The 286,591-nt window shown below is 39.9% G+C and overlaps 10 protein-coding genes across 24 annotated transcripts; 7 read left to right on the top strand and 3 right to left on the bottom strand.

Annotated features, from left to right (window-relative positions):
- The first annotated feature begins 1,434 nt into the window (after positions 1-1,434).
- Positions 1,435-59,301, top strand: neb (nebulin). 4 transcript variants are annotated; one of them, XM_041056916.1, is made up of 142 exons: positions 1,435-1,524; positions 2,267-2,367; positions 2,682-2,771; positions 5,946-5,990; positions 6,807-6,914; positions 7,152-7,259; positions 7,588-7,692; positions 7,794-7,898; positions 8,020-8,124; positions 8,731-8,835; positions 9,384-9,488; positions 9,571-9,678; positions 10,092-10,208; positions 10,777-10,878; positions 10,973-11,080; positions 11,190-11,294; positions 11,408-11,506; positions 12,135-12,239; positions 12,366-12,473; positions 12,601-12,714; positions 13,010-13,207; positions 13,370-13,477; positions 13,591-13,689; positions 13,837-13,941; positions 14,217-14,324; positions 14,472-14,783; positions 14,915-15,121; positions 15,240-15,344; positions 15,459-15,566; positions 15,654-15,965; positions 16,547-16,753; positions 16,862-16,966; positions 17,112-17,219; positions 17,338-17,649; positions 17,856-18,062; positions 18,163-18,267; positions 18,363-18,470; positions 18,561-18,872; positions 19,001-19,207; positions 19,308-19,412; positions 19,536-19,643; positions 19,755-20,066; positions 20,185-20,391; positions 20,488-20,592; positions 20,779-20,886; positions 21,000-21,311; positions 21,406-21,609; positions 21,863-21,967; positions 22,096-22,203; positions 22,462-22,773; positions 22,868-23,071; positions 23,180-23,284; positions 23,416-23,523; positions 23,615-23,926; positions 24,017-24,220; positions 24,374-24,478; positions 24,564-24,671; positions 24,846-25,157; positions 25,264-25,467; positions 25,570-25,674; positions 26,058-26,165; positions 26,288-26,599; positions 26,700-26,903; positions 27,020-27,124; positions 27,247-27,354; positions 27,449-27,760; positions 27,863-28,066; positions 28,208-28,312; positions 28,427-28,534; positions 28,655-28,966; positions 29,339-29,542; positions 29,679-29,783; positions 29,947-30,054; positions 30,136-30,447; positions 30,585-30,689; positions 30,882-30,980; positions 31,099-31,200; positions 31,335-31,442; positions 31,563-31,874; positions 31,991-32,095; positions 32,204-32,308; positions 32,408-32,512; positions 32,626-32,733; positions 32,855-32,965; positions 33,100-33,297; positions 33,732-33,836; positions 34,005-34,109; positions 34,208-34,312; positions 34,437-34,544; positions 34,646-34,759; positions 34,952-35,149; positions 35,383-35,487; positions 35,592-35,696; positions 35,807-35,914; positions 36,347-36,454; positions 36,567-36,674; positions 36,801-36,905; positions 37,020-37,124; positions 37,219-37,317; positions 37,436-37,540; positions 37,728-37,832; positions 37,934-38,038; positions 38,201-38,305; positions 38,690-38,794; positions 38,936-39,040; positions 39,141-39,245; positions 39,450-39,554; positions 39,938-40,039; positions 41,950-42,051; positions 42,180-42,287; positions 42,371-42,475; positions 42,597-42,701; positions 42,797-42,901; positions 43,024-43,128; positions 43,266-43,376; positions 43,479-43,589; positions 43,695-43,796; positions 43,924-44,028; positions 44,561-44,650; positions 46,227-46,340; positions 46,643-46,747; positions 47,391-47,495; positions 47,799-47,903; positions 48,718-48,828; positions 49,583-49,693; positions 50,564-50,677; positions 50,809-50,913; positions 51,025-51,129; positions 51,490-51,594; positions 52,078-52,170; positions 52,608-52,700; positions 53,191-53,283; positions 53,802-53,894; positions 54,272-54,364; positions 54,758-54,850; positions 55,638-55,730; positions 56,248-56,355; positions 56,516-56,702; positions 57,011-57,103; positions 57,360-57,500; positions 57,655-57,758; positions 58,429-59,301. In XM_041056916.1, the coding sequence occupies exons 3-142, from the start codon at positions 2,703-2,705 to the stop codon at positions 58,600-58,602; spliced, it is 19,179 nt and encodes a 6,392-aa protein (XP_040912850.1). In that variant the 5' UTR covers positions 1,435-1,524; positions 2,267-2,367; positions 2,682-2,702; the 3' UTR covers positions 58,603-59,301. The 4 variants fall into 4 exon arrangements, with proteins under 4 accessions (XP_040912850.1, XP_040912851.1, XP_040912852.1 ...); XM_041056917.1 differs by lacking the exons at positions 39,938-40,039; positions 44,561-44,650 and adding an exon at positions 40,590-40,694; XM_041056918.1 differs by lacking the exon at positions 44,561-44,650.
- A 144-nt stretch (positions 59,302-59,445) lies between these two features.
- Positions 59,446-79,289, bottom strand: LOC121194208 (TBC1 domain family member 8). 3 transcript variants are annotated; one of them, XM_041056920.1, is made up of 20 exons: positions 78,936-79,287; positions 73,931-74,041; positions 73,568-73,686; positions 73,120-73,348; positions 72,109-72,349; positions 69,356-69,563; positions 67,426-67,623; positions 66,715-66,864; positions 66,317-66,467; positions 64,829-65,043; positions 64,537-64,654; positions 63,331-63,616; positions 62,953-63,103; positions 62,724-62,822; positions 62,541-62,609; positions 62,139-62,409; positions 61,881-61,946; positions 61,685-61,771; positions 61,395-61,504; positions 59,446-61,288 (listed from the first exon to the last, which is right to left on the bottom strand). In XM_041056920.1, the coding sequence occupies exons 1-20, from the start codon at positions 79,060-79,062 to the stop codon at positions 60,866-60,868; spliced, it is 3,429 nt and encodes a 1,142-aa protein (XP_040912854.1). In that variant the 5' UTR covers positions 79,063-79,287; the 3' UTR covers positions 59,446-60,865. The 3 variants fall into 3 exon arrangements, with proteins under 3 accessions (XP_040912854.1, XP_040912855.1, XP_040912856.1); XM_041056921.1 differs by lacking the exon at positions 59,446-61,288 and having other exon boundaries at positions 61,412-61,538; positions 78,936-79,289; XM_041056922.1 differs by lacking the exons at positions 59,446-61,288; positions 61,395-61,504 and having other exon boundaries at positions 61,915-61,946; positions 78,936-79,289.
- Positions 79,290-81,340: 2,051 nt separating this feature from the next.
- pdcl3 (phosducin-like 3) lies at positions 81,341-84,399 on the top strand. The gene is made up of 6 exons (XM_041058058.1): positions 81,341-81,442; positions 82,237-82,354; positions 82,461-82,551; positions 82,876-83,019; positions 83,390-83,598; positions 83,790-84,399. Exons 1-6 carry the CDS (start codon positions 81,437-81,439, stop codon positions 83,936-83,938), a joined length of 717 nt encoding a protein of 238 aa, XP_040913992.1. The 5' UTR covers positions 81,341-81,436; the 3' UTR covers positions 83,939-84,399.
- A 109-nt stretch (positions 84,400-84,508) lies between these two features.
- nms (neuromedin S) lies at positions 84,509-89,372 on the bottom strand. The gene is made up of 7 exons (XM_041058059.1): positions 89,250-89,372; positions 87,211-87,257; positions 86,683-86,739; positions 85,890-85,916; positions 85,737-85,790; positions 85,299-85,370; positions 84,509-84,770 (listed from the first exon to the last, which is right to left on the bottom strand). The coding sequence occupies exons 1-7, from the start codon at positions 89,320-89,322 to the stop codon at positions 84,762-84,764; spliced, it is 339 nt and encodes a 112-aa protein (XP_040913993.1). The 5' UTR covers positions 89,323-89,372; the 3' UTR covers positions 84,509-84,761.
- A 17,948-nt stretch (positions 89,373-107,320) lies between these two features.
- On the top strand, positions 107,321-121,558 carry lonrf2 (LON peptidase N-terminal domain and ring finger 2). The gene is made up of 12 exons (XM_041056930.1): positions 107,321-109,065; positions 112,383-112,501; positions 112,912-113,034; positions 113,391-113,546; positions 115,077-115,302; positions 115,853-115,952; positions 116,144-116,258; positions 116,732-116,853; positions 116,987-117,173; positions 117,316-117,450; positions 117,811-117,960; positions 118,993-121,558. Exons 1-12 carry the CDS (start codon positions 108,309-108,311, stop codon positions 119,149-119,151), a joined length of 2,349 nt encoding a protein of 782 aa, XP_040912864.1. The 5' UTR covers positions 107,321-108,308; the 3' UTR covers positions 119,152-121,558.
- A 4,522-nt stretch (positions 121,559-126,080) lies between these two features.
- On the top strand, positions 126,081-237,181 carry LOC121194813 (mitogen-activated protein kinase kinase kinase kinase 4-like). Of its 3 annotated transcripts, XM_041057874.1 has the most exons (32): positions 126,081-126,359; positions 126,650-126,715; positions 169,274-169,330; positions 178,445-178,570; positions 181,309-181,419; positions 181,861-181,951; positions 182,756-182,886; positions 183,228-183,282; positions 183,657-183,735; positions 183,842-184,017; positions 184,138-184,210; positions 184,435-184,645; positions 187,548-187,709; positions 188,118-188,204; positions 189,979-190,317; positions 191,650-191,805; positions 195,345-195,632; positions 220,860-220,969; positions 222,353-222,513; positions 222,744-222,841; positions 223,643-223,821; positions 223,998-224,115; positions 224,660-225,007; positions 225,742-225,856; positions 227,027-227,194; positions 227,733-227,876; positions 229,707-229,841; positions 231,618-231,718; positions 231,913-232,062; positions 232,276-232,435; positions 232,730-232,869; positions 233,814-237,181. In XM_041057874.1, the coding sequence occupies exons 1-32, from the start codon at positions 126,303-126,305 to the stop codon at positions 233,895-233,897; spliced, it is 4,476 nt and encodes a 1,491-aa protein (XP_040913808.1). In that variant the 5' UTR covers positions 126,081-126,302; the 3' UTR covers positions 233,898-237,181. The 3 variants fall into 3 exon arrangements, with proteins under 3 accessions (XP_040913808.1, XP_040913810.1, XP_040913809.1); XM_041057876.1 differs by lacking the exon at positions 189,979-190,317; XM_041057875.1 differs by lacking the exon at positions 195,345-195,632.
- LOC121194815 lies at positions 145,847-149,332 on the bottom strand. Of its 3 annotated transcripts, none has more exons than XM_041057879.1 (9): positions 149,181-149,332; positions 148,272-148,485; positions 147,887-148,048; positions 147,674-147,761; positions 147,368-147,532; positions 146,925-147,134; positions 146,542-146,713; positions 146,375-146,454; positions 145,847-146,237 (listed from the first exon to the last, which is right to left on the bottom strand). In XM_041057879.1, exons 1-9 carry the CDS (start codon positions 149,287-149,289, stop codon positions 146,064-146,066), a joined length of 1,374 nt encoding a protein of 457 aa, XP_040913813.1. In that variant the 5' UTR covers positions 149,290-149,332; the 3' UTR covers positions 145,847-146,063. The 3 variants fall into 3 exon arrangements, with proteins under 3 accessions (XP_040913813.1, XP_040913814.1, XP_040913815.1); XM_041057880.1 differs by lacking the exon at positions 149,181-149,332 and adding an exon at positions 148,750-149,008; XM_041057881.1 differs by lacking the exon at positions 147,368-147,532 and having other exon boundaries at positions 149,181-149,331.
- Positions 237,182-242,401: 5,220 nt separating the features above from the next.
- Positions 242,402-249,288, top strand: LOC121194814 (interleukin-1 receptor type 2). 2 transcript variants are annotated; one of them, XM_041057877.1, is made up of 10 exons: positions 242,402-242,513; positions 244,329-244,422; positions 245,034-245,292; positions 245,649-245,823; positions 246,298-246,475; positions 247,083-247,178; positions 247,338-247,403; positions 247,533-247,668; positions 248,204-248,349; positions 248,807-249,288. In XM_041057877.1, exons 1-10 carry the CDS (start codon positions 242,433-242,435, stop codon positions 248,950-248,952), a joined length of 1,377 nt encoding a protein of 458 aa, XP_040913811.1. In that variant the 5' UTR covers positions 242,402-242,432; the 3' UTR covers positions 248,953-249,288. The 2 variants fall into 2 exon arrangements, with proteins under 2 accessions (XP_040913811.1, XP_040913812.1); XM_041057878.1 differs by having other exon boundaries at positions 242,428-242,513; positions 244,268-244,422.
- Positions 249,289-251,166: 1,878 nt separating this feature from the next.
- Positions 251,167-267,811, top strand: LOC121194193 (interleukin-1 receptor type 1-like). Of its 4 annotated transcripts, none has more exons than XM_041056885.1 (12): positions 251,167-251,350; positions 260,514-260,588; positions 261,678-261,930; positions 262,846-263,038; positions 263,345-263,516; positions 263,761-263,823; positions 264,139-264,274; positions 264,373-264,527; positions 265,162-265,305; positions 266,319-266,486; positions 266,611-266,894; positions 266,992-267,811. In XM_041056885.1, the coding sequence occupies exons 2-12, from the start codon at positions 260,516-260,518 to the stop codon at positions 267,286-267,288; spliced, it is 1,938 nt and encodes a 645-aa protein (XP_040912819.1). In that variant the 5' UTR covers positions 251,167-251,350; positions 260,514-260,515; the 3' UTR covers positions 267,289-267,811. The 4 variants fall into 4 exon arrangements, with proteins under 4 accessions (XP_040912819.1, XP_040912820.1, XP_040912818.1 ...); XM_041056886.1 differs by lacking the exon at positions 251,167-251,350 and adding an exon at positions 251,390-253,257; XM_041056884.1 differs by lacking the exon at positions 251,167-251,350 and adding an exon at positions 253,199-253,347.
- A 387-nt stretch (positions 267,812-268,198) lies between these two features.
- On the top strand, positions 268,199-284,633 carry LOC121194906 (interleukin-1 receptor type 1). Of its 2 annotated transcripts, XM_041058043.1 has the most exons (12): positions 268,199-268,324; positions 269,709-269,792; positions 276,069-276,279; positions 276,510-276,678; positions 277,299-277,461; positions 277,740-277,808; positions 278,860-278,986; positions 279,248-279,387; positions 280,511-280,654; positions 280,928-281,092; positions 281,957-282,166; positions 282,536-284,633. In XM_041058043.1, the coding sequence occupies exons 2-12, from the start codon at positions 269,717-269,719 to the stop codon at positions 282,727-282,729; spliced, it is 1,668 nt and encodes a 555-aa protein (XP_040913977.1). In that variant the 5' UTR covers positions 268,199-268,324; positions 269,709-269,716; the 3' UTR covers positions 282,730-284,633. The 2 variants fall into 2 exon arrangements, with proteins under 2 accessions (XP_040913977.1, XP_040913976.1); XM_041058042.1 differs by lacking the exon at positions 268,199-268,324 and having other exon boundaries at positions 269,563-269,792.
- Positions 284,634-286,591: the final 1,958 nt, after the last annotated feature.

Here is a 286,591-nt window from a genome sequence, read left to right as displayed (position 1 = left end):
CTATTGGCATGGGTAGATACCACCTTGGAGAGAAGGAGAAAATATTATTATTATTTTTTTAATAATCATATTTTGTAATTTAGGTTAACGCACCCTTTAAAACACGAGTACTTCTTCAGTTTTGCAGATTAGATGAGATAAGATTAGCAACATCATTAGTGATGTTGCTAATGAGGACCAGTCATCCAGTGCATCACAGAGTGGAGGGCCATTTCCACTTTCCAGAGGGAGAGAGAGACGCATTCAGCTGCTGCTGTCCATCTTGGTCCCCGGGTAGCACCCTGCTTCTGGCACAAAGAGTGAGAGTAAAGATATGTCATACCAGAGAGACAGAGGTACATAGAGGGGAAATCGTACTTATGGCACATCTTTCATTCTTTGTCCTACATCCTGTGTCTGCAGAACTACATGTTCAGAGTTACATCTTAATTTCAGTCCTAAATTGCTGTTAGAGTTTTTCATTGCTGCCACTGGACCTCAGCTGTATGCTGTATGTTATCTGGAAATAGTTTTTGATGTATTTTTAAATCTCAGTCGTTTTTTTGCACTCAGATCATGTGAAACTTGCGTCGTAGTCTCCTCTGTCACTTTGAAAATGTGAAATTTTTCTGTTTTCTTTTATGTTTGACCTGGGTATCAGTCACTATGTCCTATGAGAGGTTAAATGGAATTTCCGCCATCTATTTTTTGACCTGAAGTGAATACATATATGTATAAGTGTGTGTGTAGGATTGCCTCTACAGATGGCCTACTAATGACAGAAATACTGTTTTCACATACAAGAATCCTTTCCAACCTTTCCAATCCTTTCTCCATTCTAAACAAATGTCAAAACTCTCCCAGGATGGTATTATTAATTTACAGGCTTTATCCTTAATCCAAAGGGGCGTTGGTGATTTATCAGGCTGTTGTTTCAGACAGTCACATTTGTTGAGTAGTTTTCTGTGTGTGGTTTTTATGTATTGGGGCGTGTACTTGTTTCTCTTTTTCTGTCTCACAGGTCTTCAGTTTGATGTTGACCTGATTCTTGACAGGATCAGGCTAGCTCAGGGTCAGCTAACAGATGACCTCAACAGATCTGGCACTGACAGCCCTGCCAGGCCTTCAGCCAGCCGTCTCCTCACAAACTCAAACTCATATTCTTACGAACGGTCAGACCTACTTCCAAACGTTTTACAGTTGCATTTGTCAACATCACAACCAACGTATACCCACTGACACAGGGTGGTACTGGTGTAGCTGGGGTTGACTTTTGTTTTCTTGAGACCCCCACCATGCATGCCCCACTGCCTTCCTCATAACTGTACCGCTGATGCATTAGCCTCAACAGGTGTTCTTTTCTGAAAGGATCACTTAGGTATATTTAGATTTTGAAACCTGAGAGTGCTGCCCTGTGATTGGCTGCGGCGACCACATGATAACCTGGGTAGAAACCGCAGCTGTGTGCTGTCGCCCAGCGTTTCTCTGGAGGGAAGCTGGGGAGGCTTTGGCGGCTTGGGAGACCATTAAACTTTAAAATAACTGGTAAGCAAAGAAAAGGAGAAAAAGCACAAAATATATTTTTTACACCCTGCATGGCTTTCCATCTGCTTGGACGTCCGTCACTTCCATCCTCTGCTGCCCTCTGGATCCAGGAAAACAGCTGATTGAGGAATAAGGACTGTGAAGGCTCTGCCACTCATTGAAGGAGTAACAGAACAATTCAGATCTGCAACGCTCAAGCAAGATCAACCCAGGCCTACCTTTGGATGTATCTGAAATTACAGCAGCGTTCTGGCCATTCTTTCTTCTTTTCAAAATCTCAGCACCTTCCTGGCTGTTTTGTCCTTCTACCTCAACTGCTCCACCTATTTCTTTTGTTGTTTGACAGCAAACATTTTAAATTAATTTTAATGTAAAGACAGAGCAATCAAGTGCTAAAAAAAGGTAGTTAGTATGCCGCCCTATATTTAACCTGCAGCCTCAGAAGGCATTGCATCTCCATTTGCTAAACAGAGTCAACCAATCAGGCTGTGGCATTAGCTTACATGTCAAATAGCTGAAGCACTGTTGGGCAGCTGTCGCCAGCCTTCAGCCAGGAGGCACAGTTCTTTGAGCTGTGTTGTGGCAAGTGAAGGAGGAGGGGTGGCTGTCTCACATTCAAAGGCTGTTATAATGCACTCAGTGTCCCACCTTCCTAATCTGCCATTCTCCCTGTGTGATTAATGATTTTACAGTTGTAGCACAGTTTGCGAGGTGTTTCACATATTTGTGTTACTTTGTGTAGGGTTGGGGCAAATCACAAAGTCGGACTATCAGTTTGAGGCCCTAGTGGATGGCAAGTGAGGCCACCTTACTATCAGGAAACACTGCGGGAATCTTTCACTGGTATGGCATGCACATTGGTTTAACATCAGTATGTTGGTGTTATACTGTTTATAGCATGTGTTTGCTGTTTAATATTCCACTTTTTGAATAAGTTTGTTCAAAGGGGGATGGCTGGCAGCATCCTAAAATATCCCTGGTGCAGTTGTCCTTTGGTCTCTTGTCTAAGCCCCAGAATGTGCAGCTTGAAATTGTAATTTGGTGCCACTGATAGAGCATTAAGGTTAACTTCCCATTTACATGTGCTTATGAGGCCAGACCTTGTTCATTCAGAGTTTAAACGAATGCCTCAAAATGTCATCTGTGTTTTTCTGTAGAGCCTCTAAAACCGTCCCAAAATGACGGAAATTGTGGAGGAATATGAGGAGTTTGAGGAGGAGTTTGAGGAGGAGGAAATTGTGGATGAGGTAAGTGGACGTCTTCCCAACGGGTTTTGAACACTGACAGTAAAATGCAAAACTGTTTTTCTTTACTTTCTCTGCTGTACTTAATTAGTTTTTGTTGTTTCCAGCTTAAATATAATTAAAACCTGTGATGTGATTTCAGTAGATTGAAGTTACTGTATCTACTGGAGGATCTGCAGGTCCAGAGGCAGGCCCTATGAATAGTTAAGTTAGTGACGATACCCCCTCCAGTCAGCAATTCATGGAACCGGTCATCCGTGTCTGCGGGTGGATCCTGTTTCAGGCAGACACCTTCTGATGGGTTTTAAGTCCTGGACTGGTCTTAACAGCCAACTATAAATCAAAGCTATTTAAAATTGAAGAGAGGATATTTTATCAGTACAGGTACTTTTACCTGAGCCCTTGCTCTATGGCGGACAGCCCCACAACATTAAAAATGGAGTCTAGTGACGTAATCGTTACACAACTGCAGAAATGCACAAGATAAGGTCATTTATATCCATGGATTTCTGAAGATGAATTTTCAGCATTAAAGCATATTTTTGCAGCAGCTATCCCCCAACATATCCAACCTATTGATCAACAAATTTTGGAATGCTATAATGGTACCCAAATTATGATGCCGTCCTTCCTGTGTCGGATAGATGGTGCAAGATTGGATTACAAACAATTTGGGGGTGTGGTGTGCTAGTTTCTGGAAGTTACCATTTTGTCTTTTGCCTCAGATTTCCCACCAGTTAAATAGTTTGTTGTTCATCACCAGTCTCCAGTAATATTTGGCTCCGGACTATTTGATTAAACCTCATATTCCCTAGATTTTAAGATGTTTTTATGCAGCATTTAGTGTCCATTTTGTGTATGAATTGTTGTGTTCTTGAATCTCTCCGTATCAGTGTCCAATGGAAGAGTGAAAACAGAAGGCCAACAGCTTAATCCCTTATTTCCTAGTGAAATAGGATTAAAGCGAGCCTTGTATTTATTCATACTTTCTATTGCTGATATCTTATAGGGGATTCTGAATGATGTATTACCTGAACATACCCATCGATCAGTTGTTATCATTTAATTCCCGTATAACATATCAGCTGTTTTGAATTGATTTACCATCTTTACTGCAAAGATGTAAATCATTTGGGAGGCGGGACAGATGGATATCCACAAAACCTATACACTCTGGTTTCACTAGCACTTTCATCTACACTGTGGAGAAATGTTGCATTGTTTTTAGGAAATAGTAAGATGGCTTCTTATTTATTCTACAGAATGGGGAGAAACATAGTGCTGTTCAGGTCAGATATGAAAATATGCAAATAGTTGAGAACACACCATACTTTCGGAAGACTTAGTTCATGATGGGTTTAGTTGTTCATAAGTTGTTTTTTTGTTTTTCTTTTTAACTAATTTATTTATTTGATAATTTTTCTTCATGTTAACTCAAAAAATGACTTAACTCCTCAGGTCGTTAAGGGCTGGAGTGTAGAGTTCTCTGTCTGGCATTCAGACAAATTTAGAAGTGGACATCTATGGCACATTGGCAGAGAGATGGAGTAGAGAGAGAGAGAGAGAGAGAGAGAGAGAGAGAGAGAGAGAAGGGCAAGTGAGACGAGTCACTGTGCTGTAAATCACATTCCGAACATGTTAACGTTACAGTGCTACTAATTTGCTTAGGAGAGGAGGATGCATGGAAAAACTTTGAGGATGTTAGAGAGAGGTTGTTTTTGAATTGCTCTGTAGGGATGTGTAACAGAGTGCTTAATCTACACCTATGGTTCTCTCCTGTCTGATAGATTCAGATAATGAAGCCTCTTACAAATGTTTATCAAAATGATTGAGATGTTTTTTCTCTCAGCTCTGGTTATTCCTAGATTTCTGGTAGATATGAGGGATCACTGGTTAGCTTCCAAAGCTAAATGGCTCCTAATGTTCCGCCTTATGTGACTGTAAATGTTTCACTGATATTGCCCAAGTAGAGGAAAGTGTAATTCAGACAGGCAGCAAGTTAGAGTGCTATTCATGGAACAGTACACTATGTGTGAGAATACTGTCAGTCACTGTAGCCTGAGGTGCTTGACTAGAAAGGAACGTTTCCCCATAAACAGATGCTTTTTCCAAAATTATAAAAAAAAATTCTCCGACCGCTTCAGTACAATGAAGATGAGAGGGATTTAATTTGTGGTACCCACAGCTTTGATGAGTGTCATTTAAAATATTCAACAACAACATCTCTTCCCAGAAACTGTTCCTCTGGATAATGCTCACAAACAGCTGTCAACTATTTTTTTATGGGACTTTTTCTTTGGAAGAAAGTAGTTCCTAAGAAAAACAGTTTGTTCTGTGGATTATCAAAAGTAGCAAGGACATTATTTCTTGACATTCAGTGTGCTCTTGAATTTTTTCGAATGTCATTCATCAATATTGTGAACATTACAAATGAAATCCCATTCACTTCCACTGTATTGGAGTGAAGGAAGAAAACAGATGTGTTGAAATGTCTTAACGTAAAACCAAAACTCTCTAGAGTGGCTAGATATTACTACAGGCAAGTGAGAAAATATGTTTTTTTGTAATTTGGGTGAGGCAATCCTTTAATCCCAAGAGTGCTGTGGTTGAACAGACGTAGAGATTATCAAGCTGTGTAAACTGTTTGTCTCCTGTGCTGTAGCAACTGATAACAGGAACAATGAAATGACAAATAAGAATAGAATTATCGTCATGTGAGTGCCTGGTGTTTATAGACTTGGTCAGAGGAGCAAAGATTTATAGTGGTCAGGCTCACATAACACAGAGGATATTAATGCTTCTCTTTCCCCTGGGGAGTACAGGCTTAATTAGACTACAGTCACAGTTACAGAATATTTACCTCTGAGGATTTAACCTTTCTTTCAGTTCTTTCAGTGACACTGTTTGAACAGAGAAGGAATCCATTTACTGCAGGTTAAAACAAAAATCCTGTTTGACTGTTCAGGGGCATTTGACAGAACAGAGACTAATATGATGCAGTGTAGAGTCATTTCCTACTTGTGATACTAGAAGTGTCAATTGCAGTAACTAAAGAGCACCAGAGCTGTGGAAACATCACCCTCAATCCAACAGAAGTACTGTGCTGTTTCTCCCATTACTTGTTCTGGCAGTTTTGAAACCCCAGAGTGTGTCCTATATTTGTAATATGTTGAGCAGATTACAACGACGACTGTCACTGAGCACAAGACTCAGTCCTTTCAGGTAAAGCACCTCCTCCCAAGGGAAAACAGTTCAAACAGTGCAGGATACCCTCCCCTGTCTTGGCAATGGTGCATCCCCGTTCTTGTCTGCATGTCTGTATGGATATTCTGCTATCTGATTATTTCATTTAAGGGATAGTGTCTTTGGGCTTTGGAGGTTTTTATGCTAAAGCCTTTAAACTCTGCATGACCATTTAACTGTTTCTCAGCAATTTACAATTGATTTTTTTTATGGCTGCTTTTTGGGCAGTTAATGGCTTCTAGCAGTTTGGTTAACTGGGGCTTCACTGCCCAACAGATGAGATACTGTAACCCTCATGTGAACATGTTGCTCATCCTGACATTGCATGCAGCGCAATGCGCTCATAGATGCTGTAGGTGTAACTGTGTATCCAGCTCTCCTCTTTTGCTTTTCCTTGGTTTTGTCTGTTCTTCAGTCACACTTCATCTGGCATTACCTTAGTACATAATAATGCCATTATACTAAGTCACCGACTTCCACATAGAATATGTTATTGCTTTATTCATATCCCTTTATGTCTCGACTTGATTACTGCAGACTCACACAAATTGAAATCAATTTGGTAAGGTTTCTCCTCACTTTGACAGATTTAGGTCATTATTTAATCAGCAAATATGCAGTACAATTACAATATACCTTTAATAATCTGTTTTGTTAAATTATCACTGAGTCCTTCTTTGATGACTGCCCTGTAAGTGGATGTAGTTTTACTTCCTTGTCAGTATCTGTAATGAAGGAACCTAGACCCTTTTATTAGTTGGATAATTAATTGTATTTCCCTCTGTTGTCCCCCAGTCTGGCTTGCCCACCAGGAAAGTTAGGAAGAAGGTCAAGGTGGATACTTCCAAGTTCATGACTCCATACCTGGCCCACAGCCAGAAGATGCTGGAGCAGTTCAGCCACGTAAGAAACAAGTTTGGGTTGTGGGTCAAAATCAATCCCTAACTATAGTTCCCAGTTTCTATGCTTTAGCAGTATATTTTTGTGGAAATTAAGTATTTTTAAAAAATCAGAAAATTCCCCATTTTAATATTTTTGTGGTTTACTGTAGTTAAGTTTTACCTTTATTTCATCAAGCTCTTTTTAGTGTTTGCAGTGTATATCATGACTGTTATGCTCAATTCAATGATTGCTCTACAGAACAAGTACCGGCAGGCTTATGACATGTCCAGAGGCAATCCTCCTGCCATCACCACTGAAACCCCTGAGCTGATTCGCATCAGGAAGGCCCAGGAGCAGCTTAGCGAGGTACCACTGAAAGCTGTGGTTAAACTGTCAACCAGATTTTGCTGTTTAAAGTTTAGTAATGAGGGTTGGAAAGTTATGGAAGATTTCTGGTTTGAATCCCTTTTGTGAAATTATTTAAACTAACAATTCTGTAGCCAGCAATAGACTATGAAGGCTGTGGTAAGAATGTGGAGCAGAGGTGATGAACAAATTCCTAATGATTTTCTCTTTTTGGTATATAAAGGTATATTTAAAAAAATGAAGATAAAGAAATAAAACTGAATTCCCCAAGCTTGATTTCATCTTGCTCTAGTCATGAATAATAACAAATTACATGTATCATCATCAGGTTAAATACCGCATGGAGGGAAATAAGGCTCGGACAACAAGTTTGTACGATGGTGAGGCCAAGGAGATCGCCCATGTCAAGCGTGTGTCTGAACTGATCAGCAAGGTGAGTTACCTCAGCTTATAACAATGTACAAAGCTTTTAAAATTAATTTAACAGTTTAATTGTGATTGTTGAACACCATTGCTGTTGCTTATCTCTTCTAGGTTCTGTACAGACAGAAGTGGGATGAGACTAAGGACAGGTACCTGCTGCCCCCTGATGCTCCTGAGCTGGTTCTGGCTGTGAAGAATGCTGCAAACTACAGCAAAGTAAGCACAATTTATTTCTGCTGATCTTAGAATAACATCTCATTGTATGATTAAACAAAATGAGTATCTGCTTAAATGTTTCGTATCTGTGGACTAAATCACGACCTTGCACCTTGTTCAGAAACTTTACACGGAGGCCTGGGATGAAGATAAGGTCCTGTACTACCCTTACAGTGACAGCCCAGAGCTGCGCAGGGTGGCCAAGGCTCAGGAGGTCCTCAGTGATGTAAGCTGAATTTAGTATCTAAACCCAATTTTCACCTAGATTGCAGTATTTGAATTAAAGGAAATGGTTCTTTAACTGAACGTAGACATTTTCAGCTGGTTATTTCCAAGAAATATACATTACAATATGGCATATTGATATATAAAATGTGATTACATATAGCAAGATAATGGAATCTTACCCCCAAGAGATTTTATCTACCTCAGCCATGATTGTGTTTTGTTTCTTAATTCACTTGAGCAGTTCACGTATTACATTGACTTTGCCAGCATATTGCAATTCAGCACCAGTCACACAGTCGAGCACATTTTCTCTGCCATCTATATGTTTCTTTCTTTTTTTTTTTTTCAGGGTCCGTTTGTTTGTGCTGAGTCAAATATATCATATGTCGCCTTTTCCGTTCACAGTGCAGGAAATTAAAATGGCCATTTGTGCCTCTCCTTCTTTCTGAACACTGTTGTGTTTAGCCTATTCTGCTGACATGGGGAAGTCACCAGTCAATGTAGATACGATCTGTGTCAGGCAGACTGTGCACTAAGGTCAACTATTGATGTCAAAGAATTAACCACCTCAGTAAATTTCAACTCCTGCTGCCTTCTCCCTCAGATCCACTACAAGAAGGGTCACGATGAGCGCAAGGCCAAGTACACCTCCTTGCCTGATCCTCCTGAAGTGGAGCTGGCCAAGAAAGTGGCCCATCAGCGCAGTGATGTAAGCAGAACAATTTTATACTGGCTGTCAAACACATTGTTCAAGTGTAAAACAAATATAAGAAACACAAGAAGATAAAGGTAGATAAAGTGATGAATTGCTTCCAGTAAGTTTTACTCATACATTAGTTAGAGAATTAAACCCAAGTAATGCTTTGTCCATTGTTACAAATAATCTGAATGTGTTAAAGGGGGTTGGTTAGGTTCAGGCCAAGTCATCTCAATGACAAATCGGCACAGGAGAGTAATGAATGTCAGTGATTCTCAGAAATATTATATTTTAGAGGCTCACTTGCCACTGTTAGGGATAACTGGCCATCTGCCCTCTGACCACACTAAGCTGGAGAGGGAGGGAAGAGGAAGGGAGAGGTAACTAGGTAACACTAGGTTTAAACTGCAGAGATTACAGTCATTCCCAAAGTGTTTTATCAAAGGTCATGAAAATAATATGTTAGCATTACTCATATATCCTCTATATGTTCCTCTACTGCAAAATCTTTCTATTTCCAAATATTTCTTCTAATGTTAATTGTTATTTGTACCCCACAGCTTAAGTACAAGGAAGATTACAATAAAAATGTGAAGGGTCAATGGTGTGAGACTCCCTACTTCGACGTGGCCATTGCCAGGGTGGCGATGGACAACCTCAGCAGTGTAAGAGGAAACGGAACAGGATTTTCAGAATAGTATTATGTTGTTATTCTTCTGTCTAACTGTCAATTCCATTTCTTCACAGAGAAAATACACGCAACATTATGAGGATACAAAAGACCAAATTTATTTCATGCAAACAAACACGCCGGTTTACGATACAAACAAAAAGGCTCGCATTGCTGCTAGTGAGGTAAGTCCACACAAACACACACACACACACACACAAAGGTATCAGAGTATTTTTATAGGTACTGTCTCATGTGGAAGACACGACAGCGAGTTGACCCTTGTCTCAGAGTAGAGTGTGAGTCAACACAGCGAGTCTACTCTGACACAGGGACACACGCTGGTTTGTCCCCACGCACTCACTGCATGATTGAGGGATCTACATTTGGTTCACAGTCACTGCACAAATTCAGTGTGTAATTTGACCAGTTCCCATTAATAACATATCAAAAGCTACTGTACAGCTCATAGCCACCCACACATTCACACACACGATGTAAACATATATAATTCTGGGTTTATCAACCATGTGAACCACCTGATCAACACACTTTGTTCTCTTCTTACTCACACTAATCTCCACAATTCTGTCTTTAGGTCCAATACAAGAAGGAATACGAGAAGACAAAAGCACAGTGTGACTACAATACGCTCCCCGCCACTGAGAATCCTCTCCTCAGACAGCTCAGATATGCTGGCACCATCCTCAGTGATGTAAGTGTCTGAAGACCACTATGTAGACAGGGATTTTCAGTTGCAGCTGGTTTTATTAAAGACGATAGATAATATTTTGGTGCAAAACAAATGCTAAAATAGCGCAGCAATACAGTGCAGTTATACTTTAACAGTGTATCCTCACTGGTCTTCATGTATGTTTAGACAAAGATGGTGCTTACTTGAATTTGACAGTTGCTGCTGTTAGGCCTGTTGGATTGTTAACTAAAAAAATGAGGTGACTGCTTAAGTGGTTGCCGTGGTTGTGGGTGTTATATAGATGCTAACACAAATCTCCTTTAAGTGGATTGTAATTTTTGTGGTCACTTACAGTACTCTCTTGTATACAGTGAGTCAGTTGATGCCAAAAAAGATTTAATTGAATCAAGTTGCCAGTCTTGCTGCCATATTTTTTGCAATTAGCAAAATAATTTGCAGTTGTGTACTAAAAGGAGAAATGATTTGTTTAGCTGTCCATGTATGTTTGATTGTTTGCTTATTTGAGTGATTGACTAAGATTTATTTGGGATTTTTCTCCTCATAATTTGTTTTTTTATATTCTTTGCAGAAAGTATATAAGGCCAGCTATGAGAAATCCAGGGGTTTCAGCATCAACTACTGTGACACGCCCAAGTTTAAGATGGACTCCGTACTTAAGCAGTTCACTGATGTAAGAATAGCAGACTTTCTTTTTTTCACGTCAATCATATAATTTTCTTTATTTCCTTTTTAAAAAATGTACATATTTTGATTTCCGTTTTTAGACACGTTACAAAGATAAGTATGACAATGAGGTCAAGGGCCACTACATTGGCAGCTATGAAGATCTCTATATGCTTCACTGCCAGAAAGTTGAGGAAATGAAGAGTGAGGTAAAAAATTACGGCATTTTCCTTTCCATTTTTCTAAATGAAATCACTCCTGCAAGAATTAAATACCTCATTAAATCTTTCCTCACAATTACCATATTTTATCTTGCAGCAAATGTATAAAGCTGATTATGAAGACATCAAAACGAGATGCTTCTTCCCTCAAACAATAACACCTGAATATGAAGCTGGGAAGAAGCTTCACCAGTGTAATGATGTGAGTAGTCTTGGTTAATAAAATACTTCTTTGTGGTTAAGCAGATTCACAATACTCTTCTTTTAGTGTGCTTATATGTATGTCACAAATATTTCTTGTCTTACGATTTGCAGAAAGTTTACCGGCAACATCCAGACACAGTGAAATTTACACAAGTGGATGATTCGCCAGTTCTGGTTCAAGCCGCCATCAACGCCAAACAGCTGAGTGACGTATGTACCATATATGGAACACTTCCTCTTAGTACTGATACAAAATGCATTACTATTGAAATTGTTTGAGTAAGCTATATCTCACAAACTTGCTTTGGGTTATCATTGCAAGGTGATTTAATATTACTTATTAGTTACTATTTTGGCCATATAAGGTTGTTGTACACCTAATTATTTTTATATTGTCCATGTATTGACTGGAATTGCTCCAATCATCAGATAATGCTCTAGATCAAATTCTCCCAGATATGCAGATCACCTTAAAATGTGCCCAATCATCCACATAGCCCAGCTGTCTTTCTGTGGGCACCATGGAAACTGGAGAGCCATCTCTCTGTAGTATAAATAGCAACAAGCGTTCACTTGGCCCAGAATAAACCCTGTGATCAGAGAGGGGCCGGGGAGGAAGGGAAAGGGACAGTCAATATGTCTCAGATAGAGCTCAGCTAGTACAAAGCTGCCCTCCAGTGACAGAAAATCAAATAACACCTTACCTTAACTTCTGTCTTGTCTTTAAATTACTGTACTTGTACAATATGTAATACCTCATGAATAGAAAAGGAAATCAAGAGTCTTTTTTTTTAATAAAAAACAATTCTATCATTTTGTTTTGTTTTGTTTTTTACAGCTGAACTACAAGGCAAAGTATGAGGAAACAAAGTTCAAGTGTAGTCTGCCCCCAGACTATCCTTTCTTCATCCAATCCAGAGTTAACGCTTTTAACCTCAGTGATGTAAGTAACTGTTCATTTGTAAATGCTCTGCACTTAATTTCTAGAGATCACAGAAACTGAGATGCTGTCAGCTTAAACTGGATGTAAATTTCTAATTTCCTGAATGGCATGACTTCCTCTTTGCAGAACTGTTATAAGTACGATTGGGAGAGATCTAAAGCGAAAAAGTTTGAGGTGAAGGGCGATGCCATCTCGATCCTTGCTGCCCGTGCTCACACGAACATTGCCAGTGATGTAAGTATGCTACAGTATCAGCCATTATGCTTCGCTTGCTTGATTTGTTTTCAGATACGTTTAGTACTCAGTTTGTCAGAGTACCTTTTTATTAATCTAGTTATTGATAACCTTTTGTTCTTCACAGGTTAAATATAAAAAGGAGTATGAGAAGAACAAGGGGCAAATGGTTGGAGCCCTCAGCATTAATGACGATCCCAAGATCCTGCACTCCGTTCACGTGGCCAAAATCCAGAGTGATGTAAGTCACTGGCTTGGCTTAAGACTAAATTACTTACGTTTTGTGTAATATTAATTTATTAGTGCTGAGCTACCATGGCATTCTTGAACAGTCTCTTTTTCAAAACTTCTAAAAAGTCATTTAAAGATGAATGTTGCCATTTCTGTTTTGTATACTCTGTGCTATTCTATTTTGTAACTATAACCTTGTTGTTGCTATCATGCACATGCAATGGTTTTAATGTGAAGCCCTTTGTTGCTTGTATTTTTGTGCTATATAAATAAATCTTTATGTACTTACCTACCTATCTCTACAGCGTGAATATAAAAAGGACTATGAAAAGATAAAGACCAAGTACCATACACCACTGGATATGATATCAGTCACCCTGGCTAAGAAATCCCAGGCAATTGCCAGCATGGCTGGGTATAGGAGCATCAGTAGCAACTATTACCTGCCCTATGACAGTGTGCTGTTGGACCTGGCCAAGAAAGCCAACATCATCCAGAGTGATGTAAGTAAAGACAGACTTCACAAGCTCTTATTACTGACAATTTGTTTTTTGTTTTAATCATATTGTCAAAATTATATATGTAATATACTTAATTACATATTCATTGACACCATCTATTTTTGTTTATTTGTTTGTTTGTTTGTTTGTTTTTCTGCATCACAGAATGAGTACAAGTCTGACTACAACAACTATACTAAGGGTAGCCCATGGGTCACCTTTGGCTCCATGGAGGTGGAGAAGGCTAAGAAAGCGGCTGAGATCCTTAATGAGGTATGTGTGCAACAGTATTGCTCTTTCCCTCTTTACACTTCCCCCCTCTTTACAAATGCCCTTTTCACAGTAGAAAAAACACATTTTATGGTTAATTTCCATGTTTCTTACAGAAAAAATACAGACAACACCCAGACACAATCCCCTTCACATCGATTGACGACCACCCCGTCATGATGCAGGCCAAAGTCAACCAGCTTCAGAGGAGTGATGTGAGTCTATCGTTAGTCTCACTATTAATTCTGCAGAGAGAGCTCTGCACTTCTTTTCTTAGATCAAATCTAAGATTGTTTTCATCTGTACTTTGATCTAAATCCAGCACATGTGACTTCTGTCTTTATTGCCATTTTTCCTTACAGCTGTTCTACAAGAAGGGTCTTGAGGAGGTTCATCAGAAGTACTCTCTGCCTCCTGATGTCCCTGAGTTTCTCCAGGCTAAGTGCAATGCCTACAACATCAGCAAGGTGATACATACAAACACTGAAAGATCACATATTTGGAACTACATGAAACACATGAAATATCTTCTCAAAGCCCACTTTTGAAGCAGTCGTTTTGGGTACATTTAAATGAGTAATATGCTATTTTACATATATAAAGATACTGTATATGGCTGTGCATGCACTGACATATACTGTAGGTGCAAAAGTGTGTTTTAATATGAAGTGGGTCCATATTCCTAAAATATTCAGTGCTCGTATCTCGTGTTGTTGTTTATACCTGTAATCTGTCATTTCAGAACTACTACAAGATGGCCTGGCAGGAGCTGATTGCTAAAGGTTATGACATGAAGCCCGATGCTATCTCTGTTGTCGCTGCCAAAGCTGCCAGACATGCTGCCAGCGATGTAAGTTTTCTGAGAGACTGAGCCAACTTCTCAGCGTCATGGTCAAATTCCATTTTAACTTGCCTTGTACCAGACGTACTGTACGTCTAGTAGCATTAAATAATCATTCAAATTAAATAGAGATGCTACTTGCCCTTTCACTTCTAGGTCCAATATAAAAAGGCTTACGAGAAGGCCAGAGGCCACCATGTTGGCTTCCGCAGCCTTCAGGATGATCCTCTGCTGGTTCACTACATGGAGGTGGCCAAGCTGCAGAGCGACAAGAACTACAAGAAGGACTACCACAAGGCCAAGCTGAAGTTTCACTCTCCAGTGGACATGATGAGCGTGGCTCATGCCAAGCATGCCTCAAAAGTGCAGACCTTCGCTGGCTACAAGCAGCACCATCATAATTACTGTCTTCTGCCTGACTCTATGAATCTAGAACTTGCTCGCAACATGAACTACAATTCCAGTGATGTGAGTTTAATTTTCATTTATGGAGCATTTGTAACATAATTTTGAAAAAAATACTTAATGTCTTGGCTAAAAGATGGTGTTTTCACAGGTCTGATGCTTTGCATTTCCCACTTCTCTGTTTTACTTTCCAGTATAACTATAAACTGGATTATGAAACCTCAGTTAAGGGCATTGGCTGGGTTCCCATTGGTTCCCTGGAGGTGGAAAAGGCCAAGGCAGCAGCTGCAGCTCTGAATGAGAAAAAGTACCGCCAACACCCTGACACCATCAAATTCACCAGTGTTCCTGACTCCATGAACATGGAGCTGGCCAAGGCCAATGCCAAGATCCTGAATGCGGTGAGGAGGAGGAAACATAATAAGTTCTTAATTTGCTCTCAAATAGATCATATTATTTTAATCTATGAATTCCTTTTCGGAATAGACATAAACCAGTCTCTTCAATGTAATTATACAGAAAGACTATAAGGCCAGTGGAGAGAAGTTCATGCATACTTACCATCTCCCTCCTGATGCCCCTGAACTGATGCAAGCCAGGTACAATGCTGCCAACATCAGCCAGGTTAGTTGCAGATTTCTATTTAACATTTTCCAGCCTTTCTGCCTGTATAAAATGTATATGGAAATTAAATTGTGGCTTTGTCTGGAACATAACACTGATGATCTTTTTATTTAGAATTATTACACCTATTCTCATCGTCAAGATCTGCTCAAAGGACATCAAATGAAGGAAGATGCTATTCCTATTATTGCAGCAAAATCTTCCAGAGACATTGCCAGTAATGTAAGTAGCACTTATGCTATTAATGATACAAATGTTACTGCATTTAGTACAGTTATTCATAATACCTAATATTTTCCTTTTACACAGTACAAGTATAAGCTGGCTTACGAGAAGGCAAAGGGCCACCATGTTGGCTTCCGCAGCCTCCAGGACGATCCTCTGCTGGTTCACTACATGGAGGTGGCCAAGCTGCAGAGCGACAAGAACTACAAGAAGGACTACCACAAGTCCAAGCTGAAGTATCACTCCCCAGTGGACATGTTGAGTTTGGCTCATGCCAAGCAGGCCTCTGCTGTTCAGACTTATGCTGGATACAGGAAGATCCCTCACAGCTTCATGCTTCTGCCTGACAACATGCACCTGCAGCTGTGTCGCAACATGATGGAGATTCAGAGCGATGTATGATTTCACTTTTCAGCTAGATGGTACCATGGTGTAATACTAGTATAATTGGTGCATATATTCACCACCGGTCTAAGGTTTTTGAACACCTTCATTTTTCAGTTGTCACTGCAATTTGCATGTGTAATGTCTCAGCATAAAAAAAGGGAATCATAAATCCTAAATTTAAACTAAAATTTTTAACTCATCCAGCAGCTGAACACATTCGTGGTGTTCTTTCTACAATGGTAATGGTACATTGATTGGAGCATTTGTCCGAACAACAATTTGTCAGAATCAGTGAAGTGCTGTTTTCCATAAAATGTTTATGATTTTTCAGTTTTTGGTGATCTAAACTTTTTTTTTCATTTACCTTGGGTAGCTTACCTCTTACCTTTTTACCATTCAAGGTTATTCACTGAACTTGAACTGCTTAAATTTCAACAAAAAAAAGGAAAAATAGGGGTGTTCTTAAACTTTTGACTGGTAGTGTAGGTAAATGTATTATATACACAGTATCAAAGCAAAATGCACTGTGATCACTGTAAAATCTCATACAAATTTTGAAATACTATCTTTTCTTCTTTAAATGCCCGCAGAATGTCTACAAGTCAGATTATAACAACTTCTATAAAGGCGCAGGGTGGGTCCCTATTGGCTCTCTGGAAGTTGAGAAGGCCAGAGCTGCTAAAACTGCGCTGGATGAAAGAGGCTACCGCCAGCATCCCAGTACTCTCAAATTCACCAGCAAGACTGATGCCATGAACATGGCTCTGGCTCTGACCAACACGAAGCAGCAGGACAAAGTAAGAAGGTTTTCTCTTTATAATAGCTTTACATATTAATGCATCCCAGCTCAAAACATCTCCAACAAGTATGTAACAAAAATTGCCTTTTCTTTTTGTGTCCTCTAGACTGCATACAAAGCTTCTGGCGAGAAGTTCATGCACACCTATAATCTGCCCGCTGACTGTCCAGAGTTCCTCCAGGCTAAATTCAATGCCCAGTCCCTTAGTGAGGTTAGAGCACAATACATTTATTGAATATCAACATTAGATGCTGTTTTATCAACGAATATGCAAGTCAAAGGAATATGATTTGCTTGAAATACCAAGTGTATATGAGCATCATCTGTGTACCTAATATTTTGCTGTTTATCCACAGAGTCACTACAAGCACAAGTGGCTGGAGGATATTGCCAAGGGATACGACATGAAGCCTGATGCTATTCCTATTCTGCATGCCAAGCAAGGCAGACATATCGCCAGCAATGTATGTAAATCATAAATCTACCCAACACAGAATGTGTTAAGTACTTTTTTTTTTTCCATGTAACTGATACAGCCACTAATATCTAGAGGTAACTAATTCGTTTTTCTTTTTCTTTTAGGTCCAATACAAGAAAGAATATGAGAAGGCCAGAGGCCACCATGTTGGCTTCCGCAGCCTTCAGGACGATCCTCTGCTGGTTCACTACATGGAGGTGGCCAAGCTGCAGAGTGACAAGAACTACAAGAAGGACTACCACAAGTCCAAGCTGAAGTATCACTCCCCAGTGGACATGATGAGTGTGGTCCATGCCAAGCAGGCCTCTGCTGTTCAGACTTATGCTGGTTACAGAAAGATCCCTCACAACTACTTCCTTCTGCCTGACAACATGCACCTGCAGCTGTGTCGCAACATGAACACCCAGTCAAGTGACGTGAGTAGCAGTGGCAGTTTTATTTAGGAATCGTATCTTTCTGGAGCAAAACTGTGTTTGAAACGCAACCACATGTAACATACAAGTAATATAATAAAATAGTAAATATAATATACAGAATATACGTTCTGTTGTGCTTCATTTACACATTTGGGCAAAGATTTTAACATTACATATGACAACCTTATGGTCTCATGTTTTTTCAGTGTGATTACAAGTCTGAATGGAACAACTATGTCAGAGGTGTCGGATGGGTACCTATTGGCTCACTTGGAGTTGAGACCGCTAAAGTTGGCGGTCAGATTCTGAGTGACCATAAGTACCGTACTCATCCATCCAACTTCAAGTTCAGCAAGCTGATGGACTCCATGGACTTGACTCTGGCCACTGCCAACAACCAGATCATGAACAAGGTGCTGTCTGTTCAACTGTTCCCTAAAGTACAGTGCCACAAAAATATTAATAATTGGGTTCATAAGCATTATCATTCATTTGTTCTCTCTGCATTTACAGAAAGCATACACTGCTGCCTGGGAGAAGGACAAATTGACAGTCCACGTCATGCCAGATTCTCCTGAGATTGTCCTGGCCAAGGCTAATTCCCTCAATATGAGCAACGTAAGGCATTAAATTACATTACAAAAGTTCACTAATGTGTAAATTGATTTAATTTTAACTTATTTTATTCATACAAATCGATATGTTTTTCACAGAAACTCTACAAAGCCGGTGTTGTGGAGATGGCTAATAAAGGCCACAACCTCAAAGCGGATGCCATCCCCATTCTTGCTGCCAAATCTGGTACCACTATTGCCAGTAATGTAAGTTGGGAATAAATTCCTGTACCAAAATGAAGTTTATCCACTACAACCCATTGTACATGGTCAACAAGTGTTTAATTACTGTTACAGTACAAGTACAAGTTGGCTTACGAGAAGGCCAGAGGCCACCATGTTGGCTTCCGCAGTCTCCAGGACGATCCTCTGCTGGTCCACTACATGGAGGTGGCCAAAATCCAGAGTGACAAGAACTACAAGAAGGACTACCACAAGTCCAAGCTGAAGTATCACTCCCCAGTGGACATGTTGAGTGTGGTCCATGCCAAGCAGGCCTCTGCTGCTCAAACTATGGCTGGATACAGACAGATCCAGCACAGTTATGCTCTTCTCCCAGATGCCATGAACCTAGTGCTGGCTCGCACCATGAATGTCCAGTCTAGTGATGTAAGTTTGAAATATTAAAATATCTGCTGTGCTATGCCCACAATAATTATATCCAAATATAAAGGGTGATAACAATTAATAATTGTAGTACAATCCCTAGATTCATGAGGTCTTACATTTCTTTTTAGTGGGACTACAAGTCTGAATGGAACAACTATGTCAGAGGTGTCGGATGGGTACCTATTGGCTCACTTGGAGTTGAGACCGCTAAAGTTGGCGGTCAGATTCTGAGTGACCATAAGTACCGTACTCATCCATCCAACTTCAAGTTCAGCAAGCTGATGGACTCCATGGACTTGACTCTGGCTACTGCCAACAACCAGATCATGAACAAGGTGCTGTCTGTTCAACTGTTCCCTAAAGTACAGTGCCACAAAAATGTTAATAATTGGGTTCATAACCATTATCATTCATTTGTTCTCTCTGCATTTACAGAAAGCATACACTGCTGCCTGGGAGAAGGACAAACTGACAGTCCACGTCATGCCAGATTCTCCTGAGATTGTCCTGGCCAAGGCTAATTCCCTCAATATGAGCAACGTAAGGGGGATCATTGAAACTAAAAAATCAAATGCTTATGATAGTTAATATTGTACTTGGTTAATGATGATCAGTTTGTGAATGTGAACATTGTTTTTTTCACTGTTTTCATTACTTTTATAGAAACTGTACAAAGCTGGTATTGTGGAAATGGCCAATAAGGGCTACAACCTCAAAGCAGATGCCATCCCCATTCTTGCTGCCAAGACTGGTACCACTATTGCCAGTAACGTAAGTTGTAAAGTGTTCTGTATGAAATCAGAATTCACAATATAGCTGCTCAGATTTATTATAAAACAGTACAGTCTCTGTGAATGACTAAGTATGTGCTTGTTGTCACAGTACAAGTACAAGTTGGCTTACGAGAAGGCCAGAGGCCACCATGTTGGCTTCCGCAGCCTCCAGGACGATCCTCTGCTGGTCCACTACATGGAGGTGGCCAAAATCCAGAGTGACAAGAACTACAAGAAGGACTACCACAAGTCCAAGCTGAAGTATCACTCCCCAGTGGACATGTTGAGCGTGGTCCATGCCAAGCAGGCCTCTGCTGCTCAAACTATGGCTGGATACAAGCAGATTATCTCCCACTACACAGTGTTGCCTGATGCCATGAACCTGGAACTGGCTCGTAACATGCAGTTCATTGCCAGTGATGTACGTAGAGGGTGTGACTTATTTGTAGTTTACAAAAATCCAGTTTTACATTGTTGTTTCCATTATTGTATGTAGCTCTTGTGAATGAATACTGTTTCTGTTGATATCCCCCCCTCAGAACCAGTACAAGAGTGAGTACGTAAGCTTCATGAAAGGAATAGGATGGGTTCCTATCGGATCACTGGATGTCGAGAAAGCAAAAACAGCCGGCCTGGCCTTCAGTGAGAAACTATACCGTCAGCATCCTAGCAACTTCAAATTCACCAAGGACATGCAGTCCATGGATCTGGCGCTGGCCACTGCCAACAACCAGATTATGGATAAGGTATTGGCTAGGACTTAACATGAAATCAACAGAAATGTCCTATCTATTATTTATATCTCCTAAATCAAACCACATTACGTACATTTTGACTTTTAGAAATCCTACACAAAAGCCTGGGAGAAAGACAAGACTTCGATCCATGTCATGCCTGATGCAATGGACATTGTTCTGGCCAGAGGCAACCGGAAAAACTACAGTGAGGTATAGTGTAATACCTTCACTTTTCTGCACAATTTCCAGTTATTTTCTAGATCTGTCATAATTCATAATGAAAAATGAAGTGAAGATAGTTCTTCATGACTCACATGGCTGTATGTTTGTCTCTCTCTCTCTCTCTCTCTCTCTCTCTCTCTCTCTCTCTCTCTCTCTCTCTCTCTCTCTCTTCAGAAACTGTACAAATTGGACAATGAGCTGTCCAAGAAGAAGGGCCATAATCTTCGTGCTGATGCCATTGCAGTCCAGGCTGCCAAGGCCTCCACTGCTATTGCTAGTGATGTAAGTGTGTGTGTGTGGTACTTCTATACTGTAATACCAACTGTACATATAATTTGTTATCTTTCCCCCTCACCTGAGTTTGGTTATCAAAACTCTCACACTTGCTTCTTTAGTACAAGTACAAGACAGGATACCGTAAGCAGGTTGGTCACCACATCGGTGCCCTCAGCATCCAGGCTGACCCCCTGCTCATGCTGGCTCTGAACTCAGCAAAGATTGCCAGCGATGCCCTGTACAAGAAGGACTTCAACAAGTCCAAGACCAAGTTCCACCTGCCAGTGGACATGATGGCCTTTGAACTGGCCAAGAAGAACCAGATTCAGGTCAACCACGCCAACTACATCACCCGTTTGCACAACTGGACTTGCCTGCCAGACTCCAATGATGTGGTCCAGGCCAGACATGCATATGACCTGCAGAGTGATGTGAGTCCGTGTGGAAAGTTGTTTTGTTTATCATTGTATATTTTTCAAATTTTGGGAAGCTTTTAATGTAATAAACCCTTTTTGTTTTGTCCAGGCTGTTTACAAGGAGGATCTGAGGATGATGCAGGGTGTTGGATGGGTGCCTATAGGTTCACTGGATGTTGAGAAGGCAAAGAAAGCTGGAGAGATCCTGACTGACACGAAGTATCGTCAGCACCCAAGCAACTACAGGTTCAAAAGCACTACTGAGGACATGCCCATGGTACTGGCTAAGGCCAATGCTCAGGTTATAAACAAGGTACTTCTTCTGTTGCCTACAGTTTTGTTGTTTTTTGTATTTAGGTTGTGTTTTTAGAAACTTATAACAGTTCAAAAAACTGTCTAAGCGTAACTACTTCTGATTTTGAAACCGAATCCAGTTGACTCATTGAAAACCTCCTCAGCTTGACTAGATTCAGCGTTAATTATGATTGCATTCGAATGACATCTTCATCTAAATAATTTATTTTTTTGATGTAAATTTAACCAAAAAAAAAAAAAAAAAATTACAGAAAGCTTACACCGAAGCCTGGGAGAAGGACAAGACCACCATCCACGTCATGCCTGATGCTATGGATATTCTATTGGCCAAAGCAAACAAAGTCAACTACAGTGTGGTGAGTCTTTCTCAAACCTTGTCAAAAATTGTAAGCTGTTGTCATAGCTTCTGAAACAATACACCTCATAATACACCACCATTTTTTAGAAAATGTTTCAAAGGTTTTTTTTTTCCCCCTTTATACAGAAAATGTACAAGCAGGCAAATGAAGAGGCCAAGAAGAAGGGATACGACCTGCGTAATGATGCCATTTCCATTATCGCAGCGAGGGCTTCCAGGGATATTGCCAGCGATGTAAAATGATTTAATTTACACTTTTTACATTTTGCACAAATAACATTTCATCTAAAAATGTAAGAATTATGTCATGAAGTTTAAATAACACTTGTTTAATGTGGTATATTACACATGCTAATATTTCACATTAGTAAAATTTAAATTGATTACCTACATGATCATTTATATTCAGCAAAGTCTGAAAAAATTCTACTGATATCTTTGATTTACAAGTACCATAATTATTTGATCACGTGTTTATTTCCGCATTTGCAGTACAAGTACAAGACAGGATACCGTAAGCAGGTTGGCCACCACATCGGTGCCCTCAGCGTCCAGGACGACCCCCTGCTCATGCTGGCTCTGAACTCAGCCAAGATTGCCAGCGATGCCCTGTACAAGAAGGACTTCAACAAGTCCAAGACCAAGTTCCACCTGCCAGTGGACATGATGGCCTTTGAACTGGCCAAGAAGAACCAGATTCAGGTCAACCACGCCAACTACATCACCCGTTTGCACAACTGGACTTGCCTGCCAGACTCCAATGATGTGGTCCAGGCCAGACATGCATATGACCTGCAGAGTGATGTGAGTCCGTGTGGAAAGTTGTTTTGTTTATCATTGTATATTTTTCAAATTTTGGGAAGCTTTTAATGTAATAAACCCTTTTTGTTTTGCCCAGGCTGTTTACAAGGAGGATCTGAAGATGATGCAGGGTGTTGGATGGGTGCCTATAGGTTCACTGGATGTTGAGAAGGCAAAGAAAGCTGGAGAGATCCTGACTGACACGAAGTATCGTCAGCACCCAAGCAACTACAGGTTCAAAAGCACTACTGAGGACATGCCCATGGTACTGGCTAAGGCCAATGCTCAGGTTATGAACAAGGTATGAAATCATGTTCAAAGAATGATATAGTACAATATCACATTTCATCGACTATATATGGCTGTTCTAAGGAAAGTATTTTCATGTTGTTGCCTTCTGTGACTGCAGAAATCATATACGGAAGCCTGGGAGAATCAGAAGACAAAGATCCATATCATGCCTGATGCTATGGATGTTCTTCTAGCCAAAGCAAACAATGTGAACTACAGTTTGGTATGTGAAAAATTAAACGATTATGGTGGTACAGCAACTCTTATTCATGGATTGAAATCAATATTGTCATATTAATACCCCACTTAAATAAACATTCTTAACATCTGTGGGATGATTGTTTTTGTTTACAGAAAAAGTACAAACAGGCAAATGAAGATGCCAAGAAGAAGGGCTATGATCTGCGCAATGATGCCGTTTCCATCATCGCGGCCAGGGCTTCAAGGGACATTGCCAGTGATGTAAGCTGTTGGGTTTCACTGGTGACAAACAGTTACCAAACATTTATTACTATGAATGTAACCATGGAACTTTTAAAATGTTTTCTCTCAGTACAAGTACAAGACAGGATACCGTAAGCAGGTTGGCCATCACATCGGTGCCCTCAGCGTCCAGGACGACCCCCTGCTCATGCTGGCTCTGAACTCAGCCAAGATTGCCAGTGATGCCCTGTACAAGAAAGACTTCAACAAGTCCAAGACCAAGTTCCACCTGCCAGTGGACATGATGGCCTTTGAACTGGCCAAGAAGAACCAGATTCAGGTCAACCACGCCAACTACATCACCCGTTTGCACAACTGGACTTGCCTGCCAGACTCCAATGATGTGGTCCAGGCCAGACATGCATATGACCTGCAGAGTGATGTGAGTATGAATGGAAAATTTTCATGATTGCATATTTTTAAAGTCTTAGAACATTCTAAACCATAATAACCCTTTTTTTGTTTTGCCCAGGCTGTATACAAGGAGGATCTGAAGATGATGCAGGGTATTGGATGGGTGCCTATAGGTTCATTGGATGTTGAGAAGACGAAGAAGGCTGGAGAGATCCTGAGTGACAGGAAGTATCGTCAGCACCCAAGCAACTACAGGTTCAAATGCACTACCGAAGACATGCCCATGGTACTGGCTAAGGCCAATGCTCAGGTTATGAACAAGGTACGAAATCATATTCAAAGAATTATATAGTATAATATCAAACTCTGTTGACTATATATGGCTACTCTAAGGAAAGTATTTATCATAAAATCACATACTTACAAAGTTCATAATGTCAGTAAATTTTAACGTGGTTGGTTTCTGTGACTGCAGAAATCATATGTTGAAGCCTGGGAGAAGGAGAAGACGAAGATCCATGTCATGCCTGATGCTATGGATGTTCTTCTAGCCAAAGCAAACAATGTGAACTACAGTTTGGTATGTGAAAAAATTAAACAGTAGTAGTGGTACAGCAGCTCTTATTTACAGATTACGGCACTGAGATGATTGTGTTTGCTTGCAGAAAAAGTACAAACAGGCTAATGAAGATGCCAAGAAGAAGGGCTATGATCTGCGCAATGATGCCATTTCCGTCATCGCAGCCAGGGCTTCCAGGGACATTGCCAGTGATGTAAGTGTCTATGATGTTTTGTTATTGAATTGAAGGTTGTTCATTATGTTGTGTACAGCAGAGAGGCATTTCAGATGTAGAATTAACATCATCTCTTTTATTTATTGGACAGATGTTGTGCATTTTAGCATTTGTGTAACTGTTCACAAACAAAAATATTTCTTTTTCTTCCAGTATAAATATAAGGCAGGATACCGCAAGCAGGTTGGCCACCACATCGGTGCCCTCAGCATCCATGACGACCCCCTGCTCATGCTGGCTCTGAACTCAGCCAAGATTGCCAGTGATGCCCTGTACAAGAAGGACTTCAACAAGTCCAAGACCAAGTTCCACCTGCCAGTGGACATGATGGCCTTTGAACTGGCCAAGAAGAACCAGATTCAGGTCAACCACGCCAACTACATCACCCGTTTGCACAACTGGACTTGTCTGCCAGACTCCAATGATGTGGTCCAGGCCAGACAGGCGTATGACCTGCAGAGTGATGTGAGTATAACTTTCATGCTGATTTGTTTTTTTTTGTTTTTTTTTATTTTATGTTCATACCACAGAGTGTGTTACGAGTTTAACTGTGTGTTACTGCCCTTCACAGGCCGTCTACAAAGCTGACCTGAAGTGGCTCCAGGGCCTGGGCTGGGTCCCCATAGGTTCACTTGACGTGGAGAAAGCCAAGAAGGCAGCGGAGGTTTTGAGCGAGAGGAAGTACCGCCAGCACCCCAGCACTGTTCCCTTCACCAGCCCCACAGATGCAATGAACATCGTACTGGCAAAGAATAACGCCTTGACCATGAACAAGGTAGAATTCATAATGATCTTGATTTGCATTGCAGATTTCACTCTCATAATCTCTCTTGTTGATATTATAGTTAACACTGGGATTATTTGTGGTTTGTTCCAGCGTCTCTACACCGAGGCATGGGAGAAGGACAAGACCCAGCTGCACATCAAACCTGACACTCCTGAGATCATCCTCTCTCAGCAGAATGCTATCAACATGAGCAGGGTGAGTATAATTCTTGCTGCATGTGATGGGAAGATGACCTCTGAATTTTTTTGTTACGTGATCTTGGCTATATCTATGGCAAGGCTGGTTCTTGTGTTGGAGGTGTGTCAAAATCCTTTAAGTGTTTGAAATAATTTTCACAGAATTTGGAAACCCTCTTGTTGGCAGTTGTGTTTACTTGTTAACCACCTTAAGCCACATTCACATTACTCCTTGTTATGGCTTGAATTTCTTACAGTAGATTCTACAAATGTGATCCCTTGAGCAAAGTCGGACTGCTAACTATACCGGGATATTCTTGATATCCTCAAGCTTTTCTAAATACTCACTGGTAGATTCTCTCTTCATGCAGAAATTTTGTTCATTTATCTCTTTCTTTTCAGAAAAAATACAGACAAGGTTTTGAGGCAACAATTCAAAAGGGCTATTTCCTTCCTGTGGATGCAGTCTCTGTCAAGTCTGCTAAGGCCTCCAGGGACATCATCAGTGATGTGAGTGACTTACACTGCATCATATACAGTATTTCTTTTTTTATTATTAAAACACTGGTATAAAGAGATATACCAGAGATGTTCTGCTTGTAACATAAAATGTTTTCTGCTGATTTCATCAGTACAAGTACAAGACAGGATACCGTAAGCAGGTTGGTCACCACATTGGTGCCCTCAGCGTCCAGGACGACCCTCTGATCGTGCTGGCTCTGAACTCAGCCAAGATTGCCAGTGATGCCCTGTACAAGAAGGACTTCAACAAGTCCAAGACCAAGTTCAACCTGCCAGTGGACATGCTGAGCCTTGAACTGGCCAAGAAATGCCAGATTCAGGTCAACCACGCCAACTACATCACCCGCTTGCACCAGTGGACTTGTCTGCCAGACTCCAATGATGTGGTCCAGGCCAGGAAAGCCTATGATCTTCAGAGTGATGTAAGCAAGTTTGTGACGTATTCAACATATCTCAACATATTTTGACAGGCTCACTGTGCTCATGTGATTTGATGTTATTTGTACACGCTTTTCCCACCAGGCTGTATACAAAGCAGACTTGGATGAGATTGTGGGTGTGGGATGGGTCCCCATTGGTTCGCTGGATGTGTTGAAGGCCAAGAATGCTGCAAAAATTCTTAGTGACCGTCTCTACAGGCAGAAACCGGACACACTGAAATATAAGACTGACATGACTTCCATGCCCATGGTCTTAGCCAAAGCTAATGCTGATATCATCAATAAGGTAAAATACCATATCCCTCTTTTACAAATTGGACGCATTTGTTCTGTTTTTACCTACAAATAATATGAATTTGTGAAGTTCATTTGTTTTTTCTTTCTATCTGTTTCTCACCACAGAAAAATTACATTGCTGCTTGGGAGGCTGACAAGGTTAAGAATCATGTAACTCCTGACATGCCTGAGCTGCTGCTTTCCAAAGCTAATGCATACAACATCAGCAAGGTATGTTTGGTCTGTTTTGACATGATTTAGTATTCTAGATTCCCATCAGTGAATATCAGTGTTGCATTATGCATCGTGATTTTCATTTTATAATTAATCTATTGTCTATTGTCCTTTTTCAGAAACTATACAGGGAAGGTGTCGAGGAGATCTTCAGAAAGGGCTATGATCTCAAGGCTGATGCTGTCTCTGTTGTTGCTGCCAAACATGGAAGAGATATTATCAGTGACGTATGTAACATATAATTGAATTCTTTTCTCTTATTTTGATGTGTGCTTGTATTTATTCTCTTAACTAATCATTTCACTCTTTTTCTCTGTGCAGTATAAATATAAGACAGGATACCGTAAACAGGTTGGTCACCACATCGGTGCCCTCAGCGTCCAGGACGACCCTCTGATCGTGCTGGCTCTGAACTCCGCCAAGATTGCCAGTGATGCCCTGTACAAGAAGGACTTCAACAAGTCCAAGACCAAGTTCAACCTGCCGGTGGACATGCTGAATCTTGAATTGGCCAAGAAATGCCAGATCCAAGTCAATGATTTCAACTACAGAACTCATCTGCACAACTGGACCTGCCTGCCAGACTCCAACGACGTGGTCCAGGCCAGAAAGGCTTACGACCTGCAGAGTGATGTGAGTGACGAGAATCATGTCATCATCTGTTTGTCGAATGCTACATTCATATTTTTTTTTTTTTTTTAACTCACTGTGACTCCTCTGACCTCCTACTTGTAGGCTGTGTACAAGGCTGACATGGAATGGATCAAGGGTACAGGTTGGGTGCCAATTGGGTCAGTTGATGTGGAGAAAGCCAAAAAGGCAGCAGAGATCCTGAGCGACAGGAAGTACCGTCAGCATCCCAGCAACTTCAAGTTCACTGCTAAGACAAGTGACATGCCATATGCCCTTGCTCAGGCCAATGCCAATATCATGGACAAGGTAGAGATGGAACATTTTATTTAGTGTTATTTTGTTGTATTTTATTGTTTTTTTTATGAACATTATTGAAACATTTACAAAATGTATGTTAGATATATTACGTGATGTCTCACTGAACCCTGTTATTATGCTGTTTTACAGAAAGCATATATTTCTGCCTGGGAAAAGGACAAGACCAACATTCACATCATGCCTGACACCCCAGAGATCACCCTGGCCAGACAGAATAAACTCAACACCAGTCTGGTAACAGAGTGCCTCTTAAGTTATTTAATCGCCAATGAGTACATCACAAGTTATTAACACACTACTACTTGTTAAATATCAGACACCTTAACAGCATCATTCTTGTTTCCTCAGAAATATTATCGTGAAGGCTTTATGGACACCATCAACAAAGGCTACTTCCTTCCCAAAGATGCAATTTCTGTTTTATCAGCCAGAGCCTCCAGAGACATCGTCAGCGATGTAAGTCTGTGCCTCCGTTCACTTTGTAATTGCACAAGCAGCATTCTTTTCCATTTTTCATTTTACAGCAAACATTTGTATTAAGAAAATGATCACGTCATTTCTGTCTCAATCTTTCAGTATAAATACAAGGCTGGTTTCCGCAAGCAGTGTGGACATCATATTGGTGCCCTTAGTGTTCAGGACGACCCGCTGATTATGTTGGCTGCTAATGCAGCCAAGATCTCCAGTGACAATATCTATAAGAAGGATTTCAACAAGACTAAGACCAAGTTCAACCTGCCAGTGGACATGCTGACCCTTGAACTGGCCAAGAAATGCCAGCAGCAAGTGAATGACTTCAACTACAGAACTCACCTACACCAGTGGACGTGCCTGCCAGACTCCAATGATGTGGTCCAGGCTAGAAAGGTCTACGATTTACAGAGTGATGTAAGTACATGTAAAACTTAGGGGCTTGTGGAGAGTTGATGAAGTAAGGAAGAATTGTTTTCAATTTGTTGTTAGCTCTTATCCTACTCTTACTATTATGCCAAAAAAAAATATTACGGAAATTACATTAAGTTACTGTGTTTTCTTGACCATGAAAACCCGTGCTTGCTAGTTTTGTTGAGGTCTGGATATCTGTTAGTTTCATGGATACTCATATCACTCCCAATCTTTAGAACCTAGACCGGCTTCCAACAGATTTTAATTGAGCCATGTTATCCGTCCATGAGAGACCCTGCAATCAGACAATTACAAAACTTGCAAGAACAATAACAAATGTATTTGATGGGGCTAAAACTGCTATTTGTTTTTCAGGCCGTTTACAAAGCTGATCTGGAGTGGCTGAGAGGATGCGGCTGGTCACCTCAGGACTCTGTGGAAGTCCTCAAAGTTAGAAATGCCCAGACTGTTCTAAATGACAGGCTCTACCGCCAGCACCCAAGCACTGTCAAGTTCACCAGTGTTGTGGACCTCCCAGCAATTGTCTTGTCCAAACAAAACGCAGACAATCTCAGTGATGTGAGTAATAACACTTATCAGCATGCTAGATGTTTTCTCTGGTGAATTTAAAACTTAAAACAAAATATTTTGTACAAATATCTGTATGAGTGTGTCAAAATAAAGACATTAATGCTTTATTTTTACTCTCTAACAGAGGAAATATAGGGAAGTCTGGGATAAAGACAAGCTCACCATTCACCTGCCACCTGACGCCCCCGGCTTTGAACTGTCCAAGGCCAATTCTGTCAACATCAGTAATGTAAGTTTGCATTATTACAGTTACTTAACACAAAAAATGTGCTTAAATATCTTAAAAGTATTTTAAAATCTAATTCTTGAAATGTATTAGTCTGCCACTGTTGGATTTTTCTGTGCTGTCAGTATGTCTTACAGTTTTTTTGGTGATACTTTGTTCTGTGCAGAAACTGTACACAAAGACATGGGATGACCAGAAGGCCAAAGGCTACCATATCAAGGAGGATGCTATCTCTGTGCTTAAGGCTAGAGCTTCCAGAGATATCATTAGTGATGTAAGAAAAAAAATAAGGATATGGTTTGAGTCCAGCACTGTAATAAATTAGCTGCTTAACCTTTCATCTCTTCTCTTTTAGTACAAGTACAAAGCGGGATACCGTAAGCAGGTTGGCCACCACATTGGTGCTCGCAGTGTGCAGGACGACCCTCTGATCATGCTGGCTCTGAACTCCGCCAAGATTGCCAGTGATGCCCTGTACAAGAAGGACTTCAACAAGTCCAAGACCAAGTTCAACTTGCCGGTGGACATGCTGACACTTGAGCTGGCCAAGAAATGCCAGATCCAAGTCAATGACTTCAACTATAGAACTTATTTGCATCAGTGGACTTGTCTGCCAGACTCCAATGATGTGGTCCAAGCCAGAAAGGCCTATGATCTCCAGAGTGATGTAGGTTTATGGTAGTGCACTTGGATAGTGTTCATTCGCATACGCTATTGAAACAACGAGCCCATTTTTCTCACTTTGTGATTATTGTCTCTATCAGTGACGTGCCATGAACAAATCTGCCTGCTTTGTTTCCTCAGGCGGTGTACAAGGCTGATATGGAGTGGATACGTGGATGTGGATGGATGCCACATGAGAGTGTGGATGTTATGAAGGTGAAGAATGCTCAGAAGGTCCTGGCTGAAGTAAGTTTGACTACGAATTAACTTCATTTTGACTTTGTAAGAACTTGTAAAATCACAGACATTGATATATACATTTGTAAAATATTTTAAAAGCATGTTTAGTGTTTCTTAAACCAAAAAAACAATGTACACATGTATCATTAGTATGTTTGCTGAATTATTTTCTAATTTCTAATTCCTGCTTTTACACAGAGAGGCTACCGTGTCAAATTGGATGAGCAGAAATTCATAGTTCCAAATGACAGAGTCGACTTGGTCTGTGCCAAGAATGCTGCTGATGTTCTCAATGAGGTGAGGATGACTCTCTGCCTTTCGGATCCTGTTTGGATGTTTAAAGTCCTCTCTTCAGTTAAACCACCTGACGTTACGTGATTTCGGGTACGTAATGTTGGTTTCTCTCTCTTCTCAGGCCAAATATCGTGAGGCCTGGCACCAGGACAAGACCAAGTACTCACTGGTGGACACTCCAACTCTTGCCACAGCCAGAGAGGTGGCGAAGAACGTTCATCCTGTAAGTTGACTGCTCGTGTGATACGAGTGCTGCATATTTTGATTTAGCAATGCATTGTTACATTACAATTTTATGAAAATATATAAAGTATACATTATGATAAACTCTATAATGTGTTTTTCCATCTCTTGTAGAAACTTTACACGAAAGCATGGGACGAGGTCAAAGCAACAGGTTACTTCATGCCTGGAGATGCTGTGCCAATCAAGCAATGCATCACAACGACAAAAGTGCAGAGTAAAGTGCGTAGCTACTCAAAGTTACATTTGTTTGTTTCACAATAAGATAATTTATTCTAATTGTTTTAAATTTAACTGAGGAAAAAGCTGATGTGGAGACAATGATTTATGTCTGTCTTCCAGCACAAGTACCTTGAGGGATACCGTAAGCAGGTTGGCCACCACATCGGTGCCCTCAGCGTCCAGGACGACCCCCTGATCATGCTGGCTCTGAACTCCGCCAAGATTGCCAGTGATGCCCTGTACAAGAAGGACTTCAACAAGTCCAAGACCAAGTTCAACCTGCCAGTGGACATGCTTCAGTTTGAACTGGCCAAGAAATGCCAGATCCAAGTCAATGATGACAACTACAGAACTCGCCTGCACCAGTGGACTTGTCTGCCAGACCAGAACGATGTCATCCAGGCCCGCAAAGCATACGATCTTCAGAGTGATGTGAGTGCTCTCAGGAATCACATTAAACTAGGACTAGGATTTATCATGCTTACACAATAAATTGATGGGAAATTACCTCTTTACCCTCTAAAATGTGTTTTTGTTTCTTTTAACAGTGTGTGTATAAGGCTGACCTGGAATGGATTCGTGGCTGCGGCTGGGTGGCAGCTGACTCTGTTGAACACGTCAAGGTCAAGAAGGCCCAGGAGATTCTCAACGAAGTGGGTTTACCGTGCTCTGTCTTTGCATCTGGCTGTTTTTCTTTTTTTTTCCCTCATCTTGGTGTTAGCTTATTGTATCTCATCGTGATGCTCTTATTTTATTTGCAGAGGCTTTACAAGAAGGATGCCAAAGATTGCTTTGGAAAATTCACCCTGGTCGTGGACCGCCCGGAGATCGTTCTGGCAAAGACAAATGCTGCCAACCTCAGTGATGTATGTAAAAAAACATTGCTAATTGCTAAATTTCAATATACATATGAATTGACAATCAAATTGAAAATCTAAATTATATTCTTTTTTCTTCTACTATAGCTGAAGTACAAAGAGACATTCAACGCAGAAAAGGGTCATTACATTGGTTCTGATGACACTCCTCAACTGGCCCATAGCAGAGAGGTGTCTAAGAACATCAGTGAGGTAATTTAAAATAATTAGCAAATTCATTAATTTTACAAGACACAGTTTGTAAAGTGCATATCATATTTTATCAGCATTTTTAAAATATTTGTGCCTACTTTGTGTAATTTCAGAAACTCTACAAACTGCATTGGGACGAGTCTAAGGCTACAGGCTACCAGCTGAACCATGAATACATCCCACTTCTCTCTGGCAAGAAGGGCAGGGAGATCGCTAGTGATGTGAGTGTCTTGCATTTCATTATAGTGGTCAGTGCTGATAAGGCAAAAGCACGGGGAATCATGTTTTCTGCTTATAGTCTGTAAACAAAATTTAGACTTTTATTATTTTGGGTCCCACTAGGTTAAGTACAAAGAAATCCATGAGAAGGCCAAGGGTCACTACATGGCTGGAACCCTGGTGGATTTCCCTGACGTGATGCGCTGTGGACAGCAGGAGAAGAACAAGGGACTGGTAAGATATTATTAATGGTTTCTCCATTTATTAGATTAGGATTTGTATTTGCTATAATGCACAGAAACTTCAGTTTTGGTAAATTTGTTTTACAATCTTAATGGCAACAACCCGTGCTGAACACGTCTTTACAGAGGCTCTACCAGAAGGACTACCATCACAGCAAGACCAAGATCCACCTCCCGCCTGACATAATTGCTAACCAGGTAGCTAAGCGGTGCCAGGATATGCTGAGCAATGTCCTCTACCGCACCTACCTGCACCAGTGGACTTGCCATCCTGAACAAGAGGATGCCATTCGTGCCCGCAAGACCAATGAGATTCTCAGTGATGTAGGTCCTTTTTCACATTTTGCACATCTGTTGCTTGTACTTGATTGTTGTGCAATGTCCTGTGGCAAACGACTGGATAAACTCACGTCACATCCGCTGTTTCAAAATTTTATGTTAAATATGCAGACAGTGTACTCAAATATCTTTATACATATATGATATATGGTTAACCTATAGCTCTTTCATTTAAAGTTTTGAGACCTATTGAGTTCTATTGTAATAGCAGTTATTTTGGAGTTGTTCCCATTAAATGAGAATTTTCTCTGCTGCTACAAGCATTTCTATCCCGAGACACAATTTCATGAGATGTTAAATTGATATGCAGTACATGCTGTAATAATTTATCTCTTTGCAAGCAAAAGATTTTACAAAAATCCAAATGTTTTTTTTTTCCATCGTTGAACATACAATTTTGTGCTTTTTGCATTTATTAGGTGTTCTACAAGGATGACCTGAACTGGATGAAGGGTATCGGTTGCTATGTCTGGGACACACCAGAGATCATTCGTGCCAAGAAGTCCTACGAGCTGCAGAGTGATGTGAGTAATAACATGGAAGATCACAGGACACCTTTAAAACTATTATTCACAGTTTGCTGTTCACTGAGACAAGATTCTATTTTTAGAGCCACCATAGAGTTTAGAAAATAATTTAATGTTTTGGTTGCAGAACTGTGTAATTTACCCATGTAAATCTTTCTCTCTTAGCTTAAATACAGAGAGGATGCCAAGAAAGAATTCAACAATTACTCCATTGTGACAGACACCCCAGTTTATGTGACTGCTGTTCTGGGTCACACCTGGGCCAGTGAGGTGAGTGAGCTGCACTTTTAAAACATACGTATTATTGGAGTTAAAAAATGCCCTTCAATTTCAATTCGATGCATTAATTAAACAATTTTCATTGACAGCTCAACTACAGGGAGGCTTATCATAAGGAGAAGCACCTGTATACCACTTGTCTGGATACCTACGACTATGCCAGATGCCACAACTTCAAACACTTCTTCAGCAACGTAAGTGAAGCAAATGAAAAACAAATCTGCCTTTCAGCCGATGACAAGAATTAAGATATCAGCTTGGTAAACTGGGTGTTTATTTGCCACAGAATGTTGAAAATATTCTGTTTTCTGTTAACAGAAAAACTACACTTCCGCCTGGGACAAAATCAAAGCCAAGAGCTACCAGATTCCACATGATGCACATGCCTTGCAACATGCCAAACAGCAAAAGATCATTCTCAGCAACGTGAGTTCAGCTTTGATTTCTGTTCCTTGTTCCTCATTCCTTTATGTATGAATTTGACTGTTGACCATTAAGAAACAATATAAATCATCTTGCTCCTTTAGGTGAAGTACAAGGAGGATTATGAGAAGTTCAAATCCCTCTACAGTCTGCCCAAGTCTCTTGAGGACGATCCTGCCACTGCTCGCTGCGTCAAATCCGGAAAGCTGGTCCTTGACGTAAGTTAAATTTGATTTGATTTGCCGTTTTATCTTCCACATCTGCATTTTTTAATGAGGAAGACAGGAGCTGCACTTTAAGATTAGCTCTGTTTTAACAAACAAGCAGCTAAAACACATCCGGCTTTGTCCATTTTTTTGTGTATACATAATGCAAGAACTGAAAGAACCACCCTTTGTCCATCTGTATAGCGTCTGTACAAGGAGAACTATGAGAAGACCAAGGCCAAGAATCATATCCCTCCAGACATGCTGGAAATCCTGTCTGCCCGCAACACCCAGTCCACCGTCAGTGGGATACACTACCGCAAGTACCTGCATCAGTGGATTTGTCTACCTGACATGCAGATGTACGTCCAAGCACGCAAAGTCAACGAGCAACTCAGTGACGTGAGTAACTGCCCTCAGCTTGATATTCTGTTTGTTACCGCTACCGTTACGGTTTTGAGAAATACCTTGAAAATTCAAGAATGTACATAGTAAAGAAAAAAAAGATTTATAAGTGTCCCTACTTTTTAAATCCATATGCTCTATGACAAATAGTCAGGTTTCAACTAACTTCATTAGAAACAGACTAGCCAAAAGTCTCTTAACTTGTGTGCTTTGTTGTGTGATCTCCCCAGATCTTCTACAAAGATGATCTCAACTGGCTGAAGGGTATCGGCTGTTACGCCTGGGACACACCAGAGATCCTTCGTGTCAAGCATGCCGGTGAACTTCAGAGCGAGGTTAGCCCAGTCAATATATTAATTCATCATTACTTTGTACTTTGGTATAATTTTCAGTTATGTAAAAAATTTTTTTCCTATCTTCTCTTGTATTTTCACTCTAGCACAAGTACAGAGCCAAAGGTATTGAAGCTTTCAAGAACTATTCAGTGGTGACGGAGACTCCAGTGTATGAGACAGCCAAGCAGAATGCTCAGAACCTGAGTGATGTAAGTGTCTCTTTAAATTTTCTTAACAGTGTTGACACTATCTGTAATTCATTACATCAAAAAAAAACATGATGACCATACATCTCACCTTTTTTCTTCTCTTTTTCCAGCTGCATTACCGCTACGATTACAACACCAATGTCAAGGGCACAAACACTGCTCCTGCTGTTACCATTGACACACAGAGGGCACGCCTGGCTAACTACATCCAGAGTGATGTAAGTTAATATTCCTTAATATTCACTCTACTCTACTAGAATATGTTCACAAATTCTGGATGTAAGGAACCCCATACACTGTACATACTCTGTTTTTTATGCTATAGTGAGCAGTAATGTGAGTTTTTGGGCATATGAATAATGATCATCACTGACACAGGTGTAGTGAGCCATGACTGTAATTTTTTACAGTTGTTACAGCAGCTGTTACAATACATTTTTCATTTTGTTGTGGGAATTTGTGTGGACCTTGCAGTACATGGTAAACATAGTGCACTGGTGTAGGGAGAAAATAGGAAGTGATTTGGACATTAGGTTATTCTTAAAAGGTTTCCTTCAGGTTTTCCTTCAGGATTTTCAGTATGTGTGTTTCTATATTTTGCCATATATGTTTTTTGCTGTGTCTCACCCTGTTATGTTGGCTTCTCTCAGAACGTGTACAAAGAGGCCAACAAGAACTTCATGCCGACAGGTTACTCCCTGCCACACGACACTCCTCTCATCAAGCAAGTTAAACTGAATAGCGTCGTCACCAGCAATGTAAGTATTTCTTGAATCATCTGGCGGCCTTTTTCTTTTTACAGCAATTTAGCCCTTTTGATAATGTGGTTTGATGTTACTGAATCACATACCTTCGCTTTTATTTGTTCAGGTGAAGTACAAGGAGGCCTACGAGATGATGAAGGCTAAGGCATACACCCTTCATCCAGAGGGTGTCAACTTTGTCGGTGCAAGGAAAGCTAACAAGATCAGCAATGATGTAAGATAACACACTGCTGCTGTTGTTGACCCAGACACATTAGTGTTGGTGGAGATTTACATTAGTCCCTTTTGACACTTTTACTGGAAGAAACAAAATCATATGTCGCCTTCTTCCCTTCCGCAGCGTCTGTATCGTGAGCAGTACCAGAAGCAAAAGGACAAGATCCACACAACCTACGACACCCCTGATATCAAACAAGTCAAGATGAACCAGACGCACCTCAGCGACGTATGGAACCGTTTTCACTTAATTAATGTCCTTCATGCTCCTGTTTTTATTCATGTAGCTTGATGGATTTGTATGTTGTATTCATGCCACATTTTTGTTCCCCTGTTATCGCAGTTGTGCTACAAAGAGAAATACTACAACAGCAGAGGCCAGTTGATCTCTATGCCCATAACACCTGAGCTGATGCACTGCTACCATGTCAATGAGATCACCAGCGAGGTATAGTGAAAACACACATAAGTTTGACACAGACTTTAATTGACTTAAAATCCTTTGTAAGAAATTGTTTGATAAAATCATTTTGTGTTTTTAGCTGAAATACAAAGAGGACCTGATGTGGCTGAGAGGTATTGGCTGCTTCTTGTATGACACCCCAGAGATGATCCACGTCCGCAACATCACCAAATTCAGGGTACGTGTTTCCTTTTGGTTGGAATGTGCCATTATTTCAGGATCCTTCATTTTCAGTGCATATTCAACTTGCTACAGAGGCATGTGATTGTTTATATGGCCTTTTATGACTTTTATAGGTGGGCTATCCGATGGAGGCCAAAAAGAACCTTGCCAACTTCTCTGTGGTCCTGGACACTCCAGAGTACCAGCGTGTGACTGAGCTCAAGACCCACATGAGCAATGTGAGTTGTTTTACTGAACCCATTTTGTCACATTCTATGAATATCTCCACATAATCCGTTCTCCAAACAAGAGTAACCGTCTTTTTATTTACTTTATTTATTTATTTTTAATAGCTTACCATGTCCTCCAAGGTTTATTTCTGTCATAAAATAAATGACTTGACTTTTCATGCTCCTCTATTTTCAGCTGATCTACAAAGCCCAGAGCAAGCAGGAAATGGCTAAGGTCACCACCACATTGGACTCTGTGGACATCAAGAGAGCCAAATGGGCCCAGCAGCTTACTAACAAAGCAAGTTCTGATGCAGCCTCATTCAGTGAATGTATTGTTTTACATAGATGTATGTTCTTTTTCTGATAATTTAATGATTATTTCTGTCTGTTTCTCTACAGTGGCAGTACACAGATCTGGCTGCAAAGGAGAGAGCCCATTTCACTCAGGAAGTTGACACTCCAAACATGGGCCATGCTAGAGTAATGAAAGTGGTCTACAGTGATGTAAGTCTTTCCCTTACTCGTATCACCATTACTTTTTCCTGGGTTTCCATGCTGTTTTGCAGTGGGCTATTATACCTTCATTACTGCTGAACTGATCTGAATTATCCAGCTCTCTTCTGAAACAAATTTCTGATGTATTATATAAATGATTTCTTCCCTTAGAACAAGTACAAAGAACAGTATGAGAAGATGAAGTTCAGGTACACTGCCATTGCTGATACACCTATCCTGGTCCGTGCCAAGAAAGCCTACCTTCAGTCCAGCGATGTGAGTATGCTCATTAAATAACTTTTTTTTTTCTTTTTTTACAAACAATAATGAACCAGAACCATTATTTCTGATTACTTTGAGATTGAGAAATTGGAAATTAACTGGTGAGTGTTGCTTAACTGATTTTGGAGCAGTAATCTAGAAAACGTGCAAACCTGTGTTACTCCACCTGAAGAAGCTACTAGTTAAACTATGAAAAGCTGGAGAATTTTTGTGGAACTTTTGACTGTTCCACAAAGTTCTACCTGAACAAATGAGTGCAAAAATGTGGCTTTTGCCAATTATGTTGACTGATGGAGAGGTGATTCTACAAATACCACTAAACACATATGCATTTGTTTTTGATGAATATGTGGCGCGTTTTGTTCTTCATGTCTTCAGCTGCGCTACAAAGAGACGTTTGAGCTCGCCAAGGGCCACTACCGCACAGTCAAGGATGCTCTGGACATCATCTACCACCGCAGAGTCACAGATGACATCAGTGAGGTCGGCAATTAGAAATTAGCTTGTTGATTATTTGTCATGAAAGTCCGTGCACCTTGTTATTTATCACCTTAATACAATGTTAACAAAAGCTTGAAGATCATTTTTCTCTTAATGTTTTTCCTCTGCATCTTTCTACCTCAGGTTAAATACAGAGAGAAGTACATTAACTCTCTGGGTACTTGGAAGTCCATCCCCGACCGTCCTGAGTTCTTCTTCAGCAGAATTGTCAATGATAACATCAGCAACGTGAGTACTGTTGACTTTCAATCCAAAATGATGTACACTGTGATAAATTATTTACCCACAGTTTTTGAAATTTAATCTCTTTTGATGTTTTTTTTTATAGGTCAAGTACAAGGAGGACCTGGATTGGCTGAAGGGCATTGGCTGCTTTGTGTGGGACACACCTGAGCTGGTGCAGGCGGAGAGGAACAAGGCGCTGTACAGTGAGGTGAAGGATCTATTTAGTTCACAGTTTAACATTTGTAATAATTTGATAAACTGCTAAAAAAAATACTTGTGTATTTCATAGTGTAGAAAATATTATATACTACTTTTGTTGTCTCAAATTCATTTGTTGTACATGCAGGGAGCTCTAACGGAGTGTGGTATTTTTCTTCATGTGCCTAATAACAGTTTCATTTCTTGCTAACAGAGACTGTACAAAGCCTCCTTTGAGAAGAACAGAGGCAACTTCAAGTATACCTGCGACACTCCGTTCTTCCAGGCTGCCAAGAATGCTTCCATTCTCATTAACGATGTGAGTCCTTTCGTTCTTTAGCCGAATACAGCAATTGAAATATTGTTTTTTGTAGCAAAAAATGTTAAAACTAGTTTGTTAAATCATATTTGTAAAAAATAGACACTTTAATCGTCATATTTCTCTGTCTCTGTGCATCTCCACTGGACTCTCAGCTTGGAGGTAAAAGTGTGAAGTCATAGTACTATTTTATAATTACCTATAATGTTCATGGCCTGTTTTTGTTATATGTAACCATAATATCAGGTGTTTAAAGTGTGTCCACTGTTCTTCATATCAGCTTGCTTTAACCTTCCTTTGTTCCCTGGAGAAGTCTCATCACATGACAGTGCACATTGTTTCCTGGATATTTGTCTTTAATCACCTTTTGACATTCTGAGCAGAGGGTCTACAGAGCTAATTATGAGAAGACCAAGGATAAGTTCACCATAACTACAGATGATCCTAGATACCAACTGGCCAGGGAGAACAGTAAGATGAGCCAGGTAAACGCCCTGGTTGTGTTGTACGACTGGCCTGCCTCCTCTACTGCTACCTCCAGTCCGGTCCTCCAGACCTCTGACACTGGTGCATGAGGTCGTCGACAGACCTGCCGGTGGTCGTCTTCGCATGGCTCTGATAGCTCTTCCAACACGATAAACTTCTCTCCCTCTCTGTATCAGTGTATGCTCGTTCTCTCTCTTTCTTTTCGTCCCACACAGGTTACTGTAAACAGTGCCACTCAAGTAGCAGCTGGAAGACTGTCTTGAGTGAGCGGGACTCTCCTTTATCTGTGCCACCAGAAAGACAGCTTAGTAACTCACTGATTCACTGATGATTAAATCAGAAATATTTCCAAACCCATGAACAAAAGTGAGAGAAAGCGAGAAGGTGATGATGTGATCTGTCACTCTGAGGGCACAGATGAGGACAAACAGCTCCTTCGTCACACTCGGATCTCCGGAGTACTTCTCCAGTCTTCCCAGTGTTACTGCTGTTTTTCATCTGTCCTCAACTATGGCATGCTGTGTGTGTGTATGTTGTGTGTGTGGACAGGCAATGTATAAATCCAGGGCAAAGGATCTGCTAAAGAGTGGCTGCAATGAGCTACTCCGTCCTGACATCCTCACAGCCCTTTACCAGTCCACTATGAGCAGTAAGGTAAACAGCCACAGAGCGATGAACCATGGTACCTCTGATCCCTGTCCACAAACAGGCAGAAAATAAGCTCTGTGTATTTTTGAGACTTAAAGTTGTAAATGAAAGTCACGAGGTGACTTTGCTGCTCCCAGCTGTTTCTGGACAGGTTCTTTTCAAACGCTCATCCTGTAGAAACTCGCTCCCTCCATTCATCTCACTTTAATTCCAAAAGGGGTTTTAACTTCCATGCATTCCACCCTTATCTTTCATGCTTTAATCCCATCCTTCACCTATTCACTTCCCTTCATGTCTCATTGATTACCAAACCTTTAACTCATCTTAAAATGCAGTGCAGTGGTTGCCCAACAGCAGACAGACATATCTAGAGTCAGAAATGCAGCAAATTGCAGCATTATAGCTCCTACAGAGACAGAAGATATCATTTATCTATACATGAGTCACCAGATATTTGTTAAGGCCCATGTGTAGCTTTTAAATAGTTTTCTTCCTATAAGTTTTTATTTGTCAATAAGTGGCACCCACTTATGTACATAATGTCTTTTCTGATGTTACTAAAGTGCCAAATTCAGACATTATATAAGTTAATTTGCTTTCCCTGTCTTCTCTTGAGTAAACCCCATCTTTAGCCACTCTGTATATCAACCTCAGATTCAGTGAGCAATAGCATACAATGGCGCGCTGGTCACTGTGAACTACGTGGGCACTGCAGACCTTCATGAATGAAGAGTGGTAACACGTGTCTTCATTTTCATCTGGAAAATAACTCCTTTGTGTTTGTGCATGTTTCATAAAGCACGTTTTTCTAAACTCATGCATGGCACCACCTCACTCATTTGATAAAGTGTATTATTATATATATTACATAATGCATAGACATTGAAATAATTAATTAGTTAATTGATTAGGTCTTTGGACTTTTCTCTTTTATTGCCAGAGAACAATCCAAGAAAAATATAAATTCATTAAATTGTTTTTTACATCTTAGCTGTATTATAACAGATAGTGATTTTATGAAGTCAAACAGTGTCTTCCTCTGAATTGACTTTGAGGAGGACATCATGTGATGCTGAAATGTGACTTTTTGTCTGTCTCAGCATCAGGACAGTTTTGTTCTGTCTTTCCAGGATCTCTTTTCACAAATGCGTCCACCCTATTTCTGGGATAGTCCTTGTCCTTATTTTTACTGATTACAGCAGCAAATTGATTATGAGCGATGCTAACTTTCTTCTGTTTACACGCTGTCCTCCTCCATCAGTGGAGGTACAGGGAACAGTATGAACGTGCCAAGGACAAGTTCACCGCCGTCCTGGAGACTCCTGAGTATGAGACCCACAAACGCAGCAAGAAGATCAGTGATGTAAGTTGTGAGTTTTGTTTTGCTTTGGTTTTGTCCCCAGAGCAAACAATAAAAAATTCTACAATGTCTTTATTAATGTTGGATTATTCTGAACTGCCCCTGACTACGTGGTGATTATTACTCTTTAGATCATCTACAAGATGGAGTACAACAAGACCAAGGCCAAGGGATACACCTTGCCTTATGACACGCCATACCAGCAGCACATGAAGAAGGTCAAGGAGATCACCAGCAGTGTAAGTCCCACTCAGACTGGCTGCACCAAAATCTGAAATGCATTTTTATGTTTGACGGTGTGTGTTTTTCATGCATCTTGCAGCTGAAGTACAGAGAGGTGTACGAGAAGAGCAAGGCTCAGATCAACATGGACCCCGAGGCTCACGATATTCGCGCTGCCAAGGAGGCTTACAAGAACATCAGCAACGTAAGTATCTTTAGTGACAGTATTTCTATTTATGTTCATCACTGATTAAAGCTGAACTCAACCTACCTGAAAATACTGATTAAACATATGATTTTATTTTTTTTTTTTTTTTCATTTTTAGCTTGACTACAAGAAAAAGTATGAAGCCACCAAGAACAAGTGGATCTGGACAACAGACAGACCTGACTTTGTCAATGCTGCCAAGAACTCCTTGCAACAGAGTGATGTGAGTCGTTGCTTCTTCTTAATGTGTGTGATCTTAATTTTTAATTTTAACGAAATGCAACAGTATTTATTTTTCTCCCATTGTTTCACCCACAGGTTGAGTACAAGTATGACAAAGAGATGATGAAGGGCTGTGTGATACCTGTAGTTGATGACAAGTACACTGTCCTGTGCAAGAAAAATGCTGAAATGGCCAGTGATGTAAGTTGTCCCCTCTTTATGAGCAACTCTACAATGAAAGAATTACTTCAGAATGTATTGTTTGTGGTGTGTTTGTTGTTGTGACATGTTGTAAACTAATTTTGTTCATTTCTGCCCTCCAGGTGAAATATAAAGAGAAGTATGAAAAGGAAAAGGGCCACTATGTGCCCGTTATGGACACTCCTCAAATCCTCCATGCCAAGGCTGTGCGAACTCTGGCATCAGAGGTAAAACATCAGTTCAGTTCAGTAGAAAATTAACCAGTTTTTGTATACCTTTGAGGAATCCTTTGATATATTAGAATGAAACAGCTGTTTTGATGACTACAATATGTGTTATATAAGTTCTTCATTTTCTTCCTCAGAGCAAATACAAGGAGGCCAGTAAGAAGGTCATGCAGTCTGGCTCTTTCACTACCCTGTCTGAGACTCGTGACACAGCCCACAGCAAGGAGGTCAACAAGCTCGTCAGCGGGGTACAACTTTCTCACGTTTATCTTGCAAAATCTGTTCAGCTATCTCGTAATCCGGAACTGTTTTTGTGCTGCGGGCCTTGACCTTCCATTCTCTCCTTCCAGAAACTGTATAAAGCGAAGTTTGAGAAGGAGAAGGGCAAGTCAGTGTATAACCAGATGATTGTTCCACCTGATGTTCAGCATGCCATCGACGTGGCCAAGTCTCAGAGCAGCGTGAGTCATCTCCATATCTGTGCCAAAATAACTTTTTTATTCTGATGTGCTGATCAGTTTGTAGCACTTACTCTGTTCTGTGTGGTCCTCTGCCCAATGCCACAGGTTGCTTACAAGAAGGATGCTAAAGCCAACCTGCACTACACTACTGTAGTTGACCGTCCTGACATAAAGAAGGCTACCCAGGCTGCCAGACTTATCAGTGAGGTAACTATCAAGTAGATGCAAAAAAGTCTTTGTAGGTTATAGATTAATGTGTACACACAATAAATACTGTATACACATGCCCAGTACACAAAAAACCCAATACACTGTTTGGTCTTGTCTCCATCAGATTGGCTACCGTGACAAGGCTCGTGAGGAGGCAAGCCGTGGGGGTTCTCTGGCCCACCGCCCAGACATCGCTCTGGCTACTGAGGTGTCCAAGCTGACCAGCCAGGTACACCAAACCATGTCAGCCATCTGTCATGCAGCTGTCCCACTGGTTTCTACAGTCATCATCTCTTAGAAAATGTTTCCCTTATTTATTTTGAATACGTGACCACTGGAATCAGTCAGTGGAAGCCATGTTACACCAGCAAAGATCAGCTGCCTGGGTGTCATCGTCAGATCAGCTTCCATAAGCTAATATTTGCAGAGTAGTATTGCTGTGGTAGATGCTTAGCAGCAGCCCTGTAGGGCTAACGATAGAACTAGCAGCTCTTCTATAGTGCTTCCTCTGCCATCCTGCATTATCACCCATGCCTTAATCTGTCATTGTGACTCCATGAAAGTAAATTTACATGTGTAACTGCTCATATCATTGTACATCTCCCCACCTCTCATCCTTACACCTGTCCATCTACACTTCTCCTCTTCCTTCATCCTTCTATACTGTACAGTCCTTATTCCTCAGCTCTTTCCTCTCCTCTCTCCTTTCCAAATGTCCTGGTTTCTGTGTTCTCATCCCTCCATCTCACTGCGCTTTGTAGGTGGAGGCCAAGCCCTCCCTCCATGGAGCTTCTTCCTATGATACCCCCATGATGCGCCACATTAAGAAAATGAGTGCCGTGACTAGTGATGTAAGGAGGTTCATGCCCTGAAACCAACGGGCTGCTACTATATGTGTGTCTCCTCTGTCTTTCTGTTCCCTTCGTATCCACCTATTGACTGACTGATTAGTTGATATCTGATTTAAATTTTTTATTTTATTATCCCTGACAAGCTCTGGCTCTTTGCTGAGGCATAGACAAGCATTGCATTGCTGCATTAGTTGCACTGGTGCCAATACTGTATGCTAATGAATCTTTTTTATTTATTTTGTTCACATTTTTTATAATGTTCCCACTTTTCTACAGCGTCATTCAGTCATTGTGTGTGTCTCTGAATGTTAAAATGGAAGGATTTACACATTTTCTCTATGACTGTGCTCAAAAAGGAGGTTGTCTCACTTTCTCTCTAAAGCTGGTTGATCTGCCGATTGAAAGAACTGTCCAGAGTTCAACTGAAACACAACCACAATCATGCTGCCTTATCTCTTCCATATATACTTCATTATATATGAAGTCCATGTTGTGTTTATGTGGATCATAAAACTCTGTATTAGACTCTGTTCACACTTAGCACTAGAATACATCTTGGGTAGTCAGCGAAATAAAATCCACTCACAGATCGTCAGTTGAGACGTACTGAGATGCATTCTGATGTCAAGTGTGAACCACAGTCCGTCTTAGCAGAATCCGTGCATAAACTGGTTATATCTGGATGCACGACGCCAGCATCTGAGGGCGTCTCCACAGCTGACCGGTTTGGTTTGACTGAGAAGAACCATGTTGTGATTGCTTTACTCATGTGGTTTGTCACAGTAGCTGTGAATGCTGCCAGGCAAACTGCAGCCTAATCCCCGGCAACCACTTCAAAGCAAACTCTGGTGCAGTTGATTTGCTTTCATGAAATAATGTGGCCCAACCACAAAATTATGTGATGGGGTTATGTGACACCTTTATGAGATCATGTGGTCATAACCAACTCTTACTTCATTTGACCTTTGCTGATCAACAGAGAAAAAAAAAGCCTTTGAATGCACTCAGGTACAGCTCTGGAATGAATATTTTCCCCTATGTTTTTCCTTATTTTACTGTGTGTAGGGAGAAAGTATGACCAAACCTGTCAAATTAATATATGCTGTTTATGATAGAAAGACGAATTTAAGAAGACAAAGTCCAAAAATATACGATTTTCTTCTCAAGCCTTGAACCAAAATGCAGATGTGAACATGCCCTTAGAGACTTTTTTGCCCTCTGGGACTAATTATCACTATAATTGCTGAATGGGAATTAAAAATAAACTGATGCATGGAAAAATTAATAATTTTTAGAAGATACACTGTTGGTCTGCAGTTGTTTTTCTTGTATAACAAGGGATACAAACTAAAGTCAAGTGTTAATTGAGAATGCAGTACAAAAACTGTTTAAAGCTTTTAAAAAAAAGTATAAGATATCTGAGTTACTTATCCCTTTTTATACATTATAAAAAAAGCATTAAGTTTTCCTTTATATGGTTTCAGTGTGATGGATTCATGTAAATCGTCCACTGGTTTTGGTCTCCCCAAAAGTAACCACCTATACTAACTCCTTCATATATATCCCACTCTTTTAGGTGAAGTACAAGGAGAAGTTTGACAAGGAGGTGAAAGGAAAGAAACCACAATATGACCTGAAGGAGAGTAAGATTTACAAGACTTTGAAGGATGCCAATGTGCTGGCTAGTGAGGTGGGTGCTTACATAATCTGCGTCATTCCACATAATGTCTTAGTTTCAGTGTCATGTCAAACAACAAGGATGGCTTCATTCTGTCAGCCACTGCCCAGTGGGACAAAATCATAGACACCTTTTAATTCACGCAATGTCCCCCATTGTGGGACTATTAAAGGTGTATCTTAATGTCTCTGCATGCTGTTAGAGTTGAGTTTGAAAGGGTTCAGTAATAATCTCAGGGAGTCACCATTTCTAATACAAACATCATCCACTGTACAATATGTTAATTTGTCATCACGAATGAACACCATCCACAGGTGAAATACAAGGGTGACCTGAAGAAGATCCACAAGCCTGTGACCGACATGGCCGAGTCTCTGTCCATGCAGCACAGCCTGAGCACCAGCAAGCTGTCCAGCAGCGTAAGACACCATCAGCCCTTAACCCTTCCACTCGCTCTCACCCAGGAAGCTGCTGGGACTCAGTTCAGTTTCAGTGTCACCCTCTGTGGTTCATTGAAATGTGTCTGAGCTCAGTGTTTCCGTCATACCACAGTAACAACACACGTGCTGCAGATTCTTGACCATCTCATGGATTTATGCACTAAGCTCCATCATCCAAACATCCATTGTTCTGTGAGCTCATCTGGTAGTGATCCTTACCCACCCCTCTCACCCTTGACCTTTTTGACCTTTGACCCTCCCTTACTATCACCTTCTATAACCTCTATCACTTTTTCAGTTTAATTTTTTTTCCTCCTGTAGTTTATGCAAAACTAGTATTTTATTAATAATCACCTTAACACAAATCTGTGTGCTTCTCCACTGATTTTAAATCATTTTTCACACAATTTTTAACTACCATTTTTAATTTTCTTCTTCCTATTGTTTTTGTCAGTATGTCATATTTTTGACATTGCCAAGAGCTGTTTTCATAGTTATAAAGTTACTGCCTTTGTTTCTTTCCTAAAATATTTTGTAATGGGTGGGAGTAAACACCGGACAGACGCTCTTTTTCTGGTTTGCTGTACTGAGCTGTCTTACTTGACTGGGAATTCCCCCATAGTACTGCTACAAGAAGAAATTTGAGGAGAGTAAGGGTCACTACCATATGATTCCTGACACACCAGAACAGCTCCATCTCAAGGAGGCCTCTGAACTTCAAAGCAACGTAAGTGGTACAGGCTCTGGGGGGGATCAGCAAACACTGCGCCCTCCCAGAAACACTGCTGTGGGTTTCAACTGCTAACCACTTTCTTGCTTAACAGATGTGTATGTGACATCTGCATCTTATATCTTTATTTCTGGCACTTACACGAGGATGTCTGGCAACACCAACATGTCTCACAATTTTTCTATTTGATTGAGCTGCGTATGCGAATAAATGAAAACCATTATATCAAGTACCTGCATAATATTTTTTGAGTTAACTTGTTCAGAACAATTGACATTACATTTCTGTGGGCTGTTCCAGGTGAAATACAAGGAGAAATATGAGAAGGAAAAGGGCAAGCCCATGCTGGACTTTGAGACACCCACATATGTGACTGCTAAGGAGGCCCAGCACATGCAGAGCCAGGTAAATATTCTGTCTTTCAAGCACCTGCAAATACAGTATGCTTTCCATTACAGGCCTCTCTCTGAATCCAAAGACTCTTCAGTGTCTGCTTATGTATTAACCTGTATTGTATTGCCTCTTGTTGTATATTTATGTGCTTCAGCTTGTTGGATGTCAAGTTATTGTTACAGAATGTTTCTTCAGTCTGGAAAAAACCTTTTACAGTGCCTTTAATGCCAGTTTATTTAATTAAGACTGTTTCAGCGCTTATTTGTTAACGTATCCTGTTACTTGTTGATTAGTTCTCTCTTTTTTTAGATAACAGTAATTTGTCTCTCCCACTGTCAGTCCTTTACTATTCTCTACTTTTAACTAGCTGTGCTTAAAAAGGGCTGGAAGAAGGCAGTGTAAAATGTGTTAAACTTACCCAACACCTCGTGTATTGTTCCCTAATAGTGTCTATAGTATAAGTTCCAACACCTTAATCACCCTTTCATATGCAGGGATGACAAAGGTAAAGAGTATGTTTGTTGCAGTGTCTGAAAAAAAATTCTAACGAGCCTGGATTAAGGATTTCTACAGTATTGATGATTTTATTGATTACCATTATTTCAGTGTTAAACTCCCGGCTCCGAATATAAGAGTTGCTCTCACAGAATAAAAAAACACATGTGCACTCAAATACTCACATTAGTGACTTCAGATCTAGAAATAAGTGTCATTTTAAGCTGAATGGTGTGAACCTGGATGGGGTAACTGCATTGTGAACCAGCACTGCTTGCATGTGGTTATCTGAGCTCTGTCTGTCCCCCTGTCTTGTCTTTGCGGCCAATAGAAAGACTATAAGAAGGACTTTGAGGAGTACATGAGGGGCAAGAACCTCTCAGGCTTGGAGGTCACCCCTGCCATGATACATGTCAGACACGCCACCAAAATAGCCAGTGAGGTAACTAAAGGACAATTTGTCCCTGACAACTTCCCCTATTTACCTCACCCATGCTCTATAATCATACTAAGACTACATCACAACCACAGTCCCCCTTTTTTTACACTATTTTTTTTAATCCTTTGAGTGTTTCCTTCCCTCCTGTACGTCCATCCATGCAGTTTAGTTTTAATTCTTTTGCATGATTCAGTACACAGCCCTAAACTATTAATGATGCAACATTTATCCATCTTTCTTGTCTGTACCCACTGTGTGATTTGTTGTAAAGTAGTTGGCGTTGTTTGTCTGACATTGGATTCCTAATTTCACAGTCAACCCTTCATCTAGCAGAAGACCACGAACACCTTTATTTGTAAAAACTCTGCATGTCTGCATGTAATGATCTGAATAATGCAGCGATGTTTTTAAGGTGAAATACTGACTTGAATTGTTTTGTTTTTGTTTCCACACTCTATCTGATAAATTACGGTTCACCTTGTCTTTTATCCGGATTCTTGCCAAAGTCACCAATGTCTCCCTTCTCTCTGTGAAAATGTGCCTGACTGTAACAGTCTTCACTTTTTAAATAGCAATACAATAGACCTAAACTCGGAGTCTATCACTGCTTAGTTTCTTTTTCGGGGGGAGACTTAGTGACTTTGAGCTCTAAAGGCAAGCAGCAGAGCTTGCCCATTGTACTGTCTGTATGTATGCCTTGGCCTGGCCTGCCTGTGTGCCCTTCTCTGCAGTCTCTCTGTTTTATTCCATCCTGTAGAAAGAGTACAGGAAGGATCTAGAGGAGGGAGTGAAGGGTAAAGGGCTAACTGTACTGGAGGAAACTCCGGAGCTTTTGAGAGCAAGGAATGCCACTCAAATCCTGTGCGAGGTATGACTGACTGAGAGGTGATGGAGGTGGCATCACTCTCTCATCTGAGTGACTTCCCACAATCCCGCTCTTGGTGCATCATCTGCTGAGTCCTATCCCCTCTTAACTAAGCTTCATTATCTCACTAAAAGGGCAACGGCTGGGTTTGACTCTTTACCTTATCCCTGCTTCATGACAACACTAATTTTCTCTTGTACTCTTTCCTTCACATCTGATAAGTATTTCAAAAAGCAACCTCAGATATATTCAGAGCATGTATTGGCTTTTATTGTTTGACTTTAGTTTATAATTCACACATTTACTGCTCATGTAGACAGACAACCATATCGCATTTTTAAAACAGAAGGAGCTAAACAAATGCTGACTGCCATGGTCCAGATAGCATCAAAGCTGACACAAAAAATCTTTAGATAATTTTAATTTAGTCATTTGTTTTGTCAAAATATGTTCTGGGTGCTTCTGAGGTTGATTTTTGGAGTGCAAGATACCGTAGATGTAGCGCTGTCAAGCAGTTAAGATTCTTTGATAAACAAATAGAAAGTTAAGAGAAAATATATGTTGAAAATAACTAATGATGCTTTAACAATCTATCCTTAACCACTGCTGTTTTATTTTTCAGTTTTGAGTGGAGCACATTCTTCACACACAATCTGCTGTCCAATAACCATATTTGTTCCTTTAAAAAAAAAAAAAAATCTTCTAATTTCTTCTAACTTTCTTTATTCGCCATTCCCCCAGGACACATGGCTTGCAGCCCCCCTCAGTATGAATGAGTAGAAAACCTGTCAGTTACATTAGTCTGCAAGTCATGTCTGCCTCAGGTGAGTACAGTGTTTTTATGTAATGCTGTGTCACCTGTAACATTTACAGAGAGAGTACAAGAAGGCACTGGAGCAGGAGATCAAGGGCAAGGGAATGTTGGCTTTGGCTACAGACACCCCAGACTTCATGAGGGCCAGGAATGCTACTGACATCCTCAGTCAGGTCTGAATCATTTGCTTTGGGCTGTCGGTATAATCATACGGTGTATGATCCATAGACATGTTAAATCAGAATTTACATTAGGATCAAACTTTGTGCTCCCTGCTATTTTTTTTTTTTTTTTTGCTCCGTAGACTAAGTACAAGCAGACCGCTGAGATGGACAGGGCCAGCTACACTACTGTCATCGACACCCCGGACATCATCCACGCTCAGCAGATGAGGAACATTGTCAGCCAGGTAGAGTATTGAATTGAACCACTTTCCACTCTCCTTTCGTTTCAAACCCAAAAAAAGGTCAGTCTTTTAACATTAGTCTCTATTTAAATTGAGATTATTTTTGTCCAACAGAAAAAGTACAAAGAGGAGGCTGAGAAGACCATGTCTCACTATGTACCAGTCCTGGACACCCCAGAGATGCAGAGAGTCCGTGAGAACCAGAAGAACTTCAGCACTGTAAGTAGTAAATGTAAACGATGGATTACACTGGGTCTTACTAGGGCAGCATGTCCCTGTTCTTCAGTATGAAGGCAGAGGTTCTCCAAGTGTCTGCTGGCTCTGTGTACGTCTCCATGTCTGCTGTAAAGTATTATCTTTAATACTTTAAACTTTCGTAGTGTTTGGTGTCGGTTTTTGTACGTTTTACTCAGGTATATAAGTGAAAATATCTTTCATGCTAATACTTAGACACTAAGATAATTTTTTTCATAGGAACAAGTTGTGTCTCTTCTGTTTTCTTCTCTTTCTTTTCTTTTTTGTTTTACCTCTGAATCATTGTGAAACACTTTAACTGCACTTTTGTTTTTCTCCCTGTAGCTTCAATACCAGATTGACCTTAAAAACATAAAGGGCAAAGTGTCTACTGTAAAGGACACTCCTGAAATGCTCCGTGTTAAAGAGAATACAAAGAATTTCAGCTTGGTATCTATTCCGTGATGTTTTTTTCTTTTTTTAACATTTTCTCATAACACATTTTTAAAAATTTTCCTTGAATTTTTTCTTTTAAACTTCCTTTCCTAATCTTTAACAAACCCTGATATGCAGCCCTTCTTTCTTTGGACCAAACACATATTATTTAACCTTAGGCCTTAGATTTAACATTGTCAAATATGCTGCATTTTTATTCACGCAACTAACCCTTGACAGTTTGTTCTATAGATGTTAGTGCAGAGCTTGCGTGTTGTTCAATACTTTGTTCTCTGCACCACGTTGTTGCTCATTGAAATGTTCTTTTCTATGTTTGTCTCATTCAGTGTGTTTTTGTTGAACAAAAAAAAAGTACAATTTTGCTCATTAGGTGCAAAAGAAATTTAATCAAGCTAGTCCTAGACCCAGTCCTCTTTATCCAAGAGTTAAAATCAGGCTAACCTCTGGTTGCTGCTTTCATTCCTCGTCCATGTAAAGATTCAGTACAAAGAGGATTTGGGAGGAGGAACAGCTTTACCCGAGACCCCTGAGATGGAGAGAGTTAAACGCAACCAGCGGAACATTAGCACGGTACTCCACAGAGTGACCCTGCACTCCTTGATCTCCTCCTCAACCAGTCTTCCCTACATATTCCCTCCTTATCTAGTGTCCGAGAATATAACCAGAGTTGTCCCATGTAATCTCTTCAAATGACCATTTTCCCCTCAACTTTTTTCACTTTTTTTTCATATGTATTATTTTACTTTTTAGTTTGTTTGCTCCTTTTAACTAATTTAGTATTTTATATAGCCCCTCAAAGCCTCCACATTTTCCAGATCTCCATCATCTGTGGGGACTTTGAGGGGTCTGTAGTATCATCCATTTTGAAAACAGATCATGCATCTTTCCCAACTTTATGTGTGTATGTTGTTGTTATGGATGGATGGAGCTGTCTGCGTGTACAGTACATATTGTGCTTTGTGTTTGTCTGTCTTACTCTGTACCTGTGTAACTTATACAATGGGCAGATACAGTACAAGGATTCTGTGGGTCAAGGCACAGCCATACCAGATCTCCCTGAGGTGAAGCGGGTCCGAGAAACCCAGAAGAATATCAGCTTGGTAGAGGAACAGACCTGCAGTGACCCTTATCTTATCCCCTTACAATCATTCCTCAAAATATCCCCTGACCTCTCCCACTTGTTTTGAAGTCTAGAGAACTTTATGTTCCACGTTTTTATTACCTCCCTGAACCTAACTGTTACATAAATCACTCCTTTTTACTGGTCTTGGTTGACGTGAAGTGGGAGTTCTGTAGGATTTTACTCCTTCATGATAATTCATTGCATCTGAACCCTAAAGTAATAAACTAAATGAAATATCATCCATTTGAAAACAAATCATACATATTTCAGAATTTACTCCCAACATACCCAACTACCACTGAAAAATGTTGTGAAAGTCAGTATGAGTAGTAACTTTTTATCATCAGTTGTTGTAAAGTGTATGTTCTTGTTGTGAATGGATGGACATGTCTGCGTGTACAGTACATATTGTGCTTTGTGTTTGTCCCTGTCTTACTCTGTACCTGTGTAACTTATACAATGGGCAGATACAGTACAAGGATTCTGTGGGTCAAGGCACAGCCATACCAGATCTCCCTGAGGTGAAGCGGGTCCGAGAAACCCAGAAGAATATCAGCTTGGTAGAGGAACAGACCTGCAGTGACCCTTATCTCCCTATAATCATTCCTCAAAATACCCTCTGACTTCCCCCTCTTGTTGAAGTCTAGATAACTTTACCTACCGAGTTTTTATTACCAGTTTTCCCTCCTCCATCCTAACTAAGCTTCATAAATCACTCCTTTTTAGCAGTCTTGGTTGATGACTTGATATTGGCAGTTTGACAGGTCTATAGGATTTTCCCCATCATGATAATTCACTGCAAACAATTCATTCCAAACCCTGAAGTAATAAACTAAATCAAGTATCATCCATTTTGAAAACACATCATGCGTATTTCACACTTTTATTTATTCCCAGTGTACCCAACTACCACTGAAATATGTGAAAATCAGTATGAGAAATAACTTTTTATTATCAGTTGTTGTGAAGTGTATGTCATTGTTATGGATGGATGGAGCTGTCTGTGTGTACAGTACATATTGTGCTTTTTGTTTGTCCCTGTCTTACTCTGTACCTGTGTAATTTATGCACTGGGCAGATACAGTACAAGGATTCTGTGGGTCAAGGCACAGCCATACCAGATCTCCCTGAGATGAAGCGGGTCCGAGAAACCCAGAAGAATATCAGCTTGGTAGAGGAACAGACCTGCAGTGACCCTTATCTTATCCCCATATAATTATTCCTCAAAATACCCTCTGACCTCTCCCACTTTTCTAAAGATCTACCATATTTTATCTTCTTTGTTTGCAGTACCGTTTTTCCCTCCTCCATCCTAACTCAGTTCCATAAATCATTCCTTTTCCAGCCTTATTTGCTGACTTCATTTTGAATTCACATTTACCCAAAAACACAAGTTCACCTAATTTTTTCCTATATCTGTCAGCATTTCCCCAGATTTTTTTACTCTTTTTTCTTTTGCAAATTTCCTTCCCTCCTAAATTAAAAACTAATCTTCCTTTGAGTGTGTTACCACCATATTTGACTATTTTTGTGCTGTCTCATTCAAAGCTTCAATACAAAGAAGGAGTGGGACAAGGCACGTCAATATCAGAGACCCCAGAGATGGAGAGAGTTAAACGCAATCAGCAAAATATTAGCACGGTACTAGACAGAGTGACCCTGTATCCTCCTGTGCTGTGCATTCATTTGCCTCTGTCCATGCCCGTCTACCTCACTCTTCATCTCCCTCAAACACATTGCCGTAACACTTCTCCTGAGCCATCACCAGTCGTTTAGATGTCTGAACCGTTACTGTTTGTCACATCAAACCCACCACGCAGATATAAACTCCACTGTCTCTAACATAACCTGCTTCTTCATTTCTCAGGAAAAAAAAAAGTGGAGTGTTTAATTCCGTTTCATGTCTGCTGTGATTTTTTTTTTGTGCTGTGCTGTGTCTTTTTCTGTGTCTTCCTGCAACTGCCTCTGATTGACCTGCTCTTTACTTTTTTCCTCCAATTTCTCTTCACGAAACCCAAACTGTCTGTTGGGTAGATAAAATACAAGGACTCTTTGGGTCGAGGCACAGCTATACCAGACCTTCCTGAGGTGAAGCGGGTCAAACAAACCCAGAGGCACATCAGCTCGGTAGTAGAACAAAACCGAACCACGTGTGCTCCTAACAGTTGAGAGTGGACAGTAGTGCCCATCAGTAATGCCTCTTATAAGCCCGTTTGCTACCTCCCCTCCCCTCTGCCATCATCTCATGCTTTCATCGCCTCTTGCTCATCCACCTCCATTCCAGGCGCAGACTGCAGTTTCTTGATTTCCAGCCCTGCCATCATCATCACTTTGACCCTAATGTAGTCTTAGTTTTTATCCACTCGTTTCTTTTTTCCTTTTCTCCTTTTACTCTTTCAAATCATCTTTAATCCTCAACCATCAACCCTTAAACCTGAGTGAAACCCTCCCCTCTGCCCTGTGAATACAGTGTTTTCTAACCCGCAGAACAGCTTTCTTCACATAGAGCCCCTGCGTGCTGCTGAGTTCATTTCCCCTTCACAGCCAATGACAAGCAAAATCTCCTGCTGAAGCATAAGGAGTGTGTTTATCTCAACATTTGTTCCTACATCACAGATCCTGGCTGTTCGACAGGAGCTACCAGGATGAATCACTCTATAGGACCAATTTCTCAGACTCTTCTTAAATATATTCCCAAAGAAAAAAAAAAAGAAGAAAAAAACAACAACAAAAAAAACCCAAACTGAAAGCAAGTCCTTCTCTGAGATTAAATAATCCTGAAAACTGCTTTCCGTGTATCTTCTTTCAAAGAGGTTAATCCAAGTCTATGAAACCAGTCCTATAGGTGTGTGGTATGTGTATGGTTCAGCGTGTCTGACTGGCCCCTTGGGGGCACTGTGCTTCTGTCCTGTAGGTGTTGTATAAAGACAGTTCAGCCAAGGGAACTCCTGTGGTGTTTACTCCAGAGATGGAGCGAGTCAAAAGGAACCAAGAAAACATTAGCTCGGTACCTTCACAACCACTTCAAGAACATATTCTTCTTAAGAAATGTTCTACTTCAACCCCACGTTAACCCTCTTTCTAACTGACTTGCCCCCTGGCTCTAGTTAATCATATTAATTGCCCCCGACTGCGCTCTCTTTAAATGTGTTTGATACCACCAGCTGTGGTGCGTCTGTGCACATCATCACCGCTAACCTCTCCTGTTGTTGAAACTACTCCATCTTGTTCCCCCGCCGTCCTCCCACTGAAGACTGGGATGTAATCTTGTTTCATTTAATACTTCAACCTCTTAATAAAAACCTCCCTGCTAATTCATTCGTCTGAAGCCCCGGTAATCCACAAAGCTCTTTCTGCCAGCAGCTGTGTGTGCCCTCTTACTATTCAGTCTCTCTGCCACACCCTTTGTGCTGTGGATGCTAATGGTACTACCATTACTGTGTGATGGATTCAGGTCTAAAACATTTCAGACGCTCACTGTGTGTCCTCTGTTTATCCACTGTCCCGTCCTCACTCTCCACCAGGTGCTGTACTCTGACAGTTTCCGTAGGCAGGTCCAGGGCAAGGCCGCCTTCGTTCTGGACACACCTGAAATGAGGCGTGTCAGGGAGACCCAGCGCATCATTTCTGGAGTAAGATTTTGTGCATGCTTGTTTAATTGTGTTTATTTTCAGTGGTTCAGGACTGTTAACACTGACTGTCTTAAATTTACAGAGGCATATATACTTTTTAGTAGTGGCAGTACTTACATATATAAATAAACGTGCTGTGATTGTGATTTGTGGCCTTCAGGTGAGATACCACGAGGACTTTGAGAAAAACAAGGGCAGCTTCACTCCCACCACCTCCGACCCTGTGACCGAGCGCGTGAAGAGGAACACCCAGGACTTCAGCGACATCAGCTACCGTGGCATCCAGAGACGTGTGGTGGAGATGGAGAGGAGACGTGCCATAGAGCATGACCAGGAGACCATCACTGGTACAGTTACAAGCATGTCATTAGTTTCACCTGTTGGTGTCTTGGAAGAAAGATATGGACAATTTGAACTGTAAAGAAATGCTGAAAGAAAGACCAAATCAGACTGACAGGCTTTGGATCCTTTTTAGATTAAATTCCTAAAGAACTCAACGTTAATTTTCCTTTTTTATTTTTCAATGGTAACACGTGAGAGGCACAAACTGGGGAGAGCTTTTATACACAGACTGAGACACAGTTTACAGGTCGAGATTGGTTATTTGGAGTTAGTAATAACTTGGCTGATGCCGTATTTGACTCTGTGCCTTCAGATCTGCGCGTGTGGCGCACAAACCCCGGCTCTGTGTTTGACTATGACCCTGCTGAGGACAATATCCAGTCCAGGAGTCTGCACATGATGTCAGGTGAGATGAGAAACTCAAAAGGATCCCTTCACAGGTCTAAAGAGGTAGATGTAATTTTAGTTGTGTTTCGGATTAAGAGGTGTGATTTAGTTCATGTGAGTAGCAGATTTTATGGTAATTTCCCCATGGGATTTCCAACTGAATCAAAAAGGAATTATCCCTACGTTACCATGACTAGAATTATGTAAATCTAATAATATGACTGTATTTTACATTTAGAAGTCTTTGTGTCTTACCTCTGACGTTGTTCTGACAGTGCAAGCTCAGCGTCGCAGCAAGGAGCACTCCCGCTCCACCAGCGCTCTGAGCGGCATGGCTGATGAGAAGTCTGAGGTGTCCCAGGACGCTGACCACCACATGTCCCTCTACAGCAACGGCTTCATGGCCTCCTCCATGGGTAATGATTCAGAATCACTACAGTAAACTTCAGCAACAAATACAGTATACAAAATGATAGCATCTAAACATTACAGTGTAATTGTACCAGCAGACACAGGTCAGACTGTGCCTTATCTGTGGGGTCTTGTGTTGTGTTTTTCTTTCATCTGCAGGCTACCAGCATGCTAAGACTGTGGAGCTGCAGCAGAGGTCATCATCAGTGGCCACCCAGCAGACTACAGTTTCCTCCATCCCCTCACACCCCTCTACTACTGGAGTTAGTAGCACTGAATCACATCACACACACTCCACAAGACAGTCTTGAGTAACGTGTTTTTTGCTGACCTGCAGTGGTTCAGCTTCTCATCTTGCTGCAGTTGTGCACAAGTGTACACAGTACCTCGTCACTGATGCGTCGCTGCATCACTGATGACTGTGGCCTGAGAAGTAACTGGTGGTATCTGTTGGGCTTTTTTTTTTTTTTTTGCACCAGTTCATGAATGATACAGATAGTTGTGGAGAGGCATAATCTCATGGTGCAAATTGTGTAGCTGTGATTGCAAAGCTAGAACTGGGCAATCACTGTTCAGGGGAGAGGTTTAGCAAATGGTCAATTAATTAAAGATCAGTGAAAAAAAACAAAGAAGCCTGACTTGGTGAGAGGATTGTGTCTGATTTCTGCCAGAGTTCTAATTATCCAAGCCTCCTCTCTTGGCATGTTAAAATTACTGAAAGGTAGATCATTGTGGAGGGTTTTTAAATTTTGAAAAAACATGGTGCGGTTATATTGTGTTATTTCCTGTATCAGCCTTGGGTTAGAAATCCTTACTGTTGTTTTTCTAAATGTTTCTAAAAACATAAAAATATATGATTTCACCAACCTTATCCTTTAAACTCTCGCACTCACACTGCCTTTAAACACACTGACTTCTCTTTACCCTGTGCAGAAAACCGTGCGTGCCATGTACGACTACGCTGCGGCCGACAGTGACGAGGTGTCCTTCAAGGATGGCGATGTCATTGTTAACGTGCAGGCCATTGATGAGGGGTGGATGTACGGTACCGTGCAGCGCACCGGCAAGACCGGCATGCTGCCAGCCAACTATGTTGAAGCAATTTAAAGACAAAGCCCGCCCACTGTCCCCACCGGAGTGGGCGAGACACATCCACAGGTCTTCCTGTGATCACAACTGTGGTTTAGTGCAATGTGTAGCTTTTAGTTTGTTGTAGCTCTGTAACTGTACTTGGATTGTGTTGTAATTGTTGGTAAGTCTGTTATCATTCATATGCTGCTGCCCCTGTTGCCTGTGGATGTGACATAAGCATTGCGACATGACATATAAATATTTCTGATTATACATACTATGCCTACTATGAATGACAGACTATTTTAGATTGTTCTAACTTGTTCTGACTGCTCTAAGACAGTCTCGGAAAAGCAAGAGTCACTAACACACGTCCTGGCCTGTCATTTTGTAAATTTCAAAAATATTTAATATATAGAAAACATTTGAAGTATATTCTCATAAAAACAATGGGCTCAAGTAGTTCCAGTGATGCCTTTAATGGAAGTTCTATGGAGAGAAAAAGGAAATGATTAAAATGACGAAACTTACAAGGAGTCAGTTACCATCTACCTCCTCCATGATTAAACCACTCCTGACGAGTTGTATGAGACAAGCCTCAGTCTTCCCTCCTTTGCACTGAAGGCTGGCCACTAGTAGAATGTGTGTTTTGTTTCTTCAGATTATTTAGGTCCTGGGGTAAGGCACGTCCTCTACCTTTAATCAGTAGCTAATAAAGCACACCAAGCTCCTGCAGCACTCTGCCTCCTTGTTCTCATTCTGAGATACATTTGTTGTAATGTTGGTAACTGTGCTAATATCTGTGATCATTTCTCTGTCCATTTGTGGGCATGTTTCTGTGAATTTGTGCCCAACAGTTTCAGGCCGCAGTGTTCAGAGACTTGGCCGCCAAGCATTAACGTGGTTTTTGCTCTACCCTTGTTTCAGACGTCTGAATCGCTGCCCACATCTCTGGTGTTGAGCTCACAGACGACTTTTTCCAGTAGGTAGGTGTGATTATGAGTAAGGATGCCACCTTGCTGTGCCAGAGCCAGAAAAATTAAGACTGAAAAATGGGCACAAAAATGGTGACCAGCGAGTGATCGACACAGCTGTACAGATTGTTGTAAGTCGTCCCTCCTGGCAACTACTACTGTAGTTTTTGGGTCAGTGATGGGAAGGACAAAATAACAACCTCTCGCAAACAGGAAACAGCTCAGTCAGACTGAATAAAGAACTGAAAGCAAAATGTTCAGTCTGATTATCAGCCAAGAAAAAAAAAGAAGTGACATCTTTATGCAATGCGTTTTAATTGAAACACACTTTCACCAGTGTTGTCTTTGTTCTGCAAATGTTCTAGATCACTATATTATTTTCCAGTATTCTGAAAAAGTGAAAAAAAAAAAAAAAAAAAAAAAAAAAAAAAAAACATCTTTAATTGGGGTGTGGATGTGAAAACATTTGAAATTAAAACAGACAGAAGTTATAAAATCAGTAAAAAAGAAAACTCAATACATGCTAGATTTGTCCTTAATGCTGCACCGTTGTTTGTAATGATTATTAGTGCAACTTTCTGATAAGGCAGCCTTTATAAAGAGTTTATGACTTATATCATTCACTAATACTTTATAGATAAATGATAGTAGCCTTTAGTCTGCTCCAGCAGTCTTTTTAAGACAAGTGACTTCTTTAGTTTATTGGGATACCCACTCCCATGGAATGTTTGACCTCTGACCCTCTGGAAAAGTGAGAGTCTGGATTGTTGTAAAATGATTTTATTATTAACTAGTTTACATTTCTAATAGCAGATTACTCACTAACTTTGGATGTTGGCTTAATATAAAGGTGAAACAAATCAACCAAATGAACAGCTTCTTACGGATCTGTAAAGTATTAGTAAATGATAATATTAACCTTTAATATCAGTAACAAGTCATAAACACTTGCTGCATAAGTGAAAGTGGTGACAGATTATTTAATCACAACACAGTCTAATCATCACAAAATGACTGTGGGCCGTCACGTGGCCTGCTGCTGTCGTCTGGAGCTTGAAAACTGTCTTTGTGGCTCAAAAGATTCTGGTAAAAACTGTTTTCTGTTGTCAGTTACAGGCAGAAGTAGATCAGGGCGTCTCAGGCTGTTGTGCTGCTAGGCAGTCAAATGTCACAGATTACTTTAAGGCTCTTACGCTTCTTGGCTGGCTTCAAAATTTGAAGCAGCCTTGTTCTGTCGCATTCTGTCAAATGATACTGATATTCTGGTTTTCTTCATAAGGAGTTTGGCTTTTGTTGTGGCTCAGAGTCCACTGTTCACATTTGAGTCACCTGGTCCCTTGCTGCAGTGTGAGCAAACCTGCCCGCTGGTGATACTGCTTCTCCTTGGCCTCTGCGATTTTCGCAGAGAGATCCACCGGCTTCTCGAAGAAGTTCACCAGCGCCTGTTCGGTCAGGAGCGACGCCAGGATCTGAGCGTAGCTGACCGTCCACTCCTTCTCTGCCGCCAAACTCCCGTTGCCTTGGCTGGCGCTAGCCCCGGCATCTTCAGCGGCCACCTCTGTGGGCTGTGCTCCTTTCACCTCCTCTCGGCCGCTGGCCTCTGACCCTGAGCTTTGGCCGCGGTGGCCAGCCTCGCCGATTTGCAGCACAAGACTGGTGACTGTAGCGATGGCCTGGAAGAGGTCGTTCTCCTCCGGGTCGCTGTGAAACATGCTGTAGAGTGTTTTACAGAACTGGATGAACTCCCGCTGTGGAGGAAGAGATGAAAGGAGTTAAATCTGTGTGCCAACACTGATTAGTAGGGAAGACGAGATTTACTGAGGGCCAGTGTACTGTACTGTGTAGTACCAGTACCTGGTTCATGAGCGGCAGAGGCTTCTCCACACCCTTTTCCTTTTCTTTGGCCAGATCCTGCAGCATCTGCTTCAGCTGCTCCTGGTAATCTTTCACTTCACCTTCAACACCTGGAACAACAGTTGCAGTCAGATTTTCTTCAAACTAACAACCGAAAAAATAAAACACAAACAAAATATGAATTATTTCTTGCACTCACATACACTTATATCAGCCTGGGAAAGCACATTATACATTTCTTCTGATTTGTGTATTTGCTTATTCAATAGAAACAGTGTGTTTGGACCCACCAGAGGGCAGGTTGACATGGAGGGGTCTGTTGGTGGACAGCAGAGGGCTCTTCATCACAGCAGGGTCATCCTCACTTTCTGTCAGAGCTGCAGACACAAACACACACAGGATAAGATAAAGTTAATCACTCGGTTATGGCCCCGACTGCAGCTTGAAATTCTGAATGACTTTCATCGTGATAACTGAATGAACGACCTGGTGGGATGTGAAGACGATACAGCAGCCTTACTTTCTCGTTCAGCTCTTCACAGTACAAAGTGTCTGAAAATGAGGGGACAGAGTTAGCTTCAAGTTTTATACTCTGATGATTATATATGTGAGTCAGCAGTAACACAGCGACACACTGGCAGCTTTAAACACTCCCCAGTTTCCATTTTAAATCAGAACATTGAGCAGTCTGTTATTTTTTCAGTGTGTCTCGATTGTCCCCGTCTTTCTTCCCTTGTCACCTACCCAGCCAGACAGCAAACTCTCTAAAGGTGACCAGGTTGTCGCAGTCCTGGTCTAGAAGGGTGAAGGTGCGGTTGGCCACCGTGTCGGTGTGCTGGTTTGAGCCGCCGGGCCACGGAACCAGCAGCCCATACAGGCTCTTAAACTGGGGCCGGTCCAGCCGGTACTGCCTCTCCATGTAGGAGCGGCCAGAGTCGCTGTAATGCCACGCTGCCGCCTCCGCCGCTGCTGCAGAAGCGCTGTCACCCCAGTACAAACTGATGAGGTGCTCTGTCTGGAGGGGGAGGAGAGAAAAGAAGAACCAAAGATGGAGAGTAAGATGATTAGAAATATGAACCAGCTCAGTTTTCTTCTAAGCCTCAAAGACACAGATGTTGATTAACTGGAAGAGAGATAAGGAGATACCTTGAAGAGGTCATAAACATCGGCCAGGTTCTCTGGAGGGATGGAAACATCTGGAGCCACCAATCTCAGCTGCACAGGTACAAACAGAAAGTTGAATACAATATCAACCCATTTAATCCTGATATTATCTTTAAATTTTCTTTTAAGTTGTTTTAAAGACATTTAATTTCTCTGTTTGCTCACAGCGTTTTCTTTGGTGGTGTCTTCATGCGCCTGCAGCACTTGGACTCTGTGTCGACAGCGAAGCCTCTCAATCTGCCTCACTGTCAGGTCTCCGAATTTCTGACGGCAGAAAAAACAAACAACAGAGAACAATGTGAAATTGAAGGCAACAGCAAACTTCTCATCCTCTGTGCCTGTGTAGAGGTTAAAGGGTCAGCCTCAAATGCCATTAAATCTGAATGCTTCTTACCTCGTAGGATTCGTTGATGAGGTCAGTGATGTTTGTGTGTACCACAGCGGGAATATCAGTGATGTCGCCACCGCCACTGCCACTCTCCTGTGCACCAGGCGGCGAGGACGGAGGTGAAGACGACTCTTCACTTCCAACCTGGTCCAGAAAACTGCAAAGCAGAGAGCCCCAGCAGAGGGTTCACCAACATAACACTTTCAAAAGTAAGCAAACTGATTCATCCCATCTATAAATCTGAATATAAATTGGAATTCATGAATGAATCTGACATTGAGTTTTTTTGTTTTTAAAATGTCTTTCATTCCGAGTTCAACTTTGTATGGTTTTGAAAAACAAATCAGGTTTTCTGGCCGTCCAACAATAAATACACAAATCTACCTTGTGAGAATCATAAGTGCCTGTCCATCATCAGTGCTGGCAGAGAGCTGAGCGGCGTTGGCCTCCAGCACAGCCAAACCCAGCTGGAAGATAGCTTTGATTCCGTGGAAGAAGAAGCAGTCGACCACACAGACGGCGCTGTGGAAGGGAAGGACGCTGAGGAAGAGGGTGAGGAACCAAGAGAGGGAGACAGAGGAGAGGGAGGAGAGGTCTGGAACGTGCTCAGCCAGCTCCGGCAAACGCTCCCTGATCAGCTCCTCAAACACCGACTGGTCCACCTGAGCTCCTGCAGGAGGAAACAGTTTTTTTCAAGTGTTGCTCTGCAGAACAAATTATCACTGAAGAAAAGTTCTGACATGTTAAATGTTGTCCAAACACAAGCAACTTAATCCGAATTAAATACAGCCTAAAACCGGCTAAATTATTATTAAAATCTGATCAGAGAATAAGTAAACAAAGTTATTAATCTGACCAGACGTGATGCCAGTGTTCTGTACTTGACTGCTCTGCTCTGATAGTCTGCAGGTGAGGGTGTCTGAACTTGTTGTTTTCATGCCTTTGACCACTAGATGGCAGCAGCTGACTATTTAACCACAACCTGATGCTGACACTCTGCATTATGCAGCTATACTGTGATCCAACAACTGCTAAAACCACAAAAAAGGACCATAGTGTTTTATTTAGACATACAGTGTTAAACATATTCTTTTACTGCAAATGTGCTTAAACGCACTCAAAGATTATTAACAGGCTAAATTCATTGCTGTTTTGGTCTCTTCTGGTTTATGAGTAGGGAAATTGTTAATACTAATAAAATCAGAAAATAACTCCAGCATTGTTCTTTAAGTGCCTTCTATCATCTATCTCTGCTCTGCGTACATTCGCTGCTGTTTGAAAGATGAAAAGACGGCCCCAAACATTAAAAGGAGGAGGAAATTGTTTCAAATGCGCCTTGCATGTCGTAAATAAACAGCTTCACAAACACAGGAAATAAGCCTTTATTTTAGAGATCGAAAATAAGCCTTTGGTGTCTGAGGAGCAACAGCTTAGACAAAACAACAACAAAATATAAAAAGAAAACTCAGGGTAATTTGCCATTAAATGCTCCTGCAAAGCCTGTAACAACAACTCGTGTGCTTTTAAACAAGGTGCTGTAAGCCGTAACTATGAGTAAACAGAGCTTCTTTTTGACCCCTGACCTCTCACCTATGACTCTGCGGTTGAAGTAGTCGGGCAGCATCCTCTCACAAACAGCCACCAGCAGCCAGAAAGCTTCTTCCTCTTTGGCATACAGCAGCAGCACAGATGCCAGGATGTTCATAGACTGGACAGAGAGAGACGAGAGCGGAGGAAGATTTAAAACAGGCTGTTGTGCTGCCAACAGCCTGGTGAGTAACAAGTGGTGAGTAAACCCCTCAAATCTATACTGCTGTAATATTTCTACAGTGATGATATTACCTCTGCTCTGACCATTCTGTTCTTATCATTTGGTTCTCACCTGACAGTATCCGATCTTTGGGTTGCGGTGAGCGTAGGCGGTGAGGACGCGCCTGAGCGCAGCGATGCCGGTGGGGTTTTGGAAAGCCGGATGGTCCGGCAGGGAGCGGTGAAGGTCCCTCTCTATCTCCTCTGTGGCGAGGTTGCTGTGGCCCATTGACTTCTGCACCAGGCAGGTGTAATAGCACTGATGAGACTCAAGCTCCGAGGATGCATCTGCACAGACCGGGAGTGGAAACAACCCAACCCAACAGCCACTTAGGTCAGGCTCTCGTTCAGTCTGGTCATTCCAGTTTTTTTTTAAAGCCACATCAACATTTCCTCAATGAAATATGATGTGCAAATAAGGATATTGATATAATGCAGAAATGTAAAAAGCAGTATCTTTGTTTGAGTTTATCTCAGTTTCATGTTGGGGAGTAAAACATTAAGTCCTTTTTATCTATTCCAGGTTGTGTTTCAGTTCCTCCGCAGGTACTGTTATCACTTTCAGTTTGTGAGAGGGGGCAGCCGCCTCTGCAGCACAGGGAAGTGAGACTGAGCAGAGGAAGCGACAGAAAACCAAAATAAAAGCTGGCAGACTCTGGTTCTGACTGAAAAGGTGCTAAAGAAGAGGAAGTACAGCTCATTTATGTATGTGCTCCTGCACACGCACGTCTGTACCGTTATCTTTGTGAGGACCGTCCAGTGACAAAAGCTACTATCTGCTGGGGCCAGGAGCAAACAAGGGCCCGGATTTAAGTCCATGCTTCTTGTATTGTTTTTGTCTATAGTCCTCACCAAAGCCAACATGTTCCACCTCGAAGGCCCATTCATGTATCAGTTATCACAATTGTGTGTCACCTCAGCCGCAGCTGTAATTACACAATACATATAGAACTACAGTGATTTGACTCTTAACTATCGATTCTAACAAATTAACACTGGCCTTGTTGAGCAGTTAGCATTTAATCAATCAAGTCACTATTTTATACTTGAGCTGAACTCATTTTATACTCCTACTCTTCACACTCCTTCTATAATATTTTGTCTGCCCTATTTACACCCTCAATGGTGTCAAGCAGAAACACACTGGATATAAAACATTACGAGTCTACAGCACCACAACTGCTGTTTTAACAATATTATCTTCATGAAGGTGGGATTTACTGCAGGTCTGTAGCAGTAGACAGCATGAGTTGCATTTTTATAAACATTAACTGAATGTAAATGTGAAATGTTTTTTTTTGTCCGTGGGTGTGTCTTTCTGTTGTGTGTGTATTGTCTCTTTCTTTTCATTGTGACATAGAGTTTTATGAATTACGGCACCAGTCCTCGTAAAACTATTCCTCTTAAAACTCAACCCAAGTCCTAAAACAGCCCTTTGAAGAGGTGAGGACTCGTCAAATTACTGCTCTGCACAGAAAAGTCTAGAAACTGATTCTCATTTCTGCAGAAGCCCTGTAATTTTAACCACTTTTTGCCTTGACTTTTTCAAGCTCCGTCTTACCAGAAAGCGTCATCCACAGCTCCCCTCGCAGAGACTCTGGTATCCCCATGGCAACAAGTCTTTGGATCTTCTCTGTGCGAAACATGTGGACGCCACGACCAAACTCTGAGAAATGATCATCCCACAGCCGCTCCTTCACCTGCTCCATGCTCTGACACAAACGCACAGATTCGCAGGTAAACCTGTCGATACTTGATACTGAACGTGCCGAGGGTTTCACTTGTTTTTGCACTGTAAGCCACTGGTGGTTACTGCGTAAATCAAAACTATCTTCGTAGCAAAGTAACACTAGAGTTAACGGGATTTTGGCTGAATCATAAATTCTGTCACTTGAGTCTACAGTCAAGTCATTAATCAATGAAGATCTGAGTTAAGCTCAAATGTCAGACTCCACTCACCTTGTTGCCATTTGCTCCTGGCTGGTTTTGGTGGAAGGCCGTCATCAGAGCCTCGCTGTTGACAGTATTACGCAGAACCTGTTCCTCCTTCTCTTCTTCATCAGAATAACCAGTGTCGTAGTAGAACGTGTAGTAAGGTGTTGGGGAGCGCTGAGGGGGAGATGTTAAAACTGAGAAATAACAACTGATTTCTTTGAACATTAAAAGCTTCACAGTTTTCAGTGTTTTCCATGATTAGGTGAACCTTCAGGCTCAGGTTTAAACAGGCGATTTTCGCGCATACTGTGAATGCTGGTGAAACAAATACAGTTACAAATACAAAAAAATTAATAAAATTTAAAAAAAACTATTTAAAAATACCATCATTAGCATTGCATCCATGCTGAAATGGTCAGAGCTAAACAGCACTTACATACTTCCATCAACATTATAGAAGACTTGAATTGTAGGAGACCAATAATAAGTGTTTTCGCCAATCTTTTCCCTTTACGTCACTGAAACTCACACTAGATGTATTGAGCCGTATGTGGAGCCGCACATGCGATAATGAGAAAACGCCTGAATCTGTGGCAGCAATAATGGGCAAAGAAATGTACAGAACTGGAGGTAATCAACACTCCCAGTTTTCCAGTTTGCCAGCCCCTTCCACTACTCCCTCCTTTGGCCAACCAGAAACCTTTTCGTTAAGTTCCAGAAAGCTGTCACACGTACCAAACTCCTCCTGCCTTCTCTCTTGCCACGGAACATGGACTGTTTCCAGTGCAGAGTTCTGAGTCTGGAGTTCAGGCTCTCCACCAGCTCATCTCTGTCCTGCAGCTCGATCAGCTGGAAAGCCTTCTTCGTCCGAATGCTCACTATGACGGGGTTTGGAAGCAGGCTGGTGCTCTCCGCTTTTTCTATAGATAACACCTGATGAGAAGACACAGTCCGCATTCTTTATACGCAATATGTCTAAGAAATTAGTATCATCAAAAATCAATACCTCATTACCAATCATATCGATTTCAATACTGTGACAGTTTTCAATAACATGGTGCTGTCATACAATATTTGAACTAAAAGTGAGAGAACAACAGGTAGACTAATTTATTTATGGCTCTTACTGTTGGACTGACTGGTTAGTTCAGAAAGTTGTATAACTAGTTGTAGAATAGCTTTTAAGATGAGAACAACAGAGCAGTGTCACAAAATGAAAATCTACTCTGATATCACTTCAACACGAATATGGCCAAGCTCTACAGGAAACGTGCAGGAATACAAGAGACAATAGAGGTTAAACAGAGAATGTAGAGGAGCAGAAGGGGAATTACTACTTATTCACAGTAACAGATGATGTGGGAGGAAGTGATTATCCTTTTCTAAAGACAATGCTTCAACAGAAAACAGAGGAAATAGAGGATTAAACTGAAGCAGTGGAGGGAAGAAAGTCTGAATGACGCCGTACATTGTTCATGAACAGCTGGCTGCTAATCTCTGATTTTCACTAAGAACTAAGCCAAACTAGAAAATGTACAATTTTAGATTTTTAGTAAAGAGCTTCAAATTTCTACACTTTTATTTTCACATGCAAACACACCAGGAAATTTTAATTTGGAAGCTACCAGAAAGTAAACCCACAGGGTTTGCTCACTGCCTGCCTGCTGACATGTGTCCCCTCACTGTGTAATATTTGAACATATAGAGAAGCAAACTAACTGTCTCTTGCATTGCTGCAACAAAAAAAACATCAGCTTCTGCATTGCAGCGTGTTAAGTGTGTGAACGTTGTCAACCACATGAAACCAGTGCATGCGTTACTCTTTAACCTGCAGCTGGAAGAATAAACACAGACTGTTAAACAGGCTCACCTAAAAATACATGACCATTACAGAAAAGACAGGCTTCCCACAGAAACTCCCAGATAAATGGTCTCGATTAAAGTCGCTCAGGACAAAGAGGCAGACATGTATCTGTAAGGTCACTGGCTTCATTCAATAACAGGCTGGAAAATCAGACTAGACAAGGAGAAAGACACAGTTTCACTCTGGTGGAGAATCTGTGGTAAACAAAGAACTGTTGACGTCTTTTCTACTGAATTCAGAGGCAACAGTGGCACATCACGGGTTTATTGGTGCAGTCTAAAGTTGGGAATCACCATTTTTATATTCACTAGGTGTTTGTTCTCAGGTGGCTGTCCCTCACTAGTAATTACGCCTCGTGAACTGGACCAATAAACCAATGATCTTGGACTTTTGTTTCTTACTCCCTGCAGGCCTTTACAGTAATTTACTCTCATTATGAAAGTTAAAGTTAACCTGATTCATTGAGCATCATGTGAAATGTCATAATTCATGCAGGGACTTTTCTGGGTGTGATGTTTAGTCCCATATGGAAAATGAGGTAAAATTTCACTGCACTGTCAGTTTCTCTTTTACAAGAAGTAAGGAAACACACGACAGTGCCAATAATGCCTCGTTAGATCTCAGCAGACTTAGCAGCCTCATTTGGTAACCATCTGCAGCTTCAGCCCACTAGCCTTCAGTCCCACATAGACCACTGAAGCTTAATATTTATCTGAGACGCATGCCTTTACTTTCCCCAGATTTCCTAAACAGTTTTCCAAAAACTAAATTAAATTAAATTCTATGATGCAGGTACTGTACCTCTGAGAGGGGGATGAGCAGAATGCAGTTCCCTTCTTCCCGGCTGGAGAAACACAGATAGCTGTCGGTGGTGTAGAGAGTCCCGGCCGTGTGGCAGCGGGCATGCGGTGTCCACACCGAACAGGAGACCACCTCGTGGAGTTGTTCACCACGAGGGAGCCGAAACAGAGCCAGGACGTACTCCCTCAACGCCTGTTCCTCTAGGATCCTGGGGAGAAGATGATGAGGAGGGAGAGTTAGGCAGTAACACAGAGAGAGGTGGAAGTTATGTTCATTAGGAAGCAAAACAAACAGAGCCAGGACATATGCTTCAGTCACAGACAGACTAACAAATACTAAATGTTTGTTTAGAGCTGCAAGAAAATGTATGGCTTTCATTCACTTTCACTAAAAGCTAAAACAGGTAAATTTATTACTTCTGGAAACAATTCTCCCTTTTTGTGATCAGACAGAAAAACTTCCTTGGTCAGAGAGATATCAAGGATAATTGTCCATTTCTGACAAATGATTATATGGTTAGATTTGGCTCTTTAATTCACCATACATTAATCAACCTTTAGCTAAATAAACAATACCAACAACCTAGCATTTAAGAAGGGGTCATGGAAGGAGCAAACACGACAGCATGAGAATATTGGCAGAGTAGTAAGGAGAAGTGTCAGGTTATGACATGTGACTTCCGTGAGAAATCATGACATGGCCTAGATTTTCAGTTGCTGTGGTTGCTAATTTACTACAGCAGTAGGACAGGAAGTAACAGATAAATATAGTGGCTCTTGGCATAGTTTTACAGCATAGCTGCAGATTCCCCGCCTGTAATTTGTTGCTTCACTAGGCAAACTCGTGTGATTTTAGGCAGGAGGAGGAAAAGTTAGATGGGCCTCATTTTAAGTCACTACTCTTCAGCTCTACATATCACCACCTGCAGTTGGTCAACAACATCATGTGATTTCTTTATGTATATTGTATTTTATGTATATGTTTGTCTCTTGAACGCGCTTCTTGCTTCATAGCTCCACCATCTGGCACGTAGACCATTAAACAAACAGTGAAGATGCTCGTATTGTATTCCAGGGATGTTTGGTCAGCTTATGTGAAAACACAAAAAGCTATTTTTGGGTTTCACTCCTGTCCCGGAAAGAAATGTATGAGGTAATTCCATTACCAACTTTGAGGTCTTCAGTGTTATTGTAGTCTAACAGGCAACACACAGGCACATTGTGCACATATGGGTGGATAAAGGGGCAGACATGGATTTGTGGGGGGTGGGGGGGTTTCTGTCTCAAGGCTGTCATGAGAGGCAGCATACTGTCCTCCTTGACAAGAGGCCAAATGTGGTTTGAGCCCTGAGGAAATGAGTTCAGTTTTAAGCACAGCTATTTTTTGTTTCTCTCATCTCTGTGACCCAAATCTCCTAATTTCTCCTCCCTAAAAGAACACCACCCAACACCCGATGCCACTAAGATCAAACGTGTCCATTTTGCTAGGGGTCATGTGCTACGGCCTTCGCAGTCGGTCAGCACGAGCCTCGTTGAGAACGATTTTTAATTCACTTGTTGGATTTTTTCATTAAAAAGTTCTTATTCATTCATCATCCTACAACTGAAACACAACACTGGAACCCGAATGAAGTCACATGAGCACTTGTTGTTAGTTTAAATGTATTCTGAATTTACCGTTAGATGCAAACTTTTCATGTGTGATTTATATCAGTTTCACTATTATTATTATTATTTTTTTTTAGTCTGTTTGTTACTTCTGTTATTTCAGTTTCCGCAGCCTCTTTCGCCTGCGTGTTGACTGCCTACTTTCTTTTTTTCTCCACAGTCTGGATTCTCTGCGGTTTCTGAGCCCTTCCCTTCTAATTGTCATTTCTTTGTCCTGTCTTCAGTTTTCATCTCTTGGCTAACGCACACTCAGACTGACCCTGTCTACTGTAAATACCAGAACATATTTGCTGCTTACAGGAAGAAAACAAAAATACAATGCTGCCCATTCACACACACATCTGCTGTTTACTTTTAACTTGACTTCCTGTTGTGGGTTTGAGGTTTGTACATAGACAAAAAATAAGTGACCCTCTGTATCGCAGTGGCATTTGAGGAGAAAAGCTATGAGTACACTGGGCATACAATGTTTTTTGTACAGTCACGACAAATCAGGTTTGTTGCAAATTGCTTTACAGAAAACAGGACACTACATGTCAGAACATCCGATAATAAAAAAAAGAACAAGGCACAGTGTACAGTTCACAAAAATGTCTTAAACCTCAGAAACAAAAACAGAAACTCTTTTAAGAACTACAAGACACAAGAGTTATGTTGATGGTCAATATGGATGATTTGATTTACTTTTCTCTTCTCTCTCTTTGCACAGGAGATGCTCTTTCATCCAACTGTCCATAAAACGGGTTATAATTCAACATGAAGTCCGTGCAACATATATATATAATCATACATTATTTTTAGGTTAGGGAAACTTTAAGCTGCAGTGACTGATTCTTCAGAACAGCTCACCAGATTGAAAAAGGTTTGGAACCCCCCCCATCCCCGCCCCACGCCTGAAACCGAAGCTTCACACTGTGAATGGCCAGCTGTGCAGAGGTAAGAAACTCGCTTCACTTGCTTTTACATCAGCAGCAAAGTAGTCTGGTGTTTGGGAAATCACCTGAAACATGAACTGAAATGAGCTGAACTACGGCGTCTCTACGATAACGCCGTCAGTTCACAACAGATACCGGGACAGGCACTGACCTCTTGGTGATGCGTGTGGGCTGCTGCAGGACTCGGTCCAGCTCCAGGCCTTCGCTGTCCAGCAGCCGCCTGAGGGCAATGTCAGCCAGCTGACCTATGACCCCGAACGCCTCATCCAGGTTCAGGAACATGGAGAACTCCCTCTGCCGCTGCCGTGTGCTGACCCGAATCGCCTCTGTCATCAGACCGGTGGAGACCCGCTCCAACCGTGTCACATCTGCCCAGGGAATGACAAATTTGACTGCGGAAGAAAGAGGAGAAAGGTCATTAGTCGTGTTTCCAAGACTCAAGATCACAATCATCTAGTCACATTGTAAATCAGTAATCCCTGTTCCCTTTGTTTATTTATTTATCTATTTTCATATACTCAGCAATAGTTGATCAGAGGGATGGAGTGTGTGTACATGCTCCTGTGATCTAGACTGGCAACTGGCTCACTAGCTTACATTTGGTAGGGCTACAAGCAGAACAAACAATCTTCTTCGTATGAAGGCTAACCTGTGAGGAACAGTGACTTGATTTCTGAAAAACAGTAGCTATGTTAAAAACCAGCAAAGCAGCATTTTGCAGACTTCAGCATTTATGGTTTTTCACAGACCACACTGGTCTGAACCATGGTGTCCTAGCCTGGCTGTGCATTCCCCTTCAAAAATCCAGCGAGTGGTGCTGAGTTCATTTGTTTACTTTTCTACAGCTAAACTAAGTTTAGTATCAGGCTGAGTCCAAATTCAAATCCAAATGTTCAAAGTCAAGTTCAAGTCTCAAACACTAGTATCATTGTTTCTCAAGTAAAGTGAAAGCAAACAGTTTGGAACAGCAGAGAAACTGATTATACTACAGGAGTGGTTTGATTCTTTGCCTCATATATTTTCTCTGACTCAGAGTTACGCCTGAAATCTGTTATCTGTAAACTATTATAAATGACTATACATTAATGGATTATGGGGAATGACTCCCTAACTGACCTCACATTTGGTTTGAAAATCAGAGCCCTCACTTTGGTGTACACACCTTCCTTTCCCAGCAGGAAGGAGTAGAAGGCCATGTGGTTGATGCTGAGGTAGAGGAAGCCCTGCCGAGGCACCCGGCCCTTCCAGCAGCAGCACGAGTAGTACGTCACCAGCTTCTCGGATGACGGGAGGCCAAAGTGCAGCTCGAACTTCAGCAGCGCCTCCCTGAACTTCTCAGGATCCTCCTCCTGGGCAGCCTGGCGGCCCCGAACCTCCTCTGCAATAAGGCCCTACAGAGGAGGGAGCTTCATTACGTCACAGCACTTTACACGGATTTGAATCATCAAAGGTATCCGAATTTAGGTTTTCATCTTCATAATCCACAGTGAGACAGATATTTTACTTTGATCTAACAAAAGCCTCAAATCCTTTTTATATCCACAGGTAAATCCTTGTCAACGCGTTTCAAAATCTAAAATCACCCACTGCAGCATCAGCAGGTTTCACACCTTGACTTTTCCTCTGACGAAGCTGGCAACATCCTCCTTGTTCTCAAACACAGACAGAGAGTGAAGCAGATTGTGTACCAGCCAGTCCCAGTGCTTGTTCACCTCCTCTATGGCAGCTCCTGACGGACACAAACGTCAGACAAAACAGAGAAGGAATTTAACAGCTGCGACCCATCTAATGAAGGGGTACAGAAAAACACAGAAACCTTCCCAGAGAAACAAAGACAGCAGATGGCAGGAAAAAAAAAAGCACACAGACAAAAACACCATCTGAGATGAACTGATAAAACAAGAAAGCTGAGGATGAAGGCAGACAGCAGGAAGGAGGAGTCTTGGAGAAGGAGACTTGATGGTTCAGCTCACCACTGGCGATCACCCAGCTGATCTGGGAGCCAGGAACCTGGAGGAGGATGCGGAAGGGCGTGACTCTGGCATTTGAGTCCAGGACCGTGTCCAGAGCTCCCACTAGGAGACCTGCAGAGACCACAAAACACAGAGAGTCAGCCTCTGGATTGAAATTATGCGAACATATCCCAGAGACAGAGCTCAGGTAACAGTAATATTTTTATTGATTGTGTCCACAGTCCCTCTCCTGTATATCATCCACCTTTGGTGCATTTGCAAATTAGCCAATATTTATCTATAATATCTATTATAGATAAATTAACTGCCTTTCATTACCATTTACCATTTTTGTTGTTATCATGATGTACCGATGTGGCCACCAGTTCCTCATAGTTCTGAACTACTATCAAATTTTATAACTCTAGTTTTTATATACTTGTAATTGTACAGTTTCATTCTATTAGTAACAGGCATAAGGAAGGCATTAAATTAATTCAAGGAAAGGACAATTATTGTAACTACAGCCCTGATTAAACAGACCATATAATAAAATATGCCTTAAATCAATGAGACCAGGATCAGCCGGGATGTTGGCTGTGTAAACAGTCATGCGACATGTCACTACAATGTAAACGTTTCTGTCAACGTACATATTTGCTTTACTCAAAGGCTTAGACACAATACAGAGCCACAGAGAGCCCTGACACACAGGCAGCGCCGCAGAGAGGAGGGAACAAACCTTATTACAGTTTAAAGGAGCCTCATTTAAAAGCCTCAGTATGTAACCAGGCAGGTAATAAACTCCGGTCTCTTCAGTGGCCAACTAAAACAGTCAATCAGCTCAGCTTTAATACTAAAATTCCAGCAGGGAATCTGTTCAGAGGAAACTCAGCTGTGAGAAACTCCACAGATGTTCTGATGAATTTAAAACTGGCCCCCAGGAACCAATAATGTTGGATGAATTCATGCATTTCAATCATCACACTCTGAACAGGTTGAAGCTCCGTCTCAGAGAGCTGCTGTCACGACGTTTCCAAACGCTTGTAAACCATGGCTAATCTGCATCATGCGTTTCCAGTAACAGCTCTGTTGATGGTGCTTTAATTCTGCACTTCCTCTGTGAAAAAAACACAAGCTGTGATGGTCGATATTCTGCCTGCCTCAAAGAATGGAAAGGATCGTACTTAGCTTCAGTTTTGAAAAAGTCAAAAGAAATTTTGACTCTGAGCTAATTTTACACGTCCACCTTTGTTAACACATTTTGTTAAAGGGTTTCACACCTTGGCAAAACTAACCACCATCAAAGCTTCCTGGCAACCGCACATCTGCATTTTAGGATCCGCGAAAAGGAAAAAGTTTTAAATATTTTTCATTTTCCGTTCAAGAATTAGCAATAGGTACTCACACTGCTTTGTTTTGAATGAAGACAGAGAAAGAATGTAGGACAGAGTGGTAGACTGTGACTGGGCGTGGCAGTTTTTTGTTTGCTTGTTTGTTTGTTTGTTTGTTTTTCTGGGACAGCTCACCATTACCATAAACAGTCTCTAAGCTCTCTAAGGCACACAGTGCCTAAGTGTTCAGACTCACCCTCTGCTGCCATTTTATTTAGGAAAGCTGAAAAAAATTAATTTCTTAATATGTAAACCAATCAGGAAACTCTGTATGGAAATGTCACATTTAAAAAAAAGATGGAAAAATAATTAATTTAATTCACAAACATTTAAAAGGACCTCCACACGTGTCTTTTCAGCTCATTTAAGATTTGTATGAATAATATACACAATAACCGGAAATGTCTTACAAAACTTTCCTCTCATATATTTCTGTATACTGAACTGTGTGTAATGAATAATTATGTACGCATGAAGCTGTGATGCAGCCATGATAGATCTCCTCTGGAAGTCTGCCACTGGCTGATTCAGTCACTGAGCGTGGGCTTTTTGTGTAGGCATAACTTGTAGTCTTTATTTTACGTCAGTTAGGAATCACTGCACACACAGACTTTGATTTTTTTTTTTTAAGTCAAGGCTTAGGATGTTTTCTTCGATGTTTTATACAAACCAGCCCAGAGAAAAACTGGTGACTGGTTTTAAGGAACTGGTAAATTGTATGTTTTTCACTCAGCTTTACTTTGAACTGTTGAAGCATTTTGACATTCTGAGGCAGGATTATCAGTCAGATCAGCCAAACGTACCACAGCTAAGTACTACCCTGCATTTCAATGTTATGACTGGACAAGCTGAGGGCAGTCGGATCTCTGTCTCTGTGATCAGCAGTGTGTTCTCCAGTCCGGTATTCACATAAGTGAAAAAAATACTATATACAGCTATACCAGGTCAGGCACAAGGAGAAAAGGGCAAGGAAGCTGTACCAGTTCTCCCAAATACTGGAGGCTGTGATTTACCTCAGCAGCTTCAGGGTTGTCAGCACCTTAAGCTGCCAAAAAGAGCCACTAACCCTGAAAGTATTTCACCAGAATGGGTTTCACTGGAGACGTTTATAGTTTTGTAAGTCAGAATGCTGTTTAACAGGCTTTTCCGCCTTTGGAGAGCATGTTTTTCGTTAATTTTATTTCATGAAAATGCCTCATTCCAGAGGTATTATGGTCTGAGAAAAGCCCGTACTACTACTGGTGGAATCTAAGCAGGTGGAGAGGAGTGAAGATAAAGTCTCCTCAGGCAGACACAGCTCGGGCTCTCAGCCAAATGTAAACCACATCTTAGAGTCAACAGCCAACCTGCCTGACGCTGCGAACCTAGCAGCCTGGCAACACAAAAGCATCTGTCTGTCACCACAAAGCCCAGAAGGGGTTTACATAGTAAACTTTCCAGAAGAGAAGGAAAAGGAGAAGGGAGTCGATATGAATCTCTGCTAATGGTCACACTATGGGGGGAATACTGCTGCAGAGACATCGGTCCCAGGCAACCTTTAGGAGCTTTGGAGAAAAGCAAAACAGAGCTCTGCTAACTCTCCAAGTCTGTAACGTCTGTTTGCTCTTGAATGCATCAAAATGAATTAACTATATACTTGTGTCTTCCTCTTGTCTTGCTTTATGACAGATTATTTAATTAGGGGCAAATGGTCGAATACAGACGCATTAAAGATGAGCAAAAAGCTCATTTACGTGTGACTCAGCTTTATAAAGCAAAAGGTTAGAAATAAAAACACAAAGACTGATATGAAGGGACTGATCAGCAGCAGATGTTTATCAGCCAAGCCCCTCTCAGAAATCCTGCTGAAAGTGTGTCATCACTGGTGTGATAGGGCGGGAAAGTGTTTTAACAGCTTTGAGACCACAGTGAATTTCAGTTTCTGCTTTTAATCTTAACGACTGGAAACTAAAAAGATAAAATAAAATAAGCATGATCTGTCATATAAAATAGACAACTGTGCTCTGTGCCGTTTGCTCCGCCTGTGAGGCAGGAATGCCACAAAGTGAAGGTCATTTAATTAGTTAATTTTAAACGACGTGACAACAGGACTTGACCCTTCACCCCTCTTGCTATGGGAACAACGGGAACAAACATACACACAAAGTAAACCCCAGCCAGGAAGTTCCAACTGTTCTATTTTATGAGAAGAGAGCTGGCAGGGTTTCACCACAAGGAAGAAGAAAGAGCCTAAGACAGACACTGTATGAGCTGTTTGCCTGGTTTAATGACTTGAAATGTCACTCATCACGTAAACTGACTGTACAGTGTGTCAGTAAATCCTGTTGCAGAGATCCAAATAACAAAGAGGAAGCGAGACAGAGGAAACAGCAAACAGGCCGAGCTGTAACTCACAGCGGTGGGACGGACTACAGCTGCAGAAAGCACGTGGTCAGAAATGTGTATAATAATACAGGGACATAACTTGTTCTCCACAGTGAAAAATTTAAATCATGACACGGCGACAGAAGCATTTTTTTCCCCCTTCGACGTTTCATACGACACAACCTGCAATTCTCCTACAGGAAATTACAGTGAGACGCCTGTTTCCCAGACACGGGCAGCGTGTAGATTAAAGTCACCTTGTTTCGGGATTGTTCAAAAAAAAAAAAAAACATTGCACAAGTGTAAGAAAAGTTAAGTTGTAATTGAACAGAACTTTTTTTATTTACAATTTAATAATTTTAACTGAGTTAATTAACCATTATAAAACATGTTAGCAAGAATAGTAACTGATCTATAACTAATTATTACTGAAACTTACTCCAGACATATTCAAGTTAGACAGATATAAATGCTTAGTAGGCCTTTTTCAAAGCACTGGTGTCCCCCAGTCTATTCAAGTGTCCCTGTAAGACATGACACCATTTCTTCACCCTTTAAGACTTCTTTCTATTCTTGATGCACATCTCTAGTAGATGTGTTAGCGTCAGAAGCCCTGACTCTGCTTCTTGGTTTTGAGACCTGTATGCAACACTTTTTTTTTATAGGAAGTGAGAAGATTTTGCTACGACACACAGTACTGTTGCAGACTTTTATAGAAACTGATGTGTTTCTGGTCACGGAGCATCAACCATCGTTGAGCCCCACAGTCGAGAGCTGGAGCCTGAAAACTGACTCAAGTTAACCTGCCAACTGGCTCAAGTTAACCTGCCAAATCGTTGTGAGGTTCATTTCAGTTGCTCTGGTAAGACACACAGACCATACGTCTTACTGTGTCTTACTAGGAACCATGTACCTGTAAATTCCTGTGAACCCTGTGACTGGAATCCAGGCTTAATAATAATAATGATCCAAGATTTCCCTGAATTCAGGTTCAACAAATCTAGTTAACTCTTTAATCCTTCTTTCTGGGATACCCCCTCCCCCCTGAACACACCCCCTCCTTGTTTACCTGTGAACCTGCCTGCTGTCTCTTTGTGGCCTCTGTGTTGTTCCTGCTGTTGTTACTGGTTGTTTTCCTGTGATCCTGACAGCTGGATTTCACTGGCCTCTACACTGTTGCCATTGTTTACCTGTGGTTCTGCCTATTCTGGCTGTGTTGCCTCTCCTTTGCTTGTTATTTTTGTTGTGTCATAGTTGTTTTTGTTTACCTGTGATCTTGCCTGTCGACTCTCCGTGGCCTCTCCTCCTCTGCAGGAGGAAGAAGTCGTTGCTCCTCTCGGTAACCCAGAGCTTCAAAGCGTTTTTTAGAAGAACTTCCTCCGGGTTCAGCCACATTTCTTCCAGCAGGGAGGGACCGGGGGAAGCCCTCCGCCGTCTCGGTCTCTGCAGCGGTGGTATATAAAGTTTTCCCTGCCTGTCCTCCGGCTCGCCAGCGGCCTGGTCGATCCTACAGCGGCGGATTTTCGGGCTTATCCATGATTTCCCTGCGCTCCCGACAGCAGCAGGTCTCAGACTTCTCGCCTCTCGTCTGCAACTCACGCCCGATCTGCAGCAGCTGTACACACCAGACGAAGGTCGTCTATTTGAGACGATGAGTCGCTCTGTGGTTGAATTAGGTAACACACCAACTATAGACACAAAATGCTAACGATAAGCTCTCAGTAATTGTTTGATAAGAAACATAAAAGAAACAAAAAAGTATATTAAATCTGTTTCTGGGACAGAAACAGAAATCTTCTGTTTGGAGCTTCATTTCTGTTCCTTTTACTTTACCTCTTTTTTGTTTGTTTGTTTATTTGTGGGGTTTTTTGTTTTAGTTTTGTTTCACAAGAACATCTGCACAACGTTGGAAAATATAAGAGAAGGATCACAAACTGAATCAAATAATCAATTAGTTGATGAACTGAGTAAAGAAGATAAATATATGGTATGATTAAACGCCCAAACTGAATATAGCTCCTATAACTGCATTTATAACAGCACTTACAAGAAGTGCTCATGTTAAAATGATTATATTTCTTGTGCTGAAAGCAAATTTCTTAATGAATTTAAAGCCCTTATATTTTTATTTTATAGGATGTAATTTAGTACTTTCTGTGATGTGTTAAAAAGACACATCCACAGGTTTGACCCTGGGACACAACAACAAATTAGCTGCATTTTCTTAGAGATTTTTCTACAAACAAAAATTTTCATTGTCAGAATAATTTGAAAGAAGCTACACCACTTGCACAAAAAAAAGCAGCTCGGACATCAATCATAAAACATGTACATAGTATTGAGGTCAGGTATTTTGTAAAATATTGTGAACTACAACACGATATATTTACTGCAAAAGAACTACAACAACTGTTGCATTCGCCCATTGATGACATTTTTGGTTCCTGGAAAACGGGGACGAAGTGAGAGCTCTTCGTTTAATTTTCTTGTCTTCCGCATTTCTCCAACTTTCCCTTCCGCCAGTTCCGGCAGAGAGCCACTAGCCCTCCTGTGATTGGCTGTTGAGCTGACACAGGGTTCAGGTGTTCAGTGCGATTATTGTCACAGAAAGGATTTTTGTAATTTTGTCCATTCATTAATGTGACAGAGATCGTGCTGAAAGCTCCGTGTATCCTGCCATTTCCCGCTGTGTTTTCGGCCGTTTCGGTTCATTGCATGACAACTGAAAGGCAAATTAAACAACATATATTAATAATTACTCGCATTTAACAGTAAAGGCCCGTAATTGACGCTGTGTAATATCCAGGTTGATTTGTATGCGAATGAGTACAGAATATCATTAGATGGGATCTGTTGAAACCAGATGATCAAAGTGGGGAAAATCCAAATAACACAGCTGATAGTCACTTCTAACAGTTTGCGTTATAAATAGACCAACGTGGGGTTTCCTGCTATAAATAGAGCAATCAACAAATTTACAGCTACTTCTTACAGGATAAATTCAGCAGTCAGGTGCCAAGATGAATGTTGGAGCAGGGTTTACTTGCCGCTATCATTCTTCATTTTCATAGTGGCCCTGAACAGATCCGTTACCAGACCAGCCTGGCAGTTTGCAGAACTAAAAGTAATGCAGTCTAATACAGCAGTCCGGCAATAAACCCTGCCTCCATGAAGGCTGTGATGTTCTGTTTTTGTTTAAACTGCTTTACAGAGGCGTTAAATGATGTTATTTAGTCAGCCCTCACTGATAGAAACGGGGTGGACAAAATAATAGAAACACCTGTCAGAAGGTGTGGGTGTTTTCTTCATGAAGGTATGATTCCTGTGTGTGTGTGTGTGTGTGTGTGTGTGTGTGTGTGTGTGTGTGTGTGTGTGTGTGTGTGTGTGTGTGTGTGTGTGTGTTACCGCACCTGTTTGGTTTGAGCCACAAATGGAATGCTGCGCTCTCACTCCTTATATGGTCATATTGAGCCTCAGGAGGAAGTTGGTGTCACTTTTATTATTGTCCTACCTCCACAGCATGTGTTCCCCGTCTTTTAAAACTGAAATTACTCCCCTGTAGCGTCATATAAAAAAGACAAACATACCTCACCTCTGATATACTTAGTCAAAGTGATTTTATTTTAAGCCTGGACGCATTGTGCGCTTATTTGAGAGAGTCGTAGTTTTCTGTTTTCTGCCGGAATCGGTCCGTGCGCGGTCTTTCTGTTTCCGTATCTGGGAGGAGAGCAGCGGTGTGATTTCTGAGAAGACTTCTCTGTCTGTCAAAATGCAGGTTGGTAAAACTTTCTGAGACTTTTAAACGCTGCCGTTTAACGTCGGTGAATGAATCAACGTCGGTTGCTGTCGACGTTGTGTGTCGAGATGAATTCAGAGCAGAGCCGTGAAATTTAGCTAACGTATCAACAGCATAAATGTTAGCTTCAGTATTAGCTAGCCGAGTTCTTAATCCTCCAAACCCGTCCAGGACACACTCACACACGATAAAAACAAAAACAAAACACGTTGTAATCTTATACATTATAGTTAGAGCCTTAACTCTGTTGCAGACTTGTGAAGCTTTTATTCTACTTGTGAAAGGGAAAATAGCCGATGTCACTGCTTTTTTCCCCCCATCTAGACCATATCAGACCAAATCTATACCTCTGTACCTAGACTTGTCTGAGATCCTCAAGAAATCCACTCACTTAGTGGTAACATAGGAATATATTGGAGCCCCTGTGCTCTCATTGTCTCTCCTTTATAAAATAAGCTGTATCTTACATAGGACGTGCCTATGTAAGATACCGTGTATTTCATTAAGGGGGTCTTTGTTCTGTCTTCATTGATGTTAGTGTACCTTTACCTGTATATGTGGGTGATTCAGCTACATTGAGATGTAATATTGCCATCCCATCCCTGAACATCTTTTTTTTACTCAGCAACTTGAGTCCAAAGCAGAATTGATGAACTTGTGTGGAGATTTTCTTGGCACAAAAAAAAGTAAACACTGACCCTGTTCCGATCTCTGATGAGATTAGTGTTTTTTGATTAACCGTAATTGTTGTTTATGCTTTGTTATTTCTGTAGGACCCTAACGAAGACACAGAGTGGAATGATATCCTGAGGAAGAAAGGCATTCTTCCTCCCAAAGAGACACCTAAAGATGATGAAGAGGAGGAGCTGGCCCTCCAACAGCAGTGCGTTGGTAAGAGAGACAGATATTTCTGAACAGTTCAGTGGAGGCTAATTTCACCCTGAGTGTTAGATCATTCTCAGAACATGTAAAAGGTTGTTATTGTTTCTCTGAACAGTTAAAACATATGAGAGCATGACACTGGAAGAACTGGATGAGAATGAAGATGAGTTTGGTGAGGAAGATGAGGCTGCCATTGAGATGTACAGGTGAGTGGAGGATTGATGTACAGAGCAACTCCCAGTCAAGTTCATTATACAGTCACTCTGTGTGAAGGGCTTCCAGAAACCTTACTTTTTTCCTAAAGGCCACCGTAGTGATAGTTTCCGAGACAAAATAAAACCTTTAATTGTGTTATTATCATGAGTTTCAAGGAATTTTCAACTGGGGTCTGATATGTTTGTCAATTCACAATGAAATATGTTTGTAAAAACTTAACGTTTTCAGATATGAATCTTTGGCTGAAACTCTCATAGACAGAGACTCTGAGTTCAGTCTGTCATTATACTGATGTGAGCTGTGCCTCTTTGCAGGCAGAAGCGTCTTGCAGAGTGGAAGGCTGCTCAGGTGAAGAATGTGTTCAAGGAGGTGGGAGAAATTTCAGGGCAAGACTACGTCAAGGAGGTCAACAAGGCCGGAGAGGGCATCTGGGTGGTGCTGCACCTCTACAAACAGGGGTAGGTCATCCAAATATATGTGAGCTGAGTGTTTCGCATGCTGTTTTATATGCTGCTGGGAGATTTGGGTGATTTGACCCAAATTAAACCATATAATCTCTTTTAAAATGTAAGATTACATATGTCGTGGCTTGGTTGAGAATATTTTTTTGTCTTCTGGCCTCAGATTAGGTTTTTGTTTATAATCTCCTCCTTTTAACATTCAACATTTTGGATATATAAGGTTTTCAGCGGATAGTGATGTTATGTATGTAAGGACTGCTTTATTTGTTACAGCTGTTGAAATGTCAGCAGGGCAAAAACAAACTAGTGTCTTTTTTTTTTTTATATCAATGTAGCTTGAATATTTTTCATTTTGACTGTTTCCCAGCATCCCACTGTGTACCCTCATCAACCAGCACCTGAGCACCTTGGCCAGGAAGTTCCCACAGACCAAGTTCCTCAAGTCCATCTCCACCACCTGCATCCCCAACTACCCTGACCGTAACCTGCCCACCATCTTTGTCTATTTTGAGGGGGAGATGAAGGCCCAGTTCATCGGTCCCCTGGTGTTTGGGGGCATGAACCTCAAAGTTGAAGGTAGGAGGAAAGTCGCACCACTAAACAGATGTTGCATTTCCTCCATGGAAAATTTTTGTCAAATACTTTTCTCTTTTTTTATTCATTATATTGTTTACTAAAACCTGAACATAGAATAATCAGTCACATCCTGTTTATTTCATCATATTTCATGAGTGAAGGATTTGTAACATGTCTGCTCTCTCTCACAGAGCTGGAGTGGAGGTTATCAGAGGCCGGGGCAGTGAAGACAGACCTAGAGGAAAACCCCAGGAAGCAGGTTGAAGACAAGCTAATGTCATCGATCAGATGTTCGCTCCCTACACGAAAGGACAGTGACTCTGAGGACGAGGACTATTAGCAAAAAAAAAAAGTACCTCTCTCCAAAACCAGAAAGACCATGTGGCTGCTACGTGGGAAACACTCAGAGGACACTGAAACATCTGGTGATGCTTTGTGCAGAGACGGCATCTCTTTTATAAGCAAGTACATTTCATATTTTAAGCAGGTAGGTGGCGCTCTTATACAGGACTCAGTCCTGCTCAAGGGAACTTTGACACTTGGCTGGACAGTCAACCTTATATAATTTGAGTAACGTCCACCTCCATCACCTGAATCTTTACAAAAGCATCAAAGACAAATTTTAACTTTTTTTTATTACGTTTCATGATATTTTTGTCACAAAATGTACATGTACATTTAAACCTGTCAGATTAAATGTGAGTTCACCTCTTTGCCACAATAATCACTGCCCGTTTTTTTCCTCAGTGCTAATTTTTTTGGGATCTGTGTCACTGTTGACTATAAAAGACTTGCTTAAGAGATTTTTTTTTGAGTGTGCTGTTTGAATTTTGTGACACCTCTTTCTTGTGCAACATGCCAAATTTGTGCTTGGGAACATTTCAGGTTGACTTACACCGACTGACATTTGGAAACAGGAAGACACATGGCAGGCATGATCGTGCAGTTCTATATTGTTTACATCTATACAATAATTTATTTTCTGTTAACAAAAAGTCACGTTTTTGTCTGAGAAGACATGTCGGAGACGCTGTGCGTTGCTCCATCAGTTGATTTTTGGATGTGATGTCCAGAGGAGAAGCTGTCTGCTGTTCATCTTCTGTTACATCTGATTTCCTTCGTTTGTTTTTTAGATTTTTCTTTTACGTCGCCTCAGGCAGCCCTCAAATCTTCTGTTTCATTGGTGAGACAGAAGAGAGAGAAAAGTCAGAAAGTGTCAGCAGTAAATCGAACCTGGACAGTGTTGTTATTTAATGTGAGCCATGCTGGCTCCTTCTTAATCACTGTTTCGCTACTTCTTTGCTACCTGACTAGGAAGCTTCCAGAAAAGGTCAACTTTTTGTAGGTGGAAGAAAAACAGGTGAAGGTGTGTCTTTTTTCTGTGTTTTGTCTGTTACAGGACGATTAATGGAAGAGGACAGATGAAAAATGTCTCTGCTACTTAAATTCAGATGATTTTTCTCAGATTTTTCTGTACGCTTTGCTTTTTTTCTGAGAAATAGTAAATTCTGGATCATTTGTTTCAGATGCTGCTTCATTTTAAAGTATCACTAACCAAAGAGGTTTGTAGCCAGGAAGCTTCCTGTGTGTAAGGACTGAATTGACACAACAACTTGAAAATTTCAACTTCCTGTCTAGAAATGCTTTCTTAATGTGCCTGTGCCTGACTTAAACAGTATATTTATCTTTATTTTTCTCACCAAAAGTAGCACCTTCTTCCTCCTCTGGGAAAGCTTGGGCAAAAGTCGCATCAGAGGGTGAACTGAGTGAGACTGGAGGAGGAAAGAGAAGAGTTATCTTAATGATAATATGCTGTTTGACACGCTGCTCACCCGAGTGAACTGGGTCATATAAATGAAGTCATTTAGAACTTCCGTTGTTTAAAAAAAACAAAGTCGGGTCGATTAACTGTCAGTGCAGCAGCTGCTATCATTCACACACACAGAAGTTAAAATATTATACTTAAATGGACGTCATTCATCTTTGAATGGTTTCAAGGAGCATCGTCCGCCGATTCTAGGGCACTGTGAGCTCTCAAGGTGAACCAGCAGCGCTGAGATCTTACTCCAGCTGATCCAACATTTTAAGACATGATGAATCGAAAAAGATGACTGTGGTTCGTTTGTTTCTCTGCTCACCTCATGCTGTACAGCTCCAACAGAGTTACGCGCTTTGGAGTAATGAAACAGAAACTGAAAAAAAGGAGAAATTCCAAAGTCAGAGAGCTGCTGCTGAACAAATATCAGAAATCAGAAATGAAAAAATAAACACAACTCGGGAGGAAAACTTACTCTTTTGAAAACATTCTGGACTTGTTCCTGTGGCAAAACATTATTTCAAATTAGCGTAGAATACAGTGGAGGAACACAACATCAGCATGTGAATAAATATTATATGTAATAATTCAATAAATCCTCTAAGAAGAATTGAGGGAACCATTTCTCATTTTCGAAAGCAACTTTCTCCTTTTTATCACTGCTTTAGCTTCTTTCACTGAAAACACTTAACTTATTTACGTACTCTGAATTTATTTAAGACATTTCTGTTGAGAGCTAAACAGTAGGTAAGTATTTGTTTTGATGTCTGAAGGCTGATGGTTTACAGTAGTGACGTTTTACAGTTTGTTTTGTTGTGATGAGGTTCATGATATCAGTAGCTGAGACGGCAGCCAGAGGGACAACACATGCAGTTTGTCATTTTAAACAGCTTCAGTTTTTCAGTGCTGTATTCTCTCCAGAATATGAAAAGGAGCCTAAATATACAACGCTGTTGTATAGAAATCAGAGGTTAGTTAATTTACCAAAACCTGCAACATAACATTTTTATGATCTATTAGGGAAAACTTAGTCCTTAGACTCATAACAGCGCCGCCTATACCTGTGTGTCAAGTCCAACCCCTGCATTTAGGTTTTGATTTGCAGTTTCAAAAATGTATTTCTACCTAATAAATCCCTTTTTCTTAAAAACATAGAATTAGTTCTTTAGTAATTCACAGTTAATTTTATTATTTCATATTATTTTATTATTATTATGTACATTTAACATGATTTTCAAATGTGTTTTTTGTCTCTGCTCTTCACCTACCTCATTCTGGTCTCTCCACAGAACGTCACTCAAATCATCACTTTGGATGCCGCGCACCTGCAGACAAACAACACGTTTCGTTATGAATTACGGAGTACAGTCAGACCCAGTTTCGTTTCTCTCACACAGATTGTCCTTGCACTGAGTATCTGGAGTGAACGCGTGTGCAGATCAGTGGGATCTGTGGTTCTTTGGTCCAATAATACTTTCTTTTCTATATTGTTCTTTAAACAGGCCGAAGTTGGTTTCATAGCCACAAGGTTAACGACTAAAGTAAGGACTCTACAACCTCCTCGCCTCCTCTGACTGGCCCTTCTACTGTTATAACCTCGTATTATAACTTGGTAATGGACATTTCTTTGCTCTTTCACAATCTGAAAATAATTTATCACCAGGGCTCAAACGTGGAAATGGGACCAAAGGGATGGAGGGGGACAAAAATATACATGCAGTTGTCAGAAAGTTGTAATGATATGGGAATTATTAATTCAAGTGTGGATGGATGTAAAATGAAAAGATATTTAATACCTTTCTTAAAGCTATGCCATCTTCCCACTGGTCATAAGGACTGGCGTCTGGATAAAGGACACATGAGGACTTGTGAGTATTTTCATCATACTGGAAATAAGGCAGCATCTCAGTTTGTTTGTTTTTTTAACACAAATATAATGGCCATTACAATAGTAAATACATTGTACAATAACACTATAGTATTTCTATAAGACTCTAAGTATGTTTGTGGTATGCAATAGTGACTTTATAATGATTTGATTTTATTTTATCTTTATTTTCTATTAAAAAAAATGAATACAATATAATTATAATAACTGACAGAAAATATTTGTTACAGTATTAAATTTACAGTGACCCAATGATGCAGCCATTTGTGTGAGCAGCTACACATAGACCAGCACCTGCTTCTGCTGCACAATCGGAGAAAAGAAAATACATTTTAATGAAAATGCCTGTGTTGGTAATAATAGCCTTAAATTTTATCATAACCTACGATATCTTGAGATAATGTTGTGCTTTACAGTGATATGTTGGTTCGCTGTAGAGGAATATCCCCCAGTTTCAACCCTTAAATGGTAACTTTACACCGGCTGAATATGTTGTTTTGACCTCCACTGGCTGAAAGCCTCATCTTGCAGCAGTGATGTTGATGTGTACTCAGTGTTTAGTACATCATGAAGTCACTGTTGCTGTGGGTTTAGTCAGATGTGTAGCTGAACGAGTGACCAGGTCAGTGAAATGTTGGTATCAAGTTACTTGGTGCTACTTGGTGATTTTAAGTAACTAAACACATTTACACAAACACTGTACCTGAGTATAATTTTTGAGATGCTTGTATGTTGTTTGAGTATTTTGATTTTATGCTACTTCATACGTGAATTCCTCTTCATTTCAGGGGGAAATATTGTACTTTTTACTCCATTTAAAAGCTATAGTTACTGTTTATTTTGTAGATTCAGATTTCAGCTTAAAAAATAAAACATATCTTCATAGATTAACTACACAACCATGTATAAAAGAAAGCAAATTGAGTACTTTCCCTTTTTTTAATTCTTTAGGTAAATTTTGCTCTCACTTATAACTGAATATATTTTGCATTGATATATTTACTCTTAAATTTTAAAAGACTGTAAAGGATTTGAACTCTTCTCTGACTATGTTTTCTCTAACAAGTCATATTTTATTAAAGGGCTTTATGTCATAGTAGTCATTAAATAATTTATCAATACTTTACTGACTGGTCATAATCCATAAATAGGAATAGGTTATGGTATCATGTATGTCATGTATGCCAGGATAACTTGCATTGTCATAGCTCTGTAACTGGTCAAGAAGAGCACCCAGTCCATCCAGGGGACAGTTGGACCATTTACCTTCTGAAAACACACTGCACAGCATTCAGACTAAAATTACTGTTTGAATATAAAATTTTACGTCTACAGACTTGAGGAGTCACATTAACGTGGGAATCCAGTGACCTTTGACTACTTGAAATCGCTGTACTGTATGGCAAGTGTGGTTTGATTTGTTTAAATCCTCCATTACAATGATCTATGAACTCTGCAGTTGTTAATCAGTTGCTGATGAATTGATTTCCAGCTTATTTCCAGAGGAAAAATGTTCAAAGTGTCTATTGAAGGATGAATTAAAGAGGAAGCTAAGACGACAAAGCAAGTCACTGTCTCCTTGAAGACAATATACACCAACCAATTAAGGTTGAGGAAAGTAGTTTATGACATCTTCCACTTTAACTGAACTTAATTATACTTTATGGTATTTTGTCTCCACCCATGACTATGATAAATTAGAGCTGTATTTTTTTTCCCTATAGTCAGCTGTAACTTTGCATCCTTTGTGCATCCCAGGATTAGCCCAATAGATGTGTTTTAAAAAGCAAAATTTCCAGCCAAAAACAAGGAGAGAAAAATCCACATTAAAGGTCCAGTTAGTCATTTTTAACCACACAATTTACAGGTACATTTGTGTTATCAGGTGTAGTTGAATAAGTCCTTCTTTTAAAAGAATTGTTCATCAGTTTAAATATGCTCACCCACCTGTTGTGCTCCAACACCCGAGAAACCAGAATAAACAGAAAAGAAAAAGTTGTCGCACAGCTGGTAGAGTCATGTCTCTGTGTGTCCTCGCTGCTCTTCCCCGCTGTAGTTGCGCGTTTTTGTTTTTTTTTTTTTTTTGGAGAGGCTCTGCCTTTTGGTGCACACGGGTCGGCTCGGCTCTGCTCGGGTCGGTTCGGCTCGTTGATCTCGATCCCAAACAGCTGTGTGGTCTGAACACCCTCCCCTCTGCCCGCCGCAGTTTAAAAGCACACAACTTTGCGCGCTGACAGGCATCCACTCATACGCAGGGGTGACCAATCACCACCACCTCCGTTGCGCAAATCCAACGCACCCTCCACCCCCTTATTACTCTCTCTCTCTCTCTCTTTCCTTACACACACTTTTCTGGTAATACTGCTGTACTGGGAATACTGGGCTGACAACTGATGTCACCTGGGCTGTGTGCTGACGTCAGGTTTTACTGTGGATAATATGACTGGAATCTCCTTGAGCTTGAGAGGGAAATGGATGATAACCCTGATGAAAAGCAGCTGATGATGTGCAGTGCAAGTAGTAAATGAGCCGGTGGTTGAGAGGGAACTCCTAGTGATTCTTACCACTAGACTCTCTAGTGGATGAATATGAAAGGAGTTGTAGTTTAAGAAGGTGGCAACTTTTCAGATTGATTTTAATAAGAACCTCTCTGTCCAACGAGGTGGACAGTGAAATCTGTCTTTGACCATTATGCTGTACTTTCCTCTCTGATGACAGAAATTAATGAAAAATCATACCGTGCTGCCGGTAGGAATGCTGGGGGGAATTTTGGCAGTCCTTGACCATGTGGACACAGGCTCATCAAAACTGGACAGCTGAGGACTGGAAGAACAATTCCTGGTCTGATGAATCTGGATTTCTGCTGAGGCTGCAGATAGTGGGGTCAGAATTGGCATCAACAGCATGAATCAATGGGCCAAACTTGCCTTGTGTCAACAGTCCAGGCTGCTGCTAGAAGTGTAACGGTGTGGGAAATGTTTCCTTGGCACACTCTGGACCCCTTAATACCAATCAGTCATCATTTGAATACCGCAGCTTATCTGAGTATTGCTGCTGACCACGTGCATCCCTTTATGGCCACAATTTATCATCGTCTAATGGCAGCTTCCAGGGTCTTAAGACCTCCTGTCCACAACTCTGAGCAGCCACATCTGCAGTGGGGTTTAATCATCCCAGCTTTTGAGCTCTGTGTGGATGGATGAAAACGATAAAACCAAAGATATGCTAGCTGTGCTTTAATACTTGTTTTTGTTTGCCTCTTGGGACAGAAATAAAAGGTTTCCTCTGGTGCTGCATGTGAGTCAGACACACTGTTGTTTTATGTAATTGATCAGGTAACAGACCTGTTGTCAGGTTTTGCTCTGATGTTGACACTGTATGTTGTTCTGTTCAGGGATTAACTGCTCTGATCTGGTGGACTGGAGACAGAGCTGCATTTAGTCAGATTTAGTCACTGACTCCTGATGTGACACCAAAATCTGACCTTTCCCAAAGAGTAAAAGTGATTCCCCATCCCTCACATAATTTGGGTTAGTGTCAGTGGCTTACTGTCGTACACTTCGATGTATTTGGTGAAAAATAACTGTGACAATTGCATGCACATCAATTACCTGTAAATTATAAAATCACCTTTAAAAGATAAAATACCTTTGCATTAAGTAGAGGAGTGGCCCCGTTTTATTTCATAATGCAAATTTTCACAAGGATTAAGGAAACATTCTTGTTCCTAACACTTTTTTTTTTGTGAAGAAAGGAATAAAAAAATATTTTAAAACTATATACGGAAAAATTTGACCTTTCACTGAAGCTCATTTACTGTGCATATATTGCGTTTTTCTTTTCTTTAGAGTCATTTTATCATGTCTATTTACACCAATCCTTTTATTTTATCATTCATGACTGCAAATATCAAGTAATACTTTCAAATCAACCATATGTGTAAACTAATAAGAGCTATTCAGCAGACTGATTGAACCAGCTTCTCTGTCATGTAGTAGAGATGAAGGAGCAATAAACAAAGACAGTTGACTCTTGAATCTTCCCAGTGTGCAGCGCATTTGAATATCTGGTAATCACAGTCCATCTTGTGTGATTGCCCCGCACAAAAACAAAGGAAACAGGAATAATTGAGCCACAGAGAAGCAGCTGAAGAGCTTCTTATTCACTTTTCTTTTTTTTTTTTGAGAGAGAAATGGACATGCTCCATTCCTTGGCACTTTCACACCCACATAGTTATAAATCCAAGTGCTCGATGTGGAACATGAAGCATAGTGACTGTCCTGACAGGAACGCCACAGCATTTGTAGCTCTTTGAAATGCCCACATACAGCAATTTGATTATCAGTTTTACATGGGTATGTTTATTATTTAAAACAAATCAAGCTAGGAGATGTGTTATTTCAGCTGCCATCTTTGTTTGGCCTAAGAATGGCTATGTAGATCTGTCTGTTTCATTCCACCACTTTGGTACAGACTGAAAAATCCTAACAATTATTGGATGGATTGTTATGATATTTATATTAACTGTAAGAATTTCATCTTCATCTGGTTTCATCATCAGGTCATAATTTTAATGTTTATTTAATATATATAAAATGTTAAGATGGTGAACGTTGAGAACATCATACCTGCTAAATGCCAATATGATAATATTGTTATTGTGAGCATGTTACCTCACAGAGTTCCTATCACAGCTGTCGACTCTCAGTCCATTTCAAAGAGACTCCGAGTTTTATTTACGTATGATCTGTGATGTAAATGTAGTAATAATACATGAAAGGCTCATGCTGAGCTGATTCTTCTGTAGTGTGAGCTGCAATTAGGCTGCTGCCAAAAAGCTAATTTAATGTGAAACAGGCAGAGTCATGGGTTGTCCACAAGCCACCTGGTATAATTTTGCATTAGATGAGTTACCACTCGAAACGATGTAGGCTATTTAATGAGAAGCATCAGCCCTAGGCTGTCTTTAACAACGTTTTTCTTGATTAACCTTGCTTCTTAATTAATCCTGTCTAATTGGCTTAACGTGGTTCAACAGGTGGTACTATAATGGTTAAAGAAATGCCTCTGAAACTGCTCTTCCCCTTGATCCATAACAAAACTGCTGCCTCTCCATTTTCATAATGTGACTTTTATTTCTTCAGGCATGATCAACAGTAGTGCTGTGTCTTACTGCTGCTCTGAAAAAAAAAGGACACTTAGGCTCCTCAGTGTCTCATGGTGTCTCATAGTGGCCATTTAGTGATCAGTGAAGCTCCCAGGTTCAGTTCTCAGCTGTCACACGTCTTTGTGTTTGTGTGAACAGCGAAGTGTTTCATTAAATCTAACAGAGGCGCTCATAGATTTCACCCTGTCAAAGAGACTCAGACAAAAAGGCCACATTTTCACCAGAAGCCTTCATGCTAACTTCTGAACTGCCACTCATATGGCATATTTTTGGATGAGTGTTGTATGTCTCTTTCAGGATTTAAATGCCAACGGCAAAAACAGTTGCAGGTGTACAGAGCAATGGACCGTTTTGGGTACCCAAACAAAGAAAGGAAAGAAACATTTTGAAGGCTAGAAACAATCTGTGTCTGGAAACAGACTTTGTGGTCATGTTTGGCATTTTCTGTTTGTTGGTGGTGGGGGTATTTTTCCCTAAGCAATCAGTAGAAACTGTCACATCAATGTTATTTTAGGTGACATAAATGCTTCCACGGCGGTTGCTAGGAGCAGATGACACTTGTTGTGTTGATGGAAAAAATATGATGATTTAGGAGTTGTTATTTCTGTAAGATGACTTACAAGTTGTTGGCTGTGTCAGTCTCATCGGCGATTGTTGCTATTTTAGTTTCTGGCTCTGGCACAGACAAAATAGGTCCCTCATCCTTAATTCTCTGCAAAAAGCTCTAATGGGCTGAGTTGTTTTCCCAACAACTATAAGTGATTGAAAGACCCATTATATACCATATATAACTAAAAAAAAAAAAAAACTTACACCCGAGTGCTGCATGAAGTTACCATGCAGGACAAACTGTTTGCCATGAAGTCTCAAGAACCAAATTTGAGGACTATTTATACTATTTATATATATATAAGTGCAACATGAGACTCAAAAGCATACTGCCCCACTCCCCCCACCCCTCCCTCTCACATTATAATATACACATTAGTAGATAATAAATAAATATTTATTTCGTTTAATTGTGCATTGTTTACATTCATTCATTTTCTTAATAGCAGTCCAAGTCTTTACAGCGTTTTTGGCACAGTAGTGCATTTGTCTGCCTGTTACCGCCACCAACTGACAATCAGTGGAATTGTCTGACACCAGGATCTGAATCACGCCACACACCTGATCATGCACCCACTTGTAACAAACACTGTGCTGCTAGGAGTCAGAAACTCCACATGGTAGCTTTAATGTCACCACGTACAAGTTTTGAAAATGTCTATCTTGGTGCCAAAGTTGAATGAATCCCATATTCACACCTGCAGACAAATTATAATTGCTAATTTTCCTATCTTGTATGTCTTTGGACTGTTAAAACAAGAAAACTGGAAACAGGAAATACTGAATAGTGAGTTAAAGAAGAGTCACAAATTACTCAAACTGTTGGCCATCAGTCTCTGCCAGCGGGACTCCAGCCCTGCCTCACCTCTGGATATGATTTTTCTCCTCTTACTCATATATTCAAAGTGAGAACTGCAAAATGCAACGCGGTAGCTTTCTGCTCATGCTCATTAAAAAAACATTAGATCTGGGTGACCTGCAGCAGTCCCATCCATCTGATGACATACTGTAACATGTGCGACAGTAACATCAGTGTCAGTGGCTCAGGGCAATATAGTGCGTGATACATTCCTCAACAAAAATTGGCCATTAGCTTCCCAGCCACCCCTGATATATCTCCCAGTGGTCATATACATCGGTTGACATATGTGTTGTGCCTTTAAGCTGCTACCTATGGGATGCACTCACCAGCAATAGAGCCTGATGGGAAAGTGTCCTGCAGTCTTGGGGTATTCAGTACAGCTTTTTGGACTGATTGGTTTGCCGTAGCAGCTGCTTCATCACTATGAATGTTTTGTGGTTTTTTTAGATGGGCTGATGTTGGATAGTCCCTGATTGCTGCTTCTGTTTGTCTGTATGTACGTTTGATTTGATGTGGCATCCTCCTAAAGTGTTGCTGTTTGATTGCATGTGTGCAAATAAACACAAAGTCCTCCGTTGTGGCACAGACCAAAATGAACAAAACAGAATGCACATGAATCTTCTGTGTCTGACAGAAAGTATGTTTTCTGTCATGGGTAGTTTCTCTGCTTAAAGAATAAGGCTGGCCAAACTTCTGTCTTACTCTTATTGTCAACAAATCCCATGAAAAGGATAAAAACAATGGTTTGTGTGTCTAATATATTTTATTTGTCTGTGCCACAGAGCACACATTATGCAGCTGTACAATTTATTCATGACAAAGTAACGTGCTAGAACCTGCAGTGCCCAGGTGTTTTAGAAAATTACCTTGCTTTAATTTAAAAAAAAAAAAAAAAAGTAATTAGTATAAAGTCTGAAAGTTTAAAGAGATTTACTTTTCATGATCTTTGTTGACAGCAAGAAAAAGTTACACCAGCTTTGTCCTAAAAACTGACCTCCTCTGTCAGTCTTATATACAGTAAAAGTATATATCTATGTGTTAAAAATTCTAAATGAACGTTAGTGGAAAAACAACAAGGCCTTGTAACCATACATACATACAACTAGCTCTTCTCCAGAGTTGACTTTTAACAGAAAAAGGGTTCCCATTTTTTTTTTTTTTTGTCGGAGTGTTTATCAAGCTCAGGCATTAATGAGCCAGTCAACATCACTTTGTTGTTGAGGCACATCAATGCTGTTCCCCTTATTAACCCCATAACTCAGCTTGCCCTGCCAGCGGACCTCACCTTTAAAATGACCCACTGTTGTTGCATCTCACATGGTCGATGAAGCCCAAGTGCTGCTCAGTGATTTGTGATCAAATTACGGTGTTTCTGCTGGAGAAAGTGAAGATGCTAACCCAAGTGTGTGAGATACGCAAGCTGTTTGCTTACATAGCAAACACTCATTTCATGATTTCATGTTAGAAGCAAAATCAATGAGATCCTGATGCAAAGTGTTAAAAATTAGGACTGAATGTTTATGCTGAATTCTCCAACACTTTTGAAAATAAGAAGTTGTGTAATGTGGAGTTTTTTAAAGTAGCATAAAATGGAAATACTTAAGTAAAGCTTCAAAATTACTTGAATAAATATATTTGGTTTCTTTGCACTTCTGTCATGAAGCACCTTGCAGTGATGCTGTAGCAGCACAAGAGCATGGAGTTAACACTGGCAGGTTCCTGGCTTCATTTCCAAGGCATTAAGCTTTACACACGTGTGCTCTTATGAAACAAAGCATCAAATTTTTTTTTAAAGTTATATCAGTACCTAATTAAAACCACGCCACTCCTTTACCAAGAAACTGTGAGATGTGTGTTTGATCAAATGACTTCATCATCCTCGCTGTGGGTTCTCTAACAGCGGAGCGGCTTGTGCAACATCATGTCGAGTGTGTGGTGGAAGACAGATGCTTTCCATTAAAGACACAGTGACCAATGCAGCTCAGTCAGTGTGAGTCAGAGGACAGCAACACCCTCCCCTGGTGATGGAGCAGGGGGGTGGGGGGAGGCGTAAAAGAGAGAGGAGCGACAATCGTACTTTGTGTGCAGCAGCTGGATGGCAGAACAAAACAATACCACACAGAAAAGAGGGGTATTCTGTGTCTCATCATTTCCCATGTGTCTGTATAATGTCATTGTACATGTGGGCTGGAACACACAAAGTTGATGAAAGCGAAACTGAGTTTTTTCTTTTCTTTGTGATTAAAATAAGAATGTTTGGGGGGTTTTTTTGTTTTTTGAATTGTTTGTGAAAAACGTTACAATAATTATCTGTATTAACTATCATGTTTCTACATTCTATATGCTTTGATTTGTTGACTGGTTTTAGCAAGTACACAGTCTTGTGGTCAATATTACACTCATATGATCATCTCATTCTCCACCAAATCCCTGTGTTTTGATGCCACCCAAACAAAATGAAGGAAATTTTCTCTGCTTTCACCCAAATCTACACATATGAACAAATATATGGTTTCTATTTGTGGTACATTTATATTTGCTTGTTTGCTTGTCTGTTTGTTTAGGCCATTTCATTAGATTTGTAATTAAAAACAAAATAATACAATTCTTATTCTGTATTTTAGAGAAATACGGCATGTACAGTAGGAACAGACAGAATCAGGATTTTGAAGAATTGAAATTTATTTCCATTTGTTTGATACTGACAGTCGAGATATAGATGTAACAAATCAACAACACTGATCATTCAAGTAAATACAGTGGAAACCACAACTGTAATTATGATCATTTAGATTTATTTACTCTGTTATTTACAATTAAGTTATGGACCAACACATTAAGGCCCTGCCTTTCTGCTGTTTCCAGTCTCAGTTGTGAATGGCCAGTCTACTTGTGAATGTCTTTTTTCCAGGGTCCAAACATCATAGTCACATAGTAATTTCCAAAGAACATCATGATGACTCAATGCTGTTGCCTTGTTACAGAAAGATCTGTGTCCCCAAAACAGCTGTTGCTTCCCATTATCAGCATGTGAAATGGTCGTAGTTCTTCAGATGTGGTGGAAACATGAGGGGGATTGTACAAAAGCGGCTTTTAGTTTCTAAATTCAGTTTTGTTGCTACTCAGTTCTTGGGACTATTTGGTTGAAAAGGGACATTTGAACCCAAAGTGCTGTAACTTTTGATGGTCTCAGAGATCCCAAAACAGCAGAAGAAGAATGTGGGATGATTAGTCAGTGAAGAAGAAGAAGTAGTGTGAATAGTGTGTGTGCTGTATACGCATGTGTCCTGTCTACACAGGGAAGGTGTTTGTTTTCAGTTGTAATGAAATCTCCATTCAACCCGCTGCATGATTTGCACTTTCAATAAACAAATCTTTGGATCCTGCTCAGACGAGCAGTAAAAGTTAACAACACACAAAAGCAATATTGGCCTGGCGTGATGAAGCACCTTACTCACAGATTCAATCAAAACACTTTTACTGTGAAAAAGCAAAACTGCACGACAAAGAAAAATCTACAAAACAGTACTGAAAAAATCCAACAACCAACTCTGTGTGACATTTAACTGCAGATCTGTTTGGGTTTATATCAAAGAAACAACACTGATAGTCATGGAGTTGGCTGTGCAGTTGGAGTGAATGTTTTAATCACTCACACTTGTTTGTGCTGTTGTCCAGTTCAGTAGCCGGAGTAATTTCCCCCATAATAACAGAGGGGGGGACTGTGAGTTAGTGGGTCTGCTGTTTATTTCTCACACATGACTGAATTAATTCAGAGAAAACTTGTGATTGTGTGTTGGATTTTTTTTTTCTGTGACATTGAGATCAGTGGAAGCTACAGTGTGCAACACACTTGAACAGTTAAATACCGACTGTGTAAATAAATAGATGAGAACTGAAAGTGAAGTGAATGAAAGTGTAACAGAGTCCTGGTTTATTCTCAGTTTGTGGAAGAAAAGAGAAAATTCATGAATTGTTACGAACCCCTACTGCATGGCGGCTGATCTGTCCAACAGGCTGGTTTTCCATTTTCACATATCGGAGTCAGTTTTACGTGTCTTAATTATATACAGCTCTGTGAAGACTGTTTTAGAATCTGTGGCTCTGTGCTCTGTGCTCTGTGGCTCTGGACAAGCTTTTTGAAATCTGACAAAATAACTCAAACAACCTTTTTTCAAATAGTCTGTGTTACATACTAGAGGCAGATGTAGGTAGTGAGGGACTAACAAAAGACACATTCAGTTGCATTATGGGAGCTTCTTGTAGAAAAAAAAATTCTTCCAGACTTCAACAAAAAGTTGTTAATATCAAGTAGTTTTTCGTTTCATTCTGGATCTTCTGACCAACCTCAGGAATTCAGCCTGTTATAAAGTTCACATCACCACCTACTATCACATCTAGCCTAATAAAGCTAGCTTTCAGGTGACTCACACGTGTTGTCACTGTAGCGTCCAGTAGAAGCAAAGCAGCAGGGAGTGTGAGCTCTGACAGCCAGCGTCAGGCAGTGTTGATTGGTGACAAATTAACTGTGGTGTGTCGCCACAGTGGCCTGTCCAGATTCAAAGGTCAGTCAGAAAACTTGATCGTCTGTCCACACTCAGCTACAGTAGTGTTAATGGCTCACTCTGTCCTGGGCCCTACTCGCTGTCTGCTCCACAAAGGAAAAAAAAACAAAGGCGAGGATAACATTCCCCAACGAGTGGCTGATCCCTCTGGGCAAAAATGATCTAGAAATGCAACAGCATAGGTTATTTGTTCTTAAACCTACCCATTTTTTATGTTTTTATGCCCGTCTCTGGTTTACTTTATTGCTCTTGGGTAGGTCTTGTGCTGGATGTGAAGTGCTATGTGCTTTGCAGATGTTTTTAATTGCAGCTTCAAGCCATTAGAATCACCTCAACAGACAAAGAAATTATTAAAACTGCCACTGTATCAAGATAAAGATAAAGACAATGACATGGTTGAAAATGATTCTTCAGAAGCAGACTGATGTTCAAAATTCTCCTTTCACTTCAATCATTCCTGATCACCTTGCGCAGCTTTATCTGCTTTTACTGCCCACACAGTTACAACTGAAAGCATCAGAGCCTCTCATATAGGCTGCGTTACTGACTGCTTCCTATTAATGCACACAGTCATGCTGTGAGTCATGACAGAACAGAACAAAGTCGGTCTTTATGGCCTAATTACTAACAACACTTTCCGAGAATTGACCCCAGCAGTGTTGTGAATGTGAGTCTGGTAAGAATCTATTTGTCTGCCTTCCCCACTGATCAATAATAGACCACGGAAGTTGCCATAAAACAAAAGGAATTTTATTGGCAGAAGAGCTCATTGGCAGCTTGTTAAAACTATCGTCTACTAACCTATATGGTTCAGAGATGACATGGACATTTTAAAAATGTATTATTTTACCAGGAAATCTATTGTGAATTTATTTGACAAGCAGAGTAAAAGTTATCTAAATAAAAACCTGATGTCTTTAAATGCATGATTAGAAATTAGAAACAAGATAAAACACATCAGTCCCACACAGAATTTCTAAGGAACATGGTAAAGCTACATATATAGTATAAATATTTTAAGTTTTTGAGTTAATTTTGCTTAGTAACAAATTCCCGGGTTAACACTTCTTGTGGAAGTGTGGTTTTGTAATGTTTTACTTGCTAGTTTTATCATACTCACATTATCGGTACTGATATGAATCCTTTTTATAAACTGAAAAATGAATTTTAGATGAGATAATCAAATGAAGCTCTTGACTGTCTCATCCATGTATTTGTTTCTTAGGTTAATGTGCTCAAAATGAGAATAACCATTTAGTCTTCTAGTGTTACAAGAAACAATATGTGGGACAATTATTTAAAGAAAAAATGATTTTGTTATATTTGGAAGAATATGTTCTGGAAGTACAAATAAGTACATTTTGACTGATGATTGAATAGTGTGTTTGTAATGTTTGAATTCGAAGAGAAAAACTGAAAAAAAAGGTATGGAACCCAAAAATTTGCATCTATATGTTATATTTGGGTGATTATACAATTAAAGTTACAAGGTACAATTATTTTTTTCTTTATATTTGTGAATAATATGAAATCCAAACAGCTCATTGCAGTAATACAAAGAGAACTCAGTGCAAATATCATTAATGATAAATCAAGCAACATGTTGACAAAGGTTTTTTTTTTTTGTCTGTGTGTGTGTGTGTGTGTGTGTGTGTGTAGCAGTGTGTCAGACTATAATTTATAGAGGCAACAACTCACATCATTACCAAGTTTAAACTTTCAGATCGTGCCTTTATGTGTAGTCTCCAGTGATGCATCTTTTATTTTTTCCATAAAGAAACATTTACAGGATTACATGTGATATTAGAGCAGGAACAGCAGGAGGAAGATTTTTTTATTGGACCAATCGCATGAACCTGATTAGACATGACTTCTACCAGCTGTGTGTCTAAACTGGACAAGGTCGAGAGAACTCACACTGCCATCTTGTGGTGCTTTCAGCTGCTTACATGATACCTGAAGCCCTAGAGTTAATAATTAAATTACATAAACACTACCAAGCATACAAGAGCGCATAATAACTTTCCCATCACGTACTTTATCACGTATGATGATGGATGGTGCACTACTATACACAGAATCAATCAGAAGGCTTCAAGGTGCAGGGAAAAGTCATGTATATTTGTTTCAATTAACCTGGCTGCCAGTAGTTACTGCTATAATGTAAGGCTCTAAATGAGGGACATGTGTGCAGGGAGGAACAAGAAAGTAAAGACAAAAAAAATGTTTGAGTGTTCTATTCAAACGAGTGTCTTCTATGAGTACACAACAGGTCACCTGCTGTTTGATGTAAGCCAGTACCCCCTTTTGAAATGACATGAAATCTGATATTATATAGTACCCACAGTACTGATATGTGTTGCTGTCTTTCACTGCTCATTCTGTTGTGAAAGAAAACATTTATTACGTGTTTCTCATCTGAAATAAGAAATAACCTCTCAGGTATGTCAGTATGAAACAAGAGCTGTGCCAGATTGCTATTACAGTGAATGCAATTACCTAGCATTCATGTTGACAAAAGGAAATGGGAACATCATTAGTGCAGACTGCAGCATTTTAGTGTCATTGCCCAAATTGTTTAAGGATGTTGTCAAGCAGAAAACTCAATGAAGAAATGTTTTCTTTATCGCTTTGCCTTTTGGAGACAAGATATGTGTGTGTATACACCGGGGAGGGGGTGAATGCAACTGGCACAAGCACCATGGCAACCACAGCATCTCCACCCCTCCACCCTCCTCGCTGCATGTGTGAGGGCCAGCAGGAGACGTGTTCACGTGTTGCAGCTGACCGCTGCTGTTACTGCTCCCACTGACTCCATACACACTAAGTGTTCAACACTGGTGCTGGAGGACAGGTGGTGCTGTAGGTGTGTGCACGTTTGTTTGTGTGTATGTGTGTGTGTGTGTGTAAATGGCCAAGCAGTCAGTAGCCTGGGCCCATGTGTTTTTTTACTGAATGGTTTTGGAGCCACGTGCTGGTGATGAGGGACACTGTGCACTTGGCAGAGATGGATGATAGGAGGCAGCGTTTCAGTTATACAACCATTTCTGCTACGTGATATCAGTGACAGATGAAGAGAACCCAGTGGATAAACACAGAATAGAACAAGCTGTCCAATCACAGTGTTTCACTTTCACTGATTCAGAAATTAAACTTTTAAAAATTAAAAATGTTTGTGAAAACAAGAAAGAGACTCCTTTGTGAATGTGGCAATCAGACTTTCACATATACAAAAAACCCTCTGTTAGACCTGAATTGTCATTGTGTATCACAATTACTATATAAATAAAATTGCATTGCTTCCCACAATTTGTTTTAGTGAAAATGTCACAGTTTTTTGTCCTGTTCAGCAGGTTGTTGAAGTGCTGCTTCCCTCTGGAAGTTGCCTGTATTGTGTGTCACTGGAGACAATGAAGCATTGAAAACCCTGGGATACAGAAGCTTAAGGAAACTATTGAGACTTGCTCCTTTCTTGCAAGTGACTGCAGAATAACTGCAGGCCGCCTGACCATCAGCCAGGACAGCAGAGCAAGCTCTCATGTGTTGCTGCTTGGCTAATCACATAAAGAACCCTACCAACTTGTATAACAATCTGTACTTCCTCCCTCCCTCTCCTTTTTACTTCAAACAACCAACTATATCAACAAAGCAGCAGTTAATCATAATTTCATGTCTCATGTCTCAGAGCAATTGTTCTCCAGCTGACCTGAAAAGACAAACATCTTATCTGAAGATTCTGTTTGGAAAGACATGTTTTTCTAATGAAATGTGTCTGATTCACTTCTGAAAACAAACAAACAAAAAAAACGCAGCGCAGGCAGCAGTTTTTTGTTTTTACATAATAATTGAAGGGACATGAGTAAATTGAATAAACAAGCATAACAATTGTTTCATGTAATTTGTATTGAAGCTCAAAATGGTGTTTTTTCTCTGTGGCTCAGCTCCAATTATTTTTTCTCATTCATTTTCTGCTTCACCAACTGCAAACCCTTCAAAACTCAACAAGACTTGTTATTTGTCTAATTAATTTCTTGTCCTACCTATTTACCCTATTCTCACGCAATTGCAAACATGCAATGGAGGCTTTTATGTGAATTTGGTGTGAAATTGTCCTTTTAGAAACAACAGCTTCCATTAATGAAGAACCCTTTCTCTAAACACCTGACTCGTTGCATACCTTATTAGGCCAAGTCCTTGCACAGAGGAGGTAGTTCATCTTTATCATGCTAAATTTAGCTAACTGGGTCTCGCCTTTCAGAAAACAGCTTTGTTCAACTGTGGCTTCCTTTTGCATGTGATGGACATAAAAAGAAGACAGACCAATTAACCATGACTAGTGATGAAAATCAATTGTATTTTCAGATCAAGTTCTGACAATCTCTCAATAGACCCAGTCCACATCTAAAGGATATTGGTTTGGGCCTGTTAGGGAACGTGACTGGTGCTTGAGATTTAAGATTTAGGCCAGACTCTGGGTGTGAAGTGCACATGGATGTGTTATCCCATCGTTCCATCTGATCTTTGTCTCCTGGTTGTAAAAAGATAACTCATGTGGTCATATGAATTAGCATTGCATGCATTGTGTAAATCTGGTGTCAGTAAAATATCACAGGTGGTAGTTTTATCACAGTGTCAATGTGAGGAAATTAGAACAGCTTGATTGGTTATGACTGTATACATCATACTGATGGTCATTGGGCCTGTTTTCATACAGTGCCAAGCTCCCATGAGTGGCACCTCACCAGTGAGTGGGTGTGTTGAAATGAAATGCTGACGGTTTTGCTGTGAGTCATTCAGCACAGGCCTCTCTGCTGGCAGTGACTGTTGGGGGAATCCTGAGGATTACAGTCCAGCAGAGGAACTTCTGCTGGACTCGTTCCCAGTGCTCAGGAGCAGTGGGATTGGGGATTACCTCAGGGATTAAGACATAAGGTGTTGGCTGCAGTGACTTCAGATACTGGCAGGTACTGTGTGAGCATCTGATGCAGGCCTGACACCCTGCACCTACACTAAAAATTAAAATGAAATTGGCCCTAAGTGGCGAATGTCATGTCAAACATAGTGGCAGCCATACCAAGCCTCAGAAATAACATTCTGGGGTTTCTGGGACATTCATGGAGAAAAGACTTTGAGCTTGTCAGCAATAACACCCTTCATTTTCATATGCAGAGCCTTTTTCTGCAAGCATCTTCACTAATATGGGTGGATCCTGTTCATCCAGGTGTTCTTGAGGTATTATCAATTAGGCAAAACAAGCTTGTAAGTGTTGTAGGTTTTTCAATGGGTGCAAAGCCTGTTAGAATTATTAAACAGGCACTGTGTTAAAGAGATGGGCTGGACCTGCCTGCAGATGAATACTTTCTTAGTCCTTAATTTGAATGCAGACATGATAAAGACAATATTTCTCACATGCCTTGTTAGAATAAACAGGTAAAAAGTCATCAAATGACTGCACACATGAACAGGTTATACATCTAAATGTAGTGAGTCAGCAATAGCTATCTTCTCACAGGCACATTTAAATCCAACAGGAGTCTCTAATACTAGAAGGTACAGGCTGAGATTCATCATCGTCCCTTTAATGCCAGTGTAGAACATTGATTAAATTAAACTGTGACCATGTTTGAGGTAAAGTATCCTCATTTTAACTGATTAGCAGTCATTGGTAATGTGGGACAGTTGTGAAAATCTAGTTCCCTGCTAATATATGTAGAAAATACAAAGAAACTCTCTTTAAATCGTGCAGGTCAATCTCAGTCTGTGGAAGTTTCACTTTAAAACACATACACACATATGACTGGTTGAACTGAATTTGACAGTGTCCATGCCATGTGTCTGATATAGTAACTTGGTGTTTATCTGGGTTTTTAGTAGAAAGGTCAGTAGTTGCTCTGGATGAAAAGCACTGTCTATCGTTCATAGCACTGAACATCCTCTCTATGCCTTCAGCGACACCTTATTGAAAAAAGGTATTCAAGTAATCCTTTGTACCATGTGCAATCAATATAACTGACAGCACATTAACATTGAGACAATATAAACAATTTAATTATGTTATGTTGTATTATGACTTATCAGCTACAGTTACTTTATGTGGTGCTTCAGTGTTTGACACAGAATAGTTCAGTTAACCTGATTAGTAGCAAAACATATAATTATTAATGATGGCAACAAGATGGTTGTTCTTCCTTCTTCTGTTCTTAGTCGTGCAGAGTTGTTAAAGTGGGTGTGACATCTGTCACATCCGTGAAAATGACAACTAAAAAACTGATGTCTAATTAAAGCTAAAATACGTGGGTGTAAATTCATCTTAAGCTTGGCTGCACAGAGGAAGGAAAATGATTCACTGTTGCCACCTCATGTGTTGACACACTTAACCAACAGGTTTTGGCATGAAGCGTTCCAGCATTTCTATTTCAAATACGAGATCTGTGTCAAGAAATTACAAAACATCAAGAATAAATATTCTAAATGTGGGTCACTCAAGCCTGTTCCATAAGGTAATGAACTAACGATAGAAAGCGATGCAAGCTTGGTGTGTTACCATGAAAAATGGACCTTGTCATGATGCTCACTACCACTCTCATAACCACTGTTGTTCCGTGAGATGTGTATCTGCATATTAACACAGGTGTATGGACGGGTGTTGCATGTGTCTGCACATGCCTGTGCCTGTGTTAGTGTGCAGCTGATATCAATTCGTGATACCTTATCGAGAGATTCATGTTGTTAGAGCTGCCTCTCCTGTTACTGCACCCCATCACACAAACACACACATACACAAGTACACACACACACATCCTGCAGCGCGAGTTGGACAGATAGGACAATAGCAGCTTTATGGTACTTCAGGGAAATGAGTTACAGTGGTTTATGTCATCCTGACACAACTTTCCAATTCTGAATATTTTAAAGTTGTTTCTTCGTGGGAGATGCTATGCACTGATCAGCAACAACAAAAGTCACTTGAACATGAATGTGGTCTTAGACTTTTGGACTGTATATACTGTATAAACAAACACACAATGCTGGTAGAATGAGAATTTGTTCTGATATCTAGTTTACATCAGCAGCATTTTTGAAATGAATACATATAAATATCTGTTAAGAAACCTTATAGAAGAAACAGCTTCAGAGGCTGTTTCACCCAAATTCCAATGGGACATATTTCCTCACATTTCTCTGGTGGTATCCAGCCTTGCAGATAGTTTCTGGTTTGTTTACCTAGGTTTTGAGATTTTATGTCTCTGCCTCCTGTCAAATACAGTTTGTGCTGCTCACAGCATTGAAAAAATCACATCTAAAAAAATTCTACAGCAGCACATTTCCAGAAAAAGTCTCCTGGTTCTGAAGATATTAATAGACTGGTGCATGATCTCTTTCTGACAACTGAGTGCTTTGTTTACTTATTCCAAGCTGGATGACCTGTGATGTGAAGTTACAGCATGTAAAAAAAAAAAAAAAAGAATTCAGTCATTTATTGTTTGACCAGTGTTCAGCGGAATTTATGAGAATCAGAATGAGAAGAGGCATTTAAAGTGAATTTCAACTTTTGATTTAATTTTGATTCAAGATTTTTAAGTTTTTTCCAAAGGTTGTTTTAGAAGATGATTCAACTTGGAGTATTGCCTGAAGCAGTAACAACCCACACTACTTTTTAAAGAGATGAAACAGTTGTCAAATGAAGTACTCAGAGTTGTGAAGTTGGGACATATTGTTATGGAACTTGTCCCAGTTCACCTACTACACTTTGCCTGCCATTTGTGCTGTGCCCTGCTTTCACAGTCTATAATAACTAGTAAATATTTACTAGAATTCTGGCAGGTAGTAAACAAGACATGAATACACTTCATTTACAATTTTTAACTAGGAGATTAAATGAAAAAAGTAAAATCTGTGACATGAGAGACGAAAACAAAAAGAAAACGTTTTCCAAAACATTTAATGTTACATATGTGTCCACAATTAGATTTCAAATGCTCCCATCTGTGAATAGCTCATCTATTTATATTATGCTTTTCCTTGTAGTGTTTATCAGCAACCCACACAAAAATCAACCAAATTTAGTATGCTGCATTCATGATACTGATGGTAACTGGGACACGGGTCCTGTGACTACCTTTGGAAGATTAGAGACCCCAGGCAAAACCCAGATTCTATGTTCACCTCGTATTCTTTAGGAACAAATTGTGTTTGGCTGTGTATCATATCTGAACACCAATGCATATACAAGCTATTAAGGGCCCCTTGCAGTTGCACAGTGTTAAAGCCTGCACCTGGGAGCAGGATCAGACGGGTCCTGTGGAGATCCCCAGTCCCTAAATTGGGTCATAGCTGCAGTATTTGAATGGCACCACAAAATCTGAAACTGGTCTAAACTAAGGGGTATACAACCAGGCTACATTCGGTCGTTTTGGCTGAAATGATAACTACGAACCATGATATGTTTTTCTATTTTTATCTCCGGAACCAGACATGAGACACTGCTTATATAAAGTATTACATCAACAATGAAATCCACTGCCAGAACTATGAGTGTACCGGTAACAAAGTGATACCTCAACTCAAAGAAGACATGAATATCATTATTATTTCACAAGAAGGTATCTTATATCACGTGTGAAACCCTGTTAAAACCTATAACTGCGGGCTTGTTTAGTTGAAGTTCACAGCCACTCATTCAGTGTTGTCTGTGAGAGGTTATACAATATCATTGCGTTATATAAGTGAGCCACATAACAGGCCAACTGGAGCCCGTCTCGTGCGTCACGTGACGCCGTGTGCTCGCCTCGGCGAATTGCACGAAATCTAAAGAAGCGACAACCTTTAGCTGCTGGAGCTAGCTGGCTAGCGACCAAGATGGAGTACACTAGTAAAAGCTTTGTTTCCATCGGGGTTTCTTTAACCTTTTTCAAGAGGAGGACATGACATCCGGATGCGTTAAGGTGTACAAGTTTTGGGACATCGGGTCGAATAGAGTTCGTTTGTGGGGTTCGACGCCAGTTAAACCGCTGTAACGTAAGCTAGCTGTATCGGCTTCACGGCTCCCGAGGTCTCTTATATAAAAACAACGGCTGCGTTCACCTGAGCAAAGACGGGTCTGGGGGTCTGTAGCCAAACTATGTACAATTTATCCCCCACTTCCACGAACTGTCAACTATTTTAAAACCTAAACTTGGCCTTTGTTGAGTTTATAGAGTATCTTAACGGCAAGTTAGCGCGGTAGACCAATTGGAAATTAAGCTTCTTATTTGCTAACGTTAAGCTCGGAGGATTTTACCCTCTGGCTGCCGACTAAACATAAAAATGCCGTAGGGTTGTTTTCCTTCTCTTCCAAAAGCAACGTTATGAGGAAAGTTTCTGTTTGTGGCCGACAGACGTTATTGGACCGCCTCCTTACTGCGAAGTGGGCGACAGAGGTTTGATAAGCGGAAAGCTTCGTTAGTAAATAACACCGACCTTCCACCTCCTAGAAGCCATAGCCGGTGTTTGCATTGAACCCCTGCTACCCTGCTAACTTCATTTGCTGTTGGGTGTTTGGGGGACTTTGACATCGACCAGCAATGTTACACAGACATCCTATTTTATCGGGGTTGAGGTCGTCTGACTCGGAATTAGTTCTAACCTACTTCCAATGGCCAGCAGTCGGAGGTTTGGTTTGAGAGCGAGATGTTAAATGGTCGTAAGCCTTACTTTAGGAGTATGATTTCTGAGCACCGTGGGGTGTTAGGTCTGCTTTTGCCAGACTGTCAGTGACCCTCTTCGAAAGTCTTAGTATCTGCTTTTCCCCTTGGGAGAAGAAGATGGAGACTGGAGTACGGTCTCACCAGGGCGAGTTGTTCGTCCACCCACTCTCCAACCCCGGGGCTGCGGGGATCTGCCCCGAAATGCTGGAGGTGGCAGAGGAGGCCAACCGGGCTGGGGACTTTAGCCTGGCCGTGGAGATATATAGTTCCCAGCTTGCAGACCTCCAACAGCCGGACAGGGGTTTGTGTCTACGGAAGGCTGACTCCCTGGCCCGCGCGGGACGGATTTCTGAGGCACTGGACTCGTACTGCACAGCGGCCAGCCTTGGTAAACTGCGTCCGGAGGAGCTTCCCCTCCTGGTGGAAACCATCGCCCGTACTCTCCGTGAGAAAGAGCTGGGCATCACCGGGACTTTAAGTCATGGTAAAAACAGGAGCAGCAGCAGTAGCAGCGGGGAAGATGGGGATGAAAGTAATGGGGAGTGTGAAGAGGATGAAGCCCTGGACTTGTTCTCTTGTCGCCTCTGCAAGTGTCTGCTCCATGAGCCCACAACCGTGGAGTGCGGGCATACTTTCTGCAAACGCTGCTTAGAGGACGAAACTGTCAAGGACTGTTTACAATGCAAACAAAAGTTGATCAAAAAAGATGGTCTGCCAAACGGCCGAAGATCAAACGTAGTCCTCAGCGGCCTGTTGGATAAACTGTTTGCCACTGAGAGTAAAGCTAGGAAATTCTGGGTCGAAGGAGAGGTTTTGTGGAAAAAACAGAACCTCTCGGATGCCTTGGAGAAGTATAATGCAGCCGTGGATCTAGGTAAGAAGTCACGGCCTTCATGTATGCAACTAAAAAGTACTTAATGCAAATGTATTGTGTGTTAAACATGGCAGATTGGTATCAAAACTGTAGTGTTTTGTGCAGGTGACCTACTTTTCTCGGTCTAGCTTCCCGGTGTCACCGATAAGTGGCGCCACTCCTACCTATTTAGACTGAACCGAGGTCAGGCGTTATATGACGCACCGTCCTTCATTACCTAAGTAGCACACATCTGATCTGCTGCTTTCCAGTTCCACATTCATACACTGTTTTCTATTTGTATTCTACAGCGCTTTAGCTTTTTCATACAGCTTCTCTGTATACACTATGCACATCATTTATTTTCCACTTTATTACTTGTTCCCCCTTGTATCCACAAAATATAGTATTTATTTGCATAATCCTAACCTAGTACATGAATGCATTCCTTAGCTGTGACAGACTGAGTTGGACTCCTCTTATTACTGATGGCATTTCACAACACTTCCTGGATGATAAACAATAGTTGCTCTTATTTTAACACACTAAATGACTGTTTGATATGCTGTGGGATCCCCACCCTTGGCCTTCATATTACAATCACATTAAAAATTAATTTCCTGTGGTCCTTGAATAGCTTAATGGGTGAAACAAGACTCTGGCCCCACAATTAAAGATGAAAATGTCAAGCAAAATGTTTTTTCCCCCCAGTCTGTGTTGCCATTTTGGGCTTTCTAATGGCACATTTTCAGATATTTCTCTCCCTAGATCAGTATTGATTCATGCTTTCTGTCTTGTGAAGGACTCAGGGCAACAGGAGGACAGAGTGCCTTCACAGCTTTGGTTCTGTCAGTTGGTGTTTTCCCAACAAAGGCAGCAGGAGGCCCTCTGGTATCTGTGATGTAGGATGAGTGTAATGGGCTCATGATGTCAGCAGAAATAGAGCTTATCCAACCTGTACCTTTTAGTTTTTGTTTGTTTTTTTTTTAACCCCAATTTGATGGTTATCTGTGCCACGTGTTATGCACTGCACTTACACAATGAAGGTGATATAATGATGTGAGTTGTGTTCGATAAAACTAAACAGGCAGGTGCAATATCAGGTACTGAGGAAGACACTGCAGTATGTTTTGCTTGGTAATGCCATGGTAAAGCAAAGCCACGGCCAAGTTTTTGTTCATAATTTCAGTCAGATTAAAGAGACAATAAGGAAATGAAAGGATAACCCAGAAATTAAATTAAAAACAAAAAGAAATAAACTGTTAATTTGCTCAAGGGGAGAAAACAAATGAGCAAAGGCAGAACTTAAGCAGGAAAAACATGGTGAAAAACAATATGTTATCCAGTTACCTCTCTTGTGGCTGTTGTTTTTTTTTTAAATTTGTGTTTCTGTTGTCAGAAGCTGCTTGTGACAATAGTGGATACACACATTCTCTCTTAACACACCGTGCTGGTGTAATTTTACCTTGATTCCCAAGAAATGCCTGTGAATTACTGTGAATATAATTCCCACTCACAACCACTGACTGTTTTGCAGTGATCCCATGTGTGGAACAGTTTTTTTGTGCATCAGATTACCTTTTACTAATGCAAAGTATGACTCTAGGTATGCACCACTTTGTTTTTTACTGTACTGATATGTTGATTGAACTCTAAATTCCTCTGAAGAACTCCTGGTGACAGTGAGAAGGCAGTTATCTCCCCCGGTGCCAGATCTCTGGCACTCCTCACTCCATGGACATAAAGCGCAAAACCTTTTTTCACCATTGAAAATATTACAGGAAGCTATAAAAACTTGTTTTGTTAACAGATGTTAATTGTGATGATAGCCTTGGGACCAACTCTTTGTCTGTTATAGACCTTTGTAAAGAGCTATTTATTTTGAAAGAGGCCACATTACGTCTCTCTTGTGGACTGTGGCTATAAAGATTTTTTTTTTTTTTTTTTATAATCTTATCTTGCCCTTCATAGGTGTAAGGTACCCTCTTGTTAGCCAGCACTCACAGGATACTGTTAAGAAAAAGTAAAGAAAAAGTAAAGAGAAAAAATCTGACGACGCCTTTACTAAACTTTATTGCTGTAAGCAGTGGTTTTCCAGGCATCAATTATTATTGTTTATTTCTGTAGTGTCACACATTGCACACAAACACGAGTTTGGTTATTCCACAACATTTTGGGAACATGTAAATATTATCTGTTGGCCCTGTTTTTGGTGTTTGTGCTTGTGTCCCAGCTGACTCTGCTCAGACAAGCAGCCTTTTCTCTGTTCCCTCACTTCTGGAAAGATGAGACATCCAGCCTTTGGAAAAATGGTTTATAATTTGCCAGAGAGTTTTAGAATCCAAAGTTCCACCCATGAAGTGCCAAAGACACAGGCCAATAATATTTTGTATAAAGGGTTTATATAAAGGATCATCACCAACTTGGTGATCTGCAAAGAAACTGTTGAAGCACTGCGTGGATGTGTGCTGGTTTTGCTCTTGAAATGTTGTCACTGTTGTGTACTCACACATTCTAACACCAGGAGACAGTGTTAACACACTTAAATATAAACATGTCTATCTAAAAGGAATAATGGAAACAGAGACAACATCTAAACCTCTACAGAACTTTCCCCTTGTTTTTTCTTGCAGCCTTGTGCAATATTGAACAGTATTCCACAGTCACATGTATTTATTTATTTGTGTGTTTCTTTGTAGTAGTTCTACATGTTTGTTTTATTAAGTTAACTGTCAGTTGGGTTTAATTCACCATGATAACACAGGAAGAGTTTGGTTCCAAAACAAAAAAATAGTGGTTGATTAAAGTGCCACCTTCTGTTTCAAAAAGGACAGTACCACCAAATCAAACCATGTTTCCTTTTAACTAATCCCAAGAACTGAAAGTCCCTTGTTGAAATAATCATCAGGCTGGAAGTAATTGGTTCCTAACAATGAAAACAATAATTACAGTTTAGGGTTAAAAATGTGCCAGAAGTCCAAGCTGGGTACGTAGCATGTTTTACGTGACAGTCTGTAAAGTGTATCATTTGCCAATGTGACATACAAACATGTTTGCTAATGTGGCCATGGAGTGACTGTTGTATAACAGAAATAGGTTAATTGTACTTGTCCACTGATGCGGCTGATGGGTTATGATCACTACATAAGTTACATAGCATTCTAACACGTGTAATAGGTCTTGTGCCACGTTACATTGCTGCCCTACTTTTGCCAGACCTAGAAAAACTTGTGCAACCCCTGGAGGGCCTATTCAGTGACCCGTTGGTTTGTGTTTGTGTGTGTGTGTGTGTGTGTGTCTCTCTCTCTCTCTCTCTCTCTATTTCGTGTGGTGTACAGTGCCCTCTTCAGGCAGACTGCTGTGTCAACGGGCTGAGTTGCACATGGAGATGAGGAACTTCAGCCAGGCACTGCAGGATGCCAACAGTCTCTGTAGAATAAAACCTCTTTGGACAAAGGTGAGACACGGGTTTGAAAATGATCTGCAGGTCAGAACTGAATATATCAGAGTCAGAGTAGAGATCAGACACAGCCTTAAGCCACAATGAGCTCAGAAATTTGGACTATATAATGATTTTAATAAATGTAAATGTTTCACAACCAGAAGCTGCAACTTGTGGACAATGTTGTGTTGTTTTTATCCTGTGGTCGAGACAAACATGTTCTCACTGCCAAAGCTTCAGACAAGTTGTATCTAAGAGCTCAATACAAATGATTGTGTTTATATATTTTTTTTCGTACAACATATGCCACAAAAATACCCCGTTTTCAAGAACAAATGTCAACATTGAGGGTTTTTTTTTGGCATGTAGAACCAAATACTGGATTGCCTCAATCACACTTTTACACATTTTTTTGTTGATTTCAGGCTCACTATCTGAAAGCCACAGCGCTGAGTAAAGCAGGCCGGAATGATGAGGCCTTGCAGGAGTACTTCCTGTGTGTCGCGCTAAAGCCTGACTGGACCAAAGTCAAACTGGAGGCTCAGAAGGTAAGAGAAGCTCATTCTTTGTTTATCTTTCAGTACACATTCAGTTGACAGTTTATCAGGAACACCTAGCTAAAACTTACACAGTCTAATGCAGAGTCATTAAGGTTATAATGTTCAGTTTGTGTTGATTCAACTTGGTGGTCATTTTGTTGGCTGCAGTTCATGGTGCTGTTGAATTTTATTGCTATATAGGTACAGGTGCTTCTAATATTGTCCATCTCATTTATATTGATGGGGAAAGTTAAAAAAAAAAAAAACACTGTTCTGTATGAAGCTGTTGCCCTGTTTATTTCTGCTCATCTCTCAAGGTGGACTGTGAACATTAATCAGGTGCCTCCTTCTGTTTCCGCATGCAGGTCCTTAGCGAGCTGTTCTCCTCTGTGTTTGAGAACGAGGACCTGCCAACACCGCTGCATCCTCTGCAGGGAGGGTTGGCCACCCGCCTCATCAAACCCCCTGCCTTGCTTAGGTCCCTGAGGCCGCTCACACAACCACCGGGCTCCTCCTCACAGGTGACTGCACACAGACACATGCCACCCACTGAGACCACAGGAAACATCTATGAGAAAGGGCTGTTTTTTCTAAATTATTTAAGAGTCATTAAAACATTGATAAGATGGTTTTCAATAAGTTTCTTTTATTTCCAGTCCGGTGTGTTTTAGGGATGCACCGATCCACATTTTTTCACTCCCGATCTGATCCCGATACCTGAATTTGGATATCTGCTGATACCGCTTCACACCTTGCTTTAATATTATTACTATCATTGTTGATTTTATATGATGCTGTAAAAAATCTTCTCTACAGGCAAGTATGATATGTACGAATGTATGCATGTATGTCCTAAAAGGCAACTTGAGGTATATAAGATCAGAAAAGAAAGTCAGAAAAACAGGAAATCCTGTTAAGAGTCAATATTTATTCAATTCAAGAGATACCCATAAAGGGTAACCTTCTTTTAGACTACCACTCTCCAAATAAAATAGAAATAAAAAGGGCTACTTGATCTGATCAGCACAAATTTAGTGGCTCTTGTATCAGCAACAAATCAAGGTTTTGATTTGGGGCGGAAGCTCACTCACAGTTCAGTTTCTTCCTGCTGTACCTAGAAGGGGCATAGGTCTGTGAGTAATATATTGTTGGTGTGTGAATTACCTGTATGACTTTCCTGTTATGGTGTCCCGCTTTGGTTTATCGTTTGTGTGTAAAAAGTTAATAGCGCGACCGATGCTAATGCGCTAGCCCGTTAATGGGATTTTCCATATTATGTTAGCATCGAGCTAACCGCTACTTATTATCACTTGTAGGTCGCGGCGGAGCTTCTGCCCCTCGGTGTTTCTAGTGCAAAATATTTCCACACAGCGGACATGTTGTGCTGAAAAGTTGGTTAGCCACGGTGCTGCAGTAAAACCAGTTACACAGTGTTATCGGTAAACTGATAAACATGCCACTCTTATCTGAGCACACCTTAATGTATTTTCACTGATGTGGGCAAGACCACAGCTTGTATAATAAAGGTTATTCAAAGTCCTTTACTCTCAGGGATCTGAAAACACTTGTCTAGTGAAGGGTGTTTTTCTTATTTGTGTAATTTGAACAGTTAGTGTGAATGGCTTTAGGCAAATTATGTCATGGTCTCATATGAGATCTGGGTTTGTTTATGTCATTGTTTGTATCTTGAGACATGAACACACACACCTGGTGTCCACAGATAACAGAGTAGATTTTTGGTTTTACTTAAGTTCAACAGGCCAACACAGAAACTGCTGTAACAGTTGCTGTCGTTACAGGAAAATCTGTGAATGCATTTTTTGTCTTAGATCAAAGCTAACAGTCATAAATAAAATTTATTTCACAAATTGTTTTAGATTCATGAATGGTCAGCTGCAGTGCATCTTTATTCACAATATTTCATATTTCCACCACAGTTGGTGTTTTTGATTAGAGGTGCACTGGAGCAAAGTGTGGCTGTCAAAAGGATCAGCCTTTATAATCGTCCTGCTCTGGTCTGCTCAAGCTCTAATCGCTCTGTCTGTGTCTAGGACTCAGAGTTCAGTATGGCCAAAAGCGCGCCAGTGGACAACCCGTGTGCCAGACTGTCTGTTCTGACGCCTGCTAAATCGGACCCCGCTGCAGGGGAGGGCAGCACAAAGAGCCTGGCCAAAGTTCTGGCTGCTCTGCCCGCGCCCCCTGGTGGCCTTAAGAGGAAGCACAGCAGTGATGGAGCCTCAGCAACCTCGAACCCCCCCTCCAAACTCCTCAGACCTGGTAGTTGATTCTAAGTGTCATTTAAAAATAATTATTCGCCCTTGAATATAAAACACCTGCTGATTAATTTCTAACTTAAATAAATGTATGCTGTGAATTAGTTTGTATTAAAACATGTAGTTGATGAAAGTAAACATCCATTTTGCTTTTGGTCCCTATTTAGCATAAGTTTAAAGTGATTTGTTTTCATTGGTGTGATGAGATGATGAGATGCCACTTTCACTGTACATCTGTGACCACATGTTGGTTTTTCTGCTAATGATCAAAAGACTATGACTAAGAGAAGATAAAGGTTGAGGTTGTTTTACTTCTCAACTCATGCATGCCGCTGTGATCCCGTTAGTAATTGCTGGTCCAATTTCAGTACACACAATACTGTCATGTTCTTTTTATGCTTTTGAGCAAAGTGGGTAAAAATCAGAATTTAAATCAGGACATGAACAATGATGTAGAAATCTGATCTCTCCGTTTTGTTGATAATAAATAAGCTGAGCACACACAGAAATGTGCCTCCTGATATTGTGACGATTGTTTTTTTTTTTTTGTGCAGATGAGGCGAGCGGCTTTCAGACGGTCTCGGTGTGCGGAGGGAGGATGGTTCCTGCTGAACTGTTGGACAGTGGAGACATGGAGTGCTCACTCTGCATGAGGTGACTGCCCTCAGCCTCACACCCACACATACACACATATTTACATTCTGCATACGGACTTAGCATTCACAGACTTTGGCAACAGCTAGGACCAAAAATATGTATTTACAAACTTAAAGGATTGCGTTTCATTTCTAGTTGGTGCAGCATGTCAGTGTTTGTCTGTGTGCTTTTGGTTGTTTGTCCTCCAGATTGTTCTATGAGCCTGTGGCCACTCCCTGCGGACACACCTTCTGCCTCAAATGTCTGGAGCGCTGCCTGGACCACAACCCCAACTGTCCTCTGTGCAAGGAGAATCTGTCTGAGGTAATCACACATATTCTATATAGTCAAATAGGCAAATGCTTTTTATTCAAAGTAGGGTCTCATCACTGTATAAAAGGTAATAACAAAAATAACAACATTGTCAATGTGTAGTTTGTATTAGATAAAATATAAGTAACAATTTCTTGTTTATCAAGTTAGTATGCATTGGCAGAAAATTAATCAATATCAGATTTTATAGTTTACTAAATGCTACAGTCATTTATCCATTAAATACTACCAACATCTTCTGACTTTAGGTTCTTTAATGTGAGATTTTGCTGTTTTCTGTTTTTTATCATTGTAAATATGGCACCTTAGAGGTTTCAAGTGGACCTGACCTTTTTATATTTATTATTAACGATGAATTAATTAATGAATCCAGAAAATCCTGACAGATTTAAAGATAATAAGAACATTAGTTTTTTAAGACATAATTTGTGACAAGTAGTGTACTTATGCTCTTGTCATTACAGTATCTGGCCACCAGGGGTTACAACAAGACCCTGCTGATGGAAGAAGTGCTGCAACGTTACCTAGGAGACGAGCTGGCAGAGAGGAAGAAAATCCATGAAGAGGAGATGAAGGAGTTGTCCAAGTCAGTTTTACACACACACACACACACACACACACACTATAAATGGTCTTGAAAAGTATTTTTGTTATGCACAGCTTTCAGATACACACAAAACAAGATAGTCTCAACCACATCTTTGCCATGTCTGTTCTAGCTTGAACCAGGAAGTGCCCATCTTTGTGTGCACCATGGCCTTCCCCACCATCCCCTGCCCGCTGCACGTGTTTGAGCCACGGTATCGCCTCATGATCCGCCGCTCCATGGAGACTGGTACCAAGCAGTTCGGCATGTGCATCGCTGATGAGCTCAAAGGTTTTGCTGACTATGGCTGCATGCTGCAGGTGAGTGTGTGTGTCTGGATCCAGTATAGGACATCACTCGTTTACGTATTTTCCTCTCTCACAGATTTTCTCGTTTCACTTTAATGTATACAGTCAAATTATGGAAATGTTATCAGTGTAGATACAAGATCAACTGTTTCAGGTGCGAGATGTGAAGTTCTTTCCTGACGGACGTTCAGTGGTCGACACCATCGGTGTGTCACGGTTCAAGGTCCTCAGCCACGGCCAGAGAGACGGCTACAACACCGCCAAGATAGAGTACCTGGAAGACAAGAAGGTGGGCTGAGAGCATGTTGGCGTGGGTGTCTTGTCTGTCATTTTAAACACTTTCCATCATGCTGCTGTCAAGCAAATGTCACACAAAGCAGAACTCAGTTTTTTTTTTTTTTGCCTGACGCTACCCTGTGACAGCTCAACAGTGGAAAGAAAAGATATCCTGTTCTCTGCCACAAGCAAAATTAGTCCTGCCATAGGGGAAAACACGTCTTTCTGCACACTTGAACACTCGAGTTGTTGATGTTAATAAATATGTTCTCTCTCCAGACAGGTTTTTGGCGTTGGAAATTTTGCAACCTCTGCCATCTTACCTCTGATTTGTTTTTATAAAAACAAAAATAAGATGTCTCTGTTGAATCAGGTGGAGGGGGAGGAGCTGGTGGAGCTTCTGAAGCTCCACGACTCGGTGTATGACCAGGCCAACAGCTGGTTCACGTCGCTCAAAGACAACATGAAGAGCCAGATACTCAGCCACTTCGGACACCTTCCCAGCAAAGACCCCGACCCACAGGTCTGAATTTTCCTTGGTAGCATAGTTTCAGAGATTTTTAACACCGGCTTAAGAACAAATAAATGATGAAACAAGATGCCAGTTCTCCAATGTTTCCTGAAATAACTTGAAACAACACCGACTGTTCTAAGCTGTAACCTTTATCAGCAAAGATTATGTCACATAAGAGATTAAAGGAAGGAAAGAATAATGAAAATCAAGATTATCTCATTTTTTTCAGGTTAATTTAATGAAACATCAGAACTGATGCTGCCAACTTTCAATGAGATAATTCCCAAAAAAGAGAGGACTTTTTTTTTTTAATGATTTTGTTGTGGAGCAACAACTGTGCTATCATAGGAAAGTATGAATATGAGCATCATGTACTTAAAAACTTCACAGGAACATTCTGTGTCCAGCCAGTTTCCTCCCATTAAAGCAGCAGTTCTTGGCAGTTTTTGGTCTCAGCAGCATCAGTGTTTTCCTGGAGCAATAAGGGAGGGTGGGATCTGTTTCCACGCTTCCATCAGAAACCTCCCAGCTGCCTCAGGTTTTCTGTTTATTATTCTCTGCTCACACTGTGAGAAAAAAAAACAACTCTAGGTTGCTCCGTGGCAAATGCAGTGAATAACACAGTTATTGACATGCAGAGTCAATGGAAAGATGCAAATGAAAGCGAAAGGTCCACAGTAGTGTAATGAACAGCGATGACCGGAGATGGGACCGGAAACATTTTCTGCAGGAAAACACTGCAGTACCTGCTGAGTTAGGAAATTTCTCAAGCAATGACACGACCACATAAACAGGATCAGTGTTTGTTTTGATAGCAGATGTCTGTGCAGTCATTCGAGGACCATTTAGAGGAAGCGTGGTTTTAAGAGGCAACCAGATTTTTTTAAAAAGATGCTCTAAACATATTCACAGAGGAGAAACACTCTTCCTAAAGCCATGTGAACAGGGAAAGTTTTAAAATCAATGGAGAGAAGTGTAATCTGTTTATAACCAAAGGCACCTGCTTGTTGTCTTGTTGGTTTTATCCTTTCTCCCCTTCAGGCCAGTCCCAGTGGTCCGGCCTGGTGCTGGTGGCTGCTTGCTGTCCTTCCGCTGGAGAATCGAGCCCAGCTCACCATCCTGGCCATGACCTCCCTCAAGGATCGCCTCATTGCCATCCGCAGGGTCCTCATCTTCGTCACTCGCAAGAGGCCGCGATGACTGCCCAGCCGCTCGGGAGACAGACCGTAAACGCTCGGGCTTCTATGCAGTTCAGCACTTTTTTTGGTCATTCAGTCCCTCGTTGATTGACTCATTCACTCGTTTATACATCGATTAATTCATTTCTTTCACTCGTCTGCTTCTACATCAGTTCATTGTCTCAGATGCTCATGAACTTCTTCCTGTGCCATGCAGCCTTTCTGAGCACATACGTCTGTTCTGTTAAGTGTCAGGTGGGTTGGGATGCTGGAATGAGGGCATTCCCTTCTCTTCTGTCTATCTGTTCATCCAGCCATCCCCCCCACCAACAACTTGATTGACTAAATTAACCTACAACACTCTTTTGAACGAGTGACCTCTCACCTCTTGTTCTTTGTTAAGTCTGAGGTAGAAGCAGTCCGGCTGAGCCGTGTCACTTCCATTTAGGTTGCGTCTGGGTGATTTGACTCCGTTATGAAGGAACAAAAACCCGTTATCACAAAGGCAGTGTGAGCAGGAAAGGATCAGGTTCAAGAGGAATTCGTTTTTCCTGCATACACAAAACAGTATTTCACATAAGCTCAGAGAGAAGGTGGCCTGTCACAGAGCCGGGTGGCCTCCCGCATCCACAGCCGTGACAGCTTGTACAGGTACGGAATCAAAACAAAAACTCACTTACTGAAATATGAAGCAAAAACAAAAGCATGACGGTAACACACAAAAGTGAATGTACTGGTCTGGGTGTAGTATGTGGATGTCTTTCCTTATTTTTTATTTTTTTTTTCTCCGTACTACATTTATAGTCTGTTCGGTGAGGGGTGAGGTGCACGAGGTCATATCCCTGTATGTGCACCAGCTGCTTGCATCAGCTGCTTCACTTGAAATCTTCCTGACTGAGCCAAAACTCATGTGAGCAAAAACCTGGAACGTTCTCTTTGCTGCCTCACTCAGCAGTGGGCATGTACCTCAGACTGTCCGAGAGAAAGGAATGGGCCCCTTGAGAGTCAGTGTGTATCAAGATAGGACTGTGATTATGCCCATGCTCACACTAACAACCACAGTGAGAACAAGTGCAACTCTACAGCAACTCTACAGCGACATGCTTTACTTGTTTAGAAAGAAGAGTTAACATATGATTGAGGAGTAGACGTAAGTCGGGCTATCACTAAAGTTCTGTTTGCATTTAGGAAAATGCAGATTCAAATGATCCTCCCAGATACGTGTGGTCTGGAACTGTTGTGTCCTATTGTAGCATATCTCTGGGACTTCAAATACAGACTTAGCTATAGAGGTTTTTGTTTCTCTCTCTGCTATGCCCTTAAATGTATGTGTATGGTGAAATTTTATGTTGGGTGATTTATATGTATATCAGTGTAACTCGGAGGCCTTTTTTAACGTTTTATTTAAGAAACACTTCGACCTCTCTCTCTCTTTCAATCTCTTTCTCTCTGTCAGTACATTTACATGCACACTGTAATGCAATTCCTGTGCTTAAAGTTGCCCTGTGGAGTTTTCTTGTAAACTAACAGTTATGTTTATAATCAGTGTTTCTCACCAAAACACATTGTGTGTATCCTTGAGTCCTGACAAATGTGCTGAATGGTTTTCCTTTCTCATCAATCATTTGCAAAGTGGATTATTTTGAAAAATATTTTTGAACTTCCACTATTTGGTCTCTCTTTCTCTGCCTTTACTGCTGCCATGTTGTGCACTTTGGTGAAACCAGGGGCACTATTGGTGGTCAAAAAGTAAACTGGATACTTGGAACAAAATCGGTTAAATGTTATGTGGTGATTACAGGTACCATGTAGAATTTTTTGACCATGTGTTAAACATGTCAGGAAACATAACAATTCGCCAAAAATTGCAGAGAGGAAGAAGATTTGTAGTTGATGTAAACATGGATGTAAACAATGCTTCAAAGGTTTCAAAATATTCAAACCATCAGCTTTGCAAATGTTTTGGCAAATGAGGCTTCAGTTTGTTTTGGTGTGAAACTGAATGTAATCCTAACTGTGTTTGTTAAGAAGAATATTCTCCAGCGTATCTTTTAATGTCTGGAAGGATGGATGGTGAGGGAAATGTTGATGGTTTAAATTGAACGATCTCTGTAGGTCATAAAATGAAATCAAGTACAAGCTACGGAAACTCCCAAGAGCGAAGACCAGTCTTCATCACATTACGCTTAACTTTAAGCTGGTTAAGTTGTTTGCATAGAACAGCAGTGGATGTGATTGCATTATTAGCATGCATGCAAATGCACTGCTTCTCTGTATAATTTGGTCCTTCCAAAAGTTTGTGACTCCACTGCAGTCGCTGGCTCTCCGTACGGGAGCTGTGTTCACAATGTGCTGCATTTCCCTGGTATATTTGTAAAGGGAGCTCTTATACCTATTTTTTATTGCAAATAAAGAAAAACACATCCTTAGTCCTGTCTCTGCCTGTTGTTTTGTAGCACCCGATTCGTGTTACAGCAGAGGGGAAAGAACAACATTCCCATACAACAGCAGAGTCCTCATCCACTCATATGTTACTGCCGTGTTCACAGACATAAAGTGGACGCTGGTCATCTATCAAGCAGATGAAGTTCTGGAGGCTTGTAGTGACAACTAAACAAACAAGCTTCTAAAAACAAGTTAATGATAGCATAATACAGTGTTTTAATTCTGAACTGTGTTAAAATGTGGCGTTAGTCCAGTGGAAGTTTGCTGTGTGTTCAGTCTGTGGAGGTGTTTTTCTTGTCTGTTTGATGGGTTTTTGTTTTTTTCCCTGGGGGAGGTACAGACCAGTTAAAGCTTCGCTACGAGTCACACAACTTTTCTCCACTCTGCCGTCCTTTATTTCTCAAAATGTTCCATTAATTTAAAAGATTTTAATTTAGTTAATTTAGTCCTGGTTTAAGGCTTAGCAAGATATCTGGTGAATGTACATTTTCAAAGATGTACTTTGATCAGATGTAACAGTGTGACTTATCTGACTCATAGAGACACACATGGACCACATGTTTCTGCTGACTGGAGTGGGACCACTCCATAAACTGAAACATGTCAGAGAATAGGGAGTGAAAACTGAATATAAGACTCATGAGGTGCTCACTTCCACACTTGCAGATTGAGGCTGTAGTCATGACTAGTGTCTGTATCAGCCACTGTAATCCAGATAACGAGTGTCTTCCTATTTTTCTACTCGCAGGCCGGTGTTTTATATAGTTTGCCCTGTGGGTCTGTTGCTGGGCAAAGTGAATTTTGGATGCTTCTGTTTTTTAAAATGTCTCCCTTGTTCCCTGCTTTGGCTGTAGGAAGTAGTAGTAGGGCCTATGGGCCACAGGGGGGCAGTGTTTGCTCATGAAATTGCAGGTGAGATGAATTGTGGGAGCACTGAGTTCATACAGGGTTCTTACTGAGAGGAGAGGCAGACATCAGGGATAGCAGTTTCTGGTTCAAATTAGATAATCAGAGCGGTCATTTTAATGTTTTTACGTTTTTGGGGGGACACAAAACTTGAAACAAGACCACATTCATATATCCAACATGTATGTTATATAAAGGACTTCATGTAAACTGAGCTCTACTCAACACCTTCATGATATGGTGATCAGGAAGGTCTACGATGTTGTCTACAACACTGCAAAATTAATGTAAGAAACCGTCACCGTTTCAGTGAGAACATCTACACTTTCATAAAAACATTTCTTCCTGTTTGCAGTGACACACACACACACATACAGGCTGAATCTAATTTTAAATCTGAGCGTTACCTGAGTGCTGACTCTGCTGCCAGCAGGTAGAAATCCTGTCTGTGAGGAAGGATAGTGCTGAACTGAGTGAGTGACTGAATGGTGAGTTGTGTTCCTTGGATTTTTTTTTTCTTTTATTGTAAAGTTCATTTTTAATTAAGAGGGTGTGTAACTACGCAAATGCACCAGGGTGTGGCCATGTTAGCTGAATACGAATGAAATGTCACTCATTGCTTCCCACTCTGACAAAGAGAAGGAGATGCTGTTCCCTTGATTCTGTTCCACCAAATTTTTCTTTGGTCATGGTCATCTTGGTTATCAGCGGGAGCACAGTAGCAGAACAGATATCAGGGCTTCTGTTTGTGAAAATATATCAGTGGGGACGAGAATTTGAAACGTCAGCAGTGTTATTCTTCAAGGTCAGTGCCATCGATACTGTCAGTTTCATCCACTGTGTCAGTGCCTCTTCCTCTGTTTGTGCAGGGAAAGTTGACTGAGCACGGTGCAGTTTTGCAGTTTTACATTCACACAGTATCACACCTGCAGTCCTGGCAAACTGTACGGGAGGTGAAAACAATTAGATGGCTTGCTCAGGGGCACCAGGGCAGATGCTTTTGAGGTAAAGCCTGTTTGTCGTAATCCTTTTTTTAAATATTAAGTGAGATGTGGTGATGAACCAGATATTCCAGGTTCACTAAATACCTCTTCCACATTCTGATGCAGCTCTTACTCACCTTCTTTATATAACCGTGACACACACACACACGTAGAGGGAGAGACACACAACTATGTGCATACATGAACACTCCTGTTGGGATTAGGAAAGAAAGAGGAAACAGACAGAGGATTAATGTGACAGTGTCCCTGACAGTTGACAAACCACTGTTTGTACCGAAGGTGTGGAGTCATGGAGGTGGGTGTAACTGAGACTAAAGAGCAATGTTGCTAATTTCAGGTTCAACCAGGTCACGTGCATTTTCAGAAACACTTCAGACTTCACATGTACAACACTATTTTTATTTCATCATCATCATCATCATCAGCACAGCATGAATTGTGTGATACTGAGGGACTAGATACAGAGGTAACAACCCTGAGAGCTGTATTCTCCACTGAGCTCTTTAACTTTGCTTCTAACAGTACACGATGGGTTTGAAGGAGCATTGTATGTAATATAAAGCCACAAAACATACTTCCTTTTGTTTAAAAAAATGTTGACATCTCATCACACTTTTCTTAGTTCCAACACCTCTGATACTGTCTGAATAGCTCTGAAGAAGTGAAGAAGCAGCTGAGGGTTTGACCTGAACTGACATGTTCTGTGATTAAAAAAAAAAAAAAAGTCTAACAAATAGTCTGAATGTATTATTTTCCGAGTCTAGAGTAAACTCTGTGATTTAGATTTCCGTACAGCCTGAAACCCTTGGAATATTCCCGCTATAGATAACACATGAAAGCAGGGCACACCCAGTGGGTGATACTTTGATGTCTGTGGGTCGTCCCCCACCATCACCTTCAAAGGAAAGACTCACTCAAGAGCACAGACCAAAGCACGCATCTTACAGCAGCACACTATATTTTTTTATATCCTCAGCGTGACATGTGATGCAGCAGTTAACTTCTGGAAGATGTGAGGTTCAGCATGAGAATGTATTTTGCGCAGATTAGCTGACTAAATTATTTAAAGCAATTAATGTCATCTGATGTATTTACATTGCGCTTTGGTTGTTGTTGTCCCTTTGCATAAATAATATACTGTAGGTTCAGTATGTTTGGGAGGTTTAGTAGATTTTCTGGTTAATACAACAGACTCAGTCAGTGTCTACTGATGTTCCCTTTAAACTCTGTACATAAACATACTGTCTGTAAAGCAATGCTGATAATCAGCCGTTTGAATGTTCTACTCTGCCCCCAGTTCAATGACTCTTAAGTCCTGTGGTTTCTGTTCCACGTGCGCCAACAGATGTTCATTTTTTGGCATTTGTGGACAGCAAAATTAAAGTGAGCGAGGCAGTGGAATAAGCTTTAACATATGCACAACCAGCATCATTAGCAGGCAGTAGTAAAACTGTGTTAGAAAGGGGCATACATTCCTGTGGGAAAGAAAATAGAAAACACTGAAGTCGCAGCAGAGGACAGAGTGAGAACAAATTTAAGAGAAGTGGAGGATGTAGGAGATGAAATCTGCCGTGCATTCACGTGGAGAGAGACAGAGGAGAAGCAAAGGGAACATTGCAATGTGGTGATTGTCATTTTGTATCAGGAAAAAGTCATTTTTCGTACATTCACAGTGACAATGCTAACATGCTGATGTTTAGCTGAAACAATGGTTAGCATGCTCACCATCTTAGTTACCTGACCTGGTAATGAGAATGTGGGTATCAGCAGCACATGACATGTTGTCTGCATGTGTCACTTGTTCTTGATGTAAGTATGAGCGCCAGGCAAAATCAGGCAGGGCAGCCGACAGGCAAGAGCGACGGCAGCAGGATTTAATGCAGTCTGTGTGGATATCATACCTTCCAAAAGAACAGCACAGCAGTGACAGTGGTGCTGAAATATTTATCAGTTTCCATCTCACATGCTCTAATTGCTCTGTATCTGTCTGATGGAGAGACACAGGAAGAGATACAAACACGAGAGGAGGAGAAGAAAACAGGGAAAGAAAAAATTATAAAAAAGCAAATACTTAATACGCTGTAAAACATTGGCCGTCTGGTCCATAGCATCAAAATATTGTTTAAATTTGGGTGGAAGTAAAACAATATGCTTCATTAGCGTCTCAAAATATTAAGACGGATGAGCTGATAAATTATAAAATCAAGAAGTGATTTTACTTAACTTACTATGATAATTATGTTGAGCAACCTGTGTAGATGATAAAATATTCTTAAATCAAAATGCAAAATGATAAATGATGTAGATATGACTTTAATGCACATGTATCAATCCATTTTTACAGGGCAGGTGTTGGTGGATTATTTGGTGAATTTGCAGTTCAATCTTTGGGTGTGAGGGGGGGGCAATGCACTTCTGTTCAGGGCCCCCCCCAAAAAGTCTGGGTCTGTCCCTGTTTGAGAGACAGAGAAGGGGCGGGGAATGAAGAGAGAGAGGGAGAGAGAGACATTCGGACAGACCGCGAGGGAGAGAAGGCGGAGAGTTGCGGCAGAGAGACCTACACACAGACAGGGAGAGAGAGAGAGAGGGAGGGGGAGAGAGGTAGAGCGGGCAGGGCTCCGGTAGTTGGTCGGTATGTAGCAGCAGCAGCGGAGCCTCTGACTGGGATTACAAAGAGGGGGAAAACGCGCCTTGGATAGAAAATATCACCGGCGGGATTAAAAATAAAACCTCCCGAGGATGAGACGCGCATCGTGCGCCTGAAGGAGAACCACAGACACGCCGTTATTCCGCTGATTTATCACCGTTTTTCACGAAAATGGCGAACGACTCCCCGGCCAAAAGTCTGGTGGATATAGACCTGGCATCCCTGCGGGTGAGTGTGTGGCACACAGACATTTCCACAGCACGGATTGGCTTTCAGTATAAAGAAACAAAAAAACATGAGCACGCAGTAAAGGCTGCTGTTGTTGACACAGCCCTGCGGTAGCTTTTCTTTGTCTAATATCCGCTGGCATGGGAGGCCAGCAAACCGGGCGCAGCCGGCTGCTATACCGAACTAACCCGACTGCAATTACTACACTGAATCAATTAATCTGGTCTTTAAAAAAAAAAAATATATATATATATTTATTTGTTTGTGTTTTTTTTTTTTTTTAAATACAGGATCCTGCTGGGATTTTCGAGTTGGTGGAAGTAGTCGGAAATGGCACCTATGGACAAGTCTATAAGGTTGGTGTGAGCCTCCATCTATGTGTGTGTGTGTGTGTGTGTGTGTGTGTGTGTGTGTGTTAAAGCCCCAACCGAGAGAACAAACAGGCGGAAACTGGAGCACAAACATGCCTTTATGTATTTTTTCCCCTCTCACGGTGTCAGGAACACGTTTATTATAACATGTCCCCCCCCTCCTTCACTTGGGACCGGTGCGGTCTGGACCGGATTATCTCTCAGATAGCGTTTTAGCCTCTCAGTGCTTCACATCCATTCATTCATTATTTATTTATTTATTTATTTTTATTTTTACCGATGCAAACATCATCCCCGTACACCTATTTTGGTCCCAGTGAGGTCCCTCCTCCCTCCTCACTCCTCCTCTCATCCACACCCCAGAAAAATATTCCTTGCACAGTGCACGCGTTGCTTTGCACTGATCAGTCCGGCCCCATCCGTGCATGACAGCCTTAACCACGCTGACCGACTTGTGCGCCATTGGGTGGGCGGTGTTTCATTGCGCATTTGTGCACACCATTGCCCAGCAGGCCTTTTGCTGGAGTGGCTCCGTGCTGCATTTATGGGGATAGGCCCTTTCAACCCATCACACACATACACAGTGGAAAAGGCGTCTGATGCAAACCTGGTGCTCCTGCAGCCCAGATTTCCGCCTCCATTGCCCCATCAGAGATGAGCAGCAAGCAACGACATCATCCTGCTGTTGCCTGGTAGAAATGAGAGCAGAAGAAAGAGGAGGACCGGACCAGAGCTGCTGGGTCTCTCTATGTTTCTACTGAGCTGTTTTACTTTGAAATCAATCCTCTTGCGTGAGGAAGTGTGTATATTGTTGACTGAAACCACATCGCAGTGTTGCTGTACTTTACCAAAGCTTTTGTGTTTCTGAACAGTGGTGTCTGCAGCAGGAAAATGGTTTATTTTGAATTATGTCATGTTACTGTCACGTGAGACAGAAGGCAGCGATGGGAAATACCCCCGTGGTGCTGACCTGCAAGCATTCACGCCGCTGGATAACCATACCTGCAGACATTTGCGTACCACAGACTGCAAGTCGAAGCTGTGCCCAGCTGTGATTGACTCTCATTTGCTTGTGGTTGGAAAATAGACCCACGTGTTTGTTTTTTTTTTTTCTTTCTTCTGTTCTTCTGTTCTTCTGTTGTGTCAATTCCTTTGGAACAAATCAAAGTAAAATTCAGCAAACATTAAACACCTTTACTTGTAGTTTGTGGTGCAGTGGTAATTCAGCACGAGGATTGTCGTAGTTTTTTATGTGACTTTAATTTAAACACACATAATTATGTTTTCGAGCGCTGGTTGTATGATACTGTTTCAGCATTTGCCAAATAAGCATTAAGTTATGGTTTAATTTCCTAGAATGATGGACTTTGCTGGATATGTTCAGGCTTTTGGTAAAATGAGATTAGCAATTGTACTTACCACTTGGATGCTGATGTTAGCTGTATGTACCGCTAAGTATGCCAACTTCCATATGATACTGAAGGCTGCATTAGTGTAGCAGAGCCAGAGGGGATTCTGTCACTTCATGATGAGAACACACACTTGGAGACAAGTCAGTGTTGTACAAAATGGATGGCAGCAAGATAAATGACAAATCTCAGTCCTCAGGCTTTCTTTCCACCACTGCAACCATCCATTAGCCCTTTTAAAAGGGTCACATCAGCCACCTAGTATGACATAGAAATGTATTACGGCAGCTTCGGACATACTAATTGTGACATACTAGACGTCATAATGTAAAGAAAAGTCGAAAAATGATTCACTTATATGCACAAAATTTCAGTCAATTCAGTACATTTTGAACTCCACTTCTTGTGTGACTTGCCGTGCAGTTTGCGGGCTGAGGCTCATGGTAAACACAACGTAAAGTAACGAACACAGAGTGTGGTGTCCTCCAGGAAATTGTAAAGTATATATGAGGGGCCATTTTGAAGTGGAGTCTGAGAAAGCCCAGCTGAGGGGGATGTTACTCACCTGAACTGCTGCAACAAAATTAGGTCATGAGATGTTGACACTGAATCATAGCTGTTAGGATGCTGCTCGACTGTAAACTCATACATATAGAGCCAGTAACTCTTTCTGTCACATGATGATCAGAGTTACTCAGAATGGGACAAAAAATCCAGGAGTCGTGGAAATGCTCTGATGCACTGGGACATAAATTAACCTGACATTTTGAGTTTAGTTCCTCAGGATTCAGTGAATCATAACCACGTTTGCCGTGTGAGTTTGAGTGAGGAAGAGCCAAGCTCTTTTATTTTTTTTTTGGTTTTTCTTCCCTTGTCTAAAGAGTCTGCCTTGCAAACATCTGACTCAAAAATGTATGTGTGTGTTTGGGTCTGCACATGTGCACTTGATCCTCAACACTTACTGAGTGGCTGGGATTCCCAGGCTAGCGAATAGCTGCAGAGTGTGACTGAGTGAGGCTTGTTGCAGCTGTGTGCACCGGCAACAGCTGTTGGGATGGAAAATAAAATAGGAGGGAGGTTAGGGGATAGAGAGAGATTGAGACACATAGAAAAAAAGAGAAAACGCAAATATGTCGTGTCCACACACTGTAAAAAAAATCCATCCTAAAAATCTGTTATTCTGTGACTGAGCTCTGAAATGTTAACTTCTAAGTGAAAACATCTGCCAGAATGTTTTTAATCTCCCATCATTTTCATGCATTTCCATTTCCTCAGCATGGCATCAGCCTTTTTCAAAGATAGAAACAAATATTGATAGAACATTCATCTGGGGACAGTTGGACTCTAAATTTATCTTAATGTAAATATCTCACTGGTGGAATTTTCCCCTGTGAAAGAGTTAGGCAAGAAATCTGTTGTCCACAATGAGGAAAATTGTCTTTGGTTTTATAACAAAGCAGGAATTAAAAACAACAAGGCAGTTAACTGAGGACATTAATCAAGAACATCACCAATCAAAGTGACTGAAGGAAACAGGAACAGGAACATGCCTGCAAAAAAACCCCCAAACACATAAACAACAAAAAAACAAAAAACAGAATAACAAGAAAAATAAACTTCATTAACAGCAACCAAGAGTAAAGATGTCAAGAGTCACAGTGTTTCTGTTTCCATGAAACAGTGGGAGGTAAAAGGGGAAAAATTAAATGAGAGCTGAAGAAAGACACCAAAGGAACTTTTAAAACTGGGGTAAGACCACACTCAGTGTGAGGGGCTGGGAAACCCCCTCTCTGAGGAAATGGTTTAACCCATTTATGGGTTAGCTGAGTTTTAGACTCACTGAGCTTCTCTCCTTTAAACCACAGCTGTAATTGTTTCAGCCTCACTGAGACAGGCTGCCTTCAAGTTTACAAAATTACCAAGATAAGCAAACAAATCAAACTATGATATATATTTTTTAAATTCTCGCAAAGAGCAAATGTGGACTTTATTTCTTTCTTTCTTTTTTTCCCTGCCTGCTGTGGGTGATGGGTGAGTGGATGTTTGTAAGGAAGTAGTGAAACGGCGGAAGTCATCAGTGCAGTGAGAAGTTGGTGGCTTTGCTGTGATGGCCAGATTAGAAAACCGCAGCCCTGTTCCTGTTGATCTGTCATGTCTCCGCATGAAATGTCTCAGAAGTCTGGAGAAAGACAGCTCGACATACTGTTTAAATCCTGCTGGATATGGGATTTGAAAACGCAGTGCAGATAACAGTATTGTTAAGATGGGGATAATTTGTGTGAATATTGTTGCTGTTTAAATTCATTTCATTATCTCCAAGCCCAAGAATACAGAATATTAGTGTAAACTCTTTGATGACTCTAACTAATAATAATGTCCGTTAGCAATTAATCAGGTGATGATTCTTATCCGGATTATTAAATTCCAGATTTAATCTTTAAAATATTTTCAGGTGAAAAATAAGTAAAAACCAAACATTAAAAATTTTTGACCATGAGACACTAGAACCTAATGCCGAAACCACACCAGAAAAATTGATCCCTGTCTTTAAAGGAATAATTAATTTTAAATAAATGGAGTTAAAATGTGCAAGACAGATTGTACTGCACGTAATCGTAGTGACTTTCTGTAACTGTTTAGGGAAAAACCTTCCTCATATCAGAGGTGGAATATGCAGTGTTTCATTCTGACGCACTGTATTGCAATCTTAACTCCCGAACCTGTCATTTCAGTGAAATGAGAGGATTTCTCTGGAGCGCTCCTGAACTTTACCGGGGAAACTCCAGCGTCAGAGATCGTGCACTGGATTTACAATACCAATAACCACCAATATGGATTCTGCTGAACCAGAACACACAGTTATTTTGTTTTATGTTGACTTTACAGGAAACCAGTGAAAAGAAGAATGAGTAGGTGTAATGTGATAGCAATATTTAGATTTGATATACTGGCAGAAGCAACCAGGAGATAAAGTGAATATAATGTACAGAGTATGCACAGATAAAACAGATAACAAAAAAAAAAAGCCATTCAGAGCAGTTTCATTTCCTCTGCTTCTCTTCATCCTGACTTTGTAACAGGAAAGATGCTTGTTTTTTTGTTTCTTCTGCTGGTGAAGCTGGGTGTGGCCCTCCACCAGCAGCCTGTCATCAGTCGAGCAGATCACCATCACTGCAAGTCCCTCAGGAAATGTATGGCAGATCTGTCAGATGCATGCACATCTAAGTGCACATGAAATGAGGTTTCTACCTCAATTTATCCTCCTGCAAGTATGACTGCACCCAGAGCTTAAGAAACATGGGCGTACCACAGCTGCTTTATTGGGACAATACTGGCCTTGCATTAAATACAGGATACCGAACAGTTAGTATTTGTACTAGAAATCAGTGTTACCAAAAAAGACGGTCAATTCTGCAATGCTGTTGATTTTCTTTGCTTATTTTATTAAGAAATTGACCAAAAATTTTAAACAGTAATGGGTCCTGTGTCCTCTCTTGTGGTGGGTCACTCCGGCTTTTATAAGAACTGCAAACCTTGAAAAAATGTAATTAAAAATGTCCCATGATGGTCTAAATTAGGGCTTTGATTTATTATGATTACATGAATGCACACTCTCTAATCTGATTTATTTTAAATTTTAAGTAATTTATTACAAAAATTAGAGTAAATAGTCGTGTCTGAGCAACAGACACAGTATACAATCTTAAAAAAAAACATAAACAGCAAATCCTTATGATTCAGGAGCAGAAACCAACAAATTATTGATGTTTTTGTTTGATAAATTAAATTAGTTGATTATCAAAACTTGTTGTTTCTGTCAATTATTCATCTAATTGTTTCATATTTAGCATCTTCTATGTTAAGAAAAACACTCTAGATGTATATATAATGAAAAAGATGCATTTAAAGAAATCAGCTCAAATCATTGGTTATCAGCTGCTTTAATAGAAAATCAGTCATCAGAAGCCAACTCCTTAAATTTCTACTTATTCCAGTTCTATGGGGAACCTATTTATAGGCCGGCCCTCACTCTGTAAAGTGGAGGAACTACAAAGCTGTCAGAAGGAATAGACTCATGCAAAGCTGGCTCACCGACCTTCCGGCTATTCAAACTGGAATGTTAGTTGTGTCTGCCGTGACCTTTCACGGCACAGGAAGTAAAGCACCACCACAACCAACAACAGCAGCAGCAGCAGTAAAATAAACTGCGTCTCCTCTGGGAACTTTTCTTTACAGTCAGAACTACTGTTATCTACTGTGACCTTTCTAAACAGAAGAAGTGGAAGCTCTGCCACTGATATCAGCAACAGGAACTTGACTTTGTCACCATTTATGATGGTGACGCTGTGCTGCTTTGTGTTCCCACTTTTGGCCTCACGCAGTCTTTGTTTTCAGTGCTGATGAAAAAAATACTGAATCTTTCCGTGTAAAGCTTTGCACACAGGTGCACCAACATCCCACACCAGAAGCCTGAAGTTTGAAGTGATCTCTTCAAACTGAATGAAGTGCCAGAAGTTTCAGAAACATATCAGATTTTATCAGTGCCGGGCTTCAAACTTGTTTGTCAGATGGTTTAAGAGTTTACCACGACATGTCCTTGCAGAGCTCCCTGCTTTTTATGGCTATTTACAGCATTGATATGACCCTGAAAGCATAAAGAACTTTAGCACTCTGAGGATTTATCTCTAGAAATACAAATCCATAGCTATAGATATGGTGCATGTCTTTATTACATTGCTGTTTTTGGTCTTAATGAACTGAGTAAGAAAAGTTTCAGTTGGACAAATAGCACGTGAAGTGAAATAACTGCCAGTACACTTTAACACTATAATTAACCGTTATACTCAGATTTTATATTGCATAAAAACACGTGCTACCATCGAATAATTATAGAAGCTATAGTGAAGATTTTTTTTATTTATTTACTTTAATTTGACTTTAGATTCTTTGTTGCACCGTTAATGAGTCTGTTAGCAGTGACCAGCTCTGCCTGCTAGCTACAGTTAAGCTAAAAATAAGACACCGCCTCAGACAGTATCTGGGTCATGTTCTTTGATGCTCACTGTGTGGACTGATGCAGTGACTGTACTGCTGCTGCTGCTGCTGGTGATTCTCCATGGATACATACATTCATACATCAGCAGCGAGATTCCCGTGTTTTGTTTCATGTTTGTAGGCTTTTTGACATGTTTCTGTCAAATTTCTGTTATATTTCTGTTATATTTCTTGGCATCATTACTTCCATTTACACACAACTAAGATCAAGAGAAACACCTTTAGTCTGGGTGGTGACTGAATCTCTAACTCATTATTTGCCCTAACCTGATTTTTTTAAATCAATTATTTAGTCTACAAAATGTCCATTTTGCCTGGACAAAATGCTAGTTTTGTCCAGGCAACAGTCAAGAACCCATATAGATTTAACTTAAAATCATTCAAAACAGCAAATTGTCACATTTTGAGAAACTTTAACCGAAGAACATTTGACGTTTTTAGATTAATTGCTAATTAAAATAGCTATCAGCTGTTTCAGTGCTGCTTTCATCATGAACTCTCATGAACATATAGAAGATGAAAGTGTGGAAGTGGGTGCTCTATCAGCTGAGCACTCCTGCATCTTCCCCCTCTAACGTGCTCCGTGTGCAGCACACAGTCTAATGTCACACCACCTGTATTCTGTGGATTTTACTTTTGGAGACACACTTTCTGGATTTATGCTCTATTATCCAGCGAGCAGCAGCAGAGTGTAAGTGCACAGAGAGGCGAGGCTCTGATAAAGATCATGATGCTGAGAGTTCACAGTAAGAGCTTTGCTTGCTCAGCTGCTGAGACGCACTGTAAAACACTGTAAGTTTGGTGGACAGAAGAAGGACTCTCTGTTTCCCTTTTTCCTCCTCTGTCAGCCCACCTAGCCACTCAGGCTCAATGCTGAACTTAATTGAAGATGGAAAATATCTTCTCCAACCATTTAAAGCCCATCCTCGATGTGGAATGCAAGGGTCAGGATGTTGCCATGAGAAGAGGAGGAGGAGGAGGAGGAGGATGGAGATGTGGGGATTAAAGCGGTGGAGGAAAAAGGCGTGAGGGATGGATTTAAGAGAAGGAGGTAGAAAAGAGCAGCAGGGGAAGGTCGTCGGCCCTGAGCATCCCTCCTCCTTGAGCCTGGTCACGTGCCTCGTGGGGATGAGGAGGAGTTTGATGGTGGGGGGTTTTGATGGAAGGCACCGTGGCGACTGTAATCCCTCAGCATGAGACAGCACACGCCGAGAGGAAAAGGAAGGAGTGATCAGGATTTTTATTTTTAGTTGTACAGATTTTTATGTCATTAGATTATTTTATACCTGGTGTCTGACAGTGATGATTCCTCAGCTTTTGTTGAATGTGTGAAATTAGTTGATGTTGCAGAAGCTTGTTTGACTCTTACACACTGTGACAGACTCTCAAGCTCAGATAAAGGCCTCAGAACTGAAATGTAAATCCAGGCGGCAGCATCAGCTGTGTGTTCGTTCCACTGACACTTCTCTATAAAAACTCCTCATAATTAACAAATTACTCCTCTTTAATGTTCTGCTTTCGTGTCTGCTGGCTTCTGTAAAGGTTGTTATATAATTCTCTCATCTACAGTATGTGTTGATGTGGTGTTGGGTGGAGCGATGGATGCATGCAGACGGTGCAAACAGATGGTTTCTTGTTGCAGCGCTGAGGCAGTGATGCTGAAGAGACTGGGAGTATTGGCTGTACCTCTCTCTGTCTTGTTGTGTAAGGTGTTGTTGAGACATTTTCTCCAAGGACCAAGAAACTTAGGAAGAAAGCTTTTACTGTATATCCTAACACACTTTAGCTGACCAGTGTGTACTGATTTGACATTTAATGTCTGATTAGATTCATAATCTCGTCTAGTTATTCTCTTATCATAGTTCCCGACTGCCAATTTTATTCCTGTAGAAAAACAGGCTTATATTTTCAAAGTAAGGTATTAGATAAGGTATTATTTTGTTTTCCAAAATGCGCAAAAGCCCACAGACTAATCACACTACAATGTTTAAAATCAGTCACGATAATCATCTTCACGTCACGTTTAATGGTTTAATGAAACTCCTTTTTCCCGGATGAGTGATGACAGTCTTGAAATTTCAGTTGAATATCCCAGCCTGCCTGTTCAGTGATTTCTGCTTCCTCTTTCAACTTCCTCTTCCACATCTTCTTCCTCTTTGATGTGATCTCCTTCCCTCTCTTTGTCCTCTTCTTGTTCCTCATCTTGTCTAATTCCTTCTGACTTTTATTTTTCTCTCTCAAACCTATCACTAATTATTTACATGACATTGTCAGTTAAAGTTGACTTAAAGCAGTGAGTAAAACAGGCCTCGACTCTGCCAGGCTTTTAGTTTTGACTCCCATTCTGCTTCAGACACATCCACCTCATTCTCATGGAGCGAACTCTCTCAGCTACACTGTGCTACGTTAATGTGGTTTAGAGTTAAACTGTGAGCTTCAGTGGTTCTCGTTGTACATCTTTATGGATGAGAGTGTCATCTAAATGCCTGAAATGTAATTTGGAAGTTGAGGTTATGGGATTGTTTCTCTGCGTGAAGAAGCTGTTGTGTGACTTAGAAGGAAGGCGATTAGTAGTTTATTCGGTTGATTATGTCTCTTGTTACAGACAGACATCCCTCTGTGTTTGCTCTGCTGTCCTCTGCTGCAGACACACTGACCAGCAGACGTGCTCATAGACAACAATGCTTGCTTTTTAAAAAATCCAGCTGGTTAACTACAGCTTCGCAAACGGGCACAGCATAAAGTTTCTGTATTTAGTAATATTCGTGGGTGATTGAGAAATGTTTGTTTTTGTTTCAGCTTACTTAATATCTCGCGTGTTATATCAATCATGCTACTGTAACTGCTGACGAGTCACAACCTCTAAATAACTCAGCGTCCGTGTGGCCAAAACTGAAGTCCAGATGGAGCAGCAGGAAAACTTCAGTCAGTTTCAGGAAAATGGATCATCCTGCTAGAAAGAATGATGTTAAGGAGCTGGCACCACATAACATTTTCAACAAGCATCAAGACACAACTTCGATTTTTTTTTTCTTCAAAATTGGTCTATTATACTAATATGTAGTGCTCGCTCTTTACAAAGGAAACGTCTTTATTTAACCCTTGTTATCTCAGATTGTATCAACCCAGCTGTAATATAAGCCACCCTCTGGCCCCTCTTGTTAGCATAGCGTTTTAGCCATGGTAATAAAAAACACGAGAGGAAAGTCCTCGAGATGGTCCTTAATATGGCTGTCTGTCATCTGGGGGCACTTGTACTTTAAACCAGATGGCAATCAGTAAATCCAGTCTTCCAGTTAAAGCTGCACACCAAAGTAATAAAAGAGGAACTATTGGAATTGGAAAGTAAGGATAGAATAAGGAAGCATGTACAGTAAGACTGCTGCATTGAAGAAATAGCTCCACCCATGGTAATATCACAATATGTTGGCCGACAATTGCAAATTGTATTTTTTTTTTATAGGAATAAAAAAGAAGGCCCGGCAGCAGCGGTGCCTTTACAGATTATTTTCAGATTAGTTTCACAGCATTTATCTTTAAAGAGCATTTCAGTTTTCTTCCATCCTTGGATTTGAGCTCAGTTAAATGGTCAAACCCACAAACATATTGCCAAGGTCAGAGCATCAGTCACACGTGTCTAGTGTTTCTAGATGGGCTTCATGCCTCTCTCTCTCTTTCCCTCTCTTTCTTCCCAGGACTCCACCCTTATTGATTTTCCACAGCACTAGATAGCATCTTGTACAACGGCCCCTTCATTCTGTTATCTGTGACCTGCTCCTGCCTGATAAAACCCTCTGAACGGCCCTCTGTTAAGAGCCAAAATGGCCGCCACCTGGGATCTGCATGCTCTGAGTCGGGGGTCAGGGGCTTTAGATGGCCATGTGTGCACATTTACTCGAGTTACAGTCAGCAGTGTTGATGTCTCAAAACAACACAACTCACTTTTTCATGTTGAATCCAGCTACCTTTATTGACTAATGTGTACGGTGACTTTATAACTAGACCTGTTGGGCATATGGTTGGGCTAAAAGCCACTCAAACATCGGCAGTTGGATATCCACTGTGATGTCCCTCTCTTTTTCCATCAGGAAGGCTGAGGAGAATAATCTAATTTTCTCATAGACAGAGTTGTCCCTTTTGACTTTGAGCAGAATTAATCATGACATATATTGTCACATTGTGTTATAACTCATGCATGTTGCTGTTTGCAATTTAATGATTCAGAGAAAACAGAGTTTGGACGAGTGATTGAAGCTTTTGGTTATGTGTGATTTTTTTTATTTTTTTTTGATATCCTGTTTGGAGAAGACATCATTTCTTTTCCGGGGACTGAGACAAATCTTTGAACGGTGAATCTAACTCTGCCTAGTGCAACTGAATATGAAGTGGACTAACTGGCCCCCCAGATAAAGGCACAACCCAGTGTTGCTCCTGTTGGCTTATTAAAGCTCCTCCCCCTGGATACACACACACACACACACACCAGCTAACTCTCAGCGTCTGGCCCATGCTCTTAATGACAGTTGTTGGCCTGTCTGAGCTTCTTTGGTTTAAACAGGTGGACATGGTGGACTCTGTGTGTGTGTGTGTGTGTGTGTGTGTGTGTGTGTGTGTGTGTGTGTGTGTGTGTGTGTGTGTGTGTGTGTGTGTGTGTGTGTGTGTGTGTGTGTGGTTACTGTATGGTGGCCATCTGGAGAGGGAAAACAAAGCTGCTATTGGTTGGGGTGGGGGGCTGTTTGTCCCGAGTACAAGCTTAAGCAAAGTCTTGGAGAGCATATTGTTGAACTGAGGAAGATGTTTGTATTTCAGTTTAAAGTTATAATAAAAAAACAAAAACAACAAACATTTCTTCTTTTGTGGGAAGGAGTTTGTGGTCAGTGATGCATCTGCACCACCCATTTGTCTTTTCTCCCACTTTTCAAACTGAAAACACACATGGTTCTGGAAATGTTACCTTACTGTATTTTTTTTTCCAGCAAACCTCCAAGACCAGTATCTGGGTAGATTCAAGGTGGAAAATAGGTCACACAGTTGCAGAGTCATGGTTCCTTTTTTTATGTACAATCATGCCAAATTAAAGTAGTTTGAATCAAGTTTTGAGTGTGTGGATGGAGGGCGGCCAGCTCTGTCATCGTATAACTGTTTGGTGAATGGTCCAGTATCTGTCTGAGACGCCAAAAATACACTGGACTTAGAGTAATCTTGTTGCAGAATTGAGCTTGCATGACTACCCAAATGTCCTCAATAGCACTGAAAAGGTTATTCCAGGGCTGCGACTAACAATTAATTCTCAGAATCCAAGGTGACGTCATCAGATTTCTTGTTTTCCTTTTTTTTATTCCATCCATCAGTCCAAAACATACTTAATTTAAAAGGATATAAAACGGCACAGCAGCAAATCCTCACATTTAAGAGGCTGAATCTGTTCCACATATTTGGAATATCCCTCTTGATAACCAAGTTTAAATGATTAAAAGATTTTATGAATTGTAATTTACTTGTCCGTTGATCTGATTGACTAATCAACTGACTGATCATTTGGGACTAATGGGGACCTTACGCTTGGGCACAGAGACACAGAAGCACGCGTCCTAGAACAAAACAATGGAAATTATGTTCGGTTTATTTGTCATTTGTCATTTTGACATGACAAATTATTATGTTGCCATTTGAATCAGTTGCAATGGTTTTTATGGAAACCTCGCTTTGTTATTATAAACTGTGAGGTTTGGTATAGGGAGCTGAGGGCCTTTCTTACAGACACATTGACAGGACACACTTGATGTTAATAGATTCGAACCATTGAGCTTCCAGTTAGATGCCGGTTTCTGATTTTCTCCGAACAAATGTTTACAGAACTCAAAGTATAAATCTGAACTTTCTTTTCTCTCCCTACTCGCTATCCTACCTTTCATTCATTGTCTGCCTCTTTCTCTTCACTATACCCCTACATACACAGACACACACACACACGCAGAGCAACACACACTTGTTGCCGTAGTGATAATAAATCCTGTTTTCTTTCATGGACTTCTGTAGCTTCTTTCAGCCGTGCACACAGCGAGGCAGCTGGCTGGGACGACTGACAGCCTCATTTGCTTTTGTTTTCATCTGCTTCAAAACGCTGTGAGCCGGTCTGAGCTGTCACCTGACCACAAACCCTGCCGCGTGATTGGACCCCAGCGATGAGCCTCGGCCAGCTGACCAGAACCCAGGCTTGTGATTGGGCCAGAGTTCCTAAAAGCACTTCCTCCTGTAGCCGGGCAGACTCTGTGCAAACTCCCATGAGCACTGAAGGGTTTGAAAACACATATAGGCTGCAGTCAAGTGAAAGACATTTACAACTAGAAGGACCGTTCTGCACATGAATCCTCTGCAATGGTTACACAACTTTATAGCAGAGAAGTGAATGTGAATGTTTTGATTCATTCCTGTCAGATGGTTGGATTTAAATTTGGATTCATATTGATGAAAGTGCTTTAGCTGGTGTTGTTAGTGGGTTGAAGAGAGACACGCAGTCCTTCAGCTGAAGTGAAAACCTGAAAATAAACAGCTGAAGATACAAGGTTTTCACCTCACTGTGCTGACATTTGGAAAAGCCTCACGAATGCAAGCAATGTTGTCGTGACTCTGAGACTGTTTGTGTTACCAGGCAGATGCAGAAAATCAAACACACTTCAGAAGGTGCTCTTGCAGGGAGGGAGAAGCTGCTGCAGCCGAGTTTGAGTCTTTAAAGGAATAGTCTGACATTTTGCTCGTTTGTCCTCTGAGTCACAGCAGAACATCAAAATCAGTTTCATACCCGTGCATCCTGTCCAAAGATAGGTCCAGTGTAGCTAAGCTTAGCACAAAGACTGGAAAAAGAGGGAGGATGCTACTCCAGCTCCACCAGGAAGTGAAAGAATACACCATATTACAGATCTTATCTTCTGATTCTGGGTTTGTTGATGGAAACAGATATATTGACTGACTGACTCATCCTAATAAGAAACGGGGAAAGGAAAACACGCACAACCATAGTGCTGGTTATTGAACCTGGGTACTTTTTCAGTGTCAGTACTGGAAACTGCCAAGCACCGGAAGTTGGTTGTTGTTATTTTCGATATCTTTCGATATCTCTCTTACTTAATTTCCCGTCATCTCTTTACTGAGAACAGTCTCTCAGATGCATAAAATGTCCCAAAAATACAGGAACTAAGCATCCCATTATGTGCACACCCTCCTCTGCTGCCTTCTTTTTCTGTATCTCTGTTTGTGTCTCTCTCGCCATTGAACACAAACACATACCTCATCGCTCACAGTGGTTGCCGATCACACACACCCTTCTCCTGTTGTGTATCTGCAATCATGGCAGGCACAGTCTGTGAAGAAGCCTCCCTCTTTGTGCTTGTTGTTGTTGTTGTTGTGGGCGTTTGGTTGTTGGATCCTTGTTGCTCTGCCCCTGGTGTGTTGACAGCAGCTGGTACATGGGTCATTGTAGGGTCAGATCTGGCAGTTATGCCCTCCTATCACTGTTTTACCAGCCTGTAGCCCCCCCCCCATCATCAACCCACCCGTCCTCTGTCACCAGGTTGCCTTGGCGACTGGTTTGGAAAGTGTTTAACAGTGCAACACTCAGCTCGATAGGAGGAGGAGATGTCTGATGCTGCAGAGATATGTCGTCTCCCTTCGTGTGCAGATCGATCGATTGATCGAATAAGGCAATAATGAGGGAAGTTGTAATCATGTTTTTTGACCCATGTCCCTTCAATATTGATTATACCATGGCCATTCTAATATTTATACCTTTACAGACACGTTTTACTTTATAACCTAAGGTTTAATTATTACATCTAATAATATTTATTTAATTTTACTTTAAATTAAAAGAATTAAAGCAGTAAATATGTCTGAAAGCAGACAATTATGCAGTTTAAAATAAAAAAATTTGTATCCGCACATCACCTGTGTAACTGCAGGTGAAGTTCCATTAAAAAAAGAAGAAAAAAAAAGAAGAAGGAAAGGCTGCATGAGGCTTTGAATGTTCAGTGAACTGTGAAAAAAGTCGGCTTCAGCCACTTGGAAACACTTGATCCATAACCAACCCTTTTCTGTCTCTTTAAACCTCACGGACAAGCCTGGACATGTCTGAGGACAACACTGACTGCTGCACCTGAGAGTGTGGATAAGATACTGTATGTCCCAGCAACACACTGCATTGCTGCATTGATAATTCTAAGTATGTAGCACATTAACAATGGACACATTTAAAATTTAAAATACCCTCATACACACTGAAAACGTGGTGATGGGCACTCCTGTCCCCCAGCAGTCGATGGCTCAGGTGCTAAGGAAATAAAAAAGAATCAAACACTTGAAATCACATTTTTGCTCAATGTTTGTGAAGGATTACGCTTTGAAACTGGCAGCAGCCGCTACCAGTTTCTCATCCCAGTATGGAACTGGGATACGGGTTGTGTTGGTATCTCTCCATCTAAATGTTGAAAGATATAATAACATATAAACTTGTGAATCATATTATTAACACGCACTATTAGGAAGTGCAGTACAAAGAAATGCAATATATTTGAACTTGAGAAAGAGAGGGAGGAGCATGGTGTGTAAAGAGAGTAATTCTTTGCAGAGTAATATGACCCTACAGGGGAATATATCGCTGAATAGTGTGTGTGTGGGTGTGATTGTGTGTGTGTGTGTGTGTGTGTGTGTGTGTGTGTGTGTGTGTGTGTGTGATTGTGTGTTCAGTGTCCTCCTGAAATAACTTTGACCTCACCTAGATCTGTCTTGATAGATTGCTCTTTTGCTGCAATACTGCCCATTTGGGAGTTTTCTTGGGTTTTTGATATCTGATCAAAAGATTCCTGTAACTATGTCTGACTCACAGAGGTACGTTAACAAGTGTAGTTGTTTTCCTTACTGGCATGACTACTGTATGAGGCAGCATTGGCCTGTTAAACACACTAACATGAAAAACTGACACTGAAAATGATATTATCTTTCAACAAAAATCATGGTAACAGCATATTTCAACATTTTCAGTAATATGAAGTTCCTAAGTTTATGTTTCTAACTCTGGCTCAGGGAACTTTGGTCTGTTTGATGATAAATTTATATTGATTTCAAAGTCAATCTTGTATCATGACAATCTTTATTTTTACCAGTGCAAATCACTTGATTGTTCTAGGTTTACATTTTTGCCTCTTTTTGGAAACACACTCTTCCTTTGGTGTTTGCAGACCTTTCCCTGCAGGCAGAGTGGCATTGATGATAGGTGCTGGTGGGTGTTGTCTGTCCTACGTACTGTAACTTGTCCCACTTCTGACTGGCCACTGGACAGAGCTCAGGGGTCATTCGCGCTCAGATCAAATCATAGCCAAATTAACATTCTTAAGCCTCTTTTGAAACAGATTCCCACATTATGCCACGGATTCGTTCAAATGCCAGCTTTTACACAGACGTTGATTCGGCTCTGTGATCATCTCTGTCACCGGCTTATTGCCAAATAATAATGCCCCCCCCCTTCCATGTTAGTAAGTTTTACAGGAATAAATACACAACATTCCCTCCTTGTACTTGCTGTGGAAAAGGGGCTGTAGAAACAGCCTATTTGTTGTGAAAGGCAGCACCTAACTGATTCCTGACTACAGCTGTCAATGAGTTTGTGTCAAAAATTATATCCAAAACATTATGATACTTGTTCATCTCAGTTATTTCTGTGGATTAAAGAAAAGCAAAACTGATTTTATGTTTTATTTATTTATTTTTGTTGAGGTGCGTCCAAGGATAGAGGAAGTTGTGTGTTGTACAGATTGTAAAGCTCTCTGAGACAAACCTGTGATTTTTGGCTCTATAAATAAACTTGACATGACTACAAGGGAAAGATTGTGTGTGTCTTTAGTGTGAGTGTGTGTCTTTAGTACGTGTGTGAGTGCAGCGAATGCTTCCGTGGAAGTTTGGCACTTTGTCAACAGTAGAAAGGACAAAATAAAAGATCTGGATGAACGGAGGATCTGCCTACTCATAAAACACTACACACACACACACACACACACACACACACACACACACACACACACACACACACACACACACACAGTAAATCTCTCAGTCAAGCCAAAGGGCTTATTGTTTATCTTTTATCATCATGGCATTGCTCTGCAGTGAAATCACTCTGTAATCGCCGTCGCTCCCTCTTTCTCCAACTGTCTCTTGTCCTGTCTAACTGCCATTACTCCTCCTCCTCCTCCTCGTCTTCCTCCCCTTACTCCTCCACTGTGTGATTTAAACAAACCCTTGGTGTCCACCCTCCTCCCCTGTTGTTCAATCCCATGGTAACCTGCGAGGCATGCTGGGATTGCTGGTTATTTTTGGCTGCTCAGCTGATGAGCTCTGCAGGCCTTGGACAGGAAGAGGTTAACCCTCTCAGTGTAGGTGTTGATGGCAAAGTGATGCTGATTCTTTCTGTGTCTTTCAGGTCAATAGGTTTTAATGGTCTGACTTACAGTTTGTGTCCTGTGTTGTGTGGTACTAAACCTGTGGTGTGTTGAGGTTTTGGCCTCAGGTCTGATCAGTTTGTGACATTTTTTTCTCAACCAGATAGCAAAAGTCGACTTTGTTGTGTTTTAGTTTTTGGTTTGAACTTCACAGTAATGCTCAGAGAGATTCTGGGTTGGATGGTAGTTGTACAAAGTGCATGACTGTTACACTAGAGCCCGAGGTTCCCACCCACAGTCCAGTCTGCGGTTTAGACACTAAAACAACTTTGGTGAAGTTTAGGGAAAGATTGAGGTTTTTGTTAAACGTAAATAAACATGTTGTTTCTGAAGTCACTGCAAACTTCTTCTGTTTTAAACCAGACTGCAATCTTTCCCTAACATTCTGTATCTGAGCATCAGTCCATACTACATGTTATCCTGCTTGGATTTTCAAGCATGATTAACTGCATACATCTCCTCCTGCCCATAGTCGCTTATGTTTTGGGGTTACTCGCCAGCAGTTGGCTTCTTCTGTTTGGCTCTAGCTTCTCGAATGTGAGGATTATGTTGTTTTTTTTTCCTATAGTCAACTGAATATCTTTGGGTTATGGACAAAAATGAGTGACATTATTTGATTGTGAAATAGCACCTCATTTCTTTGAATGGAAATAAAGAGATTTCAGTAAAATTCTTTGAATGAGCGCTGTTTTGGGCCAAATGCTGCTTTAAATGTTTTTTTTTTTTCTGAAAGCCAAAAATACGTTTTTGAGGGTGATTTAAGACATTATTTTTCTTTTGGTTACATTCAAGGAGAATGAATATTGGCACTAAATATTCTCTGTTGCTTCAAAGCGACATTTTTGGATTTGCTTCCCTGTGTTTACACTCATAATGACTCAGCCAGTCTGGGACTCGCTGTCTGGATGAAGGTCCCTTCGGCAGGGAGGGTGTCAGTTGCCGACGTGATGGTTACAGTAGGGCCTGTCTCTCTGCCAGCCATGCTGTCCTGCTGTCACGCCATGTGGATTGAGGCGGGAGCATAGAGGGCAAGTGGGTGACATCATTCCTGAGGTTAAAAATGAACCAGAGGCACATGTAGGGTGGATGATGCAAGCCTGGTGCAAGCCCACCTGAGCGGAAACCTGAAGACCCGGGGACGATTTACTGTCGCTCCGCTCGGCAGACGATTCAGGCTCCCTCTGTCCGTCCTGTCCTCTCCTCCTCTGTTGTAATCCCAGCTCTCCTTGCACTGGTTAAATAAATCAAACCAGGCTTTCCAGCATTGGAGCGGTGGAGGGTTTGTGTTGTCAGATGAGAGGAGCCAGACTGTGGGGATTATCAGACCGAGCTGAACGGAGGACTTAGCCGTTTTTCTTTTTCTCTGGCTGTGTTCACGCTACAGCTCCTAAATCTTACTTTGATTCCTCCTCACACATGAGTGGCACCGAGTGTTTCCTTTAGTCAGTGTAAACTGCAAACTGTCTGTTTCAGTCAGATGGCTTAGTAATCAAATGCAGTCGCAAGGTGTTCATATTTTTGTGTCCAACTTCTCATCACGTGTGCACAACATTTTGTTCTTAATTGACTAATCAAATGTTTTTTTTGTTTTGTTTTTTTAATAAATCCTTGGTAATAAGTTGCCATGTCCTGGCACTGAACCTCAATACTTTCTTTCTTGATATAAACCCAGAATTTTTATATGGGCGAAGTTCTCGATGGAGTGCCTGTGTTTAGACAACATTGTAACTCAGGTATAGTAATGGCACGAGTATCAGATTTCAAACAATATGCAAACGTATTAGTTGTTAAGTTCAGTCAGTTAATAAACTGAAAATGTGTAAGGTTTTATGAATGGATGTGCAGGCAGGTGGTGAAAACAAATATCCCCCACACACTAAAAAATAGAGGGACAGGAATGGACCTAAAAAGGTACAAATGCTTTGTCGCTCCAGCTGTACCCTACAAGAGTACAGCATTGTACCCTTGACAACAGGTAGCTTTTTGTACCTTCTTGTCTGTACCTATAAAAGAACATTTCTGTACCTATGGAGACAAAAATGTACCTTCATGCCCTAGTCCAAAACTGTACCAATTCAAAAGGTACAAATGGGTACCTAATGGGGTACAGCTGGAGCAACATGCCAATTGGTACCTTCATGACTCACAAACATGCCTGTAAATTTAGACAAAAATCTTTATTGATCAAAATTTAACAATTTACATTAACAATAAAAATAATTGTGCACATTTTCAATTTTCAGTGTATTTGATGAATGTATTGTTACAACGTTTCCTAAATGCCAGCACAATACAAAAAAACATCACATGAAGCCTAACTGCATGCATCAGGAAGCAATTTACTACATTACTGAAACAAAAAATTCATTTCATAACATGCTACAATACAAAGAAAGTAGTTTTGAAAGCTGTTGCGAAGGCTTCATCAAGGTGTACGCACTGACACACTTCGACTCCATCAACTTTCACCACACATGATCCTGTACCAGTAATTGCCATTTTCCAGTCACGATCCTTCACTTGAATGGTTGGATAGGGTGTAGCAGGGTCTCCCTACATAAAAAACACAGATGAGAAAACCTCTTATAACAGAACAACAAAACTAGTTGCTTTGTGAAGAACTAACAAGAATTACAAGATTTAAGTATATTTCTGTGTAATCCTTAATTGTCGTAAACTTTTGGGCCTACCTCTCCTAAAGTGATGTAGTGTTCAGTCTTTTCTCGGAAGACGGACGGCAACAGGATGAGCCCAGCCCTCAGGTCTATTCCTTGAATGAACAGAAATATTTATGATCATTTTATCGCAATGTCCAACATATCTGCAGTACATATAGTTTCACATTTATTAGCATTACCTGGTAGATCTTCAGCCAGGGAATCCTGTCTTGCATCAGTGTACTGCTTTGCCAGTGAAGATCTTCCCTGTGCAATCTTAAGCACATTTGGCAAAACACTGGCAAAGCCCTCCTTGAAGCGATGATAGAAGCCATTTGTTGAAGGGTGAATTCTGTCAACTTCATCAAAAAACTGAAGAACACACATGAGAACATTGTTACTTAAATTAAACTATTGCTGAAAGCAAACATACGACAACTCTATTTTTAAAATATAGTTTTAAAAAATTCTCATCTCCAATAATGTTAAAATCAAGTGATTGATAACACTTCCCAGTAAATCATTCAGGTGTTTTAAGATTAACTCTATTTATTCAGATACAGAAATCTTTGACTGTACTTACTCCAGGCGGTGTCCTTAAAAAAGGGTATTTGTTGATTACATCCTCCACTGGCATTCCTTCCACAATTTCACGTCGTCTCCAACAGAATGTCCGTGCCATGCGATCTTTGACTGTGGACATGTCTGGATGCATCTTCCGATACTCACTTTGTAGCACGCTCACATGGGCCTCAACAGTTGTTGAATCTTCACCAGCATAAATTTCCTTTGGCTTAAGGGTAGAGAAAGATAATGCTCAGATAGTGTGAGAGACAGAAAAATGCTGTTAGCCTACACACTCATTGCATCCAAGGTGTTCTGACTAAAAGTATCCACTGAAACAACAATGTGAAACTAAATGTACAGCCATTGGAAGACAATGTAATACAGATATTACAGACATTTAAATCTTTTTGTATTCCACTCTCCCTTGAAGATAAATTATGTATATGGAAATGTACTTACAAATGTCAGATTAGCTGGCTTACGACACACACTTGCTGATGCATTGGTAGCTTTAAACTGATTTTTGTGGCCAAACTTCTCCTTCAGCTTTCTGACTTCACTGTCACTAACAAGTGGTGCACGTTCTGCTTTAAATTTTCGCTTTAGAGACATGTGCCAAGTGTTCTGGTAAAAAGTAAACATTTTTTTTATTAGGCATATTCAGGAAATGTGTAAAAGTCTAAGTAACCGTATCTATGCATATATTGAGTTTATGTGTGATAATATATTAAATAATACACAAAAAGAGGAAAAAATGCAACTTACATAGCCATTCCCCTCCATATCTCTCAGGAAAGGGTATTTAAGGATCAAAGCCTTGGCAACTTGAATGTACTCTGCATTGGTTGGATACCTAGGCACAAAGGCAGAACAAACTCTAAACATACTTCTGCATTTTGATTAAAGACAATTTCACAATCTATGCAGACCACAAACTGCACAGATGCAATATAGAGATGGTGAAGAACAATTACTTACAGGGTGTGTTCTGCCATCATTTCGTACAACACTCTGATAATTTTGTTGCGTAGTTTTGGAACTTTGTGACATGGTTCTTTAGCATCCAGTTTAATTTGGACATCTTTTGGAAAGGTTGGAATGACAGTCACAAGAGGTATTTTCTTGCGAGTTGCTTCTCCACTGCAATGCAATAAGATTACATTAGTGTGACCGCAACTTGAATGTCACCATATCTTTATACTATTTTTTTTAAACCAGAACCATAAAAATATTACAAAAATTATATAAATTTTAAATACGAAAATTTCCTTAAAAAACACAGCAGCAGCAATAGCTAACTCATCCAGGCAGTAGTGAGATTGAACCACGACGGCCTGTTAAGCCTAAAGGGATATACACTTACCTTGGATCAACGGAAGGCAGAGGCTGGGGCTGTGCTGTAGACTGACAGTAGACTTCCACCGGTACTGGTTCTAGTGTAACAACGACCTCACCTTCCTTGTACTGTCGCACAAACTGTTGAAATTTAAGTTGCTTTTTGAACGAACCATCGAAGAGGTATCCAACCATGGCTTCTGTCAGGCCACAATCCACCGTCTCTCCATCCACATCGTTGTCTAAGATACGACACACATGCACACGAACGCACAGAGAGAGACAGACAGACAGACACACACACAGAGCTTCGATCACATTGTGCATGCGAAAAACGTATGCAAGACACAGGATAAGAAACGCTATATCCAACCGTAAATGGCAGAAGTCCGCCTAATTTGATGAATGCTTGTTTGATAAACTTAACCTAATATCCGTAACAAATTACCAATACAGTACGTTGAAGTTACTGTAAGAGAACACGGTAAAAAACATAAATCACTTACATGGTCAGCCGTTTGATCAACTTGAGCCCCGTAAAGACTGGACACTAAATCGAAATCTGAACAAGACAAATACCTAGCTCCGCTCTAGTTCAAGTGAAGTTTCTAGGGTGATGTCGCAACCAACCGTTAGGAAAACGGGTTGTGCTAATGACGTCTACAGGGGCTTAATGGGCGCGTCAGTACACCGCGAAGAGAGCCCCTCATTAGAAAAACTACTGAACATTGAAACTATGAAAATGACCGTGATATTTCACTAAAACACTAATACTCAAAAACTGCTGACAAGCGGCTGCCTATCCACCAAAAGAATATGAGAGGCTAGGTGGCATTAGCGAACCATTTTAAATTAATGTACTCCTAGCTATAGGCCAGTCAGAGTTTGCTAGCTAGCAAAAATGTCATGAACAGAAATAATAGGTTTGGTTACTTACCCCTAAATCTTCTCGCTTCTTCTTCGTTAATTTGAATTCCAGCTTCAGTTATTTTTTTTATTAGTTCATCAGTAGTGAGGCTCGACAAAACTGGAAAACTATCCGCCATGTTCTATTTTCAAGGCCCTTTTCAGTCTGGGCAAAAGGCGGGACTACTGACCCCTACTGGTACCTTTGTTTATTAAAAGTACAATTATGTACCATGTCCTGTCAGCTTTGACTTTGTACCTCTAAAATTAAATAAAGGTCCACAATAATCACCTTAAGGACAATTTCTGTACTTTGCAGGGAACTTTAATGGCAGAAGTACCTTTTAGGTACAGAAATGATACCCCCATTTCTCTGTGTGCAGAGACAATAAAGACAGTAAAAACTGATTATTCTTTGGTGAATTGTTCTACTTGTGATATCTGATATTTTAAATTGATTCATCAAAATAATTAATTAGTATTTTATCAATGAATAATGAAAACATTCAATTAGTTGCAGGCAGCCTTGTCAAACCCCTCTGCTGTGCATCATTTATCCTTGATGCAGTCGCTCTGTTTTCTCTCCACTGTGCTTGATCTTTGTACTGTGCCTTTTTATAAGAGAGAGGACGTTTCCTGATCTTATAATTCTTACCTGTCTACAGTCACCTAATGAAGCAGAAAGGCCACAAAAACAAAAGTGCTCTTTAACTAATTTGTCTGGAGGACAGATGGATGTGACGTCCTGTGGCTGTCGATCGCTGGCACTTTGTGTTGTTGTCAGATACGAGTTACATCTGTGGGAACAATATTATCAACGACAAATCAGATATATGAAGATCAATATTGTCAGAGTGGACATTGAAGACCTCTCTGCCTGCGTTTGTCTCTGACCTCATCCCTCTTTATCTCCCTGCACTGCCCTTTCATTCTCTCGCTCCCCCCCTCTCTCCCTCGCTGTAGGTTAAATCTCTGTCTATTTATAGAGTGCAGCAGCAGAGATGAATTGTGGGTCAGTATGTTGAGAGGGAGGAGGGGCTGCTGCTGCTGCTGCGTGGCGCATCACAACTCGCATGGCTTCATGTATTGAAGGGGGAAAAAAAATTGACCATGTTTGCTCAGAGGAAAAGGGAAGTTGTTTCTGGGGGAATTTACAAGAACAAACCAAAACAAACTGTTGCACATGTAATAAAAGAAGCTATGAAAGGGACAGATGAACCACAAAAGCCTTTCTCTTTATTATTTGTATTTATGCTGCACACACACACACAGCCTACTGTACCTGCCAACAGTCTATTGATGTGTGTTAGTGTTGACAGAAGGAAAAGGTCGGGTGCAGCTGAATCCAGGTCAGCAGGCGATGGTACTGTTAGTAGAACTCTGGAATGTTTTTATCAAAGTTTTCTAGCATATGCATTTACTCATCACAACATAACACAAATCACAACAATCAACAGCTCGACAAAATACACTAAGTCCAATGTGCAAATAGATGCACATGCCCACACAAGAACAAAACAACAGAAAAACAAACAAACTTTAAAACAACGATTTTATGATTAAAAACAGATTGTTTGAAAGAAAAATAAAAACCGTGACAAGATGTTCATCTTGTTTATTCTAGCAAAGAGTTAGCGAGTGATGACCATTGATTTAGATCTTGTTTGGCCTTCTCCAAGGCTGGTCTCAGCTTGTGTTTAGATAAATCTTCTGTTTTGCATGTTACTGAGAGCGCCAGGTGGGTGGAGCTGAGCTATTTTAAATGGAAACCAGTCGATGTCAAGTGATGAAAACAAAGGCGTCACTGTTAGCAACATTTTTGGAATTTTGGAATATCTGAATTGTATAGTGATGTATCAGGAACCATTTTTCCATTAATATCTGAATTCTTATTAGTTATATTACAACAGAAATATTGTATTGCAGTCTAGAAATGTATTCCTTTATACGTGGAAAAAGTTGAAACAAACAAAACCTAAAAGATGGTATATTGTTGTCAGGAGCCTAGTTTAATCAGCGCAGTTGGTGTTTCGGATGTATGGCTCTGCATCCACCAGCAGTGCTATGCTACCAGCTAATCTAAGCCAAATGAGCCTCTCTCCTTCAGCAGCACAGCTCCCCCAGCGTTTGTGCAGTTACTGTTGACTTTAGGCTTTGACTGAATTACTCTTTATTCCTCATAATCCCATAGCTTTGTGCATAGCAGCTCCATGGCACTTTAAAGGAGCGTTTTTCACCCACACAGCTGAACTCCGGACTGTTTTTGCGCTGAATAGTTTTCACTGTGGCTGGTAGATATGTGGTCCTAATTCTCTGTTTTGAATCCCTACAAAGGCCTTTTCACTGCACTAAGCCCTCGCAGTAGTAGTAATATTGTTTGAATGTGATGTTATTGAGAATGGAGGCATCATTGTTCTGTGCCAGAGCCGGAAAAGTGACTGACGCAGCCGTCGACTTATAGAAAATGATCATGGCAGGAACTTTTAAATTAAAACATCATAAGGGATTAGTTATATGTTCAGTGGAAATTATAGATGCTAATTTGTATGTAAATTATGAGGGCTGGATGCTGGTAAAATATTCTTTATTGAAACCCATCTCTGCTGGCATGTTGGTATGTGGGGGCACTTTGAAGAGAGAAATTACACACCGCCATTACTGTGATCTTTGGCGTCTATATGGCGACCTTTCGTAATGGTTGTCACAAGGAGCGCCGTGCAGAAAACCCTCTTTGTGTTGGTTCATTCAGAGCTCCAACAGAGTCAGCACTGTCCTCTATATTTAAAAATAAAATAAAAGGGCTGACTTATTGCTACAGCAGTGGAACTGAGCAGGTTTTTAAGGTTTCTTCACTTTTAAGGTGCAATGTTTTAAGCCCTTTTGAGAATTTTGGGATGTCTTTTTCTGGCTTTCTGTCACTTGTCTAAACAGAACTGAAAAAATGCTGAACAGAAAAGGAGGATCTCTCATACAGAACAGAGACCCAATGTTATCCAATCCTCAGTCTAAAATTTCCCCTCTCTTCCCCTGCCTGCCATCCTGCTCTCATTCTTTTTTCAGCTGTGTGTTTTCACTGGCGGTTAAAGCATCTCTGTCTTAATTAAGTGCGCCTCACCCTTCCCTGCTCTGAAAAAAGAGCTGCTCTTTTTTATTACGGCTCGCTGTGAATGTGAAACCTCCTTCAGACCTCACTCCTCACCATCGCAGGGCCCTATATTTACCAGAGCCACCACCCGCCCCCCCCACAAAACCCCTTCATTACTCTCGCAGGCCTTTGAAGAGGTGATAAAAATGCCAGTGTAGAAAGTTCCAGTGGTTTGGATATCGCCCTGCCCTTGTGTCTGAAAATGGAGGGCGTAGTTAGCATCAGTGGCTGCAACCAAATCATCACGGTCATTGCTGACTGAAGAACATCAAATCATCAGGTTGTACTAAAAAAAAAATCTCTCCATCTTCCTCAAAACACTGGCTTCCTGTGACTTCCTGTGACTTTGTCTGTTGTTCGTGTGGCAGCAGCTTCCTGTCTTGTTGGGTTGCAGAGATGAACCTGAGCATGACTAGAAATCAGCCTGCAAGGAAACTGCAGAGGTGAATGCGGTCCAGACTTTTGCTTTAAATGACAGAGCAGGACGAGGAGAGGAGCAGTCGTTTTCCTTGGCCCTTCTCTGAAAAGCTTGGCACAGTTTTGCACTCTTTGAAGATCTCCTCGCTCCTTTCTGTCTTCCTTCCCTTCTTCCTTCCGCTTGTATGTTCAGAGGATTTTGTTTATCTGCCAGCTCCTCCAGCGCACTGAACACTGCAGTACCCTGTACACCATCTATCAAAGGGCCAAATCATCAAGGGAGCTGAGGTTTGGTTTGGAACTGGGCCTAGCTGTTTCGCTCAGTCAGATACTTCAATACATTACGCACTGCAGGGGAATCTACCTCCCTGTCTGTCTTTTCCCATGTCTGTCTTTGTGTTTGTTGTGTAGCATTAACTTCCATCCTGATGGGCTGTTTGGAACAGGACGGTTGCCAGTTTGAATCAGACAATATGCTTAAATGTCCACAAACTTGCTTGTGAAGCTTTTATGTCTTAATTCATGCAGCAGTGAATGTGAAGCAGGACAAAGAGCACGCTTGGACAGCGAGCAGTTACCACTGCATCTGCTGCCCTGTATTTTGAATGGACGGCAGCAGGGTGCTATTCCCCTCGGCTACTGGCAGTCCAGCGAGCACCCTGCACCATACACCCACTCAAATCTCATCATCATGTGGCTAAATAGAGAGGCTCAAGGGGAATGGTTAGCAATTTGACAGCATTAATGTAAAAAGTTCAGCCAGCTAATATCTTTACCATTGTTTATATCTTTTTTCCCAACAGGAAATCACATGAGGGAAGCTGGGCACTCTCAAAATGCCAATGCAATGACACAGAATCTCTTTCTTTCTGAATCAGATTCCTGATTCATGAAATTTAGGAAACCAGGCAGGAAGACTGTTGATATTACATGAAAGCAGCTGTAATGTCTTTTACTTTAGTCTGTGAATGTAAAGTCTGATGGCACCGTCTTTGTAACATAAGAATACAAATGAAATCTGAATGAAATAGAGGATAATAAATACACACACTGCACATGTAATCTAAGCAAGCATATATGGGAATGCTCACAGTCGTGATTCTGATATTTTTGGTAGGCAGGTGTTTCTACCTGTTCCAGAATAGGTGATATCGATTGAGAAGGCAATGTTCACGGCCTTCGACCCCTTTTTAAATCACGTTGTTGCCTCCTCAGGGTCATAGTTTACTCTGTTTCCATGGCGATTCCAGTGGTGGTGCTCCAACTGCTGAGGGGGGCTGATGTATTATGGGAATGAGCGCATTAGTTCCCTGCCACAGACACACACACATACACACACAGACACACACATACACACACAGAGGTACTTTAACAAATGCCCTGCAGCTTTTTCCATATTGGTAAATGCAAAGGCAAAGCTGCGAGCACATTATTGCTGTTGCGTTTTTATCAATACAAAATATCCAGAATTACGAGATTTACTATATTATCCATGGCTCGTAGACAGTTATTGCTAAAGTCCGGTGCACCTGCAGGGCTAGACTAAACTTTAACCTTTATGTTAGAGCCTGTGTAGCCTGCCATGCCATTTTCCTGTCATCCTGAGTCACATCTTCAGGCTGCTTATTTTCTCTGACTAACAATAAAAAAAAAAAAAGAGTTTGCTATCAACATAATGTGAAACACAGAACGGTAGCAAACTCTCACACAAACTGAAATCAGTAACTTTTAACTAGTGAACTATTTATCTGCTTAATTCAGAACCATTGTCAGTTCTGTGTCTTCTGATCAAATAACTGATCATCTCGTTGTTCCAACATTTATCCAACAAGTCAGTTTAGTCATATTTATCATAGTGTGCAGGTCTGTGTCCCTCCAGAGCTGGACTGAGTCTAAATAGTCTGCTGTAGGAGTGGCCATCTTGCATCAGTGGCCGGGGAAAGTAGGCCACCGGCCTCTTTCACACAGCGCAGGCAAACGGGGCCGAGCGGACACACAGCTGATCTCCGCAGCACACTTGTGTCATCAAAACGAGCCGTGTCTGACATGGCCGACCGCACGCACATGCTGCGCTTCAGCTCGCGCGCTGTCACCCTCCTCAGATGGAGCTGTGCATCTGAGCGATGCGTGGCAGCCCCTGTTTGATGTTCAGATCCCGTGTTGTGAAACCTCCCTTGAAGTCAGCACAAGTGTAACAATAAACCAGGATAATCATTAAAATTACAATAATTTTTTTACTTTAGTTTTGGGTCAGCCCTTTTTTGTAGCTTTTTTTTTTTTTTTTCAAATAAATTTCCTCTTTTTTTTAATGGTTTATTTTTATGTGCTAATTTTGTCTTTATTTTTATTGAATATTTGTGGGGCTGTAATATGTTACATTATTAATTGCAGTGCAAAACAGACAGGATTTTTGAGATTAATATTATTATGATATATTATTGAAAATAAACACATTAATATCAGGGTCAGGTAGAGTTTTTCCTGGTCTTTTTCTGATGGAGTCCAGCATAGAGCTGGCGTAGTGCGATTCGCAGCAGTAGTGCTGTATGGCTGTGGCTACTACTGTGGTTCCATGTGTCAAAGTGTCCTTGGGCAAGATGATAAGTTAAAACACTGAGGCTCTGACTGCTTTTGGCAGCTTGTTCCATTTTGCTCAAGTATTTAAAAAAAAAAATCTCCTCCTCACTATTAGACTTTATCATCATGTTTAATCCCTAAGAGGAAGAACATCATTAAGAGCATTACAGTATCATTATATCTGACTACATTGCCAATCTCCAGTAAGTAAAGAACTGGGTGGATGCCTAGCTGTTAGTGCTCCCCACTCACTTCAGAGGGCAGAGAGGCTAAAGACACAGTCAACAGTGTGTAACAAACTAATTGAGTTAGCACTTTAGCCTGCCACGGCCCTGCTCTGATTAAGTCCAGCATTGGTTTCCAGGTTGAATATAAGTAGCTTCTGGCTCCAGTGGATTAGTCAGCCTTGGTTCAACACTGCTCAGACTCAATTATTGGTCTCCTGTTTCACCGCTAATTTTTCCTCCAAAATGCAAACGCTAATTTGCATTTTGGAGAAGTGTTTTTCAGACATTAGACTGGGAGCCCACGGTGGGTTGTGAGAAGATTTAAATCCCCAAACTATGCTATAAAATTAATAGTTTAAGCTGCTGATGCCTACACAAAGTCACTGTAATTGAACGCGGATGTGCTGTTTGATATTCTGCAACCCTGAGATACAGAATCTGTGGAGAGTTTTCGTTATGCGTCTCTGTAACCACGCTGATAAAAACTGTGCGAAGATACTTTATGCTTTATGAATCAGTGTTTCTGAGCGTCCCTTCGATGAACTCCCACTCTTGTTTATAAGCAGGACGTAAACAGTCACAGGCTCTTGTCTGATGTTGAGGTGGTGGGTGGAGGTTCTCTTAAGCCAGGCAGGAGATAAGATAGAGTGTGTGGGAGTTTTGGGTCACTCAGGGACCTGAAGAAGGCAGTGAGCCAAACAAGGGATAAAAACAGATGCTCCGTGGTTGACATTACCCGTGTCCGACTCCGCTCCAGAGTGTTCAGCCTTCCTTGCTTCCTGTTGTTGTCGTTGTTGTTATACAGCTTTGAAATGATACTTGAAAAGATAAAAAGATTAGGTTAATGGAGCAATTACAAAACATTTCACGACCTTTACCCGTGGCCAGAACATACTGAAAGTTGTAAAGGAGAATGAACTGCAAAGGCGGAAGATTATTTAAGATTGACAAGTGCTTGAGGACCACTGAAGTCGAGTAATTTATCCTCTGAGGACCTCAAATGTCAATCTACCAGTCTCATAGTTGTTGAGATACTTCAGTCTGGACCAAAGTGGTGGACTGACAGACACTGCCATTCATGCAGTCAAAACATTAAAACATTTAAGCTGAATCAAACAGGAATGAAAGAACAATTGTTGTCAGGTGACAGGTGAAGTCATTCTTGGTTGAACCTTTTGTCCATTGATAGCTGCTCTTTTGAGGGAAATTGAACCCCCAACTTGGGTGTTGGGGCTGTGCTGCACCCTGAGAAGTTTTCGCCAACATCCTTTTTAACTTCCCCCTTTCTACTGAATTTAATTACTTTCTAGTGAGTAGCATTAGATTCTTTCCTACAAAACAATGTTCTATCACTTTATCTAGCTTCATCCCAAGCCTCCAAGCAGGCCTCTCTAACAGGATTTGTTTAATAGTGTACTACTCCCTGATTCATATCTCTGCAAGCCCCAGTCAGCCAAGATCAACACTAATGAGCCTTTGAGAGAGAATAATGAGCTTCTAGCAGTCGCTCGACTGTGTCTTCTCTGGATGGAGGACAGCGTGTGGAGGTGGAGTCAGCAACATATCTCAGTAACAACAGGGGTAATGGCGTCCGACAGCAAGCTAATTCCTCTGGTGTACTCAGCCGCTTCATCTGGGCTCCGTCCAGAGGCTTCAGATCTGGAGATGGAGTTTGACGAAGCGAGGAGGCAGTGACTCTTTGCTTTTTTCTGTCTTTTTGTGCCAAATGTAAAAACTTTTGTTGTAGGTTGTCTTTAATATGTGAACAAAAAAAAAACCCAATCACACTTTTTTATGATATGATGGCTTTGCTAAAATGTGACTTAAAATAGATACCAAAGACATTTAGGTACCATTTGTGCAAAACACTTCCAGACCCTGATCTCCATCTTGTCAAACCAGTCCAGGTTTCAGTCCAGGCAGACTCTATGGGCTCACTGTCTTTGACTTTTTCTTAGTGTCCATTTGTTTGGTCCCTTCTTTTTGTGCTGCTTTTTTTTTTTTTTTTTTTTTTTTTTTTTTGTGGGTTCAGAAATTCAACCCGTCTACAGGAACACTGGCTTGGGTGAATCTTGATGCTGATGCCAGAAGAGTTTTTGAGGCTTTCTTTTTGGGGACAGAGACTTTTCCACCCTAAATGTCTGACCAGTGAAAGGATTGACTGCTCATTTGGACAGTAAAGGAGTGAGGCTGTTTTCTTGGCCTACTTTGCTTCTTCTTTTGTTAAGCAGATCAGATACAAACAAAGCAGGAACTTGTCTCCTGATCTGGACGGAATAAACCAGGGGACTTTCTTAATCTGCCCGTCTCCCTGTCTATTTCACGTTTTTATTCACTAATCCATTTCTCTGCTCTCCTTTATGCCTTTATCTCCACTCTGTCGGTATGTTTTCCCCACTGATCCTCCAGGCTCAGAGAGCTGAAGGAGGAATGTCGTGATGAAAGGAACAGTGAGAGGACGGTCGGCCGTCTCGTGTCAGGATGTCCTCAGACTTTACAGTCAGGGAATGCATCAGCACCTCCTCTAGGCTTTGTCACTTCACAACTTCAGCATGAGGCACTGAATCAGCTGCTAAAGCTGTTTTTGTTCTTTTTTTCTGCTATTTTCACGGCTCACCTGAATCTCACACCTCTATCTTTAGCTTTTTGAACGCTGTGTCTGTTGCAGCAATAAAGAAAAACAATACTTGTATGAATACAGGTGTCACTTTTTTGCCTCAGTTACAGTACATCTCAAAGATTTCTCAACTTCTTTGCACATTTTAGACTAAAATTGGAAGTATGTTATCACACAATGTTTTTTGCAAGTGATCACATGGATCTTTTTGGAAGTTTTAGTCAGGCCTTGTCTTACAAAATGTACCTTGTTAGGCTTTGTAGGACTTGGAGTTTGTCTTGAAGTGAATCTTTTGTACAGCAGTACTTCGAGTTGATCTTTCGAGGGACTCAGCGTTTTCCCAGCTGCCTCTGCACGGCTATGGAAAAGCCCTGATGTGGTGGTTTGCCGGCCTGGTTATAAGCGATATCCATTTCACTGATGGTCAGTCCTCCCTGTGTGTCTAAAAATGGGGTGATAGCCTGTTACGTTATGGAAAGTTGCTCCAGTGCCCAGAATGTAACCTCCTTACTACTACTAGATCTAATTACAGCAGCTATGCAATGTTGCCTGTCTCTCTGTCTCTAAATACCTGTCTGTCCTCTATCTGTGACTATTTCACTGTGTCTGTCATTGACTCTTTAACCCTCTTACTTACCTTTATCTCCAAAGATTTTGCTTGAAAAAGCATTGTCCCCTCTGTGTTAATAGAAATCAAATCCCAAAAAGAAGACACACAAAAATATCTGTGTATCTACGATTAGAAATGTAAACATGACACATTAGTTATTAATATCAAAATCAGTAATTCCATATTGACCTTTCTGTATTTGTAAACTGTCCTTTTCTGTGAAAAGGAGCAGACTCTCCCATAGTTTTTTAGCTGCACCGCAGCAAATCAATAAAGATTTATAATTGACCAGCCTCTCTCTCTCTCTCTCTCTCTGTCTGTCTGTCTCTGTCTCTCTCCCCAGAGTGAGGCTGTTTTCTTGGCCTACTTACACAGAGCTCCCTGTTTGCACACTCAGTCAGAGCAAAGCAGCGACTGAGCTCGAGAGCAACATTTCCTCATCCCTCACTAATGGATTTTTACCCAAAATGTGCCTTTAACATAACCACTAAAACAGTCATGTGTATTATCAGACATAAATTTGTTTCTAATTTTCTGTCGTCATTTACATGCTTTTACCCCCTGAGATTAAAAAAATGAGATGTGAAATCCACTTTAAAATGAAATTAAGTTCCCCCATACACATCTCGTGCCCCAAACTGTAAATACCATAAAGCATCAACAACAAACCAATGGCTCTCATTGCTTTCCTTGAAGATATTTATACTCTGCTTGCTGTCACCATGCTGTCACTGTGCTGTTCTCCCAATTTTAAAATAAAAGCAGCTGTGGTCTTCCTCAGGGAAAACTGTGATACATGACTCAACGCTACAAGCTTTTTACATTAACTGTGTGTTTTTGCGTGTCTGTTGTCAGAAAGCAGCACATCAGTGCCCGGTTCATCTGCGTGGTGCCACATCGTACCATGCAGTGTGTGGCGCCTTAACGGCGAATGCGCAGCTCTGCAGGCGATGCGGGACCAAATTAATATCTGAATTGTTGACTGAATGCGTGATAGCTAAAGTTCGTATTGTAGCTGTGTTACTGATTATTTCATTTCAGTTGAAAGGGTTTCTCTGCCAGTCAAAAGCCACAGAGTCACAAAGTCGTAACTTACTTACTGTACTTGATGAAATGTGAGGAATCACGAGGATCATCGTTTTCAAAATTAATCATAAAAATGCAGTCAGAAGTGCATTTACTAGTCATGTAGATCCTCAGGAAATCTTTACCTCAACAGTAAAATGTCATTTACTGTAAATTAGTGTATCACTGAGCAGACTGTCAGCTGTCAGTTGTACAACCACCTGGTTATACTTTAGGAAATTTGTAAATGGCTTCATAGATTAAAACAGGGAGAGGGTTGTGTTCTTCCAAACTCTTTCTGCTGATAGCAGAGGGTAGAAGCAGTGAACTGCTGGAAAAATGACTCCTGACTGCAGCTGAAACAATCATTCGATTAATCGCTCAGTTGATCAGCAGAAGATTAACTTTTTTTTTTTCCATCAATTGCTCAGGTGTAATCGCCTGTTGTGCCTGCACTATGTGCCTGATAACTGTGTGATGACTCTTTCTACACACTCATAAACTGAAGTGAATTTAAATTCCTCTTTAAAAAGCAAAAAAACAACCAGGGTACTTAAAATCAGCTTGGAAATGTCCATGTGCTCTTAATCATCCTCTGTAAAGTTAACTGTGTGTTTTTGTTTTTTTTTTAAATAATGGCAGTGGAGACACTGCAGAACCTGCTGTAGCTCAGTGAAACTGTCCCTGCTGTTGTAAATGTGTGACAGGATGTACAGAATTCAGCAGCAGCTGTCTGTTTGCTCGTCTGGAACCATCCAGAAATATTTTGGTTCCTCCTTTGGACCTCACCATTTTGTTTTTTTCCTGTATGTAAGTGTGCATATGTCTCGATGTTTTGTGTTCAGCTTGTAGTGTGCTGCTGTTCAGCATGTGAAAATCACCCTGAGGTGTGGAAATCCATCATTACAACGATGATTAGCGGCATTTTCAGAACTACACACATCACTGGTTTGATCAATAAGAGAAACGATTTTCACATTTGATGAGCTACAGACACAAGTGTGTGTGTGAGTGCGTCTTTTCATGTGCCAGTGTCTGTCTGTGTGTGTGTTTATCATTGTGCTTCTGTGCATGTGACACTGTGTGTTTGTGAAAATGTGTGTGTGTGTGTGTGTGTACCAAAGCTTGCACCTGGCTCCTTGTCTATGCCCCAGAGCCCAGAGAGATGCAATAAAGAACGCCTTGTCCCAAAAGCCATAATACACACACACACACACACACACACACACACACACACACACACTCCTAATTGTCAGTGGAGGCAGGCATATGTCCAGATGTAGGATAAACGCAAACTATGGGGGTATGTTATGTTGATAACCGATTATTATGTGGAAGTATATATTACTTGTCTGACATGGCGCATATACTTCATACACTGAGAAACTCATCTCCTCCTCTCCTCTGTGTGTGTGTGTGTGTGTGTGTTGGTCGAGGATGACTCCACTCCCCTGGCATTTCCTTGGGGGGGGAGTCTCACAGTTCCCTTCCCTTCTTCCCTCATCTTAGTTATCTGGCCCTCTTCTACACACACACACACACACACACACACACACACACACACACACACACACACACACACACACACACACAATCATAAACTCGTATTGTTGTCCTTGCTGCTTCGTCGTCGTCCTCTTTAAACCCTCTGACACTCAGCCTCCTTCCTCTCCCTCTTCCTCCTGCTCGACTTCTCTCATCCCACTTTCTTTATTTCTCCGGACCTCCCGCGTTTTCTGGCAGCACTATGAAGTAGTACGGAAAACAGATTTCCAGGTCCTGAAAGGAAAAGCACAGCACCAAAAATATTTCTAAAAAGTAGGAGGAGAGAAAAGTTGCCGGCCAATATTTCATTGAATTTAATTAGTCTCTGTGGCAGTTGCAGCAACAAAAGTGGGATATAGAAGAGCAGGAGATTGGGAACATGAAAATGAAAATACAGTATTAACAGATAGCGTTATAGAGTGTGATTGTAATGTGCCTGGTTCCACTATGGCTGTTGAACTTTGTTGCATGTCCCTGCCCACCCCTCTCTCTCTCTCCCTCTTGTGTCCATTTTTAAAAAAAGGCAATTATAAAATTACAAAATACTTAAACACACACACACACACACACACAAAATCAAATGGAGTCATCATCATGTGCAGTCCAGTGTTAGCACATTAAAGGATAATTCCAGTCTATTAGAACTTGGATTTTACCTTTCATAGTCTCATGGAGAACTGACCACAGATCAGCATCTGGGTTCAGTTTCTGGCTCCTCCACTTTAATGAGAAACCCAGATCACTCTCCTTCTCCCTTCCCCCTTAAGAGTTGAAGCTTCAGGTCGAAGGTCACGCCAGCTGAAGGATCGCGGTGGGGTGTGCCTTACGAACTCTGCAGTCAGGTCCCTCTCGTCCGAGTAAAGGACGTCATTAAAGCTGATGTCTGCTCCCTCATCGGGTCATGATTGGAGAGAGGAGTGATCAGAGTGAAGGAAGCTTTAAAGGGCACCAGGACACGACTGAGCCTCTTTAAATGTCTGCTCTGGGGCTCGTCGGGCTCGATGATTGTCATTTTAATTGCTTTTATTTTCTTCAAATTCCTGCAGATATGCTTTGTATGAGCAGTCTGTGAAGCTGTCAGCACCTAAACAAAAGGCTCCAAATGTACCATGGGCAGTCGGGTACAGGTTATGAGCATTTGTTAAAGAAAGAAAGTTATTATGAAAAGTTTGATTAGTGCAGCAGTAGTTCTTTTAGGTTTCGGTTTTGGGGGGATGCTTTTCAAGAAAATAAGATTTAAGGATTCTTGTGAGCTTGTGAGCTTTTTTTTTTTTTTTTTTTTTTAATGTTCCAACATGTTTTATAGACACAAAGCGACAGAATTGATGGGCAATTTGGTGTCTGGCCAGTTGTCTGGGCCACAGTTGTAGGTTTTAATTATTAGCTGCTGTACCTTTAACTCTCTGTGTTAGACTAATTCATTAAACTTTTATGACAAAATCGTCTGGCCAGCTCAGCAAAATGAAAATCTGCAGTCAGCAGTTGATAAATGTGAGTTTGAACGAAAAAAAAAAAAAAAATGACATCAGTGGAGCTGGTGATCTGTGGGGAGCGACGGGCCGGGCAGTGTTGGCAAACACTGGCTGATTAAAGTGACCGCTGGCTGCGGGGGGAGAAAACGGGTGAGTCAGTGATGCTCTGAAACCAAAGCAGAATCTCTTACATAAAATGCTCCCAGAGTGAATCAATTCATCAGCACCTACTCATGTGACCTTTTCAAGCTCAGAGCTCCTCATCAGTCTGCTGACTGGGGATTTGTTCTGTGGTCTGTATTCCGTCCAAAACCCAGTTAATACTCTACATGTGTAGATTCACATCCATCTTTTATATATTTCAACTTCTTGCTGTCATCTAGTTCTGACAGGATGAACTTGGTAAAAACAAAACAAATTGTTGATTATTCTCTTGTTCAGTATTGCATATCAATTGATTTTGAAGCTTTTTGTTGTCTTACTGGACTGAATTGTATATCTGATTAATCATTAATTGATTTTTCAGGCAAACATGCCAAACATTCATTGGTCCCAGCCTCTCACATGTGATCATTTGCCGCTTCTCTTTGTTTTATGGGACTGTAAACTGAATCTTAAGGAATCTTCAGGTTGTAGAGGTGCATTGCGGTATCTGTCAGTACACTGTGGCATCACTGTCACTGTTTTTGATCTGAGGGTTATTGAATCTTTGTTGATTTTAAGATAACAACCAGTATCTCCGTGTGAAAATTTGCTCCAAGGGTGTATTGTTATCTCAGACTTAGTTTCTTCTCCTGCAAATACAAACTTGCCTTGAGGGCGTCTGAAAATATGCATAGAGACCATGTGAGCCTAAAACTCTGCACTGAAACCAACACGGATTGGCCTCTCACCTCCAAGGCCCTCCAGGCTTTTCCATGATGAGGGAAACTCATCAAACATCCCCCCACATAGACTTGACCAAGCACTGTGGAGATGGATCATGGTGCTAGTCATGGGAGAGTCGGATGACACAAGGATTATGTCATGTTTGAATGGGGCGTGGAGTCAGCTGGGGGGGTGTTGACAGACTCTCAATAACTACATTATCCACATTAATGGTTATAAAAGATGTTGTGAAAAAAAGTTAAATGGAGGATTTATTTAGATATCTCTCTTAGATCTTCTGTTTTTCCAGCAGGCAAAGGCAGTCATGCAGATGTACTGTAATAGAGACACAGCTGATTTTATCTCCATTGGTTGCTTCTATTTTATTTACTAGAAATCATGTCACGTGGCTTCAGTGAAGAACCTGGATAATGTCTGGTGGAGGTGGAAGAGGTTCAGTCATCACTACAGGGCAGGAAGGCGTCAGACGGGTTGTAAACAAACCTCCAGTTTCTCCCGAGTTAGAGGAGAAACAAAAGCAAATGTAAAAACTGTTGCTCAGTTCAGGTCTAGATCAGTGGCTCACAATCTTTCTGGTTGGTGACCCCCTAAAATCAAGCAGTGTCTACCTGCCAGTTGCCCATGCCTACGGGTCGTACCATTTTATTTTTTATCCTAGTTATATTTAGATATATATTCAGAAGAGGTTAAAAAAAATTCACAAGAAAAAGAAATTTAAAAGATAAGAGGACAGTTTGAAAAAGTAGTTTTTCTCTTTTGCTTTACTACTGTGTTATTCATCTTTTGACCCCTCAGATTTATCTTGTGACCCTTCGAAGGATCATGACCCTCAGATTGGGAACTACTGGTTTACATAATGTGGCTAAGCTGAGGGTTTATGTACAACTTGTGTTAATCTGAACGCTTGTCTTCCTGTCTTGCTGTACACTGAGTGATGTCATCATTTCTTCAGATATCAGTCATTTACTTGGTTATGAAAATCATATCATGACTGAACGATGGGAATAACCTAAGCTAGAAAAAGCTTGTGCTTTTTCGACAGACTGATGGACTGTCCCTCTGTCTGTTTCCCTCTATCATGTGTCCACATCGGTCAGGTGTGTGCGTATGTCTGTGTTTCGTTTCTGAACAAAGGAACCAGAAAACATGATGTCATCTTTTAACCATTGTGTGTCTGTGTCTGTGTGTGTGTGTGTGTGTCGGCGGTTGGGGGGATTCTGTAATTATTACAGTCTGCATTCTGAGGTCACCTTTCTCACACACAGAGAGGAGACACACACACACACACACAGTGAAGAACTTTTCATCATTTAGACAGCGTCTTGTTGTTGGTCATTTCCTTTGAAAATGCAGCTTCTAGCTAAAGGAGGAAAAATGGCAAATATTTCCCAACATTACTAGAAAATGTGTATGTGTGGGTGGGTGTAAAACCGTTTATTCATTATGATGTCACTGGTGTCTATACAGCAGCTCCTATACAGTATGTTAGCCTCAGGCTGTGCATGTGTGTGTTTGTGAGGAATGTGAAGTGTGTGTCTGTGTACTGTGTATTGGAGTGTCAGTTGTCAGTGTGTTTAAGTGTGTAGCTCTTGTAGAGTTCGTAGAGTGTGTGTGTGTGACATTTAAACTACAGGTTGGACAAACGATGGACACCATATGTACAAAAAGACATTCTTGAACTGAGTTAATGGGGTAAAAATGTAAGTTGGGAGGGCGTTTGTTAGTGCTGGTGAGTTTGTGCATGTGATTTTGTGTGTGTGTGCATCAGTACATCAGAAATACTTTCTGTGTGTTGTTTGTGTCGAGTGTGAGAAACAGATGACTCAGCAGTGCTACAGTAAGATGGATGCTTGGCTTTAATGGAGGCTGATGGAGGTCTGCCCTGCTGTGGCTGAAAAGCACCGAGACACCGAACACACACTTAGTGCACACACACACACACTGGTCCAGTATATACCCACTAACAGTGCATAGTTCAAGAAAACAAGCTTGCATACATACACTTTAGCCCTGACAAATTATCACCTCATAAGGCTGCTATGGCCAACAGGTTAGCCAACTCTTGCCTTTTCCCAAATCTAATTTAGCTGTTAGATCCTCCACTTTGTTCACCGGCTAGTTACTAACTTAATCTGTCTGCGGTTTTGGCGTTGGAGAGGTGGTAGACACTGGTTTTACTGGAGCTGCCTTCTGCTGTGGTAAATTCAGTTGATGAGAGGCCTTAAGTCTTGAAACCAAAACTACTGATTGGTGGCAATTTGAGTTTCTGAATCTTTGCGTTTTAGTTCTTAAATATTGTTATTTAGAGATTTTGTGACTTTAAAATGGTTAAAAATCTAATTAATAATAACAAGGGGACTTGAAAGTATTTGATTTCAATAAGCAGATTTGATCAAATGCTATTGTGCCAGTTGCTGGCAATTGTTGTCCTTAGCATTTTACATTATTATAAAAACAGTTTTCTGGTGGAGCTGTGCCTTTGTAAATGTCTGAATGAACCACTGGTAAAAATAAGTCTCTTTGGAAGAACTGCCTGGACTGTTCACGCACACAAATACATATTTTGTTGTTGTAATTTGCCTTTATCTCATCTAGTTTTTAAAATAACTTTCCCATTAAGATATTCCCCTAACGTCCCTCGTTATTTTCCGTCTCCTCTCTGCACTGAAACTGCCCTGTTTATCTTTCACTTCCTCCCCCCTTCCCTCCAGTTTCTCCTGTCCCTCCACTGTCACCGTTTTCCCTTTGTGTTTTATAGCTGATAAGGTTCGACAGCAGCGCACCTTCACTTTAATTTGTAATTGCTAGTCTCCGGATTCACTCACTGTCTACACTCCTCTGCTCTTGTACATTACTGCCAGATTCAGATTTCAGCAAAACAATATAAAAAAGTAATGTGTTCTCTCCCACTACATTACTACTATTATTTTATTCTCTGTCTGTTTTTGGGTTGTCCGTCGATCCCATTCTTGTGAACGCGATATCTCAGGAATGTCTTGAGGGAATTTCTTGAAATTTGACACAAACAGTCACACGTTCACTCGGACTCAAGGATAAACGGATGAGAATTGGGCGGTAACAGGTCAAAGGTCAAGCTCACTTTGACCTCACAAATCACATTTTTGGATAGAGCCTAAAATTCATATACTAATTATGACAAAATTTCACATAAATGTCTACGAGGATAAAATGATGAGGTGATGACAGTTTCATATCCAGAAGGTGAAAGGTCAGCTTCAGTGTGACATCATAACGTTCTGCAAAAACCCTTTTCTGGACATTATTTAGCGCTGTAACTCAGGAATAGCGGGAGGATTGTGACCACATTTGGTCAGATATTGTACTGGTGACACTAATCTTTGGTGCCCACCTCAAAACTGTGGCGATTATACGGATCTGCTGTGCAGCTTTGTTGGGCATTCATGACAGCATATACGAGGAACTTGATTTTTTGTTCCTCTCAATTAACTTACACACTAATACAGACAAGTTGGAGTAGACATACAGCAGGTGAAAAACAACAAAACTTATCAAAGTCAGGTCAAATCAACTGTATCCCTACATCACAAAAAAAAACACTTAATACCTTTTGTTAAATTTCTTCAAAGTGTTCTCTACATATAATAAATGACTCTGGACAGACATGGATGTAAGCTAACACTTGACTGGTTGGCAGAGGCATACAACTGCAAAGTGATCATTTTAATTTTAGTTTTGTCCTCTTTCACCTTTCCATTCCCACACTGTAGTTCCCACAGTCGGGCACCAGCTAAGATTTGCTTCTTTGTCATCTTTGCAGTTTACTCTTTCAATCGGCCTTGACCTTTTTGCCAACCTCGCCTCCACACACACACATACACACTTGTCCCCTGTGGCTAAACCAAAATGGGTTAATCCGTCATCACGCAAACTGTGGACTGCGCCAAGTCATTCAGGAACAGGGGCCAGTGGCTCAGGTGTCGCAGTCTCGTTCCACACAAAGGAAACCTGATCATGTGGCGGTTCAGACACACATGCACAGACACAGGCTGCAAACATGATGCAGACATAAAGGTCTGCAGAGACTTACACTCACACTTTCTCTCTCTGGCTGTTTGTCTTTCCTCTCCAGTTTTCCGTCTGTGAAAACATTTGAGATAGCATTGTTAACCCGCAGAGGTGACTGATCCATTCTGTCTCTGGTCTCTGTACAGTGTTACTGTGTTCAAAAGGCGTACCATACTGTACCTCTGTTCGTTCAGGCTGTTCTGTATATCCAGTGTTTACAAAAATAAACCTTGAAAGTGAACTGTAACAACGATACGGCTTTCTCACCGATATGTGCAGTTAGCATAAGGCGTCCACTGTCGGTATTGTTGAGGCAAATCAAATCCTCCTGGATGGTTTTCTCTTTCTGTTATCTTGAACAATAGGTCTGTAATTTGTGAAGTGTTACTTGACTTTGGAGGGTTCTTGGTTGCACACTGAACTTGTGGCTTTAGCTGTCCCCAGCTGTGATGACCAAACTGTGATTTAAGATCAACAGTTCTTGTTCTGCACAATAAATTGTTGGAATATAAAGAACAGCAGAAGCGATTTGATTTATCACTACAAGTGGTTAGTAGTTTAAGTTACATATATAAATATAACATATTGTCCTCAGTTCTGGAATTATGTTCAAATATTTGCTGGTTATTGGCAGGGAATCATGAGGACATATTGCTGAACCATCACGTTATCTACAGGTGCCAAGGAGCTAATGCTTTTCCATATATCAGTAGCTACTAGTAGTAAATTTCTCAGTGGAAATAGCTAATTAAGAAGATGGTACCCATGCTACCTTAGCTGTTTATATTAATTACAATCTCTCATTTACAACATGTGCATGACAGCCTTACTCAGCCTCTCAGGCACGTTTGGTCACACATGTGATTATTAGGCATACAACCCTGTACAGCTGCAGGATAGTTACATATATATGTAACTTACTTTAAGAACACTTTTTATTGCTGCCTCTTGTCTCGGTTCACTTATCATTTCAAGCCCTCATTATGTCATTTATCTTTTGGGAAAATCTTTCTTCTCAGCTTGTATTTTGAATGTTCAGAGAGGCGAGTCATGTTTTAATCCCTCGCACCAGTCCACTTCGAAAACACTGTGTTCAGTCTGTTAAGGAATGCTGAAGGTTTGGAGCATCGCCTGTGATTCCCCGCTCTATTGTAGAAGCAAATAACTTGTTATGAATGTGGTTTTTGTTTTTATGACCAAATGAATCATCCTGTATGTTTACTCAGCCTGTGAAACTACCGCCTGGAAAGCTTTTTGATTCTTCCCAACAATTTGCACAGACGTGTGCTTGTCCTTGCTGGAAACTGGTCACTTTCTGAACTGAAAAAAAAAAAAAAAGAAAGTACCATTTTTACTGTCATATTGTGCTCTTAATTGTCCTATAACTGAGCTATTGGTGTGTGAACGATAGACACACAAATTGGTAAATGACCACAATGCTGTGAATGCTGCAAGGGGGAAAAATCACAGGTTTACCTTTTCCTCATGTCTCTGTCTTCTGTTTTTCTCTCCAGGGTCGACATGTCAAGACGGGACAACTTGCGGCCATCAAGGTCATGGACGTCACCGAGGTCAGTAAAATCATTCTTCTGTTGACTGAGACATGTCACAGTTGTACACAGCTATATTAAAACATTTCCACTTTGACGATAGAATTGAATGCAGTCGTGACACAGAATAGATTCATGAAAAATGCATGAAGTGAGACTAACACATCCGCTGTAGCAGCCACCAGACTCACCACAGTGTCCACAAAGTACAACTTTTGCTGATTTGGAATTGATCCCAAATTTAGTTTCATTGCATCTGACAGAATAAATTAGCACTAATTCTTTACTCAAGCATTCAGTGCCACCGAGTTTCTCTGACTCCCCTTCCTCTTTCCACCCTACGCCCTTGTGTCAATGTTTTCTCTCCAAAAATAGTTGTAATTTCGGACTTAAAACTCACACAGCTTCCAAAGCTCTTAGTAGTTTTTTCTTCACTTGATAAAGCTGAGTTTGTGTTTAAAGCTCAACAGATTTTCAATTTCCTCAGGGCTGTTTAGACGATAGTCTTTAAGATGGATATAATACTATGTGTGTGTGTGTGTGTGTGTGTGTGTGTGTGTGTGTGTGTGTGTTCAAGTCCACGGGGGCATGCTTGTCAGCTTCCACAAAGTTGAGTAAGAACCCAGACGGCTGTTTCTGCCTGTGTAACTGGGGCCTGTCTTATACAGTAAAACTGCATCTCACTATGCTGATAATAGTATTTAGCTGTTCATGTTACTCATCATTGAATGAATAACTAAATGAGAGAATGAGAAAAGTATTCACAAACACATATTTTAGGTCACTTAACCATTTCCTGCTCAGCCGCCTTAAAGAGGAATGAGTGTATCATCAAGGCTGCCTCATAAAATCCTTTAATCTGGGTTAGCCATTCAAGAGGATTGTACTGTCTGTCTTTTAGGACCCCACTGGCTTGAGCTGTATCTATAAAAACCCTAATAATTCAGATAAAATCCTGTTTGTGGGATAGGGTATGTAAAATAATTATTGAAAAAGGTAATCCAGCCTGTATCAAAGGAGATGTTCATGTAAGTAGTTACAAGAAATATTGAGATGTACCAGAATTAAGTTCTGGAATTGGTGCTGATGTGCTTGAAAGAGTTAAAAGCTTTGGTCTTTCTTGAAGTCCAAACATCAATATTGCGCCTTGTTTTTATGGTTGTATTAAATCCTACAACAGATCTAGTTTAAGATCTCTCTTAGATCAGTGCAGTGGTTCCCAGCCTTGTTGGTTGTAGACACTATAAAACAAGGCCTACTTGTGACCCCTCATGGCCTTAGTGTGGGAATGAATTATGAGCAGTTCAACTCAAGAGTTATTTTTCCCTTTTACGTTGTTTCATCTGAATGACTTTCAAAGTATTCAATATTTCACATTTAAAATTATGTCAGAAAATGTAAAGGTAAGTTTTAATAGAAACATGTTTTTCCTGTGTTTTCAATTAAATCATCTCGTGAGCCTCCTTATTTATCTTGGGACCTCACCAAGTGGTGCATTATGAGACCATTAACACTTCTCAAGGAATGGACAGGTACTCTGACAGACAGGCCTGTTAATGAAAAGCATTTTCCACTTGATTTACCCAGCACTGATATGTTGTGTTTACTGGATTAACTAATATGAAAATGACACAGTCACAGCTGATGTGTGTGTCAGCTCTTTAGTGGTCAAGCCAAACCATATCAGCAAAGATGACCTTTATCAGTGATGTAGTTCCGTTCTCAGTCTTTGTTTTACATTGTCTGCGAATTTTCCAGAAGGAATAAGGAAGGAACTGAAAGAAACATCTGCTGGGAATTGTCTTCACACATCTGTGGGTGTTAGGATGATAAATGACTTTGTTGAATATTGGGCAGATTGTATCCCTTCATTAAACAATGAGTATTGATTAGTCATGTTATCCGTTTTCCTGCCTTCAAGACCTTGTGGTCCTGAGAGAATGGAATCAATGTGGGGTTTAGTGGGAGGTTTTAGTGTCTTAGAATGGTTTAAACACTGTTCAAAGGCCTTTCCAGCGTTACTGAGTATAATACACAAAAAAATAAGATACCAAGTTTAAGGAAATTCAAAGTAGTGGTTACTGCTGAACCCACTAAGTTCAGCTGCCACTGTGACAGATGACCAGACACATTATATAAGTCCGTTTGAAAAATCTAGTACATGGTGAAATATTGAAAAAGGCAATCAGAGTTTGCGAGTGTACCTCTTACTGTGAGCGGCAGGCACAAATCTCCATTTCCAACTGTGGAGATTAAAGACAGGACATGAAGAAGTATCAGAAACATTTGATGGGAATGTGTTTATGTGTTCATACAAGCCGAATCACATGTAGGGAATCGTGAAGACGCAACGGTTAATTTTTTTCCTTCTACTTCTACTAAAACGTTGAGAGTGGTCCTTTTCCACACAGTTCGACCGTTTTCTAAAATAAACACGTTCAGTTTGTCTGGATGTTTGCCAAGAATGACGGTTGAGCAGAGGAAGTTGTTTGAATTGGAAAGGCCCGAGATTCTCACATGCACACACACACACGCTAATTCCATGCAACATTTATTTTTGTGTGTACTCACGTGTGTGTGTGTGAGACCTGTGAAGGGAACCACAAGAGCTTTCAAACACTCGTGTCACTGGTGCAAAACAACGCAGCTATACATCTCCTCTCCAGTGTGTAGGTTTGTGTGTGGTTTTGTGTATGTGTGCATGTCCACCCTCGACTCCTTGTGTGCATCTCGGCATATGTGCTCTGACCCACATACCACTTCCTGTTCCAGATACAGAGTAGGAGGGAGGAGGGAGAAAGACATACACTAAGGGGAAAAGAGCATGTGGACAACTAGTGAAATACATAATACCTATAGAAAAAATGTTATCATTTTTCATATCAGTCAGCATTAAATATGCATGTCAGTGCTCAGTATTTATTTAGTAAATTGAACATCCTCAGGTTTTAGATTGTCGGTCGTCAACTTAGATTTTTTTAGATTTAGATTAATCTAGAAAACAATCGACAAATTAATAGATAATTAAAATCATCTTTAGTTACAGTCCTTCTATTATACTGTGTACAACTTGTGCACCATAGAGTTTAATTGCTTTTTAAACCTGACTCCCGACAGGAACTGGACTAACCAGTCAGTTTCTTTGAAGCACAGATCCACACAACGCTTGGTTGAGGTTGGGGAGGTGTGTGACCTACAACTACCTGGAACACCCTTCTCTGTGGGGGGGTTCGCCGAGTTGAGAAAACATAATTGCAGCTCTAGTGCTTTGTTTTAATTCCAGCTAAGTGCCTCACTGCAGGCCCGTTGTAAGGGATGGGTCTAATTGCTTTATTGGATGGCGGTTCTTCAGGTGATAAAACGATTTTGGTATTTTCCATCTCTGTTGGCGCATGTTTTTTTGGCAGAGTTTACAATATAATTTATATCAGCAATCTGTCTTGAGTTGGACGTTTGAGTTGCCAAAGTATCACCACGACACTGATGTCTTCTTACCACGTTTATCCACAACAGCTGTTTACGCTGAAGATTGCTGAGTTAGTATTTTTTATGCCAGCACTTAAAAGTGTTTCTGAAGCTCTTTTCAAATTTCTGATACCAAAAAGTAGCGTGTGGTGTGTTGAGCCAATTCAGTCATCTTTGCTGTTCCTTTTATAGGAAGTGAGCAGTCGGTTCCTAAAGGACAACCATGTAACTGATTAGAAATACTATCATTATCGTTTGTGTGATTGGCTGCTTGTCCATGCTCAAGCAGAGTCGCCTGTCAGTAGTATATCAGTGTTTCTCATTTTCCTGTGGGGAACACTTTCTAACCTCTCCGAGCGTATAAATATTTTCTTTTACCCGGCACTAATGTGTTTTAAGAGGAGAAAAAGGAAGGGCAGAGACTGAGCGACTGAAACCTTAGACAGAGAGACAGAGTGAACTTATACCCTTTTACACCAAAATTAGTGTTTGTATGCGGGTTGTTTAAACGCCAGATCTTAGTGGGTTTTTTTGTCCAGTGTGAAAGGGGCTTTAGATAAGGAGAAGAAATCTGTGAGGGAGCGTTTTTTTTTCTCCCTCTTTCCTCTGAGAAGGTTCAGCTGAAGTGCAGTGGGATTATGGGAGGGGCTATCACTGCTCGCATGCTTCACTCTTCACCTCCATCGCTCACATCCATTCGCCACCTGTCTTCTTTCTTGCCCATCTTTCCTCTCCCTGCGTTTATTTTCTTTGCACAAATCCTGTTCTTATTCTTCCTTTTACCATCCCAAGCCACTTCTCTCTCAGTCACCACCTCTGTTGTCTTTGAGAAATGAGAGTGTGTGAAAGAACAGAAAGAAAGAGCGAAGTCACCTTTATCCCTGATGGGAAATCAGAAAGAAAAGGAAGGACGGCGAGAGAAAGAAATGAAGCTGCAGCAGTTCTGCATTCTGCGTCTCTCACTGCTGCTGCTGACTTGATGTAATCCAGTGGGATTCAATAGGCAAAAATCGAACTTGATTAGTCAGAAAACTCTGCAGCAAGCATCTTTATCTGTACCTTATCCTTCCCCTGGGGAATGAATTGGTTTTGTCGCCATAATTTCAAGTTTGAATTTTATACGTGAACCAAACCGGACACATTAACGCATTTCATCTCTCTCTGTCTGTCTGTCTGTCTCTCTCACCTCCCACTCTCCCTGTCCATTCTGAGGTGTGAAAGTGAAGAGTAGGAAGGTGTTGAAGGCATGGAATTGTATGATTGTCTTGAAGAATAAAAGACAAATCGGTTAAAACTGTCAATCCAAGTTGAAACAAATCCAGATGCATCTGAAGACTTTCTGTATTTGTATGTTTTGCACAAAGTCTACATTTCTTCGACACAATTTTAGCCACTCCAGCTACAGGATTGGTGAGCATGGGCATGTGAGTATTGTTTTAAGATAGACTTGAACCTATGCTTTAACTATGATTGACACTTACATAGAGAATAAATTTGAACAGCTGCTGTGAGCTTGAAGGCGGCGCTTTGAAAACGAAGAATATTGATTCCCATTTGATTTCAGGCGTTTAAAAGTGATCTGCTTTGGTCTAGATGATCGTTCACACAGGAAAACCCCTCACAAACAGCAGATGGACCCTGGCCTGGCCGTCAAAGCCAAAGTCTTCCTCCCACTCAGCTTCCATTTTCCATTATGCTTCCATTTTGTGGCTGTCCTGTAGCTCTGCTCACATTGTGTGCTGTCATACTTCAGCAGCAATATGGCCGCCACTGAATCTCCCCAGCATTTCATGCCCAGGAATGATAATGAGTAGCTTCAGGACGCCTTGTTTTGAAAGACTGACTGTGAATATATGGTTCAGGGAAAGTGAGACAGAGACAGTGAAGGAGAGAGAGAGGTGAGGTGTCGTAATGATGGGATACACGGACACGGGACTAAAGTCATTATAGGAGACAGTAATGGAAAGTGATGCTGCAAGGACAAGAGGGATGATGAGGGACATGAGTGTCCAAAATAAATGGACAGTGTAGATGGGGAGAAAGAGACATAGTGAACATATGAGAGAGAGAGAGAGAGAGAGAGAGAGAGGGAGGATGATGTCACTGTCTCCTTGTCCTTGTCGAAGCAGCTGTATCTTGACCTCCAGGTCACTTTCTGCCCATCTATCTCGCACACACACGTCAGCCTGTGTGTCCATGTGTGTGTTTCTGTTTTGTCTCTGTTGAATCCAAATGATGCTTTCTGACAGAGTGAAGTCTGAAGTGACTGTGTGACTGGTGGATTATAGAAAAGAACTATCAGGTACTGAAAATGGCAACAACTGCCGGGCCGGATTCTCGTGTTGAAACGCTTTGATTAGTCCCTGGACCGAACATTAATAAACAACAGTTCTGACTGTTCACTAATTGTTTAGATAATTTATGAAATGCCAAAAAAAAAAAATTCTGGCTCCAGCTTCTCAAATGTGAAGATTTGCTCATTCCCTTTTTTTTTTTTTTTTTTGGTCATGTAAATTGAATCACTGTGGGTTTTGGACAATTGGCTGGACAAAACAAGACACCTCACACTGGGCTCTGGGAAACTGTGTTGAGCATGTTTCACCCTTCTCATTTTGTAGACTAAAAGATTAATTGTTTAGTTATTTAAAGTATCAAAAAAGTACAGTTTTGGAATGGGTACCCAAAGTTACTGTCACCATCTTGCTAGAAGAAGCAAGGCAGTGACTGTTCTTTCTGCTTGGCACCTTTGAAAATGAATTTAAAGCAGTAATCATGCTCTATCAGTTGGAGGTGATTCTTCTCTTCCTCTATTTTAGCCGTTATTTTGGACCTTTATTTGTGGATAATGTGTTGGAGCCTTTCTGCTGTATTTCCCCTCTTTCAGTCTGGCCACGGCATCTGTAATTATGCTGACTTGTTCCAGAAACGTTCACATGACTGACAGTTTGTGGGCGATGGGATGTTCTGTTGACCATAGAAGGTCCTGGTGTCTGTGTCAGTTGCTTTTCTGTACATCTTTTAGGTTCCTGTAAGTGGTTCTGCTTTGATGTTCACAGAAATATTGTTCACATATCTAACTGACCGACCGACTGGTTGACTGACAGGTCAGCTGAGTCACCTACTTTGTGACTGGTTGGGTGACTGCTGGCTTACTGATGGTCTGCTGCTGATGAGTGGATTAACAGAAGGACTGCCTGGCCGGCAGTCTGGTTTGTTGGCTCCCTGACTGATTGGTTGGCTGGCTGCCTGGCTAAATGACTGGCTGCCTGGCTGGAGCAGTAACCAACTGGCTAGCTGACTGACGGTGACTCAAGGGATTGGCTGGCTGACCGACTGACCCCATCGTCTTTACAGTCAGTCAAAACTCCTGCTGAACTCTCTTTAAACAGCAGGAGATTAAAGCAAAAATAGCCAAATAGATTTTTGTGGAGTAGGAACAGCACGTAACAGTGGTCTCTTGTATAAACCTGCTGCTTACATGTGTAACATCAGTAACCTGAGAGCTGTACAGTCTGCTGGACTGTCTAACACAGGCTGAGAGTAAACTGGCTTTCCTTTGTTAACTTCAGGAAACAAAAGGAAATATACTCTATAAAACCAGCTAGATTCAACTTCTGTCACAGTGATAACAGCTTTAAATGCAAAAATAGTTTGTGGCAGAACTGAACAAGAACATATGACTTCGCTACCATGTGAAAATACTCTCCAAGTGACTGGCAGCTTTAAAAAAATGCTGCTTTTGAAGTAATTTCAGATAAGTTCAGATGTCAGTTGACCAAGAATCAGGCTCACTTTGGTGTTCCGCATTTTAGAGATAGCGTTACTGAGCTGCTCCTGGCAGTGAACACATCTTTCATCTTTAAATGCTGAAGTTTGGCAGAATTGCCCTCTGACCTCTGGACCAGTCTCAGAAATGTCAGCAGAGTCATTGGCTGCCTGTCGTCTGTTGCTTCTGTAGCTGCGGCGCTCGATAAGAACTGTGTGCTTAATTTCTTCCAGCATAAACATAAAAAAAAAACAAGCCCATCTTGTGATAGGATGACACTTACTGCAACACCTCTCAACATGTTGACTTCCCAACCCATGAGTACTCAGTAGTCATTGCTACATAATTGGACTACACCCATCTTTGAACTTGGCTTTCATTTGGGTCTCAGACACACACCTGTAAAGTTTTGTGAGTGTATGTTCTCCAGTACAAAGAAACATTTATTATAGTTGCATTACAACCACTAGTTACTGTGCATCCTAATGTTTAAAGACTATTCTTTACATAACTTTTACATAACCTTCTATAGTCTGGTTTTTATGATTTTGCTCCACTGAGGAATCTGTTGTTAACAATCCTATGCAACTGTTTCAGTCCCATTGCATTAGGTAGTATCTTCTTTTCAAGATAATCAGCTAAAAGTATGGGTTATCTGCTATTACTCATATATGATTGCTGAACATTGAAATCCAGAATAGTTGGCACTGATCTTGTGTTATAACAGTCTCCACTCTTTTCTTTAACATTCTCCTTCACAGAGGTGTCTGTATACATATGGCCATACAGTGTATTGTCTGATAATTTCAACAGCAGTGAAATAAATGTGGATAATACAAAAGTGTTACATCTGTACAACAAACTGCCAAAATGTCTCGAGCTTCGAAAAGACAAAACCTCTCAGTTCCTCAGAGCTTTTCCTTTTCTGACGTTCGAGTCTGGGCTGCAGTCGCTCATCACGCTCTTGCTTATCGACCGGCGGTTATAACAGTGAGAATGTCATGTCATGTCTGCCCCAGTCGGCCTGCGGGATCAGACGCACGGGCTCAGCTGATGCAAAGTGCTTGCAAATAAATGTCACACAGCCACAGTGATTCTGCAATGAATGAGAAATAATCGCTTCATCTTGTTATATGTCTGTGTGCTCGTCTGAGTCTGTCCTGTAATATCCTGAGTGTGTGAGAGGGAGAGGTGGTAGTTTGTTTGGGCTCTGTTCTCATTTTGAGTTCAGGCTCTATCTGCATTTTTGTTTGGAGTGATATCCGTTTATTAGACTGGTTTGGGTGGTGTCTGCTTCCTGGCTCCTCAGCACATCTTTCATTGAGGGACTGAAAGTCAACAACAAGCAAAAAACCCAGAGTTATAACTTTGGTTGCTGAGACTGTGATAATTTTCTTTTTAAGCTGTTTCAGTCTTTCATATTTTCTCTTCGCTGCCTTTACGATTCAAAGCTTCCAACAGAGAGGACGACCAGATCTTTAAATCCTGTTCAGATGAAGAGTGGAAATCATTGGCTGGTCCTTTTAAAACACGGTGCAAGAAACTTAAATAACAGGCAAATTTGTTTTCTAAAATTTTACTGGGTCACGAGATTGAAATGCCATCCAAGAAAACTTAAAAACGTGTGAAAACACTTTGAAAATCAGCTGCCACTGTCACCATGTTTGCAGGTGACCTGATCATGAAAATTCAATAATAATTCTTTATCTGTCAGAGTGTCGCCGCTAATTGTGGCTAATTTTCCATTATTCCTCTGTCTCCACCTCTAACAACCTGAAGATAATAGACTTAACATTGTTTGTTTTGATCCACTCCATTACTTCATACAATTGCCTCCCAACTGTCTCACAGGCAATAACGATGTATTAACTCCACATCTTTCTCTCTCTCTCTCTCTCTCATAGGATGAAGAGGAGGAAATTAAGCTGGAAATCAACATGCTGAAGAAGTACTCCCACCACAGGAACATAGCCACCTACTATGGAGCCTTCATCAAAAAAAGTCCACCGGGCCACGATGACCAGCTATGGGTGAGCTGATTTCTACCACTGATGATGATGCAGTGTCTTCACAGCAAAGTGAAGTGACACCATAAATTTATGAAACTAAAATTCACAAGCAACAGAAAAGATCAAATAAAAGCATTTGGGGAAAAATGGAGTGAGGTGCAAACTGGAACAGACTGAGACTGATTTTGCTTTAAAGAGGAAAATTCTGAAAATTGTTCTGTTCCTTGAAGTGCTTTGTTGCCCGTCTGCCCTAAAGGTTTAAATCAGGTAGGAGCCAACAGCCATCTGCCTTCGGGTTCTTGCTGCAGCCAAAGAGAGAGAGATTATAGATCAGTACTCAACAAACTCTGCGGTAGTGAGACCAGATAAGGTGGTTTGTTTGGCTACAGCATATTGGGGCTAGAGTTAATATGCTTTCACATACCCTATCTCTTCACACACTTCATTATTTGCAGAAAATAACGGTTAGTACTACATTTACAGTACTAAATGCTGTTTTCCCCAACGTTACAGCCCCTGAGGCTCTTTCCTCAGAAGAGAAGAAGAAGAGAGCAAATACAACAGCACAACACATCAAAGAGAAGAGGAAATGAATAAAACAAATAAAGCAAAATTGAGAAACAGAAAGAGAGAGGGTTTGTTAAAGGCAGGAGCACCTAGTTTTACGACCCTGCAGCTCTGCTGATCCCAGAGAAGAGAAATCTCACTTACACTCCACAACATGGGCCCGTATTTGTTTTTACAGCTGCTACCAGGACCCCTTTATGGCCTCCACTGTTATGGCTTCATGCTGTCTGCTTTCTGTGTGTGTGTGTGTGTGTGTGTGTGAGAGAGAGAGAGAGAGGGAGAGGGAGAATACACGTGTCATTTTCTTTATATTCATTGTCTGCACTGACCGGCAGTTAAGACTTTGTTTCTGCTGATTGTTCAGTTTATATCACGACTACTTGCCAGTGATCAACATCTAAATATCATTCGCTCTTATTTTTATATTCCCTTTATTGTGCAGCTCTCAATAAATATAACAATTTGACACTATTATGAACTGAAATCATGTTATGATCATGTTGTGTTATCGTCAAAACAGTAGTTTTGTTAACTAACAAAATTAGTTTTTGTTAGAGATGCACCGAGTATTCGGCCACTGAAAATTTTCGGCCGCATTTTCGGTTTTTCGGCCGAAAGACTTTTATCACCGAAACAACATGGCCGAAACCGGATGTTGTGATGACGAAAGCGGAAACCGCGACCAGTACAAGCGTGCCTGGAAGGGCCAACATGTCTGCATGTCTTCAGTAAATCTGAGAAAGACACACGGATAGCGAGTTGCAAAACATTGTAATGTCGAAATTTCAAGAGGGGGCGCATCTGCAGAGAATTTCTCCACGTCGGGTTTAATTTATCACCTGAAATCCAAACATCTCGATCGCTGTGCTGAATATGAGAGGAATGCAGCGCAGAGAAGGAAAATCCCTCCGAACACGCCCACTCCGTCTGTGGCGGACGTTTTTTTTTAAAGGCAAGGAAGTTTAAAACTTAAAGCGCTGCAATTCCTAGTGCATTTGTTGTTGTTAAAGGCCTACGGTTAACATATGGACTATGGCAGTCTTTGTTTTGATACACTATTATGTTGTAGTTCTACAGTGAAAATTTTAAAATGCACTTGACTTATATGCACTTTGTGTTTTATGAGAGAACATATTTAATTTTACAATCTTGTTTAAATTGATTTATTCTATGAAACATTCATATTAATTTATGTAATCGCAATGACTTGCAATTTTCGTGAGGTTAGTACACAGTCATAGCCATAAATGCAATGGTACTAATAATTGGCATAATAACTTCTTTCGGTTTTCGGTTTCGGCCAAGAATTTTCATTTCGGTGCATCCCTAATTTTTGTTTGAGTTTTTGTTTTACCTGTTTTAAGAGTTTTGTCTCATGTAATGCATAGCAGAGGAACAGTTTATCAGAATTACACATTTGATTATTTTAAGCGTGAGTCCAAGTTGTGGATGACACATACTATAAGCAGAATGAGTAATTTGTCAGGAAAATCACAACAACAGATGGTCTGTTACAGATATCTAGACTATATCACAGTAGGTAAAGATATTGAAAAAATACTCCTACTGACCTCGTGATATTGTTTTAACCAAATTGTTCTAGTAGCCTGCTGACTTGCACAGACTCTCGAGTGTTAAAGTGAAACAGTGATGAGGGAACAACATGACATTTAGGAGATAACATGCAGTGTTTAGTCTTTCCATATCAGCCACTGAAGATGCTGTACGTATGCTGACTTTATGTCTTACACCAGGGGTTTTTGTTAGCGTTCTTGTTTGTCACATGAAGAGCACTCCTCCCATTAGTCCCACGGCTTCCTGTTTCCAATCACTGCACAGGGTTAACATGTTGGAAGCGATTTTTCATTGGACTTATTCCGCTTCCACCATTTCCTGTCACCAGATACTTTGAAAGTGCTTGTGCTCCACAGCAATCCAACAGATTTGCTTTCAGATCTGGCCTGGTGGCTCACAAATGGAAAATGCAAAGTATAATCTAATAGAGACTGACAGTTTACTCAGTAAGTTTGTTGAATGTAGTTATACTGCAAAATTAATGTGGTAATGGTTTATTGATGGTGAAATGCGGCGTGTAGCACCTTTAGCAGATGTTCTCTATGACCCACAAAATAATTGTGTGTGTGTCTAAATGTCCACAGTCTTCTCAGTATCATCTGTCCTCTCTCCTCCAGCTGGTGATGGAGTTCTGCGGTGCCGGTTCCATCACAGATCTGGTGAAGAACACCAAAGGCAACTCACTGAAGGAGGACTGGATCGCCTACATCTCCAGAGAGATCCTCAGGGTCAGTCTTTTTCACATCTAACCGCTGACTTCACTGCGCAATGATAGGATGTGTGGGTTTGACGCAGGTACTTGATGAATTTAGGATTTCAGCTGGTTAATTGGACAAAATGCATTGCAAGACAGAAGCGAAGGCAACGAGATCTTGCAGAGACAGTTTACATAGCAGCAGAGCTAATTTAAAATCATTACTAGAGTACTGCCTTTTTGTGGCCTTCGTCACCTTTGCCCTCTTTAATTTTAATTAATGCATACATTCCAAGACACCAAATACAAAATAAAACATTTGTTTGTCCATCTGACAGTACAAATCTCAGTCTGAAATAGCTCCCAGCCTTTGGTAGTTTCATTGTTTTGCCTGTAGCTGTCTTTCTTAGCATAACTGCTGTGTAAAGTAGCATTTATATATAATAATGTTTTGTTTTTTCATTTATCTCTACAGGGATTAGCTCACCTTCACGCTCATCATGTGATCCACCGTGACATCAAGGGACAAAACGTTCTGCTGACTGAAAACGCTGAGGTGAAACTGGGTAAGTGTTGTTTTTATTTCGGTTGAGTTGTGGGTCCAGACTGGGACTGTTGACCGGGAACACAGCACGCACTGAGGTTTGGACGACTGCACTGAAAAAAATACTGCAGTCCCAGATTTTGAGTCAGCACCATACTTGTGCCAGCATGGGCTTTTCTTTGTTACTGGTGTTGTTTTATAATGTTTCACATGATTGCACCATTGAAGACCTGTTTAAGAATCAACTTTTTAATGTTTATTTGCAGGTGAAAAGTTTTGCGTTCATGTATTTTTTACAATAAAATAACACTGTAAATATGTTTTGATTATGTTGCAATTGATCTTGCCACAAAACTACAACAGCACAGTATATACATTTATTGATATGCAAAAATAAATACTTAACGCCATATTAATTGGCATAACTCTGGCATAATTAGCATAAAGGTAGAAGAAAACACAGCACTGATTACTCTTATTAAACAGCTGGAGAAAATTGCAGCTTGTGTTAACATACCTCTCTCTGGCCGTCTGTCAGTGGGAAGACACACTTTAACCTGATTTAGGACAGGTATACCAGCTGGCAGGTGGAAATTATCCAGTGCACCGTTGGAAGGTCCTCTAAGCACACCTGCCTATGCCTCACTACTGAACAGTTTTCATTGTTCTCATAAACTGCTTATTGACACAAGGTTTAAATAAACAATGACAATTTCATTTTTATACTTCATTGGTTTACTGACATAAGCCCACATATAAAACTCATTTAAGGAAACTGTTTTGAACCAGCCATAACCAATACTGATCTGTTTTTTTTTTTTCTCAGTTGACTTTGGTGTGAGTGCTCAGCTGGACCGGACGGTAGGTCGAAGGAACACCTTCATCGGGACACCATATTGGATGGCTCCAGAGGTTATTGCTTGTGATGAAAACCCTGATGCTACCTATGACTACAGGGTAAGAACAAAAACCGGATCTGCCCTTTTACAGTGTAACGGGCTGGATGGCAAAAATAGATTATAAGATAACTTATGAAGGTGAAAGTGACAAAGTTGATTTTCAGATTTTTACACAGTTTTTTTGCACTGCTTTTGAAATCTCTGTGGCTGAGACCTCTGCTGCCACCTCAGCCCAGCACAATGGAGGCTAAAAATGTTTGGTTTGTGATAGACACATACCCTCTGCATGTTTTTGGATTATCCAGACCAACCAGGACACCGTCTCTGGAATGAAGTGTTTCTGTAAAATCGCACATTAACACACACACACACTCATCTGACTCATCTTCTGTTCTTCAGAGTGACCTGTGGTCCTGTGGAATCACAGCCATAGAGATGGCTGAGGGAGCTCCACGTAAGTACGGTTACATGTACCTAATGGTGGTTTGTTTGACATCGTATTATAGTAATTTTGAGATTAATTGTTTGCTGATTGGTCAGATGTTCTGGTGATGGCAGATAGAGGAAGGATTAAAAGACAGATGGGTAACAAGTGGTGTAAGACGGAGACTGTTGGTCAAATGAACCATGGCCTTATCTGTTAAAAGTGATCAAACCAAAGTGCCACGTTTCATTTTACAATAACAGGTTAATTATTTAACCTCAACGTATTGTTTAAGCTTCAGAACTACACTGAAAAAGTGTTGAATTTAACTTTCTATTTAACCTTTGCTGTGTGTTTTTATTAGCTCTCACTGATCCCTCACTTCTCTTCTTTGTTTGCTCTAGCACTGTGTGACATGCATCCGATGAGAGCCCTCTTCCTTATTCCCAGAAACCCTCCTCCTCGGCTCAAGTCCAAAAAATGGTGGGCTGAGTTTTTAATCTTTATCCTCTCGGTCAATAGTGTATCACATCAAATAGATGTCTGGCCGAATATTTAACATGTACAACTCAACTCAACACTTTAACAGGTCAAAGAAGTTCTTCAGCTTCATTGAGGGCTGCCTGGTGAAGAATTACACTCAGCGTCCTCCCACTGAGCAGCTGCTGAAACACCCCTTCATCCGGGACCAGCCCAACGAGAGGCAGGTCCGCATCCAGCTCAAAGACCATATTGACCGAACCAAGAAGAAGAGGGGTGAGAAGGGTGAGTCCAGGGGGAAGATCTGTCGCTGTCGGGTTGTTTGTTGCTGCCGTGAAACTGAAATTCATAGGTGGCAGCTCTGTATGGCTTTTACTTAGCTGTGATGTTATTTTTCCTCCACAGATGAGACTGAGTATGAATACAGTGGCAGTGAAGAAGAGGAGGAAGAAGCATCTGAGCAAGAAGGAGAGCCAAGGTATAGTCTTATACTAATCACTTCAATTTTCCCCTAGTCCTACTGATGACTTCTAAAGCAGAGCAAAAATAAAGTAGTAGTGTGATTTGTGCCTATAATTTTGTATTTACATTGATGCCAATGAAACATCAGACTGTAGTATCCCTAAAATGGAGAAGGTGCAGTTCTCCCTGTGTCCTGAGCTAAAAAAAAAAAAAATCTTCTCTCCTGTGTCCTCCATATAGCTCCATAGTCAACGTGCCAGGTGAGTCGACCTTGCGACGCGACTTCATCCGGCTGCAGCAGGAGAACAAGGAGCGCTCGGAGGCTCTGCGCCGCCAACAGCTCCTCCAGGAGCAGCAGCTCCGCGAGCAGGAGGAGTACAAGCGCCAGCTACTGGCTGAGAGGCAGAAACGTATCGAACAGCAGAAGGAGCAGAGGAGACGGTTGGAGGAGGTGAGCACGCAGGCTTCACAGATAACTTTTCATACCTCAAGCTGAATTAATCTGAACACGATTTTTATTAATACCAATGTAATGGAGTAGAAAGACTGAGTCAAAGTCAGAAGCTGACAAAGTCTGCTGTGGTCAGACTGTGTAAATAAAAGTGTCTGTCACAAGTTAGAGGGCATTTTGATCATGCTCTCTTTTCTTAAAATGTCAAAATAATTTTGTTGAGATAAAAAAGTTAAACTGGATATACCTTAACTTGTACTAAAAATAATCGTATTTCAGAGAAGGACTTGAGTTATTTATGAAACTTCCTACTGGCATCCTCAGCAAGCAGGATGGAGTGAGACAGCCGTTTTACACCGAGAGGAAAGAAACACATTACAGAAGACTGATGTATTGTGGATGTATGACAAGCTACTTAGGCCCAGATAAAGGGAACTTGCAACACATGTGGACACTTCTGCAGATCTGATAAATCCTGGTGGTGCTTAAATACTTAATAAATGGAGGTAACAGTAAATACAGGCCTCATCTTTCGTCTAAATTAATAAACACTCTTTGCTCATGCTTTGCCATGTATATGCAGACCACACTGGTTGCCCTCCGGCGTGTGTTTGGATAATATGCATCAGCCCTCAGCTCCTGACGTGTCAGTTATTTTGACTTATCCACAGCCTAAAGTTATATTACATAACTAAGGTTTCTCTGGTTCACAGAATAGCTGAAAGAGGGCTTTGGACCTTATTATGACTAGCACGCACAAGTCTGTGCTAAAACAATTCTCTGGTCTGAAGTTGTTTGTGAAGTCGATGATTTAGCCAAATTGTCAGGTGCAATTTATACATGTGTGTGTGTGCATTATCTCTGTGTAATAGGATTAGTGACTTGTGACTTTGAGGTTAAAGTGGTTAGATTTTTTGCTTTATACTTTCATATAACAGACTCCAAATCAGTTTTAAGCTGCAGTGAAAAAAAAAAAATTAATTGATGTCCCCAGAGGACGAGTCTGAAAACCCTTTATCTCTTTGAGCTGTGGTCCTTTTATATTAGTGTCTGCGAGAGCTCGGGTGCGTTTCCTCCCCACTTCTCTTAGAGGAGAGAGAAAAATGTATAGTGATAGGAGAGAGAGAGAGAAGGGGAAAGAGGAGGAGAGAGGCAGAGAGATGAGTATAAATTTGGACAGAAGTAGACTGAACTAAATTCTCTGGAAGGAAAGGGAGAGAGAGAGACCTAAATACTATAAGACCGACTGATAAACAAAGAAATATGAGGAATAAGAAAATATAAAATGAGACAAGAGTGCAGTGACTTTCAGCCCATTTAAGTCTGTTCAGAGAGACGGTGGGCAGATGTTAATTTGCTGCACCTCAAAGGTGCAAAGCGTCAGTAAGAGGGAGAGTAAACATTTTGTTTTAGCTCGTGTTTTCCCACAGCAGTCACAGCTCAGGGCTGCGTTTCTGATTCATGACAGTGCTTGTTTATGAATCAGACAGCAGCAGCCACACTTGAACCCAGGCCATGTCAGAGAAACACCACGGTGCAAGTGCTCTCCTGTTTTGATTGATTAGCTCCCGTGGATTCCTAAATGCTGAGCGCTGAATTTGTGCAAACATGATGCGTCATGATACTAAAGCCGTAACTGATGTCCTGCGGCTTTCGCTGCACCTTCTCATGACACACTGACAGACATAAATCAGTGTAATTTCGTCATCTGTCTGCTTAGAGAAACAAGTGTTAGATAACTGCCGTTCAGACTTAAACTATTACTGTGATTAAATGATTAAGGTCTTAATGCAGTGCTTGAAATGTTGACATTTTCAACTTCTTCCTTGTCACTTCGGCTCATCCAGTGTATTTATTTATATTCTCTCCACTCAGACTGGTAAATACAGGGACATGTGCCCCGGACTAAAAACCATCCATCCAAAGAACAGACATCATAGTTTGGACCATTTGAAGGGCGGCCAAAATCCTAATGCTTATTCATGCCACATTAATATAGCCTTGAAAATTCTTGACAGCCGGTTGATTTGAAGAAAATATCACATCCCTAAACACATAGCTTGTTTATTCTGTCCAACCAAGAGCTCTAAATCCAAAGATATTAAATTTACTATAATTTATGTCAAAGAAAAACAGCAAAGTTTCACCTTTGAGAATCTGGAATCAGCACATATTTGGCATTTTTTAATTAATTAGGGGATCAATCAATTTCGCTGTCGACCAACTTTGTTGATCAATTGACCAATCAATTGACTAATACTTCACTAACTATTTTATCATTAATAATATCTTGTCTAAAATATCAAGAAATGGTCCCAGTCATGGTCTGATGAAGCAGATTTCATTGCATGTTGGATTGCACTGGATTATTATCTGTGTTAGGGCTTGTTCTTGGCTCTAGCTTGTTTTGCTGCCACGCTAACTTGTGGATTTTTGCTGGAGAAGCTGATGGGGTGAATCTGAAGAATACAAGTCTGTTATAATAGCTGTCTGTTCTCTGTCTCTACGGTAACTGTAGCTATAAATCCATAATCGATAATGTCTTGGGTTACTCTGCAGACAATATCACATACACAAAAATGGGTCATTTGCTGTTTTGCTATACAGCTTTCTTTGTGTGCTGTGTCTTGCTGTTTATACTTGTGCTGCTCAGCCAAGCACCAAAAGATTAGGTGAATGATGTAAGATTTACCATACAACAACAACAAATCACAGTTGTGGTTCATGTAGGTCACACAATTCAGGATCTGATTTCGTACCACTTATCCACGAAGTCCAAATGAGAAGCACAATAAAAACTTGTGCATGAACTCTGTTTCTGATATAACTAGACCAAAATGTGGGACTAGAACTAGGACATTAAACAGGTTTTTCTCGTCTCGTCTCCTGTGTCCACCTGCAGCAACAACGGCGTGAGAGGGAGATGAGGAGGCAGCAGGAGCGCGAGCAGCGCCGGCGTGAGCAGGAGGAGAAGAGACGCATCGAGGAGATGGAGCGACGCCGAAAAGAGGAGGAAGAGCGCAGGAGGGCCGAGGAGGAAAAGAGGAGGGCCGACCGAGAGCAGGTACGAGCCAGAAACATGGAGTGAAAACAAAACTTTGTTTTGTGATCTTGTAGATTTCAGGAAAGACTTGCAAACACTGTCCTTCCCACCATAGTTACTGTGGAGTTGGATTGTTGATGTTGAGGCTTGATTTTTATTATTATTTATATTCGACTTTGATTGATAATGTGACAAGTATTTCTTCAGGTTGGTCGTATTGTGTGGAAAAAATATTGGGTTTTGAAAAAAGACAGTGCAAGTGTTATGAGGCTTGGTTGAATTAGTGTTAACTCTTGCAACCACAAATCGTGGAGGGGTTTGTTATTGTTGCCAGCCTTTCACATGATTTAAGATCACGTGTGGAAATAATATGTATAATTTTCTGACACTGAACCCTTGGGAACGGGGCGGGCTGTGTTTGATTGACAGGAGTACATCCGTCGCCAGTTGGAGGAGGAGCAGAGGCACCTGGAGATCCTGCAGCAGCAGCTGCTCCATGAACAGGCCATGCTGCTGGTGAGTGTTTTACTGCCCAGTCTAATGTCTAATCCTGGAAAATCACATTTACATTTGAGTAAAGTTTTTCCTTTTAAAAATATAGAAAATTCTTATTCTTTCTCTGAGTATTGGCCCATATTCTCCCTCCAACTCTCATTCCCTATATCTTTCTTCAAATAGTTTCTTCTCTTTCTTTTCCCCCTGCCTCTCTAAATCTGTTTCCTTAGTGTTATTCCATCTGTTTCTGTGTCCCAGTGGTTATTTTTTAATGTTTCCGCAAATCCCAGATTGTTCAATTTCATAATGCAGGTACTTATTATTCCTCCGTTACACAAACTTTCCTGATACAGTTTTCCTTCAAATCTAAACTGAATCAAGTTTTTGGAACTAACTTGTGACTTTTGTAGATCCGAGGGGAGCCATTAACAGCTGAGGTCAAAACATAATGAGACTTTTTTTCTGGGGGAATCGGGATGTTTACAGGGCCCTTAGTGGTGATGTCACCATCACCAGGAAACTAGTCATCCCAGCAGAAAGAGAGGGTTTGTATGACGGATCTTTTTTTTTGTTTTTGAAGGATTCTTCTCCTCTGGGGGTTACAGAGGATATTTAAATAAAGAAAGGATATGACAACGCATATCCCCACGTCCGGGCTTCACACCGTAACTTTATCACTGGCCACGCTGTCCGGTTCCTACTCTGTCACCATTCGTCATTCAACTTTAGTATGAAAAAACATGTTTCCCTTACATCATGTTTGGCTGTCACACTGGGCTGAGCTGTTTTTAAGTGTTAAAACATTTGCTTTGAAAAGATTTAAGAGAATTATATACTTGATTTAACGTCTTGCTATATATAGATTCAGCTCCTGTTAATGGGAATGTGTATGAAAACTCATAAAAATCATTGCTGTTTTAATAGTTCCGTGGTTTAATTACTTTTGACCAGAGTTAACTGCTTTAACAGATGTGTAGTTGGACACTTTGGACATTTGTCTTTCAAGCTTGCTGTTGCATCAGTTGTTTTAGATCTTCTGTTTTTTTTTTTTTTTTCTTGTCTTTTTTTTTTTTAGAAACTGTAGAAAAATGATTGGGTTTGGGAGCAGGGGCAAAACTTTCTCCAGAGTTATTAAGATTTGGTTCAGACCCTTCGCTTCACTTATGAAAAAAAAAAAAAATGCAACTCTCTTTCCCCTATTTTCTGGTTTGGGTTGTGCTGACTATGCATTATATTATAACTCTAATATATTTAACTTGAGCGACTGTTGACGAGTGAAAATGGCATGCATTTGGCCAAATGCGTCTTTATGATGCATGGCATGATGTATTTAATCCTTTTAAGGGTAAATTTGTAAGAAAAGGAAGAAATGAATGATAAATCTAAATCATCCTCCCAAAAAAATACATAACCTTCCCCCTTCTCTGAGGCCAGCTCCTCATCCTGATAGTTTTCATTCTGAGGTTAAGCTTCAGTTTACACCTGGTATCTCACCATTACAACATCATAACGAGGCTTACAAATGGCTGGCCACATCAGAGTTCTTGAAAATAAGCAGCACTTTGGAGCAGTTTTACTCCTGATACTTTACACCACAGACAACTTTCTTACTTGCAGCTTTCCTTAGGGATTCTTTTTGCTCTCAGGTGGACTCTAAATTGGCATAATAGGTATGAATGTTTGGAAGAAGGAATTGAAGTTGCAGAGGTATCACCTAAGGGGCCCTAAACAAGAACTGAAAAAACACAATGTTGTGGAAACAGTTTTCGTTCAATTTGACCTTCCCTGTACTCAGGAGTACAAATGGCGAGAGCTTGAGGAGCAACGCCAAGCACAGAAGCTCCAGAGACAGCTGCAGCAGGAGCAGGCCTACTTGCTGTCCCTCCAGCAAAACCAGAACCTGGACAGTAGCAAAACAGCCCAGCAACAGAGCGCCAAACCCCCCCAGAACCCTGAGCCCGATAGGGTAAAGCCCCCTCAGAGCCCTGGCCTGGATACAACAAAACAACCACAGAGCACTGACTTTGAGAAGACACGGTCCAGTCAAAATCACAGTCTGGAGAAAACTACGGACACCAAGCCACCTGTCGCTGACCTCCAAGGCCCCGCCCCTGACTCTGAGTCAGTCAGAGAGGTGAAGCCTCGCAGCTCGATGCTGTCACGCTGACTGCTGTAGAATGCTTCCTTTTGCTTGTGTGTACTCACTCCCACTGCTTGGGGTGTGCTGTGTGTACATGGCGACGCGTAGCTGCTGGTGTGGGATGTATGGATGCTTTGTAGACGAGCTGTGTAACTGGAATCTATTAATGTCTCTTTCTAAACTCCTAAGTCTAATAATTTAACAGGTCCACGGTGCATTTTTTTTATCCCAGTGATGTTGGACAAAGACTGAGTGGCCTTCTCTATATTCACCTCTAAATGAATGATTGATGCCTTCATGGAAAACTGTATTCATCAAAAATCATGGCCATTTCTGCAAAGAATTCTACAAAGAATTTAACAGGAGATGCAATTAAAGGAAAAAAATTATCAGACCACCTTCAAGACTCATAAACTGCTTGTGCAGTTTTAGCTATTTGCCAAATGATTTTTTTTTTCCTCCTCTTGACCAATGTAGATCATCAGTTTACTGCTGACTACCTGAACTACCTGAACAGCTCCTCCTCCTCAGTGAGGATGCGACTGTTCGTCTAATTACCCTCACTGTTGTCTTTGCCACCATATTAATGAAGTTACTGTAATAATGAGCCACCTCATTCATTTTCAGTGTGTCTCGTTGTCTCTCTCTCTTTTTGGTATCCTGCTGTTGCCATTTAGCACCTGGTGGGGGAGGAAAAGGAGAGAGATATAAACTAGATCCGGCAGCACCAGACTGACCAAATGATGCTCATATTTAGCTTAAGCTGGTTTGTTTTCGCTCTGGAACAGGTGGAGTTTTATGAGGCAAATTTTATGGGGTATTTTCAAATTAAGATCAGATAATCCTGTTTTGAAAAACAAATTTCGACTTGCCTCTAATTAACTTACACCCTCAGTTTTTACTGTGAATCCTGTGAGTCCTGGACCTCAGTGTGTAGCCTAACCTTTCTGTTTTCAACGTGAATGTTTTTTCTCTCCACATGAAAAATGCATGACACTCTTTGCTGGTCATGGTGCTGTTGTCCTACTAGCAGGGATTTGGGGATATTATAGCAATAATAACATTACTGCCTTTGAGGAATTGCTTTGTTGTTCCTGCTGATGTGCCTGTATCAGCAGATGACTTTCTGATGTGCTTCTACTACTGCTGGTAGAAATCATCTCTTCTCTGTGGGAGGAAACTAACAAACCGTAGCGTAACCGTGGCTTCTTTCCACTTACCCTGCTCTTAATGTGCTGACACACATTGACCTGTACTCTCAAACCACCGCTAATGCTACTGTCTGTGTGCGCGTCCCTCATTTGTGTGTGTGTGTGTCCTCCTTAGGCTGACGAGCGATACCGGAAGAACATCCAGGGCTCTCCTCAGTCCGCTCAGACCAAACCACAGCAGCCTCCGGTGCCGCCACGCTCCGAGTCCTCCTACCCCAATGGGAACTCGGCATCTGAGGCGCCCGCCATGCACCGCCCTGTGGAACCACAGGTAACCACAGTAACCTCAAACCCCTCCCCCTTCCCTTCCTTTGAATTATTTCTTCTTTTCTACTTTCACAGATGTTGTACACAGGCAGCATTTTGAGTTTGTGTCAAAGGGGTCATTTGCCATTAGTTTAAGTCCACCGATGCTTTTTATCTTACAGGTAATTGCAGTGAGGCTGGTAGTAACGTAAATCTGATGATTTCAACTTAAAAACCACTGTGTTCCCTTCGACCGTAGGTCTGTCAACAACAGAGAGAAAAAAATCTGCAGTTGTGATACAACTATATGAGGATTATGATACAAAACAATCTGGTATTTACTGTATATTTGGGACATTTATGTTGTTATTGTCTCTCCTGATGATTCAGTAGATTTATGGTGCATGGTCATTCACATGGTGTCAAGGGAATTGAAAACCTTGTACCTCTCTAACATGCCAGTTAATTAGGGAACACGTACATCAGCCTTTTTTGTAGCTTCACCCTCATGTGGCAGTGCCCCCCATCTCCACTGACTCCAGATGTTGCCTGTGCCTTTAAAGCCTTTTTCTTATAATTTCTCATTGAGGTTTTCTCTTTTAGGGGATTTCAGCATACTCCAGCCTTTGCTCTGTGTGGAAAACTTGTTTGTATATATTTTTAACCTTGTTACCAGCTGTGCCGCTGTACTGTGATTTCCTCCTTCCTGATTTATTCCTGTAGCTCAGCTCTTTTAGGTTGTTTCATATGGATAATGGATCCAACTTATCTGCTGTTGCTAAACTTCTCTTTTCCCAGCTTCAGGGTTGTCATCAATTCCCTTATTTTATCTAACTAAATTGTGAAACTGCATTAAATCAGCAGTGCTCAGTTTTTGCTTTCAGGCAGAAGAGTTTGGCTTTATGAGAACACAAAGCTGATGTTGCCTCTGAAATAGTTTTTTCTTTATCAAAAAGAAGTCTCTCTTTACAACCCTGATTATCTACTCTTATCCAATGACTAATGCTTTCATTGACAGGTTGTCCTCCCACTTGTCAAATGTGTAATTATCAGAGAATCACTTGATTTCCCCACGTGTGCATATGTGTGTTTGTGTGTTTGTGTATGAACATGAGATTGTTTATCTGGTGGTATGTTGAGGGTTTGTGTGTCTCAGCTCCACATACTGTACCTCCTCTTTGTGTGCTGGTGATCAAAAACATCCATAATTCATGGGCACCCAGATTTGCAGCAGGGTGACTCAGACAGCATTAGCCATCTTCCCAGTGAAGGATTCAGCCCACTAAGCATGAATAATCACAGTTCAATGAAGTCAATCTGTTTTGAATATGTCACACAGATTAAATTATACAGAAACGATGTTGTAACATGCTAAAATGGGGGTGGGGGTGCGGTGGCGGGGGGTAATGATGAAATTCACTGGTGCAGTATTAAACATTTACCATAATGTTGAAAGTGGATTAATCAGTTTTCTCTCATTAGCTGCGAGTCATCAGGCACAGATGTGGCGTTGTGTTTTAACATTGTTACACACACACACATACTTCTCTGAGTACTGAATCAAACTTGTATGGGTTCATTTTAAAGTCTTCTGATCAGAGCTAATCATATAAAAATGAAAACTGCAGGCAGTCTGAACTACTTTAATGTCCAAATAAAAAAGGAAGAAGCTGCAGGGAGTATTGATGCTGGATCCAGTTCCCAGGCCATACAGTAATTTAGACACATTTAAATGAACTCAGCGTATTTTATTTCTAAAAAGTTTTCAGAATTAAATGACAAAATCACTTGTCCGTGCAAACCTAAATGACACGACTGTTCTAGATCATCTCATATGAGCTTTAACTGATCTGACACCTCTGTGGTTGAAGCCTGGTTAAGCTTAAACAACTAAAGCTATGTGGTTAAGGTTAGAAGGGAATCGTGTTTGAGGGGAAAGAAACCGAGACAGGACCACTGTGTCCAGTGTCAAAGTTCCAAGCTTTCTTGCCCAAACCATGAATGTGTGCATGCTGTATGACCTGTATGTGGTCCTGCCTAGATGTATGTTTGCATGCCAGCCTGTTTTCAAATCTTGTTGATGCTGTTCATCTTCATGCTCGGTACTGATGGTGAGGCTCAGTCCTCCTGAGTTCTAAAACTGGTGAGACTCAAAGTTGTCTAACCCCTGAATATCAAGTCTTAAATCACATCATCTGAATTCAAGGCCTTAAATTGTCTTGAAGTTTCATCTAGTGTTTTGTTGTGAAATTAAAGGCATGTCAACAGCTTAAAGGCTTTTGCAGAGATAAACTTCATCCTTATTATTAATGATTCACCCAATAGTAGTAGTTTCTGACTGGGATTACATTCTAGTCTCGGCTCTATAATCAATTATTCCCAACATCCAACAAGTTGAATTCAAAAATTATATCCAATTTAACCAAACCAGCTAATTTTCTTAAAGGAAGAAACTATAGATGGGAAAGATTAAAACAACTTGAGCCAACAATAAGAGTCTAACCCCTATTTGACTCAGGAGCCACTCAGCTTTCTCTTCATCTACTGCCTGTGCTTTTTGTTGTTGTTATTGTCGTTATTAAAAAAAAAAAAAAAGTTTCCCCCTGTGTTACTCTCAGAAAACCAAATTATGACGTGATACCCTTTGTTTCTCAGGCTGCACTTTTTTCTCCACCAGTTAATAATTAAAGTCGTGGCTGGAATAAAAGCTCTTAGAGAGATTTGTGAAATTTCTGCTCCCAAAAAAAGTGTAGCCTCAGTGACAACAGGTGCACTGTCCATGTATGTATGTGAGTGTTCCTTCTTTTCTCCTGTTGCACTCTAAAAACCTGGGTTCTTTAGAGGTTCTGCTGAGATTTGGAGCCATACATTTTACCCACGTGCCACTGAGGCCAAAAGGTCTTCAGGTTTTATCTCCAAACAAGCGCTACAACAGCTGATTTCACCGACAATTCTCACCTCTTTTGTTGGATCGAAATAATAAGTGAAATTAGCTGCTGTAGTGTTGAGCCGATCCAGTAAATGTTTAAAGGGTAAGGGTTTTTAGAAAAGCTCTGTAATATATTTGTATACATTTAATTTTAATCTCTAAATTTTCATCCATGCCAGCTGCTGGGCTGAAACCACGAATGTGTGCAAAACACTTAAGAGACAGCATGTCAGAAAATAGAATTAAATGAGAGGCCTGATGTAATGTTTTGTCATTTTATGCTTGAGACCAGTTGGAAATTATTTAAAAAAAAAGGCAGGAAAATTTGCTCTCTAATGAATGAGATTTGGATTTACTAGTTAGAGCAGGGTTAAGCAGTTGTCACCAATTAACGTGCATTGTGGTTGTTTCTGTAATGGCCTGTCATGTGTAAGTAAAAGCATGATGAAGACCTAATTTTGAATGGCATGAATTTTACCGAGGGGTTCCTCAAGGAACTGTTTTAGGCTCCCATATGGCTCCAATCTGACAAACCTCTAAAGATACCCCGAAGCTACTGTCCTTTTCAGAGTGTGCTGCATGCAGACTGACTTGCCCCCTCCACCCCATTGTGTTCTGTTTTTGTTGTCTGTAAGGTCCGTTCCCATCTGGCTGCTTTAAAGAGCAGCGGCAGCGTGGCTTCAAACTCCTCTGCCGCCACGCCGCCCGTTGTGTCGCGGTCGCACTCCTTCAGCGAGCCGCTCGCCCCTAGCTTTGAAAATCTTCACCTTCGCAACAGCCAGGAACCCCACCCACACCATCACCCTCCATCTTCATCACCATCCTCCTCATCCTCAACGCCTGCACGCACTGACCCACAACCCCATCCCCAGCCTAGGCCCTCGCCACATGAACCGGCCCCTTCAGAGGAGGTCCCACCCAGGGTAAGGACAGGAAGAAAGACCTCAGCAGTAGCAGTAGTTAGATACTTGACACAGTTTTCTGTTAACTGACCGAACGGGATGATTGTCCTGATTCCCATGAGATCAAACTGTCATTATCCTGAACTGTTCAATTCATTACTTTAATAGCTTCCCACCCTGTGCCTGATTTTTTTCTTCTATCAATAATTCATTTTTTTAAATTGGACTTTCTTTTCTACATGCAGAAAAAAAGCTTGTAGGGGAATTATAGATGATTTAATTAAATTCACATCAAATTAACAAAGAAGTTGTTGAAATGAGTGGGTTGGTTGGCAGCTTTAAATCACTTTCCTCCCCATATACAAGATTCAGTTTCTGCCTTATGTTTCCTGAGGAAATCAGATATTGCTCTGAATCTATTCCCCCGATACAGAAAAAGAAAGTTAACTGTGTGATATGAACTAATCTTGACACAAATAGAAGTAGCTTGCTGTTAATTTGACCACAACACTGTCTGTGACCCCTTTATAACCCAGCTGCAGGTACTGAGACGATGTTGAACACCAGGATGTGTTGAGATAGTCTGTCTCTCTGTCTTGTTGCTTTTTCTTCCCTTACCTGGCAAATTTAGCCTTTCACTGTATGACCACAAAAGGACATTAAAAAAAAGCAACAGAGAGACTTCTGCATTTAGAGCAGAACGTTTTTTTCCACTTTAATGTATAGGGCGTTGGATGAAATGGCTAAGTATAGGAGAGACAGGAAAACTATTTGGCACCACCCACAAATGTGGGCAGTGAGAAATCAAAAAAGCTAGAAAGATCTAAATTTAGTCCTCAGAGCCAAAGTTATCTGTCCTCCAGAAAAGGAAACCCTCTGTTATAAACACAACTGCTGCCAAACCGAACCACAACCCCTTCAGGACTTAACAGTATCGTACGTGGAGTTCCAATATAACACAAACAACAAGCATCAGGCTAACAATGGCAGACGTCACAAGAGTCATTTCAGTCTTGACATGCAGGAGGAGCATGTTACTAAGGAAGGACTGACCTTTCCATTTATTTTGTCCCTAACTTAAACTTCTAAACTAAGACACAATAATGGCTGTTAATGTTATTCTCAGTGACTTTGGCTGCACTGACTGAGCTGAGTTCTGTTGTGCACGGCTGTGCTTTGGATGCTATCAAATGTTCTGCATTTGCTTTACTGGACTGATACGCAACTATGGGTGACAGGTCTGTGTGTGCATACCTGTGACTACCTCTGTGATAGTTTTGCTTTACAGTGATGCTCTGGGCGTGGTAGGGAGAGATGAAGAGTTGCATTGATGGAGGGCGCCTTGTCTGTTTTGCGGTGCATGTGATATACAGTCAGTACAGTGTACTAAAGTAAAAAATTAAAACTACTGTGTGTGTGTGTGCAGTGTTGGGAAGGATACTTTCAAAATGTATTCTGTTACAGAATACAGAATACATGCCCAAAAAAGTAATTTGTAACGTATTCCATTACATTATTCAATCTGAGTAACGTATTCTGAATACTTGAATTTCTTCCACATTGAATTGCATTTTATAAGTGCACATCAACTTAGCAGGTGATACTATCATTAAATAGCAAGATGACCAGTAAAACTACTGTAGACACCAACCTGGCAAATTAAAAAGAAAAATACAAACTTACTTTAAGATGCTTCCTCAGATTGGAGGTGGAGTCTTTGGACGCTGACAGGAGGTTGTTTGCTGGTAAGCAGAGGTTGCACTACACAGTTATATTTCGTTCTCCCTCCTTCTTCAATGTGAAATGCTGTGTGAATATCCAACACAGATTCGCATTCCTGTCCCGGCTCTGTTTTCAGCTCAAGCTCTCGCTCATGGTGCTCCTCGTCCGACTCCATTCTGACGACTGATCAGGCAAATAGCTCGTTTATTTACGTTTGTTTTCATGGAGTCAGGGCTTCTGGGAAATGCATCGGGTTGCCTTCATTCATTTAGAGAATAAATATAAACTGGTGAAACAGAAGTATCGTCACGTAATCCATTTATGGCAACAACCTAACTGTATTCTGAATACTGTCTATTTAAACTGTAACTGTAATGGAATACAGTACATAAAAAACGTCATACGGCCGTAAGTTGTCAAAAAATGCCCAAAAAAAGTCAAATTGTTGTAAGACCTCAAAATGTCATAAAAAACGTCATAGTATAGTATGGCGTTTTATTCGGGCAAAAAAAGTCAAAAATTTTTTCGACCTCAAAATGTCATAAAAAACGTCATAGTATAGTATGGCGTTTTTTTCGGCCAAAAAAAGTCAAAATTTTTTTCGACCTCAAAATGTCATAAAAAACGTCATACTATAGTAAGGCGTCAAAATCTGTGAAAAAAAGTCCAAAAATTTTTTGACCTCAAAATGTCATAAAAAAACGTCATACTATAGTAAGGCGTCAAAATCGGTGAAAAAAAGTCAAAATTTTTTTCGACCTCAAAATGTCATAAAAAACGTCATAGTATAGTAAGGCGTTTTTTTCGGGCAAAAAAAGTCAAAAAATTTTTCGACCTCAAAATCTCATTAAAATTGTCATAGTATAGTATGGCGTTTTTTTCGGGCAAAAAAAGTCAAAATTTTTTTCGACCTCAAAATGTCATAAAAAACGTCATAGTATAGTAAGGCGTCAAAATCTGTGAAAAAAAGTCAAAACATTTTTTGACCTCAAAATGTCATAAAAACGTCATACTATAGTAATGCGTCAAAATCTGTGAAAAAAAGTCAAAAAATTTTTTGACCTCAAAATGTCATAAAAACGTCATACTATAGTAAGGCGTCAAAATCTGTGAAAAAAAGTCAACATTTTTTTTTTACCTCAAAATATAATAAAAAACGTCATACTATAGTAAGGCGTCAAAATCTGTGAAAAAAAGTCAACATATTTTTTTACCTCAAAATGTCATAAAAAACGTCATAGTATAGTAAGGCGTCAAAATCGGTGAAAAAAAGTCAAAATTTTTTTCGACCTCAAAATGTCATAAAAAACGTCATAGTATAGTATGCCGTTTTTTTCGGGCAAAAAAAGACAAAATTTTTTTCGACCTCAAAATGTCATAAAAAACGTCATAGTATAATATGGCGTTTTTTTCGGCCAAAAAAAGTCAACATTTTTTTTTTACCTCAAAATATCATAAAAAAACGTCATACTATAGTAAGGCGTCAAAATTTGTGAAAAAAAGTCAAAAAATTTTTTGACCTCAAAATGTCATAAAAACGTCATAGTATAGTAAGGCGTTTTTTTCGGGCAAAAAAAGTCAAAATTTTTTTCGACCTCAAAATGCCATAAAAAACGTCATAGTATAGTATGGCGTTTTTTTCGGGCAAAAAAAGTCAACATTTTTTTTTTACCTCAAAATGTCATAAAAAACGTCATACTATAGTAAGGCGTCAAAATCTGTGAAAAAAAGTCAAAAAATTTTTTGACCTCAAAATGTCATAAAAAACGTCATAGTATAGTAAGGCGTTTTTTTCGGCCAAAAAAAGTCAACATTTTTTTCGACCTCAAAATGTCATAAAAAACGTCATAGTATAGTATGGCGTTTTTTTCGGGCAAAAAAAGTCAAAAATTTTTTTGACCTCAAAATGTCATAAAAACGTCATACTATAGTAAGGCGTCAAAATCGGTGAAAAAAAGTCAAAAATTTTTTCGACCTCAAAATGTCATAAAAAACGTCATAGTATAGTATGGCGTTTTTTTCGGCCAAAAAAAGTCAAAAATTTTTTCGACCTCAAAATGTCATAAAAAACGTCATAGTATAGTATGGCGTTTTTTTCCGCCAAAAAAAGTCAACATTTTTTTTTTACCTCAAAATATCATAAAAAACGTCATAGTATAGTAAGGCGTTTTTTTCGGCCAAAAAAAGTCAAAATTTTTTTCGACCTCAAAATGTCATAAAAAACGTCATAGTATAGTATGGCATTTTTTTCGGGCAAAAAAAGTCAACATTTTTTTCGACCTCAAAATATCATAAAAAATGTCATAGTATAGTATGGCGTTTTTTTCGGGCAAAAAAAGTAAAATTTTTTTTCGACCTCAAAATGTCATAAAAAACGTCATAGTATAGTATGGCGTTTTTTTCGGGCAACAAAAGTCAAAATTTTTTTCGACCTCAAAATGTCATAAAAAACGTCATAGTATAGTAAGGCGTTTTTTTCGGGCAAAAAAAGTCAAAATTTTTTTCGACCTCAAAATGTCATAAAAAACGTCATACTATAGTAAGGCGTCAAAATCTGTGAAAAAAAGTCAAAAATTTTTTTGACCTCAAAATGTCATAAAAAACGTCATACTATAGTAAGGCGTTTTTTTCGGGCAAAAAAAGTCAAAATTTTTTTCGACCTCAAAATGTCATAAAAAACGTCATAGTATAGTATGGCGTTTTTTTCGGGCAAAAACAGTCAAAAATTTTTTCGACCTCAAAATGTCATAATAAATGTCATAGTATAGTATGGCGTTTTTTTCGGGCAAAAAAAGTCAAATTTTTTTTCGACCTCAAAATGTCATAAAAAACGTCATACTATAGTAAGGCGTCAAATTCGGTGAAAAAAAGTCAAAATTTTTTTCGACCTCAAAATGTCATAAAAAACGTCATAGTATAGTAAGGCGTTTTTTTCGGGCAAAAAAAGTCAAAATTTTTTTCGACCTCAAAATGTCATAAAAAACGTCATAGTATAGTATGGCGTTTTTTTCGGGCAAAAAAAGTCAAAATTTTTTTCGACCTCAAAATGTCAAAAAAAACGTCATAGTATAGTATGGCGTTTTTTTCGGGCAAAAAAAGTCAACATTTTTTTCGACCTCAAAATATCATAAAAAATGTCATAGTATAGTATGGCGTTTTTTTCGGGCAAAAAAAGTCAAATTTTTTTTCGACCTCAAAATGTCATAAAAAACGTCATAGTATAGTAAGGCGTTTTTTTCGGGCAAAAAAAGTCAAAAAATTTTTTGACCTCAAAATGTCATAAAAAACGTCATACTATAGTAAGGCGTCAAAATCGGTGAAAAAAAGTCAAAATTTTTTTCGACCTCAAAATGTCATAAAAACGTCATAGTATAGTATGGCGTTTTTTTCGGGCAAAAAAAGTCAAAAATTTTTTCGACCTCAAAATGTCAAAAAAAACGTCATAGTATAGTATGGCGTTTTTTTCGGGCAAAAAAAGTCAACATTTTTTTCGACCTCAAAATATCATAAAAAATGTCATAGTATAGTATGGCGTTTTTTTCGGGCAAAAAAAGTCAAAATTTTTTTTCGACCTCAAAATGTCATAAAAAACGTCATAGTATAGTATGGCGTTTTTTTCGGGCAACAAAAGTCAAAATTTTTTTCGACCTCAAAATGTCATAAAAAACGTCATAGTATAGTAAGGCGTTTTTTTCGGGCAAAAAAAGTCAAAAAATTTTTTGACCTCAAAATGTCATAAAAAACGTCATACTATAGTAAGGCGTCAAAATCAGTGAAAAAAAGTCAAAATTTTTTTCGACCTCAAAATGTCATAAAAACGTCATAGTATAGTAAGGCGTTTTTTTTGGGCAAAAAAAGTCAAAATTTTTTTCGACCTCAAAATGTCATAAAAAACGTCATACTATAGTAAGGCGTCAAAATCTGTGAAAAAAAGTCAAAAAATTTTTTGACCTCAAAATGTCATAAAAAACGTCATACTATAGTAAGGCGTCAAAATCTGTGAAAAAAAGTCAAAAAAATTTTTGACCTCAAAATGTCATAAAAACGTCAGTATAGTAAGGCGTTTTTTTCGGGCAAAAAAAGTCAAAATTTTTTTTTTACCTCAAAATGTCATAAAAAACGTCATACTATAGTAAGGCGTCAAAATCTGTGAAAAAAAGTCAAAAAAGTTTTTGACCTCAAAATGTCATAAAAAACGTCATACTATAGTAAGGCGTCAAAATCGGCCAAAAAAAGTCAAAATTTTTTTTGACCTCAAAATGTCATAAAAAACGTCATACTATAGTAAGGCGTCAAAATCGGTGAAAAAAAGTCAAAAATTTTTTTGACCTCAAAATGTCATAAAAAACGTCATACTATAGTAAGGCGTCAAAATCGGTGAAAAAAAGTCAAAATTTTTTTCGACCTCAAAATGTCATAAAAAACGTCATAGTATAGTAAGGCGTTTTTTTCGGCCAAAAAAAGTCAAATTTTTTTTCGACCTCAAAATGTCATAAAAAACGTCATAGTATAGTAAGGCGTTTTTTTCGGGCAAAAAAAGTCAAAATTTTTTTCGACCTCAAAATGTCATAAAAAACGTCATACTATAGTAAGGCGTCAAAATCTGTGAAAAAAAGTCAAAAAAATTTTTGACCTCAAAATGTCATAAAAAACGTCATACTATAGAAAGGCGTCAAAATCTGTGAAAAAAAGTCAAAAAATTTTTTGACCTCAAAATGTCATAAAAACATCATAGTATAGTAAGGCGTTTTTTTCGGGCAAAAAAAGTCAAAATTTTTTTCGACCTCAAAATGTCATAAAAAACGTCATAGTATAGTATGGCGTTTTTTTCGGGCAAAAAAAGTCAAAATTTTTTTCGACCTCAAAATGTCATAAAAAACGTCATAGTATAGTAAGGCGTTTTTTTCGGGCAAAAAAAGTCAAAATTTTTTTCGACCTCAAAATGTCATAAAAAACGTCATACTATAGTAAGGCGTCAAAATCTGTGAAAAAAAGTCAAAAAATTTTTTGACCTCAAAATGTCATAAAAAACGTCATACTATAGTAAGGCGTCAAAATCTGTGAAAAAAAGTCAAAAAATTTTTTGACCTCAAAATGTCATAAAAAACGTCATAGTATAGTATGGCGTTTTTTTTCGGGCAAAAAAAGTCAAAAATTTTTTTGACCTCAAAATGTCATAAAAACGTCATACTATAGTAAGGCGTTTTTTTCGGGCAAAAAAAGTCAAAATTTTTTTTGACCTCAAAATTTCATAAAAAACGTCATACTATAGTAAGGCGTCAAAATCTGTGAAAAAAAGTCAAAAAAATTTTTGACCTCAAAATGTCATAAAAACGTCATACTATAGTAAGGCGTCAAAATCTGTGAAAAAAAGTCAAAAAAATTTTTGACCTCAAAATGTCATAAAAAACGTCATACTATAGTAAGGCGTCAAAATCTGTGAAAAAAAGTCAAAAAATTTTTTGACCTCAAAATGTCATAAAAAACGTCATAGTATAGTATGGCGTTTTTTTTCGGGCAAAAAAAGTCAAAAATTTTTTTGACCTCAAAATGTCATAAAAACGTCATAGTATAGTATGGCGTTTTTTTTTCGGGCAAAAAAAGTCAAAAATTTTTTTGACCTCAAAATGTCATAAAAACGTCATACTATAGTAAGGCGTTTTTTTCGGGCAAAAAAAGTCAAAAATTTTTTTGACCTCAAAATGTCATAAAAACGTCATACTATAGTAAGGCGTCAAAATCTGTGAAAAAAAGTCAAAAAATTTTTTGACCTCAAAATGTCATAAAAACATCATACTATAGTAAGGCGTCAAAATCTGTGAAAAAAAGTCAAAAAAATTTTTGACCTCAAAATGTCATAAAAAACGTCATAGTATAGTATGGCGTTTTTTTCGGGCAAAAAAAGTCAAATTTTTTTTCGACCTCAAAATGTCATAAAAAACGTCATACTATAGTAAGGCGTCAAATTCGGTGAAAAAAAGTCAAAATTTTTTTCGACCTCAAAATGTCATAAAAAACGTCATAGTATAGTAAGGCGTTTTTTTCGGGCAAAAAAAGTCAAAATTTTTTTCGACCTCAAAATGTCATAAAAAACGTCATAGTATAGTATGGCGTTTTTTTCGGGCAAAAAAAGTCAACATTTTTTTCGACCTCAAAATGTCAAAAAAAACGTCATAGTATAGTATGGCGTCAAAATCGGTGAAAAAAAGTCAAAATTTTTTTCGACCTCAAAATGTCATAAAAAACGTCATACTATAGTAAGGCGTCAAAATCTGTGAAAAAAAGTCAAAATTTTTTTTGACCTCAAAATGTCATAAAAAACGTCATAGTATAGTAAGGCGTCAAAATCGGTGAAAAAAAGTCCAAATTTTTTTCGACCTCAAAATGTCATAAAAAACGTCATAGTATAGTAAGGCGTTTTTTTCGGCCAAAAAAAGTCAAAATTTTTTTCGACCTCAAAATGTCATAAAAAACGTCATAGTATAGTAAGGCGTTTTTTTCGGGCAAAAAAAGTCAAAAATTTTTTTCGACCTCAAAATGTCATAAAAAACGTCATACTATAGTAAGGCGTCAAAATCGGTGAAAAAAAGTCAAAAATTTTTTCGACCTCAAAATGTCATAAAAACGTCATAGTATAGTAAGGCGTTTTTTTTGGGCAAAAAAAGTCAAAATTTTTTTCGACCTCAAAATGTCATAAAAAACGTCATACTATAGTAAGGCGTCAAAATCTGTGAAAAAAAGTCAAAATTTTTTTCGACCTCAAAATGTCATAAAAAACGTCATACTATAGTAAGGCGTCAAATTCGGTGAAAAAAAGTCAAAAATTTTTTCGACCTCAAAATGTCATAAAAAACGTCATAGTATAGTAAGGCGTTTTTTTCGGGCAAAAAAAGTCAAAAAATTTTTCGACCTCAAAATCTCATTAAAATTGTCATACTATAGTAAGGCGTCAAAATCTGTGAAAAAAAGTCAAAAATTTTTTTGACCTCAAAATGTCATAAAAACGTCATACTATAGTAAGGCGTCAAAATCTGTGAAAAAAAGTCAAAAAAAATTTTGACCTCAAAATGTCATAAAAAACGTCATACTATAGTAAGGCGTCAAAATCTGTGAAAAAAAGTCAAAAATTTTTTTGACCTCAAAATGTCATAAAAACGTCATACTATAGTAAGGCGTCAAAATCTGTGAAAAAAAGTCAAAAAAAATTTTGACCTCAAAATGTCATAAAAAACGTCATACTATAGTAAGGCGTCAAAATCGGTGAAAAAAAGTCCAAATTTTTTTCGACCTCAAAATGTCATAAAAAACGTCATAGTATAGTAAGGCGTTTTTTTCGGCCAAAAAAAGTCAAAATTTTTTTCGACCTCAAAATGTCATAAAAAACGTCATAGTATAGTAAGCCGTTTTTTTCGGGCAAAAAAAGTCAAAAATTTTTTTCGACCTCAAAATGTCATAAAAAACGTCATACTATAGTAAGGCGTCAAAATCGGTGAAAAAAAGTCAAAAATTTTTTCGACCTCAAAATGTCATAAAAACGTCATAGTATAGTAAGGCGTTTTTTTTGGGCAAAAAAAGTCAAAATTTTTTTCGACCTCAAAATGTCATAAAAAACGTCATACTATAGTAAGGCGTCAAAATCTGTGAAAAAAAGTCAAAATTTTTTTCGACCTCAAAATGTCATAAAAAACGTCATACTATAGTAAGGCGTCAAATTCGGTGAAAAAAAGTCAAAAATTTTTTCGACCTCAAAATGTCATAAAAAACGTCATAGTATAGTAAGGCGTTTTTTTCGGGCAAAAAAAGTCAAAAAATTTTTCGACCTCAAAATCTCATTAAAATTGTCATACTATAGTAAGGCGTCAAAATCTGTGAAAAAAAGTCAAAAATTTTTTTGACCTCAAAATGTCATAAAAACGTCATACTATAGTAAGGCGTCAAAATCTGTGAAAAAAAGTCAAAAAAAATTTTGACCTCAAAATGTCATAAAAAACGTCATACTATAGTAAGGCGTCAAAATCTGTGAAAAAAAGTCAAAAATTTTTTTGACCTCAAAATGTCATAAAAACGTCATACTATAGTAAGGCGTCAAAATCTGTGAAAAAAAGTCAAAAAAAATTTTGACCTCAAAATGTCATAAAAAACGTCATACTATAGTAAGGCGTCAAAATCGGTGAAAAAAAGTCCAAATTTTTTTCGACCTCAAAATGTCATAAAAAACGTCATAGTATAGTAAGGCGTTTTTTTCGGCCAAAAAAAGTCAAAATTTTTTTCGACCTCAAAATGTCATAAAAAACGTCATAGTATAGTAAGCCGTTTTTTTCGGGCAAAAAAAGTCAAAAATTTTTTTCGACCTCAAAATGTCATAAAAAACGTCATACTATAGTAAGGCGTCAAAATCGGTGAAAAAAAGTCAAAAATTTTTTCGACCTCAAAATGTCATAAAAACGTCATAGTATAGTAAGGCGTTTTTTTTGGGCAAAAAAAGTCAAAATTTTTTTCGACCTCAAAATGTCATAAAAAACGTCATACTATAGTAAGGCGTCAAAATCTGTGAAAAAAAGTCAAAATTTTTTTCGACCTCAAAATGTCATAAAAAACGTCATACTATAGTAAGGCGTCAAATTCGGTGAAAAAAAGTCAAAAATTTTTTCGACCTCAAAATGTCATAAAAAACGTCATAGTATAGTAAGGCGTTTTTTTCGGGCAAAAAAAGTCAAAAAATTTTTCGACCTCAAAATCTCATTAAAATTGTCATACTATAGTAAGGCGTCAAAATCTGTGAAAAAAAAGTCAAAAATTTTTTTGACCTCAAAATGTCATAAAAACGTCATACTATAGTAAGGCGTCAAAATCTGTGAAAAAAAAGTCAAAAAAAATTTTGACCTCAAAATGTCATAAAAAACGTCATACTATAGTAAGGCGTCAAAATCTGTGAAAAAAAGTCAAAAATTTTTTTGACCTCAAAATGTCATAAAAACGTCATACTATAGTAAGGCGTCAAAATCTGTGAAAAAAAGTCAAAAAAATTTTTGACCTCAAAATGTCATAAAAAACGTCATACTATAGTAAGGCGTCAAAATCTGTGAAAAAAAGTCAAAAAATTTTTTGACCTCAAAATGTCATAAAAAACGTCATAGTATAGTATGGCGTTTTTTTCGGGCAAAAAAAGTTAAAAATTTTTTTGACCTCAAAATGTCATAAAAACGTCATACTATAGTAAGGCGTTTTTTTCGGGCAAAAAAAGTCAAAAATTTTTTTGACCTCAAAATTTCATAAAAAACGTCATACTATAGTAAGGCGTCAAAATCGGTGAAAAAAAGTCAAAAATTTTTTCGACCTCAAAATGTCATAAAAAACGTCATAGTATAGTATGGCGTTTTTTTCGGGCAAAAAAAGTCAAAATTTTTTTCGACCTCAAAATGTCATAAAAAACGTCATAGTATAGTATGGCGTTTTTTTCGGCCAAAAAGAGTCAACATTTTTTTTTTACCTCAAAATATCATAAAAAACGTCATACTATAGTAAGGCGTCAAAATCTGTGAAAAAAAGTCAAAAAAATTTTTGACCTCAAAATGTCATAAAAAACGTCATACTATAGTAAGGCGTCAAAATCTGTGAAAAAAAGTCAAAAAAATTTTTGACCTCAAAATGTCATAAAAAACGTCATAGTATAGTATGGCGTTTTTTTCGGGCAAAAAAAGTTAAAAATTTTTTTGACCTCAAAATGTCATAAAAACGTCATACTATAGTAAGGCGTTTTTTTCGGGCAAAAAAAGTCAAAATTTTTTTTGACCTCAAAATTTCATAAAAAACGTCATACTATAGTAAGGCGTCAAAATCGGTGAAAAAAAGTCAAAAATTTTTTCGACCTCAAAATGTCATAAAAAACGTCATAGTATAGTATGGCGTTTTTTTCGGGCAAAAAAAGTCAAAATTTTTTTTGACCTCAAAATGTCATAAAAAACGTCATAGTATAGTAAGGCGTCAAAATCGGCCAAAAAAAGTCAAAATTTTTTTTGACCTCAAAATGTCATAAAAAACGTCATACTATAGTAAGGCGTCAAAATCGGTGAAAAAAAGTCAAAATTTTTTTCGACCTCAAAATGTCATAAAAAACGTCATAGTATAGTAAGGCGTTTTTTTCGGGCAAAAAAAGTCAAAATTTTTTTCGACCTCAAAATGTCATAAAAACGTCATAGTATAGTATGGCGTTTTTTTCGGGCAAAAAAAGTCAAAATTTTTTTCGACCTCAAAATGTCATAAAAAACGTCATACTATAGTAAGGCGTCAAATTCGGTGAAAAAAAGTCAAAATTTTTTTCGACCTCAAAATGTCATAAAAAACGTCATAGTATAGTAAGGCGTTTTTTTCGGGCAAAAAAAGTCAAAAAAATTTTCGACCTCAAAATCTCATTAAAATTGTCATAGTATAGTATGGCGTTTTTTTCGGGCAAAAAAAGTCAAAATTTTTTTCGACCTCAAAATATCATAAAAAATGTCATAGTATAGTATGGCGTTTTTTTCGGGCAAAAAAAGTCAAATTTTTTTTCGACCTCAAAATGTCATAATAAATGTCATAGTATAGTATGGCGTTTTTTTCGGGCAAAAAAAGTCAAATTTTTTTTCGACCTCAAAATGTCATAAAAAACGTCATACTATAGTAAGGCGTCAAATTCGGTGAAAAAAAGTCAAAATTTTTTTCGACCTCAAAATGTCATAAAAAACGTCATAGTATAGTAAGGCGTTTTTTTCGGGCAAAAAAAGTCAAAATTTTTTTCGACCTCAAAATGTCATAAAAAACGTCATAGTATAGTATGGCGTTTTTTTCGGGCAAAAAAAGTCAACATTTTTTTCGACCTCAAAATGTCAAAAAAAACGTCATAGTATAGTATGGCGTCAAAATCGGTGAAAAAAAGTCAAAATTTTTTTCGACCTCAAAATGTCATAAAAACGTCATAGTATAGTATGGCGTTTTTTTCGGGCAAAAAAAGTCAAAATTTTTTTCGACCTCAAAATGTCATAAAAAACGTCATAGTATAGTAAGGCGTCAAAATCGGTGAAAAAAAGTCAAAATTTTTTTCGACCTCAAAATGTCATAAAAAACGTCATAGTATAGTAAGGCGTTTTTTTCGGCCAAAAAAAGTCAAAATTTTTTTCGACCTCAAAATGTCATAAAAAACGTCATAGTATAGTAAGGCGTTTTTTTCGGGCAAAAAAAGTCAAATTTTTTTTCGACCTCAAAATGTCATAAAAAACGTCATAGTATAGTAAGGCGTTTTTTTCGGGCAAAAAAAGTCAAATTTTTTTTCGACCTCAAAATGTCATAAAAAACGTCATAGTATAGTATGGCGTTTTTTTCGGGCAAAAAAAGTCAAATTTTTTTTCGACCTCAAAATGTCATAAAAAACGTCATACTATAGTAAGGCGTCAAAATCTGTGAAAAAAAGTCAAAAAAATTTTTGACCTCAAAATGTCATAAAAAACGTCATACTATAGAAAGGCGTCAAAATCTGTGAAAAAAAGTCAAAAAATTTTTTGACCTCAAAATGTCATAAAAACGTCATAGAAAAGTAAGGCGTTTTTTTCGGGCAAAAAAAGTCAAAATTTTTTTCGACCTCAAAATGTCATAAAAAACGTCATAGTATAGTATGCCGTTTTTTTCGGGCAAAAACAGTCAAAAAATTTTTCGACCTCAAAATGTCATAAAAAATGTCATAGTATAGTATGGCGTTTTTTTCGGGCAAAAAAAGTCAAAATTTTTTTCGACCTCAAAATGTCATAAAAAACGTCATACTATAGTAAGGCGTCAAATTCGGTGAAAAAAAGTCAAAATTTTTTTCGACCTCAAAATGTCATAAAAAACGTCATAGTATAGTAAGGCGTTTTTTTCGGGCAACAAAAGTCAAAATTTTTTTCGACCTCAAAATGTCATAAAAAACGTCATAGTATAGTAAGGCGTTTTTTTCGGGCAAAAAAAGTCAAAAATTTTTTTCGACCTCAAAATGTCATAAAAAACGTCATAGTATAGTAAGGCGTTTTTTTTGGGCAAAAAAAGTCAAAATTTTTTTCGACCTCAAAATGTCATAAAAACGTCATACTATAGTAAGGCGTCAAAATCTGTGAAAAAAAGTCAAAAAAATTTTTGACCTCAAAATGTCATAAAAAACGTCATACTATAGTAAGGCGTCAAAATCTGTGAAAAAAAGTCAAAAAATTTTTTGACCTCAAAATGTCATAAAAAACGTCATAGTATAGTATGGCGTTTTTTTCGGGCAAAAAAAGTCAAAAATTTTTTTTAACCTCAAAATGTCATAAAAACGTCATACTATAGTAAGGCGTTTTTTTCGGGCAAAAAAAGTCAAAATTTTTTTTGACCTCAAAATTTCATAAAAAACGTCATACTATAGTAAGGCGTCAAAATCTGTGAAAAAAAGTCAAAAATTTTTTTTACCTCAAAATGTCATAAAAAACGTCATACTATAGTAAGGCGTCAAAATCGGTGAAAAAAAGTCAAAAATTTTTTCGACCTCAAAATGTCATAAAAAACGTCATAGTATAGTATGGCGTTTTTTTCGGGCAAAAAAAGTCAAAATTTTTTTCGACCTCAAAATGTCATAAAAAACGTCATAGTATAGTATGGCGTTTTTTTCGGCCAAAAAGAGTCAACATTTTTTTTTTACCTCAAAATATCATAAAAAACGTCATACTATAGTAAGGCGTCAAAATCTGTGAAAAAAAGTCAAAAATTTTTTTGACCTCAAAATGTCATAAAAAACGTCATAGTATAGTAAGGCGTTTTTTTCGGGCAAAAAAAGTCAAAATTTTTTTCGACCTCAAAATGTCATAAAAAACGTCATAGTATAGTAAGGCGTTTTTTTCGGGCAAAAAAAGTCAAATTTTTTTTCGACCTCAAAATGTCATAAAAAACGTCATAGTATAGTATGGCGTTTTTTTCGGGCAAATAGAGTCAAAATTTTTTTCGACCTCAAAATGTCATAAGAAACGTCATACTATAGTAAGGCGTCAAAATCTGTGAAAAAAAGTCAAAAAAATTTTTGACCTCAAAATGTCATAAAAAACGTCATACTATAGTAAGGCGTTTTTTTCGGCCAAAAAAAGTCAAAATTTTTTTCGACCTCAAAATGTCATAAAAAACGTCATAGTATAGTATGGCGTTTTTTTCGGGCAAAAAAAGTCAAAATTTTTTTCGACCTCAAAATGTCAAAAAAAAAACGTCATAGTATAGTATGGCGTTTTTTTCGGGCAAAAAAAGTCAACATTTTTTTTGACCTCAAAATATCATAAAAAATGTCATAGTATAGTATGGCGTTTTTTTCGGGCAAAAAAAGTCAAAATTTTTTTTTGACCTCAAAATGTCATAAAAAACGTCATAGTATAGTATGGCGTTTTTTTCGGGCAACAAAAGTCAAAATTTTTTTCGACCTCAAAATGTCATAAAAAATGTCATAGTATAGTAAGGCGTTTTTTTCGGGCAAAAAAAGTCAAAAATTTTTTCGACCTCAAAATGTCATAAAAAACGTCATACTATAGTAAGGCGTCAAAATCTGTGAAAAAAAGTCAAAAAAATTTTTGACCTCAAAATGTCATAAAAACGTCATAGTATAGTATGGCGTTTTATTCGGGCAAAAAAAGTCAAAATTTTTTTCGACCTCAAAATGTCATAAAAAACGTCATAGTATAGTATGGCGTTTTATTCGGGCAAAAAAAGTCAAAATTTTTTTCGACCTCAAAATGTCATAAAAAACGTCATAGTATAGTATGGCGTTTTTTTCGGGCAAAAAAAGTCAACATTTTTCTTTTACCTCAAAATGTCATAAAAAACGTCATAGTATAGTAAGGCGTTTTTTTCGGGCAAAAAAAGTCAAATTTTTTTTCGACCTCAAAATGTCATAAAAAACGTCATAGTATAGTATGGCGTTTTTTTCGGGCAAAAAAAGTCAAATTTTTTTTCGACCTCAAAATGTCATAAAATACGTCATACTATAGTAAGGCGTCAAAATCTGTGAAAAAAAGTCAAAAAAATTTTTGACCTCAAAATGTCATAAAAAACGTCATACTATAGTAAGGCGTCAAAATCTGTGAAAAAAAGTCAAAAAATTTTTTGACCTCAAAATGTCATAAAAACGTCATAGTATAGTAAGGCGTTTTTTTCGGGCAAAAAAAGTCAAAATTTTTTTCGACCTCAAAATGTCATAAAAAACGTCATAGTATAGTATGGCGTTTTTTTCGGGCAAAAAGAGTCAAAATTTTTTTCGACCTCAAAATGTCATAAAAAACGTCATACTATAGTAAGGCGTTTTTTTCGGCCAAAAAAAGTCAACATTTTTTTTTTACCTCAAAATATCATAAAAAACGTCATCTGTGAAAAAAAGTCAAAATTTTTTTGACCTCAAAATTTCATAAAAAACGTCATACTATAGTAAGGCGTCAAAATCGGTGAAAAAAAGTCAAAATTTTTTTCGACCTCAAAATGTCATAAAAAACGTCATAGTATAGTAAGGCGTTTTTTTCGGGCAAAAACAGTCAAAATTTTTTTCGACCTCAAAATGTCATAAAAAACGTCATACTATAGTAAGGCGTCAAATTCGGCGAAAAAAAGTCAAAATTTTTTTTTTACCTCAAAAAATCATAAAAAACGTCATACTATAGTAAGGCGTCAAATTCTGTGAAAAAAAGTCAAAAATTTTTTTCGACCTCAAAATGTCATAAAAACGTCATAGTATAGTAAGGCGTTTTTTTCGGGCAAAAAAAGTCAAAAATTTTTTCGACCTCAAAATGTCATAAAAAACGTCATAGTATAGTATGGCGTTTTTTTCCGGCAAAAAAAGTCAAAATTTTTTTCGACCTCAAAATGGCATAAAAAACGTCATAGTATAGTATGGCGTTTTTTTCGGGCAAAAAAAGTCAACATTTTTTTTTTACCTCAAAATATCATAAAAAACGTCATACTATAGTAAGGCGTCAAAATCTGTGAAAAAAAGTCAAAAATTTTTTTGACCTCAAAATGTCATAAATAACGTCATACTATAGTAAGGCGTCAAAATCGGTGAAAAAAATTCAACATTTTTTTCGACCTCAAAATGTCATAAAAAACGTCATAGTATAGTATGGCGTTTTTTTCGGGCAAAAACAGTCAAAATTTTTTTCGACCTCAAAATGTCATAAAAAACGTCATAGTATAGTATGGCGTTTTTTTCGGGCAAAAAAAGTCAACATTTTTTTCGACCTCAAAATGTCATAAAAAACGTCATAGTATAGTAAGGCGTTTTTTTCGGGCAAAAACAGTCAAAATTTTTTTCGACCTCAAAATGTCATAAAAAACGTCATAGTATAGTATGGCGTTTTTTTCGGGCAAAAAAAGTCAAATTTTTTTTCGACCTCAAAATGTCATAAAAAACGTCATACTATAGTAAGGCGTCAAATTCGGCGAAAAAAAGTCAAAAAATTTTTTTTACCTCAAAAAATCATAAAAAACGTCATACTATAGTAAGGCGTCAAATTCTGTGAAAAAAAGTCAAAAAATTTTTTCGACCTCAAAATGTCATAAAAACGTCATAGTATAGTAAGGCGTTTTTTTCGGGCAAAAAAAGTCAAAATTTTTTTCGACCTCAAAATGTCATAAAAAACGTCATAGTATAGTATGGCGTTTTATTCGGGCAAAAAAAGTCAAAATTTTTTTCGACCTCAAAATGTCATAAAAAACGTCATAGTATAGTATGGCGTTTTTTTCGGGCAAAAAAAGTCAACATTTTTTTTTACCTCAAAATGTCATAAAAAACGTCATACTATAGTAAGGCGTCAAAATCTGTGAAAAAAAGTCAAAAAATTTTTTGACCTCAAAATGTCATAAAAAACGTCATACTATAGTAAGGCGTTTTTTTCGGCCAAAAAAAGTCAAAATTTTTTTCGACCTCAAAATGTCATAAAAAACGTCATAGTATAGTATGGCGTTTTTTTCGGGCAAAAAAAGTCAACATTTTTTTCGACCTCAAAATATCAGAAAAAACGTCATACTATAGTAAGGCGTCAAAATCGGTGAAAAAAAGTCAAAAAAATTTTTGACCTCAAAATGTCATAAAAAACGTCATACTATAGTAAGGCGTCAAAATCTGTGAAAAAAAGTCAAAAAAATTTTTGACCTCAAAATGTCATAAAAAACGTCATAGTATAGTAAGGCTCAAAATGTCATAAAAAACGTCATACTGTAGTAAGGTGTTTTTTTCGGGCAAAAAAAGTCAAATTTTTTCGACCTCAAAATGTCATAAAAAACGTCATAGTATAGTAAGGCGTTTTTTTCGGGCAAAAAAAGTCAAAATTTTTTTCGACCTCAAAATGTCATAAAAAACGTCATAGTATAGTATGGCGTTTTTTTCGGCCAAAAAAAGTCAACATTTTTTTTTTACCTCAAAATATCATAAAAAACGTCATACTATAGTAAGGCGTCAAAATCTGTGAAAAAAAGTCAAAAATTTTTTTTACCTCAAAATGTCATAAATAACGTCATACTATAGTAAGGCGTCAAAATCGGTGAAAAAAATTCAACATTTTTTTCGACCTCAAAATGTCATAAAAAACGTCATAGTATAGTATGGCGTTTTTTTCGGGCAAAAACAGTCAAAATTTTTTTCGACCTCAAAATGTCATAAAAAACGTCATAGTATAGTATGGCGTTTTTTTCGGGCAAAAAAAGTCAACATTTTTTTCGACCTCAAAATGTCATAAAAAACGTCATAGTATAGTAAGGCGTTTTTTTCGGGCAAAAAAAGTCAAAATTTTTTTCGACCTCAAAATGTCATAAAAAACGTCATACTATAGTAAGGCGTCAAAATCGGCGAAAAAAAGTCAACATTTTTTCGACCTCAAAATGTCATAAAAAACGTCATAGTATAGTAAGGCATCAAAATCGGCGAAAAAAAGTCAAAATTTTTTTCGACCTCAAAATGTCATAAAAAATGTCATAGTATAGTATGGCGTTTTTTTCGGGCAAAAAAAGTCAAAAATTTTTTTCGACCTCAAAATGTCATAAAAAACGTCATAGTATAGTATGGCGTTTTTTTCGGGCAAAAAAAGTCAACATTTTTTTTTTACCTCAAAATGTCATAAAAAACGTCATACTATAGTAAGGCGTCAAAATCGGTGAAAAAAAGTCAAAAATTTTTTCGACCTTAGACTTAGACAGACTTTATTGTCATTCAGGTATACAGTGTATACAGAACGAAATTTCGTTGCATTTTACTCGCAACAGTATAAAAAAAATAAAGGATATAGCATGTAGACAGTGAAATGAGGAAAATAGGCAATAGGAATGAATAAATAAGGACTATAAACACAGGTAGAATATAAAATACAGTAAAAAACAGTAAAAAAAAAACAGTGCAAAGTGCAATACTGTGATTGAAAGAGACAGTAGTGCAGTCTATGGATTTAAGAATTTAAGAGTTTAAAAGTCTTATGGCGAGGGGGAAGAAGCTTTTCCTGAACCTAGTGGTTCTGCACCGGATGCTGCAGAATCTTCTTCCTGAGGGCAGAAGTGAAAAAAGTCTATGGTGAGGGTGTGAGGCGTCCTTGATGATGTTGCTGGCCCGGGACACACAGCGCTGAGAGGCAATGTCCTGCACAGAAGGAAGGGAGCTCCCGATGATTTCCTCAGCTGTCCTCACCACTCTCCTCACATTCCTCCAGTCTGCAGCAGTGCATCCTCCACACCACACAGAAATGCAGCTGGTGAGGATGCTCTCTACAGTTCTCCTGTAGAATGTAGTGAGGATGGGTGGGGGCAGGTGGGCTCTCTTCATCCGTCTCAGGAAGTGCAGGCGCTGCTGTGCCCTCTTAACCACCTCAAAATGTCATAAAAATCGTCATAGTATAGTATGGCGTTTTTTTCGGGCAAAAGTCAAAATTTTTTTCGACCTCAAAATGTCATAAAAAACGTCATACTATAGTAAGGCGTCAAAATCGGTGAAAAAAAGTCAAAAAAATTTTCGACCTCAAAATGTGATAAAAAACGTCATACTATAGTAAGGCGTCAAAATCTGTGAAAAAAAGTCAAAATTTTTTTTGACCTCAAAATGTCATAAAAAACGTCATACTATAGTAAGGCGTCAAAATCGGTGAAAAAAAGTCAACATTTTTTTCGACCTCAAAATGTCATAAAAAACTTCATAGTATAGTAAGGCGTTTTTTTCGGGCAAAAAAAGTCAACATTTTTTTCGACCTCAAAATGTCATAAAAAACGTCATAGTATAGTATGGCGTCAAAAATGGGGGAAAAAAGTCAAAAAAATTTTTGACCTCAAAATGTCATAAAAAACGTCATAGTATAGTATGGCGTCAAAAATGGGGGAAAAAAGTCAACATTTTTTTCGACCTCAAAATGTCATAAAAAACGTCATAGTATAGTAAGGCGTTTTTTTCGGGGAAAAAAAGTCAAAATTTTTTTGGACCTCAAAATGTCATAAAAAACGTCATAGTATAGTATGGCGTTTTTTTCGGGCAAAAAAAGTCAAAATTTTTTTTTTACCTCAAAATGTCATAAAAAACGTCATACTATAGTAAGGCGTCAAAATCGGTGAAAAAAATCAACATTTTTTGCGACCTCAAAATGTCATAAAAAACGTCATACTATAGTAAGGCGTCAAAATCGGTGAAAAAAAGTCAACATTTTTTTCGACCTCAAAATGTCATAAAAAACGTCATACTATAGTAAGGCGTCAAAATTGGTGAAAAAAAGTCAAAAAATTTTTCGACCTCAAAATGTCATAAAAAACGTCATAGTATAGTAAGGCGTCAAAAATGGGGGAAATAAGTCAAAAATTTTTTTGACCTCAAAATGTCATAAAAAACGTCATACTATAGTAAGGCGTCAAAATCGGTGAAAAAAAGTCCAAATTTTTTTCGACCTCAAAATGTCATAAAAAACGTCATAGTATAGTATGGCGTTTTTTTCGGGCAAAAAAAGTCAAAATTTTTTTCGACCTCAAAATGTCATAAAAAACGTCATAGTATAGTAAGGCGTTTTTTTCGGGCAAAAAAAGTCAAAATTTTTTTCGACCTCAAAATGTCATAAAAAACGTCATACTATAGTAAGGCGTCAAAATCGGTGAAAAAAAGTCAACATTTTTTTCGACCTCAAAATGTCATAAAAAACGTCATAGTATAGTATGGCGTTTTTTTCGGGCAAAAAAAGTCAACTTTTTTTTTTTACCTCAAAATGTCATAAAAAACGTCATACTATAGTAAGGCGTCAAAATCGGTGAAAAAAATCTGAATTTTTTTTTACCTCAAAATGTCATAAAAAACGTCATACTATAGTAAGGCGTCAAAATCGGTGAAAAAAATCTGAATTTTTTTTTACCTCAAAATGTCATAAAAAACGTCATACTATAGTAAGGCGTCAAAATCTGTGAAAAAAAGTCAAAATTTTTTTCGACCTTAAAATGTCATAAAAAACGTCATACTATAGTAAGGCGTCAAAATCGGTGAAAAAAATCTGAATTTTTTTTTACCTCAAAATGTCATAAAAAACGTCATACTATAGTAAGGCGTCAAAATCTGTGAAAAAAAGTCAAAATTTTTTTCGACCTTAAAATGTCATAAAAAACGTCATACTATAGTAAGGCGTCAAAATCGGTGAAAAAAATCTGAATTTTTTTTTACCTCAAAATGTCATAAAAAACGTCATACTATAGTAAGGCGTCAAAATCGGTGAAAAAAAGTCAACATTTTTTTCGACCTCAAAATGTCATAAAAAACGTCATAGTATAGTATGGCGTTTTTTTCGGGCAAAAAAAGTCAAAAATTTTTTCGACCTCAAAATGTCATAAAAAACGTCATAGTATAGTAAGGCGTTTTTTTCGGGCAAAAAAAGTCAACATTTTTTTCGACCTCAAAATGTCATAAAAAACGTCATACTATAGTAAGGCGTCAAAATCGGTGAAAAAAAGTCAACATTTTTTTCGACCTCAAAATGTCATAAAAAACGTCATACTATAGTAAGGCGTCAAAATCGGTGAAAAAAAGTCAACATTTTTTTCGACCTCAAAATGTCATAAAAAACGTCATACTATAGTAAGGCGTCAAAATTGGTGAAAAAAAGTCAACATTTTTTTCGACCTCAAAATGTCATAAAAAACGTCATAGTATAGTATGGCGTTTTTTTCGGGCAAAAAAAGTCAACTTTTTTTTTTTACCTCAAAATGTCATAAAAAACGTCATACTATAGTAAGGCGTCAAAATCGGTGAAAAAAATCTGAATTTTTTTTTACCTCAAAATGTCATAAAAAACGTCATACTATAGTATGGCGTTTTTTTCGGGCAAAAAAAGTCAAAATTTTTTTCGACCTCAAAATGTCATAAAAAACGTCATAGTATAGTAAGGCGTTTTTTTCGGGCAAAAAAAGTCAAAAATTTTTTCGACCTCAAAATGTCATAAAAAACGTCATACTATAGTAAGGCGTCAAAATCGGTGAAAAAAAGTCAACATTTTTTTCGACCTCAAAATGTCATAAAAAACGTCATAGTATAGTATGGCGTTTTTTTCGGGCAAAAAAAGTCAACTTTTTTTTTTTACCTCAAAATGTCATAAAAAACGTCATACTATAGTAAGGCGTCAAAATCGGTGAAAAAAATCTGAATTTTTTTTTACCTCAAAATGTCATAAAAAACGTCATACTATAGTAAGGCGTCAAAATCGGTGAAAAAAATCTGAATTTTTTTTTACCTCAAAATGTCATAAAAAACGTCATACTATAGTAAGGCGTCAAAATCTGTGAAAAAAAGTCAAAATTTTTTTCGACCTTAAAATGTCATAAAAAACGTCATACTATAGTAAGGCGTCAAAATCGGTGAAAAAAATCTGAATTTTTTTTTACCTCAAAATGTCATAAAAAACGTCATACTATAGTAAGGCGTCAAAATCTGTGAAAAAAAGTCAAAATTTTTTTCGACCTTAAAATGTCATAAAAAACGTCATACTATAGTAAGGCGTCAAAATCGGTGAAAAAAATCTGAATTTTTTTTTACCTCAAAATGTCATAAAAAACGTCATACTATAGTAAGGCGTCAAAATCGGTGAAAAAAAGTCAACATTTTTTTCGACCTCAAAATGTCATAAAAAACGTCATAGTATAGTATGGCGTTTTTTTCGGGCAAAAAAAGTCAAAAATTTTTTCGACCTCAAAATGTCATAAAAAACGTCATAGTATAGTAAGGCGTTTTTTTCGGGCAAAAAAAGTCAACATTTTTTTCGACCTCAAAATGTCATAAAAAACGTCATACTATAGTAAGGCGTCAAAATCGGTGAAAAAAAGTCAACATTTTTTTCGACCTCAAAATGTCATAAAAAACGTCATACTATAGTAAGGCGTCAAAATCGGTGAAAAAAAGTCAACATTTTTTTCGACCTCAAAATGTCATAAAAAACGTCATACTATAGTAAGGCGTCAAAATTGGTGAAAAAAAGTCAACATTTTTTTCGACCTCAAAATGTCATAAAAAACGTCATAGTATAGTATGGCGTTTTTTTCGGGCAAAAAAAGTCAACTTTTTTTTTTTACCTCAAAATGTCATAAAAAACGTCATACTATAGTAAGGCGTCAAAATCGGTGAAAAAAATCTGAATTTTTTTTTACCTCAAAATGTCATAAAAAACGTCATACTATAGTATGGCGTTTTTTTCGGGCAAAAAAAGTCAAAATTTTTTTCGACCTCAAAATGTCATAAAAAACGTCATAGTATAGTAAGGCGTTTTTTTCGGGCAAAAAAAGTCAAAAATTTTTTCGACCTCAAAATGTCATAAAAAACGTCATACTATAGTAAGGCGTCAAAATCGGTGAAAAAAAGTCAACATTTTTTTCGACCTTAAAATGTCATAAAAAACGTCATAGTGTAGTATGGCGTTTTTTTCGGGCAAAAAAAGTCAAAATTTTTTTCGACCTCAAAATGTCATAAAAAACATCATAGTATAGTAAGGCGTTTTTTTCGGGCAAAAAAAGTCAACATTTTTTTCGACCTCAAAATGTCATAAAAAACGTCATAGTATAGTATGGCGTTTTTTCGGGCAAAAAAAGTCAACATTTTTTTCGACCTCAAAATGTCATAAAAAACGTCATACTATAGTAAGGCGTCAAAATCGGTGAAAAAAAGTCAACATTTTTTTCGACCTCAAAATGTCATAAAAAACGTCATACTATAGTAAGGCGTCAAAATCGGTGAAAAAAATCAACATTTTTTTTTACCTCAAAATGTCATAAAAAACGTCATACTATAGTATGGCGTCAAAATCTGTAAAAAAAAGTCAAAATTTTTTTCGACCTTAAAATGTCATAAAAAACGTCATAGTATAGTATGGCGTTTTTTTCGGGCAAAAAAAGTCAAAAATTTTTTCGACCTCAAAATGTCATAAAAAACGTCATAGTATAGTAAGGCGTTTTTTTCGGGCAAAAAAAGTCAACATTTTTTTCGACCTCAAAATGTCATAAAAAACGTCATACTATAGTAAGGCGTCAAAATCGGTGAAAAAAAGTCAACATTTTTTTCGACCTCAAAATGTCATAAAAAACGTCATACTATAGTAAGGCGTCAAAATCTGTAAAAAAAAGTCAACATTTTTTTCGACCTCAAAATGTCATAAAAAACGTCATACTATAGTAAGGCGTCAAAATCTGTGAAAAAAAGTCAAAATTTTTTCGACCTTAAAATGTCATAAAAAACGTCATAGTATAGTGTGGCGTTTTTTTCGGGCAAAAAAAGTCAAAATTTTTTTCGACCTCAAAATGTCATAAAAAACGTCATAGTATAGTAAGGCGTTTTTTTCGGGCAAAAAAAGTCAAAAAATTTTTCGACCTCAAAATGTCATAAAAAACATCATACTATAGTAAGACATTAAACTATGCAAAACAAAAGTCATATTTTAGTAAGCTTTGAGGTGTTTCTAGTGCAAAATATTACCACAGCGGACATGTTCTGAAAATTTGGTTAAGCACTGTGCTGCTCTATTCTCGCTTACTAGCTTGCTGTAAACTGTAGATTGGATTTCATGAATGGCGGCGTGTCTTATTATTCCTGTGTCCTGTCATTACTCTGTGCATCATTGAGACACGCCCCTGTTCAGGAAATCCATTCCTCATTTTGCAGCCAGTTAGCAGAGCAGTCGACAGGGTGGAGTCATTTCAGCAGACAACATTAATGCACAGACATGGTCCATGGATAGGAAATCTCTGCAGGTTGGATCGGAAATTTCTGATTCATGAAATATGTTTGGATTGGAACCCGATACCGATACTGGATCGGATCGGCCCCATCCCTATCTGGTGTAGTATGGTATAGCTAAAACTCCAGACACTTCCTAGTGGACAAAATGGTGCCAGTCAGGTTGTTGTGATGCTGCTGCAAATCCGTTATAAAGGGGATTTTGATTGGCTAAAACATGTTTTGTGTATTATCAAGTATACTCATGCTCAGAGAGTATCTGTGTGTGAGTGAGCTGGTCACTGTCTTTATCATAAAAGGTTCCTCTCAGGACTACATCAAGGTCCCCGGTGTCGTCAAGGCGAGACTCGCCTCATCACCACGGCAACACCCCACAAAGCAGCCATGCCGTGCATCGCAATGCCGCCAGGTAAACAGACATAACCCAGTGATTTGTATGATTTTGTGTTTCTTTGTTTTTTTTTTATTTTGTTTTTGCTCTAATATTTCACACTTCTCATGGTCTATATTTTTGTCCTTTTCCTCTTTTCTCCCCCTCTCCCCTCTCTGCTGTAACACAAGTACCAAGTCCAATTAGTCTTGTGGTTTGGAAACATGCATGCAGTTCAAAATATTATTAGAACCTAAACTAAAGAGGACTTCCTGAGGAAGAAGTGCTGTTAACTGTCCTGCTGTAATACTAAAAAAAAACTCACAAAAACACTGAAAACAGTATAATGTTTTTATAATTTAATGTTTTTTTTAAATGTATAAATCTGCATAATATAAAAATTATAAGTGACACAAGACAAAATAAAAGATACAAAATGAAAAATCTGTATTTTTGCATTAGTTTATTAATTAAATATTTCAATTTGTTTACAGTTCATCCCTATATTTACATGCAGGGATACATGAATGGTTTGTAACATAAAATTAACATCAAATTATAGATGATACAGATGATGAGATGAGATGAGATGGGACTAGGCCCAGAATAGTGCACTGTATGACTCCACTGGTTAAAACTTTTGAGGAGAATATATCAGTGCAGTTACTACATGTAAACATAGAACATTTTATGGAAGATTAATCAGTCTAAAGCTCTGGGACTAATGAGATCTTAAAGAAATGAAAGTCATTTGCTGAGTCAAAGTGTTGTGAAGCAGTGTGAATCCAGGCTGCTGTTTTAGACATGAAAAATAATGACTTTTTCACAGGCTCTGTGGAAAAAAACAAACATGTGCCTTGTTTGGAGATAGATCTAAACCACACACACACACGACAGGACAGGATTGTGTACTCACTGTCTTCACTGTCTGCCTGTGCAGCTACAGTCTTTGTGTTTAAAGTTGTGTGGGAGGGTTTATGTAATAGTGGTAGCTGTCTAACCTTGTGATACTTCTTCACTTGTGTGTGAATGTGTGTGTTCGCAAGCACATACACGGCTTTCTATTTCCAAACCACAAGCCTTCTCATGAGATTTTCTTTGTTTCATCTCTTTCTCTTCTTCTAACCCTGCGGTGCTGTATTTTATTGTTTCTCTAGAATGACACATTCCCTGCTCTAACCTTTCACATACTTAGCATATTTGTACTCCTCCTCATTGACTTAAAATATTATTTAAGTGTAATACTAAAACACATTACACTGTTATAGACTTTCTTTCCCACCATGGTTTAAAAAAAAACTCCCTGATCAAATCACAAAATAGGTTCAACAGCACGTCCCTGACCCTACCATTTGAAAGTTGCTGCCTCTTCAGTGGCTTCATCTCTGACTGTCTTGACTCTGGTGTTTGTTGGCTCTACAGTGCGGCGGAGCCTCGACTGCTGTGGGAGCGAGTGGAGAAAATGGTTCCCAGACCAACCAGTAACAGTGGCAGCGGAGGGTCCAGTTCCTCCAGCAGCTCCAGTAACTCCAGCTCTCAGCCCAGTTCTCACTGCGGCTCTGGAGAGAGGTTCAGAGCCCGCTGTGAGTCCACACACACTTTAACAAATCAGCAATGACAAATAGGCAGGAGGTGGACAACATAACTAAAACACCACCTGAAAATTAATTTGTGCTGAAATAAATACCACATTAATAAAGATTTTTACACAAACAAGCTGGTGAACACACACTAACATATTAGAATTTGCCAGTTTTCTCCAGTAACATCACTTTTTAGAATAAACTGACCGTTTCACCTCCGCCTCCTTCAGCCTCTTCCAAATCGGAGGGCTCGCCCCTCCAACGGCCAGAGAATGCTGGGAAAAAACCAGAGGAGAGGAGGGACTTGGTCAGACCGAACAGACCAGCGGTGAGAGTTGACTGAAAGCTGACTGGCCAGAACTGTAGCTCGCTAGCTGGGATAGATCTAGATCTAGAACTGTGTGTTTGTATGGTGATAAATACATTATAGTTATGAAGTGTGCCCCTTTGACTTTGTTTGGAGTGTGAGTAATAATTTTACGTAGCCAGGGGGAAATTTTCTTCCTTGGGTTTTTTTTTTGTCTGTGTGTGTGTGTGTGAGAGCGAGAGAATAATACTAAAGTGTATCCTTTGGATTGTGTCATGTGATCTGCTCATTATCCAATGGAGTGACATGATATGACTTTGTTCTGGCTGAACGGTATCGCTTGCTTTTTTTCCCACCGGTCTCTCTGGCTCGGCAGCAGCCATGTTAACTCATGCTCTAACCTCGATAAAGAATTTACATTTTCTTCTATACTGTTATAATTTTTCATCTTTGCAGCTCTAATAATTCTGTCATTAGAATTAATCCACTAACCTTGCCTACAGTAGCCTGAAGAGCATCAGCTGTTTGCTGTACGACAGTCATCTCTTTCCTCGCTTCATCTTTCGGCTTTGCTTCTCTCACGTTGGCTTCACATTGGCTGGTGTACCTCTGTAACCACTCTTCCTCTCCTGCAGCGTTTTGTTTCCTGCTTCACTTTTTCCAAAGAGGATTGACTGAAAATCTTATGATTTGTGAAATGACGTCTTAACTGACAGTTGACTGAGTGAATGGACAAAATTCCAGCCGGGGGAGAAAGCTAGAGATCAGTGAGATAAAAATGACCCTTGGCCCAGGTTTTACCTTTTACCTCCTGACTTTTAGGACCTGACGGCTCTGGCCAAGGAGCTGCGTGCAGTGGATGACGTTCGCCCCCCGAACAAAGTGACGGATTATTCATCCTCCAGTGAAGAGTCAGACACCACTGATGAGGATGATGATGAAGAGGTGGACCAGGAGGCAGGTGAAGAGTCAACCTCTGGCCCGGAGGACTCCAGAGCTGTGTATGTACTCAAGTTTAACATCTGATCTGATACACGCTTTGTATGGACACTGTAGCCAGTCATTAGCAACAGCATGCATCAGCTGAGGGTAATGGAGGGTAATGGTCACAGAACCTCTTCCAGGTTCATATCAAACCTTGAAATAGGAAAAAAAAAAGCCTTTTTCTGTCCTGCAGTTCTTCCAGGCTGAGCAACGGAGAGACAGAGTCAGTGAAAACCATGATCGTTCACGATGAGGGCGAGAGCGATGCAGGCTCAACGCCCTGCAAAGACAGCACTCTAATCGTCAGACAGGTACAGGCTGAAAAGACAAAATAAACAACAACAACAAAACATAAAAATCAGACACACACACCACTCATTTGCTACACACTTTTAGTTGTTCTGTTTTTGTGTATTTTGTTCATTCATACCCCAGGTGTTTTTCCATTTTGTTTGTATGTTGTGTTGATGTTCTGTTCTTGCATCCTATGTGGCCTCTGGAGAGTGTTACCGAGGGTAGAAGCTTAGTGTAGGCTGGGTACAAAACCCCACAGACTTTAACTATGGACTCACATAAAGACTGCCAGCTAACGCAGCAACAGGGATTTATTACATTATTAGGCATTTAATCAGGTTTGTTACACTGCACTGTCACATGCAGTTAGTACCAGTAAACACCACAAAAGGACTTAGCACATTATCTTACCATATGATTGACTATTAACAAGAGTTTTCTTCCCGCCTGTAGAATAGCCACTGTAGCTTGCCCTTTGCTCTAGCTAACACATTCCCTACCCCTGAGCTCATCAGGAACACATCTAGACCCAAAGTCGTCTACCCCTCTTTCTACTTCCAGAGTGCAGGTGACAACAGAAAGCGCCCAGGCCCCGCCCCGGGCCAAGCCCAGACCCCTGGTCTGCTTGCAGGCTTTGCCCCGAGCCCTGGCTCAGTGCCAGGCCCGGGTCTTGGCCACCACACCCCCAGCCCCCACCATCATCATCACCACCACCACCATCACCCCACACAGCACACGGACAGGAACGGCTTTGCCGGCCGCATCCACCACCTCCCAGACCTGATCCAGCAGAGCCACCATTCCTCCCCCTCTTCCTCTGCATCCAACTCCCCTTCTTCCTCCAGCCTTGCCAGCCCCTCCTCCATGTCCCCCCAGAGTCCCCTGGACAAGCTCGGCATCCTCACAGAGGTATGTCTCCGGAGCCCCAACACAGAGAGCCACTTAGGGGCGCCATTTCTTGTGTGATCTTGAACAGATGAAGCAAAAGAGGTCAAAACCATCATTATCTAGTGACTTTTATTTTTTGACCCGTGAATATCCTGTTAAATTTATTGTACACAGGTTGAAGTATTATACAAAGTAAAATATTAAAGCAAAGATTTACAGCTGCAGTCCCATCACTCCTTAGTGAGTTTTGTATGTATGATCACAACAGGCCCGTTAGCTCTGGGTTAGAGCTTTTCTGCTGAAGTGTCCTCTGAGGCTAGTTGTGGTTTTACAAGCATTCCCCCAAACATCTAAATCTCATTTTATTCCTTGATGTTGCCTATTTTCAGCAAACGCATCATATTCTCGCATTCCTCAGATAATAGATCATAGCGAACAGGGCAGTTAGGAGCGTAAAGGCAAGTATACTTCCCATGGAAATTAGTTGTTCCCTTTTTTGTTCTTTTTTTGTCAGCACCACTCCATGTGTTTTTACCGTCCACCATCGTTTTTCCTTTTTTTCCTCAGTATTTATAATTTTACCTTCCGACTGAATGCCCATTGTATTTGCATGCATATACCTCAGTTTGCCGACTTGTTTGACTACATTCTTATCTGTAAGCTTCTAATGCCAAAAATGTCTTCTTGAACTTTCAAAATGACATTCAGAGTTGTGATACTCTGTCACTACTAAATCTTATTCTGTTCCTCTGTAGAGTCAGTCTAGTAACAACATGCAGAAACACAAGTCTTCTTCCTCCTTTACTCCGTTCATCGACCCACGTCTCCTCCAAGTCTCTCCATCCACCGGCAGCGCCCTCAACAATGTCGGTACGTCCCTTCCCCCTGTGGCTTCCAATCTCAGGCCTTCTGTCACTGATCCAGGAACTGGAGGAACTAAAATTTTAGGAGCTACGAAGTTCAGAAACTTCAAAAGTTCCTCGAGTTTGTTGTGCTGCTTTAAATTTGCACATCAGGTTCAGGAACATTAAGTCTGGGAAAATCAGAAGTTAAGAAAAGTGGGACAGCTAGGACTAGCAACAATAACATTATATACTTTTTTTTATCTCTCTCACTTTTTTGGCTTATAATTCAGTTTTTGTTTTTTGTGTTTTAATCAAATAATGTACAATATGTTGCAAACTCCACCACAGTAGTTTGCACTTTGAAGCTGTGGCCAATGAACCAAAATCAAAAAACGGTAAAGATCCTGAGTGTGTGAAAAGTTCAAACCCAAACCAAAAGCAGTTGATTAGCGTGTCACTGAGGTCACAGAGCTCGTTAGCTGCCGCAGTTTACAAACAAAGCTTTCTTATCAAAGCAGTCCTCCTGTTCCCATCATCCCTCAGAGCACTGGCCGTCGTCAAAGCCAGATCTTTCCAGCCCTAAGGACTCTGGTATGCTGAGTCATTACCTCACCTGATGCAGCTGGTGACCAGCCACTGACCCCTTTAGTTTATTCAGTCTGCATTTAATCACTGATTTGATGAGTTTAGATTTTCCTACAGATATCTGAAGTCCAGATGGCAAATTAAGAGAGGCAGAGACAAACAGAGGCTCCACTCTCTGACACAAATACCATGAAATAATAAACTGCGATGACTGCAGAAGCGTTCTGAGTTTGCACAGCTTGTTATGTATCACAGTTTATATAACAAACAACAGACTTTCATCAAATCTGTCACTGTGTTGCCTTGAACTAAGTGACATGCAACCCCTGCTATGACATACAGCTGTCTTTAAACTTCACATCAGGCCTTTTTTCTTAGAGTGGTTCAGTTGCTGGAATGGCCAAATCCTGCTTGTTTTCCAGACTTTGCTCCAAATCAACTTTAATTCAGACTATTTCTTGACAATCAATCCTGTACTTATGATGAACAAAAGCAAACAAAAGAGATAAACCTACCTTTCTAATGTTGACCATTTGACTGACCCCCACCCAACCTGGTAAATTCTACACCCTACACCGTCCTACCTAAGCCCCTCCCTTTGACCTTTTAGGCTACAGCAATGACGCCCGGCTGGCAGAGGCGCTGAGGGCCGACCCATCTCGGAAGGGCTCCGTGGTCAATGTTAACCCGGTCAACACTCGCCCTCAGAGCGACACGCCGGAGATCCGCAAATACAAGAAGAGGTTCAACTCTGAGATCCTGTGTGCTGCTCTCTGGGGTAAGAACGACTGTGACATCAGCATGAACAAATGATAAAACATCTCAACACGATTACTGTCTGTACACTGCTTTGTTCACTGGGTCAGAACTGGAGGTGCGTGGAGGACGAGGGAGGGACAGGAAGCAAGGGGGCTGATGGGAAACGTGGGTTTAATTTTGAGAAACAGATTAGCAATACGAGCAACACCATGATTGTTAAATTTAGGCCAAGGTTTACAGGTAAATTGCATTGTAAACTTTTAACACACCATCTGTATTTCCAGAAATCACCCTGTTTGCATTCACCTTCACATTCATTCATTCACAATCAATTCATCAAAATCATTCTTAGAAACAGTAGCTATAAAAGTCTTCACCACCTGGTGGCAGCAAAACCCTTATAAATCTGCATACTATACTCCATCTGTCTGACTGGACTGTATAGTGTGCATCCACTTGTGGTTATTGCTGTTGGTTTTCTCCTAAATACAATGTGTGTGTGTGTGTGTGTGTGTGTGTGTGTGTGTGTGTGTGCGTGCGTGCGTGCGTGCGTGTAGGAGTGAACCTATTGGTGGGAACCGAGAGTGGACTGATGCTGTTGGATCGTAGCGGTCAGGGGAAAGTTTACCCTCTGATCAATCGACGGCGCTTCCAGCAGATGGATGTCCTGGAGGGTCTCAACGTTCTGGTTACTATATCAGGTAAACACACACACAAGCACAAGAGCGTGCTAAGCGTTAATAAGTTAATAAGTACACACTATTCAGTTATTTAGTTCTAGTACAAGTTAGTACTTTATGAATACGTTTAGGATTTATCAATGAAACATGTAACCGCACACAAAATATGCACAGAAAAAATCATGCATGAAAATGCTTGTGCGCAAAAATGTGACTCACAGACCCACACCAGCAGAGTTAAATCTAAATAATATAGTTTCACTTCTGTTTATCCTGCTGTCAGCTCATAGAGCGAGTATAGTGTGCATGTGTGTGTGTTTTTTCTGGCTTGTACACATGCTCACACACCCCTGGAGATACACTCTAAAACCTGCTGCAACCTATTCTGACAAAATTTGTTTTTTTGGTTTCTTTTTTCTGAAGTCGCATAAATATTTGTATACACATACAGCTGTGTTCCAAGATTTCTCAGATTGAAAGTGCATCCACATTCTTACTTCTCCTCTTTCTCAATTTCACCCACACACACACACAGAAGCAGTGTCACAACAGATATTTAGAGCTAAACGGATATTGAGAAAGTCTCAGCTTGTTGAGACCACGTCACGCTTGTGTACAATATGTAACGCTGACACACGCTTTCTTTCCGTGATAGAAGGAAACGCCAGAGAAACATGCGTCGATTTCCTTTCATGAAATTTCTTTGCGTTACCAGTGTGTGAACATACGCGTCATGGAAAGTTGTATCACTCTAATTTCTTATAACATTAGTGGAAATGGTTGGCAGTGCAGCAAGAGTGGGCTGCCCCTGTAATAAACAGGTGCACAAACATCCCGTGCACAGATGCACAAATAAGGTGCTCTTGTTATGGTCCTGTCCTTAAGGACTTTTGTGATTTGACCATGCATCTCATTTTTGTCAAAACACATTACCTACCACACCGATTAATAATGTTGGAGCGTTTGCATTTTGGGAAGCAGGGGACGTTACCACAATTTAAAAAATTCTTGACAGGAAGAAGGAAAACACCTGATTGTTCAATAGTTATCTTTGTAAGAAGGTGTTTTTTCCAGATGCCTTTTTGGGTCCAGTTACATATATTCATAGATAACTGAGTGCTAGTACAGAACATGTCTTGTCTTTTATCCTTTGTACATTAAAGCTATTTTATTGTATTTCATTATTTTACAAAAATGACTTGCACTTATGTCATGCTTCTCATGAATACTTACTGAATTACTGTAGGTTTCATGTACAGAGGTCATACCAGGATGTGCTTTCTAACATGTGCTGTGTAACTGCTGGTTCTGTGCAGCATAGTAAAAAGAGGGACCGCTGGTCACACAGTGTTCCTTTGCATGTTGTTTTGTCCAAACGTGACCCACGCTCAGAATCACCAGCTTCCCGGAATGTTGCAAAACACTGTAAACATACAGGATGCAGGAGAAATCCCACAGAGTCTTTTAAGATATAAAATGTAATGGTTCCCAGACTGATCATTGCAACATTACAGATAAGAAGGTAATCCTTCAGACATGGTCAAATTAAAAACCGGGAGTCACCGTAACCTAGAATGAAATCTCAGCAAGCACTCAGCAGCCAATAAGGACATTATAAGTGTCCAAAGAGGTCAAAAGACCAGTGCATTTTAGCTTTTAGGCTTCAACAGGGTCTGTACAGACTGACACTATGCAGATTAAGCTGTAAAATTTTACAAATGCAGTTGGCAGTGACAGTAAATACAGGATGTAGGAGAAAATTTAGATTTGGTTTTGAATTTTAAAGAAGCAAATAGATAGAATATCAAATTAATTATTTGTGCCAATTCCACCTTGCTCAATCGGTGGCAGGTAAGAAGAACAAGCTCCGTGTGTACTACCTGTCCTGGCTGAGGAACAAGATCCTGCACAATGACCCAGAGGTGGAGAAGAAACAGGGTTGGACCACTGTAGGAGACCTGGAGGGCTGCGTCCACTATAAAGTTGGTAGGTCACAGCCTATATTTTCAAACACATCATTTAACCACATTTATGTCCAGAAATATTTCAGATGACATGCCAAAAGGTTAAGTTAGATGAAGCTCAGAGATTAAATAAGGTAATGGTTGGGCTTTCCTGTGACCTGAAGTTCTAAGGCATCTACTATGGCAACTTCCTGGTTCATTTCTGGCTGGGAACCTTTGTTGCATGTCATCCCTCCAAACTTTATGGCCATGGTTCCCATCATTTTGCTGTTACCTGTCAAATGAAGGCAAAAAAAGAAAACGGTTATTTTAAACTCTACAGGTTGAGAGGGATTAGTTTATGTCTGTTGCTGAAAATGGGGATGTTTAGGTCACGATTAGTAAAGGTATGGTTAAGATGAGCATAAGAATATGGTTGGCACTTTAAAGTCTTAGCCTTAACTGCTCTGAAATCTGTGAGAGCATGTCTAAATATCATTAGCATTTCATCCCTAATCTGTCTGATTGATTTTGTGGTTACAATATTTCAGCTTTTAACCAAAAAAAAAAAAAAAGAAAAAGAAAAGACAGATATCTGCTCGGTTATCCATCCCTGCTCCGTCCCATCCGCTTCCCATCAGAAACAAACCCAGCCACATCTGGACTCAAAACAGGGAAGCCTCTGTTTACAAACTTCACTAACTCAGTTTGATACACAGAGTGAGTGCATGTGAACGAGAACACGTCATTGATAAACGATGGGAGGAAAGCCCTTAGTTAAGAAATAATGCGGTAAGGACATCCGAGTAGACATGTAGCTAGGTTGTCCTGTCTAAAATTTAGAATGTCCTTGGTGATGGTAGTACCACTGAGCAGAGACAGCCACTTCCTGTTGGAAACTCCTCTCCACTGATCAGAGCTATCAGTCATGACGTGTTTCCTGCCCAGAAGTTTTATTCATGCGTGTCCATCGATTTTTGTCAGATTTCATCTTTGGAATCGCAGATGGCAGAGGCTGAGCCAACACAAGTGGGAAGTGCAGGACTTTCCGAAATCAAAGATAAAATCAGTATTTGTGGAAAACAAACTGTCCTACGTGTAACTCTGTCTGTGACTGTCACCCACTGAAACATCGCGGTTGATTGTGACTGAACAGAAAAACTAAATGAAAATATTAGTCTAGTTAAAACTATGTTTATTCAACTGGAGGCAAAAAGTTATCTTGTACAGATATTTGGTTAAGGAGGACCAATGGAGGGACATGCATAAAATTTGAAATGGCTTTTAATTGAACCCAAACTCTTTCTTTCTTTTAAATCCTCTCATATTTACATTGTACAGTAAATAAATGTATTCATACCTTTGTGCCATGAACAAGCCAGAATTTTAAGATAAGGCGTTTTGTAGTTTTAGAGTTTATTGTTTGATTTCTGACCTGCAGGTTCTGTACATTTTCATGTTTTTCTATAAACTGAATACTACAGCTGGAAAGAAAGTTACGGGGGGTCAGGAAATCCAAATGAGCATCGGTTTAAACCAAATTTAGTGCATTTAAAAAGCAAAAAAAAAAAAAATTAAGTTCTGGAAAAGACAAGCCCACAGCAGTGTCTCTAACGCCATACATCTGATCTGCCTGTTATATGATTTTAGGAGGAGAAGCCTAAACTGATGGTGAATAACCTATCAAAGTGGTCAACAGCAGCAAAAAACTGACCCACATTTTAACGTGCAGCTGATGCTGGTTTCCCACCCAGATGCTGGTTATTCTCCTGCTCATGTTGTTCTAATGTTTTGTTTTGTTTTGATATTTGTTCTCCAGTGAAATATGAGAGGATCAAGTTCTTGGTTCTGGCCTTGAAGAACTCAGTGGAGGTCTACGCCTGGGCACCCAAACCCTACCACAAGTTCATGGCCTTCAAGGTGAGTAAACTGACTGGCTTAGCTTGTGTGGATTTATGAATGCGTTAATGACGGCAATTACATGTATGACATTTTTAGGGTTAGGGATTCATTGATCATCTCTGCCTTGGCAAATATTTACTGATCTGACGCTCAGCTTCATGTTGGCTGACTGATCAAAAACCAAAAATGTTTTCCTGACCTGTGTCCTTCAGTCTTTCGGTGACTTGGTGCACAAACCCCTGCTGGTCGACCTGACTGTCGAGGAAGGCCAGAGGCTAAAGGTCATCTATGGCTCATGCTCAGGCTTCCACGCTGTGGATGTCGACTCTGGGGCTGTCTACGACATCTACCTGCCCACACACGTAAGAACACACAAACACAACATCTCATTTGCATGTTTGCTAGTGTGTTTTTGGATATTTCATTTCTCAGCCAGAGTTGCAGAGCCATGGTGAGAATTTCTGTTTCTAAAACTCTAGTTTTCACAGTTGCTCCTTAAACTAATGAGACTGTGATCTGAGTTTCCTTTTAAAAATCGTAATTCGGCACCATGTTGTTGTTGTGTGTCGCTGCAGATCCAAACCAGTATCCAGTCTCACGCCATCATCATCCTGCCCAACACCGACGGCATTGAGCTGCTGGTGTGTTATGAGGATGAGGGTGTTTACGTGAACACCTACGGACGCATCACCAAGGATGTGGTGCTGCAGTGGGGGGAGATGCCCACCTCAGTGGGTGAGTACCAGGGGCAACAGCTACACCGAGAATTTTTCGTTTGTACATTTCTGCAGATCAGTGGCGCCCTACTTTTTCTTTTTCTTTTGGTTTTAAACACATATGCACACAGATATTATATTTCGCCTGCGCAAGTAACCTTGATCATTTAGCAGTAGCTGTAGCTGCACAGGAAACACATACAGACAACTATACTCACACACAAACTATTCAGTGAGATCTTGAAACCTCGTGTTTTGTTTTGTTTTCTTTTTTAATTGCTGTACACTGGTTAACTTAAATACCTCTCTGCAGCCTACATTCGTTCCAACCAGATCATGGGCTGGGGGGAGAAGGCCATAGAGATCCGCTCGGTGGAGACCGGCCACCTGGATGGTGTCTTCATGCACAAGAGAGCCCAGAGACTCAAGTTCCTTTGTGAAAGAAATGACAAGGTGAGACCTCCATGTTGACATTCAACAACACATTATGACCTGATCTGTAAAGTGGGATGCGTTTCTTATCAGTGCTGCTCCAAGTGACTCCACTTGAGATTATGACTCTTGCAAATCTGAGATCTTGCAGCCGGCTGTTGGCAAAGTAACAAACATTTTAAACGACAACACAGTGTGTTAAAAATTTAAACTATCCACTACACAAGGAGGGTTTTGTTTCTGTTTGCGATGCTTGATGTCAGACATCACTGCAGGGCAGAGGACAGAGAAGAGCCTGTTCTCATATCGCCTTGCCATTCAGAGTGACTTAGGTTGTAGATTTTAAGCTATCGCTGCAGTCTGCTTCCCCGGGGTCTTCCAAAGTTTCTTTCAGTTTGCTCAGCCTGTGTTGGTTCAGCTTTTTCAGCTGCAGAAGTTGCTTCAAAACTGCTCTAGTTTCTCTTCTCCTCTCAGCTCTGCTGGCCCGTCTGAACAGACGGGAAGTTATGAATTACAATTTGGTTTTCCTCTCTGTGGTTCCTTTGCTGTGCATTAACAGAAAATGATGTGAGCTTTTGAGGAGCGTATACATATGAGAATAAGTTTTCTTTCCAGAAACACTTATACTTGGTCAGTTAGATGACTAATCTTAAAAGGTCTCCAAATCCAAACAAAGATGGGAAATTGCTTACAATCTTGCTCAGTGTACCTAACCTGAGCCAGAACTGTAAGTTTTATTATCAGTCGTATTAGTCTAAAATAATATTAATGTAACAATCATTCAGTCTCAATAAAAGATCTGAGAACAAAAAAAAAAAGAAACAACACATTTTACATTTTTATATCAGTATGTATAATAAGTATTTAGTTTTCTTGTGTTCAAATTCAAACTGCACCTGAAATCGAGTGAATAGAGAGTGTGATCATACCTGGTAATAAGAACTCCATCTGTGTCTCCTCCTCAGGTGTTCTTTGCTTCTGTTCGGTCCGGAGGCTCCAGCCAGGTCTACTTTATGACTCTGGGCCGAAGCAACCTGCTCAGCTGGTAGAGGTCCACACCGTGCCCTCTTCCTTCTCCTCTTCCTCCTCCTCATCTTACTCATTGTCCTCCACCCTCGCTAACACTGGATCTCAGAACCCACCGCCAATGTCTTCTCAGCCTTTGGACAACCAAAAGAGAGCAAAAACAACAATCGACCAGTCCTTTGGAGCAGACGACAACAACTGCTTTACCTTCATACTGGAGCCGCAGCCTTGTTGCATCCAAGCTCCGGGGGCGCCTGCCACACAGTGACAACCGGTCACGCTGTCATCACCCCCTGAAATACCTGAAGGGACAAAATGAAATCAGTGATAAATTAATTTATGAAAGGAAATAGAAATAAGTTAAATGTGAATTCAAGAAAAAGGGGGCGAACGACTTTTTGTTTCCCTCTCCGTTTTCTTGGTGCTCATCAGATCACGATGGGATAGATTTTGTACCTCTGCATCATTTCCGTGCTCCTGGGCTGGTCAGTAAAGCTTGAGGTCTTCTAACTACTAGTACTGCTACCACTATTATTACTACTACTGCTACTACCTTCTGCAGGTCTGCCTCTTGTAAGAGAGTTCCCCCTCTGCCCCATGTTATTGCCCTCCGCCCTTTCTTGTGAGAATATCATGGGGCTGGTGGGGTCGGAGTCCGTTGTATTAATGCTACAGTAGTGTGTGTAAATGTACTTCTGTTTGGTCCAGTTACTGCTGACATGCTGTTTAGAGGTCAAGACTGTCAGCCAGGGGGAAACTGTAAAACCCTGAAGCAGGTGACGAGCAGGTGGGAGGGGCCTAAGGTTTTACTGCAAGTCTGATTGATACAGAAGAGGATTAAGGCCACATGCAGAAAAAAAACTGAATTATGAGTTCAAAGTCATAATTCTGACTTTTTTTTCCCACATGTGGCCCTAATCCTCTTTCGTAGATTGATGGGATTCAAGACAAGGAGGTGTGTTATTGAAGTATTGTGTTGTTCGGACAGGTGCTTTAAAAAAGGGGGGTGATAGAGAGAGAGAGAGAGCTGGATTTCAGAATAGTATTTTTTGAATTATTACTATTATTATTATTCCTTGAAGATAAGTGTAACTATGTGGAGTTAAACAAGTCTTTTACCTTGTTTTTTTTTTTTTTTTTAAGATTTACGCACATCCACCCACAGTCCACAGTTTGCTTGCTTTTACTCTGAACTTACAGAGGTGTGAGGTGTGTTTGTCTCTAAAAAGAAAGTGATGTGGGGTGTGGTCCAAAAAATAAATAAATAAAAGGTGTCTATGTACAATAAAAGTTAATTTAAGCTTCCGGATAGTGTCAGTGGTCATGTTTCCCCCCATCAGTCAAACATGACGACCTAAACTCAACTCGGGTAGGGCGGTCACCCAGTGTCTCTCAGCTTGAGAAACTTGAACTGCTGTGAATAGTCAAATATAAAAGAAAAAAAAAAAGATGTTAATGGAGCGATAAAGTAGAGGGAAAGTTCAGTAAGTGTGTGTGCATGTGCGGTCGGAGAGTTCAGTGTCATCGACATATTGGATTTTCGTGGCAGAGAGGTAAACGTTTGGTCAGCAGGCTCGATTCAGTAGGAGTTGTTTTTTTTTCAGAAGGCAGTTTTCTATCTTCCATTATTTCAAATCATTTCATTTTTCCTGTGTATGAATGCAATGCACTAAGTGTCAAGAATGTAGAAAGACTTATTACTGTGTGGTGGTCTAAGGCATGAGATGATGTTTTTGCTTTGTATCTTGTCACAAGTGATCAATCCTAGATGTTCGATTTGGAGTTAAGACGACTGGAAGCTGCAGCAGCCGAGCCTCTACGTCAGGTGTAGATATTTTCCTTTTAAGGGGTGATTCTGTATTTGTTTTGCAACCTTTTCCACAGCTGTGAGAATCTGTGCGGCAGCAAACGCCTAGAGTGCGTCAGAGCTGAGGAGGGTTTTCTGGCATTCTGCGATTCCGCTCGCGTACGCCGGACACTCTTTTTCCATCAAATGAGGACACTCAGACTCTGGATTTCAGTGTTACTGTGATGAAGTGTCACAAAACAGGCAACATGGAGCAGGACTTTTCCTCACTCGGCTGTTTGTGAAGAAACTGAAAACGGAAACCCGCTTTTTCGGGAAGGAATTGTTTTCTCTATTTCGTGCTCTCCACTTCCTGCTCCAGCTGTTTTAAGTTGTCTGTATATGTGAAAGACTGAGCAGCAAACTGCAGCATCGATCTCCTTCAGGCCATCTGCTGGGCTGGATTTTCCTTCGTTTCCACAACAATTGCACATTGTTCACTGAAAAAAGGGGCACGGGAGAGTTCAATTTGTGCTCTGTCCAAACATGTCTTTGTCAGGTCACAAGCAGGTTTATCTTGGCTGTGGTTTTCCCCCTGACAATAACAACCACACACACACGAGCAGTGTTTTGACACTCCCTCCCCTTGTACAGAGAAGCTGTTTGGACCCCAGTGCTGTGTCGTCTGAGGTCTGTGTGTGCAGTAGTACCCAGTGTGTGTCTCTTATTGCATCAAGGCCTTGATGAGTGGCTGTACTGACTTCATGAAAAAAATTGTGGTTATTATTGATATTCTTAATGGGCTAAAAAAAAAAAAAAAAAAAAAAAAAAAGGATGAGTTTAAAGTCGATATCTGATGAGAAAAAGCAGTCGCGTGCCGACTTACATTGGAAAAAGTGCCAAGATGGCAGCATATAAAACATGTAAACATATTGTTAAGAAAACCACTACTTGGAAATCCTTTTTCTTAAAAAAAAAAAAAATCACTTGAAGCATTGTGTATTCTTAAGTTTTAGAGCTAGTTGAGAGGCTTAACTATAGTTTCTGTTGTTTCTGTAAGTCTACGTACACGTAAATATGCGACTGCGGTGGTTTAATATTATTCCGCTCACCTTAGGTGGAGAAAATGTTTACAGGGGCAATGTTTTGTTACACTAATGTGCATCACAGTATTTATGTTTAACGCATATGCGTCTGTTTCTTTAATTCTTTGTTTTTGAGCCCGGTTTTTATTGGATATTTTCTTTCTTTTTTTGGTCATGTCCCTTACCCCACTAAATCACATACTTACAAAACAATACAGAACACACGTGTTGTTCATTTCAGGTATTCACATAGCGCTGCTTCAATGTGGAAACATCGCAGTAACGTTCCCTGCAGGCTTGGACGTGAGGCGACGTATTTTTCCTCTGCTGTTTCTGCCATGCTACTCTAACTTATGTCCTCTCTGTGTATGACAGGAAGTCATGTATTTTCCTGAAGGCTTTTTTCTTTGAATAAACTTTAAAAGTAATTTTAAAATAAGGGTTTGTCCTTTTGTTTTTGAGAGGCCCCTGCTGCTGCTCACTTCGCAAACACACATACAAACATGTTGAAAAGAGACATGTTGTAACGTGTTGGCTAACTGAAACACCTCTAACACAGTTACAGTTCGGTTGGCTCTGTTTCAACAGATTTTATTTTGCCATTTAATATTTCTGTGAAAACACCATGTTAAAACTGTGTGTTTTCACATAAAACTAAAACCTGCGCTCAGTTAAATTAGACATGTAAAGTGTTGTATTAGACATTCTAACAACATTTTCAGACTTTCAAACAAAATATTATCAGAGTGTTGTAATTTTTGACTTCTTGTTGAGGCCATCCTGTGGTGTTTGTATGTCTGTTCTCAGTATGTGTGGGTGTCTGGGCGCTGCGGAAAAGAGAAGTAATGACAAATGTAATTTTCCTGGGTAAGGGGTAATTTATTGGCATGAGAGGTTATTTCCTTGGACCATGGCCCATCCACAGTGACCATCAAGTGAAATTAAATGTTAAGATGTATTTTTGTAATTTATAGATGTATAAAAGTGATTTAATGCTCTTTATCACCCCCAAGTGTCAGAAAGAGATGAGAGATTTAAATTTTTAAAAATTTTTAAAAAAATGTTTTACATCTTAAATTTAAATTTATCACCAAATAATTAACTGCATTGGGTAGGGGGTGCCTAGCTCTCGGTGGTCTAATTTTACAAAATTTAATGTTAATTGAAAACAAGTCTTCTTTAAAACAAACAACGACGAGTTTGCTAAAAATCCACAATCATTTCTTTTTGTTTGTATCAGACTACTGATAATATTTCTGCCATCATCTCAGGTCTTGCAGTCTTAAAAGTTGATGTGAAGAGTGTTTCTAACAGAGAGTGAAAATCATGCAACACGTTTCTGGATATTTTTTATCCAGTTAGGGTAAAATTATTTCATTAAGGTGCGATTACATAATGGCCTGGAGTTTGTCACACTGGGTTACGAAAAAATTGCATTTATTTTCTTGGAGTTTCCTATGAAAGCAAGTTTCTAACTAGCAAGCCTAACTGAAAGATGTTTCTTGGTGCTGCATTTAGAGGAATTTCAGATCTTCTGCTGCTTTCTCAGATGCACAAAATACTCTGTTGTCTAACTGAACAGAAATGGGTGCAGCTGGGCTTACAGTGCAACAGATAGATATGTTGGGTGGTTGGAAGGTAAACTCCCTAGTAAATGAAAAATAGAGCAGGCCTGTTAAACTGTTTAGTCATCTGTCCAGTGTTATTGAGCGCCAAGACACCACAGATAATGAGGTGATCTGGAGAATTCCCAAAACATGCAACATCTCATGCTTTCTCAATGGCCAGTCATTAGAGTTTCATGAACGGTATGTTCTGTGTCAGTCACCTTTTAACCTGCATGTGTAAAAGATAGTGGATGAACACTACTACTACTGCGTGTGCTTGTTTTTTGTTTTACTTATTGCTCAATCTGTATTTTTCGCTACCCCCCCCATACCGAGAATACAATAATAAACAGATTAATTCTGCTTTGCAGATGAGGATGCTCCCTAGAGACTAAGACAGGGGTGTCAAACCTGTCCACAAAGGGCCGGTGTGGCTGCAGGTTTTTGTTCCAACCAAGCAGCAGCACACCAGACTTGACTCATTTAATCAACTGATCTCAGTCTTCAGACAGTTGATTGGTCAAACTGTGTGCTCTTCATTGGTTGGAACAAAAACCTGCAGCCACACCGGCCCTTTGTGGACAGGTTTGACACCCCTGGACTAAGACATAAGCAGAATCTGCTGAGATGAAAATTCTTATCGGCTTAGTTTTGAGTAACTGTCACGATGAAACTTAATTTTAATCAAAATGGGAGAGGCTTGTAGCTTAAGGCTACATTAGCTGCTACAAGCAGAACACACCTGAATCTCCAAACAATGCGGTGCATGCAATCATCCAATCAGCCAATCATGTGGCAGAAGTGCAGTGCACGCAGATACAGGTCAGAAGCTTCAGTTTATATTCACATCAAACACTAGAAAGGGGGAAAAAAGTGTGATCTCAGAATGCACAACATGTCCAACCTTGAGGCGGATGGACTACAACGGCAGGAGACCTCGTCTGGTTCCGCTCCTGTCAGCCAAAAACAGGCTCACCAAAACTGGACAGTTTAAGACTGTAAAAGCAGCTGAGGCTGCAGATGGTAATATTAATAGCATGAATCCATGGACTCAACCTGCCTTGTGTCAACAGTTCAGGCTGGTGGTGTAATGATGAGGGGAATGTTTTCTTGGTTCACTTTGGGCCCTTTAATATCAATCAAACATTGTTTCAGTGCCACAGCCTATCTGAGTGTGGTTGCCGACCCCGTCCATCCTTTTATGGCAATCAAGTCACCAGAGAGCAGAACCTCAAAGAAATGTTTCCAATAGTTGGTGGATTTCATGTCAGAGGAACTGAGACTGTTTGAAGAGCAAAATGTGGCCCTTCCCAGTATTTGAACAGTGCTCGGTGAGTGTATCTGATAAAACACATGGCAGACAGACACACGTTGGACTCAAGTGTGGCCACACCCTAAGAGGATGACATCATTTTACCAAATCTCCGTCATTTGCTGGTTCTGTTTGGAATCGGTCACTGTGACACAGACCAGACACACGGTTAAGCACAGTAAACTTTTCTACTTTGCGTCAGACTCAGTAAAATGTGGAATACAGCACTTGCACGGGATCTAGCTGGCAGTTATGTGATGGTTTCCATGACAACCTGCCTCCTCCCTACAGCTTGCATCACTGAGCAGGCTGGTCATGTCATTTGCATAGGTATGTGCATATTGGAAAATGCCCCATCACGATCAATATGTCCGCCAAACTGAGTCATGCACAAGGTGGTGGATACCACAGTTTCTATGCAGTGCAATGACTGAAGAGTGAGTCACTCTACTATTACACAGCTGTTTTTAAAACATGAATACACTAGGAATGTTCGGTGAGCGCCAGTTTTTTTTTTTTTCTCTTCCGAGTCAAATATACTGACAGCGGTGCAAAGTCATGCAGGGGTGGCAGTGTTGGGGGAGCAAACATCAGTTTACTCTTTACAGCTATTGCAACTGATGTTCAGTCAATTAAATGACAAATTAAATTAAATGGCAGAGATTTGATATGACACTTATAAATCGATTTCAAAACCACTACAACTATAAGAAAAATTGTCGCAAAGGAATATCAGTTCAACTTCGGTTGTTGTCAGACAGCTAAATGTCTTCACCATTGTTTCATGAATTAGTCTCATTTTCCAAAACAACTGCAAAAGCAAACAGTTAAATTACGCTGAGATTATGTTAGCATTGGCCTTGCTAATATAAGAAGATGGAAGCATCAGGGGCTAATGTTAACATTAAGTTGGCCCTTTGGCTGAGGAGTCCCAGAGCCCTAACATCACAGATATTATACACCCTTCAGTCTTCACTCTCAGGTGTGTTGTATGTGTCAAGGCAATTCTCGCCAAAAGGTGACCAGTTTACCCCCCTGATGAAGAACTTGAGCCTTATTCACAAACTCACAAAATTCAGCTCGTAAAAAATGAAGCCCTGTTTCTGTCTGCGCTTTACACTTGCTGATTCTTGATACTTTTCAGTGGAGGTGATTTAAAATGTGGAGAAGCAAATTTTCTTTAACGCCTCCTCAAACTAACTTGCTAAATTTTCAAGTAATAATAAATGACAGCTGTAGGACACAGTTTGTCCTTCTCGTGTATTATCACAAGGCTAAGCATCCATTCTTCTAAAAACATGCCTGTCTGACAATCAGACTGTTCTTTAACAATACTGATGTTAAAAGTACTGACTCCCTCTAACCAATGGGAATTTTTTCGGACATGCATGGATGCGGACAAGTGACACAGTCAGAGAGAAAACTAGAGAAATTTGGGGCCACCTGATAGCTGGATGGTTAGGGTACATGTTACATGGGCTTAAATGCCCTGAGCAGCTGGTTCCTGGTCTGTTATTCTCCTGCTCTCTCTCACCCTGCTTGTGTTTACTATTGCTATCAAATAAATACACAACAAAGAGCAAAAAAAAAAAAAAAGGGTAAAAACAAACCACAGCGAAAATAAGCAAGCCTGAACCCAACCCAAGCTTAAAGCTTTTTCACAAAAAAAAAAAAAAAAAAAAAGCTGGGCCTTGTTGCTGAATTCTGCTTTGTTACTTCACCTGAAAGCTCTCTACACTGCCACACCTCCCCTGGTCTCTTACTTACTGCAATATCAAATGCCACCTGCTCTGAATAATGTGTGTACACTCACGTACTGCCTCACCAGAAAACTAGGGAATGTCATGCATTTCATTATAGTACGTTTGCCTTGTAATTACTAATCATGAGATATTAAAGGTGAGGAAACCATACACAAGCTGTCACCACATGCTATGAGCTGTCCTACTCCTCCGGTTTGACAACAAAAAACTGCTGTACAATTGTAGTAACAAATACCCACCGGTCAAATGACTCAGCCAACAGATCTGGGACAAGAGGTCAAAACAAATGAAGCTTTACAACTTAAAATAACAGACAGTGATGACAATATAAAGTAACAGGCAAGAGGTGAATGCTGTCTTTGCCAAATGTTTTATCTTATGAATAACAAATCATCAAAATACCATGTCTTCGAGTGTCAAGCATGGACGTCGCTCTGACCAGTTTTCTGCAACAAGAACTTTTAGACTTTAAACTATTTGCACCCCCTTTGTATTGGGGTCGCAACAGAAATGTCTCAAAGAGATGAATATCTCAAAAACTGACCATCTGAGTAGCTACATACTGCTGGTGGTGAGAAAATGTTTTTTATTATGTGGGTGAACAACCACTTACTGATTATCTTTCTCTCATATGTGGATAGCTGGCCTGTATGTGTGTGTGTGTATTGTGCTAAAACAAACATAGAGATGTCCTCCACTGATGCAAGAGGCAGATGATGTCAGAGAAACAGTAACACAGCTTTTAAACACTAGGAAAACTAGACCACTGCCTCTCTTCTAAATGAACCTGCAGGAAATACCTTTGGGTTGCAAGAACTGTAGCTTTTCTCCCACCATGTATGTGTGTGTGTCTGTGTGTGTCTGTTGAGGAGTCAGCAGACATAAGTGGTGAGCTGTACAGTACACTGCGTTACATTGGGAAACCTAAGAAATTTCCATCTCAGAGGGGTGGGAACCTTGAAAAGAGAGTGCAGGTTCCCCCTGGGCCGACAGGAAACTGACCACATGCTGCTACAGTCCACGCGCTCATCACATCTGCCTGTCACCGTCGTCGCATTACTGGGCCGCCACGCTCACCTATACAACGTGAGTATGCTGTACTACTGTAGTTGTAATCATATGCTATTATATACACATAGACTATTTTATATGTGTGTGTAAATATGTATGTATACATGTATATACATATATGTATGTATATATGTTTGTATGTTATGTTAATTAACATTGCGTTTATATATATAGTATGATAAGCGTATATAAAATGAACAATTGTGTATATGTATATATGTAGAAATTTATATTTATATACATACTGTTAATACATTAATGTTGACATCATAATTATATATTTTTTTGCACTTCTGCTTATGTTTTCTAACTTGAGCATGGACCGTATATGGGTATCTTCAGTTCCTCTAAAAAAGCTTGAGATTTATTCAAAAATTCAAAAATGATCCAAGTGTAAACTTTTGCCAAAGTTACAAATCTCTAAATATAATCAGTCAACAATACCACATAATCCATCCATAATTACTAAATACATATATGAATATATTCATTTATGGTTTGTGTACATATATTTATTTTTATCATAAAAACATAAAGTAATATTTACAGTCTATTCAAAGGCAATTAAAGTACTGCGATGAGGATCACTGAAAACTGACCGAAACTGAATTAAACTCCTCCAATAGAATTATATGTGTATTATGTAGTTAGCAAACAGAGATATGACTGTCAGGCATTTTATCCATTTGCCAAAATTTCCATTTAATCCCAGATAATGACACGCTTAATGCCTTGTGATTCAGTGTATCGACATTCATTTACAGCAATGGCACTCCCACAGATTTTATGAATGGACTGCCCTTTGATGACACACCGAAACATAGATTTATCGGGGAAAAGATTTATCACTTGTGTATGTGTGTGTAAGAGACTGTGTTGCTGCCTGCTGTCAGCTGATCCTGCAATCACAGGCGAGGAAACAGAAGCAGAAGTGAAAATCGAATTGTTTCCATGGAAATGATGATGATTTAACTTTGCGGCAGAAATTTCTCTGCACAAGCCAGAGAGTTAATCTTCCTGTCTGACAGGGCCCCAGCCATAATTGAGAAATAATAGAACAGAATAGAATAAAATAATATGGAGCAGAAATAAACCTTTTATGACCAAATACAATGTAGGACATCTTAATTAAATTAAGATAGAATGCAATATGTCAGAATAATAGCTATTTTCTACTATAAATATATAAACAGAATACAATAGAGTAGAATATAGTAAATTAAATATGGTACAATAGACTTAATTGATTAGATTAGATTTGACAATGCTTTGTACATAATAAACGAGAAAAACAGTCCTATATTTTTCGTCATTAATAATTAGTTGAAATCTTTTTTTTTTTAATTTTATTATTATTGTTAGTGGGAGCTGGTCAGTTTTGCTGACCTCTGATATTAGTGACTTTTATGCATTCAGTGTGACTCAGTGATGTATTGGTGCTGGTAATGCCTTGTGGTTAAATCTCACCGTTGAGTTTGGGGGCGGGATAAATGGGAGTGCCAGATGACGATTCACGTGATGTCATAAGTTTTACGGTGTACAAAAGAGTTTAAATTAGAGCTAAATGTCAACAAACCTGTAGCTGCTTGAGGAAACAACGTCTCGCTTTGCCAGTATTTTGATTTTTCGCCATTAGTCTTCAGGGGTTTACTGTGATTGTTATTCCCCTGGTTTGCTCTTCTCTTACACCTCAGCATTTACTCTCTATCATTAAATCCAATTAATTTCACTGGAAGCTGAAAGCAACTGAACAAATCCTGCTCTCTCAGGTGGTCCACTAGTTAGACATCACTTCAGATTTCTTCGGTGGAACTTTTTCTGTCCCTGCAGACTGCCAGCATGGTTCGCTTGGCATTGATGTTTGCTGTGGTCATTGCTGAATACGTTCATGGAGTGCCTCCATTACGCCCTCTGCCTATGAAAGGTAAGCATGCTGTATATTACGTAGCTGCACATATTGCATATTACACACAAGTACAAACTGACCAAATTTCTCTGTCTGTGCAATCAAAATAATGGCTTCTTAACGGGTAAGCTCACTGGTGAAAAGGTGAAACTGGGTTCACTTGGGTGCATCTCAGGCAACATGAGAAGAATCAAAAGTGAAACAGGGGCAGTGGACAAACAGCGGAGCTGTTTGTCCACTGCCCCTGCTCCGCTGTGGACAAACTTACTAACTTAAACCTTTTCTCTAAGTGGAAGAGCAAGTAACTTTTCACTCACGGAAAAGTTTCAAGCTTTTGTTTTAAAATGGATGACTATTTAAACGAAGCTTCTCTTTGAACTTGTGTGAAGAGGCCATGGTACACACAGAATCGTAAACTAAAAGATGCCCTGGTAAAAGAAAATTATGGATAAGGTGGAAGTGAAGAATGACATGAAGCAGAATGGTGCTCCCTCCTAAGAATAGTATATCATTACTCAAACATTGAGTTTAACCTCATCGGGCTATTGCTGTTTTTTAGTACTAGACAACACTGTCTGGTCATTATCTAACCGCAGTAATACAGTTTTTATGTGTTGTTTCCCCTGCAGACGGCTGCTACCTGGTGTCTCCAGAGGTGGAGATATTCAGAATGGAAGGCGAAGCCATAATCCTCTCCTTTCCGATGTTCAAGAGAGTGCTCAAAGTACGCAACATCGCCCCCCCAACAGCAAGGTACCTCATCACCAAGGACAATAGAACAGACGGTGTGTCCTATGAGGGCGACGGGCGTGTCCAGCAGCGTAACAAACAGCTGTGGTTCCTTCCGGCTCAGGCTTCAGACTCAGGAGAATATATCTGCACTTACAGGTAGCCAACAAGACTTCAAGCACTTGTCACGTATTTTCATCCCTCACCTGAGCTGCTATTTTCTTTACGCTCCACTGAACATTTATTTATATTTTGTATAGTATTTTCAGAGGGTTGCCCTTTCTATTGCTTCCCTCCATAACGAGGTTAAGGGCAGAGTGAGCTACAAAACAACATCTCTGAAACTAGCAAAGATTTTATATATTTTTTTACATCTTTGCTCAAAGATACTTCAGTGAGGCAGATGCCTGACGTCGTGCGGATTCAGATTTTCTAAGCGAAAAATTCTGTGTTTACTTGCTGCATCTTCTTGCTACCTGCAACTTAAAAATTTTCTGTCTCACTTATTTCTCCAGAAATGAAACCTACTGTATAACTGGGAGTATCACGCTGCATGTGTACGAGTCCAGTTCAGTGGACATGGAGAAACTGCCCTATCCAATGTCAGCCAAAGTGGGAGAGAAGCTGACACTGAGGTGTCCCTCTCTAGATGGCTTCAACAAGACAGACAGACTGATAGAGTGGTACAAGGTGAGAAGAAAATTTATACTGGATTCTGACAAGTTTGTCAGTTGTTCAGACTTAAATCTTTTAATCTTTTAAAATCACAGATTTGTTTTCAGGGAGTTTGAGCTGTAACTGATCATGTCAGCTGAAAAATGTTTTAGCTGTTTAAAGTAGCATTTATTTATCATAGTTAGACACTGACGCCTGTCACTATAATACAATGGGAGAGGAGTTACAGTACAGCTGGGTAGAAGGACGTGAATTCCATTGTTATTTTTGCTGTGTGCCAGTAGATGTCAACAAAAGTCACAACCTCACCTGACAGTGCAGCGCCAAACACCCTCTCATTCTACATATGCAAACCACACAGATAGATGCCTAAAACTAAAAACTCATCAAGCACCAATCATGCAGCATTTTGGAGCATGGGATGCCCCCAGCTAGCTAGTGCCTTTTGCTCCTTCCCCATGAGTGACACAGCATGTGGCTTTCTCACAGGACTCCAGCTCCACTGCCCTTCAGCCGGGCGCAGCGGGCTCCTTCCGCGGGGACAGCGGCAAGCTAACGATCTCGGCCGTGAAGCGGACCAACGCGGGCGTCTACACCTGCCAGCTCAGAGTGCTCATCAACAACCAGCGGTACAACGTCAGCAGGGTCATCCTGCTCAGCGTGCAAGGTAGGTGACGTCACAACACTCGTCATTTCTTTTATGAATGGCGCCGCTGGGGAGTGTAGGCTAACTCAGGGTTGTTATCTAAAACATTTCTATTGCAGATTTTTTTTTTTTTTTGAAACCTGATTAGAGCTACTGCGATAAAAGAGTGTTGGCTGTTAGGTCTCACTTGTTAAATACCTCTTCAGTCATATTTTATCTCTGCTGCATTTAATGATTGAATGAAATATTTAAAAAAAAAGCAACTGTGGATTTTTATTCGTTTGATGAAAAATCACCAAATGTTACTGTAATTACAGGATCTTGAGTAATAATCATATATACATGAATAAATCTGAGATGCCAGTTCACTTCCTCGGGACACTGCCGCAAATTATTAGCATGCTCTGCCCTCTAGTGGCCTAAAAGGTGCAACACAGTGGCTTTGCACAGCCACAGGGACCAGACTTCAGAAATACAAAAACCCGCTAACACATTAACACGGTTACTTGGCATGACATATCATTATTGTGTGAAATAAGTCATTGTCACCGTCATATGAAGAGCTTTTTGTTTGGTTTTGTTTACACTTGTCTAAATCTGGGTGTATGTGTGAATTTGTGTCTGTCAGGTCCAGACCCTGCAGTCCTTACCACTGTGCCTGATCCCTCCATGACTTCTAACCCAGAGCTAACGAGCAGCAGCAGCAGCAACAACACTGTTCACAGTGAGCTTTTTAGAGCTTTTTTTGGGGGCATTCACTTGTTACTTTACTTCTCTGTGGGGAACAATAAAAATAATTCTACTACTGCCAGATTGTTTATATTTCATATTTGAATTCCCAGTGTTTGTATCTATTCATTAACTGTTTGTCTTTATGTCTTAGCTCCAATAATTCGACCACCTGTGATCATTTCACCAATGAATGGAACCACTTTTGAGGGCCCGCATGGTGAGGGATTTTTTATTAAAAATGTTTTTGAGCGTGCTGATAACTCAAATTTCATGCTTATATGCAAAATGCATTAATGAATAAAAAGAGTGTTTAGATTCAATTAAGGTCTAATGTCACTTCATTTAGGTTCAGGACTGGAGCTGTCTTGCATGGTACTCACTGAATGTCAAACGGCAGATTCCACTGTGGTCACATGGCTGGTCAATGGCCAGTCAGTGGAGTCATCATATCTTGATGGACGGGCTCTGCAGGGGGGAAGGAGGTAACTAATTGGTCATAACAAAACACCTTATTCCAGCCTTTAGATTAATAAGTGTGAAGCACTACGTTGGTCCCCTAAAAGAAAACCACAAGCCACTTTCCAGCTAGGAAATAAGGTACCTTGGAGCCCTCAGGTGGCAGAGGAAGATAACTGCTTGACTTTATATTAGACTGAAATCCAAACCTTTACTTTTATGACGTGTGCATTGCGCTGGGGGAACAGTAGTGTCTATCGACAACACATTAAAATTTTTGTTGTTTGAAATGTATGCTGATGTAAGTTTGAAGTAGGCTTAATTGTAAATTAAAATACTTTGGATTGTACCACACTGTATTTTGATTGTCAAAATCCAGTATGTACAAAGATTTGCCACACGTGATTAGGGCCACTTACAGAGGAGAATTATAATATAAACACCTTGCATAGTTTCAGCCTTGAGATAGATCCGACAGAAGTTAGCAGCTTTTTATAACATTACCCACCCAAAATCATACCACATAAAAACAGATGGCTGTGTCTGTATCAATGTTCCCAGGTTAACCAAGGTGTCCGAAGGCTGCCAGATTGAACTGAGGCTAGCTGTTGTAGCGATGACAGAAGAAGATGTGAAGACAGAGCTGAAGTGTGCCGCTCAGAACCAGGGAGGAAGGCGGGAAGTTGTCACACAGCTTCAAACAGAGGGTAAGCTAGAGGCAAGATGCACGAGAAGTCAAATGACTAGGCAGGCTGTAAACACGCCAGCCACTTTATATGGAGAGTGGCAGTAATTCCTTATTGCACAGTTGTGTGTGGATAAATACGGCAAGTAAACAGGTCAACGTACCCACTGGACAGTTTGGGTAATAATCTTTTCATTTGCCTTCCTTTTATTTTCCAAATAAGTTTAACATGAACGTTCATTTGAAACCTGCCTGACTGTCTGACTGCTTGTGTTTCTTGCCCAGTCTGACTTTATTTTAGCAATGTCACCAAATTCTAAATACTCAGTAAATAACTTAGTACCTATTATCACAACCAGTGTAACCACTAGACAGTCCAAGATCTAATACAGTGGAATTATTCTTTGCAGTGATCAAGACAACCAGCTGCTTCTACTGTATATCAAAACATCAACTTACCTTTGTCTCTGTCTTTGCAGACTCCACATTTACATGGCTGGTGGTAGCTGTGGTGGCCGCATCCTACTTCCTGACAGTAGTTTCTATCTTCCTCCATGTCCTCTTCAAACCTAAAAGGAAAAGGAAAATGGATTACATTCTGGCTCGACAGAACAGCACCTTCTAGCTCTGCTGGTGAACGTATTCCCTCCACAAACAAAGACCTTCTTTAAAGTGTTTGCTGTTACGTCAAATTAGTCTTTCTTACACTGTGTTTATGTGGTGTTGTGCAGTGGCACCACCACATTGTGTTTCTGATAAACTCTCCTATTACAGGGATTCAGTGTTTTTAAATCACTAGTAGTTACCCACTGTCCTTCATTTGTTCATCTTCAACTGAGAATTACACAAGGAATCTTGGTCATTTTTCAGTGATAGTGTACTCGTGGAAATGACATGCATTTGGTTTATTTGTGCAGTTGCAGCCCTTGCACAAGTTATTTTTTCATGAATCTATCTCGCATCGCAGAAATATCCTGCTGAAATGTAAAAACAGAACAACCAGACTGATGCTTCACAAAAGTCCAGCAGAAGTTCTAATATGTGGTGAAGGCTTCTGCCATGGCAATATCTGTATATGGCATACAAGTGTATATGAGGTCATTTCGTTTCTTTGTTTTGTCATTCTAACACTCCGTCAAAAATACACACTCAGTGGCAACTTTAGCAGGCACACAGGTAAAAATAAATGCAATCCAATTCAACAGCTCAGCCACGAATTCTAGCCTTACAGATAAGAATGTTCAGTTTTGATTGACACTGTCAGAGAGGTATTATTTAACCATATGTTTATTATTGAGCTTACAGTGTAATGCAGTCCAGTTTAACACCACTGCAAACTATGCACGTGTGTATTTTGAAAAAAATAACGTGTGTTCTCAGGGAAGCATCTTGTAAAGTAGAGAAGTGTTCAGTTCATTTGCGAATCAGAATGTCTGACTATACTCAAAGAATATAGTTTGAGAAAAAACTCTCAGTGTTGATGTGTGTGTTTGATTTAATGTAGAATTTACGATGTTATAATCCTATAAAACATTACTGTTCCATTAAAGTACTGTGTTGATGCTTTAACTGTTGTGCTGACTTTTCTAAATTCAGTATGTGATTATTGCATGTAAGACTGTGATGCTTCATGCAGAGAGGTGTTTCCATCTTATTCATCTCTACTGTCCTGTGAAAATCACGTCTTCTTGAGCAAAGAAAAACAGCCCAGTTTTAGGCTTTGCAGCAATAAATGCTCCAGATCATCCAATGGGTATATTTAATTGTTTATGAAAGGAGGAGAATATGCTTAGGACGTGAAATTACATTTAATCCTAACACTTTTAAAATCACTAAATTTGAAGATCCACAGTTTTCACTGGACAGAACTATTACTGTCCTTCTGAGGTGCATGAGACAGACAAGGAAAGACAAGGTGGCAGAGCCAAACAAAGAGTTCAATGTGCAGTGTAAGAACAATACTTGTTCTACTTTCTACTTATTCCTGAGCACCACAGCAGCCTACAGAAACACATCCATCTATCTATTAAACCACATCCATTTTAGGGTTGTGTGCAACTGGCCTGCCCCAGTGTAGACACAGAAAGTCAAACATGTTTGAACCAATAGTTTGGAGTTTCTGCTCTACCTGTCTTTAGACTGTGAAAGGAAATAGGACACCCAAAGGAATTCCATACAGGCACGGAGAGAACATATAAACTCTCCACAGCATTCACAGTAGTACCACAAAGGGATTACTAAATAAAATCGCACACAATTAATGAAGAACAATAAAGGTTATACAACATAAACTTAATAAACATATATTTAAACATAAAGAAGGGCTCTTTTACGGAAAATAAATGTTTTATGGTTTAAACAGTGAAAACTTACAGTGGTATTAATTTAACAAGACTAACTTAGAGGTGTTAATAGAGATAATGTTTTAATGAGGTGATGTCAGGTTTACTGGTTAAGGACTGGTTTGTCAGCTCAAATTGTTTCCCTGTGCAGCCACAAGAGGACTCAACATGACAGCGTTTTACATGGAGCCTCTCACGACACATGAAAATAAACCAGAAATATGGGAGATAGCTGCACACTGCAGACTGGGATAAACACGGGATAACATGGATTAATATGACAGAACAGGATAGGACAGGGAAAAGATTGTTAACAACAGTATAGTTATATAAATTAACTTGTTTCCTTTAAAAAAAAAAAAAAGAATAAGTGCTATAATGCTGTGCTGGAGACCTGTGTATGGTGTGAATCATATGAACAGCAGGATCCAAGCCACTCTCCTCCCAGTTATTGCTCAACAGATTAAGACACCAGCCAGCTTTCAAAAGATTCCTGAAAAGGAAATTGCAACATGTGCTCCACAGAAGAGGAAGTCAAGGCTGGGAGGACACGTCTGAGTTTAAGTTTAAGTTAAAGAAAAAACAAAGAAAAAAAAGAAAAAGAAAGATGTTTTTACAGGATTTTCATGTGACTTAAGGAGGCTGTTGCCTTTAAGAACGGACTAGAGCAACGCCAGGCTGGTGAGTTCTCTGTTTTAACTAGCTGTGATAATTCTAAAACTCTGTGTAATCAAAATTGCTGGCACTGCTGTTATTGTCAGTTCAAGATCAATACTCTAGCGTCATGTCAGCTAAGCTGGATTTTGCTGGGACAAGCACTAGTCCCCCTGGTCAAGCACCAGAGCTTCTTTAGCATGTTTGTTTTGGTTTTTTTTTTCAGATTTTTTTTCAAGTCAAACTCAACCTGACATCCATCAGGATTCCTGGCGCTTAAGAGACAGACGAAGGGGGTGTATTTGCTGGGGTGGAATGGAAAGATGGGACAAGATAACTTTACAAATTCAAATGATTTTCTCGACCACATTGTTTTTTCCCCACATTTATGTAACTTTGTCCAAATATTTGTTGTTGACTACTTTGTTCATAGGTCCCCAAAGTCTACCTGCACAAATATTCCCACCTTACTGGACTTTTTTAAAAATCAAGATCTGCTGTGGGCTCAAAAAAGAAAAAGAAGACAGCAAAAAAAAAAAAAAAAAAAAAAAAGGATTGCGTCACAAACAAGCATGTGCATGTATGTGTGTATGACAAAACTGCCCAATAGCACCACCAGTGATCAAAACCTTTCCAAATATCCAATTACTTTAACAGCAGGGCCACAAACGAAAGGCACCTCTTATCACTCTAATCGCCAATTTACACCTAAATAACCTGTCTACCCCCGAATCTGTTCATTTGATTATTTGGTAATGTTTTAGTACATCAGTTCATTAAAGGCATAAAGTTTCAAGTGGTTACTGCCGTGGGGCACAAAAACTGGGGCACTTCCTCCATGACAAGCATGTGGTGAAAACACAGTAATGAGCACCAGTTTGACTTGATCACTAATTATCTGACTTGAACCAAATACTGTCAGCCACTATTAATTGATTTATCACTTTCAGTAAATACTTTAAAACATACTCATAAGGCAAATAACTTCAGACTAAGTCTAACCACACAAAAAAAAATCCCTAGTTACCCTGCTCTATAGGAAAAAAAAACACTTGTGGTCGAAACGTTTTTGCTATATGAGACAGGGAAGTGAACAGAGCACTTGCTAGTGAGTTGTATGTATGTTCTAACTGTCAAGTTGTGGCTGTGAATGTAGTTCACGTTTTCCGCAGAGCATCCTGTTTGAAAAAGTGACATTTACTTAAGGATTGTGGTTGATGGAGAATGACTCATAGTTGAAAGACTGCCTGTCTTCTGGGTATTCCTCTGCCCAGTGGGAAAGCCCAGGTGTGATTTCACACTTCTGTATAGGTGCATTTAGCTTTTACATTGGTTTCTGGAAGAAGTGTAGTTTAGCCAGCTTAAGTGATGAGAACCAAAAATTTTCCCACGCAGATGTAGTGCTCCATTTTAGTCTTTTGGTTCCTTTGGTTATCATATCATATGGTTGGTCATGAAATGTCTAAGTGTGGGAAAAATTAACAGCCTCATTTTACATAACTCTGTGATTATTTAAATCTTGTATCTTGTATCTTATCTTACAGAACAGTTTATTCTTGTGGCTGTTGAGATAGCATGCGAAATCCACACATTTTCACTCATATCTGTATTTACAGGAAGGTGATTATGCTCTGTATGCGAATGAAAGTACAGTGGCGACTGTTTGGTCAAACTATGTTTTGTGCTCGAGACTTTGAACTCTGTTGAGGTCATGGTTAGTTATTTTGATAAGGTTACAGTTCTTGTTGATGGTCGGACAATGTGTTGAAATGCAAAGGAAGACGATCAGAGGGTTGAGAGGTGCAGTCCAAACACACTCTTCCTCCTCTTTGTCTGTGTTGTATGTGCTGTCGTGCCACGAAGGTGGGACCGAGCTGATGTGTTATTGGTTGAGCTGTAAAGTCGAGTGTCTGCTCTAAATGCGGTTGTGAGAGGTGAGGTTTCCTCTGTCAGCTCTGCTGTGTCGCGTAAACTCATTCATCCTTCCTCTGTCTGTTCGGTGCCTCTGTGTTGATTTCTCTGAGGTGAGTCAATATATTCTGCTGACTTTTGGACCAGACTATTAAGGTCTGTTTGTAATTTTAGAGAAGTGTGTTGTAATTCCAACCACAAAGGAGACACTTCCTTTTACACTTTATTAGAAACACCTTCTTCCATATATCTATATCTTTATCTATATCTATCTATATCTATCTATATCTATATATCTATATATATCTATATATCTATATCTATATATCTTTATCTATCTATATGTATCAATGTACATATATATGTGTGTGTGTGTGTATGTATGTCATATATATGTGTATGTGTCTGTATTTTTTTAAGAAAAAGCAAGGTGATTTTAAAATTAGATGAGTGATTCATTAAGGTGCATTTTATACAGTTGTTCAGTGCATAAACCATGCAGCTTTTCTGTCAAAGCTTTGCACGTGTTTCTCCACAATAGTGTTTGAGAACTTTACTGATGTATTGTTTCACAACCTGCATAGCTGAGCCATGTACATGCATGGCTAGAGCTACAGCTACAGCAAGTAGCTATTAAGCGACCAAAGTTTCCAGAAACATAGCATGAAACTAAAGAAGGTTAACCACTCTATGTACATTATACTTTGATACGTGATACTTTGATACGTTTGCATGTCTGTGTTCCTTTCTCTGAGGTCAGTCTCTTGCTCTGGACTTCTCGTACATGGTGCAATGCAGTTCATAAAACCGGTTTCATTTGTTTTGTCTGAAGACTTAGCTGATTATCATTTTCAGGCTCTTTGACAAATGTATATTATTGCTGCAAATGTCTGCAACCTTTTGTTGGAAATGCAGACAACTGCACAGTATATTGTTAATTCAATTCAATTCAATTTTATTTTATTTTATTTTATTTATATAGCGCCTTCCACAATCAAAATTGTCTCAAAGCGCTTAGAGCAAGCACTTAAGGTAACAGTGGCAAGGAAAAACTCCCTTTTAACAGGAAGAAACCTTGAGCAGAACCTGGCTCATATGGGGGACCCTCCTGCCGATGGCCGGGCTGGGTGAAAGGAGGAAAAGGAGGAAGATAGGACAGCTAGGAATGGAGGAGAGGGGGAGAAGGACATGCAGCATATAAAACATAATACAAACAGGATTGGCAATGGACAATGTTAGAGGGCCAGCATTTAGATTACAGTTAGTTACTCCACGCTGCTGCACCCACAATTTACAGATTTAATTTAGATTTGTGTAGTTCTAAAGCCACAGTGGAAAAAGCAGAGATGAATAAATGTGCCTGCAGTCTGTGGAATATACTTTCCTTCACTCCACACTGAAAACAGCGTTGTGCTCAGTGTGAAACAGCAAATTTGGTCAAGTTAGTCATATTCTCGTGCTCTGCTGTAAGAAGGGTAACTCCCATTGTTTTCCCTTTTTAGAGCTAAATAAGTCACAGAGTGTGATATCCTCCCACAGACTAGAAGCCTTCAACTTAATCTCCATCAATCCTAATTCAAAGAGACTGAACCGATCACACAAAATACTCTTAGAAGGATATTTCCAACATAATACATGTCCTTGTTTCCTCACTTAAGGGCTGAAATTTGTCATCTTTATTAACATAACATATATTAATGGAACATTCACTTGTGCTTTTGTCCCTTATCAATCGAGCTGAGTAGCACTTCATGCTGTATCTCCAAATTTCCGGTGCCTGCAAGTACTGCATCTTTAATTTCTATTTCAAAGACATTTTCCCAGGGATGGTTAAAAATAAAGTGGCTGCCTGCGTAACATGACAATCAGATGTAGAGTGTTCCTCTAATGGCCAGATTGTTTCCTTTTGGCAAAGAAAACAGTGCTGACCTCATTTAACAGTCAAGATGTATTAACACAAGTGCTTCATGTGCTCTGTGATACATAAAGCTTTGCTGGCCTGGACTCGTAGTGTGACTGGCACAGTCGGAGTGTGTAAGTCATCTAAACAAGTAGATGCATGTATTGCACATTGTATTGAGGGCATGCACTGAGGACCCGGGTTTCAATTCTCCATCATAACTTGAGATCACATCCACTTCCCCTTCAAAAAAAAAAAAAAAAAAGTTTTTGCTTCGCTTAGCACTTCTCCATCACTCTAGGAACATGTCAGTTTCTTCTGATTTTCTTCATCATAATGATACTAAACTGAATATCTTTGGATGCCACTTTAAGCTCTGGAAAATTTTATGACTATGATTATGAGTTTAGTCAATAACGAAATCAGACTGTTTATTGGAAATGCACAGTTATGCAAATTAAAGTGATAAAATCTCTTACATAAATGTTAGCACTGGGGAGGAAATGAGGCAGTGGCCCCTGTAATATTTTCCCTCCTTGGAGTTTAGAGTTGTTCCAGTCTTGCATATTTTCGTTAGCTGTTCAGTCACACTGTGTGACGGAGGTGCATTCTGCTGCTGCCTCACGTTTGTTTTGTCAGTGAATCATGACTGGAATCTGCATCGTTATGATGACTCATACCAGAGCAGCAGCTCAGTGGGCTGCATTCAACCACTGTTCAAACAAAATTGTTTTCCACATTGTTATCTATCTATCTATCTATCTATCTATCTATCTATCTATCTATCTATCTATCTATCTATCTATCTATCTATCTATCTATCTATCTTGGTGGAGAGGATATTCCATTTGACTAAATTGTCTAAAATGACAGTAAAAACATCACCTTCGTGTTGTTTATCAAGCAATTACGTGTCCTGCAGATGTTCATGTTGTCACAACCTTGGACGTGTCATCCTTCAGTCTGTGCTGCAACCACTGTTCCACAAACAGATGGACAAAGTTCGCACGACTGCGCAGATCTGTAGGACAACACACCCAGCTACCTCTTAACTGAAAGTAAACAGAAATAGATGGACGCTTGTTCCTTTTTGTCAGTTTGTTGTCGTGAAATCAAACATTGCACAAATTTGTTCAGTTAGCGAGGCCCATTTCCCAACAGCCTCCGTGTGTTTTCTGCCGGGCAAGCATTTTCTACAGCACTGCTTTACATGTGAGTTTACAACGTGTCACACTGTCAAATTTCTGTCAAATCTTACGAACGGAAAAGATCATGTGTTGAAGATACAATTAGTGGCCCCTGTTTAAAATGAATCACCTAACTCTCCATGTGTTTATGTTGTGGTCACCAGTTTGAATTATTTCAAGTTTGGGTTTTTTGGGTCCCTCAGATTTGGCATAAAGTCAGAACCGTAACTCTTCAGTTTACCAGCACAACTGTCTTTATAGAAAATAAATGATTGCCACCATGATTTCTTTCCGGAGATTAAAAATACTTTCCTGCTTCTACAAATCTGGAAACCACTCAAATGGAAACCACTCCACAGTGATAGTTTGTTTGTGGGGTGGAACAGGTTCAGCCTGGTCATCAGAGGGACACACCTTCAGAGGAGCCAGCCCCTGAACTCAGGAAACAGCAGATAAGAAACTGATAAAGAGTGCCAGGCTTTGACGTGATGACCTTGTTTTCTTACAATAACAAAATTTAGCTCTTAAAAAAACTACAACTAAACTGCTGTACATTTGAAACTGCAATTTGAATCTTCATGTTCCGGCAGAAATGTCAGTGTTGGGAGACTCAAGGTTAAAAAGCAGACATGGATATAAAAAGGAACACTACAACATTGGCAGGGGCAACTTTATTTCCTTTTGTCTTTTAACAGTTTCCTGTCAGGATGCCATGTTTCCACTCTCTGTTGTCTGCAGTGACGTGCAGCGTAGGTTAACAGTGATATGTGAGAGTGAACTAAAGATAAAGTGCCGTTAAGTGAAATGTTAAAGATGACACACCGTTGACACACACAACCACCAAGTATAGTCATTTCACAAAATGTTGATGTGTGGTGCTAAAAAAAACAAACAATCAAACAAAAAGAAACCACAAACTATGTCGTGTGATCCAACCCCCCTGAATCAAAAACTAACACCTCTAGGCCTCCAGTTGCAAGGAGCATCTCTTTCCTTCATGTGACTCAGTCATTTCCGTTCACCTCAACCTCCCATGTCTCTGTTCATACCATGGCCTGCTGAAACTGCTCTTCCCACGCTCCTCTCTGCCTGGGCTTGTCCCCAAGAAAAACTGTGCTGCCTAAGTGCTCCTAAAAGTCTGAATCCCAAACAACATCCACACGCAGCAGCTGAAATCTGTGATAAAAAAAAGAAAAAGAAAAAAGTGATTAATGTGCTTTTATGGCTCTTAATGTGAACTGAAAAGTTGTGATAAACAGTTTTGATAAACAATGAATGATGAATGCCGTGAAGATGTTTATCTAGAAAGATTGAAAACAAGCTGATTCAGATACTCCCCGTGCCCCCTCAATAACTGTAAGCATCAATATCAAACATCTTTGTTAATTTCAGGTGTTTCTCTTCCAAAAATAAATATATAACAAATATTTTTTTTAAATACCAGAATTGGCATCGGCCTTAAAAATCCTTTATTTCTTCTGGTTCTAATTAAAACTGTGGCCTGTGTACTTTGGCAGTTCATTATGTCCATTAAAAAACCCCCGAAACATTTCTGTACAAGATGCCTTTTGTTGTCAACTGTCAGACTTCAACCGTGTAGTCACTGGCTGTTCACGCTGACCACCAGGTCAGTCAGAGACAGGTGAACTCCAAAACAAACGCAGCTTATAACTTTGTGTTTACTCGTGTTGATTTGTTTTTAAAAAGCCACCATGAGCACAAACTCAGAAAGAACTAACATGTAACACTGTATAAGTTTTTCCTGCTGCTGATCTGAAAGGTGTGAACAGAAAATGTTGGTTTCTAAGTTAACCCACAGCACCTGCCCCACGGCAAAATTCACTGCAACCAGCCAAACCACCAGTGCGCCTCAATCTATACAGGTTTCTTCTCATCTGTGTCTCTTCCTGCAGCAAGATAGAGATACAGATTCTGCGGTTTAGATAATTTTCCTTCTGTTGCGACGGTTTGTTTGCAATGTTTGTCTTAGCACGGTGCTGACAGCACACAAAATATAAAGCTAAAAAAGTCTGACTGACATGATCAGAATATTCTTATCTTCAGTCAAAGGTAGTATGCTAACCCTCACCCTTGTGAAAGTGCTAATGTTTTATTCTGCATCGTGAACGCGTGTGGTGGTAGATGTGGTTAGACTAGATCAGTCACTATTTGCTGAAGACTTCCTCATCTGAATGGGGCCAGACAACATTGTGCTTGTGTTGTATTGCTGTGGATCTTGGGTCTGCACGTCAATATGTGTAATACCCGAGAGGATCTGGGCAGATTTGGTTTGAACTCTGAGAGTCAGAGAGGGTGAATTGTCGCGTGAGAAGTTTGGGAAAGAGGACAAGCATTGTTATAGTATTTATTATTATTGTGTCCTCTAATAAGTAAATTTTTCTTGGAATCTTTATATTATTATTGAGTGCCTGTACCCTATTGCATCTGCTCTTTGCTGCTGTAACAGTGGCCCCATTGTGGGACTATTAAAGGTTTATCTTATCTTACACTTCTCAAATGTGGCTGCAAATCAGTTGGTAGCTGATGATGTTTGTGACCTCTCTCCAGTAAGGTCTGTTCATGTCAACCGCATTTTGGATTGGGTCCCATTATGCTCAGATCTATTCGGAAGAGGTCTAAATGTCCTCGGATTCCCTCTTGGATGAGGTCTTTTTTTTTTTTTTTTTTTTGAAAACCAGTAGCTCAAGTAGGTTTTCCTTGGGTTAATTTCAGATCAGGTTCCAAAACTATTACTGAGAGGCAAAATGAGTGATGACATGGATGAGGATGAGTTGACTGGTTGTCATATGTGAATACTGCTTTTTGAAGCTGATAATCTCTCTGCATATTCAGTCACTTGATTCCAGATCCATCTAGAAAACTCAGAGTTTTATTTAACTGAGTCATTCTACACCCAAAGATTTAGTCACATACTTTAATTACCATCCACCCAGATGACTGGACAACTAGTACTGGTTAAGCTGATAAAACTAGTGACTACACGCGTTATACTGCCCTTTTGAACCAAAAGTAGGTGTAGGTATTGAATCTTTTTGGTGCAGACTATCTGCATCAAATATCAAAAAATGTTAAGTACTGAAAGCTGGTATTGAATGCTTGCTCAGATTCATACTTACTGCACTCTTTAAGGGACAATTGTACATTTCTCTGCTTTTGTTAAATGAAAGTATTTTCTAAAAAAAATATTGTTAGAATTAATTATTGCTATATTTGTGAAGGCAACATACTGAAAATTTCAAAATACACTTATGAAATTATCATAAGTGTATAGAGACTGACACAGGTGGTAACCTAACCTTAACTTCAGCTTTGTTGTTGCCTTTCACTTTTCACGCCTACTCAAGGAACTGAAACCAAGAAGTAACTTTGAACTACACATCGTTTAACAAAATAAAGAAAAAGTGACACATTCACCAAACATTTCATTAGGAACACAGTAGTGATACTGAGTAGAGGCCCTCATTTGGTCTCAAAGCAGCCTCAGTTCTTTGTGGAATAGACTAACCAATCCCAAAGCTCAAGACATCCATTGAGACACACGCACAAAACAAATCATATTTTCACAAATATCTATTAAGTGTAATGACAGTGTAGTTTGAATATATAACCTTTAAAATCTGATATCTTGTGAATTGCTGAACCGATTTTTCTCTGGAGTCGTGCCAAGAACTTGTCTGACTCCAACTAGCACAATAACTGCAGTAGCTGTACAAGTCTGAGAAAAAGAAGAAGTACATTCCCCCCAAAGGTTTACGGAGTTCATAGGTCACAGATTTACAGGCAAGGCTGAGTAGGAACGTTCACTCGGGGCTGAGAAGTGTTCAGGAATGCTAGACCTCCCTCCCTTGTTCCAAAGCATTACGCAGCGTTCTGTCAGGGGTGCCTACACAAATGACTCCTGAAATACCAGAAGGTTTGTCATCGGTGTCTGAGGGAGAGAGGGTGGGAGAGAGGAGAGAGAAGAGAGCTTTTGAAATGTAGAATGAAATTTGGCTTAAAGAGGAAAGAAAAATTGTTTTTGCTGAGTAATGCTGTGATTCAACTGAAGCAGCAGAAGTGTTCCAGTAAGTGGTCAACTGTTTGTTTAAGGGTGTTGTCATAGCCTTTTTTTCCTGCAGCATTTTCACTCTGGCTTATATTATATGTTAATTCCTCACTGTGTGTTTTTCAGCCATGGGCCTGAGTTCAACACTGGGAAGCCTATTTTTCCTCGGGTTACTTGTGATCTGTACAGGATTTGTACAAGGTGAGCTGAACCACTCTCTTCTCAGAACTACACAGATCGATATATATTATACTGTTTAGCAATTTTATAAGTATTTTTGTGAGTATTATATATTTCATTTATTTTTGCCAAGTCTAACGTCTGCCTCCTGTCTGTACAGAAGCCTTTTATCGCCATCTGGTGGCCATTTCTGTAACTGCAGTAGATTCTATAACGTGAACTCTTCAGAAGTCTCACAATGATTTACGACTTTTGTTCAAAAAAGGAAAGACTTCCAAGCTGCTATTGTAATTGCACTGCATCCGATAAGATGCAGCGTGTTTAGCGCTTTAGTAGCTGAGCTGGGATTACAACGTGACCAGCCAAAAATGTTGGGAAAGGCTCAGAAAGGTTTTCATGTTTCTGTGAGAGCCATCAAGGGAAAACCTGACTCTGTTCAAACTTGCAAATTTAATTATGGTATCACAAATAAAAGGTGTATACCACATATACATTATATATGATGGTGCACCAATTAAATTCTCTTTGCCGCCTCAGTTGTCTCATAATCTAGGTGTATGATGGGAACAAAGCCAAACTGACCAGTAATTTTAGTTTCAGCTGCCTGGGAATTGGAAAAACCCATCTTAGTGAAATAGAGCTTCATGGAAAAATACTGGAAGTGAGGCACAGTGTCCTCCGGGCAGCCCTAAATCCCTGAGCTGCCGTAAAAGAACATCCAACAAGAAGGAAGGGTTTGATGCAGACTTAGATTTCTCATGACTGATCTTTTTTTTCTTAATCCATGAAAGTCAAAAATATGTTAGAACAAATATAAGTATAAATAAAGCATAAATAAAGCATAAAGAAAGACCCCAACCCTAACCTCTTCAAAACAACCTCTTTTCTTAAAATGTCCCCTGAAGTCATTTTACGTTAGGTAAAGCATACAAAGTTTTTTTGTAATGAAATCTACTACGTAAATAAAAGCCTGCCTTACCTTGCCTGCCAGGCAACTAATTTTTGCTAGAAAAATCCCAAATTTGAAATCCCAAATTTGACCAGAGTTCTGTCGACTGAATGTCTGAATAAATGACACTTATGTTCTCCTTTGATGTGTGCTTGTTGCAGAGAACTGTACCAACTACAGGCTCCAGTTTGAGAGGGTTTTCTCTGTTCCTGGGGATATGGCTATGCTGAATAGCACCTTGGTGTCTCCAGATGTCTTCAACTTCAGAAATATCTCATACAACATCACCTGGTATGACTCAAAGACGGGTCAAGAAATTAGAAACCAGACCGGTCGAATCATGGTGCAAGGGGAGACTCTGTGGTTTCTAAATGTCATGCTGGACGACGATGGGGAATATGTGAGCATACTGAGGTACGGTGGCATCAGCAAAGATAAAAATATCAATAGAATTTGAAAGAAGCAATAGAAATGTGTGTGTGTGTCTACACTGAATAAATCTGTGTCCACTAGGGCTTTCACTTTTTAATCAAATTTAGAAAACATGAATTCAAATGCAGGAAAGCATAAATATTCGCTGTTCCTTACCTGTCTGAATTAAAAATTAAAAGTTTCTCAGCACAAAAGGCCATTTGAAGTAGTTTGCCTCAAGGTCCAGTAGAGGGCGATATCAGGTTGACTTATTGTACTCCTTATTGACTAATCAGTAGTAAAAAACAAACAAAAATGGAGGACACAAGCAAGCAAATCCACACTGATCAATAATCCTGACACTAAAACATGAGGCTTTTTGCTAACTTTGTAAAAAGCAGCTACCCCTTTTTACAATCACCACAAATCTGAGGAACCCATGTGAGGCACCAGAAACCAGTGGAGCAAAGTCGACTGTACAAACTTGTCTGACTGCAGTGATTTAGATGCAGTGATTTAGATACAGTGATAAGCGGCCCTTTAGGAATGTTTTTCTGAAAACTGCTCTTAGGGTTAGGGTTAACCAAAACCAAATTAAATCCATGTGTTTCAGGTAAAATAAAATCAGCTTATCATGAACCACAATCAGCTTTCTATATAGCAGTGAATGAGCCTCAAATCAGATAAAGATTAACACACAGATGTTAGATCTTCAGAGCGGAACATGTGCAGTTTCATGGGTACTGCTTCCTTCATTGTTTTCTGCTGTTTTAAATATAACTTTACCGAGTGAAAGGTTTGAGAAAAGTTTTTAACTTGAGAAGCTCCTGATTTGTCTGTCTTTGTCACTGCTAATTCACTGTTTAAAAAAAAAAAAAAAAAGGAAAAAAAAAATCTGTCTCCTTAATTTTCCAACAGAACTCCTTTTCAGTGCTACAGCCAGGCCACCAGGCTGATAGTGGATCAGAAAGTTACTGAAGCGTGTGAAAGGCCGAGGAAAGTTGGCCAAACACTTACGAGTGGAGTTAGCGACACTCTGTCCTGCCCTCTGAGGGACTACATCAATAAACTGGAGAGCTACAACATCAGTTCCTCCCTCCAGTGGTACAGAGTGAGTTATGAGAGAGTCTTCATAGTCTGTTGATGCTGCCTGTTCAGCATGTAGAATGGACATTTAGTTAACATGAATTCATGGATTATTACAATAATGTACTTGGAAAACAGTTTGAGTCAAACAGTTAGTCTGAAAAATTTGGCTACTTCCCAAACAAAATGTGGTTAGCCCATTGGGAAAATGGGATCCAGTGGGCTCTAGCCCCTCTAACTCTGCTCACCAGGCTACATCATAAAAATTAATATCTTTTTACATATTCTTATTATATAAAGCCTAACATGTTTGTTTCTTTTCTTTATCTAGGGTTGTCAGCCTATAGTGGATGGGATGGACGGTTATAGCCACAGGGATAAGACCACACTGATAATTAAAAGGGTGGAAGCTCAAAACAACTGCTCCTACACCTGTACTCTGACCTTCACCCTCGGTGGCGTCAAAGGATCCGTGTCAGAGACGATTGACGCATGGGTCACAGGTTAGTACGGAGATAAGTGTTTGAGTGTGCAAGAGAGGGACTTTAGGCTGTTTGTCCACAACTTAACAGAGTGATTCCTACAGTGGAATATACTTCCCTTTTCTTAATCAACATTACAACCAGCTACTAGTGAGCGGCTGTAGTCAAGACAGTAGCTCTTTGGTGTGATTCCATATGCTGTATATTTCCATGATAAGAAAACCTCAACCTCTGTTGCTGTATTTCATGTTGTCTGTCTTTTCAGAGGTGTACTCTTTGGTTCCACAAGTGCATGAACCAGCCAATGAAATAATCAAGGCACCGATGGGTGAGTCCTTGTCTGTGACATATTCTGAGAGATATGGTGTTTGATCAGACCACCTTGAACTGCAGCATTCTACTGTTAACCTCAGGACGGTCAAATCTGAGAGTAAAATGATGTAAATGTAATAATAAACCACTTTCCAGACAGTCGAAATTCCTCTTTTCACTGGAACCTGAAACATACATTTACAACACAACATATAAGTCAGTTTGAGAAACACTATTTAGAAAATACTGACAAACTTTAAATTCAGGTTTATAGGTTAAGGAGATTATTTTGTTTATTATAGTTTGTGTTATTGTTTGTTGATCTGTTTAGGGTCCAATTTCACCAAACGGTGCCGTGTGTTTGTGCCGGGTGTTGGGAGGCCCTTTGTTGATGTCATTTGGTTAGTCAGAGACAATTTCATTCTCAAAACCGAGCCCATTGACCGCGTCTACACATCAGAACAACGGTCAGTACCTTCACCTTTCCATTTATTTGTTCTGTTTTTTTTCTGCTACTTTTGGGGTACAACAAGTGTGAAATAAACTTCTCCTCTGTCCTCACCAGCATGTTGATCCAGGAAGTTCCTAGTAAAGGTGCGTGGTTGGAGCGTCTGCTGATGTTTTCTGAGCTGAGGGAGGAAGATTTCCACATAAACTACACTTGTCGAGCGTACAGTTCCCGGGGCTCCCCTGAGGGATATTTTACTCTGCTACCAACAGGTAAAAAACACATTCAGGGCACATGTCTGGCTGCCATTTCCAGAGAAGTGTGTTTTATTCAATTCTTAGTCCAAAACAAAATTTTAAGTCTATTTGGGTTCAGTTGTGATAAATTAAGGAAGAATGTCAGACGTTTTTTTTCTGAAAATGTAAAATTTTATTCACTTTTTGACAGCTGTTTAAAACTTTTTCTGTTATAATAATTGTATATGGGCAAGTGGTATAGCTTCTGTCAGTAAAACTGTCGATCGTATCCTTGCAGGAAGTGACTGAGAGTTTATTGGACCAACAGCAAAGCAGCATTGAGCATCCTCGCCCCGCACATTTCTTTGAGTTTTAATAAACAGACAAAAGTAACACCATATCACTAGCCCATACAGGATCATTACACTACAAAAAGCTGTAAAACAACTGTTGAACAGTGAATAAAAGTTTAAAATTTCACTCCTTCTTGTACTATCACTGTAACTGGAGCCATTGGCCTAAATAAAAATAAAATCTCTTGAAGACCCACGTCAGTAAATTATTTTCATGTCATTCATGTGTTTTTGCATCCTATTATAATCCAGTGCTCTTAACTAATCCATGGTGGAGAAACAGCCTAATGTTGTATGTATGATATTCATTTCTACAGATCCAAAAATCATAATCCCCATTGGATCCGTGCTTGGTGGTGTGATGGTTCTCTTTATCATCAGTGTTGTCGTCTACTACCTTTTTAAGGTTGACATTGTGCTGTGGTTCAGGAGAGTGTTTCCAGTCCTCTATACTAACACAGGTAATATTTCACACCATAAAAAAAAAAACCCAAAACAAAGCTATTACACTACACTCACAACAATTTATGGAAAAACCCACAGTGATGCTCTGACCACGCAACACACACACACACACACACACACACAGTACAGGGAGTAGAATCCAGTATTCACACATGCAGCACAGCTCACACAGTCTTAAGCTTTACCTCATACCTGACCACACGTATCAACAGTAAGAGTAAACAGAGGAAACGAACTAACCACAGACCTGCCTGCACTACTTTGCATTAAATGTCACTTGCTGATTTTGCAGCTGAAGAGCCTTTAAACATTCAGAATGTCCACATTTGTCTTGAGTCATGATAGCATGTAATGATAGCATGAAATGATTAATAAGGCCTATTTGCAGGATTGACGTGACTTTGACTTTGAAAGACTCTGCCCACCTCTGGGGGGAGGGGGGGCGCTATCTCAGAATTTAACAGTCCTGACTGAGCTGGACCGACTGAACAAAAACTCTTGGCCTGTGTTTGTTGACTATGCATTATCTGGTCATGAGAGGTGAAGGCACTGGAGTCAACAGAACAGTTTGCAGATGCTTTTGTTTGGTTTGTTCAACCCGCTGGATAGCTAATGGCTGATGTCTTGTCAAGAAACACAAACAGAGCAGACCCATTACCGTTTTGCTCTATCTTTGCTGAAACTATTTGCTTTCTAATTATCTGAAAGACGACAGCCCAGCAGTTTGCAGGTTTTTTTTTTTAATTATTAATCTATCTTACACATGAACTCTTTTAGGAATATGACATTTCAGTCATTTTTTTTTATTGTTGTTGCACTTTATAGAAAAAAAACAAAAATTAGTCCCAAGCTTAGAAAAAGATTACAATTTTTTTTTTTTGGGCCAAGACATGCATATGTATGTGCAGCTTACTCGTACGAATGAATCAACGTAGAATGACCACAGACTTGTCTAGAATGACTAAAGGCCTGTCCACACTATTAAAAAGCTCTTTTTTCTCTGTGTCAGATTCGGATGGGAAGCTGTACGATGCATATGTGGCATACCCGCAGCCCTGTGCCATCGGATTCAGCAAGGACGTGGAGATGTTTGCCCTTCAAGCTCTGCCTCAAGTGTTGGAAAAGGCCTGTGGCTACAAACTCTTCATAGCAGGTCGTGACTGCCTACCTGGGCAGGGTAAGTCACGTACATTTGCCTCATTAATGGCATGTATAGCTACGATGAGGCTCTCCACTTATCAAGCTCATGTCATCTAATGTAACTCCACTGCATCTCTTCATCCTCCGTTTCCTCCCTGCAGCCATACTGGACTCGGTGGAAGAAAACATCCAGGCCAGTCGCCGCCTCCTTCTGCTCTACACCGCCTCCACTTTCACCAGCAAAAGACACACAAGCAGCACCAGCAGCAATAATAACAACAACCTCTCTAAGACTATTAATAGCAACAATAACAGCGAGAGCAAGATTGATGACAACGACAGCAGCATGAGTTTTGATGGTAGTGAAGAAGTCTATCCAGACACAAGGCAGCAGTTGGAGTGTTTGGCAGCAATGCATCGATCGCTGCTGGAGGGATCACTCAAGGTGAGAAAACTGAGCTGTTAATGCATATTCCAGGTCTTCTTCATGGACACATGCTCGAAAAAGACATCTTGATTCTAATTTAAGCACTGCTTCGCAGGTGGTTCTGGTTGAGTTGGAAGAGATTACCCCGGCTCAGCTGGCTCTCTTCCCAGAGTCAGTGCGTCACCTGAGGAAGAAGCAGGGTGCCGTGTGCTGGTGGAAGAACCACAGGACGAGGGAAAGGTGGAGGACATGTATGAGGAGGAGAGAGGACGAGGAGAAAGGTGGACAGGAGTCACAGTTTTCACCATCCCTCTCGCCTTCCTCCAGGTTTTGGAAGGAGATGAGGTATTATATGCCGGTGCGGGGCAAGAGGGTGGTCTACCCCGAGAAAACTGCCCTGCTGAACTTATGATGGGGTTACGATATGTATGTGTCAACTGCTGAACCAGAGAGTAGCTGGTTTCCAATGCAAATGCGTATGGTAGTGAATTCCCCTAACACACACATTTCAGAAATGCTGTGATGTCACCAGAAGCTGTGCACACAACAGGTACTATTGCTACACATGCCAACTCAGCAGGTACATTGTTCTTTTAGCTTCATATTTCAAGCAGCACATTTTAGTTTCGTAGCTGAATGTCACGAAGGCACAGTAACCGATCAAGAAAAGGTGGAAGATGTTTTTCTCAAAGACTCAACGACAGCAGCTCACACCTGGTGTGAAGATAATCACGGTGTCCGGGCTATCTTGAGTTTGCCTACACCTGTATACAAGCTGTTGACATTTCCTGGCTGGTGAAGACTGAAGAAAACTCTGGACAAAGAAGGACTGTTCAAATCAAAGTGTCATGTATAAATGTAAAATGTACATATGTAAAATGAAAAGTGTAAATATGTAAAAAAGAATAAAATAAATTTCTACAGTTTCATAAGAAGTCAAGTAGCAAAGTGTGACTTTTATATTAACAGCACCCAAGGGAAATGGATGTTTATTAAAAATACATTTGTGCTTTATGAAATGTTATTTATGAAAACACATTTCACACAACAAGGCAGCACAAATTCTTAGGTAGAAACGTAAAAAAAAATGTAAAAGTAATTTCAGACACAAAATGTTCTGGGTTTTTTCCAATGTCTTCTTAAATGGGTATATATGGAAAATGGGCAGTCTTTGCTGTGTGGCAATCTACAGTTGTGACTTTCATATCTGAAGCTAATGAGGTCTAGTGGCCTATATTTGAACCAAAGCTCTTGTGAGTTGGAGATGAATCATTGTGGTGCATATATACTGCAAAGCAAGTGGTACTTTTTTCTGTCGAGTGGAAATTTCATGCAGGGGCAGGTGGAACGGCACAAAATGCTGTGAAGACAGGAAGAGGGAAAACCCAGCAGCTCTTCAAAGTTTTAGGGCAAGGAAGAGGCAGCTATCTTTAAAACCACTCAGCTTGGTAAGTTAAAATTATCATTCAAATTAAAGTTGGAGTCTGCTCTTCCTACATTAAGCTTCCTAACTTTAAGCAATTTTACTCTGTACTGTATATGGTAATGCATGATAAGTTTACATAATGATTACTTTGTCATACAGTACGTCTATAGTATAATTTTTTTTATTCGTGATTCAGTGTCAGTGAAATTCAGTATTGGTTTCAACCTGACTCAGTTGTTTTAGTCATAGTATCACTTACAGTGTTATGTGATATCCCATAGTTCCAACATTTATTATAAAATATCTTTATTATTTTTTTAGTTATTTATAAAATATATTTTATTTATAACCCCGATTATACTTTTTATTGTTCAGCAGTGGAGGGTCTGAGTGTGTCTCTCTGCTTTGTGGGGTACAACTTTATGGTAAGGGATACTTGAAAAGGATATTTCAGAGCAATGTCAAAAAATTATAAGGCAAACAAAAAAATTCATTGTTTCTTGTCCAGACTTACTGTATATTAGTACACAGTCAATTCTAAGTAATTATGAATGAAATAGTAAAATGAAAAGCTAATTTTATTCGTGATTCACCGGCTTACCTACTGTTCCCCCGTATTTAGCCACGTCTATGACTTAGAAATCATATACACTAGTGCTTTTTAGCCCAGACTGTTTACAAAGTGCTCTTTTAGGTCAATATGGGCATCACCTCTGTTGTAATTTTTAGTTTCTCTTTATGTCTGTGTGTTGTTTACTTATAAAATGCATTAGATATGTCCTTTTTATGAATATTATTTAAAAAAAAGATCTTATAATAATTATAATAATAATAAAAAATCATTTTATTTATAGGTGCCTTTCTTGACACTCAAAGTCATCTTATTATTAACAACCTGTTAAGTTTAATTATATTACTAATTTACCATTAAGTTGTACCCTTTCTAGCATTTAATTTTCAGTTCACTCGTGCTGAAAAGTCCCTTACTAGGATATTAGTGTCAATGCAATGCTATTGTTAAAAAGTACTAATTACTAATCAATAATTACTACAGGACATATTACTTTTCTCCAGGATACAACATAAATATCTGAGTAAAACTCAGAGTGCCAAATTCCTAATAGCACACAGCTGAACAGAGAGGGAGCTTCTTTAAATGTTTAACCTTTTCCAAATAAACACCCAATCAGTGGAACATCCTGGGACTTCACTGGGAGTGTTTCAGCCCTGCCTTCTTTGTGTCAGCTGGGTATCTCCCACTTCCCCTTACTGGAGTCTCATCGAGTCAAAGACCCGTCAGGAAATGTGTCAAGAAACTTTATTTATTGCAGAGGGTTGGCGTGGCTGAGAACATGAGCCATGTCTGAGAAATCACACAGGACTTTAATGAAATGTGACCTGTTCAGTCCCACAGATGAGAACCATGGCAGTGGCAGGCTGGGTCTGCTCGCTGGCTACACTGCTATCTCTGGCATTTGCTGTCGCACACAGTGAGTACTGATCATCACAAAACTTCTCAGTCCTTTACACACTAAAAACTTCTACTGCTGGAAATAATTTCCCAACTCCTGACTTTGGTTGTTTTACAAGAAGTCTTTAACACAAAGACACTGTCCAGTTGTTGCTGTAAATTTGCTGAGTCTTAGATTTGAGCATTTTCAGTTTCAGTATTGTTCCTGTCAAAGAATTAACATGCTAATACCCACTAAGGACAGAACTATACATAGGTGAAGCTGCACAACATGAACTATATCGAGCTCATTTCAGACAAAGTCTCAGGGGCATATTTATGTAATTTAACATTAGTTAAATAATAAACTGAAAGTTACCACACATGGCCTGTACAGTGACAATTTCATATACTACTTCCTGTTTATAACCTGTTAAACAGGCATTGGGAAACCTGCTTAAAAACTACTTGTTAGAAATGTCTTTCAAATGTGGAGGAAAGCTAAATGTAAAGACAATAAGTAGTTTGTGACATGACCGTAACAATTTAAGCTTTCACAGACGCAAAGTGTCATCCTCAGCACAACAGCATAAAGTAACCCATGAACAATAACTTAATTTTGACTTAAAAAAACAAATCAGCCTCAAACTGTGATGTGAGTAATTTCCACAGTTTGTGCCACTGTTGCCACTCAGGATGTTAGCTGACTGGCTGTCTCGTAGGGAATCTAGAGGAGGGATAGACTGGACAGATAAACAAGACTCCACACACTGATGTGAAATCAGGTTGTATTTGTTGAAGAAATATTTTCTGTGGTTATTAGATATGAGGCCGTGGAAGTCAACTGAACAATGTGTGAATTCTACTTTATCCAGTCTGTCCCTGCTGGGGAGCAAACACTCGCACACAGCTGCCCTGTATCCTAAAGTCATCATTAAAGTGGATGTGTGCACTCAGTTGAAGCAGTCCATGACCGAAATGGTCACATATGCAACTATTTTTTGAGACTGTGCGAGTTAAAATTTCACATGTTGTATTCGTGAGAGTGTATGATGATCATTAGGCTGTTGTGGTGTCCCTTAATGTCCCTGTGGTGTTAAAGCCAATTATTTTACAAAACAAAATGAGGAGAGAGAGCAAACGAGAGCCCCCCCTCACAGACACATCTGGTGAAGAAGAGGCTGCCAACTGAGCTAATGAAGTCAACCACAGTGGCTACACAGTGACACATTACCTGTGGCTCTTGTTTGTGCTGTGTGCGTAATGTAAGCACTTTGGCCCATCCACAACTCTAAGGTTGTTTCCAGGTCAACACAGTTTAAGCTTGAATCTTTGCACTGCAGTAAGAAACACAAAACCTGCACGAACCAGTGCATCACCTGAAACACGGAGCTCCTCCCCGCTTCTTTTCAACGGTTAGATGAGAGCAATCACTCAACAGAGGAGAATCAAATGGCCATCAAATTCAACACGGCCTGTAACACTGTGAAAGAGGAACTCCCGGTTCACAGGAAAACAAAAGGGTGCAACCAAATCACATGCTGGTGGGACATTATGCTGGCCTTGGCATGGCACAGTATCATGGCCTAAATCAGAGGTCTTCAACAGGGGATCTGTGACCCCTAGGGGGTCCGCAGAGGTACTGCAGGGGGGTCGTGTGTTTTTCCTGCAAAATGCAGGAAGACCACAACAAGACTGACACATCATGTTTCTTAGGACCTCCCATGCAAAAGGTCTGAGCAAAAATAATAAAGGACCTTTGCACACAGTGAGGGAAATCCCTGCAGGAGGAGGACAGCATCTTCTATCACTAATACATTTTAAACAAGCAAACCGTGCATCGCAAATAACATCGGAGGCAGCATGGAAATCAAACTGCTGACCTGCCACATGCATTTCCAGTAACCGGACTAACCACGCAAACGCATTCTCTGATTACCTACGTAACCGTCTGTCTGGTGCATTTACCAGATTTAGTAATATCTGGTACATCTAACCAGTGATGATTATGAAAGTAATTTTTCCCAAACAAACTCATGTCAACAATCCATTCCATTGGAGTTCCATTGGAGAGACGATCACCAACAGATGATGCACATTTTGAGACAATTTCTTTTATTTAATCTTGTATTTAATTATTGGTCAGGTGGGCAAGATATATTTCTGAACCATACAATAAACACTTCAATCTAAAATACGGAGTAAAATAGCCTAAACTCTGCTCACTCACGTATTTTCTTTATGTAACTAACTTTAAAAATCTGACAAAGGTTCCCTGCAGCACCAGCTGCCACTTAGCTCACTACTCTCACATCCTGCTGTTCATCTGGGAAGGAGGCGGCTAATTAAACTGTGATTTGATTTAAACACACTCAGTCCTTCCTAATGACAAGAGCTCTGGTTTGTGCACTGAGGAAAGTTAATGTTATGGATATGCTCAACTTCTAATAGCATATAAAAATATCTACTGTTCAAGCTTAACTGTTCATCATGTTGTGTTGTTGCCTTATTATCACACAGACCTTCTCCAAACCTCCCGTGTCTCATTCTCTTATCTACTGCAGTATGTCTCTGACAAGCTGCCAGCTAAACAAGTGAAGCTAGATTGCTGAGACAAAGGGTGGGTCCTTCCCCCTCCTCACTTCAGCTATCAGTAAAGTAACACAATGGCAATCTGGAAACAGACAGCTGACCAATCAAAAAGCCAATCAAAAGACGTGTGGCTCGGTGAGAAGCAAAAAGCAGACCTCGTCACGACATTCATCTCATGACATAAAATGATATTTTACAAATGTTGAGGTGTAAACGTTTGAACAGTCAGCGGGTTCTTTCAGCCTTCCTCCTGTTGACTAAATAGGTCAAAGAGACCAAACATTTACCCTAGCACTTATACGGTTGAGTCTCCAGGAAGTCTCTTACCTGAAAGACGTCAGAATTGTGTTAGAAAGGAAATTACTGACTCAGTGTGAAGTTACACAACTAAAAACCAGCTTTGAACAAAAGGCTGAAGTTATAAAATCAGTTACTACTAAGGTTTTTTTTTTGTTTTTTTTTAAGTTTGAGTCAGTTTCAGGGTGTGTGAAAAGATTTTTTTTTTTCTGTTCCATTTTTCTCACATAATATGTAGAAGGAGGAAGCAGGTAAAATTTCAAAACTTCCCTTCAATAGGCTCTATTTGGGGGGCCCACCCAGGCAGAGCACAACTGACCCAGGAACACAACATCACTCGGGTTCAAGTTAGACAAGTCTTACATTCTAACACCTTATTTCACTCTTTTCAAATTAACTCATTTTTGGCCACACACCTGTCAGAGTGGTGAATGCTACAGTGACTGAGAGGAGGCTAGAGGCTTTGTGTGCAACCAATAGTCTGCATGTGAGGCATTTAGGGGACGTAAATTTTAGCCACAACAAAATCTCCCCTCTAAACTGCATGAGTATCTGCTTGCACATCAGTCACAAGCTATGCCACCTACCACAAACGAGTAAATTCTCAACCTGTGGGCAAACACTGATTTTCTAGACTCCCCTGTTGAAGAATTCAAGGATTCTCTAACATCAGTGACATTTGAGTCAACTCAAGAAAAGCACTGCACTGGCAAAGTTTGCTGTCAGTTAAGGAAACATGTTTAAACATGTTGTGCTGAAGCACCTCGTGGTCTATGTCACGTTTCTAAAACTTTTTGACAGCAATAAAATGCTGCAGCCAGCTGATAACACACTTCACTAAGATGCCAACATAATTTCTGTATAGTGTCTCACATCTACTGATTACATTCAACTTTGTCAATTAAATATAACAGTATAATAGATTTACATCTGTCACAGTAACTGGCAAACAAAGCTCTTCCTGCCCCTTATAGTTGATTTTTTTTTTATGGAGAGTACAGTCAGTCAGTTAATCAATTAGTCCATTGACAGGAAATTAATTGGCTACATTTTTAAAAATCAGTTTGGATGCAAGAGGAAATGAAACAAAAAGCCTGGTTTCACACACAGTTGTAGGTCAGTGAAGAACACACATGCAGAGAAACACAAACTCATAGCACGTGGCCTTCAATACAGGTAATCCGCACAAAAATCACACTGTTTGTTAACAAACAGCATAAATATCAGACATCTTGTGCAAAAATGCATCGTACAAAAGTGAGGCTTCATTCATCAGCACCTGTATATGTCAATACAGGATTTACCCAGTACATCAGCAACAGGAAAACATCAAAAGGAGAGACAGCAACTTGTTTTCTGCACACCAGTCAGTCAGTCAGTCAGCATGCTGATCGTCTACTGATGACTTCCAAAATGCAAAACTTTCTTGTCCAGCTCCATCAGTCTGCTACCTCTACCAAACCTGAATTACACCAGTCCAATCCAAATCCAAAACTTAATTTAGTAAACAAACAACGCATCACAACAACAAAGGTACTGAAACTACTGATGGAAATGAAACTCCAGGATATATTTATATATCAGAGCCTAATCATAGACACCAAACAACACATGCTCAAAACACAAATCAAAGGAAAAGGTGGATCAGCTCCACTCTAAAGCCAAAAACGGTGAAAATGTGATCAATTCCTAAACAAGTCAACAACACTTTCGGGTGATACACCACTTCCCACTCGGTGTAAAAGTCGGTCAGAGAGCACAAAAAACCCAAACAAACAAACAAAAATCAAAACAAACAAACAAAAAACAAAACAAACAGGCCTGCGGCAAACTTCGGCAGGTAGCAGCAGAGTCGGCTGTCTTACCTTTGGTCTGTCCTTTGCCTTCTTGTGTGCAGAAGCGTGAATCCACCTTACTGAATCCCAGGAGCGTTCGGAATCAGCTTTGTATCCACTGTGCGACTTTATTTATTATCGTCGTAGGTGTCTGTTTCATCGTTTGCTTGTTTATTTGTTTGGTTTTCTTTCGTCCAGCCTCGGTTTGGCTCACAGTCGTACACATCACAGGGTTTGATTTGCCCGCCAACTGAATTCTGTCCAATGCTGCGTTCACGTTCAGTGCATAAATACGATCCGAGCGAGAAAAAAACAGTTTAGCCTGCCAGATGTCATAATACAAATATGAGTTCTAGGGAATCTAGAAATGTCTATTAAGACAAATACAACAGATGTAGATATTTAACTATATATCGTAGAGTGTACCGTAGAGTAGTGACGTTAACTAACCTGTACAAACATTTAAAATAGCGAATTTATAAATAATCACAGCTCGAGTGGTACTTCAACGTGAAGTTCGTTCGTCCCATTCTGACAACTTTGCGTGAACGCAGCACTGCAACTGCGTGCACAACAGGGTAAATGAGGATGTAGAGCTACTTTAGAAATAAAAGACAACAGTACTTCTAAAGAAAACAAATATAACATGCACTTTAAGTTTTTTTCTTATCAACACCCTTCATTTCTTTTTTCTTTTTGTTTTTTAATAATTGGAGCCATCAACTAAATGCCACTTTCAAGGCTGGCTGTGTGAAAGTGTGCACTGTACACCATTTTACAGTTGGAACATGGATTAAAACAGCTCTAAGTGTGTCACCAAACAGTCATTTGACTTCACAACTTTTTTTAAAGAGTGGGCAGGGAACCTTTCATTTCCTGCCTGGACTGTTATGCCTCTTTTTTTTTGTCCCTGTTCTGTACTCTTGTTCTCTATGTGATGATTCATTTTTAAACTGTTTGAAAAAAAAAACCAGATGATCCTCCATAAAGCTGAATTTATACTGTTGTGGCATCCAGTCTTGGACGTAAATTGGACTTTGGGTTAAAAAGTGAATGAGCATCGTCGTCTCTCTCTCTCATCATCAGTGCTTGCAATGCAGTGGAGCTGCTCACCTGTCTTTTTTTATTTAAAGAAGCTCATTACTGACGTCAAATAAACAAATGTTTATGATTGTCATGTATCGGTATACCGGTCTCTTTCAAAATGTCCACTGGCTGAACTTTATAACTACTTCCATAAAAATCTCATAAAGAGTTTTGGAGATACTCTGCCAATTAGAAAACAAACAAACAGCACAGAAAACATAACCTCCTTGGCAGAGGTAATGAATGAATGAATGGATGAATTTGTGGGTTGAAGTTACAGTAAGGGTTGTCTTACCCTTTTCATGCATGCCAAGTGCCAGTCTGTGCCAGAGAACACCTAAAACCTGAGATATTAAATGCACATCTCTATTTACTCCAGGAATTCTACACACACTGTTGTGTTGTAGCAGCATGTCATTCATGTATTCTGGTGTCTTAATGTTCAGGTTTTTACTCATGGCATTGAATCACAAATGACTGATCTCTCTTTGCACTGTCACGTCCAGGCCACTGTGGGGAGATAGAGACCTACTACGTGAGCACTGGCCACCTCTTTTTGCTGAGGTGCCTCATTGCTGGTGCTCACACCAATGTGACCTGGAGCAGAGCAGGGGGGCACGACGTAAGCCTGCCCACCGGAGTGGAAGTCAGGGATGGCTTACTGTATTTTCTACCTGTGCGGACTTCTCATAATGGAACCTACACCTGTGAGAAAAGGTAATTTGTAGGTTTGACTGCATCTGTAGTGTTTAAAACAAAAAACACAAGCCCGGCTCCAGTGTCCACCTTTAGCAGAGATAGATTAGAATTTCAAACCATAGCACATTTAAATGCCTTACAGATGAGTCTGGTATTACAAGACCCATACAGTGTAAAGTCATGTGTGTTAGTAGAACTCAGGTTTGCCTTTTCTGCAGCTGTCTCAGTGTTTATCTCCTTCTCTTTAGGGATAACACCGGAAAACTGAAGATGTCATTTAAGGTGTTGGTGTCCAATGGAGAGTGTCCTGATCCACCTGAGACCGTATCCATCTACAAGGGAGTCAGAGGAGGTCTTCCTTGCAAACAGACAGAGATCTTACGACTGAATAGCACAAGGAGCATAAGATGGATGAAGGTATTAAAAAAACCTGTGACATTCATGTGCTGTTTTGTTCATGATGCGTTTATGTGCCTTACTCATCTTGTATCTTGTATATCAGTTTGACCCACCAGAGAAGGATGAAGAATGTAGCACAGAGCCAAGTGGACACACACATCAGTATAAGCTTAAAAGCGTCAAAGCACAGCAATGGCAAGAACAGAAACTGCATAGACCTATACTAATTTATGTCATGTCTTTTCAGGGGTATACATTTATTCCTTATGTCTGGTTGATAAACAGATTTTTGGTTTGTGACTTCCTTTAAATTCTGGCTTGTTATATGCAACACTGCCCCCTACTGTACACACCAGGAACATGTAAAAATGTCCTGATGTAAACAGTAAGCATGACCAAACAAATCATCATCCCCACCTTGTTGACATCAGGTGCTATAGTTCTTCTGTTGCAGATACACATCACATGTGTATGAAAGGGGCCCTCCCAGAATAAATGGTCCACTATTTTTTTTGTCGGCTTTCAATTTGTTGCCTTGCATGTGGCACTTTGTAACTAAGGTTTTTGAAAAGCGCCCTGTAAATAAAGTTTGTACTTGTGCTGTAAAAAATAATTACAGCCTGTGTTTCTGTGTGTAGGACTGCCGCCCACTGGAGCCCATCTCTGTAGATGAAAATGGCTTCATGAGATTACCAGCAGCCTCAGAGACGGATGCTGGGAAATACACTTGCCTGGTGGACATTAGCTGGAATGGCAGGCAGTACACCGCTGCACGCAGCATCCAGCTGACTATTAACAGCGGTATGTACTGTCAGTCACTAAAGCCTTCACTTAAATGTCTTTGAGTGATTCCCTTTTGAGATGCCTTCATTTTTTTTTTCAATCAAGAGGTCACTGTCATTGATGTGGAAATGATTCATATTATATGCAGTGCTGTTTATCTGAAGCCACAGTTACAGGGGCTGCACTTCGTCACAGAGTTCATCTCAGTTTATTTGGCTTTCCTTAATGGCACAGTTTCAGTTGATCTTCTTATATTGTACTTTAGTTTCTGTTCCATGTGCCTTAAATCTTTACAGATGAGCCTGGAGTTGTGCCAGAGCCCGAGCTGTTGTTCCCTCAGGGGGATGTTGTGATGGTTGAAGTAGGCAAGTAACACTCACACAGATTATCACAGATTATAAACACTTCCACAGTGATACACACACACACACATACTGTATCTCTGTGAGGTCTGAGCTAACAAGATGTCATCTACTACAAATGCAAATTGCATAATTCATACAGGTTTATTTATGTTGGAAGGAGTATTTCCCCCTTGGCTTCCCCACTGGTGCACTTAAAGTAAATGCTTGAAAAGAGTCATGAGTCAATTTGTTTTGAATCTGAAGAAAATTTGGAAAACTCAATCACGTCACTGATCTCCCCAGTGCTCTGTTCAAAGCAAGTGCTCAAGTTAATATTCACACAAGCATTTTAGATATCAAAACAAGACTCCAACAGGAAAATTTGCGGCCCTGGAAATTTGACTATGGGAGAGTGTAAAATCAAGCGATGAATCAAGTGCCAACACCCAATCTACCTTTTGGGAAGCAGCGAAGAAGCACCCCTTCCAGTGAAAGTCCCACTCACTCTTCTTTATTTAAATTACATAGGAATTCTGCTTGCTTCACCTCTTCTGGCCTCTAAAAATGATAAATCAGTCTGCCAACAAATTTCAGGATGACCTACTCACACCTCTCGTCTCCACTACCAACATGTGATGTGCGTTGCTTGACTTTAAGAGGGCTGAATCCAAAGGAATTTAGAGTTCTAACAAGCCCAGACTGATTCAGTGTGCTGTGAGAGTGTGTGCTTCTACACAAACACTCTGCAGTCTAGCCTCTGCTGATACAAAAAAAAAGTTTTACTGATATACACTGTTCAAATCTTTTTTGGTGACAAATTTGACATGACAGTTGTCCAGTCCATGAAATCGTGTCTGATTGGGTTTATCATCTATTGATTCGGCTTGATTTTGTCAGAAATCAGCCTTTCAGGAACTATGAGGGCTTTGACGTGCAGGTTTTAGACTTTTTCCCAAATCGGTTGTTTAAAATTTTCAGTGGCTTGACATCTGTAACCTGTAACCAATTCTATCAAAACACCAGGACATGTAGAGTGAACGCTGCTTTGTTTTTTAATTTCACTGATGACCAGGTGGGCGAGCAGAGCTGACATGTTTAGCTTACATAGGCTTCAGTGAGGACAATGACACTCTCATGTACTGGATTATTAACGGAACCTACGCCGAGGATCACAAGGAACTTCAACAGTCCTGGAAATAGTGAGTTGCTTCCTCCTCTCCTCTGTTTCAGCCTTACATAGTCATGGGGTGGTGGCTGTAAACAAAACACGTTAAACACGTAAACACTTCTTGGGAAAGGGACTCAAACTCTGCAACCACCCAGTGCCAAAATGACAAAACACTCCACTCACAACATTTCAACATTCAACATCATTAAAGAATTAACAGACCTACACAGAAGACATACTGACTGATGCACTGTTTGATGGATGACTGACTGATTGCTTCCGTCCCTTTTAGTGTCCACGACAAAGGCAGGGTGTATGGTCTGTCCACTCTGTCCATCTCTAAAGTTCTTCGTCAGTTCCTGAATGTCTCCATCATTTGCTATGTAATAAACGCAGTTGGAGCGAAAGACGGCTTGGTGTTGCTTCAAGAAGGTATTTTCTTCTCTTTTCTTTTTGTCCTGTTCTGTCAAACATTACAGTGACATTACATCAACTTCAATATTAACCCCAAAGAGCACAGACATGGCCAAAATACAGATTTACAAACTGTTTTGAACCAATGTAATAAAAATATTTGGAATCAAATTTCAGAAAACAATGAAAGTTTATTTAACCATCATTTAATCATTCAACCTTTAAATACTGGCATTTACTGCATTTACAGAATATGAATGTTGAAGTGTAAATAGTAACTCCTAAAAGAAGAAAAATCTCATCCCAAATCTGTTCAAAAGAAAGGTGAGAAAAAAGACTTTGTACCTATGTTTAGAAGGAATTTATCACCAAATGTTTCAGCAATGTCACAATCATAATACCTTTGCAGCTAGACTATATGGCCAAAAGTATGTGGACACATTTTTTTGTGTACCTTTCAGTCTGGGGTTGTTTTGGGTAGGACTCTTATTTCCAGTTAAGGGAAATTTTAACTCTACAGACTTTCTGTCAACACATTGTGGAGGCTGAAACAGCATAACCACATGCTTAAATGTTTCAGAGACTAGCACGATATCTGGTCTAAGGGTGGTCTCCACAATGTCTTCGGGCAATCTGAGTTGCTCTCCCAGGGCTCTCATAAAAGTGATTCCACATCATGGTGGTGTGAGATGCTTGAACTGGTCTATGATGCTGCAGAAGGAATCAGCATTTGACTGTGGCGCCAGTGATAGCGACCGTACCCCATCGCTTTAGAACAGCTGCTGAGGGTGTCTCCAGTGTTTCTCTTACCGGTGCCTCGACCTTGCCCTAAGAAAAGAGGTTGGATGATCTGGTCAGAACAAAAACAGGACCAAGTATTTGATTTTAAACAGTGTCAGGAATACAAGGGATTTGGCATAACTTAATAAACCAGACAGGGTGTAATATGGTCCTGGGTCTCTTAAAACTTCTTTGAGGGTTAAATGCTATTTCGTTTATTTTTTCCAACTGAGAGCATGACAAATTACCTTTGTGTTTGAAATGTGATAAACAAACTGCTAGCTGCCCAGAAATTCCCACAGACCAATTCCTGAAAGATTTGAATGTTTAATCTGTCTGCCTCCTCTTCTCCTCTCTCCAGCTGACCACAGTGTCCTCCACATTACTGTTGCCCTCTGCATTGCTGCCTCCTTGGCTCTTCAGGCCCTAGCTGCAGCCTTCCTCTTTTTTAAAGTAGATGTGGTGTTGGCTTACAGGAAACTATTGAGACATTTTACCAAACAAGGTCAGTGTTTTATCTACAGAGGGTGTGCTTTTCTGTGGAACTGTCCAGCTGCCTGGAGTCTGCTTGTTTGTTTCAATCCGGAACAACAACAACAAAAGCTAAACATCAGCATTACAGAATGAACATGAAAATAAGTTCCATACAAAAATACATTTAAAAAGTCAATAAGACATAGATTCATATTACAGTTAATCCTTAAAAGCTGAAAGATGCAATGATAGTGATCCTCTGCTCATCTGAAGCTGTACAGAAACAATGCTATGTTCTCTGTAGTTCCAGATGGGAAGCTCTATGATGGCTATGTGAGCTTCCTCCATCCCAACATCCTGAGTTCAGCTGAGGTGGCCAGTTTTGCCCTGCAGATCCTGCCTGAGGAGTTGGAGAATAAACATGGCTACTCCCTGTACATCAGAGGACGGGACGACTGCCCTGGAGAAGGTCAGGAACAGGCACTTTCCTCGTTCATATTTCATGATGTAATAAAGGTACCTTGTGGAGTTTTCTTGGAAACAGTTGTTTAAATTTTTAGTCATTCCCACTAAAAACACCTGCTGAATACAAATCTGGGTTCTTCTCTGTAATCTGTGATCTCCAACGGTTACCGTATGGACTGCAGAAATAATTAACAAAATTTGCATTGTTCTCCACATATCCCATTTGTTACTGAGAATAATTCAGTTAGTGGGCTACCACAGCACTTGTCAGCCACTTACAAAGCGGTCTTGAGATCTCTCCCCAGGCAGCCTAACACCCATTCATGCCATGAGTCATAAACATTTCACATGGAGGCCAGATTGGTCAATGACTAACACGTGACCCCAACGACTTTCAAGGTGTTGACAACCCCAGAAGCGAAATGTTTTCAAGAACCTCATGCGTTACAAGCTCTTACAAACATCATGACCTGGACGAGTTCACAATCTTCAGAATCTTCATAGACACTGATTACAAACATATGAATACATGAAGGAAGTTAGACGTCTTTCTAGAAACAGTGTCAATGTTTCTCAGGGTGTTGCACAGGTCTCAAACGTCAGTCTTGTAATTTGGGTGAACTGACTTTTAACATTGACAAAAAACAAAACAAAAATAAAAATAAGGAGATGCGTTGTTTGCTGTCACAAATTGCCATTCATTCTATTCTGAAATTAAAATGACTGGATACCTGGAACTGGAAGAATGAGTTGAGTTGTTGAATAAGATCAGAAATGTCTGGTCTTTAGCTCAAAACCAGAGTGTTTTCAGTTTGCAGATACCCTGAGGTGATATCTTGCTTCATTTCCTGTGTATGATCTTTTACAGCTGTGCATGATGTTATTGCTGCTACGTTGCGTCAGTGCCGCAGACTGATAATCATACTATCATCTGAAACAAAGCCCTGCACTGATGGGAAAAGTACAGAGGAAACATCACCCTTGTGTAATGCCCAGAACCAGCTATGCTATGAACAGAAAATCGGCATTCATGATGCTTTGACCCAGAACGACCCTCAAGTGATTCTGGTGGAAATAGGTGAGGATAAACTCTGCTAGGTCCTTGTTAAATTCGTCCTGATAGCCGCTTACCTTCTGTTTCCAGTTTTTATGCTGAAATAAGCTAACTGGCTGCTCGCAGTAGCTTCATATTTACCGTACAGACATGAGAGTGGTATTAATAAAATAAGTGGTTTTCCACAATGTTGAATTTCTCCCTCAAGAATAAGGATTTACAATTAATTTCCTGGTAATTAAGCCACATGAGCTGCAAGTGTGGGAACAAACCTCAGGGGTTATTACTGGGAAAATTGTCACTAATTATGGTGAAAGTTTAGCATAACACACTGTCAATACATTTAACGTGTTCATTTGAATATATGGTTAACATTTTATTTGATTTTACCAGATGGCCCGGTGGATTACAGTCGCCTGCCAGAGTCTCTTCACTATATCAAAAAGAAACAGGGAGCCCTGAAGTGGAAGAAAGCTTCTCTTGGAACCCACAAACCCACCAAACTGTGCTCAAACAGGAACTTTTGGAAGAATCTGAGGTACCACATGCCCTCAGTGCCTGCAGGAAGACTCCAGACTGTTGTCTAAACCAAGTGAAAAACTTATCTTCAGGTTTTACAGATGGGATCCAAACCAGTGACGTGCTGTTAGAACAAGCAAAGCAAGCAGCGCTTGACCAACCAAAGCATCAATTAGAACGACACCAAAGAGATATCTCTCTTGACATCTCAGAACAACAATTTATTGGCCTTTTGCAGTTGTAGTAGGCTTATGACTCTGGAAGCTGAGTTGACTATCAGCTGTTGCATCTATCGTTTCTATCATTTTCATAGATGTGGCTGTGTCCCGTGGACAAAGGCTGGGGCTTGTCAAGCAGAGGAGAGCAGTATTTCTTATCTATTTATTGTTTTTATGTTGGCACATGCACACTACCTATAGTGAGCTACAGACAGGTGTTCTTGTCAATCTTGACTCAGCTTCCACTCTTCTGACAAAAGTTATGATATTAAAAGTTATTATACACGTGCAGATGTGTACTCATGTATCATAATAACCAAGTCTTTTAGCGATGTTCTGCTTTTTAGTCTTCGTATTAATATCTTTTACTTTGTGTTAATCAAGATGCAGTGTTCTCTGTACAAGAGAGTGAGTGTGAGAAGTCTGAGACAGCTCATTAGGCAGGTTGTTTATCCCCTCTGTTTGCCTGTCTATAAAACGCATGCCTCAGGATCCAACATGTTTTCAGGAGACAATTTTATTCTTGGCATATGGAAACCAGACAACATCTGAAACATATTGTATACTTATACATGGCATTCCTCATCACCTGAATCACACAACACTAGGAGTACTGTAAGCAAACACGACTGTTTGACATTAGTTGTGCAGATCAAATATGGTATGTAATATAATACTGGAAAGAAGTGGGTTAAGAAATGTTAACACAGCCAAAACATCTTACAAGTAAAGCTTGCATAAAAAGAAGCCCTCACTCTTTAATTCTGAGGGTTTCACATCAGTCCTAACATGTAATGTTACTTCTGGACATCTGGACATTATGTCAAAGATGTTTTTAAGTGATTTGCCTGATGAGATACTCTTCAAGGACGCTGTTTGTGTGTTGAGACAGCAACTGAAATTTCATGGCAAATCATGCGACTTGGCAGCTCCACCAGACTTGAAGGTTGCCAGCGATTTTATCAGCACAGCTAACGTGAGGGTTCAGTACAGGTAGCACGTGTTCTGGGAATTTAATCACAGGAGTACAGCGTAACGAAACAAAAGACTGGTGCTAAAACATAATCTCACTTGGGAAATGTGCAGTGTCACCACTGTGTTGCAATACTGTGTGCACAACATACAACACATTTTTTTCTATGAAAAAGAGTGTATGCCTTCTCGCACAGTTCCTTTAAAAAAAAAAAAAGAAAAGAAAAATTTAAAGTTGTTTTTGTTACACCATTCTGACTGTGGCAGCATTTGTATAGAAAAACATTCACTTTTATTATTCAAAGGCAAGACCTAGAAAAAGCATACAAGCTTTCAGTACAGCAGCACGCGGTACACATGATTCCATGACCGACCCTGGGCTCACTCTACTGCAGTTTTCTTCTATGTGGCTTGAAGAACTGTACCACAGAAAGCTGTGAAACTAAATGTTGAAATATTATATAAAATTATTTTAAATTAAACAGACTGCTCAGTTATTTAAAAAGAAAATATATCTTTTGACAGGTGCCACATTTTTACTTCATGTATGTACACAGCTGCCAGAGACATACTGATAGCTGGGCTGTTGTGCGGACAATATCTAACAGCATCGCCATTCTTGAGGTGCTCTGGTGACATTTACAAGGGGATTTCCATTATGAGATTATGTAAAAGGTTTTTAAAGATTATCAAAGGTCACCTTATTAAGGTGTAGAGTTAACAATATTTTCTCCAATTTTGAGACTAGGTGACACCAAGAGTCAAAACATTGTTCACAGTTGCAAAACAGCAAATAAAATTCCCCAACTGTATTCTGTTCTAAAAACTCTTTACAGTAACTATACTGCTGTGGGCTTGTGTACATACTCTCTTTTTCCCTGTGCACACTGAAGGTGCTGGCAGCTTACTTTGTCCTTTAACTCCCACATCAAAGAAACCTATCTCAAAAAAGATGCAAAGAAACTGTTGCTGTCCTTTGATTTATCAGTTTGCGGGGGAACCTCCCAGTTGCAGTTGCAACAGTTATCTGCAGTTATTGTTTGTATAGTTATTAGTCCTATTACTAATCCTATTATTGCCTACTACTATTTTTAGTCTTGCTATTATTATCATTATGTGGAACCTGCGTATGTGAAATGTTCTCTTTTCTCCTGCTCCCTGCATTCCTGAGCTTGCTGATTGAGAAACGGCAGTGCAGATTCCTCACACTTGCTGTCGGACAGACCTTTTCCATCAACAGCAGGAAACAGCTTTGGAAAGCCCTTCCTCCAGACCTTTTCCAGTGTCAGAAATTGAGGGGCTGTGTCTGACACGCAGAGACTGGTTGGGTGTATGGAGATGTTCGGGGAAGTTGGGGATGTTTAAATTTCTTCCATATGCCGTCTTTTTCCTAAGTGCAACACTATGACGGTCTGATAACGGGTGCTTTTATCCCCATATTTAAACATTCATTGCCTTGCAGCTGCATGATGCCAATGGTAACATTTTGCCTTCTGATGTTGTTGCATGATGATATGATAGTATTTTTTTCTAGCCTAACCCTTATTCTGTAATTCTCTCTAACTGTACTCTATCAGTGGTACAGAACGGAGAGGTGTAACCCACTTGCTTAAACAAGTGGTGATTAGATGGGGGAAGTTGTTTTTCACTGGAACCGTCAGGCCAGCCCTATGAACATGAATTTCTAGCTCTGACTGCCTATTTTCTGTAGAATAGAGTCGAGAGTACTGAAGCCATGATGTCATGAATATGTTAACTATCTTATTACGTCATCCAGTAACATTTAGCAGCTTTTTGAGCTGGCTTCAGCTACTTTCCGTTGAAAGTAATTGTTTACAGTGGAGCCGCCAGTTTTCAACTACATCCTAAATTTTGACCATATGTGGTCCAGTCACTTACTAAGGTTTTAACCTAGTCTTGTTCATTTGCTATTTGAACTGATGGTTAGTTTTTGAAAATGTATAATAATTCCTTATACCATCAGTGGGGCACGCTGAAAGGGGCTTACTTGAAGCATTACACAATTTCCTTTCCTAAGTAGTCCCCAGACCCTTTCCTAATCTTAATTTATTTATGTATAATACTGTCACCGGGAAACAGTGTCAGCTGCCATTCAGAGCTAGCCATAGAGAATGTAGAACAATGTACGGATGGGCGGGAAGCATAAGCATGATTGTAGAGAGCACAACCCTTCATACGTTTCACAGAACAAACAGTCCTCTGCTACAAGCCTGAAAGGAAAAACATCACATTGCATGAGGCTTGTCTATTATCCTCTGCTCAAACATCAGTAATCCTTATAATGGGTGTGTGCAATTCAGCCTTGATTCTTGTGAGGCACCCTGCCAGTGTGTGTGGGGGGGTTCAAAAACAGTACAACAGAAAAACAGCCTGTGCTCTTATGCTTGACATTACAGGCTCATTCCAGTCAAGTCATATTTGATGATGCTTTTTCCGGATCCAAAAGAATTGAAGAGATTCATTTTCCACTGACTCGCTTCTTTTTGGGGAAATTACACTCTGACTACTCTGGATCATTATCCAGTTTCTCTTTGTTGGTTTCCTTGTTCCTGGGAATTTAACCCCAGGAATAAAGGAACATTCGGGCTCAGAATGTTTTTCAAACACAGTGAAAAATGGCTAACACACCCTGCATGACATCAAGACTACATGACACATAAATTCCAAACCAGCAAACTGGATGCTTGGTGGCTCTCATTCAACTAAACTTAACACCAGC

The sequence above is a fragment of the Toxotes jaculatrix genome, chromosome 15, assembly GCF_017976425.1.
Source record: "Toxotes jaculatrix isolate fToxJac2 chromosome 15, fToxJac2.pri, whole genome shotgun sequence".
Lineage (NCBI taxonomy): Eukaryota > Metazoa > Chordata > Actinopteri > Toxotidae > Toxotes > Toxotes jaculatrix.
This window is presented reverse-complemented; position numbering and strand designations above follow the sequence as displayed.

Coding starts and splice junctions, on each gene's coding strand:
- neb (XM_041056916.1), top strand. CDS start 2,703: ATGACGGAAATTGTGGAGGAATATGAGGAGTTTGAGGAGGAGTTTGAG. Junction 13,942..14,216: donor ATGCCTACAACATCAGCAAG/GTGATACATACA, acceptor CTGTCATTTCAG/AACTACTACAAGATGGCCTG. Junction 32,096..32,203: donor CCCAGGAGATTCTCAACGAA/GTGGGTTTACCG, acceptor TTTTATTTGCAG/AGGCTTTACAAGAAGGATGC.
- LOC121194208 (XM_041056920.1), bottom strand. CDS start 79,062: ATGTGGCTGAACCCGGAGGAAGTTCTTCTAAAAAACGCTTTGAAGCTC. Junction 73,349..73,567: donor TCGTCAGAGGAAAAGTCAAG/GTGTGAAACCTG, acceptor CCTCCTCTGTAG/GGCCTTATTGCAGAGGAGGT. Junction 66,865..67,425: donor GAGAAGGCAGGAGGAGTTTG/GTACGTGTGACA, acceptor TCTCCCCCTCAG/CGCTCCCCAACACCTTACTA.
- pdcl3 (XM_041058058.1), top strand. Junction 82,355..82,460: donor CCTCCAACAGCAGTGCGTTG/GTAAGAGAGACA, acceptor TTCTCTGAACAG/TTAAAACATATGAGAGCATG. Junction 83,020..83,389: donor CTGCACCTCTACAAACAGGG/GTAGGTCATCCA, acceptor ACTGTTTCCCAG/CATCCCACTGTGTACCCTCA.
- nms (XM_041058059.1), bottom strand. CDS start 89,322: ATGACTCTACCAGCTGTGCGACAACTTTTTCTTTTCTGTTTATTCTGG. Junction 87,258..89,249: donor CGGGTGTTGGAGCACAACAG/GTGGGTGAGCAT, acceptor TCCTTTATCCAG/ACGCCAGTCCTTATGACCAG. Junction 85,791..85,889: donor TCCAGAATGTTTTCAAAAGA/GTAAGTTTTCCT, acceptor CCTTTTTTTCAG/TTTCTGTTTCATTACTCCAA.
- lonrf2 (XM_041056930.1), top strand. CDS start 108,309: ATGGAGACTGGAGTACGGTCTCACCAGGGCGAGTTGTTCGTCCACCCA. Junction 112,502..112,911: donor TAAAACCTCTTTGGACAAAG/GTGAGACACGGG, acceptor TGTTGATTTCAG/GCTCACTATCTGAAAGCCAC. Junction 115,953..116,143: donor GAGTGCTCACTCTGCATGAG/GTGACTGCCCTC, acceptor TTTGTCCTCCAG/ATTGTTCTATGAGCCTGTGG.
- LOC121194813 (XM_041057874.1), top strand. CDS start 126,303: ATGGCGAACGACTCCCCGGCCAAAAGTCTGGTGGATATAGACCTGGCA. Junction 183,736..183,841: donor CGGCTCAAGTCCAAAAAATG/GTGGGCTGAGTT, acceptor ACACTTTAACAG/GTCAAAGAAGTTCTTCAGCT. Junction 227,195..227,732: donor CCTGTGTGCTGCTCTCTGGG/GTAAGAACGACT, acceptor GCGTGCGTGTAG/GAGTGAACCTATTGGTGGGA.
- LOC121194815 (XM_041057879.1), bottom strand. CDS start 149,289: ATGGCGGATAGTTTTCCAGTTTTGTCGAGCCTCACTACTGATGAACTA. Junction 148,049..148,271: donor CTGCCTTCCGTTGATCCAAG/GTAAGTGTATAT, acceptor ATTGCATTGCAG/TGGAGAAGCAACTCGCAAGA. Junction 147,533..147,673: donor ATATGGAGGGGAATGGCTAT/GTAAGTTGCATT, acceptor ACTTTTTACCAG/AACACTTGGCACATGTCTCT.
- LOC121194814 (XM_041057877.1), top strand. CDS start 242,433: ATGCTGCTACAGTCCACGCGCTCATCACATCTGCCTGTCACCGTCGTC. Junction 245,824..246,297: donor GACTGATAGAGTGGTACAAG/GTGAGAAGAAAA, acceptor GCTTTCTCACAG/GACTCCAGCTCCACTGCCCT. Junction 246,476..247,082: donor CATCCTGCTCAGCGTGCAAG/GTAGGTGACGTC, acceptor TGTGTCTGTCAG/GTCCAGACCCTGCAGTCCTT.
- LOC121194193 (XM_041056883.1), top strand. CDS start 260,325: ATGAAATTTGGCTTAAAGAGGAAAGAAAAATTGTTTTTGCTGAGTAAT. Junction 264,275..264,372: donor GTCTACACATCAGAACAACG/GTCAGTACCTTC, acceptor TGTCCTCACCAG/CATGTTGATCCAGGAAGTTC. Junction 266,487..266,610: donor TGACTGCCTACCTGGGCAGG/GTAAGTCACGTA, acceptor TCCTCCCTGCAG/CCATACTGGACTCGGTGGAA.
- LOC121194906 (XM_041058043.1), top strand. CDS start 269,717: ATGAGAACCATGGCAGTGGCAGGCTGGGTCTGCTCGCTGGCTACACTG. Junction 276,679..277,298: donor GGAGCATAAGATGGATGAAG/GTATTAAAAAAA, acceptor TTCTGTGTGTAG/GACTGCCGCCCACTGGAGCC. Junction 282,167..282,535: donor AGTGATTCTGGTGGAAATAG/GTGAGGATAAAC, acceptor TGATTTTACCAG/ATGGCCCGGTGGATTACAGT.